Source organism: Amblyomma maculatum, chromosome 8 (genome assembly GCF_055883805.1).
Source record: "Amblyomma maculatum isolate TAMU_Amacu chromosome 8, ASM5588380v1, whole genome shotgun sequence".
Lineage (NCBI taxonomy): Eukaryota > Metazoa > Arthropoda > Arachnida > Ixodida > Ixodidae > Amblyomma > Amblyomma maculatum.
Window position 1 is genome coordinate 499,655 of NC_139351.1, and position 288,358 is coordinate 788,012.

Here is a 288,358-nt window from a genome sequence, read left to right on the forward strand (position 1 = left end):
CCCCAAACCCCTTGTTTGCCCGTGATGGCAAGTGTAACCAGGCGCCACTGTGCCTATAGCCAGTATGCAACAGTGAGTGCTACTGCACACTTTCAACTAGTTTTGACCTTCTACCATTTTGCGCCATCTGTCACTTCGATGGACCCTCAACGCCTTAGATGTATACCTTCTGCTTAGAGAATGGTTGTGATCCGGAGAAACAGGGCAGGTCTGAGGCCTTGAACATGTAGTTCTACTCAATTCTGTCTTTTTTTGCTTATCATGATCACTGTGGGACAGGCTTGCTGCATGTCATTACTGCTTTCTTGGCATCGTACCGGGAGTACATAGTATGAAGTATAGAAACAGCAGTGAGTCACTTTAATAAAAGTAATTTTGAAATGAATGAATTACTTTCAGTGCTTAAAGTCTGGCTCTATCAGAGACTCTAGAAATTTGAGCGCAATTGTTGAGGAGGAACTAAGAGGGTGAGAGAAAGGGCTGGCGGCCTTTGCACATGTTTCTATTTAAATGAGAGAAATTATATATATATATATATATATATATATATATATATATATATTAAGGAGGTTTTTGTGATCATTTTATGACATGCACCTGAAAAAGTGATCCCTGCACTCTGCCAGCATGATCGATGATCTGTGATGTAAAGCAGCTTATAGTGAAACAACAAAGTGTCAGCACTTGTAACATATGCAGTATTTCTTTAAAGCACTTTATATAGAAAGTACAATCTTAATTGCACATTAAATGTAAAATCAACTAAGAAAAAAATATATATGCTATAATTTTTACACTTCAAGTGAACGCAATGAAAATTAGCAAAAAATATTGTAACAGCTACCAGCTTGGTTTGTCTAGTGACAAGTGCATCATCTGAATAATATTGCATGAGCATATTGACAATTTGCTCAGCTAGTACCAAAACACAGTGCGAACCGCAAAACCGAAGAGATGGCATGTGAAAATACCTTAATTAGTTCCAGCCTCTGTGTAAAGGGACTAACTTTTGTTTTCTTCATCACAGGTTTTAGAAAATTCGAATTCTTACTAAAATTAAGTAATAATTCTTACAAAAACTTGCTGCAAAATTTTTTAACAATCATAAGCATTCTCTGATTGCCACTGAAAAGAATAAAATTCGAGGACACTTTGGCGACTAAAGTGATGAAAGGCGAAAGCCTGAGTGCTGCATTCTGCTACGCGACTGTTGCGCATGTAGCGATGAGTGCTGCTACAAGTAAAGCGAGTGACTACTCTTTCACATTCTGCAAGTGCATTTATTCAGTGCATTCTGCTTGGCAGCGACGAGATCGCGCTCCTTGTATCTTTGCAGTTGTTCTACATTTACTGTTGTGTGGTTGATTTTACCAGGTGTGTGGCATTAATTAGTAATTATGAATGAATTAGGCATTAATGTGTAATTAGTAATGAAATAAACAATAAGTCATTTATTTGCAGTTAGCCATTAATTGATTAGTAAACAGTCATTGATTGCCATATGGCCATATAAGCCACGCATTCGTGCATACTGTGGTGGTGCTCTGTGATTGGTCGAGACCTCCATGATGTCATCCTGTCTCGGCCGATCAGAGCTTCCGCAAAAGTGTGATACTTTGGTTGACGACAACGATGAGGCAATAAAGGCCTTTGCCAAACGGATGCACCTGCTTCATATTCGTGCAGTGCTGGACACCGGATATATTCAAGTGCGGGGGGTCTCAGACCTCTCGTAAAAACTGATGAGGGTTCTCGGACACAATGACACCCCCCTGACTTTAAGTGATAATCTTATCATGTATCTAAAATAATAATGTGAGCTATTGCACCTTTATTGTAATGCTAGTGTAGTGCATCTGGCAAGTATATTCCCACTGAAATCAGGGCTAGTAGCTGGTAATCGATATGCCTCCAAGAGCAAGTGTATGATACCTTGCTTGTGACCATTGATGAGATAGAAACTTCAAAAAGGCTTGAAATAGAATCTAAGACAGCAGCAAAGGTAGGAAGAGAGCCTAGTGGATTAGTGAACCAGCAGGAGCTCAAAGGCAAGATATCCAACAGTTAGTTGTAAAGGAATAAATTACAGAAAAAGATATGTAACAAGGGGACCCAGATAGCCAGGTGGGCTGGTGAAGTAGATAGCTTGTAGGGATAAAGCAGTTTACACTGGAGAGGGTTAGTTGGAGAAAAACTATAGATGCCTTTGTCCTAGCTGTATAGTGAATGCGATTATGCTAATGATATGTAACTTGAAACTTACATGCCCTGGAGAGGCATGCTGTGTTGAACGTTTTCATGCCTAAGAGAAACTGAGATATTTAATGTTTAAAACATCTGCATTGTACCCACATATATTTAATACAAGCTGTTTTCATAGGCAGCTGAATTTGACACACATTTAAGGTGGCGCACATATCAAGCACATTAATTTGAGTGTGCTAAAATTGCCCTTAGTAACTAGGTTTATGTCGGTTATCCCCCATGAAAATAGACACCTAGTATACTTTGTTCTAACGTACCCATATCAGCTGGAAAAGCATATTTCCAGCTGAATTTCTAGCTGGACGGCCATATTTTTCAGCTGGAAAAAAAATGATATTCCAGATAAACGCTTGACTGGAGGTGTAAATTTTCCAGCTGGAAATCTCAAAATTCCAGCTGGGCATGCATGATTTCTGGTTCTATAATCTAGCAGGAAATAGATGTCATTCCAGCTGGAATTGCTTTTTCCCAGCCGGAAATCACAGTTTTCTAGTTGGATAATTTCGGTACACGGTTCCATAATCCAGCAGGAAATGAGTGTTTTTTTTCGTCTGGGATGAGCTTTAACATCCTAGAGCGGCTCAAGCTATGCGACATGCTGTAGTGGAGGGCTTCATAAATTTTTACCATTTGTGCACTGACATCGCATAGCACATGGACACCTCCAAGCAGTCTCCACAGCCGTGAATCGATCCCATATTCTTCAATAGAGCAGTCGAGCACCCAATCACTGAGCCATCAGGTTGGAGCGCTATAATACTTATACTTACCATGTGGATAGTATATAGACATACGCACATCAAATGAAAAAAAAAAAAAAACTGAAGTTATCTATAGGCGGCAAAATGGAACTGCAGTTTCACTTCACTAGCTGTACTATGCATGTTCTGCAGCATACAGTTTTACTGATTCTGACAGAATGTATATGATAATATCGATAGTATTAATTGGTAACTCATGGATGCATTTAGAAACACTGAGCTTTGTTCACCACTTGATGCAGCATATAACTACAGTAGAACCCCGCTGTAATAAACTCGGATATAGTAAAGTGAAACTGAAGTCCCAGTTCATCTTCCATAGAAAGCTGTACTTTTTCCCCCCTTTATGTAAAGATAATTTTGGTAAAAATCGGTTATAGTAAAGTGGGCCTGGCCGCGGCGACGACTCCCAAGATATGACATCGCCGCCCGCGTACTACCTAGAATCACGAGGAAAAATATATATATATATATATTTCAAGACAAAAATAACACCGAGTGTCCTTTCAAGTGGCTTTACCACCAGACTTAGCAGTATTCAGAAGAGGCCTACTTTACAAAGGCCTTGGAGCCGTGAGGGAAAGCACGCAGCGCGTAGGGTAAAAAAGGAAAAAGCTGTCTACAAACATGGAAAGGAAGCGGCGCGGTCCGTTCAGAGCGTAAAGGAGAGTAAAAGTGTACCAAGAAATAGTTAAGGGGAAGAAACGGGGGAACATTCCCAGCACTGTGCAGCAGAAAGCATGAGGCAGCGGTGGCAAGAAGTGAAGGTGCAGCGTGTGTAGTTTTGCAGCACTTGACTGCCACTCGCATTTATCATTTATTGCCTTTTAAAAGACAGAAATAGCAAAATGTGACGCCATGTTCATGCAAGGCTCTGATTTTCACTTGAAATCAAACTTGGTTGTATTCGTAGCCACATCCTCATTCTTTAGAGGTACTTCCACTAGATGTAAAAAATTTTGTAACTGAAAAAAATTGCATGAAGACATGATAAGGGAGGGATGGAAGCTATTTTAGAGTGTTTTTTTTTTTTTCATTAAGCAACAAGACATGTTCATTAAGTGCCCATTCAGCTACTAGACAGCATCTTCAGGACCATGTCATCACCAACAACTGATATAGCAAAGACCCTGATGCTATAGTGGCTCATACAGCAGTCAGCTCAACCGCCAGAATGTGTTAATGTGAAGATATGAAGCAATTTGAGAACAAATTTTGTGTTCCATATGACAAGAAATGAAGCTCATTAATGTAGTAGATTGAACATGTTTGTGTTGTATGAAGGGATGACAGCACACAAAAATGGATAGGGGCACATATAGCAACAAACGACAAGATGAGCACTCATTTGTCTGGTCATTCCTTTAAGAAAAGGAATCACGAATTGTGTCTTCATCATTTCTGAGCTGTTCATTCCTGTCTGACAAGGTTTAAACAATCTTTAAGGGAGGAGATAAGAAAGAAATATCTAACTATGGACCAATATCCATTCTATCCGATTCTTCAAAAGCTCTAGTTATAGTTAAAAAAAACTGACAACTCTTCAAAAAACACTCTTACTATTAATGACAGTCAGTTCGGCTTTTGCAAACGACGGTCCACTGAATCTGCTCTGCTGCTGCAAAAAGAAATTATTTTTCAGGGTACTGAATGTAAGAATACAACACTAAGTATGTTTTTAGACTTTAGTAAAGCACTTGATCTCCTCAATCATAAAACTTAATAAACTTGAAAGGTACAGCATCCGCGGCTCCCTTCTTATTCTGTTTCGATCGTATCTGAGTCAATGTAAAAAGGCTGTCTGTATTGATGGAATTCTGCCTAGTTTAAGAGCTATACAATGTGGAGCTTCCCAGGGTAGCCTTCTGGGTCTGTTTCTTTTTAATGCTTAATGATATAGTTATATAACCTTGTTTTCGACGTTATATATGTTTTGTATGCTGATGATAAAAGCTTTTTCTTACTGATTCGTCCATATATAAGTAACCTATTAAAAAGAGGAAACATTGTTCTTCAGTCACGGTTAAGATCAAATGGACTTGTTAAAAAATTGTCAATAGTAAGACATCTCTTTTGACTTTTAAACTTTAAAGTAACTTTATCAATGTCCATTTTACTTACCTTAAAAATTAATAACAGAATAGAAAATATCTACAGCTTTAAATCGTTGGGTATCATTTTTGAGGCACATATGAAAGGGACAGAACAGATTACATATATTGCAAAGAGAGTGTCACAGTCTGTTGGCGTCCTTTGCAGATGTCTCAGAATTTTCTCCAAATCTAAAGTTGATAATCTACAACACAATATTCGAATCTTATCTTAACTATTGCCATTTGGTCTGGGCCACCACATCAAGCACTAACATTAATAAGTTACTAATGCTTCAAAAGAAAGTAATTAGATTAATTGTCGGGGACAGTTATACAGCTCATAACAGCAGATTTGTCTTCTTAAATATAAGATTATTTGCATTAATGTCCTCTCTAAATACCAACTAGTATATTATCTGAGGTTCTCTTCTCCCACAGCAGCTGCTTTTCTTGTGTCCCTCGCTAAATTAAAACCAAAAGAGAAATATATCTTCACCCGATGCACTGATAAATTGGTTCTGCCACCCTTAAGAATAAATTATGCAAGACACTGCAGGCACTAAAGTAGTTCTCATTGCCTCATTTAATTGGTAAATAAATATACTTCCAGGGTAAATGATTTCTTTTCCCCATCTCTGAGGGCACTGAAGTTGCATTTTGTCGTGAGTATGGTTGATGTACACCAACATTATTATTCCATTATATATATATATATATATATATACATATTGCCGTGTAATTCGATAGCTTTGTTTGCAAGCTCCCTTGTATGCCATTTTATTGTTTATGTTGCTTTTGCCCTGGGTCACTCACTTTCAAGCTACAGAGTGGTGGCTTTTTTGTCTGCGGTCGCTGAGTCACAACCATTCTCCGAGCAGAATTTAAGGTACGTGAGGCGTCGAGGGTCCGTCGAAGGGACAGATGGTGCAAGGTGGTTGAAATTCAAAACTAGTTGAAAGCGCTCAGCAGCACTCACTGTTGTGTCAGCTATAGGCACAGTGGTGCCTTACACTTGCCGTCACGGGTGAAAAGGGGGGGAGGGGGAGGAGAGACAGGTGGAAATGTTTATGGCGTGAACATTACCAACTGCAAGCTGCTATGGTCAAGTTCATTCATTCATTCATTCATTCATTCATTCATTCATTCATTCATTTTATGGATAAGGAGACATGAAGCAGTAATCTACTGCTTTTGAGTACTGCAATTCCTTTATTTATATTTGCAGTCTTCTGAAAGTGAAGCTTCCAGTACAGCACTTGGAAAATATTATTTAAAATATAAGACTGTTGGGACTGTGGTTGCTTCAAGTACCAGTGAAGAGAAACAAGCCATATATATCTCCTGTTTGCTAACTTCACCTTGAAAATAAACTGACATCTGATGTACAGACCAAATGGCTAGCCAATTGAACTGAATTGAGCATAGAACTTGCTACAGCAAACAGCTCATGGTTACATTTAATGAAAACTCAAGTCCCAGTTCGTCTTCTGCAGACAACTGTAATTTTTTCACTTTTATAGTAAATACATATTTGACAAAAATTTGAAGTGCGTCTGGCCGCGCCGACATACTTCCCATGAATTAAAATATACCTATAGAAACGCAAAAGCAAAAAGCAAAGTTTTTTAAACTCTTTACCACTAGGCTCAGCAGCTCTGATAAGCAGATATAGTAAAGAAATTTGCTGGTCCGAGTGACTTTACTATAAGGGGTTCTAGTACTAGTACTTATTCAACCTGAATCAATGCTTTCAGGGCCTGCATTATACGAGCTCAGTCAAAAAAGACCAATTGGATATTTTCAACTGTAACCATTTAATTTTCCAACTGGAACCAATGGTGTTTTTTGACACTTAACCCATTGCAGCCAATGGGTGAGACCAATTGCACTCAGTGGGTCCAATGGGATGTGCCAATGGTACATATATACAATGGGTCACACTCATTGCATACAATGGGTCCAACGGAACATACCGAATGGGACAAAAGGTTGACTGACTTACAATTTGCATAGAAACATGCTTGATGGATATCAAGGAGTACAGGCAAGCATACGTCTCGCATAAGAAATGCAATACTGTACACAGATGCATTATATAACACAAGATTCCATACACATAGCAAACATACTTCTTCCTACTCTCATGCTGGGGCCAGTCTTGCCATTCGAGTGAAGTTATTTCATTTAATTTTGTAGGCGCAGCGATAGTAAGAGGAAGAATTGTGTTTTACAGGTTAAGCTACTGATAGTCATATATCCAAACCAACTCGTCCAGTTTTCTGTCTTCCAGAAGTTGACTGCTGATTGTTGTTATTTTGAATATTGTGTTTGTTTTCTTTGTGAAATATGGAAATGTTCCCATGGATACACCCAGTGCAGTTGGCCAGACCAATTGGACTCAGATGGTAATTGTCTCACTGTGTGCATATGGGTTTGATAAAGTGGGCTAACCAGTTGGTAAAGATTCATTTAATGAGTAATCATTTGGAACATATATGATCTGATTAATACTATAGTTATGCACAGATGGCACTCTATAGACTACTTTGCACAAGTAGTTGCAGGATCCAAGTGACCTATCAAATTGAAACCTACTGGAATGAGATTTTCAAATGGAATCAAGTGTTCCAAGTAGACTTTCCAGTGGGTTCCTATGAATTCCAACTGGAACCCATTGAGCCCAATTGGGCTGCCTACTTGAAAGGAAAATTCCAATTGGAAAAAAATTTAGTGCATCAGTACGATTGACATTCCAGGGGGTTCCAATGTTTTTTTTGTTTTTTTTTTATTTTTACTGGGGCCACTTTAACTCCCTCTTTGCCATCGCACAGATGAATCGTAAGTGTATCATACTTTCTTGTGGTACACTAGCTTCGACGTTGACATTTGTTAGCACTACATGTTTACAGAATTTTCAACCTCTAGTTGCTTATTTCATCTGGAAGTTTTCTAAATGACATGAAATAAGGAAAAGTTTTGGTCATATATAAAAGATGAAAGAATATTTTCCAAGGGCCTTGAAAAGGTTATTCTAAGCCACCTCGACATAGTCAAGCACAATATTTTATCAAAATCTTGGCATGGCTTTCGAAAGGGCAGGTCAATCCGCCCTTCTGTGGTTACAACATTAAGGCTGACATATTCACTTTTGGCATTTTTGTTTTATTTATTATGCCATGTGACTCTTAATAAATTAGATTGTTATAGTGTCCATGCTCTTTTGCAATCATATCTAACCGGCTGAACTCGGTACATTCACATCAATGGCTATCATTCTAATTTGCTATGCCAGGTGAAAACCTTGTCTAACTGGTTTAAGGAACAAATTTCCAGTTAATAGCAGTTGAATTACAGTTGGGGATCCATTGTTATCCAACTGGGATGAACTAGAAATTTGTTCCTTAAGCCAGTTAGAGGGATTTGCACCTATGTTCCACAAGTCAGCATTCTTGGGCTGTTCTTAAATCTAATTTATATATAAATGATCTCATGCATCAACTTAAGTTTGTTTTTTAGCTCAACTAATAAACTTGATATGTTTGAAATGGCTAACGGCTAGTGCACTGTAAAAACTACTTGAACTACCAAATAAACAGCCTAAAAATTGATGAAACTAAAATCGAAGGAATTTTATTTGCTCCTAAAAACAAACATGTTTCCCCAAGCCTCAATTTAAAATTAAGAAGTCATGAAATAAACGTTGTGATACAGCATAAAATCCTAGGTGTATATTCTCAAGTCAGCTGACATGGGATAGTCATATTGAACAGGTATCCAAAAAACTCCTGTTGTAGGTATGCCCTCTTTCAGACCCAGAATCAAGTTTACCATGTCATATTCTGTTCCCACCTTAACTATTGCATGCTGGTATGGAAGGCAACTACTAAAAAAAAAGACATCAGTGCACTTCTGCCTCTAGAAAAAAAAAAAGCCGTTTGTTTCATAAACAATTACTGTCAAGCTTCAACAGAGCTAACCATTCAGCATCAAATTGTCTCTCTATATTATTTCTTTATAATTTATTATTACCATCTTTTTATCATTTGCACTTTGATGATGAAAAATGTCAGCAATTTAATAACCCAATCAGGGGCAACATTGTTTTAATATTTTGTACCTGTGAAAAAAAGATGATAATTGACATTGCCAAACTAATTACCTCCTTCAGTCTTTTAACTTGTACAGTGCTAGTTCTACTAAATAAACTGTATTTTTCCAATATCAACCTTGTGAGCGACAAAGTTTTGTGTTTAATATTTCTAGAGGGGCCTGTGTTTTCTATTTTACTGTGCATTGCATGGTACCTTGTTCACTGAACCTATAAATGTGAATTTTGTGTGCATTTTGCTATGTTATTTTAGGAATAGTAATGTTGCATATTGTCGGTACTTTGGTTCATCTTTCATTAAGTGCATGCACTCAGAAAAGGCTGAATTTCTTCATTAGAAACTTCTTGTTTGAACTTTTGATAATTCTGTCACTGCAGCCTCCCTTACCTCGTCCTAAACTGTCTCTGCAGTTTTTTGTCCGAGAGTTCATAAATGAAATGTTCAGCATAAATTAGATGAACTGAATTAAAATAATTTGAATTACAGCTGGGTTTTTGAACGGGAAATCACTTCTTTCCAGCTGGAAACTATATATATTCCTGCCAGAATGACAGTTTTCAGGCTGGATTATTGAACTACCTATCCATCTGAAAAGTATTTTTGTTTCCAGATGGAAAATTTACATCTCCAGTCAAACAGCTAAACAATTTTTAGCTAGAGTGACTCCAACAAGTCATATAGTGACATATATATGATCCTGCACAACACTAAACAACATATACAACTCGGTGCACTCGCGTCGATACCATGCATGGAGCCAAGCATACAATAACTAGGCCATAATTAAGAGGTGCTATATAGTACTTGGTTTTATATGCTAGTGTACTGACTGTGTTTGTGTGATATTATGTAGATATGTTAACGTAATGCTTAATGTCAGACCAGGTGATTCATATGAGTGGGTGAAAATGAGTAGCCAGAGCCCTCTGCTTTATTGTTTGTGTAAATAGAAAAAAAAAGGGTGCCCCACGGGGTAGTGATGAATGGGTAGTAAGCAAACCTTTCTAACAAAATACTATATCTGTGCATGCGCTCTGTTGCAGGCAGAATTTAAGAGATTTAGTTGCAAAGTACTGTTAGTTAAAGAAGTCTTCGCGGTAAGAGACAGGGAGAAAATTCTGCAACCCACTGCTTCAAGTATATTTTTATTATGTTGTTTTACAGTTATTATTGAAAAAGTGCATAACGATGTAGAGAAGACTATATCAAAGGGATTTTGCTTTGTAATGTTAAATAATGTTTATAATACAACATAATGATATTCTTTGATAATTTATAACAACATAATAATTATAACATTGAAAAGATCAGATAATTACTTATGTAACACAAACAATAATACAACTTACACAATAGTTTTATTATTCTAATGTTGCTACCAGCTGAAGAATTATTTGGCAATTGCTGATTTGCTTCTTGTTCATTGTTTATTGGCATAGATGAAGCATGCATCTATGAGCGGAAACAGGTCTTGTCATCACCTTTGCATGCGGTTCGCTCTGCGGAGCAAGCACTTTACATTAACATGACCAAAATATGTGCAGCAATCCCGTCCTTTGAGCTAAATTGTAGAATATATTTGTAGCAAAAGTTATAAATTTTCAACATGGATCTTTTTTATTACATTAACCAATTCCTATCACTGCTTTGCCGGCTTCCGCCCACGATGCAGCATCACAGCCAGTGAAGAGGATATCGGGTACTTTTTTGTAAAAAAATATCATAATGGGTGGGCTTTACAGCAACATAAGTTGACATGCAGAGAAGCCCCCTGTTTGTATACTGAAGACGTCCTTGCATTCCATCATTCTACAGTGTTCCTTTTTCTTTTCTCTTTCAAAAACAGCGTACCTGGAAAATCATTGAGATGGGGCAGTAAGTAAATATTTTCCAGCGCTGAAAAATTCGGCAGATATAATATGTGCCGCGTGACTATATAGTTCAACCCGCATGCATTAAATAAAGATTTTAGTTTTTTATTATTATTTTGCATGATCACCACAGCTCGTTTCGTAATATATTCAACCAGCTGTTACGCCCAAATGCGAGCACCCTGTTCTTTCTGTGGTACATATGTCTCACTTGTAATATATGTGGCACATATGATAACAGGCCGCGCGCACTACCGCGACCCTAGTGTGATTCGCATTTCATATAACCTAGAATTGCTTACACGGAAGCTCTACTGATAATATATAGCTACGCTTCGGCGTCGTTAGGTCGGATGTCCTGTTCACTGCAATTCTCTGAGACACTCGAAGTTGTATACTATCTCGTGTATGGTGTTCTCGTGTCTCCCAGGCCGCGTCGTCTGCCATCTCAGCTGCAGCCATGGATGGTATAACAGAATTGACAGGCGAAAACTAAAACACACCATCTATGCGGACCTTTATAGAGCCTGAAATTTAATTTTTAAGTGCAATATTTCATTTGCGGTTGCTTTCTTTTTCTTTTTTTGTCAACAAATGGTACAGTGCGGCACTGCTGCAAGCTACTTTCACTGCAAGACGTATTACAAATGGCGGCGCACTGTAGTTATAGTATAGTTATAGATGATATTCTAGGCACTATATAGAGGCTAGTCAAATGTGCTAGCCTCTATAGTGTCATGTCTCTTTCCAGGGACCATTACCACATTGAGAACACTTCCCGCATTGACTGTTTTGGTAAGGCTCTCTTAGCATTACTGAAAGTTATATAAAAAGAATTCACAGTGGATTTATTGCATCAGTCATTTATCGTAAAATTTGCGCGTAGATACTTCAATCATTTGTGCTCCCGGTTTCTTCACGTCGTTGGGATACAAGCGGGACACTGTGTGTACTTGCGAGGTTTGTGTACAGTGCGAGTTGATACAGCCCCTTCGGTCACGTCTTCTCCAAGTGTGCAGTGCTGTACTTAGTAGTACGTAGTACATGCTAATTTGGTGCGGTAGCTACCCGTATAGCTACTCGCTGTTGCAGTATCTTTTTTTTTTATGTTGCTTTCCTGAGAACTGGCCTTCATATGTAAGTGCATCGTTGTTGCTTTCAGCTGTCTTAGGCACAGCCTGCCTGTATGCTAGCACACCGTTTGTTGTGAGAGCTACTCGCTGTTGCAGTATCTTTTTATTTTTTTTTTATGTTGCTTTCCCGAGAACTGGCCTTCATATGTAAGTGCATCGTTGTTGCTTTCAGCTGTCTTAGGCACAGCCTGCCTGCATGCTAGCACACCGTTTGTTGTGTATGCTTCGCCCCTCTGTACTTGTGCACTGCAGAGAAGCACCAGGGCAGATGATCATCACTGTATTTTAGTTCATGTCATGGGCTGCCGGGACTTCATGTACTGCCTTGTTGTACATGCTTACATTTTAGTTAACTGTTAATTCGTAAAATATAAACAAATGTTAACTTTTCTCATATAGCTGTAAATATTTCGTCATACTGTCTAGGATGCCAAATGAGTTGTTGAAATGTCAGGATGATGCTAGAAATATATTGATCCTTGTTTACCCTTTTGTGCTGTGCTACTACCACAAATTCTGAACAGAACCAGTCAATTCATTTTCTATTGCTGTCCAAAAGAACTTCAGTATACTTTCTTCATCAGTTTAAAAGCACTTCTGCTTGTGTTGCCTCATATATGTTGTTTTCACCCAGAACACCTCCACCTTCCCCAGTACTTCAAGAAATAAAAGTAGTCACTGAGCCGAGCTTAATTGTCCTTTGCTACTTTCACTAGAAAAGCATGACCCTGCTCGTCCATGTCATGGGCACGGTTAATGCAGACTTTGCAGAGCATGCTTTTCTTGTCTGCAATATTTGGGCATTTTCAAAACATATTCATCATTGCTCGTAGCAGGCATGCCCATGTGGACTAAAATACTGACTCTTCTAGAAATGAGCCCCACCTTGGCTTATGTGTCATGACATCAACTGTAGTTGATGTTGGGACTTGAGTCACAGGTGCTGACTCTGTAACTACAAAAGGCCTCAATTCAACCGGGAAGGGCATTCTTACACATCTCTTGACTGTGGACCAGTGCACTTGTGCTATTTCGAAAACATGAAAAAATACAGATCAAAACAGGATTGGTGTGCTGGGTGTTTAAATGTACAGCAGTGGACAGTAGGTGCAGCAATTTCACAAGAGTCCATGTGCCTGGTACATTGTCACAAGAATGCACACAAAGAGACATATATATTACTTTGGTTGTTTTTATTCTAAAAGTCTTGTGAGCTTGAAAAATTCCTTTATGCCGACAAAAGTATGTTCTCTGTGCGAGTTCAAAGTGTTGTGGTGGTGCCTGCTGGCCACAAGGTCAAAAGGTATGCACAGAGAGAGAGAGACCCTTTAATGAAGAACAGAGATTTTAGCCGTTTAAATTTCTCTGACATGCTACTCTGTGTAGGAAGGGGAATTCGGGGGGTAACGATGAAAAAAGAATCCTGAGGAGATTAAAAGAAATGAAGAGGGACATAAAATGCAGCCATTAAGTGCGTTCTAAGGTGCATCGTGGAGTCATGGTATAAAATGAAATGATGAAATGCATAGTCTGATAAATGTGCTTATAGAGTTCACAGCGTGAAAAATGCCACAGTGTGACATTCAAGGTGAACTTAGTTTGTCTAAAAGTCCAATGTCTTTCAAATACGTAAATAAAAAGTTTGTTGTGAGTCTCTGTTGCCTAGGGCAGGCTGAGAGACCTAAAACAATGCCCATTGTTAAAGGCACTGGGGAGAGCTTTTCTATGCTATGTTCGTAGTATGCACGCTCGTCAGCATATGCAGGACACTCAAAAGACATGCACATGTTTATTCAAAGCTTTAGGCACTAAAAAAAAATTATTACTGCTTAGAAGTGTGCTTCCTGTCATAGCAGTATGTGTACACATGCATGTCCTTTTAAGAACCAGCTGGCAGTAAATTTACTACCAGTAGATTATTATACCTACAGCTGTATGCGCTCACATTTTCTGTGATTCAGTTAACTTTCTTTTCAGCCGTATAATGTGCTACTCCTGTGTGGGTAAAGAAAGATCACTTGGGGTTTACTTCTTTAGTTAATGGGTTTAACGTCTCAAAGCATAGTAGAATAGTCCAGAAATTTCAACCACCTGGGTTTTATAACGTGCACTGACATCGCACAACCCAAGGGCGCCTTGGTTTACCCATCACAAAAGGGGTCGCCGCGGCATGGAACTTAGGGTCTACCTCAGTCTTTTTGTGAGCCCAAGTATTCAATGTAAGTGTAGTTAATGCAAAAATGATCATACGTAGATCTGTACTGTAACGAAGAAATGCTGCTCTTTTGCTGTTATATACACCTGAAAAAAATTTTTAATGTGGGAAATTTAATAAAGCAAGCAAGAACACTAGTTTGGCGTAGTTTATTTTGATATACGTGATATAAGGTATATGTAGATGACTTTGTATCTTCTTGCCTGCTGTTCCTTGTATCGCTTAGCGCAAGTTTCTCGGCATTTGACAACTGCCACAAAGGACCAGGCCTGCTATTTTAAAGCAGATTGAAGATCAGGACAGTTTACATGGTTAAACCACATGAGAACATATGTCACTGCTGATGTCACACGCACATTTAATGCAAGCAAACACAAAGGCAGGTAAATTTAAGACAGATGATGTCACAGAAACAGCCGAAAAGTGGCCAGCCATGCCACCTGCCAGAGGCATGCTGTGAGGTGGGCCGTAATGTATGCTGCTCAAGCTGCCGGGAGTGACATAGATATAAAGCCCAACTTTAACCAAGCCATATGAATGTGCTTGTGTGACCTAGGGTAGCATGTCTAGCCTGGGACTCAAAAGGCGATTCTGATCTCACCCTCCCATCTCAATGGCGAAGCTAAAGTTAGCAGCACTTGCCAATTCCACCATGACGTGCGGTCTTGTGACGTCACAGGAGTCACCTGTTCATGTCACCTGCCAACTGCAAGAGGCATCCTCAAATAGTTGAAGACAAAGGCCACGGCATCAGACATACCTCACATCTTTATTTACCCCATGCTTTTGCAGTAAATTTGAATTCGGCATAATTTTTTTGCTTTATCTTGGTTATTGAAAAGTCCTACCTTTGTTAAGAAACGAAGGTGCCATTTAAAAGCACTTTATGAAGCAGAATGTATATAATAGGTCACAATCTTTTGACTCTTTTATGAGGCACAAATAGCCCAAAGCTCAAGATGTATGTAAGGTGAGGATGGTCTTGTCTGCTTCCCTGAGAAACTTTGGCAGCTTCACAAGTTCCCCATTGTGCAGCTTAACTGCACACCCCAAGGCATGGGGTCCTTTGACCAACCATGCAGGTAACCTGCATGCAGCAAGTGTGCTACGAAAGCTTTAGTAAAAGTTCACGAGGAATCTGTGCTTGGCTTACTGACTACTGCTGTCAAACCTTATAGGCCACAATGTCATGCAAAAGGTGCTGTCACAGATACCAAAGCCAAGGGAGTAAGTAGACGGGGCGTTGCGACAAAAGCAAGCATTTCTGAAGAGTAACAAAATCATAGGAAGTGCCAGGCAACTCTACTCTTTGTTCTTGCAGAGAATCAGGGTCTGTCATTATGGTACTCTCGGTAGAGTGGCACAAAGAAAAAAATGGGGGAGAGTACTGCTCTTCATAAACATAATTCAAAAGAAAAAAAACAAAAACAATTGTAACAATGAGAGCTTCACATGCTTACCAGGAAGGAGGCATTATATGAAAGTGTTCTTTCTGTCAGGGCCCGAAAAGGGCTATCGGATAGCTTTGTAGATGGTGCCCGCCTGCCACCGTCTCTCGCCTTCCTTCGCCATATTCATTGCATACAGTGCATTAGGAGTGCACAGTAACTGTTCAAGCTTTGCAACCTGTCACCAAAGTTGCAAGATCACTTGACTGGGTGGCAGCAGTGCCCTCAGCACTGCATGGGCTAAGATGGCCTTAGAGCTTGGGTTTAAAGTTGCAGTTCCATATGCAGAATTTCAATGTCTATATATATGGGATTTTATGGCGCATAAGCAACTGTGGCTATCACAAATGTCTTGGCTTTTGATTCATTATTGTCAAGTGAAGTAAACTTAGGGTGTTACAGCAGAGACATGGATGAAATAAACTATGGTGTGTGCAAAGAAAAAAGTCAACGCTTATATACCTATTTTTTTTACTTTTACCCCGCCACAGTGGCTCGGTGGTTAAGATGCTCAACCACTGAACCATGGTACAGTGATTTGAGCCGTGGCAGCCGTGTTTGAATCGATGCAGAAAGCATGGCACCCGTGTACTGTGCACAGTCAGTACCTGTTAAAGAAGTTAAAGGTGATCGAAATGATCCAGAGCCCTCCCCTACAGTGTCTTCATAGCCCAAGTTGGTCTGGAATGTATACAGCTGTTGTGCTTTTCGTCCGGTTCGATCATGAATTCAACCCATAAAGCTATTGATTAAAAAATGTAATTCCACTGGCTGCAAGGATGTTTTAATATTTAGACATAGTAGGTCAAAAAATATGACTGAATAAACATGTTTACTAAATGCTAAGTAATTTAAATGCATGTGTATGCAACATTCCCCATTTAGGTTCTTGGAACGTCCGATCACTGTTAAAAAGGGAGCTGATCAGTGTAGCGCCTTAACAAAGGAGCACTATTTAATTATTTTCATGGAAACCTGAAGTAAAAGCAGATAACCTTATTGGTGGAAAGTAGTCCTAATAAATAGCGTCGCAGGTCAGTTCCAGCCCAAAATGGGGAGACTCGACTATTCCTCCAGTAGGTGCGCTGAATAGAGCGCCTCTGCAACTCCAGCCAAGGAACATGGTTCCCTCACCACCTTGGATACACAATGCAGTGCCTGCCTATAACGATCGTTTGTGTGTAGAAGTTGAGTGGTCTGGCTTACATTAACTGTGTACTTGTTCTGGTCTCACAGGAGAATGGCAAAGAGAGCGATTTACGCCAAAGGCTCGCTCTCGACAATGGCGTAAGATAACCGGTCAAGTGAATTGGTAAATGAGAACATAGATGTCATTTGCCCCGTGCAAACATCTTCAGCTATTTCTGTCTGCTCGTACAAAATCGTGACTGCGACATGATGAAAAATATTGGTCAACGTAATTCACTGTCCTAGTCACCATGCAGCCACCACACGACACTATTTGAAGGTTAGCAAAAGTAAGGAACATCCCTTTATCTTGCGCGCGACAATATGCACAAAAGGCCAGAAGGGCTATGTAATATATGCAAAAGACTAGCTCATTCCTACCAAATGCCTATACCTGAATTGAGCAACACTTTACATAACCAACTACTGTTCTGAAGCTCCCGGGTTCGAACCAAAGAAACATAATGCAACTTGTAGCGTAGACAAGACAGCAATGCAGCAATTGACTACTCTCCAGCCATTCTATATTTCACTTCCTAGTTTTCTTGCATACACATGTGCAACAACACCGTCTTCATCACATTTCCACCGCACTTAAAAAAAAACAAAAAAACCTTGCTGGCAAATGGCTAAATATCCTCTAATACATCACAGTCTTTTAAACCTTGCGGGAAGCTTCTTTTCACATTTACTTCTGCGGGGAGAAGGAAGAGGAGTAGTAGTTGCTGCTGTTGAGGCACACTTTGGTTGAGGGGGGTCTGTCAGTTCTGTGTCGGGCAAAGCTAGGAATGAGGAAGTTCCCGGGCTAACACCTGCGTTATTGGGGTTATGCGAGGTTGTACTCTGGTCTGCGTTTCTGGTAGTGGACTGGTCGACACTCGGGTGCAGTCAGTGGGCAACAAAATGTTAGTGGGGAGAGCCATCAGAGCTGAGGGCGGAGGTTGGCGCTGAACAACTGCTTTTCTAACAGCTCATAATTTGGACGAGTGCCACACTCGCCCATCATCCAGCAGGTGTGAGACTGGTCCAATTCGCTCAACAACTCTTCGAGGCTCTGAAACCGAGCAGCCAGCTTGCCTCACACAATCGGCTTGCAAACTCGCACATAGTCGCCAATCTGAAAGTCATAGTGCTTGGTTCCACTTCGCTGGTCTGCATAAAGCTTATATTTGGCTTGCTTCTGCTCTAGCCACTGGCAATAAAGCTTCAGTGCTCTTGTACGATCAGTCGAGAAGCACTGATCCGGGCAGGCACACAACGTTAAGTCTTATGCGAGGCATCTGGCCATGAACTAGGATGGCTAGTGCGATTCCTGTCGTGGAATGTGGCGCACAGTGGTAGACACAGTTATAATAGCGGTACGTAGGTCACGTCGCTCGCAAAGAGCCATCTGAGCATATGCCCTGAAAACCCTATTAAACTGTCCTACAAGTCCATTGGCTTAAGGGTCATAAACTGAAGAGTAGCAGTTACGTATACCCCGAGGATGAAAATTGTGGTCCGTGATCCGACACTATTTATTCAGGGTAATCCTCGTGAACAAATGTACCTAGAAGCAATTCTTGAACTGTGGCAGTTGTGAAAGAAGCCTCCGGCCATTTACTGTAATAGCCAATGAGTGTTATTGCAAAGCGACAGTTACTAGGAGCTTGGTCGAAACGGCCCACGATGTCAATAGCAGGCTTATCCCAAAGTTTGCCTGGCAAAGCAACAGGTTGCAGACGAACAGTAGAGACCTGAATAATAGCAGCACTGCTGGAAGAATCATCTTCGACTTTCTGCACTTCACTAGAACGATCAGACGACTTGCAGACAGATGCCAAATAGCCCACTTCGCCGCACCGACGACACTTTCGTTTGCGAGCTTGCCATGTGGAGTCGTTCGCCAAGTGGGCAGGAGAACTGCAGCGATAGCACGAACACTCCGGAAGTGCAGATGAAGATTTACATACGTGGCAACTGCATTTGATGCAAGGGACCTGAAGGACCCGTTCTGATGTGCACTCGCATCCCACGCGCTCTACTGGAGCGACCTCTTCTGACAGCTCCTTTGCTTCACAGGAAGCTTGCTGGCACTGTCTAGCGCGACAGAGTCAAGAAGGAGATGGCGGTTACTGAAATAGTGACTAATGGTCTTCACCAGCTGGTCCCTGATGATGTCCGCGAAGCTCCCAAAACCGCAGTCGCCGACAAGGCTGCGAAGGGCAGCGATGTACTCATATGCTATCTCTCCGGCAGTTTGTACTCGGCAGTGAAAACGGCGGCGTGCGGCGATCACATTTACGGAATATTTGTAATGCGTCGCCAGTATAAAGATAGCATCGTCACCGGAGTGTGAGGCAGCAGCGGTAGGCGCTGAAGTGGACGACGGCGACAATGTGTAGAAAATTCGCTGGCAGGATAGCCCTCTCCGGTTAGCAGAAGTGTGGAGGTATCTAGTGGAGGCACCAGACGCCAGCATGTAGTTGTGGAACGCCAGCCACCATTACTCCCACGGAAGGGCGGAGGCGGCTGAAGACCTGAAAAGCTTATGATAGACGGCCAGCAGTCCACGCCGAGGTCCTGGTTTAAGCTAACATCCTCGTCGCCAAAATATGTAGTATCTTACACGAGACAGGAACGCAGCAATTGACTGTTCTCGCTGCGCGCGTGCAACACTTCGCCTTTAACGCACAACTCACAACACAAAATAGCTCATGCGTACCAATAGCAATAATTAACACCGCCGCAACAAAATTAACACCTTTAAAGCTATGACGAGCAAATATCACACAGATGAAACTCTACTCGGCTGAACACTTGCAGAGCGCCATTTTAAACGGAAGCGCGCATCCACTGACGTCATCATGCGCGGGTCACGTGAGTGTGACGTATTTCCGTGCGTGGCAGCAGGAGAAACGTGTGTGGGGTCGGCTGCTGCCACGGGCGTGTCTCCAGCCTCGGCCTTAGAGATAACAGCGGCCGGGTGAATAAACCGGCGGTGGAAACTAGCAGAAAACGGCTGGAAGATTGGTGGCTTAAAAGCAGAGAAGTGACATAATGTTAGTAATGTATGAGCAAAATTTAATAAATAGAAGGATGGTTTAGTTAACCATTCTAAATCAATAATTAAGATATATGGAGAAAAATGAGCATGATAGCTACTGCTACCACCCCGTTTCAAAGGGGACGCTCCTATATTCCATCCATCCACCCAACCTTCGCCAGGCGAGTTCCGGGTGCGCCGTGAGTGTGCCGGGTGCGCCGTGTTGCAAAGCGGTCCGGATCAATGGTCCGGATAGCCACGCGCTGCCGCTGTCTCGCTGTTTCGTGGACTGTTCTGCTGTGTGCAAGGTCATGCTTCTTTTCTCTGCCTTCGTGTGCTGCAGGAATACAGCACTGCACCAACTGGTAAGTGCCAGCTTTGCTTTGTCCTTCCGGCGATCGCTGCGTAGTACTCAGCTGCTTTGAGGCTTGTAAAAAATAGTGACAGCACCAATGTGTTTATTAAGCGTCAATGCTGCAATAGTAATGTTAGATGCGCACCTGTGCTTTCTGGACTGCAATGCTAATTGCTTCCCTGCCTAGCTCGTGTGCATAGTGTTAGTGTGCTCCTGCGAAGCTTTTTTTCTTTTTCTTCTTCTTTTTTTTTTTTTTTTTTTTGCAGTATACGCTAATTACGAAACTGTGATAAAATTGAAACACAAGATTTACCTATTGTGAAGATGACTACTTTAAAGTGAGTTAAACCAAATCTTGCAAAGTCTATTAGTTTCCCTTCTCGCACTAATGACAGCACCATAAGTGTGTTTATTATGCGTCAGTAAGGTAATAATAATATTAAATGTGCACGTGTATTTTCTGGGCTGTGATGCGAACTTCCTGCCTGGTTAGCTCGTCTGTGTGGTATGTTACATGTGCTCCAGCGCAGTATTTTTTGTTTCGCTAACTGCGCAATTCTATGAAAAAATAAAAACACGAGCTTATTTTGGAGTGATCGAAACAGAAAGATGCAACGCGTATATTTGTCTTTCCTTGTTTTTCCAGTTAAAAAAAAAAAAAAAGTTTGTACGACGCGCTGAATCATTAAAAGTAACAGCTGATACCAAAATTGTTCTCCTTACAGATCTCAATGGCATACTGTGATGCAGTCGTTCCAATCATCTGTAAATCAAGCTGGCTTCTGAAGTGCTATCAGTGACAGCAGTCACCGTGAACTTTTTTCCCTACTTGTGGCAGCTATTCATCACACCACTTCTACATGGTACTCTTGAAGCACAATTGCTGTTGTGAAATGTGTAAATAAATGCTGGTGCCTTTCTTCTTAAATATTGTTTTATTGCAGCGTAGACTAGCACTGTAATTTTTTTATTACCATTGGTGCTAGCGGAGCAGTCATGCAGTTTTTCGAGCCGTGCGCAATTTCTTGAAACTGCCTGACATAAAATGTCATATAGCGTTAGTGTTATTGCCTAACAAGTATCATGATCACTTGTTATGCTTAGTGGATGTCGGCCTTACAAGTAAATATGCTGAATATGCTGATGACATTGTCTTGCTGAGCAACTCGGGGGATGAACTGCAAATAATGATTGATGACCTGGACAGAAAAAGTAGAAAGGTAGGCTTGAAAATCAATATGCAGAAGACTAAGGTAATGTTCAACAGCCTCGGGAAGGAACAGCAGTTTACATTAGGTAGCGAAATACTGGAAGTAGTAGGCGAATATGTCTACTTAGGACAGGTAGTAACCGCAGATCCGGACCATGAAAAGGAAATAACAAGAAGAATAAGATTGGGAGTCCGCAATACTCCTGTCCTAGCCTCGAACAACAATGGGCTGCCCCTAGAATTATCGTAAATGTTTTCTTCGGCTATTTCCTGCTTGAAAGTTCGGTACATTTCTAATGCTGATTTAGTCTCCATCCCTGTTTTCCACAGACCCCTCTCTGTTTCCTTAACCTTTTTCTTAATTGGTAATTCCTGGCTGGTCCCCCTACTGCTGTCCAAATATTTGCTGGCCAATTTTCTTGTCCGCCTTCTCCATCTTGTGTCAACATTCCTCATGTACAGGTAGCTGAAGACTTTCCTAGCCCACCGCTTTTCTCCCATTTTTCTCAATCGTTGCTCAAACGCTATCTTGCTGCCAGCTTCCCTGCTCTCAAAAGAAGACCATCCCAGGTCACCCTGCACACCCTGGTTTGGCGTATTCCCATGAGCTCCCAAAGCAAGCCTACCCACCCCGCACTGCTTAATTTCCAACTGTGCTCTGACCTCTGGTCTCATACACAGGACTGCATTGGCAAAAGTCAGACTAGGAACCATCACCTCTTTCCAAATCCCTCGCACCACTTCATGCCTATTGTAATTCCACAGCGCCCTGTTTTTCATGACGGCTGCGTTTCTACTTCCCTTAGCTGCCACATATTCTTCATGCTCCGTTAGGTATTCAGCTCCAGTATTTATCCACACCCCAAGATACTTGTACTTATCCACTACTTCCAGCATGTCCTCCTGTATCCTATGTTCGCCGGCCTCATTATCATTAAAAATCATGACTGCCGATTTTTCCTTGCTAAACTGCAGACCTAACTTATCTCCCTCTGTACCGCAGATAACCATCAAATCCTGCAAATCTAACCCTGTTGTCAGCCATCAGTACTACATCATCTGCATACATTAGTCCTGGTAATGACTGTGGGATAAATTCTCCTTGCTTGAATAAAGAAAGGTTGAAGCCGAGTCCACTCCCCTCTAGTTTAACCTCTAATCCTTGCAGGTACAGCATGAACAACAAAGGTGACAGGGGACATCCTTGTCTAAGCCCCTTCTTTACCTCTACAGGCTTCGACACCTTTTTCTCCCATTTTATTAGCACCTGGTTATCCTTATAAATATCTTTTAAAAGATTGGCTACTCAGCTTTCCACACCTAACACATCCAGAATACTCCATAAGTCTTCTTGAAGTACACTGTTATAGGCTCCTTTGATATCTAGAAAAGCTAGCCATAGGGGTCTGTGTTCCTTTTCTGCTACCTCGATACACTGTGTCAATGAGAACAGATTGTCCTCTAACCTCCTTTGTTTCCGGAAGCCATTCTGCAGCTCTCCCAGCACCCCCTTGCTCTCTACCCATGCCTGCAGTCTGTCCTTTATAATCTGCATCACCACCCTGTAGACCACTGATGTTACTGTTATGGGACGGTAGTTGCCTGTCAGCTTTGTCCCCCTTTCCCTTATATATCATGCTCATTCTACTTAGTCTCCATTCATCAGGAACCTTGCCATCCATTAACATTTTGCTCACCACCCCTCTTAACGTTTCCTTAGACTTTGGGCCCAACATCTTTAATAACCTAACAGGAATACCATCTGGGCCTGCTGAAGTGCTATTTGGTACTCTCTTCTCAGCCCTTTCCCACTCTCTTTGTCCAATTGGAACAATTGCATTAACCGGTCTATCGTCTTCTACTAAGGCACCTACGACATTTCTTTGTTCTTTAAACTTTTCTGACATCGTTAGTCGTATATGCTCTATGGCCTTTTCCCCTTCTAGCCGAATACCTTGATCTGTAACAATAGACCTCTGCTCTAGGCTAGTCTTATTACTAAGGGAATTCAGATGTTGCCAGAATTTCTTAGCTGCATTTTATCCCTTTTGTCTACTTCTGACAGCCACAGGGACCCTTGTCTTCTAATTTTCTCATTGATTAAGTAGGATGCCTCCCTTCTACATTTTATTATCCCATTTTCTCTCAATGTCTGCTTCTGGGTCTCCCCTATGCTTAGAATATCTGTGTTCCCTGGAGGCTTCCTGACGTTTCTCTATGGCCTTCTTCACCTCCCCATCCCACCAGCTCTTTGGTTTATCCTTAGAGATTACTGCTTCAATTTGGGTGCTTGCTGTTTCTATTTGCTGCTCTGAGTAAAAGATCCCATCTGGCTGGTCATCATGTTTCATTCCTGAATTAGTTTTTATTCCAAAACTCTTCTTGATACATTTATGATCACTGCCTAGACTCCTGGCACCATGTTCATCTATGTTCATGACCCTTAGCCTATCATACATCCTGTGTGACATTATCGCATAATCTATTGTTGAATGCAGACTCCCTACCTCCCACGTTATAACCCCGTCACACTTCTCAGTACTGTTACAGACAACTAAGTCGTGTCTTTCACACATATCCAGCAGCATGGTACCTGACGAGTCTGTGTATCCATCTATATCTTCTATATGAGCATTCATGTCCCCTACTATAATTATTTTGCATCCTTTTCCTAGCTCATTAATGTCACCTGCTATACATTCTACCATTTTTTTGTTTTCCTCTTTGGCAGTTGCTCCTGTCCACAGGTATACAAAGCCAAGGAGTGTTTGCTCCCCTGCCACTTTTCCTTTTCGCCATAAATGTTCCTTACATTCCTGTTTGACTCTTTGCCAATTTGTACTTTTATGGATGAATGCCCCAATTCCCACGCATAGAGCGGCGCAGTGCCCCCTGGCCCAGGTTTTCTCCCCCATTGTCCTTCTTTTTAACAAGCACGACAGGCGATGCCCAGGAACTGCTCGAAGACTTATAATGTTTTTTGCTAACATCTTGTCCACTTCATCTTGTATGACGCGTCGTTCAGAAATGGCGACTCGATAAGATCTTCTGTGAATTGGGCGAGCGTCTCCGGTGTCGATACGATGTGTAACGAGGGACGTTTGTCCTAAGGGGCGGTCACTAAAATCGAAAATATCGCTGTACGAATTCAGAAGACTCGTAAGTGCTGTAGCACGGTCAGGGCGCAAATTAGGTGCAACCATTCCTGATATGCGATCCTCCAGAGATGGGGACGGTGCAGGTCGTGTCGACACTTTAGCAGTAGGGTCAGGCATAACAGTGGCAACTGTGACGTCAGACAGTGGGGTCAGTTCGGCGAGAGTAATGCCCTCAGGAAGAATGTGCACAAAAAGGCTGAAGTTCAAGACTGGAATATAAGCGTTGTTATTTTCTACGTGCACAATGTTATGAGGGAGAGCGATTCTACGCTGCAGTGTCACGTCGGTTATGGGGCAAACAACGTAGTCGCCGTCAGGAACGGAGGCGAAAGGCGACATGAGCACATACACTGCAGCTTCTGGTGGCAGACGAGTAAATGTAGAGGAGTGGAGACAGAGCGTTGAAGTATCAGAGGCCTGTTTGTCAGGACAGAGTGGCAGGCCCAGATGAAGCAGTCCAGAAGAACAGTCAATGAGCGCGGAATGTGCAGTTAAAAAGTCGAGTCCTAATATAACGTCGTGAGGGCAACTGGTGAGGACTGTCAATAGGACAGGGATATGGAGGTCGGCAATGGTAATTCTTGCAGTACACATACCAATCACAGTAAGCTGTATTGCCATCAGCAACATGAACGGTAGATGAGGAAGCGGGTGTGAGGACTTTGTTGAGGCATTGACGGAGCGAGGAACTGAGGACGGAAATGTGGGCGCCAGTGTCAATAAGGGCAGAAACTGAGACTCCATCCACAAAAATGTCAATGAGGTTACATCTGGGTGCGAGGGTCAGTTCCGAGTTGACAGTCCGGGTCGGTAACGCAGCGTCACTCCCGGGCGCTGCACTCGCTAGTTTCCCGAGTGAACGCCGGCGTATGATGGGGAGGAGTTGCGACGAGGCAGCGGTGAACGAGATCGACGAGACTGTGGAGATGGAGATCGGCTGGAGTGACGGACACTTGAGACGGCTTCGGTGTGAGGTTCATCTGGGTGAGCAGGGAAGTGTCCAGGTCTATCATATGCGGGGCGGAGCTGTTCAGGTTGGGCAGGGAAGCGTCGAGGTCCGTAGTAGTACCGATGGTCAGCGTTGTAATAAAAACGAGGTGCAGGGAAGGTGCGCCTGCGGCAATAACGGGAAGTGTGGCCGGCTCGACAGCAAATAAAACAAACTGGCCTGTCATCTGAGGTGGGCCACTCTACAGGATTGCGATTAACATAGCGACGTGGGGGAGCTTCGCTAGTGGTTGCAGCAGCCACTACAGGAACAGGATGCGATGGTGACGAGGGCGGTACGGGGTTGGAGGAAAGACCGACGTTGGCAAGTTCCTGTCGGACAACAGCCTATATCATGGCCACAGTGTCAGGCACTGGAGATGGGAATGGTGCAGGAGCTAATGCCTCGAGTTCTCGCCTGACGATCCCAGTCATTGTTGCGTGCTGAGAAGGCTGTTGCAGGGGAGCCAGATCATCACAGGATGATGTGGCTGCCGTGTTCGGAAGGCGCTCAAAGCGATGTACCAGGCGTCGTTGTTTAGCCTGCTCGAATCTTCGGCAAACTTGAAGCACCGACTCGACGGTAGAGCAATCCATGCAGAAGAGGATGTTGAACGCGTCATCTGCGATGCCCTTGAGGATGTGCCCTACCTTTTCACTTTCCAGCATGGAGCTGTTCGCCTTGCGACAAAACGCGAGCACGTCTTGGATGTAGGCCAGGTAGGACTCTGTGGTGGATTGGGCGCGAGACGAAAGTTCGGTTTTGGCTGCGAGAGCCCGTCCAATGGGCTTCCCGAACAAGTCGTGAAGCTTTTGCTTGCAAATTTCCCAGGTTACCAGCTCATGCTCGTGATTTTGAAACCATGTGCGAGCGGTTCCCGCCAAATAGAATATCAGATTGGCAAGCATGATGGTCGCGTCCCAATGATTGTTCCGGCTGCATCGCTCGTATTCATCCAGCCAGTCGTCCACATCTGTCTTGTCTTTGCCATTGAAGATGGGAGGGTGGCGGATTTTTGTGAGGACGAGTGGTTGCGCCGATGTTGTTGCAGTGGTAGGAGCTGCCTCAGAGGGCATAGTGGCCGTTGTTGACGTTGTGATCCCAGGTAGGTGGCGGCCACTGCGCAAATCCAGCTTTCGTCTGCTTAAATGGATTTATGTGTGCACACTGGGATCTTTGGTCACCTCCACCAAGATGATACGTAGCAAGGTTATTGCACGAAGGTTAGTCCAGGTTGACGCAGCACACAAAGCACAGAATCACAACAGCGTTAACCTTCTTCTAGCACTAAACGCTGCTACCATGCACTTTGTCGTCTTCTGTGTCACTGTTTCTGATCGTTATCTTCTTTAACGTCCAGCGATGCAGGGCATATATGTCACAATATAATATGCATACACAAAACGAACAGCGCCTAATGGGACCCTTTGAGAGCTCTTTCTTAGCCGCCGTGTGACACGGCGACAACTCCTTTGGGGCTGAACTCCCTGCGTGGTCCTTTACGGAAAAGAGGTTTGAGGGAGTTGGGACTTGCCCGTGTGATAGAAGTATAACTCGGGGGATGAATTGAGAAGAATTATTGATGACCTAGACAGAAAAAGTAAAAATGAAGGCTTGAAAATCAATATGCAGAAGACTAAGGTAATAGTTATCGCAGCGCGCAGCCGGAAAAGGACAAAAACAGAGGAACACGTAAGACCGCCTCTGCGTCTTACGGTTTGGTTACGCGCTGCTATAACTATGGAAAACCAACTAGCCCGACAGCTTGTCCTCTACTAAGGTAAGCCTAGGGAAGGAACAGCAGTTTACGTTAGGTAGCGAAGCACTGGAAGTAGTAGGCGAATATATCTATTTAGGACAGGTAGTAACCGCAGATACAGATCATGAAAGGGAAATAACAAGGAGAATAAGACTGGGATGGAGCGCATTTGGCAGCAGCTTACCGGTATCGCTCAAGACGAAAGTATACATCTTACCTGTACTCACCTATGGGGCTGAAACGTGGAGGCTAACCAAGAGGGTTCTACTTAAGTTGAGGACAACGCAGAGGGCTATGGAACGAAATATGGTAGGAATAATGTTAAGAGATAGGAAACGTGCAGAGTGGGTGAGAGAAATAAGTCACTGACATTCTAGTGGAAATCAAGAAGAAATGAGCATGGGCAGGACATGTAGTGCAAAGAAAGGATAACTGATGGTCACTTAGGGCAACAAACTGGATTCCAAGGGAAGGAAAACGTAGCAGGGGATAGCAAAAAATTGGTCGGCGGATGAGATTAAGAAGTTCGCAGGGGTCAAGTGGATGCAGCTCGCGCAGGACCGGGTTAATTGGAGAAATATGGGAGCGGCCTTTGCCCGGCAGTGGGTATAGTCAGGCTGAGGATGATGATGATATATATTAGGGATGTACAAATATTCAAAATTTTGAATACAAATTAAATCTGTTTATTCATTCAAAATACCTGTCCTTACTTTCGAAAATTACTGCATAGACTAAAAATTTTCCAAGTTGGCAATGCCTGACAAAGTGTGACGGGGCCATTTGTGATTAGGGCCTTTCCGATGGTGTGCAAAGCAAAGCACTTGATGGAGAAAAAGAAAGTTCTCAGTTTGGGTTTTATTTCAGATGCTCATCAAATAAGTATGATGCAAACGATTTTCAGCAGTTTTATGCCCATTCAATAATTCAAGCTTTCGTTTAATTCGGACATTTCCAGTGGTCCTTTATAGGCCAAATTAATAAGAATTTACCTTGTTCAGCAGAGATATGACAGCTTCATCCAGTTTCCTGCAGTTCCCACTTGTAGAAAAAAATATACAGCATGCAGAAAGAATCCTATACAAATAGCTATACTGAATTTTTCAGTAGTGTATGCACTTGTGGGCTTTTCCAGTTTTAATTTTATTTGCAAATACCGTGCGAACTGCAATATCTGAAGGCATAATTTTTTCCAAATTTATATTCAATCGGTATTTGAAAATTTCAATATCTGGACAGCCCAGCAAATTTATGCTGCAGTAGGCTGAAATGTAAAATAATATGCTAGGGACACAAATAAGGCTCCATTTTCGATTTCAGCATCAAATTTCTTCATGTTCTTTATTTCATACACACACATGCACCAAACACACACGAGTAAGCATAGATTTCATCCTCATTTGCTATACATATAAATAACAATGGGACTGGGCTCAGATTTGTGGTAATATGAAGGAAATAAAATTGAACGCTAATGCAATCACATTTATGAGAGCTGTATTACAGCACCAAACTATTAATCTCCTATAAAGGAAACAAAGCCAGATAAAAACCGGGTGGACTGCACTTAGGATGAAATAAGCTGGCTAAATTGCGATGTGTAATCTGTCGGGCAGAAACTGAAAATGGGGTTGCTATGATACAGACATAGTGAGGTGCTCATCTGTAATGCAGGCAAGAATTACCAGCCACTAGTAAATCCTGCATTCTTTTCATACTGCTCAAATTACACATTTTTTTCCTCCACAGTGAGCTTCAACAAAAGAAATGCAGAGTGGTGGCATTTAGTGAAAACAAAAAGGTGTAAGAGAGAAGGAAAGAGAGAAGAAGAAAGAGAAGTGTGAAGAGAAGGAAGTTTTCTTCAATGTGGAGGTGCCCCAATATGGCCAGAATTGATAATGATTTTGACAGCTGAGGCTTCAGACACATGCAAGCATTTGCACATTAACTGTGATCGAACGGGGCAGCAAGACTACCATTTTTAAAGAAAACAAGAAAAGTGATGAGACAGTTTTGCCCATGTTAAAATGCTTCTTATTTTGTGAACACTAGAACAAGACTCCTGTGTTGACCATTACAAATTACTCGTCATGAATGAGCACTCTAGCCAGCGTGATGTACAGCAAGCAATGTAATAGTCTGTAACAAACACTGAGTTGTGTGAAATAATTACACTGCTGTCAGAGAATGCAGCTAAAGAAGGAGATTGAGAGAAGCAAGAGTCTCCATTCTGGAACTGGCCATGCACACCACAGAACATGTGTACACTCTCACTCAATAGTAACAAGGACAAGGCCACACATTGATGTGTTACAGGAGGGACCCTGAGGGTCACGTCGTATTATACATAAGAAAAAGAGAAAGTGCGGGCATGTGAAACCCACACCTAAGCAATGACTAGAGTTTTCCTCACTTCAACAACAAAGCTTGCTAGACCAAGAGAAACGCATTTTCTTCATACCTTGAGTGTGCAACAGCCAGATGGGTTCTTTGCAAGACCAGTGATAGTTCTGTCCGATGCATTCACAGATGTATTTATGACCTGATAGCGACCAACACTGCCTACACTGATTTGTGTCACTCTAACAAAGCAACAGGAAATGAGTGTAGAGATGCTTTGTCTGACACTGCTGAGACACCAGACCGCTGGTTCACCAGAAGAGAGGAAACAAGAAGCTTTTTTTTTCGAGACCCTGATAATATTGTGAAGCAGTGTACAACATGATCAAGTGATTTGTCAGGCTGCTGCCAAGTAAACCCAAGGCAGGCCCGAACCTGCCACTTACCTAGACTGACCATCAAAAGGCTAATTTCCGTGGCTCTTTAATGAAAACGGCCACACAAGAAAGTGACAGACACTACACTTATCACTTCGATACAATGGCACTCAGCCAGCGCTTCCCCACAGAGCAAAATGGTGCACTTGGTTCAGGAACAAGCCTCAATGTGCTTAGTATCATTACCCCATCGCCATGCCGTAACATGGCGATGGTGTGAAGAAAAAAGAAAAAACAGCGAGGAGAAATCAATGAAAATATCTTTCACAATTTTCTTCTGTGTGCAAATCGGTGTTAATGTATTCGGCATGCGATTTCTGCTTATGTTGTTGTTTTTATGTCACATGGTCTGTTGCGCGCTTGCTAAAGTGGGGGTGTGAGGCTCTGTCAAGCTGCCAAAAGGCAGCTTTTACTTCAGGCCCCGGCCATAATGTACACGGTGATGGAAAATAAACTTATTATTATTATGTTGGGTGGAGGCTAAATGTAGAGCGAGCGTGTTGGTGGCTGCACTGACTAGGCCCCGCTACCACCTTATTATAATGATTTTAATAAGTTGGCAACAAATGTTAGTGACTGGGCGTTGTTAGTCACTGGCTGGTGTTCTCCAGAAAACTTCACTGAAGTAAGAAAACTGATTGTTATCTAGGCTTACTAGCATTGATTTATTGTTCCTCGTTCTTACTTTTTGCCCCTGTTTTTGCGAAGGCAAAATTAGAAGCAAGATACGATGGTTTCATGTACGTGTCATCAAATGTACGAGGTCACCCCAGGAGGAGCAACACAAAGCATGCAAAAGAATACACTCCTTGCACATGGCTTCTCCGCTCAAGACAACCACTTGGACGTTTGCAAAGATATGTCTATGCTACAGTGCTAATCTGACTTGTAAGTAGAAAACGCTGCAAGATGTTTAGGCTCATCTCACTGCAGATAAAAAATGTTTCGTATATTGCCGCATATAAGTCGCCACCTAGGAGCCTACAGACATCTTACTTAAAATGCAGTGCCTAGAGTGGTGCCCCTCGTTGGTGACAATTTACTAGGCCCCATGCGAGGCTGTCAAACTGCAGGAACATTCACAGTACGGGTAGAACATAGTATTTTAGACCTCCAACTGCTGCTATGTCCATTGCACACTTTTTTTGCACTGAGGTGCCACCCACGATGTTTGGAATATTATAGTAAACTTTCGACGTCTGACTTATACACGGCAATACACTTTGCCAAAAGTAACATGCCCACCATTGCTTCCATGCAGCTGTTTAAAACATAGCATATGGACAGAAAAAAACTGCAATGCCTCCCAGTTTCTTTGTGGCACGACATAGATGCAGGAAATGCTCAGCACTAAAAAACACCAAATTAACAGCAGCAAGTAAATGCTGCAATACGGCTTATCACAGATGTAAACCAGCCCTGTCTAAACACCTTCACTGTACTCTAAGCACAGTGAAGAAACATGGCCATCTTACTATTCTGCTGGACAACCAGGACGCTCGTTCCAATTTTTGTTAAGTTGGTCCCATAAGTAGGTGCGTGGAATGTTCCACACTTTTCTCAAGTCAAAAGCCACCCTTCAGAAAACCAAACCTAGTGGGCTTTAATCTTTTCTCCAAACAGCATTAGGCCGATTTTTTTGCCAAAGTGATGACCACCGAGGTGATCAACAGGGATGACGGTCACACACAAGCATCAGAAAAATAACTCAGGTCTTGCCAACATGTAAGTGCTAACAACCTGAGTTCTTGTCATGTTTTTCAATGACCGCTTTTCTGCAGCGATTATCTGAAGGCTGCTTAACGCAGAGTACGCAAGGGGCCATCTTGCAGAATGACAGCCCCCACATTATTTGCAGATGACAGCACAAGAACAAATGAAAGCATGTCAATGATCCTGCGCTCAACTAAAGTCAACAAAGTTTGGCTACTTTGCTTGAAAAATAATATATATCGGATGCAACAATAAAACCCACAACATTAGCACTGCACAGCAAATATGGCAACTTCCAAATGTTGAAACAAACAAAAGAGAAATGGCACTGCTAAAAACTTTCCGCACATTAAAACAGCCTTCTGCAGAACACACCATACAGTAAAATCTCATCAATTAGACCCTCATTAATTGGGAAAATTTAAGCTAGAAGCACACTTTCCTTAAATTCACGCCGCCAAGCCACTGCCGTTGGCCAGTCACTGTTTCCGACATAGTATTGTACAACATGTGCAAGACAAGGCCTCGAAATTCCATCAAACGAGAGCATCATTAGCTCTATTTTGGGATTATGTCTCGCACGTGATTCCTCCCCTCTACGTTTTAAGGGTGCTTGGGCAGTCTGTGCAGTGGATCACAACACAATAGGGTGGCATTGCTGATTCCTCTTTCGGTCCTTGGCAAAACACCTAGTTCAATGTAAAAACAACCATGTTCGGGGCACTCATTAGATGAAACTACCACATTGCAAATTTCCCTCGTCTTGCAAGTGGTTTGCAGCGACCTGAGATGGTGATAACTCCACGACGAGGATGTGCAGCTGCTGCACATGAAAGATACGACAGATTTGCAACTAGGCCATGTCTGCAAAAGGTGTGTCCACACTGCTGTGTTTGAGCCTGAACCCATGAGTTGAAAGCCTCACTGTACTTTGCAAAGAAAAAAAGGCAGTTACTATGTGTCTGTCACTGCAGTAATAAATTGAAACAAGTACAGTAAAACCTCGATGGTACACTTTTTAAAAAATGTAGAGGGAAAAAACGTATTACAACTGAAATCTGCCTGGATTTGAAGACAGGACTCACTTGATAGAAATGATTAGCATCTTTAGTTCTTGAGGTATGGTCTTTGGTGTGGAGAAGGCTCCCCCCCCCCCCCACCCCCCCAAGGCACTGTGAGCCCATGGTGGCTTGCTTTCTTCTCTCCAGTGCAGAGAAGCCACCACAATGGGTGAGCACCCCTGCGTTCCAATTAGCACACATCTAGCAGTTGGTCGCTAAGCATTTGATACGGCCACAATTTGGCAGAATTTTGATTGCAGTAACTGGGAAATTGTGCTATCTGGGAATTGCGACAAATATAGTGTAACCGATTCGAGTGCATGAACCAGGAAATCGTAGAAACAAGGAAGCAGCTTGTGAGTAGGACTAAAACACAAGTCCGCAGTGCTGCTGTCCAAGCAGTGACTCGGGTGAAAATGGGACCTCCAATAAAATGCCCGTTGATATACCACACACATCCTTAAATTATAAATTCTTAATAATCCACACAAACACCTTACTCTGATCTTTGCAGCACAAATATCAGCAATCCCATTTCATACTCCTCAACAAGCACTAGGAAAGAATATGCGCAAATTCCTCCAGCCTCCTCTTTGGTTATGTACAAAAGATGTTCAGTCAGCTGAGCTTAAAAGCAGTGCAGGATCAAAACGTCGCCACTGGAAGAATCGTACACAAGTTCTACCCTGCTCTAAAGTGTCTTAAAAATCCTGTGCTCGTTCCTGCAAACCATATTCAAAATGAGACTTCCGTAGCAGTGTGAAACCGGGAGAAAGGCAACAAGAGGATATGACTGCTGAAGCAAACAACCAACGCTTTAGACAACATCCGACAGAGGCACCTTTTTTGTTTAGCGTCACAATGCAAGCCTGTGTGCACCTTTCCCAACAATGAAGGCGTTCATTTTCAGACATGCGGGGGAGACCAGTCATCCGCACAGACACTGTGTCACTTTCCAGAAGAGGCACTTGAATGCCTACAGGCTGACTTTGCAAGTGCCATTCCATAAAACCAGAAGATGAGAACACACAGTTTCTGGATTTCTGGCAACGCCCCCGGTTGTTTGCTGGACTAGACTGTCTTTAACTTCTTGCTTGGTCCTGGCTCGGTGTCTGTGGTCCCTATGTTGGCAGGCCAGCCATTAGCCAATACCACGCTGTAAGCAGCAGACGGGCGTGTGGAGCAGTTGCTTGCCGACGACGATGGTGACGAACCATTCTCGACAACTCCATCGGGGCTCAGGGCATCGCAGGTCATTGCCTTGGCTCCCATGCCCAGGAACTGAGGGGAGACAGAGTGCCTCTGTTCACACACAAGTTCACTGCTGCCTCCTAGCATCGTGGTGCATTTTCTGGGCATAAGCATGTACAGCCAAACATGTCAAGAAACAGAGCTTTGAATATGGACATAGCACAAATGGTAAAGAAATGACTGGGAAATTGGATACGTGTCAACACATGAATGTGAAGGTTAGAATAATTGACTGTTGGCTTAGTCGGTGCATGACAAAAATAGGCGCAAAATGAACAGGACAAAACAAAGAATAAACACGGGCGCTTTATTCTTTGTTTCGTCCCGTTCATTTTGCACCATGCTTATTTATTTATTTATTTAAGCATACTGTAAGCCTTGCTAGGCTCTTACAGGAGTGGGTGAACTGATGGGACCGTTATACAAAATGAAAAACATCAGAAACACAAAAAAAATGAAAACATAAGCACTGCAACACTATAACGGGCATTCAATTTGTCGCATATGAAGCACTGTAAAGAACCGCGAAGCGACACAATAAAAGAACACGTTAGACAATAGGTACTAATAAGATAAAATCCTAAACTGAACACTCGCAGTGTATAACGAAAGACATTTTAGGAACAATTTTTTTGTTTACACCATTTGCTTCTCAAAATATGACTCGACGTTTTTAAGAAAAATATCAAGGCAGATATCGTCCATATATTCATGTGGCAGCCTATTCCATTCTTCAATAGTTGAAGGAAAAAATGAAAATTTGTATGCGTCGCATCGCGCTGGGATGGGTCTGATGCACTTCCCCTGATTTAACCTCTTCGAACGATGATATGATGCCTTGATGTACTGATCTGTATCAATTTTGATTCCACCGTTATAAAGAAGGTATAGAAATTTCATGGAAGCTACTCGTCGCCGACAAGAAAGGGTAAGAATACCCACTTTAGTTCGCATGGATGATACACTATCGTGGCGTGAGTAGCCGGAGAAATGGAATGTGAAGATTAAGCAAAATATTAAGGCAGTGAATGTGGAATGTGGAATGTGAAGATTTCAGCAGAGCTCCTTTATAGTAAAAAAAAACTTTTATTTAAATAGAACCCCCTGCTACATTTTCAAGGGACCAATAAACACAAAAAACTTAAGAGGCGGGAAATACGACAAAATAAACATTGACAGTAGTGGTAACCTGAACATACTGATACATGGCACTCGCAAGCCGTAGAATGAATATGAGGAAGAGCGAAGGCATGCGGGCTGAAAAGCTGACCGTTCAACGACATCCCGTAACCAGTAAATAAATTAGTTTTGTCAATTGCTGCTTCGTAACATTTGGTGGCCGGTGCTTGGTATCGATCCTGCACCCATCAGCCATCCGAAAGTGCTGACGCCTGGCCAGGCTGCTGCCATCATTCTCCAATATGAATACCTCGGGAAGAAACAACCAGCCTGCGAGCATGTCTGGGAGGAGTCAACAACATCCTCAGGACTGCCCTGAACAGATAAGGTACTGGTCACATCACCGTGAGCCGCATCTTTTCTGGAATGTCTGATGAAGATGTTGAAGAGTGGCTCACACATTACCAACAAGTATAACCACTGGGACACGACCATGCAGCTGACGAATCTGGTTTCTTTTTTACGGACACTGCACTCTTGTGATTGGAGAATCACAAAGATTCTATAACCACATGGGACAGTTTCATGAAGGAACTGAAAAAAGCTTTGGGGACTCCTTGTCGCGCAAGAAAAATGCCGAGCAAACCCTTGGCTAATGAGCCCAGCGGCCAGGTGAGACATGCACCATGTACATAGAAGTGCTAAAGCTTTCCAGCACTGTGAATCGTGCCATGACAAAAGAAGATAAGGCTGGCTACCTTCTGAAAGGAACTGCTGAAGATGCCTAAATTTCCTCATTACAAAAAAAAAAAACCTCACCAAGTTGTGTGACGTCAACCATCATTGCAGGACATTTGAGCCATTAAAAATTCGGTGTATCGCCCCCAATTTCAGTTGTCTTTCCAATGTCCCAACCGTTGCCAGTGTCGAGAGTTATAACCACGATGAAAAGGTGTCTTTAATCTGGTGGACTGTCCACAAAGAACTAGCCGAGAAATTCCAATTGCCTACCGCCCACACCGTCTACCATGAATGTGCACTCCAGCCACCATGTTTTGAATCACCGCCCTCCTGGGCCAGACCGACGTCCGCGACGTAGCACCGGCAGCGGTCCCGCACCTGACTCCCCCCAGGGCGCGTTTTCAAGCTGCTCTGTGGAAGACCAAGTATCAGGGCCTCGAAGCTACTACCACTTCACCACTGCTACTACTTCAGCCACTACCACTTCAAATGGCTTCACTGTTTCTGCACATCGCCTCTACTACCACCCCAACAATGACTTTCCCAGACCGACTCATTGTGTGGCTCCGGTGTGTTACCGTTGTGAGCACATTTCCCAGTACTGCCATGGTCGGGAGCAACATGACTAATATCCACATTCATACGCAAGTCCCTCTGGTCAACCTTCGGCGGCATTCCATGACTATCAGCTCTGGAAATCAACTCGTTCCCGGCCGCTGTGACAAGGAACACACCAAAGTGACTCACCCGCTTCCGATCGCAGTTCCACACCGCCTATTCAACGACACCATTCATCGTCACCACGCTGCCTCTGTGTTGCCACTTACAGAAAATTAACCGCTGCGGCCGATGGAGGCGAGGTCGTAGAATGGTCATCTTCACTAATTCCTCTTCCTGTCCTTATGTTAAAAAACAAAGTGTCTGTGTGTGTTGTAATCTCACGTTGGTAGACACTGGTGCCGCTATATTTGTGATGAGTCTTGCCTTTAAAAAGTTATGTTTGCGTGGGATCGACCTGCTAGTTTTCGCAAGTGTGGGAGGTGAAACTTTGCACCGTTGGTAGGTGCTTCGTGTCAGTCGTTATTGCCAGCAAAAACTTTTGGACAAAGTTAGTCGTATTACTCTATGCAACCTAGGACGTCATATTAGGTATTGACTTGTTATTTGAACGTGGGGCTACACTTGACTGCGGTACTGGTGAAATTTCTCTTTGCCGCAATATGCTTGCTGCCTTTGTGGACGATTCAACCGACCCCCGTGATGGAGCATTTGGTGTCACCCAGGATGTGCTCTTACCAGCCAGAGCCGTAGTATTCGTTCCAGTTCACTTTTCAGACAATCGCGTGGGCACTTACTATTTGCTGGTTGAACCAGGCTTCCAAAACGCCGTGAATGAATTAATGATATTGTAACGTAACGTTACACAGAAGGCGCTGTAGCACTCTGGCACTGAAGAGCACCTACAACTAGTCAGGTCAACACGAAAGCGGAGCACCGTTTTTGCTTCGTCGTCTTCTCCGAATCGCCCGTTCAAATCTTCGTCTTCTATGAATGGCATGTGTCATTGCCCCCCTTCTTGGCAGCATCGCCTCGATGCTGCAAATGCTGCTTTATGCGATGAGCTGCCAGATAGTATGCTAGGTTGGTATGGGATACCACAACACAAAACGGGGCGCCATCAGTCTCAAGAATAGTCAGTGGGGCGATCGTAGTAGGGTTTCATCCGGACGACGTGTACAACATCAGTGAACTTGCGTCGTCTGCGGCTTGAGGGATCTTGGGTCGCGGATTCAACTTCGTAAGTAACGTCACTGAGGCGGCGGAGGACACTGTATGGACCGAAGTACCGGCGCAGCAATTTTTCAGAGAGCCCACGATGACGAACGGGCGTCCAAATCCAGACATAGTCTCCAGGCTCGTAGGCAGCGAAGCGCCGTCCCTTGTTGTAACGGTCAGCGTCTAGTTTCTGTTGTAGGTATATGCGCTGCCTTGCCAGCTGCCGCGCTTCTTCCGCACGCTGGGTAAAACTAGCGATGTCCAGGTCAAGCTCATGTTCGTCGTCGGTGTATACGTGCAGCATTGTATCCAGTGGAGTGGTCACTCGACGACCGAAGACAAGCTCGAAGGGTGTGAGCCGCGTCGTCTCTTGAAGTGCCGTATTATATGCGAACGTGGCATATGGGAGGATTTGATCCCAGGTCTTATGCTCTATATCCACGTACATAGACAGCATGTCGGCCAGAGTTCTGTTTAGCCGTTCCACCAAGCCATTAGTTTGCGGGTGGTATGTCGTGGCCCGTCTATGACTAGTGTGTGTAAGGTTCAGTACAGCCTTAGTCAGGCGGGCCGTAAAAGCTGCCCCGCGATCAGTAATGATAACAGCCGGAGCGCCATGACGCAATACGATGTCGTGGACAAAAAACTCTGCTACTTCGGTGGCAGTTCCATTGGTGAGCGACGCGGTCTCAGCATATCGGGTCAAGTAGTCTGTCGCGACAACAATCCAACGCTTTCCATTATTTGACTTCGGGAAAAGACCAAGGACCAAGAAGATCCATCCCCACTTGTTGGAAAGGAGTTTTCGGTGGAGCGATCGGTTGAAGAAACCCAGCTGGTTTCACGGGTGGAGTCTTTCGGCGTTGACACTCACGGCAGGTTTTAACGTAAGACCGTACTGAAGGTAATAATTTCGGCCAATAGTATTTCTCCCGAATCCTTGCAAGCGTACGACTAATTCCCAAGTGGCCGGCGGAGGGTTCGTCGTGACAAGCGCTTAAGATGTCAGGCCGTAGGTGGGTAGGTACTACGAGTAGAAATGTCTCTTTTGATCTTTCAAAATTGCGCTTGTAGAGAACTCCATTTCGTAAAACGTATTACTGCAAGCCACGACGAAAAACAATCGGTACTCTACCACCGCGTCCTTCCAGATAATCGATGAGCGGCGCTAGCTCCGGGTCCTTGCGTTGAAAGTCAGCCATATGGGATTGGGTAATGGCCCCAATAAAGGGAAAATCGTCAGCGTTTTCCACTGCAGTGGAGTCCAATAGCGCGCGTGACAAGCAATCTGCAGCTTGGTGTTTATGTCCCGACTTATAGACAACAGTGACGTCATACTCTTGAAGACGGAGGCTCCAACGAGCTAAGCGTCCAGATGGATCTTTAAGGCTTGCCAGCCAGCACAAGGAATGATGGTCGCTGACAATACGGAAGGGTCGTCCATACAAATATGGTCGAAACTTGCTGATGGCCCAGATTACCGCAAGGCACTCCTTCTCCATTGTCGAATAGTTCGCCTCCGATCGTGAGAGTGTTTGGCTCGTGTAGGCGATAACCCGTTCTACTCCGCCTTGCCACTGAATAAGTATCGCGCCGAGGCCAACGTTGCTGGCATCAGTATGTACGTCGGTTGCGGCGTCTTCATCGAAATGGGCGAGTATTGGGGGTCTGTGTAGGCAGCTTCTAAGCTCCTGGAAGGCTTGTTCTTGATCGTCTCCCCACAGGAAGGGTATGTCTTCTCTGGTTAGTGCTGTCAGTGGTTCAGCTATCTTAGAAAAATCTTGGACGAAGCGTCGGTAGTATGAACAGAGGCCTAGAAATCGACGAAGTGCCTCTTTGTCGGTGGGGCGTGGAAAATTTGATACTGCGGTAGTCTTCTCGGGATCGGGGAGAATGCACTGTGCACTGACAACATGGCTGAGAAAGCGTAGTTCCTTGAAAGCAAAGTGGCATTTCTCAGGCTTGATCGTTAATTGCGCACCTTTGAGTGCTTGAAGCACGATGCGCAACCGGTCCATGTGTTGCTCGAAAGTAGGCGAGAAAATAACAACATCATCTAAATACACCAAGCACGACTGCCACTTCAGACCTGATAAAACCGTGTCCATCATACGTTGGAATGTGGCTGGTGCAGAGCAAAGACCAAACGGAAGCACCTTAAACTCTTATAAGCCGTCGGACGTCACAAATGCAGTCTTCTCTCGGTCTCTCTGATCCACCTCGATTTGCCAGTATCCGCTTTTGAGGTCTAATGAGGACAAGTACCTGGCGTCGCGTAGTCGGTCGAGGGCATCATCAATCCTGGGCAGCGGATAGACGTCCTTTTTAGTCATGTTATTTAACTTTTGGTAATCGACACAGAATCTCAAGGTGCCATCTTTCTTTTTGACAAGGACCACTGGCGACGCCCATGGGCTCGTCGAAGGCTGGATCACGTCGTCCGCAAGCATTTCATTCACTTGCGTTTTAATGGCGTCACATTCCTTAGGAGAAACCCGGTACGGGCGCTGGCATACCGGTAACGTGGTCTCATCGGTGATGATGCGGTGCTTGGCGACAGGAGTACGACCGACCTTAGAGCCTGTGGCGAAGCAGTCTGCGAAATCGCTCAGAAGAGCCGAGAGAAGATTCTTCTGATCGGGCCTCAAGTCGGGGTTAATTTTAACGGGTTGCAGAGCATGACAAGGTGCGGCCTCTTCTTTAGGGTTCGCTCCGGCGGTGCATAAATGAGGCAAGGCAGTAACATCGTGAAGGACGGCAACAGCCGTGTCCTTGGCGAGATGCCGCATCTCCTTAGCAAAATTTGTCAGGAGGACAGTAGCACAACTGTTCTGGAGTTGTACGAGTCCTCGAGCAATGGCTAATTCCTTTTCGAGTAGTAGCGGAAGGTGCCCATCCACGATGCCCTCGTAATCGTGGAATAAGTCATGCTTTACAAGAACCAACACACTAGAACGTGCCTGAACCCTCACGTCATCGTCGACTATAAGCAAAACGTTCAGACCCGGATCTTCGTTTTCAATGTGCGCCACGGCTCATTTCGTCGAAAAGGATACACGCGCTTCTTTCAGGTCAATGACAGCGCCGTTGGTCTGCAGGAAGTCTAGACCAAGGATCAAGTCTCTCGAACACTCAGGAAGCACGATAAATTCTCCGACATACACAAAACCATGGAAGCCGACCCGCGCTGTGCACTTGCCAGCAGGTTCAATCAAGTGCCTTCCCGCCGCGTGAATTTTCGGGCCAGACCAATGTGTCAAAACTTTCTTCAATTCTCGGGCGAGACCACGGCTCATTACTGAATAATCGGCACCAGTGTCGAGTAACGCGGTGACATTCACTCCATCAATCGTTACACATAATCGGAGGTAGTATGCCGGATGCTGTCGCTACCTGGCACAAGCGAAATCTCGTCGGGTCGGCCTGACGATGACGGAGGATCTTCACATTTCCCAACATCAGCGACCCTGCCTCCGAAGGCCGCTGGTATTAGTTTTCCCGGCTAGGGCTTGGAGAGGAGCGGCGTCTGGAAGAGTGGGGACTTCTCGAACGGTAGCTCGTCGGGGACGTAGACCGACGCTCTTGGTAACCGGACGTGAAGGGATACTGTCGCGCTGCAAGGTCGCTTGCAATCTCAGTAGGCCGTTCGGTATTCCAAGGGTAGAGGTCCTCCGAGGCGAAACCCCGCATGTTGACGCAGCGGTACAGGCACGCCCGGTAAAGGTGAGTGGCTTCCCCACAATGATAGCACAGGGGCCGACGGTCCCGGAGCCGCCATACTTGACTTTTACGGGGTGGCTGGTAGATTGGCGGAGGGGAGTCGCGAGGCTGCATGCGGCTCCATGCGAGGACCCTGCGGCTCCATTGCTGGAGCTGCGGCGTTGATACTACGGTCCAGCGAGGGAGCCTTACTTAGGACAGACGCGTAGGTGGGCCTCGCGTCGAACGTCTGGTGGGGAACGCGTTGCTGGGGAACGTCAGCAACTTGCTGAGCTGCCATACGCACCTCGTCCCGGACGACTTCAGCCAATGAAGGAAAAGATGCTGTGTTGCAAGGCATCCGGAGCGCTTGCAATTCCTCCCGCACGACAAATGGATGAGATTGCGTAGTGCGTCCATGTCACTGCCGACATGCACAGGGGGTGCGTCGGACCTAATGATGTTCACGTCACGGTTGTACTGACGGGCTCGGTGTTGCAGCGTTGTCTTCATGGTCGTTGCCTCGCTGAGAAACTCCGCCACAGTATGTGGTGGACTGCGCACCAGTCCCGCGAAAAGTTCTTGTTTAACGCCCCGCATCAGGTGATGCAGCTTCTTATCTTCTGGCATTTGTGGGTCTGCACGCTTGAAAAGGCGTGTCATGTCCTCAAAGAACATATGCACGCTCTCGTTCTGGCGCTGAATGCGCGAGTGTAGCGCAGCTTCTGCTCGCTCCCGGCGGTCGGCGCTAGGAAAGGTGGCTTTCAAATCACGACAGAATGCTGCCCAGGATGGGAAGGCAGCCTCATGGTTTTCAAACCATGTCCGTGCAGACTCTTCAAGAGCGAAGTACACATTGTGGAGCTTACGCTCATCAGTCCACCCGTTGTAACGAGCGACTCGCTCGTAGGTCTCAAGCCAGTCCTCGGCATCCTTGAACACGTCTCCATGAAAAGAGGGGGGTGTTCGCGGCTGATGACACAGGATGTGGGTGGGAAGCCTGCTCTCAGATGTCATTGCAGCACGTTCTACGGCCATCTGAGGGTGCGTCGTCCTGGTAGCGGCCGGAAGGGGTCCGAATTCAGGGGGCTCTCCACGTAGGCGGCGGCCGAGGCGTTGATGTACGGGGGTAAGCTCCGTAGTGACAGGTTGATTATGCAGGACTGGATTGATACCCGGCAATTCCTCCACCAGATTTGTAACGTAACGTTACACAGAAGGCGCTCTAGCACTCTGGCACTGAAGAACACCTACGACTAGTCAGGTTAGCACGAAAGCGGAGCACCGTTTTTGCTTCGTCGTCTTCTCCGAATCGCCCGTTCAAACCTTCTTCTATGAATGGCATGTGTCAATATTATCAATGCAATAGCTTACCCGATTCAAATTCGGCTCTTTGCAGACGATTGCGTTCTTTTTCATGAGATTAACGATCTTAGTGACCAATTACTCCTTATAAAATTCAAGAATGGTGCAGTGAGTGGGATATGAAACTTAACACAGATAAAACGGTCTTCATGAAAATAACAAATAAGCGAATCACACATTCATTCCAGTACAATCTTCCATCTCATCCTTTAACTGAAGTCAGCGAATACAAATACCTTGGAGTCACTATAACCAATAAACTTAATTGGAGCCGACATGTTTCTAACATATGCGCATCCTCATTTAAAAAGCTTTCCCTTTTACGACACAAACTAAAGCAAGCTCCGCCTAATGTAAAGCTGTTAGCATACTCGTCCCTCTACTGTTTGGGACCCGTACACAAAACTCAACATTCACGCACTCGAAATGATCCAACGCAAAGCTGTTCGTTTTATTTTTTCCAAGTATCGTGCAATGGATTCACCAACCGAACTAATGAAGCAACATAACATCCCAACACTCGAATTACGAAGAAAGATTCAGACTCAAACTTCTGTTCTTGCTGAAACACAATAAATTGTTAATGAACTCCTGGCCTTACCTGAAACCGTTAAACACCCGTCTGACAAGAAATCGTCACGAACATCAATTAACTCCATACTATTCTAGAGTAAACGCTTTTAAATATTCCTTTTTTCCTCGAACTATAGAAGACTGGAACCGACTGCCACCTCACCTACTAAATAGCATAGACTCGATTGACCTAATTGAGTCTTGACTACCTTGACTAACCTGTTACTGTGTTGCTGCTTTAAATATTTGTGTGTTTTAAATAACAAAAATTTTTTTCCCTTGTACTGCCGATTTCACTGACAATTTTAATTTGATTATTGTACAAAATGTTCAATTTTTCTACCCCTGGCTGCCATGATTATTGTGTTCTAGCTGTGTATAATTTTTTTTTTATATATAATGTAATAATATTATTCTTGCCAGTCCTACTTGGGCCCACCAAAGGGCCTGCAGTATATTGTATATAAATAAGTAAATAAATAAATAAATAAATAAATAAATAAATAAATAAATAAATAAGAAGAATGTTCCGATACTAAGGGCTGGCACACGTAGACACACACACGCGTACGGCACATGCGTGGTCAGCGAACCTATAAAATGACCCTGTTTTACTCCCATCTGGCATGAAACTTGCTCGCTTTGATGCATATGACGCTCTAAACATTTGGTCAGCCACTGACTTTTCGGCCAATATTGTCATGTAGTGGTGATAAGGTCGTTGACACCAAAAGAAGACACAGGCTTGAGGGTACTGAAATTAACTCCTTATTGGGCTGACTTGCGCCGCAAAAGAACTAAGCAACTCCGCGGCGGCGATAGCAACAAACGTGCTGGTCGATTGTCGAACAAAGGAATGCTCGTCACACTCGTCAACGCTCAATTTAAAGGCTGCTCAGAACAATCTAGATAACATCGCAAACTGCTACCAGCACAAGTTGGAACATTGTAGAAAGACACACGAGTGGCCGGAATCTTCGGGACAGATCTCGGTGCATCTTGCGCTACAACGAAACTGATAAAGGTGTGACTTGCGACATCGAGCATTAACAAAGAATACGGAACTAATACGCGATCCAGAATCAGAGTGATAAGGCCGTATGCCGGCGGCTGTTAAAAAACAACAAATACAGTTTTGAAGCCAGGCTTTCTTAGCACCCCCTGCTGCGTCACAGGTCTGACCGCCGCCGTGGTCAGTTGTTCCGCAGCCGCTGGTGACTGAGGGCCGGGGTTTTATGGAGCTTATCATAGGAGGTTGTGGCCAATTACTGCACCAGGGTGGCCAACTCCTGTTCTGGTGAGGGAGTGCGTTGCCGGAGGTGTTCACCGGCATCAGGTCGCACCCCAAACCTGTTTATGCAATTCCATCGACACGCGGATTTTTTTTTTTTTTTTTTTTTTTTTCCATCCGGTGGAGAATTGCGCGGCACCGGGATTTGAGCCCCGGTCCTCTTGCATGCGAGGCGGATGTCCTACCGCTACGCCACCGCTCCGCTGGACAGGCCGCCATTGGAAACTGACCCTGGCAACGTTTAATGCTAGAACCCTAGCTAGTGAAGCTAGTTTAGCAGTGCTGTTAGAGGAACTAGAGGGCATGAAATGGGATGTCATAGGGCTTAGTGAGGTTAGGAGGCCGAATGAGGCATATACTGTACTGAAGGATGGGCATGTACTGTGTTATCGAGGTTTACCAGAGAGGCGACAACTAGGAGTAGGTTTCCTTGTCAATAAGTATATAGCGGGTAATATAGATGAATTCTATAGTATTAATGAGAGGGTTGCAGGCATCGTAATTAGGCTTAATAAACGGTATAAACTGAAGGTTGTACAGGCCTATGCACCTACAAGTAGTTATGATGACCAGGCAGTTGAAAGCTTCTATGAAGATGTAGAATCGGCAATGCGAAAAGTAAAGACGCAGTATACTGTACTAATGGGCAACTTCAATGCCAAGGTAGGGAGAAAACAGGCAGGAGACAAGGCAGTAGGTGACTATGGCATTGGTTCTAGGAATAGCAGGGGGGAGTTACTAGTTGAGTTTGCAGAGCGCAATAACTTACGAATCATGAATACCTTCTTCAGCAAACGGAAGAACCGGAAATGGACATGGAAAAGTCCTAACGGAGAGACTAAAAATGAAATCGACTTCATAATGTGTTCAACCCCCGCCATTGTGCAGGATGTAGAGGTAATCGGGAAAGTGCGATGCAGTGACCACAGGATGGTGAGGTCCCGAATTAGCCTAAATCTGAAGAAGGAACGCTACAGATTAGTAAGAAAGAAACCCATCAACGAATTAGCGGTGAGGGGGAGGGCAGAAGAGTTCAGGATCTCGCTACAGAATAGGTATTCAGCTCTAACTGAAGATGGCGACATTACCCTAGAGGCAAGGAACAATAATTTCAGAGATATCATTACTGAGTGCGCGGTAGAAGTAGGCGGTAGGATAGTTAAAGAGGATACCGGTAAGCTGTCTAAGGAGACGAAAGATTTGATTAAGAAACGCCATAGTATGAAAGCTTCCAATCCAACAGACCAGATCGAATTGGCCGAGATATCAAAGCTAATCAATAAGCGCAAGGTGGCCGATATAAGGAAGTATAACATGGACAAAATTGAGCATGCTGTAAAGAACGGGGGAAGCCTTAAAGCGGTAAAGAAGAAATTGGGCATAGGCAAAAACCAGATGTATGCGATAAGGGACAAGGCGGGCAACGTCATCACTAATATGGACAAGATAGTCAAAGTAGCCGAGGAGTTCTATACAGATCTCTATAGCAGCCAAAGTAGTCAGGACCGTAATGAGATTGGCGGTAGGGAAAAACAGTCAGACGTTCCACCAGTGACGAAAGACGAGGTCAAGAAAGCATTAGAAACTATGAAAAGGGGGAAATCAGCTGGAGAGGATCAGATAACTACAGATTTGCTAAAGGACGGGGGGGATATCGTGCTAGAGAAACTGGCTACCCTGTATACGCAGTGCCTGATGTCATCGACGGTACCGGAACCATGGAAGAATGCAAACATTGTCCTCATTCACAAGAAAGGGGACTCTAAGGACCTTAAAAATTACAGACCAATCAGCTTACTGTCTGTTACGTATAAGGTATTTACTAAGGTAATCGCTAATAGAATCAGGACAACCTTAGACTGCAATCAATCAAAGGATCAAGCAGGGTTTCGGAAACGGTACTCTACTATCGATCATATCCATACCATCAACCAGGTGATAGAAAAATGCTCAGAATATAACCAGCCCTTATACATAGCATTCATTTATTACGAAAAAGCATTTGACTCAGTTGAAACCTCGGCGGTGATGCAGGCATTGCGAAATCAGGGGGTAGACGAGCCGTACGTGAAAGTGCTGGAAGATATATATAGTGGCTGCACAGCAACCATAGTTCTGCATAAAGAAAGTAACAAAATTCCCATAAAGAAAGGTGTTAGGCAAGGAGACACAATCTCCCCAGTACTATTCACAGCTTGTTTAGAGGAAGTATTCAGAGACTTGGAATGGGAGCAGTTAGGGATAAGGGTAGATGGAGAATACCTCAGTAATCTGCGATTTGCTGATGACATTGCCTTGCTAAGCAACTCGGGGGATGAACTGCAAATAATGATTGATGACCTAGACAGAAAAAGTAGACAGGTAGGCTTGAAAATCAATATGCAGAAGACTAAGGTAATGTTCAACAGCCTCGGGAAGGAACAGCAGTTTACATTAGGTAGCGAAATACTGGAAGTAGTAGGCGAATATGTCTACTTAGGACAGGTAGTAACCGCAGATCCGGACCATGAAAAGGAAATAACAAGAAGAATAAGATTGGGATGGTGCGCATTTGGCAAGCACTCGCAGATTATGACTAGCAGCTTACCGGTATCGCTCAAGAGGAAAGTATACGACAGTTGCATCTTGCCTGTACTCACCTATGGGGCTGAAACGTGGAGGCTAACCAAGAGAGTTCTACTTAAGTTGAGGACAACCCAGAGGGCTATGGAACGAAAAATGGTAGGGGTAACATTAAGAGATAGAAAGCGTGCAGAGTGGGTCAGAGAAATAACTCAAGTTACCGACATTCTAGTGGAAATTAAGAAGAAGAAATGGACATGGGCAGGACATGTAGTGCGAAGAGAGGATAACCGATGGTCGCTGAGGGTAACAAACTGGATTCCAAGGGAAGGAAAGCGTAGCAGGGGGCGGCAGAAAGTTAGGTGGGCGGATGAGATTAAGAAGTTCGCAGGGGTCAAGTGGATGCAGCTAGCACAGAACCGGGTTAAGTGGAGAAATATGGGAGAGGCCTTCGCCCTGCAGTGGGTATAATCAGGCTGATGATGATGATGATGATGATGACAGTTTTGAAGGTTTCGCGGCAATATCGACGGCACGATCAACGAACCGCTTCCGTCATCCGAGCGTCTTGCACTGCAGCATGTTCACGCCCAGCATGTGTCGTTGTTTGACTTCGGTCAGCCAGCACTCCCCCTTCACTGCCAGTTTCTCGTCGCGTCTCCCCAGCAGAGCGTAATCACCGAACAAGTACGCGGCATGCTGCAGAAAGGCGTCATTCGAAAGTCATCTAGTCCATGGGCTGCCTGTTATATTGGTGCCCAAGAAGGATAATTCGTGGCATTTTTGCGTCGATTACTGTCGACTAAATTCCGTCACGAAGAAAGACGTTTACCCTCATCCACGTGTAGAAGACGCGTTGATTGTCTTCAGTCTGCATTCTACTTCTCTGCATCTGTTGAACAGGAAGAAGACAGCCTTTGTTACACTGGACAGGCTGTAAAAATTTGATGTGATGCCTTTTGCATGCCCCAGTGTTATATTATGACAACCTGCCGATCTGGCAGGGGGCGCTATTTTAACGGCTATTAATAAACGTGCTGCGGCCGGCCTACTCAGTGGGGCGCCTTCACTGAACAGCTGACATGTCGTGCCATTCCTTGGACGTGGCAACTGACGACGAGGATGGGATTCGAACCCACATGGGCAAAGCCCAATTTCTACAGGAAATTCATTCTCCAGCTTTCAACAGTGCTTCACCCATTCAATCACCTGCTGGCACACCGTGGTCTTGGGAGCCAGCCGAGGAAGACACATTCTGCCGAAGTAAGGCATTACTGGCATCAGCATCGACGTGGCATATTTGGATCCGAGGAAGGCTAGTGTTGGTCATGGATGCGTCGCCCTATGGCCTTGACGCGGTTCTCACACAGAGGGAAACAGACGGAGTGGAGTGACCGATAGCTTTTGCATTGCGAAGCTTGGCCTCAGCGGAAAGCGACTACAGTCAGCTTGACAAAGAGGCACTCGCTGTTGTATTCAGAGTTACACACTTTAAACAGCACCTTTGGGGTTGCAGATTTGAAGTTGTCACTGATCATAAGCCGCCGTTGGGTCTCTTGGCAGCAGACAAGCCTATACCAGAGTCGGGTTCTCCGCGTGTCCTTCGCTAGGCATTGTTCTTATCGGGATACAACTATGTATTGAGGAATAAGCCTGGTGGACAGATTCCTCACGCGGATAGCCTCAGTCGGCTGCCCCCGCATGTGAGGAAGGCTAATATTGAATGCGCTCCAGAAGTTTTCATGCTCCAGGACTGTTATCCGAGAGTGTAACCAGCATCAGTGGTGGCTAACAAAGACCCATGTTTGGTACAGTTGCAAGAAGTTTCGTGGATGGGTAAGCTCAGTTTCCGGAGTTAAGCGTCCAGAGTAACTGGACCTTATTAGAGAACAGAGTGGCGATCCCTGCATTGCTACAAGCTGAAGTACTGCATCTTCTACACAAAAGCCATCCCGGGATCTTAAAAATGAAACCGGTTGCCCGTACCCATGTTTGGTGGCCGGGACTGGATAGAGACATTACGGCAGTGGTCCAGGCATTCGGTGTTTGTCAGGAGAACCAGCGGATGCCTAGGCCAGCGCCTGGTAGGCCATGGCCTTTCCCTGAGAGACCGTGGTCTCGTTTCCATGTGGATTTCGCCGGTCCAGTGCGGAATGTGTGAGTGAAATGCTCAAGGTTTGCCACGGGAAAATCGCTCCATATGGGTCGGCATTAAGGTTTATTAGAGAATGGCACGTGAATAAGTAGGAATGCAAAGGTACAAAAGGAAACATGCAAGGTGCTATCTTTACCTGACACCTGCACGAAAGAACCAAAGTACAGCAGGTTATCTTTGAAGCCCAAGTGCTGTGGTTAAAGACTCAAAATTCCCCATCAGTCAAACAAACAGAAGTTTGACTGATGCAGTTTTCACCATTGAAACGCATATGAAAAGCTTCCATGAGCTCTTGAACAAATTGTTCATGAAGACCAAAAATTTTCAAAGATTATATATTTAAAAGACGCATAAACGCTGAATGAAATGAGCATAAAGACATTAATTTCTCAGTCCCTGAGACTGGGCGGGCAGTGACACCAATGCCACATATTGCTGAGAAAAAACACTCACCTCTCCCATGACAGCAATGGGTGTCTTCCCCGTGGCCGCGGACACCTTGTGCTCCACCAGGTAGAACATGTACTCATCGTACAGCAGGCGGATCAGGTGGAACGACCCAAAGCTGGCCGCACTCCGAAGGGTCAAGTCACGGATCACCATCGAACTGCACCAAAGCGGTTTCTCAAGGGATGTTTTTCATTGAAATCAAGTGGATATACCTGTAGAAGGACCACTTGAGCAGGAACTGTCGGGCCGCCCGGGGGAACTCGGGGCGTCCGCGGAAGGGCTCCAGCACCTGCCCCACCACGCCGTCCAGCCAGGCAGCCCACTGCTCCAGGGAGGTCTGCTGCTGCAGCGTGCGCTTGAAGTCCTGCTCCAGCCGCCGCACCAGGCCGTCCTCACACTGGCACACCCACGACGCCTGCTCCTGTTCATCATTATGGGGGCATGTTAGAGGCAGCAAATTACAGGACAGGAAATGCACACCTGGACGTTGTGGAAGTCGACGCGGTTGAGGTCGGCCAGCATTTGGCTGATCTGGGAGGAATTCTGGAGGACGGCCCGCGCCGCTTGTGCCAGGTGATTCAGGGAGGTGTAGCGCCGCAGCGTCTGTGCAAACGCACTCACCGCACCAATCTGCAAGGAGGTGAAGTGATTAGCCTAATGGAATAGATTTTCGGGTTTCGTGCTAGGGTGTTTGCCGCTGCTAGCACAATTTAATTCAACGCATGTTTCATTTTCTCTGGAGCAGTTGGTTCAAGATGGGCAACCCAAACAAGTGCAAGGCTAATCTGGAGGAAACATAGTCCTAATCTGTAGAGGACGCGGACTTAGTGCATGCCTGGGCAGGTTTGAAAAAGAGAACCAATCTGGGCAGAAAACTGGAGGGACACCTTCCTCAAATCATAGGACAACAACGAAAGACCAATTCAAAAGACAGCAGTTGAATGAGAGAGAGAACATTTAAACGGGGGAACTTTCCCAGGGAGGACAATGCACTGAAGGAAAGCAAGGAAAGGCTGTCGAAGAATTCTGCAGGGCGCAACCTAGTGATGGTAGCAGTGGGACTGTACGATATCCTCAACGGTGATCCCGCACAAGACACAGAGAAGTTCGCACAGGGGATAGCAAAGCAGATGCAGACTGTGGTGTGCTAGGACAGAACAGGAAGGTTCCTTATCAAGAGACAAAAGGGTTCCATAAACAGGAAAATGGCAAAGGATTTCCGCGAGATGGCAGCCATTGTGCTAGGGGCTACAGAAGTAGTTGGCAGTGAAGTGTAACAAGGAAGCCCAGCAAAGTGGCAGAGAGGAAAGAAAACTACAAATTTAACACTGGAACATAGATATGCAAGACAACAAAACGAGAGTGAAATGGTCAGAAATTAAACCGCAGTTAAAGTGTGTACGCTCTATGTAGACATATCTCGGGGACCTAGGTGATCCATTTTTTCATCATCATCATCATCATCATCAGCCTGACTATACCCACTACAGAGCGAAGGCCTCTCCCATATTTCTCCACTCAACCCGGTGATCTATTTTTTATTGACGGCTAAATCTGGGAAGGGTACAACAGAACAATATGGAGTTTTATGGCACATAAGCAACTATGGCTATCAACGCAAGATTAGGTGTCAAAATGATTACATTTGACATGAGAAACCTTAAAACAGCTGAAAGCTGAACAAGTGCATGTTCTCCTAAAAGCAGCGCTGACTGTAAAATAAAGTGAAATATCTCTTTCACGGGTCCTTTACTTTTTATTGAAAACGTGATTTCACCATAAAATTCATATACAGGTTCGTCTTTCTTTGTTAATAAGAGATTGTGTGTCCTATACAAAGACGACAAAAGACTACTTCAATGAAGCGTTCCTGGTGTTGACATGATTTCCATTCTCCTAATGGGCTTGCTTGTTTCATTTTCCCAGGCAGTCTGCCACTTGGCTCTTAGTTTGCCATGCACTAATTTCATGTAATCCGTGACCTGTTTTATTTCCGCGCTTCTGGCATGTGCTGTGCATGTAGTCTGCTCTCTCATTTTGTGCAATTCCAGCAGAATATAAGAGAATGTTTGTCTGTCATATGTTATGTATTATGTTTCCTATCAGTGGCTCAACAGCGTTTCTAGAGGATACTGTGTAAGTAATGCCTTTGTTGACACCTAATTTTTTAAACTCTAAATCTCCCTTCCGATGTAGTTTTTGAGCCATCAGTATAAAATGCAGGGTAATATTTTTTATTCCCTCAGACCCAGGTATTCTTCTAACAAGAGCGCATGCGGTGTGTGCGTTTTCTGAAATTGTGTCACTGCGAGGCCAAAAACTGCAAGGAGGATGTACCACAGTGGGAGCAGTTCATGCCCTGGGGCCTTTCATTCATTAACACCTAGGATTCTTTTTTGAAATGCGACAGTAGAGGTTTTACTGATTTGTTGCTGAAGGGCATTCTCGATGGGCATTTTGTGACTATAGGGTGGTGACAGAGATGCTTTGGCTGAGAATGCACTTTAAGGACGTATGAACAAGTTGCTGTTCTGCATGCACTGGATGATAACCATAAACCAAGATTATGTCTTTGCCATATACTTTGGGCGGAGCAGAAAATGACAGACTGTAAAAGGCATGCTCTCCTATCAGAACCCCCAGCATTTTCTTGATAGTAATACATTGAGCTTGGGATGCTTTTATCTTTAAGCTGTTTATATGTGGCAAAAACGTTATTGTTTTACCAAAAGTGATGCCTAAAAATTTACGTTCTTGTTTGATTGGTAGTGCTCATTAGTTTGGTTCAGGTAAAATATAAGATCACTTTGTAAGCCTTGTCTTAAGATTTAACGGCACCATTTTCTGGGGAGAGAATTTGAATCCATTTTTGTCCGCCCAATTTGACAGCTTGCTTACAGTCATCTGTATTTGTCACTCGCAGGTTGATATGCTAAAGCAAGCGCATGAAGGTCAACTACATAAACACAATACATTATGGAATTCATTTTTACTATGACAAGAGTTGTGCTGAGGATGCACCCTTGGAGTACACCATTCTGTTGTGTCGCGGAGAATGTTGTGCCCAGACGGACTGTGAAAATGTGCTTGGCCAGGAAGTTGCTCAAGCAGTTCAGCATCCATCAGCGGATACCTAGGTCGGCTAGGTCATGAAAGATACCGAACCTCCACGTGGTATCATAGGCCCTCGCCAGATTGAAGAAGATCCCGCCTGTGGATAACCGCTTCCCGGACAAGGTGATCAGTTGTTGAAGATGCATTTTTAAAGCCAGAAGTTGCCGAGAGTCAAGAACAAATGTGAGTCTGACGCTTTCGAAAGATTCTGTGATGCAGCTGGTGAGGGTGGTGATTTTCAGCGTTTCATTATTGCTGCTGTTTTTCCATGCCTCAGGCATTTTTCCAGTTATCCATATTTTATTAAAAAATTTCAACAGTGCCTCTAAGGCAGCTTCAGACATATGGTCGGCTTCAGACATTGTCTGGTCCTGGTGCAGTATTTTTACCGCAGGAAAACACTGCACTTATTTCTTGTTGTGTAATTGGCTCGTCGTAGTTTTCATTTATACCTACCCGAAACAGAAGTTTTTATTTTTCCGCTATTACCTTGTGTTTCTGATGTCTGTCTCTACAGCACGAAGAGCTCAAAACATTAGAAATATGTTTGCCTGTTCTTCTAGTGTTGTTTGTTTTCCCAGCATTGCTAACATTGGAAAAGTAAATGGGGCATAATCTCCAGTGAATTTTCGAACCTGTTCCCACATTTCCATTGCAGGAATTCAGCTGTTTATCGACGATACATATTTATGCCACGAGGTTTTCTCTGCGTTTCGCCAGAAGTACCGCGCTCTGGCCCTAGCCTTCCTAAAAGCAATCAAGTTCTCTAATGGGTGCCTCATGCTTTGTTTTGTTGTTTCTTTGCAAAATTACATAACCTCCGTCCACCATACCTTGTGCTTTTAGAGCGCAGCTCTTTGGCACCCGTTCCTGCGTTTCACGTCGTCGTCGCCGTTGGTGTCGGCGCTGACGTTGTCCCTGTAACCAGCTCCGCAGCTGGGGCAGCACGCGCTCCTCCCCCCACCCTCCTCCTGCTTTCTCCCTGGCGGTGACTGCGCGTGTTATCCGATTGCTGCGCGCGCTTTCCCCTCTCTTCCTGTGTGGCGGCAAGGGTGCTCTCCGGTTGCCGAAACGACGGCTCGCTATCAGCAGTTCACGGTGCGTGCATCCCAAACCGAGACACAGAGTCACATTCTCTTCACTCGCTAGCGGCGTCAGCGGCATCAGTCAGTCGCTGCTATCTGTTTGTCGCGCAACGTTCCTATGGGACCACGCGCTGCCTCCCGCAACCTCCCGATAACTCAATTGCTCTCTTCATTTCTCCGACCACAGAGCTTCTTTCATGACAGCCAAGAACTGTTAGTGGAAAGTTTCTTGATGAAATACATGTGAAAATTAAAAAAAAAAAGTTGTCTGTAATTGTGTCTTGCTCGAAATCGTTGCCTCAATCTATCGAAAAAGTGAAACAGCTGATGAGCTGCGCTCAAATTTCGCATTAGGAAGTAACGTAACCGTCGGTAAATTTTTTCTAGCATGCTCGGATGCATGGGGGATGGCTGCTAAAGCTGCTGATCTTGTGCATGTAGAAAACCTTTTGTTTATTTCTTCTATATATACTTTTTCAGATACTTCTCATGCGGCATTTGTTTAAAGAACTCAGCAATCAGCAAGGTGACGTTATGATAACCTTAAAAAATTCTAGAGGGCTCTTTGGCCCACTAAAGCGCGATTAGGCAAAAGCCATTATAGTGCGGTGGATCGTGGTCCTCCACTATAGCACCTTTATCTCCCTCTCTTCTTTCACTCCCACCTTCCTTTACGGCGTGGTACATGTGTTCATGTTCATGGAGAATTGTGACAGATACTGCACCTTTTCTACCCTGAAAATCAATTTAAAATGCCGCTGATGCCTGCTGTACTAACGCCTCCTAGACATCTTGGTCTGCTTTTGCTTGCTGTGCGGTGCAGAGTTCGAGGAAGCGCCAAATGAAAGGTGCCTAAATCAGATGGCCGGCAGGGTCAGTTTCGTCTATGCACGAATCACCTGGTAACGCCATGACCATTCATGACAATACATCGCGTGCCTCTTGTCGAATGCAACAAGCATTTCAGTGAACGCATTAAAGTCCACCGACGCTCTATAATTCGTTTACAGGAAATTAAAGGCGCAGTATCTGTCACTCGCGGAATCCCGCTATCCTCACGGTAAATAAAGGGAATTATGATGAACGCTTCACGATCCAGGGCATGGTGCAGTTGGTAAAGCGCTCTGCTGGGGATCCAAAGGATGGAGGCTGGATTCCCGGTGGAGACAAGGTTTATTTATTTATTTTTAACTATCTCCCTCGAACCATGACACCCTCTGCCGACAGCTCCTGCTGACAACGAAAATGCATTAAAGGCTTTCGCTTTAAAATGGTGAGTAAATGGCCACTCCCCCTAGGGTCATCTAAAACATCTTTTTTAAATTGTTAAATATGGATGGTGATGAGCTGGGGCAGCAATAGGTGGGCTTTCCTGTGTTCAACAGATGCGTGTTCATCATCATCAGCCTGACTATACCCACTGCAAGACGAAGGCCTCACCCATTTTTCTTCAATTAACTCGGTCCTGTGCTAGCTGCATCCACCTGACCCCTGTGAATTTGTTAATCTCACCCAACCACCTAATATTCTGCACACCCCCCCCCCCCTCCCATTACGTTTACCTTCCCTTGGAATCCAATTTGCAGGGGTGGAACGAGCATTTTGGAGCAGCTTTGGAGCAATTAAACAAGAGTTTTGGAGCATGTTACTGCAGTGAAATGCCCTTGATAATTTCAGTTTTCTATTCCTGACATATATAATCCCTCTTTATTCCTTTTATGCAGTGTTGTTCCTTCCTCGGGAAGGAACAGCAGTTTACATTAGGTAGCGAAATACTGGAAGTAGTAGGCGAATATGTCTACTCAGGACAGGTAGTAACCGCAGATCCGGACCATGAAAAGGAAATAACAAGAAGAATAAGATTGGGATGGAGCGCATTTGGCAAGCACTCGCAGATTATGATAGCAGCTTACCGGTATCGCTCAAGAGGAAAGTATACAACAGTTGCATCTTGCCTGTACTCACCTATGGGGCTGAAACGTGGAGGCTAACCAAGAGAGTTCTACTTAAGTTGAGGACAACCCAGAGAGCTAGGAACGAAAAATGGTAGGGGTAACATTAAGAGATAGAAAGCGTGCAGAGTGGGTCAGAGAAATAACTCAAGTTACTGACATTCTAGTGGAAATTAAGAAGAAGAAATGGACATGGGCAGGACATGTAGTGCGAAGAGAGGATAACCGATGGTCGCTGAGGGTAACAAACTGGATTCCAAGGGAAGGAAAGCGTAGCAGGGGGCGGCAGAAAGTTAGGTGGGCGAATGAGATTAAGAAGTTCGCAGGGGTCAAGTGGATGCAGCTAGCACGAACCGGGTTAAGTGGAGAAATATGGGAGAGGCCTTCGCCCTGCAGTGGGTATAATCAGGCTGATGATGATGATGATGAAGCCTCGATCACCTCCCTTTCAGTTTTGCTTTTTGCCGTCTCCAAGAACCTCTGGCTCGCTAATATCGGTTTGCATTTTTGGCCAGACTGGTTGCAGTGATCTGAAAGGTTTTCCCCGCATCTGTTTTTTACATTGAGGAAGTGCTCACTGCCCTATGTACACTCTACCGCATGTGAGGGGTGCCTGATAAACTACCCCGGTATGGCAGTTGGTGTATCGTTCTGCATGCCTAGTCATTTGTGACTGATGGTGATGCATAAGATTATTTTTTTTTCCAATTGACTGCACCATCCCCATTCAAAATTAGTATACCTTGGTACAATCAGAGAAGCCACTGCAAGTCCTTCACTGAAGGTGGCTGGCCCTGTTCATAAACGAACACTTGCCTTAACGTTGACCATGTCCTCTGGACAACCCTGCATGGCCGAGGTCAGCCATCCCTCCAGGCTCTTGGCAAAGTTTCGGATGGCCTGTGTCAGAGAACCTACGAAGAAGAAAGGCAAAAAGTGGCTCCCTTCAACACGGGCCAGTCGAAAGCAAGAAAGGCCACCAAGACAATTTCACAGGCAAGGAGTGAACCCATAATAGAGCCCCAATCAGTGCTGGCAATTCAAACCCACTAACTTTCAGCCCTGCACTGGTATTCAGCTGTTTTCCCTGACATAGGCAACAAACTGACCCAGCACATGCTTCCTATGACGTCATCTTGTTCACACACGAAAGCAAGATTTTCAGTTTCTTGTCCCAGCCCTTGTAATTCGTGCAGCTTTTACCTCATTCATAGTTTCCCACTGTAGAGCCCTTGTGGGCCTTTGCAGAAACAGCAGACTCCACTGACATTTCCAAATTCACTAAGGAGCTTTACTTTGTAGCTGTATGGCTGCGCTTGGGGATTTCCCTGCGCCACTTTGGTGGATTCCCCTACATATTCGATCACACTAAGGAGCTGTTTGGCAGCAATGTCTGCATACAGTGCAGTCCACTCAAGATATTGAGAAAACCTGAAAATCCGATCGTTATAACCGATTATCGTTATATCTGGACCGGCAAAAAAAAAAAAAGCACCCACAGATTTTACCATGCATGTAGGCTTGCCTACTTACGATGAGTAAACCGGGTTGAGCAACGCTAATCATCGTAAAGAGCACTAAACACTTCATTACAGTATACATCAATAGCCATAAAATAAGTTAAGCATACTTAAAGTTGGAAATTCGCACTCGCTTGAACAGCAGCTGAAGCTTAACAATCGCTGTGAGCATCGCTTCCAGTAGCGTGTATGCTAGCAGCAGTCCTTTTTGCGTGCACAAAACTGATTAGCGACTGGATGAACTGAAGGACATCCCCAGCCTTGATGATAGTTAAAATCGTAGAGTGCGGATGTCCGTATTTTTTCATGAGGCTTTCAACCTTGAAACCCTGCCAAGAATCCCGATGAATCTGCCATTTCATCTCGTGAGCTATCGCGCCGTCCGTCAATGAGGTCGCTGCCATCTTCCACAGACGCAGAATCGGCGATGGCGATGACGATCCTGCCGCAGCAGTGCCCTTTGTGCGGCTGCGATTGCGATGATGATAGTGCTCATTTCTTTCCGTTTTCGCCGCATATGTCGAGTTTTCATGTCATTGTCTTCTTAATATTTTATCCTTTATTGAATAATCAATCAAATTTTCGTGATAAACACCTACCGGGCAGCAAAACATTATCATTGTATCCTATGTACCACCGATAATCGGTCGTTATATCTGGTTTATTTTTACATAGGGGCAATGGGAAAACTGATAAATCTAAAGAATTTGATCGTTATAAGCGATATATCACTATATCTGGTATCGTTAAAGTGGACTGCACTGTACTCACGAATGGTACTTGCACAAAGTCGAAAAGTTTGATTTTCCAGAATAAAGTGGCCGCTACAAAGATTGCCTTTTTTAATTCATTTTCCCTTTAAGACAAACTCCAAGGGACTGTTCGTCTAATCAAGAGTGCTTCTGATGTTTGAAGATACCTCGTATATGAGGACAAATGAATGAAATGGCCTTTCACAGAAGCACACACTGCAATCGCATGTATTAGACACTGTTTATTGTTATTTTTATTTGAGCCTGCCATGAAAATTGACTGGCCATTACAAACGCAGGCTTCTCACTTTTTCAGATATTTTTCAGTGCCCGCACATTGTAAAAAAAAAAAAAAAACTGCACTAAAGTGTACAGGCAGGTATCAGCTTGATCGCAGGTGACTGGTGCAGATACAGGCATATCCATGCTGTCTTCTGATGGCAGGTCGACCACTTCCAGCTTTACACGTTTCATCAATGCTGACACAATAGACACACCTTTACTGCTAAGCGCCGAAACAATGCTTCCCTCATTACAGTCCTCATTTTTGCGCTGAGGAGTCACTTGGCGCCACAAACCCCGCAGAGGCATTGGCAATGCTGGCTCATTCACTTGCTCCCTCGTCAGTAGGTGGATAGCACTTCCACTGAGTACTCCTTAAAGAAGAAGGAGGGCGAACACCACGGCAATCTATGACTATCTGTAATCTCCGGCTGTCTTTCTCAATATGCCAACATGGCGTTCAATCTTTTCAGCTTGCGCGCTCCGTCCAAAACCTCTTCTTCATTCTCAATATGCCAACATGGCGTTCAATCTTTCCAGCGTGCGCACTCCGTCCAAAACCTCTTCTTCATCCTTCACGTTCTCTTTGCAGATTCCTGCGTGAATCTGCAATACACTCCCCACCCTGGGGTGAGATGTAGGTCGAAGCTGGAACGGTGTCACCTCAGTGCTCTCTGACGACCAACATGATGAAGTCTGTTCTTACATTATCGCTCTTGAATATCGTCAATGACGACATGAAATATGAAGCTTTTAACTTCCACAGCAGGACACCAACCGGGCAGATTAAGATGAACCCGTACGGCAGTAGATTCAAATCACAATGTAGCCAATACTCTTCCCAGTATTCTTGTCCTATATGCCTTGCAACCAACTGCGCTGAATCGTCGGCTCTGATCGACCACAATACATCAATCCCTTATCGCTGATCTGTTTGATCTGCAGTGACAGTCTCAAATGCCCACAGCATTGATGCTTTCATCCAGTTCCTGCTGGACCTACTGAATTTAGGCTCACTTCGTAAGGCTCGCTCTACCTCCTTTTTTTTTTTGTGGCCCCCGTGTAGTTCTCGATAATGCCAAGGTGGAAAAGTTGGCGTACAAGGGAAAAGGCACAGAACATGGATGATATCTGCTTGCTGAAGCCCTGATGACATCTGCTTGCTGAAGCCCCGCTTTCCGGCATTAAGGCCTTGTTTTGATTTCGTCCCACTTCACCGTAAGAATAATCGGCATTGTTCTTGTCCACCAGCATAAAATGCTGAGTTCCATGCTAGAAGGTTGCAGCTGCGTCTCGAAATTCTAGATGAACAGCCTTGATGTCAACACTCAGACACACCCTACACATTCTGACACAACACAACCACACAATCTGTCTCAAGGTTATCAGCACAATGTCACTCACAGCGCTCACCATCTCTACATAATAAGGCAATCAAAGGAACGTGCATAATCAGCGTAGCCAAAATAATCGAAGTGCCCATCAGGATCAAATCCGCGCGCCATCCTTGTGAGGAACTCATCACGCGCGGCATAAGCCATCTGCGTGGAATAAGCATCATCCCGATCGCACCGTGCCATTTCCGACTTCAAGGTGCGTACTCTGACCGCACAACACCGCAAGCGGCACAAACCTCGCATCGATGGGCCCCTTCGTGAGTGGCACAGCCACCTTGACTGGCTTAGTTGCTGCAAACCATTGGTTAGGCCTCCTTTGATGAACATACGGACCGAGATCACGGGATGATTCGTTAGGCGCTGTCAACTCTGCCGGTGGTTCTTGGTTCTTTTTAGGACGACAGACATAGTCGCTGCCGCACTTCCCATGATCAGACAATATGGCAGCCACATCACTGCAGGACCCAGAGTTATCATCATCAACCTCAACTCCCCTTAGCTGCAACTGAGGAGCATTCGAAGCCGTCGGTGGATACAGCGGCCGTCTTACCAAAATCATCGTTACAGCAAACCTGCCCCACTCTTCTCGCTTTGGTAGGCTTCGAATGTTCATACTGGGCTTTCGAATCAGCCATGTCTACATGAGCATGGGATTCATCGCGAGCATCTTCCAGACCATCATGTGCAGCGTCAACCTCAGTCGACCTGGCCTTCTGAATTTCATCGCGTTGCTGTCCACTTTTTGCCACAATCGCATACACAACGAGATCAGGCGCCTCGTCACTAACAAAATCTGCAATGTTCACCGGCACGTGCACTTCGCTCGGGACACTCTGAATATCAGCCGGCTTCACTCCGTCGCACTTTATCCGCACATCTGTCTCATTGCACAGTGCTTCGCTTGCATCTTTTCGTTCGGGAGGAAGCGAGCAACAATGTTCTTGTCCTGGTACTATTCCAGTCATTTCTTGCTCAACTGCTGCCTTCATGAAATTATGGCTGTCGACAGCAGAAGTAAACGCCTGAAGGCTCTGGATGTGGTGGCGGAGGAGCGTCATCATTCGTGAGGCAGTCTCCTCATATTCTAGTGCAGACGTGATGTCTCCTACACAAACATTGACTTTACAAATTCGTGAGGCAGTCTCCTCATATTCTAGTGCAGACGTGATGTCTTCTACACAAACATTGACTTTACAAGCTTGCATTTTTTCATTCAGCACGCGTAGGCCGTCTCTGCATGTTCTGAGTCTCACGTGGAAAAGCTAAGTCTAGAATAGTCCATTCGTTCGATTTCAGTTGATCACTTGCCTCATCTCGTTGAATCATATGCTTTCTCTTGATGCGGTCTATGGCGTCTAGCTGAAGCCTTCTTCTCTCTGTCCGGGGGGGGGGGGGGGGGGTTCGATGGCGGAGCTCCTCATATCTTCCTCGAAGGTCGTTGTCGTTCCTCTTGCAACCTCCAGGAAGGATCGATTTTTTTTTTCTTTATTGCCGGTCATCACCAACACAAAACAAAACCAGCAAAAACGCGCTACAAACATAGTCATAAGTGGCCTTGGTGTTCGCCCTCTTTCTTTTATATTTAGGTGCCGAAACCTGGGAGGGTAATGTGAGCTCCTCCATCGATCCTTCCTGCTCTGCTGTGAGCATTCCAGGAAGGATCGATGGAGGAGCTCACATTACCTTACCAGGTTTCGGCACCTAAATATAAAAGAAGGAGGGCGAACACCAAGGCCACTTATGACTATCTGTAATCTCCGGCTATCATTCTCAATATGCCAACATGGCGTTCAATCTTTCCAGCGTATGACTATCTGTGGTCTCCGGCTATCATTCTCAATATGCCAACATGGCGTTCAATCTTTCCAGCGTGTGCGCTTTGTTCAAAACTTCTTCTTCCTCCTTCACATTCTCTTTGCAGATTCCTGCGTGAATCTGCAATACTCCTTATTACTCTCCATGCAAATCAGCATCTGTTGCAGCAGAGTGCGGTGATAGTGCCTTTTCAAACTGCTGATCACTTCTCAATCCATAGGCTTTACCATAGTGTTTGCTGGTAGGAACTCCAGGCGAATAGCAGAAAGTCCAGCCACATGACTGGGACAATTGTCAACTACCAAGAGAACTCTTCTCTTCAATCTCTGGAAGCGACAATCCATCTCTTGGATCCATTGCTCGAAGAGTGTCTGTGTCATCCACTCTTTCGAGTTTGCCATGTACGTGACTGACGTGTTTTTACGTTTTTGAAGCAGCGTGGTGCTTTTGACTTTCCAATGACCAGCAACCTTAGTTTGTCGGTCCCATTCATATTTGCGCCCACAAGGACCGTTACACGAAGCTTGCTGTGCTTGCCCGCCACACAGCTGTCACCAGCAATTGCAAGTGTTTTGTTCGGAAGTGGATGGTAGAAAAGGGCTATCTCATCCACATTGTATATACCTTGTGGGTCATATTCCTCCATGAGATCATTCAGCTTGTTCTGCCTCCAATTGCTGCAGACTGCTTCGTCCACAGCTGCGGCCTCGCCGACAACACAACGAAACGCCAGTCCACGCTGTCGCCGAAAACGGTTGAGCCAATCATCAATACACGCGAAGTTGACATTCAGTCGCAGCACAATTTGTTCCACTTTTGCTTTTACTATTACTCCATTCACTGGCGAATTCGCCTTCACCCTGGCAAGCAGAACGTCTTCTAGTCTTTGTGCATAGCATCCGTGCATCCTCTTTCACTTCGACGCAAACTCACCCTCTTCTAAAGCACTGGTAATTCGGGCTTTATCTTTCCCAATACCACTCACAGTGATACCGAACTTGAGCACTATTTCAGCTTTTGAAGCCGACCAGTGCGAACTTTCGTCAAAATTTGGACCTTCTCATGAAGCTCGAGCGGCTTTTTTCCAGTTATTGGCAAACTAGCCATACTAGCAACACAGCGAACAGGGAGCGCACTAAAACAAACAACGTAAGTGGACCACGACGTGACAGCGAGCCTGGTCAAAGATGGCGGTATGTGGCACACACCACGAGGAATAGGCAGTTGGTCGGATGCAGCACAGACGGCAGAAGCGTGGACGCGCGGAGGCCGGTACCACTGGCATGGCGACACTATCACGTCATCAGTATTGAGGAAACTGCATTGGCTGCTTTTTCTTTTCACCTTTCTTTTTTTCTTGGTCTTTTTTTTTCTGGGAGGGAAGTGGGGAGGGGGTTGGCTCGCGGTCTAGATGTGCGCGCATTGAGGCCGGCCATGGACTGGCTTTGCTGGTGGGGCTGCACCTCTCTCATTCTATGCGCCCTGTTTCCTCCCTTCCCTGCCCAATATAGTAGAAAGAATCTGCACAAAGCTACAGTGTTCTAGAAGGCTTTGTAGTGGCAAGAGCGGGGCGTGTTTCGCTGGGAGGTGCTGAGGCAAAAAAAGCAGTTGGCCGCACGTGGCGCTGCCGTCGAATACTGGAGGAGAAATATTGCCCATCTGCTTCGCTGTGTGGCGTAGAAGGGAGGTGCATCGCAGTGAGTTCGAGCGCTGCCATTGGAATAAAAGCGACAAATTCGGCTGGTAGTCGTGTTGAGGTGCAAAAGAAAAAAAAAAAGGAATATACAGGGGGCGAGAACACAGGGGGATTCCCTCACACATGTGGCACCACTCAACAGAAGGGAAGTTGCAAACAAGCAGCCCGAACTGGACAGCATTGCAATTGCCAAAGGTTAGGGTGCGTCGCTGAAACGTATGAAGAGCGAACAACACATGGAGCAGTGAAACTGCACAAAAGAGCGTTTGCTTTTGTTTTTTTATACCTGCTTTCATTTTTTACTTTGCTTTAATTGGTTTGTTCTTAGGGTCAAATACAGCTCTAGAATGAACTATAGATGACCTCCAAAGGAGGCCTCTCTGGCTAGTTTTTTCCATTTCGCGTGCTTCCCTATCTGGGAAAAAAACGAGTTCAAAATCGAAGCTCGTACGTGCGACCTTGTGTCTGCTCGTCCTGAACTATATCCTGTCGCTGAAACTGACTATGGGGACCGGACAGCTGAATGAATGGCGCCGCCTCTCGGCAGAACGCTCGATGTTGGCATGCTGCGGCTAGGGCCGGCACATTGGAGCGCGCTGTTTGTCGTTGGTTTGTGTGAAAATTGAAAATCCTAATATTTATTTGATGTTGTGTGTGAATATATCCTCAGTAGAGCAGAAAGGTGGGCTAGTTGTGTGAATATGTAAGGTGAAACGAAGTCAGGCCAAACAAGGCTGGCGAAACGTGGTGCATTGTTGCTGCACTGGCAGCTACGCGAACTCGTCAGACGCTTTTAAGTCGATTCATTTCCACAGGTTTCCACACAAGCATGAGTGGCAGGTGACCATTGAACTTCCTGTTCTGGGAGAACGCCTAAATAAGCAAAAGCCAAATACTCCCCATGATCCCTCTATCATAGCAGGTGTCCAAAGAAATATGGCCGCTGATAGCAGGAAAATTAATTTTTTTCTTTTCACAACCTTTGCAGCATGTTGAGAGAAATGATGTATTTATTAGTATAGCATTTTCTAAGTCAATTATCTGTACCAGCTCCGATGTTGTCAACTAAAGCATTGTCGTACATGTAAAAATGATGCTGAGGTGGCATTACTCATTTCACTTATGTTATGATTAAGTTTGATAGTCTTAAGGCCGGGTTCAGTGAGCTATTGTAGCGTAATTGTGCAGGAAGTCCTGGAAGTGTGTTTACTTTTCTTACCATAAAGATAATCCTACTTTTGCCTTGCTTGTTTATTTTTCTCCTTTTCCAGCCCTCGTTACAAGGTTGAAGCCAGAATGCCATCACATATTATTCTATTCTGAATCGTTTGAGCCTGGTGCAGCATCTTTTTCATTTTACGAACACTGACCATTACAACTACCACTACTACCTACTACAGGTCCATGACAGCACGGCTCGGCACATTTAATCTTCAGGTGTGTTTTGACAAGAACAAAAATAAGGTGAATGCGCAGTGCAGGTGCATTTTCAGTCTTCCAAGTCGAAGCACTCAACAAAGGCATTCCTAGCGCATGGTGAAATCGCGCAGAAATACCATGCGGTTTCGAAAAAAAAGAAAACATGCACGCCCTGCCGAGGACGGCTCTTTCCTTTTTTAAGATTTCCCGGTCGAAAAATACTCCTTGCGATTACTCAAAGTAGCTCAAAGCTCTCAAAGCCACACCGCACAATGACGGGTAGGGATATGCTCGAGTATGCCTCGCAGAACGGAAATGACTGCGCCACTCAGCTGCCCTCAACACTCCGCTGACGAGCATTTTGCCGTGGGCGGCACTGTTCCGCCAAGGCAACGGTGGCGCCATACAACAGGCACCCGGTCTCTATAGATTGCTCTACTTCATCTATTTCTGTGGAACACTGGGCTCATAGGCACGTTTCCTTTTTTATTCGTTCACGTTAGTGCTTCCTGTGGTAGAAAATAAGAAAAAAGCAGGAGAGTATTGGCTGTTCTGATCACTTGGAATCACTGAGAGGATGGCATTTTATGTGATAAGGTTGTACATGTAGGCTTAGACACTTGACGTAGGTCGATTGCACCTTACTTATACCTCTAATGCGTTAATTCCGAGTTGTTTGCCTGTACCTGTCAGGGCTTAAATCTAAGTCAGGGCTCGGGGATCTGAGACCCCCCACCAGTATTTGAGAAGGATCTGAGGTGTTCCTCGCTCGAATTTATATCTCAAGACTGCATGAATATAAAGTAGGTAATAATTCTTTATCTTGTTGTCAGTGGTGGTCTCAATTATTAACATTCCTTCTTCATTGTTTCAAAAACTTTGCTGTGTTTTAAAAAGAATCATTAACACGTTTTCTGAACCCTGAAACGGAGAAAAATAACATGTCGCTTTTGGTGCACAAAGGCTGTAACTGATTCTGCACATGCGCCAAGTCTCCCTGATTTTGCTGGTTTGTGCGCAGTGTTAAAGTATCGACTGAGTGAATTGTCCATATGCTTGCAGCTCGCACGATATTGGTTGTATGTCGCCTGTCAAACGGACCAACCATACTGTTCTTCGAATATATATATATTGTAGTGTGGTAATCTTCATCGTCATAGCCACTGACATGCGTCGCGTGCTAAGCGGATAAGATCGAAAACATCATGAAAGGCATCTCTGACGACGCGTGCCAGATGCTCTGGGTGAAAAATCCTGCCACGGTCAGTGACGTTATCAAACTTTGCCAGAGCTACGACGTGCTTCGTAAGAAGCGCGCTTCTACCCGGCGGTCCGGTGTTAGAGACGACACCATCTCTACACTAGCGCTGGGCGGTTCTACCCCATCAGACTACAGCCCTTTGCTTCAACAAATCAAAGCCTTTGTTCGAGAAGAGGTCGCCCGCCAGCTATCACTGGTCCCTCAGTTACAGGATACTGGCCGCCTTGCTCCTGAGTCTTTGGCCCCTACCATAAGGCGTGCCGTGCAAGATCACATCGCTGATGTCCTTCCGCCCAGGTCCATGCTCCTGCCCAGCCCCGTGCCGGCGCAAGTAACGGCACCACTGACTTACGCCCAAGTTGCGGGCAGGCCACTAATGCCATCAGCATCTCTTTTCTACCAGGCCGCACCTTCCAACCTTCCTTCGCCTTTGCCTGGGTCTGCATTCCATGTCCCTATTCCAAGGGTACGCCAACGCCCTACGAACCCTTGGCGTACCGCGGACAACCGGCCAATCCGCTACTCTTGCAGGCTGCCGAGCCATGTCGCACGCCTTTGCCGCCAACGCCTTCCACCTTCTCAACCTGACCTCTGGAACTACTCCTACGATCCAGACCAGCCCTCGCCGAGAACTCCACCCGGTTCCAACTTTGTATCTCGTGACAATCAAACGTATACAACTCGCCGATCATCGTCCCCTCGTCGCCGTTCCCCGTCCCCGCTTCCCCGACGTTCTACCGGCACTGTTGAGGGAAACTAACAGTCGCAGTTCCCGGGGCAATAACTGCGCTCCGTGTTCTCCCGCTAACGTAATACAAGCGTTCGTCGACGGCGTCGCAGTTCTCGCTCTTGTCGACACGGGCGCTGCCGTATCCGTCATCAGTGAAGCTCTTTGCCGTCGTCTTCGTAAGGTGACCACCGCGCTTTCCGACTTTTCGCTTCGCACCGCCTCATCACAGCGCATTCATCCCTCAGCAGCATGCACGGCCCGTGTTCTTATCGAAGACGTCTTATACAATATCGAGTTTATTGTACTGTCTCACTGCTCACACGACATCATCCTGGCCTACAACTTCCTTTCCACTCATTGTGTCGTTATTGACTGCGCCCGCACGGAAGTTTCCTTTTACCTGTTTGTGTGACGTCCCTACCCGGTCTGCAAAACTCCTTGTCGCCAAAGACACAGACATTCCTCCCTTTTCTGCTGCCGTCGTTCCACTCTCCTATGAAAGCGCTACTTCTTCGACTGTCTTCTTCACACCTTCCGACGCCGCTTCACGTCATCCCTGCCTCCTGCTTCCATTTGCTGTTCCCAAGTTCGAAGATGGCCTTAGTGCAATGTACGTCTCAAATCCATTTTCGTGCACGTCCGTCCTGCTACGCGGCGAGTGTCTCGGTCGTATTGAAGAACTTGATCCCGCGCTTGTAAATACTCTTCCTGCCAAGCCTGCTTCATTAGACGTAAATGTTCTCAGCTCTTGCGATATAGCGACCGCTTCGACACCACCTGATGTTCTCTAACAAGCTATTGACGCAGATCTTCCACCCGTACAACGCGATCAACTCGCTGCTCTTCTACAGAACTTCACTTCTGCCTTCGACCTTCCTCACACTGCTCTGGGTCGCACGTCTGTCGTTACGCACAAAATCGACACTGGTACAAACGCACCTTTACGACAGCGTCCTTATCGCGTGTCGGCCTCTGAGCGCCAAGTCATTGCTGACAACGTGGACGACATGCTTCGCCAGGGCATCATACAGCCATCTAACAGTCCATGGGCTTCTCCGGTTGTTTTGGTCACCGAGAAAGATGGTTCCATCCAGTGTTCCGTCGATTACCGTAGGCTTAACAAAATCACGCGCAAAGATGTTGATCCTCTGCCGCGAATCGACGACGCCTCGGACTGTTTACAGGAAGCCGAGTATTTCTCCTCTTTGGATTTGCGCTCTGGCTACTGGCAGGTACCGATGGCTGATGATGACCACTCGAAAACTGCCTTTATAACACCGGACGGCTTATACGAGTTTCAACGTTATGCCCTTTGGCCTCTGCAATGCCCCAGCTACGTTCGAGCGCCTGATGGACACTGTTCTTTGTGGACTCAAGTGGCAGACCTGTCTTTGTTACCTGGATGACATGGTAGTTTTTTCTACCGATTTTTGTTCTCACCCTCTCCGCCTAAAGAATGTCCTCACGTGTCTCGCCGATGCTGGGCTTCAGTTGAATTCGAAGAAGTGCCACTTTGCCGCTCGAAAACTCACAATTTTAGGCCACGTAGTCTCTAAGGATGGCATTCTTCTCGACCCCACCAGACTTCGCGCAGTTGCAGAGTTTCCGAAGCCAACTTCCCTGAAGCAGCTCCGGAGCTTCATCGGCCTCTGTTCCTACATTCGACGTTTCATCTTGAACTTCGCCTCTATCATCGCTCCTCAGACCCAGCTCCTTGCCGGCAGTTCCGACCTTTCCGCCTGGACTCCAGCCTGCGATAAAGCCTTCGACACTTTACGCCGCCTTTTGGCTTCGCCTCCCATTCTATGCCACATTGATCCGACAGCGCCTACGGAGATCCACACTGATGCCAGCGGTATTGGGCTTGGTGCTGTCCTTACCCAATGTAAGCCTGGTTACAGCGAGTATGTTGTGGCATACGCCAGCCGAACATTGACAAAAGCAGAATCTAATTATTCAGTCATAGAAAGGGAATGTTTGGCCATTATTTGGGCCATCGGAAAATTTCGTCCCTACGTGTATGGCAGACCGTTTTACGTTGTCTGTATCACCACGCTTCATGCTGGCTTGCCTCTCTGAAAGACCCATCCGGTCGCCTTGCTTGCTGGGCTCTATGTCTCCATGAGTTTGACATTCATGTCATTTATCGATCAGGCCTGAAGCATACGGACGCGGATGCTCTTTCCCGCTCGCCATTGCCTAGAGATACTTTGGCTGACCACGTCTGTGCCTACGATTTGTCGACTCTTGCCACTATCGACATGGCTACCGAGCAGCGGAATGACCCCTGGATCAATGCACTTTTGAATTTTCTCTCAAGTCCTACTCTCGGTCATTCACCCAAAGCGCTCGTCCGCCAAGCACACCACTTCTCCATTCGCGACGGTCTTCTCTATCGCTGCAATTATTTGCTTGACGGACGGAAGTGGCTTCTAGTCATCCCGCGTCATCTCCGTGCTGACATTTATTTTATTTATTTTTATTTATTTATTTTCAGTACACCCTGCAGTGCCGAAGCATTATAGCAGGGGAGTGGGTACAACATTAAAGTGACGAGCAGATAAACAACAAAAAAAAAAAATCACACAAGAGAAAGAACAAAAAAAGCAGGGGGGGGGGGGTAGACAAAGGAGTAATGAATTAAAAAAAAAATACAAGAGGAACAACAGTGCATTCGGTCAACAGTAATAGTTTGAAGGAACAGTAAAATCACAAATCATTGATTAGTCGTAAAAATACAGCTGGGTGTACACTCACATCAGCTGGCAACTTGTTCCATTCAGAAATAGTACGTGAAAAAAATGCGTACTTTTTGTGGTTAGTTTTACACGCCATTTCCCGTATTCTGTTAGAAATATAGTGGGCTGTTTTGAGGTACTTTTCCTTATCAATGCCTGTTGTGTCGGTGTATATTGATGCAGAAGTTTGAGCCTTTGTTTCTGGCGCCTTATCTGTAGCGGTTCGAGTTCTATGTGTTTCTTTATCTGTGTTATGCTGGCATGTCTGGAATACTGCCTTGATATAAATCTGGCTGCGCGGTTTTGTATAGCTTCTAATTTATCAATCAGGTACTGCTGATGCGGATCCCATACTGCAGACGCATATTCCAGTTGAGGCCTTACCAGTGACTTGTAGGCAGTACTTTTAAGAATCTGAGGAGCAGTTCCAAGGGTCCGTATCATGTATGAGCAGGTTGAGCATTTTCCGAGCTTTTTTGACGGTCATATCAATATGATTTGAAAAGGAGAGATCAGCAGTTAGTAGGACTCCTAGATATTTCACTTCATTTGCCGTGCTGAGAGTGGTATCACCTAGTTTGTAGGTAGGTTCATTAGAAATCTTAGACTTAGTAAATGTTACCTGGTAACATTTGTTGGTGTTCAGGCCAAGTTGCCAGGTTTGGCACCTTGGCATTTGGCTATGCTGTTCAGGCCCTGCTGCAGGGCATCTACATCTTGTACATTACGGATTGGTCTATAAACAACGCAGTCATCTGTGAATAATCTTATTTGTGAAGATATGTTTGAAGGGATATCATTGATATAGATTAGGAAGAGTAGCGGTCCCAGCACCGAGCCCTGCGGCACTCCCGAAGTGACTTCAACAAAGCTAGAATTTTCGCCTCCAATTACCACGCATTGCATTCTGTCACTCAGGTAGTCTTCGATTACTTTCACAACTTCATCATACAGGTTAAGAGTACTCATTTTGTACTTTAGTAGTTCATGTGAGACGGAATCAAATGCTTTGCGATAGTCGAGAAAAACTGCATCGGTACGGAACCTTTTTTCAGCAGTACCCGCTAGCTCATGAAAAAGTTCAACCAGCTTAATGGTGCAGGACACGCCTTTGCGGAAACCATGCTGGTTGGGAAAGAAAAAGCTGCTTTTTTCTAAGTGTCTAATTATATTGCTGTATAGTAAGTGCTCGAACACTTTACAACATACGAAGCACAGTGAGATTGGTCTATAGTTGTTCACAGAGAATTTGGAACCACTTTTAAAAACTGGTACGACATAAGCTTTTTTCCAGTCTTTGGGTATTAGGCTGCATTCGAGTGTTTTGCGAAACATTACTTGTAAGTACTGAGATACACTGAAAGAACAGGCTTTGAGTACTCTAGGAGAGATTCCATCTGGACCAGTTGCTTTGGTTTCATCAATGGAGTTTAGGCACTTCCTGATACCCTCAACTGTGATTGTTATTGGAGGCATTACGTTTTGCACTCTAGAAGTAGTACTGGGTAAAGTATCTATTTTGTTCTTTTTTAGAAATACTGACTTAAAGTAGTTATTAAAACAGTCAGCTTTAGCGTTATTCTCAGATATCTGGTTTCCATCGTAAAGAATACTCGGAATACCTGTTCTCTCCTTGCGTGTCTTTCTTAGGTAGCTCCAAAATGCCTTGGTATTACTGTTAATAGATTCAGCGAGTCCGGAGAAGTAAATCTCCCTGGCGGTAGCTATAGCTGCGGTATAGGCTGTATATGTAGTTCCTTTAGATGGCGCCCAAGTTCGCTTGAAGGATTCTTTTTGTATTTTTGGTAAGCACGGGTCCTTTGTTTTATCTTCCGTTTGACCTCGTAAGTCATCCAGGGTTTGTCTACTTTAGGTTTGTCTGAGATTTGTTTGAAAGGAATGTGTTTTTCGATCAGTGATGACAGCACTGTTTTAAAAGAAGTCCACAGAAGTTCTGCGCTCTCAGGTGAATGTTCTGTAAAAGCGTGAAAAGCTGCCTCTAAACCCAGACTGATTTCATTATAATTTGCCCTGGAATAGTCATAAACCTTCCGTACTTCATGGGTAGGAGGAATAAGGTGTGGCAGAGTAAGCATTGCGGTTACAATTTTATGATCACTGATTCCAGGTAAAACACAAACGTCATGAACAACATTCGGGTCATTGCAAAATAATAAGTCTAGGGTGTTATTTCCATGCGTAGGGTTCACAACGTATTGCTCAAATCCATGCTTGGAAATCATATCAATAAATGCTGTACAAGTTCCGTCTGAATGCATGCTGTCACCCCAGTTCAAGTTTGGAAAGTTGAAATCTGCTAACACAATACGTTCATCTGGAAGCGAAGCCAACGTGTCATCAAGGGAAGAGATAACTTGCGGTCGTGCGCTTGGTGGGCGGTACACGACGCCAAACGCTATCGTTCCTTTATCAGGAGTGGTGAGCCTGCACCAGACTGATTCGTGATCATTGATTTCCATGTCAATTGCAGTATAATGCAAGAATTCTTTTGCCAAGATAAACACTCCACCGCCTCTCGAATTCCTGTCTTTTCTAAATAGTACCTGGTATGCCGAAGGAAATACTTCGCTGTCCCTTACTGAGTCGTCTAGCCAGGATTCTGTTGCAAAAACGATGTACGGATTAAACATCTGGAGCAGGCCATAGAATTCATCAATTTTATTCTTAATGCTTTGACAGTTTATTAAGAGAACAGGGCACTTCGAATGTTTAGGTTTCCCAATGCTTAAGAGTGGTCATTTTTTATCTAGTTTAGTTACCTCTTGGGTAAGATCGTCCCACACGAAAACTTCTCCATTTATGATAAGTTTGTCGAATGTTAGGGCCACTTTGTCTTTACCGTTAAGTTTTCTTGGCTTACCAACAGCTTTTGCCGAATTTCTCTGACACGCCGAGAGTAGTCCCTTGAGATTGCAAAGTTCGACCCTTTTAGTTTATTGCCATTGCTTAGGACCGATTCGATGTCCTTATATGATGCAAAATTTACAATAATCGGTCGTTTACGCTCAAAAGTGTGTTTGCCTATCCTGTGGGCCCTCTGGATTTCCCCTATTGTTACCTTTAACGTGTCCTGACAGAGCGCCCTAACAAGGTTCTCAGAAGTTTCCCAGCTTTCACGTGGCTCAGCATCTTCAAAGCCGTGGAAAATTAAATTCATTCTTCTACTATTATTTTCTAAGTAGTCTATTTTTTTGGCTGTCACATCGACTTTTTCAGAATGACTTTGAATTCCGCATTGCGCTGTTGCAGTCTCATGTTCTTTACTTTCAAGAACGGCCATCCTTGACTCGAGCGATTCTATGCGTATTCTGAAATCACTCACTAGATTTTCCAGCTTAGTTTGTCTTTCCACAATGTCACTTAGTCTGTTAAGAATTGCTGTCTGACCCTCTTGCAGACTGCGAAGAATAGTAGCAGTTTCGGCGCCAGGGCCGGGGTTTTGTTCAGTGTCGCCAGGCAATAACAACAATTTGGCGAAGAATGCCTTTGCTGACAGGACTAGTTCACACATCCTTTGTGGGAAAGGCAGTAGCAGCAAAAAGCGATCATCGCTTCTATAGCAAGGAAAGTCGAGCCTTACCTGCAGTATGCAAAAATGCCTGATTAGAAGCATGTTCACGCTGTCGCCGCTGCCTTTCCCACTGAAGGCGAAATGGTACAGATGAGGCCTTTTATACTGAAAATCTTGAAGGTCATGTGATGCTCCTGAGGGCACGTGGTGTCGGTTATTACGCCAGCGATCCTGCATGTTGTAGCGAAGATCTGGCAGGCGGTAGTTCTGGTCAGTCCATCGGTAGCTATCTTGAAGGGGGTGTGTCCTTGTCTCCCAGAGCATGCTGTTGACACAGTCACCGATGACAGAAAGCAGCAACTGCAGTATGCAAAAATGCCTGATTAGAAGCATGTTCACACTGTCGCCGCTGCCTTTCCCACTGAAGGCGAAATGGTACAGATGAGGCCTTTTATATTGAAAATCTTGAAGGTCATGTGATGTTCCTGAGGGCACGTGGTGTCGGTTATTACGCCAGCGATCCTGCACGTTGTAGCGAAGATCTGGCAGGCGGTAGTTCTGGTCAGTCCATCGGTAGCTATCTTGAAGGGGGTGTGTCCTTGCCTCCCAGAGCATGCTGTTGACACAGTCACCGATGACAGAAAGCAGCAACTGCAGTATGCAAAAATGCCTGATTAGAAGCATGTTCACGCTGTCGCCGCTGCCTTTCCCACTGTGCTGCGTACCATGGTGATCCACAATGTGCTCACGGTGGCGTATTGAAAACCTACACGCGCCTATGTCTGTGATTTTAGTGGCATGGAATGTACCGCTTTGTACGACATTTCGTGCACGCTTGCGAATCTTGTCAACACCGAAAAACTCCTCAGAAGTTCCCTGTTTCGTTGCAGCCGTTACCCTGCCCTGCTCGTCCGTTTGACCGCGTTGGCATAGATCTCTATGGCCCTCTTCCTACTACTCCTGCTGGAAACCGGTGGATTATCGTGGCAGTAGACCATCTTACTCGCTACACTGAAACATCACCGTTACCCTCTGCCTCCGCAAGAGACGTTGCTTTGTTTCTTCTCAATTTGATTCTTCGCCACAGGACTCCGAAGGAACTTCTCAGTGACTGCGGACGCATTTTCTTGTCCGATGCTCTCGAGGCCCTACTGAAAGAATGCCGCATCATTCATCGCACAGCTACTTCTTACCACCCTCAAACGAATGGTCTGACAGAAAGCTTCAACCGTACTCTGAGTGACAAGCTGGCCATGTACGTCAACGACGCTCATTCGAACTGGGACCACGTTCTTCCCTTCGTAACCTACGCATACAACACTGTGATACAGACCACCACTGGATTCTCTCCCTTCTTTCTTCTAAACGGGCGCGAGCCAACCTGCACAATGGACGCGCTTTTTCCCTACCGCCCTGATGTTTCCAAATCGATGGCACTCTCGGACGCCGCCCAGTATGCAGAAGAATGCCGTCAGATCGCTCGTTCGCTTACAAAGGAAAACCAGTGGCAACACAAACACCATCGTGACACTGGCGAGGCTTCTTCATATCCCCCGACTCCCTGGAGTGGCTCTGGGTTCCTGCCACAACCGCCGGCCTTTCAAAGAAGCTTCTTGCTTGGTATCACGGTCCATACCGAGTCCTTCAAAAAACATCTAGTCAACTACGTAGTTGAGCCTGTTACGCCCTCTGCGGACTTGCATAGCTGTGGACGTGAATTAGTTCATGTGGACCGAATCAAGCCCTACTACGATCCGTCTGTCCTTTCGGGTCCATGAGTCGCCAGGATGGCTCCTTCTCTGCCAGGGCGGAAACTATAGTGTGGTAATCTTCATCATCATAGCCACTGCATGCGTCGCGTGCTGCCGCTCTCAAGAACGAAGAAGTTGGTCGTTGTCGGTGTGATTCGCTATGCCTTACGCCCTGCTGCGAGTTCATCCCAAGTAGCTGGATCCATCTGTGTCGACTGAATAAACACACCCCTACAATATATATATATATATATATATATATGTCATCATCATCCTCAGCCTGACTACACCCACTGCAGGGCGGAGGCCACTCCCATATTTCCCCAATTCACATGTTACTGTGCTAGCTGCATGCATCCACTTGACCACTGCTAACTTCTTAACCTCATCCACCCACCTAACTTTCTGCCACCCCCTGCTATGCTTTCCTTCCATTGGAATCTAGTTTGTTACCCTAAGAGACCATCGGTAATCCTCTCTTCACACTACATGTCTTGCCCATGCCCATTTCTTCTTCATGATTTCCACTAGAATGTCAGTGACTTAAGTTATTTCTCATAGTCACTCTGCACGTTTCCTATCTTTTAACGTTACCCCTACCATTTTTCGTTCCATAGCCCTCTACATCGTCCTCAACTTAAGTAGACTCCTCTTCGTTAGCCTCCACGTTTCAGCCCCATAGGTGAGTACAGGTAAGATGCAACTGTTGTATACTTTCCTCTTGAGCGATACCGATAAGCTGCTACTCATAATCTGCGAGTGCTGGCCAAATGCGCTCCATCCCAATCTTATTCTTCTTGTTATTTCCTTTTCATGGTCCGGATCTGCGGTTACTACCTGTCCTAAGTAGACATATTCGCCTACTACTTCCAGTGCTTCGCTACCTAACGTAAACTGCTGTTCCTTCCCGAGGCTGCTGAACATTACCTTAGTCTTCTGCACATTGATTTTCAATCCTACCTTTCTAATTTTCCTATCTATGTCACCAATCATTACTTGCAGTTCATCTCCTGAGTTACTTAGCAAGGCAATGTCATGAGCAAATCACAGATTACTGAGGTATTCTCCATCTACCCTAATCCCTAACTGCTCTCATTCCAAGTCTCTGAATACTTCCTCTAAGCAAGCTGTGAATAGTACTGGGGATATTGTGTCTCCTTGCCTAACACCTTTCTTTATGGGAATTTTGTTACTTTCTTTATGCAGAACTATGGTTGCTGTGCACCCTCTATATATATCTTCCAGCACTTTCACATACGGCTCGTCTGCACCCTGATTTCACAATGCCTGCATCACCGCCGAGGTTTCTATCGAGTCAAACGCTTTTTCGTAATCAATGAATGCTATGTATAAGGGCAGGTTATATTCCGAGCATTTTTCTATCACCTGGTGGATGGTATGGATATAATCGATAGTAGAGTACCGTTTCCGAAAACCTGCCTGATCCATTGCTTGATTGCAGTCTAATACCCCTGTCACACGAGTGAATTTAATGTCATTCGTATCGAATGACATTAGCATCTAATGTCATTATTCCCCTGCTACACCAGAAAATTTAATGTCATTAGCTTCGAATGACATTTTTTATCGAGTGAGTTTGGGGAATTCATTCGCATTCGATCGCAAACCGAATGTGTACTCTTGACGCCAGATACGCAGCAGAAACAAGTAACGCAACAACATATTCTGTGCACAGTGAAATTAAAAAATGATATTTCTAGAGTTTTGTTTTAAAACCTGTTAATTTAGGTGTAAAATTATTCGCACTGCAGGCTCTCGCGGAATGGCATTACTCTCGGTCACAACAGTCGCTGCCAGTCATGGCAGCGACTCACGATCATTTTGGGCTCTTTGTTCCTTGGTGGCCGCATCTCCCCGTATGTTTATCTCGGAACTATTTAAAGTTTTGACTGAGCTTCTCACAGTTTGGACGTCAATTACATGCTCTACGTGTCTCCATGCGTCTCCGTTCTGCTGGGGAGAATATTTTTGCAGGTCCTCAATGCGCAATTATGTGACACATGGATGACGTAGCCTACATGTGACGTACGCGTAATTCGTGGAGTCTTTTGTTTTCTTTTTTCCCCTTTGTAAGAGGAAGCTTTCGTTGCAGTTTGTGTCGTCCACGCCATGGCTCCTCCTCCAACACAATGACAGTATTCTCCCCTCCCCCATGGCTTTAAGTAGTGCTGACATGACTCTGAGAATTTTCCTGCCCCGATGGAATGAGTGAGCGCAGACTTTGTGCGTTCGCAGTCTTTTGCTTTCGTTCTCTTTCTTCCGGTGGTCTGGCGGGGTTAGAGCTGGTATTCGAAGCGACGCAGGGACTTCTAGTCGCGAGTCTGCTTCTTAGAAGCGCGCTGCAGGGATTGTGAGTTTGCTTCCTCACTACAATGAAAACATGCAAGAGTACTGGCCTTATGTGGGGCCGCAAATATATTGAGTACCTGCACATGAGTTATTTGCACACACGTGCGATTACAAACATGCAGTTTTGTAGTGGCAAAAAGCAAATAACTTTAACTGCATGAGAGCATCTTGCGCGTAAACATTGATGTTTGGAATTAAGCTGTGAAATTATACAAGTTGTTACTTAGCGTATGGACAAGCAATTTTATGCCACTACACACGAAGTACTTTGCTTTGGGCTAGTTGGTTCATGGTTGAAGTGGATTATGAAGACGGCGCGAAAGGGACGAGGACAAGGAAGGAACACCAAAATAACAGGACAGGCGCCAACTTTCAACACGGCGCGAAAGGGACGAGGACAAGGAAGGAACACCAAAATAACAGGACAGGCGCCAACTTTCAACTGATGTTTCGATGTTGAAAGTTGAAGCCTGTCCTGTTATTTTGGTGTTCCTTCCTTGTCCTCGTCCCTTTCGCGCCATCTTCATAATCCACTTCAACCACCACACACACACACACACACACACACACACACACACACACACACACACACACACACACACACACGCACGCACGCACGCACGCACAGTTGTTTCACATAATTGAGGCATAACTTTTAAGGTGCAAGAGCGGGCAATTGAGCCAAGTACACGTGAACAGCAAATCTTCAGCACTGCCTCCGCTGCTGCTCAGGCCAAACCAGCCCATACATCACAGCTAGGAAAAAAAAAAAAAAAAAGAAGAAGAAAGAAAGCAAGCGTGCATACTGCTTTGCCGAGGGCAGCTCCAAGCCGTCACTCGTTTTAAACCACGCTGTCTACATTGGTTAGCCTGGCCGCCCCTCCTTTCAACCTTCCCCACTAATAAAGGAAAAAAATACAGGAGAAAGCGTGCGTGCTGTTGAGTGCAGATGGCTAAATGCTGTCCCTCCTGCAGCTCGAAGCCGAGCTCCGACGGCCAAGCGCTTTTCTTACTACCCCAGTAATAAAAAAAAAAACAAAGAAAAATAAAAAAAAAAGTCAACAGCACACTCAGAAGTGACGTAGCTCTACGTCACTTTTGTGTCACGTGATTGCGTGTTCAGGACCTGCAAAAATATCCTCCCATGTTCAGCCACATTGTTTGTTTACATTTATCGAATTTGTGGGTGACTCGATACTTGGCTTGGATTTTGATGGCTAAAGTGCTACAGCACAGCCAAAAGTAATGTTTTTCGCTTGAATTATTGTACAGAAATGCCTTGATCAGCTTTAAAATGTTATGCGGTGATTTCAAATGCCTTTTATGCGCACTGATCTTCCTTAAGGGCAGTATTTTTTTTATAGCTGATTGTAATTGCCACCATTTGCGAATGGCATTATATTTTACTTTTATCTTTATCTTTAAAATGGCAAAGACAAGCCAGACGTTGACGAATGGATGGATGAGTACGAGCGCAGCAGTCAGAACAACCACTGGGACGTGATCATCATGCTGGCTAAACTCATTTTCTATTTGGCGGGAACAGCTCAGACACGGTTTCAAAACCATGAACAAGAGCTGGTGACTTGGGTAATGTGCAAGCCAGAGCTTCAGAGCTTGTTCAGGAAGCCCATTGGGCGGGCTCTCGCAGCCAAAATCGAACTTTCGTCTCGCGCCCAATTCCCCATGGAGTCCTACCTTGCCTACATTCAAGACGTGCTCACGTTGTGTTGCAAGGCGAACAGCTCCATGCCGGAAAGTGAAAAGGTAGGGCATATCCTCAAGGGTATCGCAGATGACGCGTTGAACATGCTCTTCTGCACATATTGCTCTACCGTCGACTCGGTGCTTCAAGTCTGCCGAAAATTTGAGCAGGCGTCTCGTACATCGCTTTGAGCACCTTCCAAACACGGCGGCTACATAATCCTGCGATGACCTGGCCCCTTTGCAACAGCCTTCTCATCCGACAAACATGACTCGGATCATCAGGCAAGAACTCGAGGCCTCAGCTCCTGCATTACTCACGTCGCCACTGCCCGACACCGTGGCCATGATACAGGCCGTTGTCCGCCAGCCCCGTGCCGCCCCCTTCACCATCGCATCCTGTTCCTCTAGTGGCTACCTTAGTTGCAATCCCCCCTCGTCGCTACCTTAGTTGCAATTATGCACAGTGGGGCACCTCAGACGACGGGCCAATTTGTTTCATTTGTTGTCGCGCCGGCCACACTTCGTGTTATTGCCGTAGCCATACCTTCCCCACTCCTCGCTCCTATTACAACGCTGACCGCCGGTACTACTATGAACCTTGATGCTTTCCTGCACAACCTGAGGAGCTCCATCCCGCATATGATGGACCCAGACACTTTCCTCCTCTACCAGATGAGCCTCGTGCCAAAGCCGTCCCAAGTGTCCGTTGCTCCAGCCGATCTCAGTCTCCACGGCCTCGTCACTCCCGTTCACCGGTACCTCGTCGCAGCTCCTCCCAATCATACGCCAGCACCTACTCAGGAAACTAGTGAATGCAGCGCCCGGGAGTGACGCTGCATTATCAACCCGGACTACCAACTCTGTACTGACCCACGCACCGAGATGTAATCTAATTTATTTATTTGCAATACTGCCAGTCTCTAGTTAAGACCATAGCAGGTGGGCATTACATTCACAATATCGACAAAATGATGATGACATGAATTAAAGCAGCTCTACAAAAATACAGTAATTAGGCAATTCTTAAAGCACAAAAAACTGAAAATGTGTTATCAAATTCGCACAAACAGCTCACAAATAAAGAACACATACAAGTTCAAAAACGAAACAGTGGGATAACAGGCTGTCGACTGCGTTAAACAAGCGAGCGAAAAAAGAAAGCGAAATTTGTAACCGAATAATGTCAGCTCACACCGTGGCCTGTAGTTTGGAACAAAAACTTGAAAATGAATCAGCGTTAGTAACAGATGAGTGCAGGCAATTCCATTCGCTTGTTGCCAACGGAAAGAAAGAATGCATCACTGTGACATGAAAATTCGGTTAGCGTGAACGCGTGATGGTTTCTTAACTCTCGCTTATGTGATAATGAAACATACTTTGATAAGTCGATGTTAAAGGTGTTATGTAGTAGCTTATATAAGAATTTTAATCGCGCCAACTTTGCTCTTGCTGATAGCGTTTCGAGCCCGGATATTACAGCTAGTTCGGTTGGTGAATCTGTTCGCTTGTATTTGTTATGAATGAATCATAGTGCTTTACGCTGTATTCTTTCAAGCCTCGAAATGTTAGTAGGAGACTGGGGAAACCAAACGGTGTTAGCATATTCTAGTACTGGTCTAATAAAAGCCTTATAAGCTAAAGGTTTAGGGGCTAGGCGAATACATCTTCTAAGAAAAAATAACTTGCGCAATGCTGTAACAGTGATGTTACTAATGTGTTCGTTCCATCTAAGATCTGAAGTCAGTATGACACCTAAATATTTGTGCTTGTTTACAAAGGTAAGTGGAATGTCATTCATTTTATACACGAAATTAGAAGGCTGTTTTTTCCTGGTTACTGCCATTGCTACGGATTTCTTTGTGTTGATTGACATCTGCCAGTTTTTGCACCATTCAGCAATTTTTTCTAATGACCTGTTAAGAATGACATGATCTTCGTGGCTTCTTATTTCTCTGTATATTATGCAGTCGTCAGCAAAGAGTTTCATCTTACAATTAATATTGGCAGTAATATCGTTAATAAAGATAAGAAATAACAGAGGTCCCAGAACAGAGCCTTGAGGAACTCCGGATGTAACTGCTACCAATCTGGATTGCACGTGGTGGTAGAATACGAATTGTGACCATTGATGCAAAAAGTCCTCTATCCAAGCCAATATTTCGCTATCACCTATGAAGCCTCGCAACTTTGAGATTAGTTTCTAATGACACACGCAGTCAAATGCTTTAGCGAAATCAAGTAATATAATGTCAGTTTGGCTGCAGTTATCAATATTTAAAGCAAGGTTGTGAACAACTTTCGTTAATTGAGTAATGGTAGATAGGCAGCGGCGAAACCCATGCTGATGACGTGATAATAAGTTAAAGTATTCTAAGAACTCTGTTAGGTGTTTAGAAATTATATGTTCCAACAATTTACACGCAGTGCTAGTCAGTGATATTGGCCTAAAATTCGATACTAAAGAAGTACTGCCTGATTTATGAATTGGTAACACCTTGGCTATTTTCCAGTCATCTGGCAGTTTGCAGGTACTAAGGGATTTACGGTAGATGAGACCTAGAAACTTGCTGCATGGTTCGGCGTATCGTTTTAAAAAGGCGTTTGGAATTTCATCGGGACCGGTTGCTTTCTTATCATCCAGGCCAAGAAGAAGATTAAAAATTCCGGCGTCGGTAATGACAAGAGGATCAATTTTTGGAACATCATATACTTCTGTAACGGGTATAGAGCAGTTATCGACTGTAAACACTGAGCGAAAGAAATCTTATGCGCATTTGCCACTTTAACCCTCTCCCCGACTGGTAGATGAGAGGCATCGCTTTTATCCCCGCCAAAATGTTGCCAGAACCGTTGCGGGTTATTGGTGAGGAAATCTGGAAGTGTAACCTGGAAGTAGTGTTGCTTGGCTTTTTGTTTAAAGTCTGAAATAACATTTGTTAGCTTAGTTTTTTTAAGAGCTGTTGTTCCTTTCGATTTAATGTTTCGTCGAAGCCTCTTAACACGACGTTTTGCTTGAATGACCTCCCGAGTAATCCAGAGATTTTTTGTTGCAGGCCTTTTTGTTAACAGGGGGACAAAATGAGATATGCAGTGAGTTACACTCTTTTTAAACATGAGCCAAAGAGCGTTGATATCGGTATCTATACTAAAGGAAAATGCAGAAGAGGAGTTAAGTTCGTGTTCTAGCTAGGTAAGGATGCTTGCATCGTCAGCTCTGTTAAACTTCGGTATTATTGTTAAAGCAGTTCGAGGTATGTCAGTAATTCCCAGGGGTAGAATACAGTTTCTGCTCTTATTGACACTGGCGCAACACATTTCTGTTCTTAGTTCCACACTCCGTCGACGCCTGAAGAAAATTCTCACACCCGCTACCTCATTTACCGTTTGCGTTGCTGATGGCAGCATAGCTACTGTGATTGGTATGTGTACTGCAAGAATTAGCAATGCCGACCGCCACATCCCTGTGTTATTTACAATCCTCACCAGTTACCCTCAAGACGTTATATTAGGTCTCAACTTTTTAACTGCACACTCCGCTCTCATTGATTGTTCTTCTGGACTGCTTCATCTAGACCTGCCACTCTGTCCCGACAAACAAGCTCCTCCAACTTCAACGCTCCGTCTCCGCTACGCTTACTCACCGGCCATCAGAAACCGCTGTGTATGTGCTCATGTCGCCTTTTCCCTCCGTTCCTGATGGCCACTATGTTGTTTGCCTCATAACCGATGTGACTCTGCAGCGTAAAATCGCTCTCCCTTACAATATCGTGCACGCAGCAAACAACCACACTTCTGGTCTTGAACTTCAGTTTTTTTGTGCAAGTGCTTCCTCTCACCAAATTGGCCCATTGTCTGACTTTAATGTATCTGCTCTTTTACCTGACCCTACTGCAGAAGAGCCGCCACGACCTGCACTGTCCTCACCTCTAGAGGCTTGCATATCAGGAATGGTTGCTCCCGACTTGCGTCATGATCGTGCTAAAGCACTTACGAGCTTTCCGACTTTGTACAGTGATATTTTTTATTTTGGTGATCGCCCCTTGGGTCAAACGTCCATAGTTACTCATCGCATCGATAATGAAGACGCCAGCCAAATTCACAGGAAACCTTACCGAGTGGCCATTTCTGAACGTCACGTCGTACAAGATGAAGTAGACAGGATTAGAACCTTCGGGCAGCCCCTGTCATGCTTGTTAAAAAGAAGGACAATACCTGGAGCTTCTGCGTTGATTACCGGCACCTGAATAAGGTTACAAAGAAGGATGTTTACCCCATGCCCAGGATAGATGATGCCCTCGACTGCTTTCACGGTGCCAGCTATTTCTCTTCGATTGATCTTTGTTCTGGTTATTGGAAGATCGCAGTTGACGAACGGGACCGAGAGAAGACCGCCTTCGTAACTCCCGATGGCCTCTACCAATTTAACGTTATGCCTTTTGGCCTGTGTAATGCGCCCGCATTAAAAAGGTGTTAGGCAAGGAGACACAATCTCCCCAGTACTATTCACAGCTTGCTTAGAGGAAGTATTCAGAGACTTGGAAAGGGAGCAGTTTTGAATAAGGGTAGATGGAGAATACCACAGTAATCTGCAATTTGCTGATGACATTGCCTTGATAAGCAACTCGGGGGATGAATTGCAAATAATGATTGATGACCTAGACAGGAAAAGTAGAAAGGTAGGCTTGAAAATCAATATGCAGAAGACTAATGGCGATTTCCACTGGTTGCTACGGAGCACGTTTTCTTGCTCCGGAACGACGATTTCGATTTCCACTGGTCGACCAAGATAGGTTGCGTGTATTCTGCTGGTCGTTTGGGGCAGCTCGGGACGCTCCAGCTCGGTCCGCCGACCGAAGTCGGATCTCGCCGGAATCCTAGTCGCTGACGCGGTCACTTCCGGATGCTGGGCGTCACCGTTTTTTGTGCGAATATGTCGAAGTGCGTCTATCGAAAAACGCCTGCAGCGTTAAAAAATGAGAAAGCAAGTTGTTGAGGGCCGCACTCCTGCCTATTTATCAACCGCAAACATTTTGGCGCTGGGATGTGGCTACAACTTTCGAAACCGGCTCAGCTTTACTTCTGCCGCACGCTCTACATGTTCCGCTGGTCGACCAAGGCTGATTCGGTCTGTAGCACTTTAGGTCGGCTCGGGCGCCTAGCTCCGATCGACCAGTGGAAATCGCCTTAAGGTAATGTGGTAATGTTCAACAGCCTCGGGAAGGAACAGCAGTTTACATTAGGTAGCGAAGTACTGGAAGTAGTAGGCGATTATGTCTACTTAGGACAGGTAGTAACCGCAGATCCGGACCATGAAAAGGAAATAATAAGAAGAATAAGATTGGGATGGAGCGCATTTGGCAAGCACTCGCAGATTATGACTAGCAGCTTACCGGTATCGCTCAAGAGGAAAGTGTTGCATCTTAAGCCGCGTTCAGACTACGTGCGCATCCGTCGTAAGTATCGTATTTATCGCAGTGCGCATAGTGGCTGGAACTCCCGTTTACGTAGCTTGCGACCGCGCATGTTCACACTGGGCCGTTCGGTAAGATGCGTTCTTTACGACCGGCCAATCAGCGCTCTCAACATGGCGCCGGTTAGCAAGCGGCTGATAGCGGAGGTCTGGGCTCTTCAAGCACAAAATGAGATGTGAAAGAAAAGACTGGACACACATAAAATACAAAAAAGAACAATAGGTATATTAACAATTAACCACTCGATTATAAATCCTCTTCGTTTCACACACGCACGTTCGCACACAGTTTTCAAACGTCCGCTCACCGTGCTGACGCACCGCTCACTCCTTCGCACATTTCTTCACGCGCCCGCTCTCATTGTCGACGTACCGCGCACTCCTGCTCGGTGTCCCGTGATCGCACTCTCTCGCACCAAAACAGGCGTACGGTCCGCCTGCATCCCTGCTTGCGATTTTACCAGTGCCCCGGAGCGATCTTGGAGACAGGCCGGGGCGGTGACTCAAAGGCCGTACTACTGACTCCAAACAATGAGCCGGGGCGCGCGGCAGACTCGGAAACGTCCGCGGAACCTCGTCCCCCCTCAGAAAATGCTGTTTTCTTTTTCTCTTTTACGGTGAGCTTCTTTCAAACTTCGACGAGTCCGCACCAGCTCCGTTCTGCGGCCCGACCGCAACGTCTCCCCGCATCGGCCTTTCGCTGCAGGCCAACTGTTTCCTCACTTGTCAACGGAGCCGATGGGCTGCGGGAATGCACGGGGTTGAAGCGGGCATCCCCCGCCTCCATAACCTCACTTTTCTAAACTAGAGGAAACATTTGCTTGTTGAGAGCTTGCTCGCGCATGAAAAAACGGATTGATAAACCACTTACTACTTTGACTCAGCGCACTGGCAATTTGCAGCCAGGCATCGTTTTGCACTTCTCTCTGTGCGATTTCAGCTACTCGTAGTAGAGACAGTATAGAGCCGGCCTCTGCCGAACTTTTTTTACGAGAGGCTGATAATTCCACAGCGAAGATTCCGCACTGCACATGATCAAGCTGCGGACAGACACAATCACCGACACAGACACAATCACCGACAAAACACCAATAACACCGGCGAGCCGAGACACTGCAGCAGAGTAGGAGCGTTGGATGATGTCGCCTACTAGTGGTTTGCGCGCGAAATCTGAAAGGACCGGAAGCCCCGTGACCGGAAAGGGAAAACCGAAACGGCTGTGCGCATTGGTCGCGCGTAACAGACGTATCTGTAATAGTCGTAAAAGTCGCGGGTCCTCCAACATTTACGCCCACGCTGGCTGCGTACGTTGCGCATTTTACGCTCAATACGACAGCAGTCTGAACAGACACGTTACGTTTTTTGCGCTTACGCTTACGATCCTTACGAACGATACGTGCGTTGCGCACGTAGTCTGAACGCGGCTTTACCTGTACTCTCCTACGGGGCTGAAACGTGGAGGCTAACCAAGAGAGTTCTACTTAAGTTGAGGACAACCCAGAGGGCTATGGAACGAAAAATGGTAGGGGTAACATTAAGAGATAGGAAGCGTGCAGAGTTGGTCAGAGAAATAACTCAAGTTACCGACATTCTAGTGGAAATTAAGAAGAACTGGGTATGGGCAGGACAAGTAGTGCGAAGAGAGGATAACCGATGGTCGCTTAGGGTAACAAACTGGATTCCAAGGGAAGGAAAGCATAGCAGGGGGCGGCAGAAAGTTAGGTGGGCGGATGAGATTAAGAAGTTCGCAGGGGTCAAGTGGATGCAGCTAGCACAGAACCGAGTTAAGTGGAGAAATATGGGAGAGGCCATCGCCCTGCAGTCGCCCTGCAGTGGGTATAGTCAGGCTGATGATGATGATGAATACGCCCGCAACATTCGAGCACATGATGGACTCTCCTTTGCACGGCTTCAAATGTTATGTTATGTTATCTCGATGACATCACAGTTATTACGTTTGGTCGCATATCGCACAGCTGACACCAGTTATTACATGCAGCGCGCGGCCCCTCGGTAGCGTTGGCCTGGCGGCTCCGTGGCTCGGCGGACGGCATCAACAGTCCCAGCAAAGATGAGGCGTCTTCTAACGAAACAACCTTTACTACAACATCATGAAGGAACGGGCAGAGAAGCTGACCCGGAGAGAATACAGACACTCTCACACAGCTGGTGTCTAGCGTCGTGTCAACGGCGCGTAAAAGTAGTCTCTGTCTCAGCAAAGTCGGCCGCTGCTTTTTATAGGCTTGCCAGTTCACAGGGAAAGGGGCAGCCCTCACAGTTCCCTGTGAGAGAGCCCAACACGTTTGGACAAGACGGGATGACTCGATCGCAGGTGGCCCGACCGCATCTCCTCCACCTCTTGCAGACGGGCGAGGGCGACGCACTCTCCCTCGAGCTCTGGGCTTGGCCGGCGTTTGCACACACACGCACGCACGCACACACATTTGGCGCGTGGCAGGATCACGTCGAGACTTGCCTGCGGGAGGAATCGTTGGGCGGCCGATGGACGGCGCCGAAATGGCCGATCCGCTCGCGGTTCTGCCTGTTGCTATGCGGTGGCCGCGTCAGCTGTCCCACTTGTCGGTGGCGAAACGTAACAGACTGCTCCGCCGGGGAAGGGAGATCCCTAAGGGCAGGGGACTGCATCCGCTGTCCGGAAGGATCGGGATGTTGCTGCTAGCCGGGGTCGTCCGACTCTGTTTCTCTTGAGCCAGTCAGCCTGAAGTCCTTGGCAAGTCCGGGTTTCCAAGGCACTCTGCAACTTGTCTTCAGGAGAGATTTCTGACAACCCACAACATCACAACCACGCTAAAAACTCAACCGTTCAGCCAGCAAGCACCGCACAATCTTCACTAAGTCATGCCAGACTATTTCCCGCTTTTTCCCCCATCTGTATTAAAGTGCAGCTCAGCAGCACTTGGAACGCATCCACAAATTTGAAAATTGCGCTTTTAAAAACACCACTTTCAAACAAAGATAATACAATACAATACAATATGTTCAAAATCCTATGTCAGGAAGAAAAACACCAAGAAGTGAAAACTGAGGCTTCTTCTCACGTTATGGGCTCCGACTTAAGCCATCGGCATTACCATGAGATCACCCTTTTCACTAAAGCTTCGGCTGTCCGTTTCACGGAACAACCTTACCTTCCTGTTTCTGTGCAAAGAAACACATGAGCATGAGTCGCTCACTTTTCTAAACAACCTATCTCTTTCCTTACGCTTTGCGCACAAGTCATGCATTTTCTTTGCATGGGCGCATTTGTGCCTTTGGGATAGTCGCTTTCTTTTTCGCGAAAGCTTCAACTTGCTCTATTCTTTCTCGCGCCTGCCTTTCCGCTTTTTTCTACGGCAGCACTGGAACACAGGCTTTCTGCTTTCTTTTCGCAACCGTTTCAGTTTGCTCTCCTTACGATGGCAGCAATCTTTCCCGCTCCTGCCTTTCCGTGCTTTTCGGTGGCAGCACTTGAATACTAGCTTTCTGCTTTCTTTCTGAGCCATCTCTGACAAGCTAGCGGTCAACGTTCTAGTGGTAACCGGAGCTAGTAGGACAACGGGGTCGTCAAAGTGCGGCGCCGCGGCAGCATCGCATGACTCACTTTCAGTCAAATCCGAACAACAACCGCTCATGCCAGCCCTCAACTAGGCATTTCCTTTAGCGGCTCGCCACTCAGTGTGTCGTCTCACTTAGCGCAAACCGGTGCACGATCGAGCTCCTTCGAGAGATGAGGCGTTCGGATTGCATGAGGGCCAAGTGTGCCACGTCCGCGTTCGCACTGGGGTTGCTTTTCTCGTGAATACAACCTAGCGTGGTATAGGGGCACGAACGATTCTGACTCTGCTCCGGTTGCTTGCTGTCGCCTTCGCAAGTCTCGCTCTCTACAGCGGGCGCGCACTCCTTGTTGGTCTGCCCTGGCTGATCACAACCCGCGGGCTGCGCTGTTTCCCTGATCGGCACTTCGTTTTTCTGCGTGCCCTGCTCTACGACACAGCTGATTTCGGAAACCGAAATTTTCTCATCTCTTAGCTCATTTCCATCTCTGCCACGCTCTACACAAGCTTCTGCATTTAACTTGAGAGGCGGTTCAGTTATTGCCAGTTTCCCACTCTCATTTGATGGAATGTATTTCCTACAGCTACTTGGGTCGGCGTGCAGTTCACCTCGCTTAACGGCGTCACTTCGGACTTCTCGCCGATTAAGCCTGTGCTAACCTTCTCAGCTAGTGGCTCGACCAAGGTAACACGATACTTTTCTGTTAGAGGCTCGGTCGGCTCGCTACTGCGGTCACACTGCTCGGCCGTTTCCCCAAGCTGTTTCTCACACTCCGGTGCAAGTTCGATTTGCACCAGAACTTGCGCACTGTCTAGCCATTCGCTTACAGCGGCTTTCAACTGATACGCCAAATCAAAGTATGCCTCGTCACAATGTTTCTCGCTCTCATATCTCTTCCGAAGATCCTGAGGCGTTATCTGATATCGCATTAGCAATGACTCTTTTAGTTCATCGTAATTTTTCAAGCGGTCGCCAACCAAGCGTTTGATTTCTTCCGACGCTTCAGCGGAGAGAAGAGCTACCAACTTCTGTGCCCATCTATCTCGCTCGAAACGTTTACTTCTGCAGACATTCTCAAAGTCTGCCAAATAATCTGCCATATCCTTGGCGATGAGGAACGGTGGTAGACCATCTCGCGGTATTGAACCGTTACACTGCATGGCATTGTTAATGGCATTGCAAAGCTTTTCCGCGCTCATTCCATATGCTGACATCTTTAGCTCTATCAGTTTCATTACGTGGGCAGACCACTTTTCCCTCTCCTCACGACGTTCCCTACGTTCACGTTCCTCTTCCTCGTGACGTTCATCAATGATCTCAAGGCATTCCGAAAGCTCGTCATCTTCAGCTTCCAACGCAAGAATAGCCTTTAACACTTCTGGTTTTCTGAGTTTGTCTGACAAATCCAGACCCAACTCCTTCGCAAGCTCCAGCAATTTCGGTTTGCGCAACGACTTCAAATCCAAATCCATGGCTGTTCCGAGTGCTGCTTTCTCTACTGCCCACTATTGCCTTGCTGCAATTAACCCAGCAACAACGACAACACAATTACCAGCTCTGTTCTCTACTTAACAAAAGCCTGGCAAAACTCAGTAGAAGAAAGTCCCGCACCCACCAAACCTCGCAGCCAAGAATCCAACGCAGTCGTTCCGCTGCAGGCAACCAGTCATCACACAGGGCTCGTTGCACTGCTCCCGGCTTTCCGCTGAGCTGCTTGTTGCACGGGTCACGCCTCGGACATCTCCGCTCTTCCCACCAGATGTTGCACCTCGTTCAGGCCTGGGTCATCTCACCGACCACTGTCACGGCTTGGTCGTCGCCGTTCCTGCACTATCACCAGTTGTTGGACAACGGTATAGCCTGGCTCGTTCCTCTGACCATGGTTACGGCTTCGTCGTCGTCGTTCCTCCGCTGTTCACCAGTTGTTAGACGACGGTATCGCCTGGCTCGTCCCTCCGACCACGGTTACGGCTTGGTCGTCGTCGTCGCACCGCTGCCTACCAGTTATTAGGTTTCAGCTCGCGTGGCTCACACCACCGCTGCCACCAGTTATTACCTTTGGGTCGCGTGCGCCTGAGTATCGCACCGCTGCCACCAGTTATTACGTTTGGGGTAGCGTGCGCCTGAGTATCATACCGCTACCACCAGTTATTACATGAGGCGCGCGGCCCCTAGGTAGCGTTAGCCTGGCGGCTCCGTGGCTCGGCGGACGGCATCAACGGTCCCAGCAAAGATGAGGCATCTTCTAACGAAACAACCTTTACTACAACATCATGAAGGAACGGGCAGAGAAGCTGACCCGGAGAGAATACAGACACTCTCACACAGCTGGTGTCTAGCGTCGTGTTAACGACGCGTCAAAGTAGTCTCTGTCTCAGCGGAGTCGGCCGCTGCTTTTTATAGGCTTGCCAGTTCACAGGGAAAGGGGGAGCCCTCACAGGGAAGAGAGAGCCCAACACGTTTGGATAAGACGGGATGACTCAATCGCAGGTGGCTCGACCGCATCTCCTCCACATCCTGCAGACGGGCGAGAGGGACGCACTCTTCCTCGAGCTCCGGGCTTGGCCGGCGTGTGCACACGCAGGCACGCACACACATTTGGCGCGTGGCAGGATCACGTCGAGACTTGCCCGCGGGAGGAATCGTTGAGCGGCCGATGGACGGCGCCGAAATGGCCGATCCGCTCGCGGTTCTGCCTGTTGCTATGCGGTGGCCGCGTCAGCTGTCCCACTTGTCGGTGGCGAAACGTAACGCTGTATTTTCTTCGACCTTCGAGAGCCATCTTCATCATCTTGATGCCGTTCTTGGAGTCTTCCGAAGAGCTGGCCTTCAGCTGAACTTGAAGTGTAGCTTCGGCCGATGTGAACTCAAGGTGCTCGGACACTTGGTCGATGCCCGTGGCATTCAACCAGACCCCGACAAAATTCGTGCTGTGAGTGCATTTCCTACACCCCACTGTACCAAGGACATCCATAGTTTTCTTGGCCTCTGTTCTTATTTTCGGCGGTTTGTCCCCAACTTTGCAGAGATGGCTCGGCTCGTCCACTCACTATTCTTCTGAAGAACGACGTTCCATTTTGCTGGGGCCAAGACCAAGCTCAAGCCTTTTCTGCACTCATTGCAGCCCTCACCAACACCAACCTGCCCGTCCTAGCACACTTCAACCCCTCAGCCCCAACGGAGGTCCGCACTGATGCCAGTGGTCATGGTATTGGTGCCATTCTCGCCCAGCAGCATATGAATCGCACTCGCGTCATTGCTTATGCCAGTCGCCTCCTTTTTACGGCTGTGCAGAATTATTCGATCACAAAGCGTGAGTGTTTAGCCCTCGTGTGGGCCATTACAAACTTTCATCCTTACTCGTTTGGCCGCCCGTTTTCCGTCATCACCGACCATCACGCCTTATGTTGGCTTTCTACGCTGAAGGACCCTACTGGTCACCTGGGGCGCTGGGCCCTGCGTCTTCAGGAATACACTTTTTCTGTCGTCCATAAGTCCAGCTGGCTGCACATTGATGCCAATTGCCTGTCCCGCAAACTGGTAGACTCACCACCTGAAAGCGAGTGTGACAATGACACTTGTGTGTTGTCCATCTCTGGCCTTTTAAACATTCGCCATGAGCAGCACTTGGATCCCAAGCTTTGCAGCATTATTAACCACCTCAGCACTGATCACCCTGATGCTACCCTTGCTTTGTTTGTGCTCCACAACGGCACCTTATATCGGCGAAATATGCGACCAGATGGCGCCGAGCTTCTGCTCATAGTCCCCGAACACCTGCGTGCCACCGTTCTTCAGCAGCTGCACGACGCGCCCACTGCGGGCCATCTTGGTGTACCTCGTACGTATGATAGCGTCCGCCGGCGCTTCTTTGGCCAGGCCTCTACCGCTCTGCTCGTCCTTACGTGACTTCTTGTGACCGATGTCAATGACAGAAAAAGCCCTCGGTTGTGCCTGCTGAATCCCTGCAGCCGATCGACATCCCAATAGACCCGTTTTCCAGAGTTGACCTTGATCTCCTCGGCCCTTTCCCTCTGTCTGCTTCGAGGAATAGATGGATTGTGGTTGCCACGGACTATAATACGCGCTACTCTGTCACACGAGCAATACTCACCAGCTGTGTAACTGACGTGGCTGCGTTTCTTCTCCATGATGTCATCCTTCTCCAAGGTGCTCCACACCAGCACTGACCGTGGCCAATGCTTTCTTGCTCGAGTAGTCGACGAAATCCTCCGGTACTGCTCCATTAAGCACTATTTCACCACCGCTTACCATCCACAAACGAACGGCCTTACCGAACGCCTCAACCGCACACTCACGGACATGCTGTCAATGTATGTATCGGATGACCACCGTGATTGGGATATTACTTTGCCGTTCGTAATGTTCGCACATAATTCATCCCGTCACGATACAATGGGCTACTCGCCCTTCTATCTTCTCTTCGGTTGTGACCCTTTACTTCCATTTGACACAGTCTTGCCGCCACCGCTAATGCCAGCTCCTATGTTCGTGACGCCACCCGTGTTATTGCTCGCTGCCAGCTAGCTTCCTTCCAAAGCACTCAAAAACGCCGCCACGATTCTTGTCATTGGGATGTCCACTACTCTCCGGGCTCTCTCGTCATGCTCTGGACTCCCACACATCAAGCTGGCCTATGTGAGAAGCTCTTGCCGCGCTACACAGTCACTTCCGTGACATATGAGATCACCCCTGTGCCACAAAAGTCCATTTTGCCACGTACCAATATCGTTCATGTTGCCCGAATGAAGCCATACTACCTCCAACTGTAGCTCCCCAACATTGTATACACCGGGACTGTGCTTTTCACAGCGGGGGTATTGTTACATATATGCCATTGTAGAAGGCAGAGGACGACGATCCACAACAGAGACTGAAGACAAAGTGGTAGCTGCAGTTGGTGTTTAGAGATGCAGGTACATTTGTGCAAGTCGTCAGCTGTTGTGTCTCTTGGACTGACCTTGACACGTATCAATATATATATATAGAGAGATAGTCTTTTGTTGACTTGTGCAGCGAAGCTAGTCATATTTTATGATGCCAGCTCGTAGGGACTGTTCACATGCTCCCTGATCGATGGCAAAATAATATGACAGTGGTCTCAAGAAAAATATTAAATATGTTGCAGGTGCCAATGCTTCATTTTATTTTGAGCTATTTTACGTCGCATACTGTCGAGGACATTGGCAGAGCATATGTATCATTTCCCTTTTTCGAGTATGAACTCAGCAAAAAGCCACGTTTAACAATTTCCCCCTTAAGAAACGATTTGTGCGCCACCACTTGCTCTCTCATTTTCCCTCTTTATTCCTCTCCATCCAAGCACGAATTACTTGAGACTCCCTTCAATGGAGCCAAACTTGCACCAGTGCCAATTGTTTTAAAAATGTGCGATGTTTACTATCGATTGTCATGTATGTTCGCACTTGTGCACACTGTCAAGATAAAAATAATTCTACCTGTGCCTTGCTATTTTACATGCGTGCATTTTTACGAAATATAAGGAACAAGATTTCATTGTTGCTGTAAATAAATGTCTGCGAAAATATATTTTGCAGTGGGTTTTCTGTTTTCACGTTTTTTCTCGTGTGTGCTCAGCTAAATGAGAAAAGTGCCGTTACATCAGATTTGATTCGTAGCTGTGCGTTTGCACTTCTTTCAATTGCACAAAAATCAGCCCTTGAACCACTGCAGAGACCAGCAACACTGTCGATTGTGTCGCAGAATGCGTTTCAGGCTTGCACCTAAGTTGACCAGACATACCCCAAAAGTGGTTGCTCTGTTTGAAGAAATAAAGTTCATTTCTCTCGCTTAGTTCTGCGGTTTTACTTCATTGTTGCGTCTCAAAGCAGCAATAATTGTTTGTGTAGTTTTGCCATGTACCCATATTATATGCATTGATATTGTTCCCTTTATTACGCCACAGTTAGAGTTTCGGTACGCTTGTCGATTTATTTTGTGCACAACATAGTTATACAAAATAAATGCAGGCAGTAATAATTGTGATAGCCTGTTTTGTTTACTTTAACAAGCGTCGGGAAGTCGTATATATTTCACGTAGCCACCGATCTTGAAAGAAATTCAAATAAAATATCTACTGCAGCCAATTGATTTACTAGAGAGTAGGAAGCAAGAACCCATTCGGTTTTATGCATTTCCATTGCCAGCCAGGCGGGAAAAAGAGCAAGAGAGAAAGTATAGGAAACGCTTGCTCAAGTGTTCTTTTTTTTTGACACGGTAGTGCTTTTAACACCACCTTTAATCCGCAAACTTTTAATTTTGTTAATGTTGGGTTTTGGGGAAAGGAAGGCGCAGTATCTGTCTCAGTTCTCGGTGGATGCCTACACTTACAATCACTAGCATGTAGTCGGAGGTACGTATGTATATGTTGTCAGGATTATAATCCATATCCTTCAACTTGTCTAGCAAATGGATACCAAGTGAGAAACAAAATGGTCTGACGCCAACCGGAACACTGCGCAAAGAAAGATTGTGGCACAGTTCTTATACCATAAATTATCACATCTATATAACTGAGTTCGATTAAATGGGTCTATTTTTTTCTTATTTTTTGCTTCCCACTGATTTTCGTGTTAAAACCACGGCAAAGCCAACGCTGGCTTTTCCGTGACACGGAGGCCTTACGTTATTGCGTAAAAAGGTGGATGTTTATGAGATAACTCCACAACGAGCGCCGCGATCGGCCCTTGTAGCCGCGCGTGCCAGTGGCAGGCCAGCATCTGCTCCAGGAGTCGATGCTAGCGCCATGTCGTGGCAACCATCTGCAACGCTGCGGCAACAGCATGAGGCCAAGAGTGCAGTAAGCACCCCTTATTCTTCATAAGCTTTTGATTTTAAATGTAAGCCCTGCAAGACAGATGTTTCGGATGGTGCAATTTCAGACACAAGTCACACTCGACATTTCTGCAGCACAAAGTCAAACGTCCCAGAGTACAACCGTGGAAGAAACACCTCGAAACTCGTACCGCAGTGTTTGTGACCTTACACTAGGCCTGCATGGAGAGACAAGCTAGCTGAGTAAACCCTTCACTCACTAGGGATGGGCCTGAGGACGTCGGGGATGAGCACGTCCACCAGGTTCTGGTAGAACTGGTAGTCGGCCCGCTGCACAAACTTCTGCACGGCCTCACACCGGCACAGCAGCAGCAGCTTGGCCTGGCTCAGCCCCTTCTCCTGCAGATCCCTGCACCATTGGTGGGAGACAAACATTGGCTACCCTGCCAAGAAGCAAGCCTTCTTGTTGTGTCCAAAGAGCATGGGGCTTTGGTTGTTCACGAGATGTCGTGTGGCCACAAACTGTTTTAAGCCATCTCCACCAAGAGAAGGCTGATTACCTTATCTGGAAAAAGCAATAACTATCGAGCCATTGCATATTGCCAAAAGGAAGGCTCCCTATTAAGGTGAAAGCTTTTATTGCCTTATCGTTATCGTCAGCAAGTGTCACACTTTTGCGGCGGCTCTGGTTGGTTGAGACGGGATGGTGTCATGGAGGTCTCGACCAATCCCAAAGCACCAGCACAGTTTGCGTGAATATGTGCCTTATATGGCCATATACTGATCAATGATCAATTACTAATTAATGACTAAGTAGTAAGTACTAATCAGTGACAGTTGCATAATTAATTACTACTCATGGGTACTTTTATTGACTAATTACATGGTACCTAATTGATGACTAATTAATTACTGTTCACTAATTAGCATCAGTTACTAGTTAGTGACAGCATAATAAATAATTATTTACTAATTAATGCTGCAGCCTTACACGGCAATATGACAATTAATAAATTACAAATAAATAATCACTAATTAGTGACATTAGCCTGATTATTAAATTAATTAAAGCCACATACCCAGTGAAATCAACCACACAACAGTAAACGTAGAACAACTGTGGAGATACAAGAAGCATAAATGCACTCACAGAATGTGAAAGAGTAATCACTCGCTTTACTTGTAGCAGCATTCATCGCTACATGCGCAACAGTCGCATTGCAGAATGCAGCACTCAGGCTCTCTCCTTTCATCACTTTAGTCACCAAAGTGTCCTTAAATTTTTTTTTTATCACCATCAAGAGAATAGGTTCAATTCTTAGGTGGTCCAGCAGTCACAACTTCTTTCATGAATTCAGTTACAAGTCGGTGTGTGTGCATCCATGTCCCTTTTCATCTTCCTTGGGCAGTCTGAAGCTACATAAGCCAACTATTTCACGAGTTATACCTCTGTCACACGGGCAATCTGAATGCCCATTGAGTTAATGGCGATTGAAATTTTCGAGAGTCATTTAGATACACCACTGCCACACGGTAAATTTTAATGATCAGTGAATAGTGAGCGTGTGATCCAACAGATGGCGCCACGGATAGCAAAGAGTAAAAATATGCAGTGAAACAAGATAATATGAGGCGGATATCACACTAAGTGCTATATTTAAATGAATTCACTCAGAAAAGGGTATTCAAATACCTCACAGCTCAGCATAACCCACAGACACCACAGGCAAGCAACGGCAGAACGACGACGAACGATGTGCAATCTCCGCATTCATTTTGCGTCAGCAATGCTGCCACAGCTCGGCAGTAGCACATGTGGAGCTCTTCTTGGTTTCAGTTGTTGCAAAGCGTAGTAAAAGGTGAACATGAGAGAAACACTGCAGCATGCCACACTGCCACAGAACACCACCCAGGACAGCGTCAGTTTGTTTACATCTGATCGCCGCACATTCTCTACAGTGACCATGTTGACTCCCGAAAAACTAGTTGACGAGCTGTTTAATGTAGACTAAATAATTTATTCCAGAACATGGCTTGTTTCTTTTAAGTTTATGTCTTGTGCTTCACCTTAGGGTGAATGCGGGGCTGCTCTCAATGTTCCTTCGCATTCCAATGGCCATCCGCGAACCTCACTGAGTCAATGCCGATCGAGTTCAATTGTCATTGATATCCGCTGTGTGGCAGTGGCTGATCCCCATTGAGTTCGATCTCCATCGACTCAATGGACATTGAAACTGCCCGTGTGACAGAGGTATTACATAGTACTCCAACCTGCAGGCCCTGCAAGGATCATCACTCTGTGGGCATCTCGTGAATAACCTTGAAGAATTTAACCTTTTAGTCATGGCCATCTAGGTGAAAACTGCCCCAATTTGGGAAAGAAGGCCAAGTCATTAATAGATTTGATCCTTTTCAATTAGTATCCACCTGCATTCAAAATGATTGTTTTAGGCCTTTTGAATAGAACCAAAGTCTTGTTACGCATGTCTAGGATGGTATCACAAGATGACACACAGTGCAATCTCCAAACTTGATTTGCTCTGATATTTTAGGGCATCCTTGGTTACCGAGGATGCCCTAACCTTACCGTCCCCTTGGTTACCAAGGGGACGATAAGGTTAGGGGGGCGGATGAGGTTAAGAAGATCGCAGGGGTCAAGTGGATGCAGCTAGCAGAGAACCGGGTTAAGTGGAGAAATATGGGAGAGGCCTTCGCCCTGCAGTGGGTATAGTGAGTGTCTCTTGTAACGAGGTTTTACTGTATATCAACCGAATAGTTATCTGTGCTTGCATTCACTCGGTTTGTGGAAGCAAGCTTGCTGTGCCTTGATTTGTTCTTAGGATGTGTTGCTGACTCCTGCTTACAGCCTCACCTTGAGGCTAGCAGTACTGTGTAAATAAATAAATCCAGAGCTACAGGTGCCTTTCCAAACAATGCACGCCAGAATCACTTTGGGGCTCATTATCATCAGAACCGTCGTCACAAGAGTGTAATACAGTGATGGCAGCATTAGCCTAAAAAGACGACAAGGAAAAAAGAAGATGCTTCTTGATCTTGTTGGTGCCTGCAATGGTTCTATTTGCATCAACAAAAAAAAAGATGCTCTTTCTGGCCTACAGCCTAGGCCGATGTGGAAGACTCACCCGCTCTCACTGCCAGGGTCTCCCCACAGGTCATGCCAGAGGAGCTCAACCGTTGAGAAATTGAGGTTCATCACTGCCTCCAGGAAGGCCTGCATGCACAATGATGAACAGGAAAGGTTGATCCACACAGGTTCCCCCCACTAAAGATGACTTAATTTCCACCCCCTTTCTGCATTTTCCACAGGTAATCTGGGCAGAAAAACCAGTTGACAACGAAAATTATGCATTATGAACCCACTATTCTTTCAACATAGTTCACTGGGTCGGCGTTGACTACACGGGGAAAACAGAACTGTTTTCACGCCAATGCAGGCTGAAATTTATGGTTACCTGACACCATGGTTATCACTCAGCCCCTTTATGCCCTAAGAGTGCAACACATGAGTGGTGGGCTTGGTCAAGCCTTACACCTACTCTACATGTACGCAGTTGCCACAAAAAAATTGGCAGTGGCTTAGCTCGGCTATGCCAGGAAATAAGTAGGGAAAGGAGAGTGCACGCACCTGTTATTCATTTTACTAGACAGAGACTGCTCTGCCAAGTAGCATTTCCCTCTTTGTTGTTGAGTAGCCAGGCAACATAGCGGCTGGACTCTCCTTCTCGGCATCCATGGCAAATGTTGTGATAGAGCCGCCTATTCCATCTCAGCCTTTTGTACGCAATGCCGTACATGCGACGCGCGAGTAATAGGGCGGTGACAACTGGTTACTATAGTATCGGCACATAGCTGCTCACCCTCATGATGTCATGCGGTTGCCATGGTAACAGCACATGCGCAGTTGAAGGTGAAAACCAACGCTTGTCCTTGTGCACTCCCTTTCCTTGTTAGCGTGTCCTCTTTTCACTGGTTTTCACCTTCAACTATGCACCCACTGGCCCCACAAGCTACGCTTCTTGAATTCTAGCACATTCTAACTGGCCTCTCCCGGTCACCGCAAAATGATCGGCTGGTAGTCCAGTGCAGCACTCGCCCCAATATTCGGTGTGGTTTATGACTTAGGCTGTGAGGGACGCCGTAGTGGAGGGCTCCGGAAATTTCAACCACCTGCAGCTCTTCAATGTGGACTGACATCGCACAGCACACGAGCACATTGCTTATCCCAAACTGACTTTAACAGCATGTGCAAAGTATAGCAATTAGGGAAATACTTTAAAAACCCTGCCCACATTTAGCATGCCGAGTTGCCATGTCATAATATGCAAGCAACCTCTTTCATTATTTTTCAGTGCTATTTTGCTGTGTTCAGTTAATTCAGAAATCTGGCTAATTTGCACATTCTTGTAGTCCTAATAACTTCAGTACATACAATTGGCAATAGGGAAAGCAAAAACAAAGTATAGTGTACTGATCGGCGACATCAATGACAAGGTGCGAAGACGGGGGAATGGCGTACACGAGCTAAGGCGAAGCCTACCCTGTAGCGAGCGTGCTTCACGAGCGATTTCGACGCAACTAGTGCCATCTGTGGAGCGTCGGCAGAAACGATCAACATGATTTTGGCCTGTCCAGCGATTTTGTTAACCTCAGAGATCCAAACGTTGTCAGCTGCCTTAGGATTTAAGGAGCCTGTGGGAGTGACCTTTGTGCTCGTGACCGGAGAGCCTGGACAGCGAATTGGCGGACTTTTTTTTCTTTCTCTGTTCTTTTCTTTTAATTTAATTTTTGGCTTCACCGCGGCAGAAGGCAGCGGCGACCCATTACGAAGGGCAAAGCTACCATCACCATCATCACAGCAAGCAGACGTTCCATCGCACATGTTAAGAACACCGCATTTACCTGAGTTTACAGTCCCCCTCTTTAAAAGCACTCCACGAACACACGGGGAATTAAAACACCTTTTATTTGTTTTCTGCATAGTAACTTGAAGAACATTCGAATGTAAAATCTAAAACACGCGCCCAACCAATCAGCAAAGCAGCGCCCAAGCGAGAAGGAAACGAACTTCGCCATCGTTTGTTGCTCACATCGGTGCCAAAACGCTGATTATTGAAGTGGATTAAAATATTAGGCGCTACGATTTCGCCGTTATGATTGGGCTTTGGGGCATTGGGAAGGTGTAAAGAACTATAGAGGCCGGCTGGGATTAGTGGTCTGGCGAACGTCACGGCGCCCCTTTAAAGATGCAGCCGCATAGTGGGCAAGAAGCTGAACGCAGTGTATCACCAAGTTAGAATGATTAATTTTCGCATTTTTTTAGCAAACAAACAAAAAAAAAACCTGCTATCGAGGGTACAGCAGATAGCTAAAGGAAAATACAGAAAGAAAAGGCAAATTTTGGGCCGTGGTAACACTTATCTGGTAAACCGAAATAAAAGTTTTTTTGTTTTTTTTTTTAAGTAAAGTGAAGCACGTAACCCTCAAACACTGCTTTGGTACCACCGAGAGCCTGGTTAACCAAAGTACTTGACAAGCTGGAGATAGAATAAGGAGCCTAGATGAAGATGCACGCCCAGCAACAACCAAAGAATTTCACGAGCGCAGACAAGGGCACTGGACAGCTGCTAGCTAATAAAAAAAAAATGCAACTTGAAGCAATCGCCACTGAGCAGTAAAGTATGCACAAGCCAGGCCACTTTGATATATTAATTTAGGCCCTAAACTTGATTAGCGTTCTTAAATCTTTGAACTCATTTTTCTCAGTTTGAACCTTTTGCAAGAGCACTTTAGTCAGGAAAACTACCATATCTAAACTCTTCCGCAAAAGGCTGCTTGTTTCTGAAGTAAATTTTGTTGGGAAGAAATTTAGGCCCTAAACTTGATTAGCGTTCTTAAATCTTTGAACTCATTTTTCTCAGTTTGAACCTTTTGCAAGAGCACTTTAGTCAGGAAAACTACCATATCTAAACTCTTCCGCAAAAGGCTGCTTGTTTCTGAAGTAAATTTTGTTGGGAATAAGATACTTTTCGGACTCCTCTAATTATTCCATAAGAAAGAAAAATAAATATGTGACATGCAATGACAACACAAAAAAATGAAGTTCATTTTAAAGTGCTCAGATTTTTACAAGAATGTCGTAAAGAACCTGCAATGTGTCTTATCCTGCACAATGAAGTGCATGGAGGTTATCTAAGCACGAATGGTTAGTACATCCTCATGATTTTTAAAATGATAGTTTTCCTAAACTGACACACTTATTTGCTTATCATGATAGCTAAAACTTCTTTTCTCTTTGCGCTATGGCGGTAAACTAAGAATTGCCAATTGACTGCACAATTTCTGCCACAACTTTTGCATGCAAGTGCAGCAGACTGAAAACAATACCAATTGATATAAAAGGCCCCCAAAATCCCACTCCTTGGATGCCCACTGAAGGCATCCAAGGAGTGCATATTGTCCTCGCAAGGGAAAACGCTGCGACAAACACTTCGAAACAAGCACCAAAACCAACGAAACGAAATGCAGCCGCAGAGCAACTAACTACTACGGCACGACCGAGGCCCGATGCATGGGCCGACGTGGCTGAAGCTTACCACGCCGCTGGCAGCAGCGCCACGTTTCCCCTAGCGGCATCGGTGTGCAAGGGGATCACGCGGGACTGAACGAAAGCACCGCGGTCTTCACACCTCCCCATTCTAGCTACCCTAGCAACGCATGTGAAAAAGAAAAAAAAGCACTCCGGCAGCGAGCAGCGACGTTGTTCCGGAAGCGGAAGCTGCTAGGTGCCACCGCTCAAAATATGTGACAGTTGGCCCTGCTGACTCTTGGAATGCCCGAAAAATCGAATAGCCCTCCCTAGAGTATCCGAAATTTTGAGCCGCATAATATATTGACTTTATAGTGTATGTCCTGGGGCCGGGAAAAAGTCCGAATAATCAAGCATGTCCGAAAAATCAGTCGTCGACTAGATGCCTGTCAAGCGCATTTATTTAGCTCGCAGAAAGGTGTCTGATGTACCGCAGATGATGGAGCACTTCACTGTTGTGTAGATGACGCTTCCGCAGCTTAATCGGTAGCTTACAGATTTCCCTTCACAGCACAATTGAGGGCTCAATTTGTCCCTATGACGCTCCAAGGCGTCCTCCAAGGCTGCGCGACACAGGATGTAACAGCTAATGATGCTTCAACAACCAGTCATAACATGAGCAGATTGCGGCAAAAACATGTGTTGGAAAAAATCGAGTGAACCCCAGCACTCACTTCGGACCCAACTGACTGTGGGACATTTAGTTCATTGAGACAGTGCTGGACAATGCACTCAACACCTGTCAAGAGTAGTTCGTCGAGTGCATCACCAAAAAATAAAACACCACTGCAGACTTTGACAGCACGAAACTGAGGGACACTCTGCCGCACCAACTATGCGAGCAAATATGGTAGCATCACTGCGATGCCACCACAGTGTTCTTTGATGGTCCTTGCAAAGAAGCCACCATGATGTCTCATGTCGCAAGCCTCCACTGGTCGATAAACACATTACACAACCCCTTTTTGCACAATTTTAGGAAGCATATCAATTGGGATCAATGCAGTCAAACTCTATCAGGCACTTTTACTGCCCATATTGGAGCATATGAATGCAGAAAGTATTTCAAACGCCCTGCGAGTGCCGCTGCATAGAATCACTGAGGTTCATGGCAAAAGATAATCTTAAATCGAGAGATAATCCTAACCAAACACTGTTATCTTATCTGAGTTTAAAAATGGCCACTGTGCATTCAACTTGAATAATAATGGTATGAAAATGCCCATTAAATGGAATGCCATTTGAATAAGATGCCTGGCACAGAGTGATGAGGCTGTGTCGACTCCAAAATGGGTAAACAAGGTGAGAGAGCGCAGTTTTGGTCCATGTCACAGCTGTGCTCATAAAGTGTTACTGTGTGACTGCTGCCACTTCTACCGCGATGCTCCTAACAGTGCACAGCCCTGTCCCATTGTAACTATCTTACGAGGTTAAGGATGGGGAGAGGAGGACACCCCCCTCTCTCACACCGACGTTCTTCCTCCTGGCATAACCAGGGGACCTTCTCTCCACAGTAGTCTTTCGGCAGGTGAATGCGCGGTTCAGACTTTCTGCCGAGGAGACCGCCGCTGCCACCTGAATCGCATGGCCACAATACACACTTACCTCTGCAGGCCGACAGCGCAAGGCCACACCAAGTGAGCAGAATGTTCCTCTCCACTTTTCGGCAGTATATTCCCCTCCTGTACACGAGTGGAACATCCACTCGCTACAGCGGTTGCTTTCGAGTGTTGTGTATTGCCATGCATAATTACTCAGGCAGATTAAAGCCTGCTTCATGTATGCAACTCCTCTTTGTCTCCTGGCCCGAACCAGCCGCAGTGATGACGTTAGGGCTGGCATGCTGGTGGAAGAAGACGACTTCCGCGTCTAGCCAACCCCCTTGGTGCACTTGTCAAGAGTGAACCCCATACTCGTGTCGCCAAATGTGGGGTGTGACAGATCAAGTGTATCCGACTACCAACACACAGAATAGCCATGGTAGTGAACAGGACTGGCTTTCAGTCTCCTCCAATACTGCCAGTGGTGACTGCACAACGGCAACAAAGTAAAACCGCCGTAACTGTTATTACTGCGAGAGCTCAGGAGCTGACGCTAGCCACTGTGATCTTGTGTGAGAGCAGGACGTCAAACGGCGCCATTGTTCCACAGCAGGGTGATGCACGGTATGATGACCATACTCTTGTAGTATTTTAACCTTGCCACGCTCTACAAGACAACGTTGTATTGCATGTACTTTTGCGCGTGAGCGCTGATGGCATGAGAAGTAAAACTGGCCAGTTCTTTGCGATAGCCTCAGAGAAGGGGCCTTTCCAGGGTGGTGACCATTTGTCAGTGCAGTGGGAAGCGAAGTCAGGAGGAACTGCAGTAGCATCAGTTTTTGTCAACAGGTGTTCGACGGGCTCAGGGAGTCTCTGCCAGCTAAACTCTGATGACAAAGGATACCTTCGAAGTTGGTAGCGTCACGCTGAGTTGGGCAACGCTGGGCATGTGAGCATACCTAAGACTTGCTTCAAGTTGTGTCTTCTTGCTGCCTTGTGATGTGCATGGTGTGAAACCAGTTCACACGCTGACTGCGCGACAGAGCTGCATGCGAAGTCAGTGCATTTTGCTTCCAGAGCAAGCACGTGCTTTAGATTTAAGACAAAAGGTAAGTGGGGAAACCTTGCAGTCAGCGGGGAGGAGAACCAACGGATGTCTTGACGAGTGGGCATGGGACAGCAGCGATGATGGTGCTAAAGCTTTTCTACTTGCTTACGCAGTTGCTCGTGATCGACTACAACTTCCCTGCTTTTTGCCTCGATTTGCCTGGAGGACAACCCTTGCTGCCAAATGCTGCCCGTTTCCACGAACTCTTCTCAGCCGGTTATTGCCCTGCCACTTTGAACTTCGCGCCGTTGGACCCCAAAAGCGCGCTGCCACAGCGCTACGACAAGCAAGACACACCGCCACCGTCATCAACTAGCGTGCAGTGTATAAATAGTCGACCAATGCATCCGCTCGTCAGTGGGCGTGGGACAGCAGCGATGACGGTGCTAAAGCCTTTCTACTTGCTTACGCAGGTCAGTTGCCCACTTCCTTCCATTATATTCTAAGCGTACTAGTAATTGCTGTTTACTGCTTGTCCCATGCCCACACACCTTGGGATGCACCGTTGCCGATTGTATTCATGTTGTAAAGTTGCTTTTGTTGTCAGGGGATGTAAAGTCGAACTCTGGTCCCAACAAACAAGGCCTGAGTAACGAGAATATATTAGTTGCAATTAATGACCTGAAAAAATCTATGGAATCGCGCCTTGGGAAAGTAATGGCATCTTTGAGCGAGGTAAAGGCCAGTCAAAAGCAGCTTGAAGACACAGTGTCAGGCACATTACATTGACTGGCAGCTCTCGAAGCAAAGGAAAGCGATTCTACAGCTCTTCTGAATGGGGCTGATGTGAAACACTTCGTAACTAAAGCTGTTCTTGATGAAAGCTATCTTCTGCGGACACGCCTTGATGAATATGAAGATCAGTCTTGAAGAGATAATCTTATATTTTACGGTGTCGATGATGCAGCAGATGAAACATGGGCGGAATTTGAGCAGAAGATACGGAGACGCCTTCTGAGCTCATTTTCCCCGGAACTAACCGATGAAGGCATTGCAAGGGCACATCGCCTTGGAGCTTTCGTTGAAAAGAAATGCCGACCGATCGTCGTGAAGTTCGCGTCGTTCAAAGTTAAAGATGGCATTTGGGCTCAGAGAACAAAACTGAAGAATACAGGCGTGTCATTACAGGAGGACTTTTGCAGAGCAAATAGGCTTTCGTGGAAAAAGCTCATGGACTATGGTAAAACAAGTAGCCATAAATACAACCTGCGTTACAACAGGCTGTACGTAAACAAAAAATGCTACGTATATTCTGCCGACACAGATGCCGTATGCGAAGTTGAAGCGCCTAGCGGATGTGCCTCTTAAAATGACGCAACAGCCCCGCCTGCATCATCCCTGCCTGCATCAGACACGCCTGCATCAACTTCTTTCTCAGGTTCGCCACAGGAAAACGCAGCCATTCAGGCATTACCGAATCCAGATTACTCAATTCTTTTCACTAACATTCGCAGCATTTTAAATAAATGAGACTCATTGTCAACCCTAGCTGACACGTGTCTTGCCGATGTGATTGTCCTGATCGAAACGTGGCTGTCTGAAAAAGTTGATTCTCGGGAACTGTTCACTTGTGAAAAAAATTACAACATTTATAGATTTGATCGCTGTGAGCCCGTTGGTGGTGGTGTTTTGATTGCTGTATCAGATAAAATTGCTTCCTATAGCGTTCCGGTGAATTCTTCGCTGTAATTTCTCTGCATTTGCTTACGTTTGAACCACAAGGACGTCTTATTCAGCGTATGCTATCGACCACCTAGCTCACAGCCTTGCTTCTGCGACGACCTACATGACGCCATTAATTCGGTCCTTTCTAAGTTTCCGAGGTCTCCTCTTTATATTTTTGGCAATTTCAACCTTCCCGTGATTTCATAAAACAACCCCTCTTATCATTTCTTACGTCCTTTCTCAGAATGTTCTGCATTCATTGAATTGTGTTCTACTTTCAACCTTGATCAAATCGTTAAAGAAACAACCCGTGTTACTCAGACATCTGCCAACATACTTGATCTTGTGCTAACCACCTCTCCTGAAACTATATCTTCAATCAGCTTTCTTCCGGGCTTAAGTGACCATAGTGCAATCCACCTAACTATGCCTTCACACTCGGCTCGCTCTCCAAAAAGATACAAGCAACTTAGGAACTACAAGGCGGACTTTCAAGGTATTAATGCAGAGCTCGAGTGCTTTTCTGACACCTTTTTCCCGCAGTTCTGGAGTCGTTCCACTCAAGAAAACTAGCACATATTTAAAACGAAGGTGAATGATCTCATAAATGAACATATTCCCACTCATCGCGTTTCCTGCTCCAAACAAGCACCCTGGTTCAGCATATCGCTAAAGTGCCTCCTAAATAAGAAAAAGCGCATTTTCCGGCAGCTGAAAAATTCAAAAATTGCTGATAAATGGCACCTTTATCGTGCTGTCGCATCACAGTACAAGCAGGCGCTGCAGAGCGCTAAGCATGTTTTTTATCCCGACACACTGCCTCATTTGCTCGTTTCCAACCCGCAAAAATTTTGGAACGTCGTTAATGTGCGCAAAACAAAAGAGGTCCGACTTTGCTCTATAAATAAAATCCCGGTTCCCCCTCACGAGTTCTGCACTGCTTTGAACAATACATTTTTCTCATCCTTTAGTAATTCCGTGCTTTCCACCTTACTCGATATTGCGGTTTCTGAATCGATTCAGATGGAGCCTATAACTATCAATGATGAAGGTGTTGCCAGGCTTATTCAGAAAGGAAAGCTTGCTTCAGCTGCAGGGGACGACAGCATTAGTTATAAGTTCTTGAAGAGTACGTGTTTGTATTCATCCATGACGTCCGAAATTTTTACGCAGTCCATCCGCAGTGCATCACTGCCTGACGACTGGAGAATCGCCAAGGTGGTTCCAGTCCACAAGTCTGGTGATGTTCATAATCCTAATAACCACAGGCCTATTTCCTTAACGTCTATTCCATGCAAGCTCCTTGAACATATTATCTATTCACACCTTGTTGACTATCTGGAAACTAATTCGTTTTTTACAGATTCACAGCATGGTTTTTGTAAGCATCATTCATGTGAAACTCAATTAATTGCATTCACTAATGACTTGATTTTTGCACTGGACCACTCTGCTCTCATTGATTGCATATAGATTGACTTTGCAAAGGCTTTTGACACTGTGTCACACCAACTATTGCTTTATAAGTTAAGAAAATTAAATATTGATAATGGTATTTTAAAGTGGATTGAGTGTTTTTTAAGTAATCGAAGTCAGTATGTCAATGCTAATGATCATGACTCCCCCATTTCCCCCGTAACCTCTGGCGTTCCGCAAGGATCAGTTCTAGGACCTCTTCTTTTCCTTATCTATATTGATGATCTTCCTTCCTCAGTTACTTCCAAAATAAGACTTTTTGCTGATGACTATGTTTTATACAGAGAAGTTACTAACCAAGATGATGCATGCGCTCTTCAAAATGATCTGAACATAATTGGAACTTGGTGTAATACCTGGCTTATGAAACTAAATGTTAACAACTGTAAATTAATGAGAATTAAGCACACCTAATCACAACATTCCGTGCTCATACTTTCTCGATGACACCCCACTGACCCAAGTTAACAAGTATAAGTATCTTGGTGTTCAAATACCTGATGATCTGTCCTGGAAGGCTCACAATGAATACATTACTAATGATGCCAACCGCATGCTTGGCTTCATCCGTCGCAACTTTTCCCTTGCCCCTATCTCTGTGAAACTCAGTTCAGTTCAGTCGTTCAGTCGTGTACGACTCTTCGTGACCCTATGGACCATGTCAAGCCATGCTTTCCGGTCTCTCACTATCTTCCTAACATCACATAACGTCATCTGCAGTGCCTCGAGGATGCCATCTAACCATCGCATTCGCTGCCTACCCCTTCTCCGGCGACCCTCAACCTTTCCCAACATCAAATCTTTCTCCAGCGACTCCTCTCTTCTCATCAGATGACCAAAGTAGCTGAGCTTTAACTTTAGAATTTGACCCTCCAATGAGCAGTCAGGGTTTATGGTCGACAATATCGACTGATTTCATCTTCTGGCAGTCCAAGGAACTCTCAAGAGTCTTCGCCAGCACCACAATTCAAACGCGTCAATTCTTCGGCGGTCAGCCTTTTTCACAGTCCAACTCTCGCATCCATATATCACAACTGGAAAGACCATAGCACGAGTTATACGGATCTTGGTTGGCAGACTAATGTCTCTGCTCTTTACTAGGCGGTCAAGGCTAACCATTGCTCTCTTTCCCAGAAGCAGGCGTCTCCTAATTTCATGGCTGCAGTCTCCTTCCGAGGTAATCTTGGAGCCCAAGAAGAGAAAATCTGTCACAGCTTCCACTTCTTGTCCATTGATGCTCCAGGACTTAATAGGGCAAGATGCCATGATCTTTGTCTCTGTGAAACTACTGCTCTACAAAACACTCGTCCGCTCAAAAATTGAGTATGCTGCTCCAGTGTGGGACCCATACACTAACTCTCTCATTGTGTTGCTTGAATCCATCCAAAATCGCTCTGCAAGGTTCATAATGTCTAATTACTCCTGCCATGCCAGTGTTACAGAAATGAAAAGAACGCTTAATCTTCCAGATCTTGCCATACAGCGCCGCATTTCATGACTCTGCACATTTCATAAAATATATTACGGCAACAAAAACTTAAAGCAGTCCCCGTTTATTTCTCCGGTGCACATATCGTCCCGCAGAGATCACCACCTAAAGGTGCACATCCCACAGTGCAGGACTGTCCAATATCATAATTCCTTCGTCCCCAGAACTGCCGCGGACTGGAATCACCTGCCTGTCGTCGTCATCAAGGACTTTGAAAAATTCTAGGATACTGTTAATGCTTATGAATTGTAGCTGTTTATTTGTTTGTTTCTTTTTATTTTTTATTTCCCCACTCCTCTCTGTAACGCCTGACCGGCCTTGAGAGTAATAAAATGAAATGAAAATGAAATGATTGTTGCGGCATCGAGAGGCCGCATTCTTGGATCCAGAGCCTGCTGTCACCGCCAAGCAACCAATGATAATTGGTTTACAGCAGAGAAAGGAAAGAAGTATCTGTCACAACTGTTTCTAAGGACACCTGAACCATGCCATAAGGAAAGCTGCAGTGAAGGGCTGCAGAGTAATTTCGATTACCTGGGGAACGCACTGGTATCGTACAGCACACAGACGCCTCTTCATTTTGCCTCCATCGAAATGCAGCTGCTGGTGGTCAGGTTTGAGCGTGGGTACTCCGGCACAGTAGTCGGGCATCTTAACCACTGCGCCACGACGGCGCGGCTAGCTCTGTCACCAACGCAGCTCAGCGGGGTGCCAAGCTGCTGCGTTGGTGACAACACTCCAGCGCAAGGCTCCTATTGCCATGGCCACGCACAATTATCACGCGAGGTTACACGCGCACTGTCAGGGAGGATGATGAGTGGTGGGCACACTGGCCCCCTTCACGCCTCCCAGTGATGCTGCCGCTACCTTCCCTCTTTCTTCCTGGCATAACAGGGGACCTCCTCCCTACAGTTCGGAGGAGCGCGGCTCCTTCGATTTCTTCTTGTCATGCTTAGACTTCTGCTGAGCAGAGTGCCGCCATCGTCACCTGAATTGAGCAGTCACCATACGCACCTACTGCCACACCAGGTGAACGGAACGTTCCTCTCTACTTTTTGCGTGTGCTCTCCCCCTTTTGGTGGGTTTTGTACCTACACTATACCAGCCACTTCGCCGTGATTGCATTTTCACACCTTGGCCGTGGTTGCCCTCACCTACTGTACTCTACTCGCTACTCTACCACGTTTAACCATAGATAAACCACAGCCAATTTGTGACTAACTAGTAACTAGCCAGTACTAACTAATGACTAACTAGTACTAATTAGTCATCAGTCATGACTAAATAGCCATGAGTAATGACAATGACTGGCTATGATGTCACCACATGGTGACATCGGCTGTGACGTCATGACTGGATGTGATGTCATCATGATGCCACATCTGGCCATGTCTAATAACCAGAAGTGACGTCATAATGACGTCACAACCAGTAATGACATCACCAGGCAATTCATGCATATACGAAGCTGACCCTGCCGGGCATTCGATCCAGGCCTTGCGGTGCCATTCATTTGGCGCTTCCTCGAACGCCGCACCAGACACCATATAGAACCAAACTCAGTACAGCAGGCATCAGCAGCATTTCAAATTGGTTCACAGGAAAGAAAAGGCGCGGTATCTGTCACAATTATCCGCGGACACCTTAAGCGAGTCGTAAGGAGTGAAAATAGAAAGAAAGAGGTGCTGGTAGTAGATGGCTTCGGATCACAATGCAACAGAGGCTTTTGCCTCATTGCACTTCAGAGGTCCAAAGTGCCCCCATGGCATAAATAAAGCTGGAAGCATAGAGGAAACTACTCTGTGCAAAAGCCATGTCTTTACTTTCAAGCCGAACCTAAGCATAGCCATGCAGATAGCTCTCGCGTAACTCCAGGTCCGACCACAAGCTAATATATCACCCCCGTAGGCGAGGAGGACGCGTATTGCCAAACCATATCCCGTAGGCGCACTGGAGCAGACGAATCTCATCATCATCATCATCAGCCTGAATATACCCACTGCAGGGCGAAGGCCTCTCCCATATTTCTCCACTTAGCCCGGTTCTGTGCTAGCTGCATCCACTTGACCACTGCGAACTTCTTAATCTCATCCGCCCACCTAACTTTCTGCCGCCCCCTGCTACGCTTTCTTTCCCTTGGAATCCAGTTTGTTACCCTCAGCAACCATCGGTTATCCTCTCTTCGCAATACATGTCCTGCCCATGTCCATTTCTTCTTCTTAATTTCTACTAGAATGTCGGTAACTTGAGTTATTTCTCTGACCCACTCTGCACGCTTTCTATCTCTTAATTTTACCCCTACCATTTTTTGTTCCATAGCCCTCTGGGTTGTCCTCAACTTAAGTAGAACTCTCTTGGTTAGCCTCCACGTTTCAGCCCCATAGGTGAGTACAGGCAAGATGCAACTGTTGTATACTTTCCTCTTGAGCGATACCGGTAAGCTGCTAGTCATAATCTGCGAGTGCTTGCCAAATGCGCTCCATCCCAATCTTATTCTTCTCGTTATTTCCTTTTCATGGTCCGGATCTGCGGTTACTACCTGCCCTAAGTAGACATATTCGCCTACTACTTCCAGTATTTAGCTACCTAATGTAAACTGCTGTTCCTTCCCGAGGCTGTTGAACATTACCTTAGTCTTCTGCATATTGATTTTCAAGCCCACCTTTCTACTTTTCCTGTCTAGGTCATCAATCATTGTTTGCAGTTCATCCCCCGAGTTGCTTAGCAAGGCAATGTGATCAGCAAATCGCAGATTACTGAGGTATTCTCCATCTACCCTTATCCCTAACTGCTCCCATTCCAAGTCTCTGAATACTTCCTCTAAACAAGCTGTGAATAGTACTGGGGAGATTGTGTCTCCTTGCCTAACACCTTTCTTTATGGGAATTTTGTTACTTTCTTTATGCAGAACTATGGTTGCTGTGCAGCCACTATATATATCTTCCAGCACTTTCACGTATGGCTCGTCTACCCCCTGATTTCGCAATGCCTGCATCACCGCCGAGGTTTCAACTGAGTCAAATGCTTTTTCGTAATCAATGAATTTTATGTATAAGGGCTGGTTATATTCTGAGCATTTTTCTATCACCTGATTGATGGTATGGATATGATCGATAGTAGAGTACCGTTTCCGAAACCCTGCTTGATCCTTTGCTTGATTGCAGTCTAAGGTTGTCCTGATTCTATTAGCGATTACCTTAGTAAATACCTTATACGTAACAGACAGTAAGCTGATTGGTCTGTAATTTTTAAGGTTTTTAGAGTCCCCTTTCTTGTGAATGAGGATAATGTTTGCATTCTTCCATGGCTCCGGTACCGTCGATGACACCAGGCACTGCATATACAGGGTGGCCAGTTTTTCTAGCACGATATCCCCCCCGTCCTTCAGCAAATCTGTAGTTATCTGATCCTCTCCAGTTGATTTCCCCCTTTTCATAGTTTCTAGTGCTTCCTTGACCTCGTCTCTCGTCACTGGTGGAACGTCTGACTATTTTTCCCTACCGCCAATCTCATTACGGTCCTGACTACTTTGGCTACTGTAGAGATCTGTATAGAACTCCTCGGCTACTTTGACTATCTTTTCCATATTAGTGATGACGTTGCCCGCCTTGTCCCTTATCGCATACATCTGGTTTTTGCCTATGCCCAATTTCTTCTTTACCGCTTTAAGGCTTCCTCCGTTCTTTACAGCATGCTCAATTTTCTCCATGTTATGCTTCCTTATATCGGCCACATTGCACTTATTGATTAGCTTTGATATCTCGGCCAATTCGATCTGGTCAGTTGGATTGGAAGCTTTCATACTCTGGCGTTTCTTAATCAAATCTTTCGTCTCCTTAGACAGCTTACCGGTATCCTCTCTAACTATTCTACCGCCTACTTCTACCGCGCACTCAGTAATGATATCTCTGAAATTATTGTTCCTAGCCTCTAGGGTAATCTTGCCATCCTCAGTTAGAGCTGAATACCTATTCTGTAGCGAGATCCTGAACTCTTCTGCCCTCCCCCGCACCGCTAATTCGTTGATGGGTTTCTTCCTTACTAATCTGTTGCGTTCCTTCTTCAGATTTAGGCTAATTCGGGACCTCACCATCCTGTGGTCACTGCATCGCACTTTCCCGATTACCTCTACATCTTGCATAATGGCGGGGGTTGAACACATTATGAAGTCGATTTAATTTTTAGTCTCTCCGTTAGGACTTTTCCATGTCCATTTCCGGTTCTTCCGTTTGCTGAAGAAGGTATTCATGATTCGTAAGTTATTGCACTCTGCAAACTCAACTAGTAACTCCCCCCTGCTATTCCTAGAACCAATGTTATAGTCACCTACTGCCTTGTCTCCTGCCTGTTTTTTCCCTACCTTGGCATTGAAGTCGCCCATTAGTACAGTATACTGCGTCTTTACTTTTCGCATTGCCGATTCTACATCTTCATAGAAGCTTTCAACTGCCTGGTCATCATAACTACATGTAGGTGCATAGGCCTGTACAACTTTCAGTTTATATTGCTTATTAAGCCTAATTACGATGCCTGCAACCCTCTCATTAATACTATAGAGTTCATCTATATTGCCCGCTATATACTTTATGACAAGGAAACCTACTCCTAGTTGTTGCCTCTCTGGTAAACCTCGATAACACAGTACAGTCGAACCTCGATATATCGAACACGGATATATCGAATTATTGATTATATCGAACACTTTCTATATCACGCGGAAAATCGCATGCATTTTTAATTTTTTATTTCGAACGGCGTCGGTTGCCAAATGGATAAATTGAACTCCGCCACCCCAAACCATGTGCACTCTGTTGACAGGAGGAGAGCTTTCCCTCAACGCCCTCGAAGATAGTGGCGGCGCGATGGGCGTTCCCGACTGCTGCGCACGATCGCTGCATACATCGGTCGCGCCGAGGGCGCCATTTGAACGCAGCGGCGTATGCACGCGGCGGCTTGGCCGGGCTAGGGTGGCTAGCCTGATTTAGTTTGTCAACGACTAACCGCGTCTCGGCGCCGCCACTTGTGCTGCGCCAGTCGTTATCATGTGTGGCCTAGGCAGCCTAGGTGGCTTGGGCCTGTCACGGCGTGGTCGGTGTTGTGATGGCTGCAAACGCGAAGAAGCGGACGACCCTGACATTTGCTGCGAAATTGGAAGTGATCCGCCGCGTTGAAAATGGTGAAAAAAAGTCAAGCGTCGCCGAAGCTTTCAGCATACCGAGGAGCACTTTGAGCACTCTGCTGAAAAACAAGAGTGACATAAAGGCCAAGGCGGAACAAAACCAGCACTCAGGTGCGCGGCGGGTGCGCAAAGCTGCCTTTGAAGACGTTGAAAAGGCGCTGCACAAATGGTTCATCGACGCAAGGGCCCGGAATATTCCTGTATCGGGACCGATGATACAACAGAAGGCCAAGAACTTTGCGTTCATTCTCGGTGCCGAGAACTTCAATGCCAGCAGCGGTTGGCTGCAACGTTTTAAGGCCCGCTTTAACATTGTCGGGAAGACAGTCTCGGGGGAAAGTGAGGACGCCAATGAAGGCGAGATCAAGAAGTGGCTTGAAGAAGAGTGGCCTAAGATTCTCGTCAAGTATGAGCCCAATCAGATATTCAATGCTGACGAGACGGGCCTGTTCTGGCAAATGCTTCCGCGACAAACGCTCGACACGCGCGGAGACAAGTGCCACGGCGGCAAGCAAGGCAAGGCTCGTATTACAGTTCTGTTGGCTGCGAATATGGACGGCAGCACGACGCTGCGGCCACTTGTCATAGGCAAGTTCCAAACCCCGAGATGCATGCGCAACTGCCCCAGTGTTCCGGTGACATACGCATCGAACAAGAAATCGTGGATGACTCGGGAGATATTCCAAAAATGGTTGAAGGCATGGGACTCTGAGCTGGCGCGTCAAGGCCGGACGGTTTGCCTTATCGTTGACAATTGCACAGCACACCACACTGATGTCCAGCTGAGCAACATTGAAATTAAGTTTTTGCCGCCGAACACGACGTCGAAGCTGCAACCATTGGACCAGGGCATTATTCGCGCTTTCAAATCCATTTATAAACATCGGCTGATCGACATTTTGCTTCTCAAGCTGCGGATGGGCCAAGAGCTAAAGATAGACCTTTTGGGTGCCATTCAAATGCTGAAAGCCTCGTGGGACAGTGTCAAGCAGTCGACAGTAGTTCACTGCTTCTGGCATGCGGGTTTTGTAAGCCGCATTGAAGAAGCTTCCGAGCAAGCAACTGAAGAATCAGCGTTGGACGACGGCACAGAGGAAGAATGCCAGCTCGAAGAAACCTGGAGTCAGTTGGAGCGCTTGGTCGGTGCTGAGCCACACAGCATGTGCATTGATGACTTCGTTGGCGGTGATGACAGCACCGGAACAGTGGCGGAGTTGACAGATGTAGAGATTGCGGCGGAAGTTACTGCTGAGCGGCCAAACGAAGACGCTGCCGAGGTTGATCTCGTAAGCGCTGCCCCGCTCCCGACTGCAACTGAGGCTGTAGCTGCTTTGGACCTTGTACGCCGCTACTGCGACGCAATAGAAGGCGCTGGACTATCGCTTGTGGACCGTTTAGACTACGTTGAGGACGCCGTGGTTAAGCACGCGGTTGCCAATTTGAAGCAAGCTACGCTGCTACAGTACTTTAAATACTTTGTTTGAAACTTCAAGTGAGTATTCATTGCGCCACTGTGCCACGATTGGTTCATTGATTAATTTGTACTAGTTTTTGACGCGTTTTCTACGTGATTTTGTATATCGAATTCCGGCTATATCGAACTATTTTGCAATCACCGCGCTGTTCGATATATCGAGGTTCGACTGTACATGCCCATCCTTCAGTACAGTATATGCCTCATTCGGCCTCCTAACCTCATATTCGGCCTCCTAACCTCATTCGGCCTCCTAACGTAGGCGAGCGGGACGCGTATTGCCAAACCAGATCCCGTAGGCACACTGGAGCAGACGAATCTCTCAGCGAGCTAAACGGCGATTATTGCTGAAAGGTCTCTCTGAACACAACCTAAAGGTAGCATACACTCACTGTTAAGGGCTATTGTTGCTGAAAGATGTCTCTGAACACAACCTAAAGGTAACATGCACTCACTGAAGGCAGGAAATAATAAGGGTGAAGGTAATTGTTTACTGTAACCGTTCTCATACCGATTGTTACGGAAATGTGTCAGTGAACGTAACCTAAAGGTGACATACATTCACTGAAGGCAGGAAATAGATACGGTGAAGGGAAATGAAAAAGAAATTCAGAACAGAAAACTACAACACAGGAGTCGAACAGATGTTTCAGTGGCATCAGTGCATAGGTGGGTGATGCCAATCCAGTGCGCCAGAAGAGCGACGGGAACGGCAGCCTTTAAATGCGTTATTATTCGTTCAAACAATATATCCACAATTTGTCGCCAGGTGGCGTTGCTCAGCCCCTTCATGGATCACTGCCTTGTCGTGGCGGAGGGGCTTGCGAAGCTCGATGAAGTCGTGAGCTCTGCTGTGTAGGGCCACCCAAGATAGACAGGTCACGGCAGAGAGTTCTGAGAAAATGTGATTCACTGGAGAAGGTAATGGCAACCCACTCCAGTATTTCCTGCCAATAAAACCCTATGGCCAGTCACAATACCATTAATGATATGGCGCCGGAAGATGAGCCCCCCCAGGTTGGAAGGCGTCCCACATGTTACTGGGGATGAACAAAGGGCGATTCCTAGTAGCTCCAGGACGAATGAAGCGGCTGGGCTAAAGCCAAAAGGACGCTCAGTTGTGGATGTGCCGGGAAGCGACCGGAAAGTCCGATGTTGCAAGGAGATATACCACATAGCAACATGGAATGTAAGATCTATGACGCAAGGTAAACTGGATATCGTCAAGCGAGAAATGGACAGATTGAACATTGATATCTTGGGTATCAGCGAGCTCAAGTGGACCGGAATGGGAGAATTTAACTCCGGCGACCATTATGTCTTTTATTGTGGGCACGAATCCAAGAGAAGGAATGGGGTCACTCTCATAGTAAACAGAAGAATGGGCAAAGCAGTGCTAGGGTACAACCCCAAAAACGACCGAATGATTTCACTTCGGATCCAAGGTCACCCTTTCAACATAACAGTTATCCAAGTCTATGCACCGACCACTGCTGCTGAAGAAGCTGACGTTGAGAGATTTTATGCGGACCTACAATGCCTTTTAGACCGCACCCCATCATCAGACGTCGTTTTTCTCATAGGAGACTGGAATGCTAAGGTCGGGAGTGAAGAAATATCCGGAATTACAGGCAAGTTCGGTCTTGGTGAGCCAAATGAAGCTGGGCAGAGGCTAGTAGAGTTCTGTCAAGAAAACAACCTGACCATAGCGAATACTCATTTTCAACAGCACAAGAGGCGCCTGTACACATGGATTTCACCGGACGGTCTGTACAGGAATCAGATTGATTATATTATTTGCCGGCAGAGATGGAGAAGCGCTATACAAGCAGTAAAAACAAGGCCTGGGGCCGATTGTGGCACCGATCATCAGCTTCTTGTTGCCAAAATTAAGCTTCGATTGAGGAAAACGCAGAAAACTAGAAGGCCTTTCAGGTATGATCTGGATCAGATTCCATTAGAATATGCTGTGGAAGTGAGGAATCGATTTCAAGAATTAGATCTAGAAGACAAAGAGCCCGAAGAGATGTGGACTGATGTTCGTGATATAATACAAGAAATTGCTACTAAGGTAGTTCCAAAGCAAAAGAAATGCAAAAAAGCAAACTGGTTATCTGAAGAGGCTTTGCAAATAGCTGAGGAAAGGAGGATGGCAAAATGTATGGGGGAAAGAGAAAGATACAAGGTTCTCAATGCGGATTTTCAGAAAATAGCAAGGAGAGATAAGAATGCCTTCCTGAACATACAGTGTCAAGCAGTTGAGGACAACAGCCAATTAAGGAACACAAGAGCTCTGTATAAGACAATCAAAGATATCAAAGGAAGCTTCTGTGCTAAGCTGGGCGTAATAAAGGACAAACGAGGCAAGGACCTCACTGAAGCCTCAGAGATAAAGAAGAGGTGGCAGGAATACACAGAAGAACTGTACAAGAACGACCCGGATGTGCAAACCCAACATAGGACGGTTGTGATTACTGATCTCGAGCCGGGCATCCTGAAGAGTGAAGTTGAATGGGCCTTAGCCAGCCTTGCTAAGAACAAAGCTAGCGGAATTGATGGTATTCCAGCTGAGTTGCTTCAAAACCTCAACCACGACGCTGTTAACACACTGCATACATTATGTCAAAAGATTTGGACAACCCTGCAGTGGCCACAGGATTGGAGGAGGTCAGTTTACATCCCCATTCCAAAGAAAGGCAGTGCCAAAGATTGTTCCAACTACCGCACGATCGTGCTTATTTCGCATGCTAGCAAGGTGATGTTAAAAATCCTGCAAGGTAGGCTGCAGCAGTATGTGGATCGGGAGCTTCCGGACGTGCAAGCTGGGTTTCGCAAGGGCAGAGGAACTAGAGACCAAATTGCCAACCTTCGCTGGATCATGGAAAAAGCAAGAGAGTTCCAGAAACCCATTTACTTTTGCTTTATTGATTATGCGAAAGCGTTTGACTGCGTAGATCACAGCAGATTGTGGCAAGCTCTCCAAGAGATGGGAGTTCCAATTCACCTCATCTGTCTCCTCAGGAACCTTTATGAAGGGCAAGAGGCCACAGTCAGAACTGGGCATGGTCTTACTGATTGGTTTCCGATTGAGAAAGGGGTGAGGCAAGGCTGCATACTGTCGCCCTGCCTATTTAACCTATATGCGGAGTGCATCATGAGGAAGGCCGGTCTGGACGAGTCTTCAGCTGGAGTGAAGATTGCTGGAAAACGTATCAACAACCTTAGATATGCGGATGATACCACTTTAATGGCAGAAAGTGAAGCGGAACTCAAGAGACTTCTGATGCGCGTACAAGAAGAGAGTGAGAAGTTCGGGCTTAACTGAACATTAAAAAGACGAAGATCATGGCGTCTTGCCCTATCAAGTCCTGGAGCATCAATGGACAAGAAGTGGAAGCTGTGACAGATTTTCTGTTCTTGGGCGCCAAGATTACCTCGGAAGGAGACTGCAGCCATGAAATTAGGAGACGCCTGCTTCTGGGAAAGAGAGCAATGGTTAGCCTTGACCGCCTAGTAAAGAGCAGAGACATTAATCTGCCAACCAAGATCCGTATAACTCGTGCTATGGTCTTTCCAGTTGTGATGTATGGATGCGAGAGTTGGACTGTGAAAAAGGCTGACCGCCGAAGAATTGACGCGTTTGAATTGTGGTGCTGGCGAAGACTCTTAAGAGTTCCTTGGACTGCCAGAAGATCAAATCAGTCGATATTGTCGACCATAAACCCTGACTGCTCATTGGAGGGTCAAATTCTAAAGTTAAAGCTCAGCTACTTTGGTCATCTGATGAGAAGAGAGGAGTCGCTGGAGAAAGATTTGATGTTGGGAAAGGTTGAGGGTCGCCGGAGAAGGGGTAGGCAGCGAACGCGATGGTTAGATGGCATTCTCGAGGCATTGCAGATGAAGCTATGTGATGTTAAGAAAATAGTGAGAGACCGGAAAGCGTGGCGTGACATGGTCCATAGGGTCACGAAGAGTCGGACACGACTGAACGCCTGAACTGAACTGGCGTTGCTCAGAGGAATCACGAGCCAGAGCAACATCTGCTCGAGTGCTCCTACGGGATATGGTTTGGTAATAAGCAAGCGGGACATTTGGTCACTATGGCGGTTGTATTCGAGTGCTCAGTTTTGCCATGTATAACTACTCAGGCAGAGTAAAGCCAGTTTTGAGTATGCAAGTTGTGTTTGTCCCCTCCATAGTGGTGACTTCCCACACCGGGGGTCACAGGTCTGACTGTTGGCGCTGTTGTTAGAAGACGAATTCCACCCTGGAGCATTCTACAATCCCCACAAAAATGCAAACTAAACTGCAGGTGATCACTACTAATCTAGCACTACATAATTTACCACAAAGCAAGTGGTTTTTGTCAGTTCTATACATGGAACTTGAGTCCCTTGAAGTTAAAATTGATGAGCTTTTGACGCATCATTTGCACTGTGTCCAAACTGGGGCTGTGTATGGGGCTGACCATGCAAGCCCCATACACCTTCAGCCCTCATTGAACTTAAACTTGGTGACCTATTTTATGCCCATCCCAGAATGGCAATTTGGGCCAGCTGGTTGGACAAGTTGAAACACATCTAAGGATGTCCAGCAGACTTGCCTCACAGTGATCTCTGTAGAGTCGGCGGAACGCTTCCACGTCCTTGCGGGTGAGCCCCTCAGGCAAGGGGCTGCCGCCAAAGTCCACCTCGGCCAGCGTGGGCACTGCAGCCGAAGCATCTCCCAAGTACTGGTGATGCTGCTGCTGCGCAGAGGAGGGTTGTGCCGCAATGGGAGGGGTGGCACTGCTCACCGCGCCTGCAGAGTCGGCTGCCTGGCTCGCGACGGCTGCTACTCCGCCACCTCCGGCCTCCGATGCGTCCGACGACAGCCCAGCCTTGGTCCCGCTCAACCGGAATCTGGATGCAGGAAAAGCTTCTGAGCAGTCTAGAATTGGCACCTCAGGATGCAAACATTCTTAGGTACTTCGTATTCAGATATGTGGTGCAAAAAACACAAACACAAGAGAAGATCTTCTCTTGTGTTTGTGTTTTTTGCGCCACATATCTGAATACGATGCAGCACCAACTAGCCTCTCAAGCCGTTATGTTGAGATTCTTAGGTACAGCCATGGTACTACCATGTTTAATACTAACCTTGCTTGACAAGCTGAGGCCACATGGCCCATGCGCAATGCCTAGTGGGATGATAAAGCAGACGATCTCAAACATTAGTCCAAACACTGAGCTGCCCTTGTGAGAGTTTCACGCTAGCAAAAGCAGCAACTGTGCGTTCTCCAAGTCTGTCAAAACAGCACAGTGAAACAGCTTGTAAGGGGTGTCACAACACCAAGGATACCTGTGGCTCCTGGCAAGGCGGCCTCAAAATGCGGCCAACATTTCCCTCATCAAATGGTGAGTTCTTTTGAGGTAGAATAAGGACACTAATGAGCGTTGCTCTGGTGAGAGCATACCTCTTGGCTTGTGTGGACGACTGCTGGCGAAGTGCAGTGGTGGTCACTTCCTCCGAGATCTGGTTGAGCGGCGAGTTGGGCTTCACCCGGATGCCATAGTAGTGGTACTTGGAGTTGCCCCTGCACAGCCACCGAAGAATCAAGTCCACACTTCTGTACCCCACAGAGTGAATATGTAGTATATGCCTGACTGCTTGTCATGGAAGGCACAGATCATGCACAAAGATGCAGTGGCATCATGTTGCAGGGTTGAGGCTGCACACGCACCAGTCTAGGCACGCAGCCATCTTCAGCTATGCTATTCATTCATTTAGATACTGCAGCCACCTCACAGTGATTTCAGCAGGGGGTTACAGGCATGCTTAAAGCAAAACAATGGCATGTACAGAAAAATGCACTAAACAACTGGTTATGCAATATAAAGCATAATAATACACAAGGCAAAGCTAGGCTCAATTCGACAGCAAGAAGCAAGCCCAGAGATGAGACTGAAGGCAGCGAAGCTTCTGAATATACTGCTCCAGCTATGTGCCGCCGTCAATGGCCACCTACAAACGACCACCACACTGCCATTGGTCAAAACTGGCACAGCATTCTTGCGCGGGACTGATCGCAAGATTTAGTACAGTGGTCGTAAAATCGAAAAGTTTGGTCAAAATTCTTCCGGGAAAACCGGAAGGGTTGACAGGTATCAAAACAGAACAAATAAGCCTTGGTTGCAGTCATGCAGAGTGTCTCATCTTAGTGTGTTGCCACTGATAACTTGCTTCTTTTTGGATGCTGTAGATGACACCACAGAAGAAACGAAGAGCAAGTTGGCTGTCATTCTGTACATCCATTGTCTCGCGCACAATCTCAAGAAAATAGGAAAAAAGGCAGGCACTCGCGTGGTGTTTTCAGCCCCAGAGAAACTCAGTGTGTTATGACAAAGATCCCTGCCCTCCACATATCGCTCCCAAAAGCAGCAGTGTACCATCCGCCACAGGAAAAGGTTTGTTAAATGTACTGAGGGCATTGTGTACAACATTCCTCTCTCTTGTGGCAAGCAGTATATTGGACAATCTGGTAGGTGCCTAAACGAAAGGCTTCGGGAGCACAATATAACAACATGAAGACATACCGACAGCCATCTAGCTTTGCATTGCAAAGATTGCCAGTGCATGCCTTTTTTGGATAAATGCTCAGTCATTGCCAAGAGTAGAGATAAGCTAACTCATGAAATTGTGGAAGCTGCACAGATTGCTGCCTTGCAAGATAACTGTGTTGGTACAGCGCCCATTTCCTTGTCTAAACGAGAGCTAGCCTTCTTGGGTTCAAAACAACTGTAATCTCCCAGTTTTGTTTCACACCTTTTTTCAATTTATTATTATTTGTTCTCTTAGGTCAGCACATGCGCTACTTTTGCTCAGGTTCCGTTCGACATGGTATTTTTTTTGTTTTTTTTTCGTCAGTTAGTAGCGCCTGTGTTGTGGTCTGTGTTCTCTCCCTTTTTGTTCGTCGTCCTGGTGTTGCCCTTCTCTTATGGTATGCTGTAGATATATTTGTCAATAGATGCATGCATATCCTCCAGACTAGACATTCCGGCAGCATGCGACTGGTAGAGCACTCCGAATTGCAGACCTTGGTCGACTAGTGATAAAGAAGCAAGAAAATGTGCGCAATCGGTGGATAAATAAATAACAGAGCAGGGATCTCACCTGGTGCCGAGCCGCCGCGTGCGCAGTCCAAGGAAGACGGAGCGGATGAGCTTTCCGAAGGAAGCGGCATTGACGGGTTCCAGCTTGTGTTCCCCGCAGTGCCGCAGGTAGTGGTTGTACAGCGTGCTCCGCGGCAGCGACACCCCCTCCGCTGTCTCGTAGTTGTCGATAAGCCACTGCACCTGCACCCCGCCAGGGTTCACCCCTCTCAGGCTGACATTACACCTTTTATTCCAAAAACACACCAATTCCTGGCATCCCAAACCAAAGAAGAAATGATCGTTGAAAAACAGTGCAAAAAGCAACAGAAAAGTTTCACAAAGAGCACTCGCAAGAGTTTCGTGTCAAAATCGGCAGCTTTCTCCCCCCTTTATATTCTCATGCATTCTCTATCACAAGTTAGCTGGAATGAAAGGCATGTCCCCAGACTCTCTGGTCACCAGCGGCAGCATCACCAAGAACCAATGCTAACCGTTGCATAATAAACCACACAGCCTGAGTCATTTCGAAGGAGTCTATGCCTTGCTACTACATCAAGGTGCAACCAAACACAGTGCATGTGCTTGGCGTGAGTGGGGTCCGCTGTAGAGGACGAGACATACGTGGATAATGTCCATGTCTCGGATGTTCTGGTGCTGGCCACCAGACGATGGTGAGTGCTGGGCTGAGCCACCAACCGAAGCAGTCGCCACAGTGGGTGCAGTGGCGGCAGCTGGTGTGGTGGCCAGGGGCATGGAGGACGCCTCCTGCAAGGTCTGCACCACGCACTGGTCGCCAGGGTATGCTGACATCATCTCGACCACTTTGCGCTGGTCGTCCTGCAATCGCCACCACATGCCCTCACAACCACTGGCATCTCCAACAAAGCAGCATGTATGTTTTTTTTCTCGCAATGGAGCGGAGGCTAAGAAACTGAAACACATGGTCAATATTTGTTATTTAAGACACATTTCTCTAAAGTGGCAATGGTCCGAGGTTACAATAAGCAGATGCCACCAGACCAACTGGTGTATTTGGCAGAATGACACAGTTGTGGATGCTTCGCCCCTGTATCTGTCCCTCCCTGCCAAGCAAAGCTGTCTGCAAGCGTAGACTCCGAAAACCAGCACAATTATTTTTACAGGAAAAGGCAGCACAGGTCCAAATGACGGGGTTCACACCCACTAAGCCATTGTGACAAACTTTGGAGAAGCAGAGTGGCCATCAAACCATGATGGAACACTGGACTGATCCTTTATTCAGGGCAATACACAGGCACTTCAAGCACCAACATCCTCATCATGACAGACAAGCACTGTTTTTTAACAGTTTATATCCATTATTCATCGGCAACATAGATGGTGCACGGACCCACGGGTATCGTCTTTAACCCCCACTTTACCTTTCCTAGACTGACGCACTGCCAGAAGTTGGGAGACTGTCGGCAGTAATCTGGGAGGTTATTCAAACTCCCAGGGAAATATTGCATAGTGGGTGGAACAGCGCGAAGACATGAAACACACAAGAAGAGAAGCACAACAGACGAGCGCTCGTCTGTTGTGCTTCTCTTCTTGTGTTTCGTGTCTTCGCGCTATTCCACTCACTATGCAATTGTACCAACTCGCCCAACTGTCCATCCTACTTCCCAGGGAAATGTTATGTTAGTCATCATCATCAACAGCCAGACTATGCCGACTGCTGGGCGAAGGCCTCTCCCATATTCCTCCAATTAACCCGGTCCTGTGCTAGCTGCATCCACTTGACCCCTGTAAACGTCTTAACCTCACCCTCTGCTCTGCTTTCCTTCCCTTGGAATACAATTGAACACACTAAGCTAGCAACCATCTGTTATCCTCTTTGCACTATGTCCCACTGCTTCTTGATTTCCCCTAGAATGTCACTAACTCGAGTTATTTTGTTGACCCACTTTGCACGGTTCTTATCTCTTAAAGGGACACTACGGCGGTTTTCGAATGAGCTAATACTCTATATTTTTGAAGTAGATTATTTGTTGATCATGCCTGTGAAATTATTTTTCAATTATACATAAAACACCAGTGCAATCACCAACTGAAAACACACAATTCAAATCTCCCGTGCCTCTCGCGACTACTACAGAGGAGGAAAGCAGAGAGAGAAACCTCGCTTCTCCGTCCATTGTGACATCACTTTGAGAATCCAGAGGCACTCAGAGCCACCCGAGGAAGCTCTCAGCGTATGCTGTTCCTCGTCTTGCATGCGTTGTGGACGTACAAAACATGTAAACTTAATAGGCTCCCAAAGCATCGTTGGGCGGCGCTGCGGCTCCTGATGGGCAACGCCATCTGTGGCAGAAAAACACACACTGGGACGCTGCCGGCTCGGCTCGCTGCCTTCGCGACGTGCGCCGCGCGCTTTCTCTGGAATGAGCACGCGCCCTGACGCGCCCCCGCAGGCGCATCGCGACATGCCGCCTGCATTCCGTCTTGATGATTGGACAACCTGCTGCGTATTTCCATGAAGGAAACGTAATTATAGGCGAGAAAATTTTTATTCACGTCTGCACTGTAGAGCAGACGACAGACGGCGATGAGGACATATTGATTGTGAATGCGTTTCCCACGTTAGCGAAAACATAGGAAGTTTATTTCGAGGTAAGTCAGCTATGTAACTATATTGTCGTATATTGTCACGTAGCCGTTTAAGCCCGTAACCAGAAGGTTGGTTTTTAATAAGGGGTTGATCTAGCAGGCACAGGAGAGCAGGTCCAGAGAACCGAGTGACAGCAGCCGACTTCAGCAATTCTTCTCATCGAACGCCACGGGGCCACTTCCGAATCCGCGCACGAGACTCTCGATGAGCAGCCTCCTAGCGGTTGCTGTTGCACACGCTACATTATAATATATTTAAAAACTGCGGAAGTATTATTAGTACTCTGAAATAAAGCTGCTCGCTTGTTGATAGTTTTGGCCTGTAGCATGAGATCTATATACGGTTTTGTTTTTATTATTACGACGTTACTAAAGCAAATCTTGCAGTAGAAGAATAAGCCATAGTCCGAAGGAGGAGATGTTTTTTCAAAGGCACGAACGCTAGCAGTCTCAAAAGCGCATGCGTGCTCCGCGCGCTGCACGCAACATAACCGGCTCGCTGGTTCGGAAGGAAGGTAAAATCCAAGCTTGTACTACAATCGTGCTTCATTTCGGTTCTTACTAAATGGTCGTGCTTCATTTATATTTGGTTTGCATTTACGAAACCTGTGACGCGAATAGGGTGCTCCGTGCGAATAGTGTCAATCGAGCCATAACTAGGATCGCTTTTGTATTACACTTCCAACATATTTTTGTTATGAATAATAATAATGTTGGTTCATTTATTGGCCAGTTTGCGGAAATCTGTAAAAGCGGCTCAGCCAAGCATGTTTTCCACCCCGCCCCCTTCCCCACACACAAAAAAAGGCCTCTTTTCTAGATATTTTCTTGATCGTAGGGCACATTTACACATCATTGTCGATCGCGGACGTCGCACGCAGGATATCTGTTGATTTGGTTGCTTTCAGAGCACTCGCAAAGCAGGGAGAGAGCACAGAAAATCGGCAAAGAAAGACACGCGCGGAGCGAAGAGCAGGATAATCCTCCACCCCCTTCACTTCGTATACATGGTGTAAAACCATTGTACTCTTTTGATGCCTCTCTAAGACGTCTTTGTCAACTGTCGAACATTTCTGAGTTTATGGAGAGGGGAAAATTGGCCCTTTTCGTTTCCACAAAGAACGCGAGACTTCTCAGAGTGCTGTCATGCGGTTGGAAAACAGGTCTTGTGGAAACGCTTGCAATGAAATCTGCAAAGTTCCACACGTGAGCCTCGTCTTTTGGCGCTTCGCCTACTATTGTGGCTACCCATGACACAATGCTACTTAGTACCTCCGTTTCGCATCAGCGGAAGCGTTTTTGTATCGCCAAATCACCGCCAGGCGCAACTCGATCGCCGCACGTGCATAGGAAACTAGCGGAGCGTCTGCTCCGGCGATGTCCCATCGTTTCACATTTCGCCACCATGCCAGGAATGCGGCGCTGCCATCGCGCGGCGAAACTTGAGCTTGGGTTCCGTATAAGTGCTGTGTGCCCCCAATACAACACTGCTCTTTATGTGCTTGGATGCACGAGCAGCTGTGGCCGCGACGAGGTCGTCTTCCATTGTTTCTTGCAATGTCAAGCGCTCGCGGCGCAATGGGACGCTGCTGAGAAGAGAGGTAAACTCAAGCAGACTAAAGGAAACATTCCACTCAAAGCATTTTCGTAACTGTGACTTCGTGCAGTTTGTTCCTAATGCGATTTCTATTGGGCTTTGTCAAAAAGCCATGGCTGAACCATGACGTGGTTCCTTCCATTTCCTCACACATAGGGTCGTGCCAGTCATGATTCCCTAGAACCACGTTTATTGAAGGAAAAAAATGGAGGGGAGGCTTGTACTTCTGAGTCCCGACTGTAGTTCCATTAGTTTCTGAATATCAAGGTCTCATTCGTATGTGAACCTTCGCGTTTAGTGTTGATTGCGATCTTCTCATGAAGTACAATCTCACGGTAGGATGGGCAGACAGCATCGGCACATGGTTGTAATTGTGTGCCACGTTTTTTTTTTATGTGCAAACGTATGCGCAGAGGCTTCTTTGCTAAACATCAGACAATTTATCAGCTGCATGCACTTTTTGCTAAACATCAGACAGCTCATCAGCCGCACGCGCTGATCTTTTGCGAACGAGCAGATAGTTAAGGAGAGCCCACTGTTGTGTCGCAACTAGGTTGTGACGGCTTTGCGAAATCCTTTCCAGCACGAAATGTGCCTTATATGTTCATGAGACACCTACGGGAGCATTATTTAAAGATAAGGCCTGTACCATTCAAGTATGGAGTGCACTCAGCGAGTTTTCCTTCAATGCGTCCAAGCAAGCAATAATCGAAGTTGTTCGTGTATGGCCTCGTCATTTTACAAAGTCCTGCCTTGTTTGGGGATGAAAATGAAATTAGAAATGAAACCGACGAGGCTCTTGTAAAAAGACATTCCAGAGCATGGTTTCCTCGTGAAAGTGTGTGGATTCAGTGGAGCTGCAGATTGGCTTTCCACACACATCAGCCGTCAATTCACTTATCTTATATTGTGAGCGTACGATAAAAGGGAGAGGTTCTCTACATCTGCTAAATGTCCCATGACTCAAGAAGCATTCTGTGAGTGTTTGACTTGGTCTCGAGCACAATAGCTCCGTCAATGCCTTGCGTACATTGCATAGCTCGGCAACAGCGCTAAGCTTACAGTTAATTTGTCTGCCAGTAGCTGTGTACTGCTTCACTCTGTCCATAAAATTCGTTTCACCTATGTACAAAGCATGGCAGTCAAAGCAGGATTTGGTACACCACGGCCCTTTTTTCACAACAATGACTTTTCTTGCGGGGCGGGAGGCCTAGTGCATTGTTCGCTGCTCTCAAGAATATGCATGCCGAGGCTTCTTTGAGGACCATTCTGCTAATAACGACACACACTACTTTTCAAAATGCCTTACTCAAACCACAGCAAGATTTCGTGCAAAGCCTGCGCTCTCCACAATAGAAGTGCTGCATCGTTTGTGGGCGCATCTGGTACAGATTCATGCGGTGAAAAACCTTATGGTCATTCGAGTGGAAATGGCGTGCCATAATGACTTTTACAAAGCGGCAGAGAGCTGTGAACGGCATGCAGCGCATCGATGGAGCCGCATCGGCAGCTTCCCCGGTCCTCAAAATGTCATCACGCGACGTCTTGGCCAATCACAGGCAGCAGCGCGACCCGCGGTGAGCCCAGTCACGCGGGCTACGTATTTTTGCTGGAAAAAGGCTATTTCTGCTCTTTTTCTGCCTGATTTCAATCTGATATTCGAATTCACAGCATGAAAAACTTTGGGTTTCTGCTGAAAGCCTGATTTTTGCACAAGTGCTGCAGTGTCCCTTCAATGTTATACCTGCCATTTTCACTTCCATATCTCTCTGCATTGTCCTCAGCCTAAGTAGAACCTTTTTCGTTAGCCTCCCCGTTTCAGGCAAGTACAGATAAGATGCAACTGTTGTATACTTTCCTCTTGAGCGATACTGATAAGCTGTTATCATGTATGAACATGTTCCAAATTCACTCCATCCCAATCTAATTCTCATAGTTATTCCCCCTTTCGTGGTCCGGATTTGCGGTTACTACTTGTCTTAAGTAGACATATTTGCCTACCCCTTAGAGTGCTTCACAACCTGTCTGTTCCTTCCCGAGGCTGTTGAACATTACCTTAGTGTTCTGCATATTAATTTTTAGGCCTACCTTTGCTTCTTCTGTCTAGGTCATAAATCATTTATTGCAATTGGTCCCCAAGCTACATAAAAACCCACATATAATACTAGGAGTAATTTCGGGATATTAAAAATGAAAAAACAAAAAACAAAAAAAAAAAACTCTTCTCATCCACGTATACTGTGAGCAAGGAAAGATCAGTAAAGAGACTATTTGCATTAAATTTTGTAGCTGCACTCCGCACTTTCGCGTCCAACACCACCTCGCGCCAGGCGTCATGAACAGGGCAACACATCTTCATGCACCGGTGTTGATTCCCTCCCCTTCTTGCACTGACATGCTAGATCGGACCGTGAGAAGAATAGCTCACATTCGTCCTGGAAATCAGTTTGTTCTAAAACCTTCCAGCTCTCGATGGCAACGCACAAGCTGCCAGCTAGCATGCGACGCGCTCACACTTCTTGCACCTAACACCGGATGCGGCATACACGCCCTCCGAGTGCTCTCAGATTCTGCATTTTTGCGATTACCATCGTCCAGTGGATTGTTAGCCACGAGTCGCTTGCTAAAGACACCTTTCTCACAACTGTAAATGCATTCAATATTCCACATTTCTCGAAGGCGCAACCAATGCATTCCTTGAGAATGCTGGCAAAGCATTCGCGATTCGGCTACAGGCCAAGGCCAGCATGGCTGGAGAGGCCCATGAGAGACCTGTGCCGAGTGATCTTCCCAATGCTATGTTGGCCCCTTTGCACTTATCGATTAGCTTTGATATCTCTGCCAATTCTATCTGGTCTGTTGCATTGGAAGCTTTCATACTTTAGCTTTTCTTAATCGAATCTTCCATCTCCTTTGAAAGTTTACCGGCATCCACTCTAACAATTCTACCCCTACTTCTACCGCGAACTCAATTATTGTTCATTACTTCTATGCCAAGGTTGGCTTCTTCGGTTAGCACTGAATATCTATTCTGCAGCAAGAGCCTGAATTCTTCTATGTTACCCCTTATTCGATGATAGACTTCTTCCTCACTAACCTGTTCCTCTTCCTCTTCAAATCAACATTAATTCGAGACCTTACCATCCTGTGGTCACTGCATCGCACCTTTCCAATTACCTCTACATCCTGCATAATGTCGGGTTTACAACACAAGATTGATTTTTAGTCTCCCCGTTTTGGCTCTTCCATGTCCACTTCCGGTTCTCCCATTTGCTGAAGAAGGTATTCATGATTCGCAAGCTGTTGCGGTCAGCAAACTCAACTAATAACTTCCCCTTCTATTGCTTAACCCAACGTCATAGTTACCTGGTCTCCAGCTTGCTGCTTGCCTACCTTGGCATCGAAGTCGCCCATAAGTATAGTAAACTGTGTTTTTACTTTCCCCATTACCGATTCTACAACTTCACAGAAGCTTTAGACTGCCTGGTCATCATGACTACATGAAGGTGCGTATGCTTGTACAACCTTCAGTTTATACCACCTATTAAGTTTAAATACAATGCGCACCACGATTACCACCCTCTCATTATTGCTACAGAGCTCACCTGTTTGCCAGCTACGTATATCCTTATTGACAAGAAAACCTATTCCTAGTTCTTGTCTCCTGGGTAAACCTCGATAACGCAATGCATGCTCGGCTTTTAGTAGCACGCCTCATTTGGCCTCCTAACCTCACAAAGCCCTATGATATCTCATTTCATACCCTCTATTCCATCTAAACTCGTCTCACTAGTTGGAGTTCTCGCATTAAACGTTGCCATGGTCAGTTTCCAATGGTAGCTTGTCCGGAGCCAAAAAAATTCTTAGCACCCCTCGCTGCGTTGCAGGTCTGACGGCCGCTGTGGTCAGTTGCTCCATAGCCACTAGTGACTGAGGGCTAGGACCATGGGAGGCTGTGGCCGATTGCTGCACCAAGGTGGCCAAATCCTGTTCTGGTGAGGGGGCGAGTTTCCAGGGGTATTCACCGGCATAAGGTTGCACCTAAAACCCGTTAATGCAATTCCATCGATATGTGGATTTTTTTTTTTTTTTAATCCAGTGGAGAATTGCATGGCACCAGGACTTGAACCACAGTCTTGTCGTATGCAAGGCAGCAGATGCTCTAGCTCTGCGCCACCACTGCTCACCTGTTATGCATTTGGTCACTTATGCACAAGTCTCACCTGTATACACCCTGCCACAGAAGAGGATGTATACAGGTGAGACTCTCTTTCTCTGCTTTTCACAACTCTAGCACACACCTCCAGAATGCTTGGGGTTCGAATGCCTAAATTTTGTACATAATACAACGTTTCTCTTCCAAACTCAATGCCCCATATTATATGTGAATCCGAACAAATCTGAGCCTAAATGGCAGTTGTGGTGTCGTTATTTTTGAGCGTTATGAGGTGCAAGAAGAGGCATGCTAAGAACCACGGTGCTTGTGATGCACACCAGGTACGAATGACAGCCTTCAAAAAATGCAGGATAATAAACGTACCGAAGAAGCATTTCTGCGGACAAAACACGAATCCAAAATTATGTGAACAGGCTCTTATTGCCATCCTGAGTTGCAAGTAGGGTGAGCCACTATTCAACGCCAGGATGGTGTCACATGCGAAAGCGAGTACACCTCACACAGGAATCAATAAATATATCTCTTGGGCTGGGACTAAACATGTCCAATACGTATTGGCTGGCAAAATGCTGAATTTCAGAACTACTTTTCTTTACTAACAAGATGTATTTTAGAGTATGCCTGTACTAAACTTCTTACTGGCATGTTTGAAAGGGAACAAAGCCGTGTTTGTTTGCAGTATTACTGGGATGGGAACAGGTGCGGAAGAAACCAAAGTTAGAGTGGATACTTTTTGCCTCCTTATTGTGTGACCCAAATGTCTTCCATTATTCCTTTTTTCATCAGCGAATGGACTAAACTTCCAAAGAATAAAGTGACATTTTGCTTTGGGCTCTGTTATTGGATGTATAAATGCTTGAGCAGTGGCTTCGTTAACGTGCTTTGTTCATTTACTGTAGTGCCATTATTATCTTTTTTTCTCGACTTCCTTTCCATGCATCGGCCTCATGCCTTTGGGTGCTGTAGGTGTTGTAAATAAACTCACACAAGATTTCAATGTGACGGGGTTCCCAACTGCTCAGATGCTGAAACACTGTGGTGTCAACAAGTGGTGCGCTCAGAGGATTCATCTGAATACTATTCCCTTCATCGTGGGTATTGGGAGACAGTCCTGTGTGCAGTGCTGTTCGCTCATTTTGCTATGTAAGCCCATTCCCTAGACAAAGCAAGGTGGGAACGTTGTTTTAACCGTGCACTGCACTGTGCAGGAATTGATGAGTACAATGTTTTTCTATGTTAACAGGAATTGACAGCTGTTGCCTGTTCTTTTCTCCTGTAACTGCAGGGATGACGTCCAGTTCCCGAAAGCTTAAGAATTGCTCAACTAAGCACCAATTCACACTGCCAAGTTGTTCAAGTGACGATCAGTGCTTCCTGCAGACGCTTTGCTAATTCCTAGTTGCCCATGGGAGAAACAGCATCTCAAATTCCTCTCCATTTCAAAAGTGTTGCTTGTCAGCATCCCCGCGCACAACATACTGGGCGCAACTACCCACCACCTGGGACTGCTCTGTAGCTCACGCGGACTTTCTTTTATCATCTCGTGATGTTACAGTTGGTCAATGCTCACCATCCACACAATGGGATGCAAACCCATAAGTGCCTTATCGAGGTTAGGCAAGAACAGGGAAGGTGTGCATTCTGCGCACAGATCCCTGCAAAAGCAATTCTCACTTTTCAAAAAGAACTGCTTTGGAGCGTCAAGTGGTCTAGCTTACTTATGGTGATGGAGGCATTTTAGTCATGTTTTATATGTCCAAATCATACAGTGTTCTTATCCCTGCTTCCACATGCCTGGATCACATAAACCTCTGCATTTTAAGAGCAACGTGGGTCAAACCTCAGTTCACAGCTCCAGCCTGTAGACGGGCACACAAATTAAGGCGCGCAAAGCATGCAGTCATTCCAGAGGTAACAGCAAAAACAAAAATAACGATGCATGTGCAGAAAGGTTAGTAAATGGCTTACTGTTTTCGAGCTTAGAAAGGAAACTTCCGCCACTTCCAGAGCCTGCACGCAGCACAAAATTTTGGGGAGAAAAAGAGGGGAGAGTACAAGAGAAAAAAGAAAAGCCTGTGTTAGTTCCCAGTTAGGCATCAGGTTTAGGGACGGTTCACTGCAAACACAAACGGTGGGGACAGGACTCTGCAGTGCATGCAGACACTCACCACCAGAAAGAGCACTGAAAAAGCCCCCAAAGGACTCCCTGTGCCACAGGCACATTCATTGCGCAGCCCAATTGTATTTAATGAAAATCCACTTGATTAAACACAAATATCACAACAAGAAAAAAAAAAAAAAAAAAAAAAACAGTTAGTCATTTATGTGGATTCCATGAATTCAGTGTGAATACACACCTAACTAAATAGTCACTTAGTCATCATGAATGATATTTACCCTCTCGCTGTCGCGTGTTTCTGGCCGTGACACACCCACAGTGCCGGCTTGGTTTCAAGGAATGAGCATAGCGATTTATTTTTATTATGATTGCTATACAAATAACATAGTCAACGCAATATGCACATTTCAGTGTTCTGCAGGTGTTAATTAACATAATCATCATCGGCCTGACTATAAATGAGGTTAATGAAGATAGTATAAAAAACAAAAAAAGCACTGCTTGATACTTTTGAGAGTCCAAATCCGAGCTCAGCTCGTATTCATAATCAAAGAGCCATCGCTCCAGTCCACAGTAGAAGGTCCCGCACGCACGGTCAGCCATCCAAAAGAAACCGCGCATACGAAGGACTCAATTTTGGTGGCCCGCACAACGAAGAGAAATGGCACTTTGTGAAATCAAGGTGACAGAGAGACATAGAAAGAGGCTAAAACAACCTCCTTTGCTGCTGCTAGCCACAAGCAAGGGCGCGGCAAGAGAGAGCAAAAGCAGTGATCGAGTCATGCGTCGAAAGGTAACGGCGCGCGACCCTCAACCTGACGCGTCGTAGCAAAAACGCCAACAGAATAAAAATAAAAACCTGCAAACCTGCAGCAGATGGCTGAACAACCCTTGAACCCATAACCGCATGCGTGTGCCGCAAAACGCATGCACCGCATGACCGCTTAGCGCGAGCAAGTAGCGTGAGCGAAGCGACTACGCCCCCCCCCCCCCCCCCCCAAAAAAAAAAGATGGCGAGGGTGGGAACAGTCGCTCTATACTCTTCAGTATATACATACCAACACAGTGCAGGACAAAAATACGAACTTGTAGAAAGATTTGACAGATGACGCAGCCAGTCCAAGTGCGCCAGTTTCGCGCTCATGTTCTTCATGTTCAGGTGTGGAGTTTTGAATGCACGATAGAGAACGTACCGGTACATCGGCGGCACTGAGGAGGGGAAGCGTGAAAACGTACCGGTACGTTCGTGACAGCAAAAAGGTTAAAGCCAACAATCGTGATTACTAGAGGCTAATGGTGCATGGCCCCAGTAACTATCACCAGCATATCACCAGAATATTGAACATCCATTAACAGCACATCATCCTCAAAATTAATAATAAAAGTCCTCTCGTGCACACAGGAGAACACGGTTACACAGCAGTAGTTTGAACACTAAGGCCCTGCTGAAGGACAACAATACGGACAATGCATGTCCACCAAAACGTGGAGCACCTCCTCATATGAAACATGAACATCACTCTTTTTCCCAAGCATTTCTGACCCGGGGATCCTAAAATGGGAACCCCAGTGTTGCCAGAGGAGCCACCCTGACATGTTTCTAACAATGCTCTTATGGCATGATCTGACTGGCAGTGGACAACACCAGGCAATCGCGGTGAGATAACCGCTGAGCAAGCTGCCGGCAAGTATGCAGAGCACAACAGGCCTTTACTTGAACAATAAAAATGCCAACAGCCAAGCGCTGCGACACCATCAGAATGTAAGTGGTCTCACTACATGGGTGAATACAGAGCATTCTTGCAGGCTAGTTGGTGCATGAATTTTGCTGGAAGCTTAGCGCGGAAAAACAGGGACAACAGAAACACTGAAAACAAGACAGCGCTCACAGAGGTGTTCACTTTGTTGCCAACCAGTTAATGCAGACAACAATGACAGACTTTCTCAAATAAAGTTTCATTCCACAGGGACATGTTTGTACGTACTACCCTGTACAGTTCCACTTTTGTGATAATGAAATTCTCAAGGCAACAAAACATTTTATCATTCGCGGCAAATTCGTTATTGGGGGGGGTTTCAAGTGCGCATCAGCATCTCAAGATCTGCTGTATCTGCACAAAAATAGCCACGGAACAATGGCAGCATGGCTTCAATACATAACCACTAGACTTGACAGCAGAACAGGCTTTTGCATGACATGTGTGCAGGCTAATGTGACGCGCACTTTGAGAGGACATCTCAAAGTTTACTTTGGTTTAACACTTTTCTGTCCATGCCTGCACAAATGCAAAGTCTGCTTTTTACGGTAAAATCATTCAAAGTTTTCTGTTTCAAAGCGCTCCTGGACTGCTGGAGCCATACAGTGGGTAGCAAAGGAACTAATCTCTCAGTTTTGTTTTTTGTTTCATTTTTTCACTGCATGGTGGGATTTAACCCCTCCGCCCCTCAAAGCTGAGTCAGCTGACAACATGCCAGCAGAGCCATGCAAATCCTTCAGCTTCTTGCGCAACATTTTGGGCGGTCATCAAATTTTAGCACAGACAGTGAAACAGCATCAAATCAACCCCCACTTGAATAGTTCTGTCACTGCTCTAAAGGTGTTGCACTTCTTATCTGCCATCACCACCTTGGCACTGCTGCAGTGATCTTCCCTACGGGCCACATTTTTTCGCTTAGTTCAAAATATTCTCTAATAGATATTTACTCATTTCATGCACCGATCCTTGCTGCAGAAAATGCATAGATTAACCTTTTTCCGTGTGCCACTTCTGATATATATATACTTTTTTCTCATTAGTCGCAAATTTTTTTAATGAAAAGAAAAAACAAATTTTTCATTGCCTCACGGATAATTATATTGGATGAGTCTGGTACCATCAGAAAGAGAAATTCCCTCTAAAATTAAATCACTTGGGTATCAAGTAACAGCTACAAAAAAGAAAAAACTACCACTTTTCTCGTGGGCAGGAAAGTGACTCAGGCTGTGCATGTGTTGTCATCTCCTTCAACCCTCACCAACTGGCCTCTGAAGGGAGAGCTCATTGCCAGGATGCATGACAATGTAACACCGAGAGCTCCATGCCACGACATGCTGTGCACCCTCGAGGAAGGAACCAAGGAGCAGGCGTTGTTGTTTCATGCCAGCCCCTCATTCTCAGTTAATAAACTGGCATCTTGGAAAAGAAAGCCCGCACAACCACACAGCGTGCCTCCCGTCTTCAAATTGCAACGGGGAAACAGAAATGCCATCTCCCATAGTCAGTTTGGGGCATCATTGCACATACCAGCCATCACAAGGGAGCATAAAGAGATGTGCTAGTACTAGCAATGCCTCATCAGGTGAGCATTAAGTCATGTATTTCCGCTGAATGAAATTTGAAAGAAGCCGTTTTGGTTGACGCTGCTTTTGAACACTGCACCCCTTGTTAACACCTGTGCAACACAGAGAAGCCAACTGAGTGCTGTGTTTTCATTCGTGCAGGCAGCCTGCTCATACCTACTCGTCGCTCAGAATTCTACCCGAATACAAGCGCACTGGCCAGTAGTTATAGCAAGCTGGAATGTATTGACCGGAACAAACAGAGTCTATACAGTAGAACCTTGTTGATACATTCCCTGTTTGTACGATTTCCCAATTTATATGCTCAAAATCTTGGGCAGTAAAAATTATCTCCAATATTACACTATCTTTCTTCTGAATAACATGATTTCCTGGTTGCTATGTTGAAAACTTCAATCAATTGTGTTCATATCCAGTCAAACCCAGATATATCAAACCCGGGTAATTCGAATTTTGGTCATAGCAAACTCATGAAATATCTTCATAAAAATCCCATGTAAAGTATAGGAAAGCTGCGTCGTATATCGAACTACAATTTCACCAGCCATTCGGTATATCGAACTCCGCACCATGCTCTCGAAGGTGCACCTTCCCCAAAGACGGTCGCATCACCTTCGGCAATTTGCCGCGGAATATTTTCAAACCATGTGCGGAAGGAATGAGAGGGAACAGTTCAGCGACGGCTAGTCTAGGACAACGCCGCACCCTTTACCCAAAGGTGCGCATCTGCAGTGATTGTTTGCCATGTGCTAGCACGTGATGTTTGCAAGCCATGTGCGTGAAGGAACGAGAGGGAACCGGTTTGGCAACGGCTGGTACGGAGCTGGCACAGCCAATGCAGCTCTGGTGTTCGGGAGAGGAGAAAAACGCAATAGGTGAAAGCACAAGGGTGTACACATTCTACTGCCAAGCTTTCTCTCTCCCTCTCTCTTTCCCGGTCTTCGTTCGCAGCAGTATGCACTATGCAGGCGCCGACAAGCCAGCTCAGCCTGTGGCAGACAGAACGTCGGACGCTTTCTCCAGTGTGTGTTGTGAACCCTCTGCGCGCGGCAGCTGATGTGTGATGTGCATCTCGTGTCGTTGTGCTCAACGTGCGTAAGCTATGGCGGCTGTGGACATTAAGAAGAGGCAGATCTGTTGTTGCTTGTTTTTGCGAGTCGATCCTCCTTGTCCTTGTGCTGACCGTGCGAGGTAGCGTAAGCTATGGCAGCTGCGGATGTTAAGAAACAACATATTTTTTTTTTGCGAGTCATCTATCCTTGTTATGATGCTGAACATGCAGCGCAGCGTAATCTATAGTGGCATTTTCTTTTTTTTCCTTTTTTTTGTAAGCCGTCCATCCTTGCGTCTATGAATCAGCGAAAGTATGCGGTCAGCTGCGATCATGACAGCGGCTTTTAGCATTGTTCGCTTTAAATGGCATATGCAGCTATCACGCTTTCCAATGGTTTTGTGGCAGTGGACTACGCCCACCCCAAGCGCGGCGTAATAAATCACGGGCACTCTGCCAAGCTTGCTCCCCGCCACCGTAGGAGCTATCAAAGGTATAGTCAAAAGATGACACGCCGTGCCGCATCTTGGCATGCTGCCAATAAATGAGCTATGGATGCGACGGTCAAAACGGAGGGACGCGCCACCGACTAAAGGCTGTTTCACATGCGAGCGGAAACGATCGCGATTTCTGCCACAGCGACGCAAAAATCTGTTCCAACAAGTTGGAAATTTTTCGCTCTGTCGCTGCCGCTCGTCGCTGAGTTCGCTCAATCGCTTCCATGTGAGCTGGCCTTAACGCTTTGTAAGGGGTTTATTGGAGCACCAAGACCGCAAGCAACGTCCGCAAACCAAAGCGACGGGGGTAGCGTTCTAATCAACAGGGCAGTGCCAACAAGGCTCCGGCTCCACTTCGTCTACCTCTTCGGGTTGGCGCGCGAGCTGATGGCGATCGGGATTACTACAATACCCCCCGGCGGAAAAGGAGCCATCCTGGCGACTCATGGTGAGGAAAGGGTAGGGGGATCATAATACGGCTTGAGGCGGTCGACATGTACAGTTTCTCGGCCGCGGCGGCGATGATCTGGAGATGGGTTCAAGGGCTCTACTACGTAATTGACGGGAGAAGATTGTTCGAGAATGCGGTAAGGTCCATGATAGCGCGATAGGAGTTTGGATGAGAGGCCGGGTGCAGAGGAAGGCACCCAGAGCCAAACGAGGGCACCTGAGGGATATGAAGGCGCTGTATTTGTAGGGTCCCGGTTATGCTTTTGTTGAGCCTGGGTCTCCGTTGTGAAGGAGCGCGCCAATTGTCGGCATTCTTCGGCAAATGTGTGCGCTTCAGACAGTAGAGTGGTCTCTGAAGCGTCGGGTTGGTAGGGCAGGATAGTATCCATGGTGGACGTGGGTTCACGACCATATAAAAGAAAGAAGGGGGAGAACCCAGTCGTAGTCTGCGTAGCCGTATTGTAGGTGTACGTTACGAAAGGCAGCACTTGGTCCCAATTAGAGTGAGCGCTATCAACATACATGGCTAGCATGTCACTAAGAGTGCGATTAAATCGCTCAGTCATGCCGTTCGTTTGGGGGTGATACGCTGTGGTGCTCCGGTGAATGATCTGGCACTGTTTGAGGAGGGCTTCGACAGTGTCGGAAAGAAACGCACGTCCGCGGTCACTGATCAATTCTTTCGGTGCGCCGTGACGAAGAACGAGGCGATGCAGAATGAACGAAGCAACATCCCGTGCGGTGGCAGACTGCAAGGCCGATGTTTCCACGTAACGGGTTAGGTGGTCGACGGCTACGATGACCCAGCGGTTGTTAGCCGACGTGGTCGGAAGCGGGCCATACAGATCGATACCGACACGGTCAAAAGGGCGGCTGGGGCAAGGCAATGGCTGCAACGGAGCGGCTGGCTGAGGGGATGGATTCTTGCGACGTTGGCAGGCGGTACAGGATCGGATATACTGACGAATGAAGCGGTACATGCCGCGCCAGTAATATCTCGTACGCAGTCGAGAATAGGTTTTCATGACACCTGCATGGCCGCATTGGGGATCGGCGTGGAAAGAGGTGCAGATTTCGGCACGGAGATGTCGCGGAATCACGAGAAGCCACTTTCGCCCTGTAGGATGGTAATTGCGGCGGTATAAAAGTCCATCACGAGTGGCGAAGTGGTGGGCCTGACGACGAAGTGCACGTGACGGAGACAGCTCTGCGGGCGTAGACAGGAATGTTAAGAGGGAGGATATCCATGGATCCTTCTGCTGCTCAGATTTCATGTTGGTAATGTTGAGCGGCGACATATCGTAGGCACAAACGAAGCCAGCCGTCGAGTCGTTAGGAAGTGGTGAACGGGAAAGGGCATCAGCGTCGGTGTGCTTGCGTCCAGATCGATAGATGACATGGATATCGTACTCCTGAAGACGTAACGCCCAGCGGGCGAGGCGGCCGGAGGGGTCTTTGAGGGAGGATAGCCAACAGAGCGCATGGTGGTCGGTAACAACGTAGAATGGGCGACCGTAAATATAAGGACGAAACTTGGTAATGGCCCATATGATGGCCAGACACTCCTTTTCGGTCACAGAATAGTTCGATTCTGCTTTCGTGAGGGTACGACTAGCGTACGCGACGACATACTCGGAATATCCAGGTTTCCGTTGAGCAAGAACAGTGCCCAGACCTACGCCGCTTGCATCAGTGTGTATTTCGGTCGAGCAGGCAGGGTCAAAATGGCGGAGTATAGGGGGAGATACCAGTAGACGGCGTAGTGTACTGAACGCAGCATCACAGGCTGGTGACCAAGAGGAGAGGTTCGGGCCTCCGGCGAGAAGTTGCGTTAAAGGGGCGATGATACTGGCGAAGTTTCGGATAAAACGACGGAAATACGAACATAGACCGATAAAACTTCGAAGTTCTTTCAAGGTTGTGGGCTTGGGGAAGTCTGCGACGGCACGAAGTTTGGTAGGATCCGGTAGAACGCCATCCTTGGATATGACATGACCAAGTATTGTGAGCTTGGTAGCGGCAAAGTGACATTTCTTCAAGTTGAGCTGTAGGCCGGCTTCAGTAAGGCACGTAAGGACACGCTGAAGGCGCAGAAGGTGGGAAGGGAAATCTTTCGAGAAAACGACAATGTCATCTAGATAACAAAGACACGTTTCCCATTTGAGCCCACTGAGAATGCTATCCATCATTCTCTCGAAGGTGGCGGGGGCGTTGCACAGTCCGAACGGCATCACATTGAATTCATACAATCCATCGGGAGTGATGAAGGCTGTTTTCGGGCGGTCAGCGGAAGCCATCGGTACTTGCCAATAGCCAGAGCGCAAATCTAGCGACGAAAAGAACTCCGCTCCTTGCAAACAATCTAGCGCGTCGTCAATTCGTGGTAGTGGGTAAACATCTTTGCGGGTTATCTTATTCAGACGCCGGTAGTCCACACAGAAGCGGATCGTGCCATCTTTCTTCGTCACCAACACTACGGGGGAGGCCCAAGGGCTATGAGATGGTCGTATGATGCCCCGTTGAAGCATATCGGCGACATTGTCACGAATGACGCGGCGCTCAGTGGGCGACATGCGATATGGTCGCTGCCGCAGGGGAGCATGAGGACCAGTGTCGATTGCATGAGAAACGGTCAAGGCGCGGCCCAAGGAAGGCTGGGACACGTCAAAAGATGCACTGAAGCGCTGAAGGAGGGCGGCTATTTGGTCCCGTTGGGCGGACGTAAGGTCGGTCGCGATAGCTCGATGAAGGGCGTCGACAGGAAGCTCATCACTCGTAGCAGCACAAGACGTCAGGGCAGCAACTTGAGGAAAAACTTCAGGTTCGGAGAACATATAAGTGCGATCAGGGTCCAGCTCTTCAATGTAGCCGAGGCACCCCCCCGAAGAACAGCCGTCGGGCAGGGAAAAAGGGTTGGAAGCATAGATGACACAGCTGCCATCAGAAATTGTTAGAACGGCGAAAGGAAGAAGGAGGCGGTTATGGTGGGCGGAGGCGAGTTTGGGCGTAAAGAGAACAGGACTAGGGAGGGCAGATGTCGAAATAAGGGGAACGAGAACAGAAGAAAAGGGAGGAATGTCGGTGTCTGCAGCTACAAGGAGTTTAGCAGGGCGCACAGGCGGGTCACACAGGGAAACATTACACACAGGGGAAAGCTCAACTTCAGAACGGGCACAATCAATCACAGCACTGTGAGTTGACAGAAAGTCGTAGCCGAGGATGATGTCGTGGGAGCAGTCGTAAAGCACCACCATCTCGACGAGATACGTAATGTCTTTGATGCAAACTCGTACCGTGCACGCTGCCACAGGGGTGATGCGCTCTGAACTGGCCGTACGAAGCGAAAAGGCAGAAAGCGGCGCCGTGACCTTGCGAATTTTGCGGCGAAGGGCATCACTAATTACAGAAACGGCAGCACCTGTATCCACCAGCGCAAGAACGGGAAAACCTTCTACGAACACTTCAATGACGTTGGCGGGAGAAGGCGGAGGACTTAACGAGTTCGTCAAACGCGCAGTTCTTGCCTCCGGAACTGCGGCATTCAGTTTTCCCCTTGCGTAGGGCCCTGTCGCCGGACCATTGGCGAAATGGAACATCGGCGAGGCGAAGGCGAACGGCGTGTCGAGTACTGAGCCCGAGGTGGAGACGATCCAGAAGAGACGTTGCTCAAGGGCGGCTCGGGATCGTAGTGGTACTGACGGACTGTGTTCTCAGGATGAAGCGGGCGCTGACGGCAAAGGCGAGCGACGTGACCCGGGAGCCCGCAAGCATAGCAAATTGGGCGATTGTCGGCGGTTCGCCATGGGTTCGTAATGCGGTGTCGCGGTCGAGGGATCTGAGACTGAGGGGCCATGAAACGAGGTGGAGCATAAAATGTAGGGCCGTTCTGGTACGACGATGTTGGAAGCGGACCGCGCGTTCCAGCGGTTACTTGAGCGTAAGTGAGTGGTGCTTGCACAGGAGCGATGGGAACACTAGAAGGCAGCGCTTCGGCGACTTTCTCCTCGATAACTTGGCGGATAGCTGGCGAGATGGATGGCGCGTTGGCCGGCGCTAATTGCGAAGTGCAGACGGTCGGCTGAACTGGGTGGAGGAGGGACAGCTGGCGTGCAACTTCTTCGCGGATGAAGTCTTTGATATTCTGCATAAATTGAGACTGTTCCGCAGACGGCGTAGCCAGTGCCAAGCCAGCAATGCCGGCAGGTGTGGCAGCCCGCCGCGTAGAAGCACGTTGCTTTCGTAGCTCGTCAAACCTCTGGCACAGTGTTATAATGTCGGATACGGAAGTAGGGTCTCTGGCCGACATCATATAGTACGCATCATCAGTGAGGCCTTTTAGAACATGTGTGACTCTTTCGGGCTCGGGCATGGACGGATTGACCCGCTTGCAGAGGTCAACCACGTCCTCAATGTAGCTAGTAAACGTTTCTTCGGGACGTTGAAGCCGTGCATGGAGGCGTTGTTCGGCGCGCGAGTTTACGTACTGCAGGACGGCCGAAGACATCCGCGAAGTTCTTCTTGAAGACAGACCACGTCGGAAGATCGGCTTCGTGGTTTCGAAACCACAGATTCGCCACGTCCGTGAGGTAGAAGAAGACGTTGCTCAGTTTGATGGAATCGTCCCAGCGATTGTAAGTGCTGACGCGCTCGAAAGAGGCCAGCCAGTCGTCAACGTCGTGGTCGTCGGTACCACTGAAGAAAGGTGGGTCACGGGGGCGTTGTGCCCCGGGACAGAAGATGGTGGCAGGAGTGGCAGGGATGGGCGTTGATGGTTGGCTGGGAGCGTCCTGCATGGTTGTGACCGAAGGTGGTAGCGTGCGGTTCCGAAGTTCCAGGGTGAAATTTGCGAGGAGGACTGGGGCGACGACCGAACCTCCACCAAGTGTAAGGGGTTTATTGGAGCACCAAGACCGCAAGCAACGTCCGCAAACCAAAGCGACGGGGGTAGCGTTCTAATCAACAGGGCAGTGCCAACAAGGCTCCGGCTCCACTTCGTCTACCTCTTCGGGTTGGCGCGCGAGCTGATAGCGATCGGGATTACTACAGCTTCTTTTTTTTGTAATTCTCGAGGGCAAAAATGGGAGGGTGGGTTCATTATGCGGGTAGGTTGATTACACAACAAATACGGTATCATTTTTCACGATCGTAAGCTTAATCTCAACCCGCTTTCTGTGTATCTATTTATCAATATATTGAACTATTTTGTGATCCCCTTTGAGTTCGATATATCCAGGTTCAACAGCAATACGTTTTGCGATTAAATGTGCTAACTATTGCTCGCGACATGAAAAACTGATCACCGCCACTCATCTAACACAGTTGCTTTCCTGTGCAAAACATCACAGAAAGCCAACCATTTCGTAACTATTCGCTCGCATACTGGAGGACAACACAGCCATCTGTAAGCCCTCGTAATGATACATGTCACTGGTGTAAGGGGGCAAAGCACCTGGAAACTCTCAAGGAAGCGATCATTGCCTTCTACGAACCGGATTTGTTGCTAAATATTTCGTGCTTAGGTCAACACAAATACACACTGAATGCTGCGAGAGTACTAGATGTCTATACGGTGATTTATACTTTTATGCAGTAAAAGTGTCAATTCTAAATGCCTTTGTACCCCATTCAAGAGTTTTTCAAAATCAGGCAGTTTGAATTATATGTTTTCTCGAATAATACATTTCTTTCCCACTTATTAAAGAAAAAATGAATCAACGAGGTTTTACTGTACAGTCGAACCCGGATATATCGAACTCGAAGGGGATCGCGAAATAGTTCGATATATCGATAATTCGATATACAAAAATCGGCTTGTGACGGCACTTACGATGCGAAAAAACGATACCGTATTTGTCGCGTAATCAACCCACTCGCATAATGAACCCACCCTCCACTTTGCACCCAAGAATTTGAAAAAAAAAAAAAAATGCGTTAAGACCAGCTCGCTCACATGCAAGCGACTGGGCGATCTCAGCGACGAGCGGCAGCGACAGAGCGAAAATTTTCAAACTTGCCACTCGAGCCACAGCGGCAGCTCAAAACAAGGTTTCTGTGTCGCCGCGGCGGCAGAAATCCGAGCATTTTCACTTGCATGTCGATGGCGCGCGTCAGTCCGTTTCGGTCGTCTCATCCACAGCTCATTGGCAGCGTGCCAAGATGCTGCGCAGCGATAACGTCAGGGCTAGCGTTTATCTTTTTATAGCTCCTGCGGTGGCGGGGAGCGAACTTGGCAAAGTGCCCGTGATGGCTTGATTGCACAAGCCTGGTTCGATTTATCACACCGCGCTTCGGGCGGGCGTCATGATAGCAGCAGCTGACCGTGTGCTTTCGCTGATTCATACATGCAAGGATAAACGATAAAAAAAAAAAGAAAAAAAAAAACTGCCACTTCTTAACGTTTGCAGCCGCCATATCTTACGCTACGCCGTGCGTACAGCACAACGATAAGAAAGGAAGACTGTCGCAAAAAAAAAAGAGAAAGAAACAGAGAGAGCTGCCGCTTCTTAACATCCGCAGGCGCCATAGCCACGTCCGCCGCCGCATGCAGGGGGTTCGCAACACACGCTGGAGAAAGCGTCCGACGTCTGTCTGAAAACGGGCTGAGCTAGCTTGGCGCATGCGTTGCGCGTGCTGAAGGAGAGAGATAGCTCGGCAAAAGAATGGGCACACCCACGCACATGGCTAGCAAACGTCATGTGTTGGCGCGCGGGAAACAACTGCAGATGCGCGCGCCTTTGGGGAATGGGCGCAGCGCTGCAAAGACCAGCCGTCGCCTCTCATTCCTTCCGCGCGTGGCTTGAAAACGTCATGCGGCAAACGACCAAGGGTGATGCGATCGTCTTTGGGGAAGGCACACTTTCCAGGGCGTGGTGCGGAGTTCGATATATCGAACGACCGGTGAAATTGAGTTCGATATATGACGCGGCTTTCCTATACTTTAACATGGGATTTTCAAGGGGACATTTCGTGAGTTCGATATATCCGGGTTCGATATAACCGGGTTCGACTGTATTTGTGGGGCATCTGTACTGGCCAGTCCGGAGCCTACGAAATGGGAAAGCATCAATGAGGTTTGACTGCATTCTTGAGAAGTCCATTTATGGTAACACAACTAGCAGCAAATATGGCCATGAACAACTTTCCACAACAAATGCCGACAGGAAACTACAGCAAAAAAATGCGTACACAGGAAGGTTTTTTTCTTTGCTTGCAGGTACAGCTGCTTTTACTTTAACACAATTGCAGTGCTCCCTGTCAAAACACAAAATAAAACAGAAACCTCCGACAAAACAAAAAACAAGAAAACACGGCAATAATTGAGCAGCCAAGACTTGCGGTTAAAGAAAACAAAACAGCTTGCCACAGCTCCTCAGACAAAAAGACAAAATAAAGAACATATCCAAAGTCAATAGCAGTGCGTTTGAAATTAATGCACAACCTGCAAGTGAAAACCAATTTGAGTGACTACTAACCCCCACCAACAGGCATCTATAATGTGGCCTCCCATTTCACACAGTTGCTTCATGCTTGCTGATTTTTGACCACTGACCGAGCCTTTTTGCAATAAGTGAGGAATTGCAAAGTTCCAAAGAGAGAGGAAGTGGAGAGCAAAATGTGTTCTCAAGAAACGGCATTATTCTGCTATACAACACACTGCTGACAGCCCTGCTGAGTGAGGCAATGAAAGTGAAACCATTTTTTCCAATTTCGCTCACAGGAATGAAGAGAAAAAGGAATCCCTCAAAATGTAAGATGCACAGGCTTGTGCTAAACCCAGTTGGCAGCACACAGAAAACAGTTTAGTACAGCACTTCTTGAGAAGGACGGGAATCTCACTGAGCAAGTGTTACACTCACTTTTATGGCAACCCTTGTTCAGTGCCCTTTCATGTCGTGTAGCCATGTTCTTTCTCTCGTTCTACCCTCGTAGAGACCAGGAAATTTCTTGACAGTTTTCTAGCAATGTGTGAATAGTCAATTTTAAGTTCTAAGCAAATACAAAGCCAACAAATATTTTTTTGAAATAGTTTCGAGACTGCAAATTTAGCAGTTAACAAACAGAATTTGTTAACATTTTCCGAAATATGTTTGCTGAATTAAGCAGAATAAAAATAACTGTTTTCAAGTTTGCATTAATGTTCGAAAGGCAGCAAAACGAACTAAGCACCATAGCCTGGAGCGCTTAGTGTAAGATTCTTTGCACAAAGCCGAATTTAGATATACAAGGCAGAGATATTTCTTGGACATGATTTACAATGCAAACCTGCACGACCCCGGGCCATGCATCCCACAGAGTTGGGCGTACAGACGTGACTGAAATTTAAGGTGCGTTGAGTAAGGTCATGCGAATGCACTGCGCATGTGATCGCGCTTTTGTAGCTCTGCCAGAGAGGTGGAGGCTTTAGCATAAATTGCCTGTTAGGCGAAAGTCGGAAGACGTCAATGAAGGCACCTCAATTGTTACCCGCACAGTGACTGCCCAAATCTAGAATAATTTCGCGTAGCTCCAGATGGAGCCACAATGTTGGCATGAGTCGGCACACCCTCTCACACCACCAGACATGCCTAGTTTAAACTGTATTCTTCTGTGGTGAGTACTAGCGCTTAACCATGCGAAAAGGTACAAGTAGAGGGAAATTGTGCCCCTGCATCATGACCACAAGAAAATGGCTTTGATTGCAGTTTTATTCTCCTCTTAGTTTCATGTACAGATCAAGGGCTTCCATATTTGTTTCCAGCTAATCCTCACAGCCAACGCCTCGGTAGTTATCTCAGCTTCTTTGTTATTACCTTTTTCGCCATCTTCTTCTCTCTCTGACCTTCTGTGCGGCGAACGCGCAATGCAGATCCTGCCGCGGCACGCTCTCTTTTGTATCTCAGCTTTACGCATGTGCTCATGCACAGTGTGCCGTAAACCGTGGAGCCGTCCAAGGCCCAGTTTTGGATGTGGTTGCCACATCGTACAGCGGTCTCTTAAAGGGACTATGAAATGGCTACCACATTTGGAATGCTTCCGAGCATTCGCCAAAGTACAACTCTTTGGAAAAAAGCCAGCAATTTAATATTGATGTTTAAAAACAGCGTTTTTTTTAAATTTGCGAGCTCATTGGCTCTCGCATAGCGTGAAGATTTGGAACTATTCTGCCGTGAGTACATACGTCACAACTACAGAGTGTGACAGGCTGCCATTGACTGCAGCTGAGATGGCCACTACGGCACGGACATACTTCTGGTAGCTGCGAAAGTCGTCTGCTCGAGTGCTGCATGCGTGAACCACGCTCAGCACTCGTGTCGGCGCCAGACTAAGAAAAGCGCACGAGCTGGTCTGATTCAACGCCGTACCAACTGTACTCTTTTGCTTTAGATCACTTTTCAGGAACAGCACATAAAATAGGCGGCATCGACCTTCATGTACCGAGAAACAGCGCAGCAACAGCGTACTCAAGTCCCGTCTAGTCTTTGCAGCATCAATCATTTGCGCGGCGTGCTGATAATTATTGGAACATGCATCAAAAAGGTCTTCCACAGCTGCATCGCAAAAGTACACAAATTCGCACCAGTTAAGTGCAGCACTGGATGCTGCCCGCGAGTGCTGCGACCGACAGCACTCCAGCCGTGCGCTGCTCTCTGGTCGTCGCTAGGCCTTGGTTGTTTGGCACTGAAGCCACGGCGGACGGTGTTTTGGAATCGGCCACTTCACTGCCTTTCTAGCATAGTCACTCACGTGCTCCTGTGCGCGATTCCTGCGTGTAGCTTCGGAAATCGGTGACAACCTGCGCTGCCGAACTGCATGTGTAGAGCTGCTGTGCTGATGTTTTGCGCCATCGATTCTGGCTCGTATGATGCATACATGAGATAAAATGCGCGTGCACTTCCTAAACGATGTGCGAAAGAACTTAATAAAAATATAAGAAACACTACACTACCCTTTTGTTAATCTCAATTCTGAAAATTTGCGAACGAGAAATTTGTGCTCATATGTAATCGGATATTAGCTCTCTAGCGATCTCTTGAAATGATCAGTCCATGCTCATGCCAATGATATGCGTACATTCTATCCGTTATGCAAAACAAGAGATGCCTCTCGCGACAACCATGAAAGCGCTCGTTCTGGCTAAAAACGAAAATGGCATGTTTGCAGGCATGTAACGCGCATGCTCGTCTGCCAGCATTTATACAGAGTCGTTTCTATCGCATCAACTTGCCGAGGAGACCGGCCGCCGTCGGTCAAAGCACAGAAGATGGTACCAAAGACATGAGAGGCTGACCGGCAGTGTGAGAGAAAGAAGGGGTTGTAGAAAGCCGTACTCGACAGGGATTCATGCTAATTTGTGCTGAATGAGACGGGCATATGAAGAGAAGTGCTTCTCCGCGGCGGCCGCCGGTGTGTGTGTGTGCAGGCATGCGTTCGCGAATGATCCGAGTCGTTCAAGTTGCTGTCGCACACAATTCCGAAAAGTCAAGAAACTGAAGAAACCGGCAGCCGAGGAAGACATGAGACAAGGTTGAAAGCTATGTAAATGCAGACGGGAAGGAAAAGGCAGAGACCTATGAATGCATGGGTGACGCTCAGGAAAACAGGCACGACAACCAGAAGCCTGCGAACCGAGTTTAACCCGATGATGTTTCATGGGCGGGGCAGAGTTCTCGAGCTGCCTTCGTTTCTTTCTGATGTCTCAGAGTAATCAGTTAGGAGGAGCGGCATTTTTAATCTCTGGTGTTAATGAAGCTAGCTGAAAAATGAATTGACTTGTGAGGGAGTACCTATCTCTCGACCGATTTGCTTTACCTCAATTTAGTCATTTTGTAGTCCCTTTAAGGCCATGAACCTCCAAATGTTTACTTTCCTGAAGTGAAATACTATTCAAAAATATTCAGAGCTTTAGAGTAGTGCTATGCACTTCAATGCCTCAATCAAATGCCGTATTATTCGCTTCAATATTAGAAATTTTCTAATATTTCCACAACCTTAACATTTTCATTTCAAATAGATAAAGTTTTGTTTTCAAGTTCCATTATTCAATAATGGCACTATTGAATAAAGTGCTCAAGGCAAGCTCTTTTAAACATTTATTTGGCCAGGTTCGTGATTTTCCCACAAAAATATAGTATGCATAATGTGTAGCATGCAACTGCCTAACAACTAATGTGTTCCCGCTTACAGCATTTTGCTTCATTGCTTGAACCATAACCATAACCGTAAACCTTAACCATATAACAATGGGTGTACAAAAATGCAAAATTCGTGAAAACGACAAGCACCCAATCCTTGTCCCCCCCGCAGCTGGTTCTGCATGGTTGCAGGTTCAATTTGCTGGTTCACAACAGAAGAGGACATGTGCGATTCTAAAATGGCGAGTCTTTGGCTGCTGGTGAGAAGCAACCTTGCACAGACATCGCGGTGTGGCCATTCTCACCTGGGCTCTTCCCCACTAATGTCATCATCATCATCAACCCCCTGCAGGGCATCTCCTATAATCCTCCAGTCAGCCCCATGGGGACTCAATCTTCGCACATCTACTGGGAAGGATCACGTGACAACAAGGGCGATGTAGAACCAACATTACGGCTACAATCCTGGCTCTCCTTGCCCTCTCAGCAGGCTTTGTATTTTTTAATTTTTTGCCCCGCCTGTCTGACGACCCGGAGGCATGAATAGGGGAGTGTGCGCATCCTTGCCCTCTCTGCAGGCTTTTTCTTTTGAACTTCTTTTCCTTGCCTTTCTGAGACCGGATGAGGTGAATGGGGGAGTGGTCGCCTGGCGTTCGTGATGGCTGCACACTCATTGTTATAAAGAAAATTATAGGATCACTGACCAATTCAAAGTTTAATGAGTTTTCATTAAACTTTGACTTTGTCAGTGACCCTATAATTTTCTTTATGTCACCACCTAACCAGACGATGTTTCTTCGAACTCTTGATTGCACTCATTGTTCAAATGTATTTTCTTTACTTCCCTCCCCTCCTCCCTCTTTTTTGCGCATGCTTATTGGAGAAGAGGTTTCGGAGGTGCTGTGCACGTGCTGAAAAGCTCACTCTCTGTTTTTTGTGGATTGCATATCCTTATTTCACTGATCTGCACAGAATTAGCGAGCTGTGCTGGCTTGCTCACACTCATCCTGGCGCGTGCGGCTCAGCACGTACACATCGAATAACTCAAACTTGTTCATACTAGGCAAGGTAAGATGGCGCAAAGTCATAACTCAGCAGGTGGCTTTAGTGGGCAAAAGCTTATTCCCCCAACTCCAGATGGGAAGCTTGGTGGCGAAAAGAAAAAAAAAAAAAAAGGTAAGGGAGCGGTGAATGCTTAATTAGCATTACCCTTCTTATTCTCTATTCGTATCTCCTTGTGTACTTTCATGCACTTCATTTCTCATTGTTTCATCACTCAAATTTGCTGAAAAGCCGCCCAGGAACTTTGACTCGCTCTTCGCTGAGTCATTGTTAGTTATTTTCATTTTTACATTCTTTTCATGACAGCCACTGCGTGGCCTGCCCCTCCTCTCCACTACCTGGGCCTGGGCTCGGACTTTTCGCTCTAATACATGGAATGAAACGTGAACAAATATTTCATCGAATCGACCATTTTATTTTCACTGGTCCGCTTTGAATTTCATTGCATTCCACGTTAAAATATGCCAATTTAATTGTTACTTCCTCATTCTATGTGCCAAGCTTACTTTTCTTCCTGTTTTACTGACGAATTAATTTTGGCATATGTAATGCCCAAAAATAATTTTCGACGTCAGTAGAGAAAAAACAAACTGCCTTTTTGCGCAAACTGATAGTTCCCTTTCATACTGAGTGTACAAAGTACCACGCGCGAAGAGCAGTGTCAGAAATCAAGCGAGCACAGCTCGAGGAGGTGGCACACCTATGTGCTTACTTGCTTTTTGCTTTTCCTCTTTTCATTTACAATGGCAGGTCGTCAAGGCGAGTTTCTGAAATGAAGCAGTAGCAAAGTATCTTTAGGGGGAGGGATGAAGAGAGTGATACCCCCGAGTCTCAAGGCTGCCCATCTGCGGCAGTTAAGAAAGGAGGGAAAAAGTAAAGGAAAACCAAAATAGCATGCAGAAGAACCACAGCCCCCAGCACCGGAGCGCCAGTTGCTAGTGACCAAAAAAAGATCGCTAAAGGAAAGTGTGCAGTGGGCAAAGATGCGTCCCCACCCGGTTCTCAAAGTGGCAGGGAAAAAGTTCAAAAAGAAAAAACGTATTGAGAGGGCAGGGAGGATCAGATTGGCAATACGTAGCCGTGACGTAGGTTCTACATCACCCTTGTTGTCATGATCCTCCCCAGTTGACGTGTAAAAACTGAGTCCCGGTCCTGTGCTAGCTGCACCCACTTGACCCCTACAAACTTCTTAACCTCATCTGCCCGCCCAACTTTCTGCCGCCCCCTGTTACACTTTCCTTCCTTTGGAATCCAATTTGTTACCCTAAGCGACAATCGGTTGTCCTCTCTGCACACTACATGTCCTGCTCATGCCTATTTCTACTTGATTTCCACTAGAATGTCATCAACTCGAGTTATTTCTCTGATCCACTCTGCACATTTCCTGTCTCTTAAAGCTATGCCTACCATTTTCTGTTCTATAACTCTCTGCGTTGTCAACTTAAGTAGAACCCTTTTTGTTATCCCCGTAAACAAAACAAGTGTCTGTTTTTACTCTGCCAAAGAACACACCCCAGGGCAGGCACTGTTATCAAAAAAAGGGATCAGGAGGAGGGTTAATCACCTGCGAATAGGTGACCGCAGTACCGCTGGCGGTGCTGTAATAGGCAGCATTGCCAGGGGTGTACATCGCCCCACCGTCCGTGACGCTGTACACAGGATAACCCGTCCTGCACACAAGGAGAGAAACATTTGCATCACAAGGACAAAACGAATTTTCTATAGAAAAGCCTTTTATCCTTTTTGCCACTGAAGTAATATCCCTGAGAAAATGCAAACATTTCAAAGGCGCTAACCACATTTCACAACACACTGGAATATAAGCAAATTCGACCCCAGTAGAAAATGCAACCAATGCCCAGCAAACACACTTAAAGCATGCCACCACCCACTGCAGGGGCTTACACTAATACAGGGTAACAGTGTGAATACCCCCTTCAAGAGATGGCCATTCGTTTTAAAACATACAGTCTCCGACCCATTTTCCGGACCTTCCGGAGGCCAAAAAACTGTCCAGGCCAACAAAATGAATGCACACTAAAAACATGACTTTATTTATAAAGCAGCTTGCACAAATGGCCAATCTGTTTCTGCAGGAAAGTGCAAAAACGCTCAAAGTGGTGCGATGTTCAAAGAGGACACTGGCAAATCGCCGCTCCCATGCGACTGCATCAGTGGCTTTTTCTTTCTCCCATGGCAGCAGTGTTTAGTTGGGACACACTGTGCATTGCAAAATGAGGTAAATCCAGAGTCTTAGTTGGCAGAGAGCACTTTTTGGAGCACTAGACAAACGCACAATTTTTTTTCCTCACACTCATGCCACAGCAACCCAAGCTGCTGGCTCTCTTATTCACAGCTGCAAGCAAGTCGTGACGCATCATCATGTGACAGAAGCACAGTTGTGCTGACTGGCCCATCCTCCATGGGGCAGAGCTCCATTGCCGACCCACCTTCATCAAAGAAGAAGTCCAAAAATCGAACGAGAAAAGTTTCAAACATCTGAAATTTTCGTCGGTGTTATACACTGGCTCTATGAAGCATGTGATGGTGATGTGGCAGTCTGACTACAGTAGAAACCCGCTGATACGTTTTTCATGCGTCCGTGAAAAAAAATTAAAACTGTAGGAGCCGGGAAATAGGACAAATTGAAAAATGACAGGTGCAGGTAACTGAACACTTTTATTGCAGCGCTAGCACTGAAAAAAATCGAGCAGAGTTGTCTGCCACATTTTCTCACGCCCAGCAAGTCCAACATGCTTTTCAAGCACTTGCACTGCCGTACGGCTCTCGCGATTGTCTCGAACATATCTCCTCAGAATGTGTAATGAGCTGCAGCTGACGTAAAGGTTGGCTCTGGAAGCAGCCTCTTCTTCTTTGTAGCCACTGTTCTCATCAACACACTTGGCCACAATCTGGTCAACGGTCAAAAGCTGAAGTGGGAAAGGCATCGTCAACAGAACCGTAATCGCTTTATGCGACCCTGTTCGCACCAACGGACTCCATACCCATGTCGAGTTCTTTGTACTCCTCCATGGATCAGTGCTCCACAGTTCCAGAGTCTTGTGTGCAGTCCGCACTGCCACACACTTTTCGAAACAGTTTTTGGCCATTGCAACATTGACAGAGCCGAATAGTGCGTGGCATCCAAAATTTTAGTGCCAGTCGGCTGCTGCCCACATTCCCCATAGGCAAGGGACCACTTCATGATGCACTTTCTAAAAGTGCTTCATGTTTTTGATGATGCATGCCAGCATCCAAGGGTTGAAGGTGGATTGTCATGTTGGGCAAAAGGTACACCACCTTGATGTTCTGTAGTGACGTGGTATCCTTTGGAAGCACGAAGCAAAGTTCAAAAAAAAAAAAAAAAAAAAAAGGACTTTTTTGTTTTGACAGCTTATCTTTGAGTCGATGTACAACAGAAATTCTTCAAAAATTGCACCCACCATCCATGCCTTACTGTAATTTTGTAATTTTTGTAGTGGCAGGGCAGGTACTGGATATTTTTCAGGCAACGAGGGTTGCGAAATTTTTCGATAATCCCCGGCTTTATCATCTCAGAGCTGTCCAAGTTGCAGCACAACAGCATGGTGAGGCATTCCTTTTCCCACCATGGTAAGCGTCGGCATCTTTGATGACTGCGCCTTGAAAGAGAGGCCCGCTTCGTCGGCATTTACAATGTCTCTAGGCTCATAGCCACCGTTGATAATGGCCGCCACAGGCTTAAAAGGAAGGAAGGGGACTCCGCCTTTGCCATCCAGTCAGAGAGTGACCTTGCTCTGCTAGCCCAATAACTCGCCGCAAAATGAAATATGAAATCAAGTACACAAATTACTACTTCTACATCAAGTAAATGGTTGCCTCGACCTAAATAATTTCTCTCCCCTACATATTAATGTCCGAACTTTACATAACGAGTTTGATGACTTCTCATATTTTGTCAATAGTCTGCAGCACAATTTTGATGCTGTTGCTGACTTTTCTGAAACTGCCCGGATATAATCCTTGTTTCCTGAATCGCCCTTCTCGTATAGGGGGTGTTGCCGGCCTTAATAGCAAAGTATTACCCGAGTTCTCTCTTATGACTGTGAAATGCTCGATCGTGCTGAAGATTGCGGACAAAATGGTTTCTGTTGTTTACAGGCCGCCATCAGGTGACCCAGATAAGTTCTTAACACATCTTGACAAATTTCTTGATTTTATCTCTGAAGTTGAATACTCTGCTATTATTGGTGGTGACCTCAACATCAATACACTCGAACCTTCTAGTACAAATCGCCAGTTGAATTACAGTACAACCTCGTTAATTCGAAGTCATCGGGACCGCGAGAAATCTTCGAATTAAGCGGGTTTTCGAATTAACCGAACACACCAAGAAATAAGACTTAGGCAAAAAAATTCGTTGCAGGAACGTGTTACCTTTATTCGGCATATTTTGAATTACTACTGAAAGTAATCAGAGATGCTGGTTTGCCGCGTCCGGTAGTTTGCGGCTCCTAAGGTCATGCTTTCGAGTTGGTCAAATAGACGAAACATCTCTGAACTTCCACCGCGGCACTCAACAAAACTGCGGATAACGTTCAGCGATCCGATAACTTCACCAAGAGCAGGTGCTCGGGGAGGCTCGTCGGTGTCGTCGTCGTTATCGTCGCTGTCATCGCGCATGTTCGTACCAGCAGTGATCTCACTCTCCAAGTCAGAGTAGCCAGTCTGCTCTTCGCTCTCAATGTTGACATACTCGGCGAAGCCGACTGCGTTGGACTCATCCTCTGCGCAGAGCGCATTGATGCGGTCGCAATACTCTGCTCCTTCTTCGTCAAGAGTAGTAGTACATGGGTGGTCTGCATCGGCATCAACAGTGCTTTCACTGGAAAAACCAGCGTGTTCAAAACACCGCCTGATCAATGTGGGCTCCACTTGTTTCCAAGCGTACACCATGAGGCATATGGCTCCGAGGAGGTCGATGGAGTACTCCTTGCCATTGTCGTAGCAAAGTTCTTTAAAACGGCAAAACCATCTATTGCTGCACTTAAATTCCTCGTGCCCAAGTTGTAGAGCTAGGTCATTGGCCTTCTCCCGCAGTAGCGTTCCATTGACGGGAAGGTGGGCAGCGTTTGCTTTCTGCAGCCAGCGAAGCAGAGCAGCTTCCACATCTTGATACGTGGGAGCCCGCACTCGTGACCGCTTCGAAGAATAGGTCTTGCCGTAAGCCTCTAGTATTTTTGACTTGTTGCTCAATATTGTGGACAACGTCGAGAGGGGCACACCATGCCTTTTGGCCAACTCGGTCTTCGTACAAGCGCTCTTGCCTGCTTTCTGGATCAAGCAGAACTTCTGCTGCAGCGTTAAAGTCTTGTACTTTGGCATTTCTGCACTGCTACGGTCACAAAGCTAGCACTTCTGCACAGTCCCGCCCAAAAAAACGGCACAGTAGCCGACCCCTAACCACAGCGCACAACACTAAGAAATGGCGCAGGCGAGACCGGCGCGGCGGTGGTGGTGGCGTACTTTCAGCGTCGGAGGCACGGGGGAAGAGTGGGCGAAGCACACCAAGGGATGGAGTGGGGGCGAGGTCACGTGATGAAAACCGGTATGCCCGCCGTGTTGCAGTGAAGCACGTCTTCTCCTCTGCAGGCGCGTGTTTCGGCGGTGCGCGAGGCGCACTGTGGACCGATTTTTGTGCAGAGAGTGCTCCGGCTGGGGCGCTTCGCCTATAAATCATCACCATAACTATGTGGCTTTGCCTCGCGGCTCCGTAGGGCCGTCGTTTCGCCGGGTTTGCGGCGAAACATGGATCAGGCATTGCCGCATAGCAGTCCAAATTTTCGAATTAACCGGGCTGGCGCAGGCCGCCTGTTCGAATTATCCGGCCAAATTTACATTGGAAAATACGGGACCGCAGAAAACCTTCGAATTATCCATGATTTCGAATTAACCGAGTTCGAATTATCGAGGTTGTACTGTGTACAATTGCTTCCAATGATTTTACAAACCTTATCACTACACCCACAAGGTAACACCGACTTCATCCAGTACAATTGGCCTTTTTATAGTGGACACTGTCTCCCTCAACACCGACTTCATCCAGTACAATTGGCCTTTTTATAGTGGACACTGTCTCCCTCGTTATTTCTGCTGGTACTATTGGTGGCATTTTCGTGTCTGTGCCACATGGCTGCCCACCAAGTTACGCACACCCTAATAGTTTTGCTTATCATTGTATAACTGATGTGACACCTGCCCGATTTCACAAGTCTGTACGCATTGCAGACTGAAACTGTAAATGTCAAAATGATGAATCATAAGTCTTCAAACGTTTTATGTCCACTCGGAACCCTGAGCACCCAACAGCTTTTAAAAAATACCCCAACAAGTAGCGAACTGCGAAGATTTAAATCTGCCTACCAGTTGCGTATCCTCACTAGCAGGAAAGGTCCGAAAGCATTTTGGAAACTTTTAAATGAATTGTTTCTAAACAATAATAAAAATACACACTTGGGCCAGCTTGTGATCAATGGCTTGCCCTATTCCCGCTCTTTGCTGGCAGAAAAATTCAATAACTTCTTTACAAGCTTTAGACTGAATGGTTCCACAGTGGACGATCTTCAGTTTCTCTCAAATGTAGGTTTAGAGACTTTTGCTTTTCATCTAACAACCAGTAAGAAAGTTTTTAGCGTTATAATGAACCCAAAATCGACAAATTACACTGATTTTAATGGCTTCCAAATAAAACCAGTTAAATTTGTTGCAGATCTCTTAGCACCATGCTTAAGCTACATCTTTAACTTGTCACTCACATCAGGAATATTTTCTGCCCAAATGAAATACGCAAACATAACTGTTATTTTTAAAGGAGGTGATAGATTAATGTGGAAAGTTGGGCGTGTTAGTCATCTCATCCTTGTCCGCATCTTTTTTGCACTGGTTTTCTGAGAAGTGATAAAAACAAGATGACAAACTATAGGCCAATTTCTATTGTTCCTGTGTTTTTAAAGGCTCTTGAAAAAAGTAATGCTCAAGAGAATTGATGGGTTCTTCTTTAAACATGCCTTAAAGGTATACTGAATAAAAAAATTGCCGCCGAGATTTTCAGCGCAGATGGTAGCTATCGCATTGGGAGTGACCAAAACAATCCGCTTTATGAACAGAAATGAGCGGGGAGTAAGTATTTTAATGAATATTACTCAAATCGCTGCACCTAGCGGGCTCCTGTGAAAGCTCTGACAAGACCGGATATCACGTCACAAGTACCTGCCTCCCTAGCCACCCCCATTGCGAGCGGTCACACCTGTTCGTTTTTTCTTTCCCCCGTGGCACTCACAAAACGCACGGACGGGCGTGATTTTTTTTTTTTTTTTTTTTTCTGCTCGTATTCCTGCGCACAATTCAGCGTTCCCTCCCAGCGCGCCAACAATTGTCTGCAATACACGCCCTCCTTACGCGTCCCCCTCTACCTCCCTCGTATGCGGCATTCCATACTTCGCAGAATTGTGCACGGCGTGACGCAGGGGAACCGACACTGCGTGTAGCCGGTCAACTAACTTCATGTGCGGTGGCGGCGGGATCGCGGGGCTATGACGTTGCTGAGGGTTGATGTGACGTCCCACCCGCCGGCTCACAGTTGGGAGCACGCTGCCTCCCACCCAGCAGCCGCTCAGAAAACGTAAAAAATACAGCCATTCGCTCAAAACTAACCTGAATTATGCGTCCGTACTGGAGTAATCATTTCTTAATAATGCAATTGTGGTGCTTTCTCAATATTCCTGGATATTTGTTCAGTGTACCTTTAGGCCGCCTTAAAAGCAAACATGGCCACTTGTCACCTAGGCCCGCTTGGGGAGCCAGTTCACGACGTATCATGCGGGAAGGTGCCCAAAAATCACGACGTCATAGCAGATTTCTAATGCATGGAACCCTATGGGAGTCATGCCAGGACTCGACCACAGGAACGTAGCAGCCAGGAAAACACTCGCGAACACAACAGCTACCATAACAAGCGGTCCGAAAAATCGGTTGATAACTGTATTGGCATGATACTGGTGAAAACAGCATACAGAGGATGCCTCCATTATACATACTACATAATGCAAAAAACTGTGCACTCCCTGCTCGGTGCGACAAGGAGCGGAATGCAGCAGGAAAGAATTAGAGGAGCTATTTCAACTTGGAATTAAGGGGTGTTACCCAGCTGCCCTTGTGGCTCAAATTCTGTACACAAAGGCAGCATGAAAACGAGGCATGGTGACTGCAAAGAATCCTCACAATCAGTGCCAAGAAACTCTTTCAAGGCACACATGACTGGCACCAATTCTTGCACAATGGGAGCCCTCTGATAGCATATTGCACCATGCCTACATTACTCGATGATTTACAGAGTGAAAACACACCAAGCAAACCCAGTGCACGCTCAAACAAAAGCACAAAAGACGTTGCACAAACAACAGCCTTTGTATTATTCCCTGGCCTCTTCTGATTACTCCGACAGACACTAAGTTGCGATGCTCTCCAGTACGCTTTATCATCATCTGCATACTCCTTAATTGAATGGGCACAGTCTCCTCAGTTATGGGTCAATCACACGCAAGGGGTTGAACGTGATGCGGAACCTGACAGGCTGCTTGGTGGCAGAAGATGGTGGAGGAGGCAGACCAACTTCTCCCTGCGACTTCCGAACCTCCGTGATCACCAATGCGGCACTGGACGGAATATGACGCCATGCAGGGGCTATGCACTGCCGCTGATCGAAACTGAAACTGACAGTGGGGGAAAAAAAAAAGTATGAAATAAAAATAAACAAGGAGGCCTTCACTTCATTTCTTCACACTCTGCACTACCTTCCACAGTTTACAGTCACTGACCGTTTTTTCGGACTTGAAGGGAACCGGGAAATGGTCCGAATAATCGAACAGTCCAAAAAATCCGTGAACTTGAAAAAAAAAAACATTCTGGGAAAAATCATTTTTAAAAATCGCGAACGCTGCTCCCCGTGTTTCATTTATATGCAGATAACAGGAAGTTATAGCGCGATCTGTGACTGTGGTCGCCTTCCGCGCGCCACCCATGCGCACATGGTTGTGCGATTGTGCTCACAGCACTTACACTGGCTGGTGCAGACGCGGCAGGTGTGCACGCCTACGGGAAGCATGCAACTCGCTCAAGGCGGTCACCGCATGCGCAGTGGTTCCCCACAGAAGCGGATCATGCTTAAGATGTAACCATTATCCTGTTTGAATATCTTGGCCAGTCCTGCTTTCGTCATGTCCACGCCACTTCACGACGTACTGCGATGCAGTTGATCGTGCCGCGAACGAATGCACGCGCCGAGCGAAGCAATAACATTCAGTTTCCATGGTTAACGACGGTAGACAAGACCACAAGATGGAACTTGCAGGAAAAAAGCGTGCGGAATGAGAGCCCCCATGAGTCCCAAATGCACCGTACCTCCTCCCCTTTCACCATGGGTGGCACCGTCAGAGCGAGCCGCAGCCGACGGTGCTCACGTTCCATTTTCAATCCGATTGAGCGCTCTTTGTAGGCTGTCACGATGAAAAGGTCGAGCTCTCACTTATTGCTACTGTCTCAATTAAATGCATGGCGACAATGAACAGAGTCAAGCCAGTCCGTCCGAATGACTGCTTCGCCTCATTTTCACGGCCGTGCAAAACCGCTTGTTTGCGAAAACACCCGCTCCTATCTCGGTGATGCCGAAAAAAATGAGCCTATGGACAAAAAACGATCTCTACAGTATTGTTCGCGCCAAATTTCGCTGGAAAAATTGAACTCTTGGACACCATAGGGTCTGAAATATCTGTCGTGAAAACGTACACCCTCCTATTGGGCGTGTGACAGTTCCTGAATAAAGTCCGAAAAATCGGTCGGCTACTGTACTTTAGCTCGTTCTTTCAAATGTGCGGCATCAAATGGTTATCTCCTTCGATTTGAACGGCTGTGATGTCACAGATGTGAGCCATGAAAAAAAAGTTGCGAGCCTGTCTCTTTTGCGATTCTCTCAAGCAGGCGATGTGAATTAAGACGAATGACCTCAGGTTAATCTCACGACGTTCGTTCATCTGTTGAAACCAAAGAGCTTGGAACAACAAGATAAACTATTTGCTACCTCTTGTTTTCCAATGTGCTGCACATGGTTTCAAAGAAAGGACACACTGCTAGAAACTGTATGCTCCTTCCAATGGGGAGAGAGGCACTCACATCTGCCCGTTAGTGGCTGTGTAAAGACCTGGGTCGCCAGTACTGTCGACGTATTGGACATACGTTGGGTGCACCGCAGAAGTCGGCTGAAGGGTAACAGTGCCAGGAGTCTGTCCGTCAGCCTCGGCCACTGTTCAAGAAGAGAAAAAAAAATTAGAAAACCGTACGCAGCTCTCCCAAAAGCCAGCCCAACGAGACAACTGTTTTATCACTCCCTACATTAAGCTTCATGCTTTCTTCCTCATTTTCAATTTCCTTTTATTTTCTGCGATGAAAAATTAAGTCCGTTACAGTGACTTACCGATTTTTTGGATCTTCAAGGGTCCGAAAAAGCATCTGGAAAACTTAGCAGTCCGAAAAAATGAATTCACACTAAAAACATTACTTGATTTACCAAGCGGCTTGAAAAACTGGTCAGTCAATTTCTACGCGAAAACCGCGGAATGGTCGGAGCAGCACGATGTTGAAAGAGGTGGCGGACACCGAAAAATTGCTGCTCCCATGTGACTGCTTCAGCACCTTTATTTTTTCTGCTGCATGAAAAAAAGAAAAAAACTAGCAGTGGAGGCCGTTGTGGCTGTCTCCGCAGAAGCGGTGGAAGTCATCAAGAAAAACGAAGCTGCCCCCCGAGCGCCAGCAACCGCATGGAGTTGCAACGCATCTTGGAGTTGGCTCTCTCAGAGATTGTGCCCTGACCAGCACTTTCTAAATAAGCAGAGCTCTACTAGAGTCCAGCCATGGTTGTGCTTAGCAAAATGAAGCAAAATGAGTGTCTGCTGTCACTTTTCAGTGCACTAGGCAGATGCACAATTCTTTCTTTTTTTCCCCTCCACGCCTGCGCATCGCTGTCTGCAAGCAGACTCGCCACCCACATCGCTGGCTCTCTTGCTCACAGCTTCACGTAATCCATGACGTAATGGTCACATGATAGAAGCACAGCCGCACAAACTAGGTCATCCTCCATGGAGTGGAGCTCCGTCACTGCCCCATGGTGTTTGTGTGAATTCGTTTTTTCGAACTATACCTGGTTTCCAGACGCTTTTTCAGGCACCTCCTTGAGGGTCTGAAAAAAAGGTCTGTGACGAAGTTACTGCCATATGGTAGATAGACAGGAAAAGTAGAAAGGTAAGCTTGAAAATCAATCAATCAATAAAATCAATCACGATTTTAGTCCCGTGTTTTTTACCGTTATATTTTAATGCTTTTACTTGCCTTTTTGGCTATGTATATATCTGTTTTTACCGGTTTTACTTTCCGTCCCGGCTTCTTACACCTTGGTTTTTATCGCTTTTAGTCTTTCCGACCTTTCACCTTTTTATCGTTTTTACTCTTGGACGTGACTACACTATTTCGGTGATTGTGCAGGATTACATTTGGCCACACCCCCCTCTTTGTATCTTATATATGTGTCCTGCTTCGGAATAAAATTTCAGTTGTTAGTCAGCACCTGTGTCTTTGTTTCCTTTCCTTCGTATTTCGTCCCGTTCCTTGCGCTGTTTTATTTCATTATACTAAGGTAATGTTCAACAGCCTCGGGAAGGAACAGCAGTTTGCATTAGGTAGCGAAGTACTGGAAGTAGTAAGCGAATATGTCTGCTTAGGACAGGTACTAACCGCAGATCCGGACCATGAAAAGGAAATAACAAGAAGAATAAGATTGGGATGGAGCGCATTTGGCAAGCACTCGCAGATTATGACTAGCAGCTTACCGGTATCGCTCAAGAGGAAAGATACAACAGTTACATCTCGCCTGTACTCACCTATGGGGCTGAAACGTGGAGGCTAACTAAGAGAGTTTTACTTAAGTTGAGGACAACTCAGAGGGCTATGGAACGAAAAATGGTAGGGGTAACATTAAGAAATAGGAAGTGTGCAGAGTGGGTCAGAGAAATAACTCAAGTTACTGACATTCTAGCGGAAATTAAGAAGAAGAAATGGACATGGGCAGGACATGTAGTGCAAAGAGAGGATAACCGATGGTCGCTTAGGGTAACAAACTGGATTCCAAGGGAAGGAAAGCGTAGCAGAGGGCGGCAGAAAGTTAGGTGGGCGGATGAGGTTAAGAAGTTCGCAGGGGTCAAGTGGATGCAGCTAGCACAGAACCGGGTTAAGTGGAGAAATATGGAAGAGGCCTTCGCCCTGCAGTGAGTATAGTCAGGCTGATGATGATGATGATGAAGATCACGCCTGATATATCACTTCGGACTGAGCCAATGTGAGGCGTCCATGAAAGGTTTTCATTGAATACTATCCCCAAAAATTTAACAGATGAAGATTGTTCGATGGGAATGTTCCGAAAATATAAACTCAGGTTTATAGGCGGATTGGCTCCTTTCGCCCGGAAGATTATGCATTTAGTTTTACTGGTGTTTAACTGTAGTCTATTCGACGAAACCCATGAATTTAGTCCTGTTAACCATTCGTTAGCATGATGAAGCACCTCTGTTAGATCGGTGCCTGGAAAAATCCCATATATAAAGTTAACTTTGAGTCATTTCTTATGTTTACAATATCGTTTATATATAATAAAAACAATGTCGGTCCAATCTATCCATACTCTGATTTCGCATGCACGTATACTGATCTCTAGAGGTTAGGCCGCTTTTTATCAATGAGCATGCGTTGCTGCGAATTCCGTATGATGGCACCTTGGAATGTTCAGGTATGCAAAAACATATATATATGCGCAGTAAACAGGCACTTGTGTTTTTCGTCTCCACAGAGATGTGACAATGTAGATTTTTGCTTTTCCTGCCCTTCATGTTCCTGTGGCCTGGTGCAGTCTTTCGGTTTGTGATTAAGCAAAGAGCTAATTACTAAGAGGAAGCCGCATTTAGAATGCCTGTAATCCATAGCTTTTACACTGCGCATGACAGTTGTAAATAAAATGTACCGAGAAAAAGTTTTTGCCTTTGCTTCCGTCAGTATTTTAATTGTGCCCTTCTCTGGTGAGATTATCTTGTAAGGATTTTTTTTTCTCATCTTTATTTATTCTTTGCACTACTTAAGGAATACATATTTAAGGCATCTGTTTAGGCTTACTTTCTTGGAAGCGTGGGCTCGCTCCGGGCCTGGTCCATGTAAGCTTCGGCCGAGCCCAGGCTGGGCTTCAAACAATGGGCTGAAAAATTAGGCTCTATTCTGTGCAATCCTTACAAGGGCCCAAACTAGCAGCTTGCCCAGATGTTTCCAAAGTGAATAATATTGGGGCTCACATCAGTGAGGAATGAAGGAAAACAGGGTCACCTGCAACAGCGATGAAGTGTGGCGTGCCATTGGTGGTGGAAACTTGGACAACTGTCGCCTGTGGACTTGTTTGTGGTGGAGACGTAGAGGGTGCCACTGGCTGGGCAGTTGCCGTGGCAACCACCTGAAAAACAACAATTTCTCTCTTTTTAATGAATACAGCATGTGCAATGAAGAAGGAATGGAAAATATGCGTGCAGGCACTCAGCCGAGGCTGCCTATTATGACCATTGGTCTAAAGGTGAAAACCAGAGCAAATGCACATCAAGTTTTTAAACAGCATTTAGCTGAAATACTGCACAAAATGGCTTCAAAATGCAAAGCCTGCAGACTCCCATGTTTGGCACCCTTTATTTTGAGCATGAAAACATGCTCTTTCAACTCGAAAATATAAGAACATGTGAGGAGGTCTCATCCGCTGTGTCAAACTTTGCGGGTCTGGTTCATTCTTGCTTGGTTTCAGGGACATGGGGTAGCCGCATAGTTCTGGGCCACACTAGTGAACAGATGAACCTATTCACTTGAAACCTTCGTGCACTGAAAGAAAAGCAATCACTTCTGCCCATCAGCACCACCGCAATACAACAAGTAAATGTTTAGGTTTTGTTGTATGGGAGTCTCAAAAATATTTATAGTTTCGAATGACTCAAATGTTCTTCCAAAGCATTGGGAGCACCATAAAAGTGGACGCACCACTTGCGCCGCCTGCGCCACCTGTGTGGCGGCGGCCTGCGTCTGGGAAGCCGCGGTGGTGGCCGGCTGGGAGACCTGCGGGGGCGAGTTCTGCTGGACATGGCTTGAGCTCAGGGGCTGCATTTCCGCAATGAAACCCTGAGCTTCCATTGGGCCACTCCTGGGAGACAACACGGCCATTATTTTACAAATGCACCAATACAATTTTTATTCCTATGGTGACAGCAAATCCATAGCAAATATACTTGTTTTCAGGAGCCAGACCTGTCCTTGTGCTTGGCTCTTATTGGTCTTGTGCCTGCACCCATATGTTACCATAGGAATGAAGGCATACACCGAGAATGGAAAAGTTAAAGTTAACACCTCACCCCCTCTCGTGTCGTGCAACACTGTGTTCCAAACACAGGAGGTAACAATTAGAAACTGTATATTCAATCCCAGCTGTGGCAGCCACGTTTCAATGGACATGAACCATTAGGAGCCCGTGTGCTGTGCAGTGTCAGTGCACCTCAAAGAACCCCAAGTGGACAAAAATTATCCAGAGCCTTTCACTATGCTTTCCCCCAGTTGGAGCTTTAATTTAGCCTTTCAAACTTACAGGCACACAGTGTAAGAAAAAATAATATACACCAGAAAAATGCATTACACAAAGCACATAAAGCAGACAATCATACATAATCAGCCTGTTTGCATAGACAGCCTGCAACAAAATACTATGTTGAATGTTCCGTACACGTGCACACCGTTACTACAGCAAATGCGATGACCAGGCATAGAAAAGTGAAGTTAGAAGACTAAAAACAAAATGATGAAGAAAACCAGACATATGAAACACCTGTAAGCAAACAGAAGGCTCTCAAGCCATGTGACAAAGAATGTTGTCTCTTACAAGTTTCTTACAATGGATTGTAGAGTTGGGGCATTCTGCAATTTCAGCATGAAGTGCATTTCACTCGCTAACTCTCCTGGGGAAAAAGGAGTTATTGATTTTGCAGCTCACTTCTCTCACTTTTTTTTTTTTAATCATTTCTATGCATGGCCCGCCAGATAACTGGTTCAATATAATGCCAAACTTCAGAGTTGTTAACTGCAGAGGATCTAACTCCACTTTTTTTTCACAAGTGCTGTTCTTGAGTTATTACAAATCTAACTGATTTGTAATAACTCTATTACAAATCTAACTGATTTTTTGCTAATAGTACTTACAAGTTTAGCACTCTTCTTACTGTATGGATCTCATACAACCGAAGCATATTCAAGAACTGTCCTTACAAAACTTTTGTAAGCTAAGAGCTTAATATCTTGATAGAAGACTGCCGTAAGGTTCTGCTAATCAAGCTTTTATGTTATTCGCATGTTGATGACAGAGGGTCTCAATGGCAGAAGGGCATCAGTGACAAACACAAGGTTCAACTGAAGTTAGTACAATTACTCGCTCTCAAGTTTCATGAAAAGATAAAAAGAGTGATGTAAAAATTGATTTGCTGTAAATAATCTCTAAAAACAGTGGCGTATAGGGCCTAAAAATTCCTTTGCGATGTATAAGAAGCTGTACAAAAAATCAAAAGGACATGTTCTCAAGGAGGAGAACACGGCTCACGTCGATAAGAAATTTAATGCAGACCGCCTAGTTTCAATAAAAATTTCAGAACATTTTGGATTCGTGGATTTTGGAAATGAATTGGTGTGCAGGTATTTGGTTCATATGCAATGCGGGAAAGCAATGCCTTCTTTCTAGTTCAAGTTGCAAACATGATTAACAGTAAGCCAGTCCCCACATCTCGGACAGTGTAGTGTGGTGAAGAAGAGTGTTAAAAAATATGAATGTGTTGTATATGTGTGTCCTGTTCTTAATGCACACAAAGCTGCTTCTTTAAATCTGTGACGTTTTTCTGCAGTGTACCCTTGGCTTTATTGTATGTAGTGTGATGTACCGTTCTTGCCATTGTTGTCGAATCGTGTTCCTAATGTATGGCTTGAGGTCTTGATGTGGTACCAATATCCGCAGCGTTTCGGGGAGCAGCTGACACTGCGAGTCTAACAGCAGACTTGCTGCCCGCTATGCAAAGGTAACCTGGCAGCCAGAACTGTGCAATTTGTAGTTTTGATTTCTGGGCAGACATGAGGCTATTGAATAGGGAATTAGAGTTCTTAAGCCCTCTCTAAGAGGATAGGGCAGTTACAACACTTATTCAGTCTGTGTAGATGACAGATGTAGGTATTTCCTTTGCTGTGATGAGATTTACGGCTAATAGGACACCATAACATTCAACAGTAAATATACTTGTGTGTTTGTGCAATGTTTTTGACTGTGAAAACTGAGGTCCATCTGCTGAGGCTATTGGAAGCATCAGTGTAATAATCACTGCACATGTACTTTGCTTGAGGTGACATAAAAAGCTGCTGTAATTTAAATCCATTGTCATCAGCCCACCTAGACAACTTGTTAACACCTAGCTGAATCTGTCATTCACAGATGACCAAGTTGCAGGATTGAAGCCAATCTGGACATCGTCAACATAACAGAATAAGAAATGGTTCTTGGGAGCATGCTTTTTAGAGAGTTCATTTTGACTATGAAAAGTGTGCAACTGAGAACATCTCCCTGAGGAACACTGTTCTCCTGTATATGCTGATTTCAGTATGAATTGTTGCAAATGACCAGCGCTGCGACGAGGAACAACAACGAAAGAGGAAGGACAAGGACAGGCGCTACTATAAACTGAAAGTTCATTCGAAGAAACACAGGTTAAATACTCGCAGAAGACAATCGAAGGCACATGCGCTTCACAGATTCTGCCTAGGTATATCCAGATATGAAATCTTACAATCTTGGATGCTTACCAAGATGAGCTCATGCACGTGCCACTGTTCTTGTGAATATGATATGACTCTGACAATTCCCTAGTCAATTGATCTTTGTGTCTAAACTTAATCTTGGTTTTATTAAAAAGCGGTAGGCATTTTTTCCTACTAGGCACATTGGACCCACTGGGTTTGTTCAAATGACAGTCTTTATAATGAAGAGCCAAATTGGATGAAGGGACACTATTCAAAGAGGTGTTACGTTGGCGCAGGCACGTATTAATACATTTGCTGATTTGTCCTATGCAATTTTTCCTGCATTTAAAAGGTAGTTGATACACAACCCCCTCTTTCCATAAGTCAAAATGCAAATCATGGTCCATTTGGCACACAGTTTTCCTTGTACTTCTTTTTTGTTTCTGATCTCTAGCCCTTCTATCAAAAACCGCACAAATTTTACTTAGCTTATTAGGAACCGAAAATAACACTTTAACTCCATATCTAGTACTGCCGATTTGCTTAAGCCTATGGTATAACCGATGGATATACGGGATCACTGCATATTTGATGAAGAGGCATTCATTTCAAAGTGTGGTGTATCTGTTGGCTCCTTTTTAGAGCTATTGTCTTTTTATCTTAAATCCACATTTGTTGAATGGGAGGGTAGACTATTTATACAAACATCTGGGGTGTGCATCAGCTCAAATGTGGCTCCAGTTCTTAGCAACATATTTCTCTCTTACATGGACAGATCCGTTATTGACAAATTAGACAGATATGTCAAAAAAGTATTCCGACATGTAGAAGATTATCTGGTTTTTGTTGTTTACTGCCCGAAATCCAGCTTGGTGTTGGTATTCAAGAAAATGAATAAGGTGACAATTTATCATTTTTTCGTGCAATAGGCCATTTTTTCGAGCAACAGGCCAATAAGTGTGGTTCCTTTTCCGGGTTTTAATATTGGGATACTTCCTTCCACACTTTAGGAAAGCGTCCTGTGGTCCATATCAACACACATGAAGGTGCCTGAGTATGCGATGTGGTCAAAACCTGCTGCTCTGTTCTCACACGTACCGTCTTCGGCTCTTGCAGGGAGAATGGGCTGTTATGACCTGTGCAGCTCTTTTATCATGCATGGGCTCTTATTCTGTGCCGCAAGAAGAAATCTGCATAGTGTGCTGAGCTCAACATGACGTTCACCAGATTCACCACTGGTGCTGACAAGGGGTTTCAGTGAGGTGCTATGTCCTTTGAGTGCTCTTATTCTGTTGTAAACCTTGTGTGCATCAGAATAAGAATTCACAGATGAAAGTAATGATGCCCAGCTTTCTCGAATGGAAGTACATCGAACACTACTGCTATTAGTTTTTCAGCTGTAGGAAATCGGCATAGCTTCAACCATGCTCTATTTTGACTTTCACAAGCAGTCTTCCACCAAGGACTGTTTCTTTCGTGGTTCGCTCAATGTTTGTGCAATGCATTTTTCTGCAGCCTCGATAATGTGTGATGTGATCGAAAGCTGCGTTTTGTCAACACCTAAACCAGCAATTGATGAATGGGGCATGTTGAGTGTTCCCATTTCCCAATCAGCTACATATATTTTAAACTTTTTAGGATTAGTGATGCTTTTTTATTCCCTGCATACTTTATGACGATCGGAAAATGGTCACTTCCGTATAAATTGTTAATAGCAACACATTCTGTGGCTGCCAAGAGTGTGAGGGAGCTGATAGCTAAATTTATGGCTATGGAATTTGAAAGAAAAAAAACGTTAAGGCCGGTTTACATGGAAGTGAGTGAGCAAACTGAGCGACAAGCGGCAGTGACACAGCGAAAAATTTCCAACCTGTTGCAACTGCGTCGCTCTCGCCGCTGCGACAGCTTCGAACAGGTTTTTGGACCGCTGCCAGACTACATTGGATTGGATAATGCGTACCACGACAGGGATATCGAGGATACAGAAGTGTGGCATGCGCTGGGTCAACTGCGCACGGGCACAGTGTCTAGAACGGACGGAATAACCAATAAAGTTCTCCGAAATCTGGACCTCAAATCGATCTTCGCCCTAACGGAATTCCTCAACCACCACTGGCAATCAGGCATCCTCCCACAAAGCTGGAAACATGCCAAAATTACTTTCATACCTACACATGAGAAAAAGATAGCACTAGAAAATTTGAGGCCCATCACCCTGACCTCTTGTCTGGGAAAACTCATCATCATCATCTTCAGCCTGACTATGCCCACTGCAAGGCAAAGGCCTCTCCCATATTTCTCCAATTAGCCCTGTTCTGTGCTAGCTGCATCCACCTGACCCCGTGAACTTCTTAACCTCATCCTCCCCCTGCTACGCTTTCCTTCCCTTGGAATCCAGTTTGTTACCCTAAGCGACCATCTGTTATCCTCTCTTCGCACTACATGTCCTGCCCATGCCCATTTCTTCTTCTTAATTTCCGCTAGAATGTCAGTAACTTGAGTTATTTCTCTGACCCATTCTGCACGCTTTCTAGCTCTTAATGTACCCCTACCATTTTTCGTTCCATAGCCCTCTGGGTTGTCCTCAACGTAAGTAGAACCCTCTTGGTTAGCATCCACGTTTCAGCCTCATAAGTGAGTACAGGTAAGATGCAACTGTTGTATACTTTCCTCTTGAGCAATACCGGTAAGCTGCTAGTCATAATCTGCGAGTGCTTGCCAAATGCACTCCATCCCAATCTTATTCTTGTTATTTCCTTTTCATGGTCCGGATCTGCGGTTACTACCTGTCCTAAGTAGACATATTCACCTACTACTTCCAGTGCCTCGCTACCTAACGTAAACTGCTGTTCCTTCCCAAGGCTGGGAAAACTACTTGAGCACATTATTCTTACTAGGCTCCAGAACTACGATGAGGACAAGGGTCTCCTCCGGGACAAAATGATTGGTTTCAGGGCGAACTTATCTACCCAGGATGTTATGATTCGTCTTAAAAGGGATGTTATCGACAGGGACAGAAACAAGCATACCAGAGCTGTCCTGGGCCTTGACTTAAACAACGCTTTTGACGTCTCACAAAGAATCATCCTTGAAAATCTAAGTAGTATTAATCCAGGCATCGGAACATGCAATTATATCAGATCATTTTTGTTTAAACGCACAGCCGTCATAACATTAGGAAACATAACATTCGCCCCAATAACGTTAGGAACACAAGGTACATCGCAAGGCTCGGTCCTCTCACCATCTCTCTTCAATTTGGCACTTGTATACTAGCCGGGTATACTAGCCGAAATTCCAAATTTGCACCGCACCTTCTATGCTGATGGTATCACCCTCTGGACCAATAAAGGTAACGAGGGTGAAATCGAGGAAACTCTGCAATTGGCAGTCGACCAGGTAGAAAATTACGCTGCACAAGCAGGACTCACTTGCTCGCAGCCTAAATCAGAACTCCTCGTCATTCGAGGTAAGGGGAGAGGTAGGCAGGCACATCAAGATTCCATACCCATTACTGTTAAGGTTAACGGACAACCCATACCAGAAGTCCAGACACTGAGAGTGTTGGGTCTCTTCATTCAAAGTAATGGCAAGAATGCGGAGACGATTAACAGGCTTTCGCCACTGCTCATCAGACAATCCGTCTGATTAAACGAATTGCCAATAGGAGAAGGGGCATGAGAGATAAAGACCTGTGCAGATTAGTGCAGGCATTTGTTCTTAGCCGCTTCACCTACTCAGTGCCCTACTTATGCCGCAGAGAAGACCAAGCTGGAGTGCCTCATCAGACAAGTATTCAAAGCGGCACTAGGGCTTCCTCACTGCACCATCTACAGAAAAATTTCTTCACCTCGGCATTCACAACACACTCAAGGAACTTTTCGCGGCCCACATCACCACACAGATGGCGTGGCTGACAAAACCTAAAACAGGCAGAGGCATCCTCAGCGCACTGGACGCAAATTCAGAGCCAGAAATAGATGAACCCAGAGATCGACCCACACCAATCAGGAAGCGGCTTACCATTAAGCCTCTTCCCAAAAACATGCATCCTATACACCACGAGGGTAGGAGGATGGCCAGGGCCCTGGCTCTTCATAAGACTCATAAGCACCAACCGGGTGTTATCTATGTTGATACGGCTGAGTATGCAGTGCCAAAAAGAGCATTTTATTTATTTATTTATTTATTGATTCATTCATTCCTTCATTCATTCCTCAAAGGTCCGGGGACATTACATGAGGGGTGGGCTATGAAATTTAATATGAATACAAAATATCTTCGATGGCGGTTTTGTATTGGCTGAAGTTGGTGATGGCTGCCACTTCGGATGGAAGGCCATTCCAGTCTTGAGCTGTTTTCAAGAAAAAAGACATAATATGTGTTGGTGCGTGCTTTCATTGGCTAGACAGCGTTAGGGTGAGAGTTACGAGAAATGCGATGAGCACATGTGATAAGAGTAGTTTCAGGATCAAAGGTGTGATAAAATTTGTGATATAAGGAAAGACGAGCGATCTTGCGGCGACAGGCCAATGTAGGAAGGTTAAGCCGAGATTTAAGTGCGGAGACGCTGGTGTGATATGAATAGTCAGAACAAATAAATCTTGCAGCACGATTCTGGACAGATTCTAGAGTTTCAATAAGGTTAGTAAAAGAAGAATCGTAAGCAGCGCATACAGGACCGTACAAATGTTAAGTAAGCACGCAGTTTTATTGAAAGGGGTGCTAAGGCAAGGTTACGGCGTAAGTAAATTTAGCTAGCTGAATTAGTTATATGGTAAACATGTTGCGACCATCAAGTGGATGCCGAGATATTTATAGGAGTCCACTGATGTAATAGGGATATTGTTAATTGTATAAATTGCGTCCAGGCGATTGCGACGGCGGTGGAAAGAAAGAAGAGAGGTTTTAGTAGAATTTATCGACATTAGCCAAGTGTTACACCACTCTTGGATGCGTAAAAGGTCTTTTTGAAGCTTGGTAACATCGGATGGGTTAACTAATAGACGATAGATGACACAGTCATCAGCGAAAAGGCAGATTTAGAACTGATGTTAGAGGGCAAATCATTAGCATCGATGAGGAATAAAAGGGGGCCTAAAACAGTGCCTTGGGGAACACCAGATAAAACCGGGGAAAGACATGACGAATGAGAATTAGCGTGAATGAATTGACAGCGGTCGAACAAGAAAGCACGAATCCATTCCACAACCAAAGGATGAAGGTTTAAGCGTGAAATTTTAAGAATGAGGCGTGCATGAGAAACTTTATCAAATGCTTTTTCAAAGTCAATGAATATGGCATCCGTAGGAATGTTTAAATCAAGGCATGCATGTATGTCGTTAAGGAAAATAACTATTTGTGTGTCGCAGGAATGGCCCTCGCGGAGGCCATGTTGATTAGGATGAAAAACGTTAAGCGATGTTTGAAACTTGGCAGTATGGGAATATATTACATGTTCTATAATCTTACAGCAAACGCTTGTTAGGGAAATTGGCCTGTAAAGTGGTGATGATCGGTTACCTTTTTTATAGACTGGAATGACCTTCCCGATCCGCCAGTCACGTGGTGGCGAGGATAAAGAAAAAGACTGCTGGAAAATGAAAGATAATATGGCACCGCATATAATTTTAGTAGGATCAAGCAGGGTTTCGGAAACGTTACTCTACTATCGATCATATCCATACCATCAATCAGGTGATAGAAAAATGCTCGGAATATAACCAGCCCTTATACATAGCATTAATTGATTACGAAAAAGCATTTGACTCAGTTGAAACCTCGGCGGTGATACAGGCATTGCGAAATCAGGGGGTAGACGAGCCGTACGTGAAAGTGCTGGAAGATATATATAGTGGCTGCACAGCAACCATAGTTCTGCATAAAGAAAGTAACAAAATTCTGATAAAGAAAGGTGTTAGGCAAGGAGACACAATCTCCCCAGTACTATTCACAGCTTGTTTAGAGGAAGTATTCAGAGACTTGGAATGGGAGCAGTTAGGGATAAGGGTACATGGAGAATACCCCAGTAATCTGCGATTTGCTGATGACATTGCCTTGCTAAGCAACTCGGGGGATGAACTGCAAATAATGATTGATGACCTAGACAGGAAAAGTAGAAAGGTAGGCTTGAAAATCAATATGCAGAAGACTAAGGTAATGTTCAACAGCCTCGGGAAGGAACAGCAGTTTACATTAGGTAGCGAAATACTGGAAGTAGTAGGCGAATATGTCTACTTAGGACAGGTAGTAACCGCAGATCCGGACCACGAAAAGGAAATAACAAGAAGAATACGATTGGGATGGAGCGCATTTGGCAAGCACTCGCAGATTATGACTAGCAGCTTACCAGTATCGCTCAAGAGGAAAGTATACAACAGTTGCATCTTGCCTGTACTCACCTATGGGGCTGAAACGTGGAGGCTAACCAAGAGAGTTCTACTTAAGTTGAGGACAACCCAGAGAGCTATGGAACGAAAAATGGTAGGGGTAATGGTAGGAGTAACATTAAGAGATAGAAAGCGTGCAGAGTGGGTCAGAGAAATAACTCAAGTTACCAACATTCTAGTAGAAATTAAGAAGAAGAAATGGACATGGGCAGGACATGCAGTGCGAAGAGAGGATAACCGATGGTCGCTGAGGGTAACAAACTGGATTCCAAGGGAAGGAAAGCGTAGCAGGGGGCGGCAGAAAGTTAGGTGGGCGGATGAGATTAAGAAGTTCGCAGGGGTCAAGTGGATGCAACTAGCACAGAACCGGGTTAAGTGGAGAAATATGGGAGAGGCCTTCGCCCTGCAGTGGGTATAGTCAGGCTGATGATGATGATGATGAAGATGATTCTTCAAGATTTTCGGGTTGATGCCATCAACGCCGGCAGATGACGAATTGGGCAATGATTCTATGATTTTTACTATTCCATTTTCTCAAAGATGATGTTGTCCATAGAAGAGTTGTTAAAACACGGGAGTTCAGGAAAGTTATTGAAAGATTCTTGAGTGAATACAGAGCAAAACTGCTCATTTAGGATACCTGGAACATCTGAGGCGGAGTATGGAAGCCCAGATTGATCAGTTAATGCGATTGTGCTAGATGTAGGAAATAGTTTGCCAGAAGTGCTTTGGGTTATTATGTAGCAAGTTTGGCAAGGTGTGTGAAAAGAAGTGACCCTTAGCTTTGGCTACTTCGGCGTCATAGTTGGCAGAGACAGTGTAGTATTTATTCGAAGTGTTTGCTGTGTTAGTAGCTTTAGCCGCGCGGAATAATCGTTTCTTCTTGTTGTTTAATCGTTTTAGTGTTTTATTATACCAGGGAGAATTGGGTCGCTCTGTTATAGTGATAGTAGGAACGTGTATATTGATAAAGCGGTGCGTTTCTGACTTAATGAGTAACCAGTTTGCTTCAAGTGAGCGAAGCTGAAAATCGGGGGTAAAGTTTTCAAGGAAAGCAGCTAGGTCATTGTTAAAACTGTTGTAATCACCTTTATCATACAGCGTAAATGTTTTCTTTATCTTTTTGGTATTCTGCAGATGACACGAGAAAGTAGTATGAATCGCAAGGTGAGAGGAGATCGCCAAGTTCTTCTAGATAAGTTATAGGAGAAAAGCTACCCGATTGTGATGTTATTACCAGGTCCAGAATGTTAGCAGAATGATTTGTTATTCTAGTTGGACGACTTATTATTTGTTCTAACCCAAAATTAAGACAGGTCTGCACAAATTCACTATATTTAATTTTCGAAAGCGTGGTTGCAAGATCGGACCATTTTATAGAAGGAAAATTGAAGTCCCCGAACAATAAGATCGGAGCATTAGGGTACAGGATTGTTAGTCTGTTCAGAGCATTGTGAAACAGGGTATTAAAAGAAGAGTCATGGTTAGGAGGACGATAACAAATTCCAATTTGAACACGAGGGTAGGTACGATCGGAGCAAAGCCAGACCATTTCCAGGGGGCATTTACTTGTGAACAATGTAACAAGCGATCAGTGGCTATTAGAACCCCCCCCCCCACCTCGCACTTCTGTGCGATCAGTTCGCAAAATATTGAAGTTGGAAAGAGAGGGTAATATTTCAGCGTCATTAACAGCAGAAGAAAGCCATGTTTCGGTTAACAAAACAATATTCGCAGAATATGAATCAATCAAACTGCATAAAGCATCACATTTAGGAATGACACTACGAATATTAGTAAATAGGAAAGATAACTGGAAACGGTGGGCTGGTTTTGGACTGTGTTTCTGATGGAGCAGTTGCTGGGTGTCCTGTTAGACTACAATGTTCTTGGTGTGATCGAAAATTGGTGTGTTTTGTTTAATGATGTCATCTTGTCATGTCATATTTTAAATGTCAGGCCGTGACTTTTGGCATAATCATAAAGGCGCTTACGAGCTACACGGGTATTGGATGAATAGTCCTCGGACACGCTGTAGCCAGTATCTTTAAATTTGCTATATACCGATAGCACCTGGTCTTTATCTTTAACATGAAAGAACTTGACAATGATAGGACGGTTTTTACCGGAATGGGCGCGCTCAATGTTGCGAGGTTTGATGGGTAAATTTAGATGCTGGCTGCAGTGTTCGATTATAATTTTTTTTCGGAATCTTGCCGCGACTCTTTACGTGCATCTTTTAAGCCGTAAAAAATTAGACTGTTCCTTCGTCCGCGATCTTCAGCATCGTTCAACCTGGCAGTCAGTTTTGAGATTTCAGCTTTGAATTCGGTTGTTGTGGATTTGATATCCTCGACTTCCATTTTTATTGAAGGGAAAGAAGTGCAATCTGCTTCGATTTTTGAAGGGCGAGTGTTTACTTCGGTGAATGCTTTTTCGTGGTCAGATAGTGATGATCTAATGGATTTCAGCTCTGCAAACATGCTTGACTGTCCGGCCTGAACTTCTTTAATTGCTTTTAGCAGATCTGATGTCGACGGCTCTACGTTATCAGGAGGCCCTGGGTTGGTCTCAATATCCCCAGCTTTCAAAAGCAAGTTGAAAATCACACATGAACACTCATATACAATATTACATGCGCAGTGTGGGCTTTGCAGCACGACTGTGCATTTAGCATATAGGGAATAACGATTGCTCACCTGCACAAGCAGGTGGCAGGGGTTACGGGAACACACGCCACAGCCCTCTCGGCCTCCATCCGTGTACGCACATCCGCAATGGCTGAGGAGGCAGCCATCGCTTTAGCCATTACAAATTCAGAGGCAGATATTTATCATCAGCGACTCCAAGACTGTCATACACAATTTCGCCCAAGGTAGAATTGCACAATCTACTCTAAATATTTTTAATATGATTCCCTTCCCAGATAGGGACATTGAATTGATTTGGGTACCCGCACATTCTGGCAACCCTGGAAACGAGGCAGCTCACCAGACAGCCCGAGGTTTAGTCAGCCGGGCGGTGAGGGACATTGAATTGATTTGGGTACCAGCACATTCTGGCAACCCTGGAAACGAGGCAGCTCATCAGACAGCCCGAGGTTTAGTCGGCCGGGCGGTGACCACCTCCGCTCTGGGGACAGTCAAGGATAACCTGATATCATTTCGTGACTTAACCCACCAATTCCGCCTTGAACGAAGGAAATTTCCGCCCCCGCAAAAACGGCTTAGTAAAGAACATGAAATTACCTGGAGGAGACTCCAAACAATCTCCTTTCCAAATCTGGTAGTTCTCTAACATATTTTCCCCCAGCCAATTTTCTCCTGGCTGCACACTGTGTAATGAGAGAGCTACCCTCAACCATATACTCTGGGGATGCAAGGAAGAACTGTGTTTGTCGTTATTGTGTTCTCTTGTCCCGTTTATCGCGCTGTAGATATGGAAGGAGGAACCCCCACCTCCGAAATTAGGAGAAATCCTGCATCCAGATGACTGGGAGACCCTGCTGCGCAGCTCGGATCCAGGCATACAAGACCGGCCAACAGGCTTGACCTGCTGGCCCTCTAGTGGGGCAATGTAACTCGGCCCTATATAACTATCCCAGCTAAATAAAGGTTTCTTCTCTCTCTCTCTGAGTCGCCACAGCAGAAATCACGAGCGTGTTTGTTTGCATGGGAAACAGCCTTTCGGTGACGCATCCTTCCGATTCGGCCGTTGCATTCACGGCTCATTTATTGGCAGCGAGCCAAGATTCTGCACAGCGATAACGTCATTGCGTGTTTACTTCTGACTATACTTTTGATAGCTCCTGCGGGAACAGGGAGCAAATTTGGCAGAGTGCCCATGATGGCTTGATTGCACAAGCCTGGTTTATTGCGCCACGCTTGGGGCGGGCGTAGTCCACTGCCATGAAATCATTGGAAAGCGTGATAGCTGCATATGCCATTTGAAGCGAACAATGTTAAAAGCCGCTGTCATGATCGCAGCTGACCGCATACTTTTGCTGATTCATAGATGCAAGAATGAACGACTTTCTAAAAAAAAAAAAAGCCGCTTCTTAACGTTCGCAGTCGCCATAGATTATGCTATGCCGCACGTTCAGCATGATGACAAGGATGGACGACTCACAAAAAAAAAAATATGAATTCTTAACATCAGCAGCTGCCATAGCCTATGCTACGTCGCACGTTCAGCACGACGAAAAGAATGATCGACTCTCGCAAAAAAAGCAACAACAGATCTGCCGCTTCTTAACGTCTGCAGCCAGCATAGCTTACGAACGTTCAGCACGACGACACGAGCCGCACATCAGCTGCTGCATGCAGAGGGTTCACAACACACACACTGAAGAAAGCGTCCGATGAACTGTCTGTCACAGGCTGAGCTGGCTTGTTGGCGCATGCGTAGTGCGTGCTGCTGCAAACGAAGACAGGGAAAGAGAGAGGAAGGAGACAGAAACCTCGGCAGAAGAATGGGCACACCCTTGTGCTTCGCTCTATCGCGTTTTTCTTCATTCCCGAACACCACGGCAGCTTTGGTTGCATCTGCTCCGTACCAGCTGTTCCTTCACGTACATGGCTTGCTAACGTCACGTACTGGTGCACAGCAAATGATCACTGCAAATGCGTGCGTCTTTGGGAAAAGGGCATGGCGTTGCCCTAGACCAGCCGTCGCCGAACTGTTCCCTCAATCATTCCACGGTGGGAAACGGCTGAGGGTGATGCGATCGTCTTTGGAGAAGGCGCACCTTTCAGTGCATGGTGCGGAGTTCGATATATCGAACCAGGGCTGGGCAAGATACTTCGAAAAAGTGTCTTTGATATAGATACCCGATACCCTAAAAGATTGTATTTCCGATGCCGATACAAGATACAGGAACAAAATGGAGTTTCAATACAGATACTCGGTACCATATCGTCGATACTTCAATACATCACTGAAATCCTAATAAAGGTGGTAATACAATTAGCAGCATTAGAAACTTTTACCGTGCTCTCTGGAGTCTTTAGAGCATTCCTATAGCGTAGTTTTTCTGAAAGGGCTTAACGAATACTCCAGCATGGAGTTATTGTTTGAGCAGCTGTTCCTTCCCGAGGCTGTTGAACATTACCTTAGTCTTCTGCATATTGATTTTCAAGCCTACCTTTCGGCTATTCCTGTCCAAGTCATCAATCATTCTTTGCAGTTCATCCCCCGAGTTACTTGGTAAGGCAATGTCATCGGCCAATCGCAGATTACTGAGGTGTTCTCCATCGAATCTTGTCACTTCTTGAAAGCATAGCGAAAATTAAGACAAGGACGACACAGAAGTAGGCAGGACGGGTGCTTATCGTCTTTGTCTTAATTTGTGCTACGTTTTCAAGAAGTAGCTACCAACTAGCCCAAGCCAAACACCTGTTGAGCCTTAACCCTAACTGCACTCATTCCAATCTCTGGACACTTCCTCTAAGCAACATGTGAATAGTACTGGGGAAGGGAACAAAATGTAGCGCACCAAGACAAGGACAGAGAAAGAAGACACAAGAAGTCTTCTTTCTCTGTCCTTGTCTTGGTGCGCTACATTTTGTTCCCTTCGATCATGTACCAACAAGCCCAAGTATCTACCCTTCTGAAGTACTGGGGAAATCCTGTCTCCTTGCCTACCACCTTTCGTTATGGGAATTTTGCTACTTTCTTTATGCAGAACTATGGTTGCTGTGCAGCCACTATATATATCTTCCAGCACTTTCACGTACGGCTCGTCTACCCCCTGATTTCGCTATGCCTGCATCACCGCCGAGGTTTCAACTGAGTCAAATGCTTTTTCGTAATCAATGAATGCTATGTATAAGGGCTGGTGATATTCCGAGCATTTTTCTATTACCTGATTGATGGTATGGATATGATCGATAGTAGAGTACCGTTTCCGAAAACCTGCTTGATCCTTTGCTTGATTGCAGTCTAAGGTTGTCCTGATTCTATTAGCGATTGTAAATACCTTATACGTAACAGACAGTAAGCTGATTCGTCTGTAAATTTTAAGGTCCTTAGCGTATGAGGGTAAAGTTTGCAGTGGCTTGTCACTGCGGTGCAAATTCTTCTCCCACTGCTTTCGTTGGGCTTTGTCTTTCGGGGCTATAAACAGATATCCTCCAGTACTTACGCATACGGCTCGTCTACACTCCGATTTTGCAATGCATGTATGACTGCAGAGGTTTCTACTGAGTCAAATGCTTTTTCGTAACAAAGGAATGCTATGTACAATCTAGCCCAGTTATAACGAAGTTCTTTTTTTCGTAAACAACGAATGCTATGAGCAGTCTAGCCTGGTTATAACAAAGTTGGTGGGAACTGAAAATTGCTTCGCTATATCCGCTATTTCGTTGTATCTGGACTATGAAAAAAAAGACAAACTTGAGTAAATTGTTTTGTTGCTGGACGAAGTGGTTCAGCATTCCCTGAACACATTTTTGCAAGTGCAGTGTTCAGGATCACGGCCTCCATACCGTCTAACTGCGAACCGAAGTTCTGCTCTGAACTCCCGAGGTACACCCGTAGTGTGTCAACAGCTGCGATGGCCGCTGCAGAGATCACCAGCGGGATGCAATGAGCGTCGTCACAGTCACTCTTGGAGGTGCTATCCGTCCCTTCCATGACAACTTCGTCAATTGTGAAGTCCTCCACAACAAGGTCGTCGTCGATGGAAATGAAGTCCATGTGGGAAGGTGGCACAAGGTCCAACTCGTTAGCGGGCTCCCATAGCTGCTCCAAGCAGGCTATCATGGCGGCACCATCAGCTGTTGTAGTGATGTCAACCGCGGCAGCTTCGTCCTTTGCAGGCGCCATGTTGGCGCTGCTGCTTTGGGAGAAGCCAGCTTTCTTAAAGCAAGGAGAGACAGTCAGGTGCTTCATGTCCCTCCAGGCTCCGCTTACAAATTAAATGGCCTTCACCAAAGGGACCTTCATCTCGACCACGTTGTTGGAAGAGCGAGCATCGATCAGAAGACACTCGATCACTCGGCGCCGGTAGTAAACCTTGAAGCTAGCGATAACCCCTTGGTCCATAGGTGTTGCAGCTTGGCAACTTGGTGAAGCCCAAGTCACTAGCATGATGGGTCCACTGAGCAGGATGTTCTTTGATAGGGCATCCAAGAACCACATGTAAAGTGCGGGTTCTACGCCGGCGTATGCCACCGCACCAGATCTTCTTTCGGCCCCTGCCGTCGATCTTGCTGCCATTCTTGATTATCGTTGAGTGTGGACAGTGCGATTTCATACTTCCGTGCGATATCACTCTTTATATTTCAGCGCATTTTGTCCAGAATGGCGCGCTTTGTCTTCAATGACACACTTTTCTCTTGCCCGTTGAGATGCTGGGGCTCGCAAGACTCGACATCGAGTCTTGTGAGCCCGAAGGGTACGGTCCGAAAAAGGGGATAACTGAGTAGGTCCGTTATCTAAAAATTGTCCAGGCGAAGCCACGGGTCACGAGATATCTAAGGTAACAAGAGGAACAAGGCAGGAAGGTGTAATGGCGTCAGTGAGAAAAGACCATACAAAGATCCACGAAAGTGAAGGAACCACTGTCGCCTCTCTCACTCCTGCGACGATTTCTCTCTGACTCTTTCTTCCGGGCCCAGAACCGAGTGGAGAGAAATTCAAGAACCGCAATTCGTCAAGTAAACCGCTCCTCTGTGACATCATCGAAAATTGCCTTTTAATTTCTTACTTATTTACCTCCCGCACAACCGGCTCGACGAGATGCCTCATCACTTGGACGCCAAGCCAAGCGATGCAATGAAGCAGCCTTTCGCTTCGGGACAGTGCAGACAACGCTGCGCATGCAGCCGTCAGCCAAATTTTGTCCTTATTTTCGCACAAAAATTTGCCTGAAGGCGTAAAAGTCTCCTGATTGATAAATTATTTCTCATTTGGTACAAAATCACTTCGCTATATCTGCTGACGTAAGCTTATATACGTTGTTAAGACTGGACCTAAATTGTATTGAAAATGCAAAAATGGGAATGGAAAATTGAACTTCCTTCATTATAACCGCTATTTCACTATAAGTGGCTTTGCTATAACCTGGCTAGACTGTAAAGGCTGCTTATATTCAGAGCATTTTTTTGTCACCTGGTTGATGGTGTAGATATGATCGATAGTCGAGTACCCTTTCCAAAAACCTGCTTGATCTTTTGGTTTTTTTAAGTCTAAGATTGTCCTGATTTTATTAACTATCAGTAAATACCTTATATCTAACAGAGAGTAAGCTGACTGGTCCGTAATTTTTCAAGTCCTTTCTTATGAATTAGGATAATGTTAGTGTTCTGCCATGATTCCGGTACCGTCGATGAAACCAGGCATTGCGATACAACATGGCCAGTTTTGCTGGAACGATATCCCCTTCCCTTCCCGTCTTCAACAAAACTAGTTACCTGATCCTCCCCCAGCTGCTTTCAACCTTTTCATACTTTCTAATGCACTCTTAACCTCGTCGTCACTGACGTCTGCTTGCTCTTCACTACTGCCTATCCCCTTATTGTCCCGAATACTTCTCGACTACTTTGACTATCTTGCCCATATTCATGATGACATTGCCCGTCTTGTCCCTTAGCGCATACATCTGATTTCTGACTATGCCAAACTTTCTCTTAACCGCCTTAAGGTTGCTCCATTCTTTAGAACATGCTCAGTTTTTCCCATGTTATACTTCCTTACGTCAGCCACTCTACGCTTATTGATTAGCTTTGATATCTCGGCCAGTGCTATCCTGTCTGTTGGGTTGGAAGCTTTTAGAAACTGGCCTTTCTTATTCAAATTCTTCATCTCATTAAATATTTTACTGCCATCCTCTCTAACTATCCTACTGCCTACTTGTACCGCGCACTCAGTAATGATATCTCTGAAGTTATTGTTCACTGCTTCTAAGCTAAGGTCGTAATCCTCGGTTAAAACCCAATATTTATTCTGCAGCGAGATCCTGAATTCTTCTGCCCTTAATCTCACTAATTCATTGATGGACCTCTTCCTCACTAATCTGTTCCGCTCCCTCTTCAAATCCAGATTAATTCCAGACCTTACCATCCTGTGGTCACTGCATCGCACCTTTCCGAGTACCTCTACATTGTGCATAATGCCGAGGTTAGAACACAGTATGAAGTCAATCCGCCTTTTGCGGGAAGGAGGATGTGGCGCCATCATGCGAGAGCAGCAAGAAACACACTGGACGGCAGTGTAGCAGACGACACGAAAGCGCACCATATGAAATGGCCATGCCAACGCAGGTAGAAAGTGAAAGCTCCCCTCTTTTTTGCCTTCGTGGCGGAAAATAGTGACAGAGATTGCAATATCATGTTCACACAGTATGGGGGAATGTTTCAGCATTTGCACCCCTCAAAACGCACGCATATATTGTCTTTGTAGAAATAAACATACACTCGCCAAAATGTTTTGAAAAAAGGAAAACACGACGTTTCGGGGCCTGTATGAGTCCCTTGGTCCCATAGAGCGCTGCATAGAAAGACGGCTGCTAAATTACGGTTAAAATTGCGTGGTGTCAGACTGTATATCTCTGGAAGGTTTCCACGTGTCCAGTTAAGAGCATGCTTCGTGTTATGAATATGAAAAGGTTCTAAAAAAAGGCGCGATGATAAGTTCCTCTCCGTGGTAATGACTGAAGCTTCGTCCCAATCGATGGTGTGTCCCGTTGATATGCTGTGTTTCTCCAAAGCATTAGATGCAGAGCGGCCGTTCGTGACGTTATTCTGATGATCTCTGAGCTTGCATCTGAAGTTTACGGTTTCGCCAGCGTAGGCAGCATCACAGATTCCACACGTGCATGCTTAATTCTACAATAATCGCTCCTCGCCAGCCTGTATTCCGTCAAACCCTGGACTATATATGGACTATATATATATATATATATATATATATATATATATAGCCCATGGCGCAGGCTACGTGACAGAATAAGACGCTCTCAGCATGCAGATTCACGACAGACTTAAATTTACTGTAAAAAAAAAAATCTAAAGTAGAGCGCGGAGACAGAGAGAGAGAGAGACCTCAAAGGGCAAAGCAGCCAGGGGTTTGTTGATGCTGCAGGGCTAGGTAGAATCGTCTCCTGTGACGTACGAGTGGCGCATATGCGCGGAGAGTCTCGAGTTACTGAGCACAATGCGGTCGGTCACCGTGGTGCCGGCATGGTGCAATGGGCGTCGCTTCCTCCTCTCGTCATCTACAAGCGTGCAGCTATAGGATTTCATCTACGAAGCTTGGCAGAGAGGCACTTATACACACCCCCTGAGCAGGGGCATTGTCCTGGCCGGAATGCACAACAAAAGCCTGCAGGAAACACCCGGCATTTTTCTGGCAATGTATGGTTCAGCGCTGTAGCTGGTTTCTGCCCCCAGAACGGATGTGGTCGCAGTGGTGAAAAGGTTCTCGGTGCACAGAGAATGGTCATTCTGTTGTGAAAGCATCAACAACATAGAATTCTGCCTCCGCCGTGATTTCTGCGGAATCAACGACCTGGTGACACATGCGCATCTCCTACGTATTGGATGTGCATGTCGGTCAGAAACCAACGCTGTTCTACGTCCAGAGCGCTCCACTCCGCAAGTGAAAGAGCACGAAACCTGCAGGAGGCTCATTTGTGCTGGGCAGTTTCCTTGCCGTTGCAGACAGTTGGATGAAGACGACTTTAAAGCAGCTGACTGCGTACACCGAAGGAACAAAATCTGAATGCTTTGGAGAGAATGAAGGCAAGCCTGTAAGGTAAAAAAAAAACTGCGTCGTGCAAGAGCGTCAACTGTGTCATATGCTCCGAGTGGCTAAAACACCGATACTACAGGTATGCATCCATCTAAAGGAAATGTGCATGATGAAAAATACCTTCTCGAGTTTGCACCAAGCCTATAACGCACCAGTGATAGCTGCAATGAGGATTTTTTTTTTGGTGCATGTTTGCTTTATATGCGACAAGGCCTGATGGTGATGTATTTTGTCGTTTGTTTTCTTTATGTGGAAAGGGCTGGGTAGCGTGGCTGTGTGCGCTAGACCGTAATATTTAGCATGTTTTATCGTGACTGATGCCTGACTAACAAGAAAAAAAATACAGCATTTGTTGTGATGCAGTGCCGTTCACGAGCCTCATGAAAAGCTCGACCACTCAGTTCGAAAGTTATTTGCAACAAGATGCCTTTCTAGCTTATGAAAGTTTATATGTATTATGCCCCATGCGATATGTATGCCACCGGTGTGCTGCCATCGTTTCGACTATGGCAGACCCTCTAGTGTGTAAACAGAGCTCACAACATGCTACCTTGCTGCGTTTCAGTTTCCTAATCGAATTGCAGGTGATTGAACTTTTTTTTTTAGGCAATACCATTAAATTTCGAATGTGTGGCAAAACCGTGTCATGCTAAATTTGATTAAAAAGACATCACGGCAGCCAGTTTGGGGCAATAAAGTATTACGGAGGAGAGTGTACGGCCCTTCTACCCTTGTCACTAGCACGTTTGGTTGGTTTGGTTTGTGGGATTTAACGTCCCAAAGCAACTCAGGCGTAGTGGAATTTCGACCACTTGGGGTTCTTTAACGTGCACTGACATCACACAGCACACGGGCGTCTTGCTTTTCGCCTCCATCGAAAAGCTGCCGCCGAGGCCGGGAATCGATCCCGCGCCCTTGGGAACAGTAGTCGAGCACCGTAACCACTGCGCCACCCCGGCGGGGTGCTAGCACGTTTCGATCAGCTGCTTTAAGCAGCTTTGCAGCCGGCAGAAGTTTAAAATTTCGAACAAAAGTGCGGGGTCTTCCCTTGAACAACGCGCCAGAATCTATAAGCGGCAAAACATTAAAGAAAAGCTCCCCTTCGCGACAGTCGACCGAAGAATGCGGTGACAGATAAGGGCTGACCGGCCCGCCGCACAATGCGCGGTGGATCGTCGACTTGTACACCGCACGATGCTCAAAATAACCATGTCATTGGGCGATAGGAGACGAACTTCTCAGCGGGCATATCACACAAACGGGTAGAAACTTCGGGAAAGATGCATCACCCGATAGTGACTGCATAGCAGTTCATCTGACAAAAGACTACAAAGGGAAACAAACGCTACGAGGAATTTAAAAAAAAAAAAAAAAAGTTATGAGGCCACGTCACGAACAAGCCTTAGTGCACTCGGCGCGTTGTAGCCGAAATAAGCGGGAACGAAATCAGCAGCCGCCCGGATCGAGTCTCCCATCAACGTCCGCCGTGTTTTCAGCGGCATCGTCACACGCCGCTGAGCGCGCCTCGTCTAACGGTCCCGCCCGCCAGACACGCACGGTGAACCGTTATCGGCTGACGGGTGCAGGTTAAAGGGACTGCACAGTGACTAAGCCTCCGGTAAACAGTTGACGCGCATCTCGAGCTACGCACCGACGGCAGGCTCGCGAAGGTGTGAAAATCACAGCTCGTGACGGAACAGGGCACTTCCCGACACTGATCGCTCGAAGCGAGTGTGTTCCTGTCTCAGCTGAAAGCAAGACGGCGTTTCCGAACGGCTCCCCATGCCAGTCGTCACCCGTAGGACAAAAGGCAGAAACACGTCGGCGACGAAAGATAGTTTCGGACGGCGCTCGTCGCGAAGGTGGGCACCGTGGGGAAGGGGGCCGAGCGAGCATGCCTCTAGCAAATCTCGCCATTTTCGCGCTGCCACGGGTCGCCGCGAACAGGCCACGAGACCCGCCTAGCCCGGCAGCCGAAACGGACACGAATGTCGGCGGTGCCGACCACGATACAACATGCCTAAGCAAATTCACCTTTTTGTTGACAGGTTACTAGGTCCTCCCAGCTTCCGTAGTTATGGCGTTTGACTCCAAGGGCAACAGTTGCCAACTGCCGTAACACAGCGTAAACGACGTGCTGCTCCGCGCGTTTGTTGCATAGTAACCGTACACAAAGCCTTTTCACAAAAACTTTCTTTCTACCGAGCACTTCTACGTAGTAAATAATAATGGTAAAAAGTTTTTCTTTCTTATTTACTCCACAGATTTTTTTTTTGAGATCTGCCAACCACTACAAATGTAGCACTCTTTCGCAGCGCGCACTTTATTTTAGTGGCATCTAGGCTCTCGTTGGAGACGAGGAAGCTAAGGACGCTTTCGTCGCCATGTTGCTAAGCAAAGGAACATAAGGCGGCAAGCAATTGCAGCTCGCAGATTGGCTCCCGCTGTTTAAATGAAAGCACAAATAGCAACGAAATAATAAACTTAATTTAAAAGGCTAACTGGATTTCCCCAACCAGAATGCATATCTAGATATTAGTTTCGTTCCTGTGACCTTGATTGTGCGTTGCTAGGACGCCGCCAGAGCAGACGACACGCGGCTGCCATCAGCCATGGAGGATTTCGGCGGCCTTTTTGATTACCACGGTGTCGACTTTTTGCAAAAGGTGCAGGTCGACGGAGCATAAAAGCATGAGATAAGAAACGAAAGTAAAATAAATAACAAATAATTTCTTTTACAGCTGAGTTTCGAGCGACAGGACAACGTAAAGTCGGCGTATCTGTGCAGTTACATCGACGGTCCCCCTGCAAGCTCACCACTGAGGAAGGATTCGCTTTCGGCCGACAAGAACATCAAACTTTGTAAGTAACATTGCAAAAGTGCACTCCTGTAGTTTCTCCTAGGAATAGTTACAATTAGTATATTAATCTTGTTGCATATTATTCACTCCATAAATTAAACTAAACTAAAAAAAATTAAAATGCTCGCTTTCATTGTACTTGTCTTCTTGCAATAGATATGCTTATTGATAATGAATATCACCGAATGGTCAGAGAGGTATCCAGAATGAGTGCAAAGGCCTAAGCGCGGGCAACGTTCGGCGCGGGGAGGCTATTCATTATTAATATAAACAGCGCGAACACGAAAACAAGGGACAAGAAACAAGAAAGCCACAGTACATGCGCATGTACTGTGGCTTTCTTGTTTCTTGTCCCTTGTCTTCGTGTTCGCGCTGTTTATATTAGTAATGAATAAGTACCAACTCGCCCAACAAAGTATCTTGGTAAGCGGGGAGGCTAGCTGTTTAATTGATGAAAAGCGCTATTTTTAATTTTAGCCAGCACGATTTCTAAGCTAATTCATATACAAAAAAAAAAAAGTTTTTTTATCGTTCCCTCCACAACTTTCAGCAGCAAAATATATGTACATCCCAAGCACAGCCAAACGGAATTAAAGGATCGAAAGCTATTTCTTTGGCCCAAATGCACAGTCATGCTATTTTACGCTAAACGTTCCACTTTTTATTCCATGTAGTGCTTCGCTTTTGGTCGTTTCACAGGAGGTGGTATATGGCGAATACGAGTCTCACTTTAGCTTGCACCGCGGACGAAAACAGAATAAGAGCTTTCCTGCCAACGCAAGGGAAGGGGTGCTAACACACATGTCACCTGCCTTGTCAATTTGAAAGGCTTCAATAATTTCCTGTTCCGTTTTCTTGAGCGCCCACAAGCAAGTGAGGGGGGGGGGGGGGGGGGCAGTACGTGAAACCATGTGTAAATGATGAGGCACCTGCGTGTGCTCATTGATTATATATATTTATTTATTTATTTGAAAATACCTTACAGGCCCATTAGGCATTGTGTAAGGGGGACATAAAATCTATACAGTGCAATATATACATAAAATGTAAGGAAACAGGCAAAAAATACAAAGGTAATTAATATATGAACAAACAAAATAGTACGACGCGGAAATTATTATATCATTAAGAAAAAGAATTACGCGACACAGATTAAAGCACAATAGTACACACACAGATTAAGCACAATAAAAAGCAAGCGGCACACAGTGCCCCGAATGGCGCTTTATAAAAATAAAATGGTAAGGAAAAAAAAAAAACCCGGAAAGAGTACATAGGCAAACACAAGTAAATAAAACCCATCAAGACATTTAACAGCTGCAACAAATTTAATAAAAATGTATATATAAGACAAATAAGGCAAGATGAAGGCTCAGTGATATAATGTGATGAGTTGGCGATGGAACGCTTCTAGATTAGGACGAGAAGTGATAATGTTTGGCAGGTTATTCCATAATCTGATGGCTCGTGGAAGTGCTGATGAGTTGAAGGCTAATGTGTCACCATATATTCTTGTAAAACTGAGGTGATTGTGCAATCTGTTGGACGTGCGGGATGGAAGATCGAGGTTTGGAGGGTGATGTCGCGGCGTGTACCTAAGGATTTTAACGAAAGGTTACTTTTAATCACAGTGACACTTGAATGGTGGTTATAGTTTCGAGATATGAATCGTGCTGCCCTATTTTGGATGGATTCTATTGCGGTGATCATGTTGTTATGATAGGGAGACCAAATGGATGAAGCAAATTCAAGTTGTGGACGAACGAAAGTAAGGTAAGCTAGTTTACGAATATTAGCTGGAGAATTCCTGAGATTACGTCGTAGGTACCCGAATGACTTTGAGGCGGCAGCGCATATGGATGTTATATGGAAGGACCATGAAAGATCAGAGGAAAGATTAACACCGAGGTATTTGTAATGGGATACGACAGTCAGTAAATCGTCTGGAATGCGGTATGGAAAGCTGGAATTGTTTGGTTTGCGGCTAAATGATATTATTTTGCACTTCGATACGTTAAGGGTCATTAACCATGAGTTGCACCATTCGTTAATAAGAAGCAGATCTGATTGGAGCGCCAGGTGGTCATCAGAAGATTTAATGGGGCGATAGATGATGCAATCATCCGCGAAAATTCGCATACAGGAGGATATATTAGTAGGTAAATCATTTATATAAATAAGAAATAATAAGGGCCCGAGCACGCTACCTTGCGGCACACCGGAGATAACAGGGGAAAGATTAGAGCACAGATTGTTAACAAATACGAACTGTTGCCGATGCGAAAGGAAGTTACGAAGCCATGTTAAAGTTAACGAGTCTAGACGGAGTGATGATAATTTTGGAATCAGGCGGCTACCCGGTCGAAAGCTTTGGCGAAGTCAAGGAATATACAATCAGTTTGAAGGCTTTCGTTCATATGGAAGTGCAAGTCAGTTGTTAGTTCGAATAACTGTGTTTCGCAGGAATGACCCTTCCTAAATCCATGTTGATTAGTATAGAAAAAGTTGTTCTGCTCAAGATGACTGAAAACGTGAGATGAAATTATGTGTTCAAGCATTTTACAACAGATCTTGCATGGGGGAGATATTGGACGATAATTTTCAGCTGAAGTTTTGTTTCCTGCTTTAAAAATCGGTATTATTTTAGCTATCTTCCAATCCGCGGGCAGCAATCCACTAGTTAGATTGGTGAAAAATAAGAAATAAAAAATTACTAGAGATTGAAATTGTGTTCTTTAAGATTTTAGAATTAATGCCATCAACACCAGCTGAAGTAGATACCTAGATAAGATAAGATAAGTATAAGATAAGATAAGATAAGATAAGTATATACATACATGACATACATATATATGTCATGTATGTCTTCAGTAAAAACTAGTTGCAGTCTGTCGGGTACGCGTCGCTTGTGTGTCGTGTGTCCGTAGTGTTACGTTTCTCCACCGACAAGTGGGACAGCTGACGCGGCCACCGCATAGCAACAGGCAGAACCGCGAGCGGATCGGCCATTTCGACGCCGTTCATCGGCCGCGCAACGCTTCCTCCCGCCGACAAGTCTCAGCGTGTTCCTGCCACGCGCCAAATGTGTGTGCGTGCGTGTGTGTGCAAAAGCTGGCCAAGCCTGGAGCTCGAGGGAAAGTGCGTCGCCCTCTCCTGTCTGCAGGAGGTGGAGGAGATGAGGTTTGGCTCTCCATGTTTGGCTCTCCCTTTCCTGTGAGGGTTTACCCTTTCCCTGTGAACGGGAAAACCTATAAAAAGCAGCGGCCGACTCCGCTGGGACGGAGACTACTTTGACGCGCCGTTGAGACGACGCTAGACACCAGCTGTGTGAGAGTGTCTGTATTCTCTCCGGGTCAGCTTCTCTGCCCGTATCTTCACAATGTTGTAGTAAAGGTTGTTTCGTTAAAAGACGCCTCGTCTTTGCTGGCACCTTTGATGCCGTCCGCCGTCCACGGAGCCGCCAGGCCGCGCGCCGCAGCGGTACGCTACCCCGGCCCACGCGGGTAGGGACACACTAGCGGGAAGACGCGCGCGGCATGCCGCCGGCGGCAAGCAGCTTGCCGCAAAACCTGCCGCGGCGGCGGGTAGACCTGTCGCGCGCCGAATGGATCGAGGAGCCATTTTCGGCGGCTTGCCGCGTGCCGCGAATCAGAAGAGCCAATCAGAGAGGTCCGGCTCAGCGACGTGCGCGTCAGTGTCGCCATCTCGTGCCTACTACCGAAGTTAACTTCCAGCGGCTCAAGCGCGATCAAGCGCTCCGTGCCATCAACGACGAAGCGAGCATTCTCCTTTTGTGCCTCCGTGTTGAAAATTTAGCCTCAGTGAGAGAATAATGGAACACTTTCTTGAGACTGCTCGGTTATTCCCCTTTTACGCTAAAATCAACCGATGAGCGATCATCGGCAAAGCGTTCGATTTCGCAGACGAGTTGTTTTCATACTTGAGTGCCCGCTGAACATTCACGTCGGGTAAAATGTGAACAGGACAGTAAACTTGTTTAGAATGCTCGAGCGGTGTGCTGCGGAGCAAACACGATCGTCGCGGTAGATGACGAGGGACAAGAAGAAGATGGAATGAGGTCTGCTGGCCGAAAAAAAGAATCGTAGATCAGCTCACGCAGTCGGACACAAGGCGAGATCAGCGCTGTCACGTGACCTCCGCGGCGACCGCCGCGCGAAACCGATGTGTCCTCTCTGCCGCGCGGGCGTCCTGCCGCTGGCGGCACGCCGCGCGCGTTCTCCCGCCAGTGTGTCCGTACCCTAGGTGGGACGACCAAGCCGTAACCGTGGTTGGAGGGACGAGGCAGACGATACCGTCGTCCAACAACTGGTGAACAGCGGAGAGACGAGGACGACCAAGCAGTGACCGTGGTCGGTGAAACGAGCCAGGCCTGACCGAGGTGCAACATCTGGTGGGAAGAGCGGAGATGTCCGAGGCGTGACTCGTGAATCAAAGCAGCTCAGCGGAAAGGCGGGAGCAGTGCAACGAGCCCTGTGTGATGACTGGTTGCCTGCAGCGGAACGACTGCGTTGGATTCTTGGCTGCGAGGTTTGGTGAGTGCGGGACTTTCTTCTACTGAGTTTTGCCAGGCTTTTGTTAAGTAGAGAACAGAGCTGGCAATTGTGTTGTCGTTGTTGCTGGGTTAATTGCAGCAAGGCAATAGTGGGCAGTAGAGAAGGCAGCACTCGGAACAGCCATGAATTTGGATTTGAAGTCGTTGCGCAAACCGAAATTGCTGGAGCTTGCGGAGGAGTTGGGTCTGGATTTGTCAGACAAACTCGGAAAACCAGAAGTGTTAAAGGCTATTCTTGCGTTGGAAGCTGAAGATGACGAGCTTTTGGAATGCCTTGAGATCATTGACGAACGTCACGAGAAAGAGGAACGTGAACGTCATGAGAAAGAGGAACGTGAACGTCACGAGAAAGAGGAACGTGAACGTCACGAGAAAGAGGATCGTGAACGTAGGGAACGTTACGAGAAAGAGGACGCCCGCGTAAGCAAACTGATACAGCTGGAGATTTCAGCACATGGAATGAGCGTGGAAAAGATTAAAACTTTTAATGCCATTCATTGTAACAGTTCAATACCGCGAGACGGTCCGCCACCGTTCCTCATCGCCGAGGATATGGCAAAGTATTTGGCAGACTTCGAAAGTGTCTGCAGAAGTAAACGTTTCGAGCGAGATAGTTGGGCGCAGATGTTGGTAGCTCTTCTCTCCGCTGAAGCGTCGGAAGAAATCAAGCGATTGGTTGGCGACCGCTTGAAAAATTATGCTGAACTAAAAGAGTCATTGCTGATACGATATCAGATAACGCCTCATGATCTTCGGAAAAGATATGAGAGCGAGAAAAAGTGTTACAAGTCGTACTTTGATTTGGCGTATCAGTTGAAAGACGCTGTAAGCGAATGGCTAGACAGTGCGGAAGTTCGGGAGCAAATCGAACTTCCACCGGAGTGTGAGAAACAGCTTGGGGAAGCGGCCGAGCAATGTGACCGCAGTAGCGAGCCGACCGAGCCTCGAACAGAAGAGTATCCTGTTACCTTGGTCGAGCCACTAGCTGAGACGGTTAGCACATGCTTAATCGGCGAGAAGTCCGAAGTGACGCCGTTAAGCGAGGTGAACTGCATGCCGACCCAAGTAGCTGTAGGAGATACAGTTCCATCACACGAGAGTGGGGAACTGTTAATAACTGAACCGCCTCTCAATGCAGAAGCTTGTGTAGAGCGTGGCGGAGAAGGAAGCCAGCTTGGAAGTGAGAAAATTGCGGTTTCCGAAATCAGCTGTGTCGTAGAGCAGGGCACGCAGGAAAACGAAGTGCCGATCAGGGAAACTGCGCAGCCCGCGAGTTGTGATCAGCCAGGGCAGACCGACGAGGAGTGCGCGTCCGCTGCAGAGAGTGAGACTTGCGAAGGTGACAGCGGACCAGAGCAGAGTCAGAATAGTTCGTGTTCCGAAACCACGCTAGGTTGTATTCGCGAAAGCAACCCCAGTGCGAACGCGGACGTAGCACATATGACCCTCACGCTATCCGAAGCGCCCCAGCTGTCGAATGAGCTTGATCGTGCGCCGGTTAGCGCTGAGCAATGCGGCTCATCAGAGGACCCGTGTAACGTGAGTGGCGAGCCACCAGAGGAAATGCCTAGCTTGAGGGCTGGCATGAGCGGTTGTTCGGATTTGACTGAAAGTGAGTCATGCGATGCAGCCGCGGCGCCGCCAGAGGAAATGCCTAGCTTGAGGGCTGGCGTGAGCAGTTGTTGTTCAGACTTGACGGAAAGTGAGTCATGCGCTGCTGGCCGCGATGCAGACGCGCCACCACACTTTGACTACTTTGACGACACCGGTGTCCTACTAGCTCCGGTTACCGCTAGTTTGCCAGAGCTCGCGCCGAAAGAAAGTAGGACTAGAGTATTCAGGTGCTGCCACCGAAAAACGCGGAAGGGCAGGCACGAGAAAGATTGCTGCCGTCGTAAGGAGAGCAAGCTCAAACGGTTGCAAAAAGAAAGCAGAAGGCTAGTAATCCAGCGCTGCCGACGAAAAACGCGAAAGGGCAGGCGCGAGAAAGAATGCTGCCATCGTAAGGAAAGCAAACTCCAAAGATTGCGAAAAGAAAGCAGAAAGCATGTGTTCCAGTGCTGTCGCAGAAAAGAGCGGAAAGGCAGGCGCAAGAAAGAATGGAACAAATTGAAGCTATCGCGAAAAAGAAAGCGACTATCCCAACGGCACAAATGCGCCCGTGCCGAGAAAATGCGTGACTGGTGCGCAACCCGTAAGGAGAGGGATAGGTTGTTCATGAAAGTGAGTGATTCATCCTCATGTAGGTATTTGAACAGAAACAGGAAGGTACGGTTGTTCCGTGAAACGGACAACCGAAGCTTTAGTGAAAAAGGTAGTCTCAACGGTAATGCCGATGGCTTAAGTCGAAGCCCATAACGTGAGAAGAAGCCTGTATTCACTTCTTGGTGTTTTTCTTCCTGGCATAGGATTTTGAACCTTTGTATTGTATTATCTTTGTTTGAAGCGCTTTTTTTGAAAATGCGATTTTCAAATTTGTGGACGCGTTCCAAGTGCTGCTAGGCTGCCCTTTAATGTAGATGGGGGCATAAGAGGGAAATAGTCTGGCAGAACTTAGTGAAGTTCGTGCCGTGCTTGCTGGCTGAGCGGTTGAGTGTTTAGCGTGGTTGTGATGCTGTGGGTTGCCAGAAATCTCTCCTGAAGACAAGTTGCAGAGTGCCTTGGAAACCCGGACTTGCCAAGGACTTCTTCAGGCTGACTGGCTCAAGAGAAACAGAGTCGGACGACCCCGGTTAGCAGCAACATCCCGATCCCTCCGGACAGCGGATGCAGTCCCCTGCCCTTCGGGATCTCCCTTCCCCGGCGGGGCAGTCTGTTACGTTTCTCCACCGACAAGTGGGACAGCTGACGCGGCCACCGCATAGCAACAGGCAGAACCGCGAGCGGATCGGCCATTTCGACGCCGTTCATCGGCCGCGCAACGCTTCCTCCCGCCGACAAGTCTCAGCGTGTTCCTGCCACGCGCCAAATGTGTGTGCGTGCGTGTGTGTGCAAAAGCTGGCCAAGCCTGAAGCTCGAGGGAAAGTGCGTCGCCCTCTCCTGTCTGCAGGAGGTGGAGGAGATGAGGTCGGAACACCTGCGATTGAGTCATTCGTCGTGAACCAACATGTTTGGCTCTCCCTTTCCTGTGTGGGTTTACCCTTTCCCTGTGAACGGGAAAACCTATAAAAAGCAGCGGCCGACTCCGCTGGGACGGAGACTACTTTGACGCGCCGTTGAGACGACGCTAGACACCAGCTGTGTGAGAGTGTCTGTATTCTCTCCGGGTCAGCTTCTCTGCCCGTATCTTCACAATGTTGTAGTAAAGGTTGTTTCGTTAAAAGACGCCTCGTCTTTGCTGGCACCTTTGATGCCGTCCGCCGTCCACGGAGCCGCCAGGCCAACGCTACCGAGAGGCCGCGCGCCGCAGCGGTACGCTACCCCGGCACTCGCGACCCCAAACGTAACAGTAGGTTTTTGCCAATAAAAATGACTCCAGCAAGCCATTACCAACTATCCCAACTTGAAGTTTTAATGATATTGCTATGCATTGGGTTATTACGAAAATGCTATCATCTAGGCGCCTGTTACTCCTGAACCTGTTCTGCAGTTTGCCCAAAACATTATTACTTTCTATCCATGGCTGCATTTTTAGTTTCACTGCATGCATTGCCAGCCTGTACGTAACTGAAAACAGGGATATTTGATTCCGCCTTCTTCTAGTTAAGATTTGTAAATTTCAAGCTCCTTTCATTTATGCTGTTCGATACTGTTTCTTCGTTTGGGGAGATTACCCCATAATTGTGCAATAACTGAAGTAATATATCTTATGGCGTCATCACCCGCTGGACATTTTTCCCTCAGCGTCCAAAATCTGTTCCTGCTCCCTGTAATTCCTTTCACCCAGGCAGATATATTATATGGCTCCATAATTTCTTTGCCGCCTCTTTAGTTGAGTCGCGCGCTTCGGTCATCCAGGAATCAGTGTGTCGTTTTATTTTACTCTGCACTAGAGATGGGAGGGCTCGGGGAAAAAAAAAAAAAAGAAGGAAATTTTGGAAGAAAAAAAAACGTCTTTTTTTTTCTCGTTTTTTCCCGAGGCATGGAACACCGGTAAAAACCATAAAGTATGATTCAATTAGGAAAACATTCGGGAGGGAAAGATTGAAAAAGAATAGAATTGAAGGGGGAGATAAAACACGGCCATTAAATACGTGGAGTAATGATATAAAATCAAATAATGAAATGCATGCCAGCGAAATCTAAACGCCGGCAAAATTCTCTGTTTTTTCATTCTCTCTTTGTGCCAGTTGATATACGGCTGCCTCTAAGCAGGAAAGAACACTGGCTGCTGAAATAATATAATTTATTTGCTAATATTTATTTTTGGTTCCACAAATTAGGCTTACTGCAGAACGTTCGTGGAGTGTCGAAACATATGAAATGTAGTCTTGATTGTATTTTCAATAAAGTAAAAAAAAAAAAATCTCTCATTGGGATTCGTTCGATGGTAATCCACCAGCCATCGGCCAACAATGCTGGCCGCGCGTCATGTTACTGTGATGTGGCGTCATTCACCTCATACGTCATTAAATTAAATGGGGCTAACGAACGGACGAAAGAGCATAATAATGGCTTTTTGGAGCTGAATTAAGAGATATGTAAAAGATTTGTTGTGTCGAGATTTTGGCTGTGGGTAACCTCACATACAAAGAAAACCCATAACATGCTTATAAATGCTCAAGACTTGGTGTTCCAACCCCATTAAAAATAACATGGTAAAATTTGAATGTATACGAATTGAACTAGAAGAATAAATGTATGAAGCTCAACATGAACAGATTAGAACAATCGAAGAATCAAGAAGCGAGCACAAACATCGCCTGTACTAGAGCGCCTTGGTATGTCAATGATCTAATTAAAAAGGCGATGAATTTTAATTTGTCTATCAAGCATTATAAGAAAAGGAACAGAACTGGCAGTTCACGTGCATGTACTGTATTCACTAGAACAAACTGAGAACACATGCAAAACAGCATTTTTTGTTTGTAAGATGGCTTACTGTACTAACGAGAAATACGGCAAGCGTTAAATTCCCAAAATTCGAAAAAGGAAAAAAAAAAAGGAGCCGTTGATGTTAAAGGACTAGAGTATAGCTTCAAATGCAGAAATGTCCGATACTTATTTACGCATGGCCAAACCAGCTTATCATCACTCGCGCAGCACTAATCACGAGAACTGTATCAGGCCATTCGCATCCCGTTGTCCCTTTGGTGTCCCTTGTGTTTCGTGTTCTTTGGTTGGTTGGTTTGTTTGTGGGGTTTAACGTCCCAAAGCAACTCAGGCTATGAGAGACGCCGTAGTGGAGGACTCCGGTAATTTAGACCACCTGGGGTTCTTTAACGTGCACTGACATCGCACAGCACACGGACGCCTTGCTTTTCGCCTCCACCGAAAAGCTGCCGCCGAGGCCGGGATTCGATCCCGCGTCCTTGGGAACAGTAGTCGAGCGTCGTAACCACTGCGCCACCCCGGCGGGGGTGTTCTTTGCGTCCGTGTTTTTACCGCTACAAAATGATTCCAACAAGAAATTACCAACTAGCCGAACTTGACGTTTTAACCGTTGTGATACCTTCAAATATTAATTTTTTTTTCCATTGGTCATTGAGGAATGGAATAGGCTGCCATGGGACTGCATCAATGTGGTCACTTCTGAACTGTTTGTTAAAAACCTTGAGAGTCTGTTCGATCAATGAAGTGCCTTAAAATATTTGGTAAACCTCTTTTTGGTTTTTATTTGGAACATTTAGCTGTGTTCTATTGCCTAGTGCATTGTCCATGTTTATTTATTGTTAGCTTTTGTGACTGTGTATTTCAAGTCGCTCCGGCACTGCCTGCTAGAACGCAACTGTTCAACCCACTTCTGTATGAGCCCGAAAAACAGGCTACAGTATTGTAAAATAAATAAAATAAATGAGGCTGCCCACGCTCGAGAATTAACCGGCCGAGCGGTGACGCAAAATCAGGAACTGGAACATTTCGGTGAGCCAGTCGTATCATACCACGAACTCACTGCATATATTACAAAGCAGTAAGAAGAACAATCCCACAACCCCATAAAACACTGACAACGCAACAGCAAGTCATATGGAGATAGCTACAGACGGGGAGCCTCCCCAGCACAAGCTACATATCAAAATTCATAAATAAGTATATGAATCCCTTCTACCGCTTTCGCGGTGAGAAAGACAGCTTCGATCATATGATCTGGGCGTGCAAAGCCCATAAGCCTCCTTCGGAACTCTTGCCTTATCCCTCTAAAAAGCTTGGGATAAGCTAAGGCCAGCAATGACACTGAGATTCAGTTCAAGGCGGCCGTCGATTGGAGCGGTGTCGCCAAAGTTCTCCGCGGCCTGCGGCACGCTAGCTAAACTTCCCTCTTTTCTTTCACACTTATTCACAATGAAGTTTTGTCAGTCTCAGCTCCACATTCCGTTCAGCAGCGTTGAGACTCTATCATTTTTCGCTCTGTTTTTATCTAGATTTAGTCCCTGAAAGCGTGTTACTACGCCTTTTGTTCTTCGTGAGCAGTATTTACAATACAGCAAAGGGACTAACAGGGCCACATCTGACGCAGTTCCACCGGACGACGAGTTCCTGCGCCAGGCGGCGCAGTTCGGTGCGGTGTTCCTCGCCGACCGTCCGTGCCCCGATGAGTACTCCAAACCTCCGTTCCTCCGGCGGTGAGCTTTTGCTTTGCGTAGAAAGTTCGGTGCGACCACATTGTAGGCTGTGTGCATGATGTGTTGGGCGAGTTGGTAAGCATCCATTGTTAATAAAAAAGCACAAACGAGAAAACATAGTACAAGATAAAATGAAGACGAGCGCTTTTATCTTGCTTCATGATTTCTTTTTATTAACAATGCATACTAGGGTTATTTTCTTAATGGCCGTCGCGCAGTCCGTGCCTCATATTTTACCAAACAGTACTCTACACGCCAGGACATCATCTACACGGATGCTTCACACAATCCGGACATTCCTCACATCTGCACTGCTGTATTCACGGACATTCGGCGCTCAACATTCAATGCCGCCTCCATCCACTGCACTAGCATCGCCGAGGCCGAATGCTTGGCCATTACACTCGCAATTGCACACATCAGTCAGTTGCAGACTCAGCACACCACAATATGCACAGACTCCCAAACAGCATACAGATACCTACTGCGAGGAACCCTCCCACACTCATCTGCTAAAATATTATCTGCTCTACCTACCCCTCCCGATCCCATCACCATCACCTGGGTTCCTGGGCACGAGGACATCCTCGCAAATGAGCGCGCTTATGCGTTTGCCCGAGAACTAAGCTTCCGGGCGCCGGTGGATGTCCCCCCAAACCTTCATTATACACCACCATCGAACCTCTTGATTACAATACAATTGTTCACTACTATCGTCGTTGCCGTGCCACGTACCCACTACCACATCACACGCTTTCTCAGATCGACAGCACGTCTACAACTCCAGACACATTCGTTTCCATCTCTTCAATGTGCCCACATATTTCACCCCCCGGACTTCCCACCATACTGCACCACATGCAACGCCACCCCACCCACCCTCTACCATTACTTATGGGAATGCCCACATCCCATCCGCGTTCCTCCCGTCAAACACCCCACCCCCTATTTCTGGGAGGCTGCCATTCTAGCCACGCAACCTACAGGTCAGTTGCGGCTGGTCGAGCGGGCTAAGCTAGAAGGAACAGCCAGAGGGCTCCTGGACTAAGAGGTTCTCCTGGGAGTGTTTACATTTTTTTTTAAATAAAGTTTTTTCCTCCTCCTTCTTAAAGGGGCTCCTGCAACATAATCTGAGGGCACTGTTTTGCTTCCTTGTTGCAATTGCTGAGTTATGTTATTACCACCGATCGTAACAAGCTTAGTTTGGTATTTAATATTTTGATTTGCTTGAGAGCCAAAATTTTGGTACTGACGGTACCGACCCACAGTGGTGGCTCTTTGCAAGTATATGACGTCAACTGGCGAGCTTTGGACGATTGAATAGCGAATTCACTGAAAATTGTGTCCATTAGTAAAAATATTTATGTCGCATTATTGTATTTTGTATAGTCAATGAATCCAACATGTTTGCTTTACACGAATGCACTGAAAAGCAACTGGCACAAAAAACACCATCAGGTTAGTCATTTTCATCAAAAACGTATACAATGATAGGCTGATTTGTCTGGAGGCACAACACGAAGAGACTGCACTGAACCACTGGGCATTCCACTGCACAGCTGGGCGCACATAAACACTAGCCACAGACGTGTCCACACCACGTATGCGGACTGTAACAACAACACACTCCTGCACATCACTCGTCGCCGCCGCCGAGTCAACGAGGACATGTTGGACATCGCGCCGCTCATAAACCGCGCACCGAGATTTCCCTGGTTTGTGCTGGGGATCACTGCACGGCACTGCAGCACATGTAACCTCCTCACAGGTTGTCGGGGAGTGGTATCCGACGTAGCCGGGCATTTGAGGGTCCCCCTCTTGTGCACGAACGTACGTCTCCTGCAGCGCTACAACCTCAGGAGACTCGTTAGACACTCGTAAGCGCAGCTCTGAATAGCGCAAGAGAACGTACGTTCCACCGCAGGATTTCCATCCTGCGGAATTCGGGGAGGTTTCCGGCGACTAGCCATGATGTTGGACATCCTGTAAGGAGGCGCCTGCTGCTTCTAAGCAGACGCGCCTGTCGGGAAAGTCCTGCGGGATATACCGGGCGAGGACGCGAATTGCAGCCATCAGCTGCTAGATCTTTTTGTTTCGCTCGTCCGGAGAGGTGGTGTGGATGTTGCCCGCACCGAAAATGGGTTAGGTGGTGCGAGCTGTGGTCTGGGAGCCCCCGGGGTGCTACTGGCGTTGCTGCTGGCATGGCCGCTGCTGACGCCCCAGCTGCTGGCGCGGTCCCTGTCGGGGCGGCTGGGGCGGGCGCTGGTGCGCTCCGCGCGGGAGGCCATTTGCGCATAGCTGGGAGCACGCTGGGGCTGATGGCCATCCGAAGGAATAGTTCCCTCACAGACAACCGCGCGAATGGCCCGCCGGGAGAGGGGCACTTCTGACGTCGCGAGGATAGTGGCCACGTGCCTCTCTCTGCCACGCGGGGCAGACTGGATTCGTGGCAGCATGGCGGCCTTCACAGTTTGAGCACCGCGGCTTGGCTCTGGCACATTCCGCACTTGTGCCCGCCGCAACGGGCACAGCGCTCCATGGCGAGACAGGCTTCGGCTGCGTGGACCAGGCTAGAACACCGAGCACACTGTAGCGGGCGAGAACGACATGGTCGGACCTGCAAGACCCGGCCGTGGATGGATATATGTGGCGGCGGGGCAGTAGCGGCGAACCTGAGCCTCAGGGTGCTGCCGTCCAATGAGGCCGGTTTCACTGTCACAGCAGAGTCCACCGCTGCAAGGAGCTGTTCGGCCGTGCAGCGGGTGTCGACACCAAATACCAGCCCGCTGCACTCGTTGAGCGGGGCTGGTTCCTTGGCCCGCACGGGCAGGCCACGGATGACCGTTGTGGCCAAGAGGGCATTGAAATTGCCCTCGTCGGTCACGTCCACGGCCACTACATTGCAACGCGTGTTCACGCGCACTGCTAGCACGCCAGGACGTGGATGAAGCTCCTCCGCCAGGTCACAGCCTTGTTCTCTGGTGAACCCAGTACCCCGGACTGCAGGGCGGAAAAGCACCGTCTTGTGTGGCAGCGCGGTGGGGGCCACCACAGCAGACGCAGCCCTACGGAGGGCCGCCTGACGGCGCCGCTGGGCCTTGGTTGTCTTGATTGTCCAAGGCACCAGGTTGGTGGGGTCCACTGCTGCCTGGACACACGCGCTAGGCAGCTGCCGTTTTGTGCTGGTCTCCGCCGTGCAGCAGGTGCTGGAGGTTGCCGGTCGCTCCTGCTGCACCAAAGGCATATCGCTCCAGCAGGCAGGGTGCTGGATATATCCATGACTGGAGCTGCTTCCACTGGGACTGCAATTCCCTCCGGTGGGGTAATGCGGGAGAAGGAGCCAGAATCAGGGGGCCGGTGGGCCTCCTTCTTGCCACCTGCTGCCTCTAAACTGTCAGTGTCGCTTCGTCTGGGGCTAGGCGAACGCCGCCTCTTGCGCAACATGGACGTATCCATTGCGGAACCTGCGTCTTCGTCTTGGGACGCTATGTTGTGCACTGAAGTGGGAACTGCAGTGTCTGGTAGTGCCTTTTCTGTTTCTGGTGCGCCGCGCTAGGCTTGGCATCGAGGCGACCTGGAATCGTGCACCATCACTTTGGGGCTCTGATCACTTCTCCATCCTCATTGAGCCCAAGGAAGCTCGCGCCACGCGTACTTACTCCATTGTCAACTGGACCCGCTTCCGCAGCGAAGTAGAAGCCGCAGCTACGTCCGGCGCGGATTTCTTCTCCAGTCTCGTCCGTAGTGCGTTCACAGCCACTCGCCGCGTAGACGTTCGGGCAGGGCAACCAACTCGACCTGAGACAAAAACGCGACAAAGCTGAGCGACGAGCGCGGCGGACGGACCGCCCAACTGACTGGACAGTATACAATCGGCTGGACGCAGCAGCGAGGCGGCATTCCAACAAACTTTACCGCCGGCAGTGGACATCGCTCTGCAGGAAGATGGAGGAGGACTGTAGCTCGCGGTGGCTCTTTACCATCCTGCGACGCATCACAACGCCACAAGGGCACCCGCAGCCGCTGGCCGCTCTCGCCATCTCTAGCAGCCTTAGCTACAAGGAGCTAGCTGAGCGGTTTTCGGACCGCTTTGCGCCGCAAAGCCCCGCGAACGCAGGCAGCCAAACTTCACCTGTGAGTCCCGGAGACAGAGCCAGCGCTCCTACCCCTGGTGACCCTTGTGATGCCCTCTTCACAGTGATGGAGCTCAACAATGCGCTACAGCGCTGCCACCGTCGCTCGGCGCCAGGGCCGGTGGGGTAACTTACCAGATGCTGCGCAACCTGGACGCAGATCAACGGCTGGTTCTCCTGCAGCAGATCAACCTAAACGCGGGACCCTCCCGGAGGACTGGCGCACGGCAGTCGTCTGCCCCATCCTCAAGCCAGGACGCCCACCAACCCAGCTCGCGTGATACCGTCCAGTGGCGCTAACATCTGCGGCTGGTAAGCTCATGGAACACATGGCTTTACATCGCCTTAACGAGCAGGCTGCGGCGGCGTATTTGTTTGATGAGGGGCAGACGGGCTTTAGCGGAATGCGGTGCGCTGCGGATTCCATCTCCGATGTTGTCAGCGCGCTCGAGCACGCGAAGGCAGTGAGGCAGGTTGCGTTGCTTCTACTGCTGGACGTGTCGGGCGCGTTTGATAACGTCTGCCGCGCTCCCATTCTCGCGACGCTTGACAGGGCTGGCGTGGGCGGACGCTTGCTACAATACGTTCGGAGCTTTTTCAAGGCGCGCTCCATGCGCGTTCGCGTGGGGGGTGCTCTCTCGGCGCCTTGCCCGGTCGGGCTAGGCGTGCCGCAGGGCTCTGTCCTGTCACCTTTTCTGTTCAATGTGGCGATGTCGGTGGTGCCGGGCTGCCTGCCTGCAGGCTGCCGGCATCATGTGTACATCTCCATATACGCAGATGGCATTGCTCTGTGGTGCCTGGGACCGCCGGGCGAGACAGCACGGGTGCGCGCGTGCCTGCAGGCAGCTCTGACGGCGGTGAGCGACTGTTTGCGCGGCCCAGGTCTCTTGCTCAGCGCGGACAAATCCGTCGAATGGCCTGGGTTCTGAGCTCGCGCAAACGACCACCGCCGCTCACACTGGACGGGATCCTCTTGCCGTGGCAACGTTCGGTGCGGTACCTAGGGTTGGACGTAGACCAGCGCCTTTCCTTCCGACCCGCGGCGATGAAGGCCTGCCTGCAGATGAAGAGAACCACCGCCGCCGTACACAGGCTCACTGCTCGAGGCCAGGGCATCTCCCAGCAAGCAGCGTTACGGCTGTACAACTCCGCGGCTCTGGGGGCAATACTCTACGCGCTACCGCTCGTCACACTGCGCAAACCATGCTGGAAGAAGCTAGAGGTCGAGCATCGCAAGGCGCTCCGCATTTGCCTCGGCCTTCCTCAGAACTCTCAATGCGCAGCTACTTTGGCCGAGGCAGGTGAGTGGCCTTTACAACTTCAAGCCACGCGGCGCGCGCTCTCCGACACATCGATCGCCTACAGCGCGCAAAGGACGGCGGCCCGCTATTACATCGGTTGCGACATCATCGCCACTCGCGCATGGGAGCGGCGCTGCTCGAGTACGAGCAGCTCACCAATGCAACGCCCCCTACGCCCTCTTCTTGCCCTGGCCCGCTGCTACGGAGGTTCAGCGAGAGATTGTCGGAATCGCGGGGAAACGCACCATACCGCCCTGCGCAGTGCAGCAGCTGACCAGAGCCGTCATCTACGAGGATCTCCAACACCACCTCCTCGTTTACACCGACATCTCCGTGGCCAGAGGATGGATGGATGGAAACAACTTTATTTAATTAAAAAAAAATTCTTCCAGGGTGGTCTCCTACTAGTCCAGGAGTCCACGGGCTTTGGCTTCACATAGAGCCCGATCGACCAGCCATTTCTGACCGGCGGGTTGAGCTGTCCGCAAAGCAGCCTCCCAGGAAGAAAAGGTGGGATGGGGGATGGGGGGCACTGCCTGGGGGGAAGGACATTCCCACAGGTAGTGGAAAAGGGAGGATATTGGCTCGCCACAGGTGTCGCAGTGAGGGGGCAAGCCAGGGTGAAGGCATGAGAGACGGTAGGGGGAAATGAAACAGTTCGTCTGCAATTGTCGCCATGTAGCACTGGATAAGGGTGACAAGTTGCTGTGGGGTGGTGGCAGTGTCATGCGCTTGTGTTTGTAGAATGTGGTGATTTGGTGGTATGTAGAAAGGACCGATGCGGCCTCCTGTGCGGAGTTGGGTGCCTGATCATCCGGGGCTCGGGTAGAGAGTTCTCGAGCCAGCGCATGAACGCGCTCATTACCGGGGATCGAGGCATGCCCTGGGATCCACGTTAGATTAACCGTTCGGTCGAGAGAGGAGGCGGTGGTAAGAATATGATGCGCGGCCGGTGTCGCCACGCCGTTTAGGTAGTGGCGGTATGCCGCCTGAGAATCAGTACAAATTTCGGTAATGGCTTCGTCAATGGCTGAATGGGCAAGCGCGAGTGCGATGGCGGCTCCTTCCGCTTCTGCAGGCGAATTAGTTCGAATAGTGGCGACGGCCCCCACTCTGCCATCTTCGTAGGCAGCGACTGCAGTGAAAAATCCTACTTTAGAATTCCCTGCCGCGTCGACATAGAGGATATCAGAGCGGTTGCGGTATCTTTTGGTGTAATAGCTGGCTCTAACTTTCCGTCTTCCCTGATAAAGGCAAGCGCCCATGTTGCGGGGTAGGGGCTTCTTAGTTGCTCGCTAGCAGCGGCGGCTACCATCCCCACCCTGCAACTGCACAGACAGTTGCACCTGTCATTCCTGGGTTCTTCCACCACGGCGGAGCTGCTGGGCCTACGCCTAGGCCTGGATCTGCTGCTTGAACTGACTCCGCCGCCACCCAGGTGTGCCGTGCTATGTGACTCCCGCGCTGCCCTCAGCCGCCTTCGAACCACCGGCCGGGGACCTCCGCTGCTGTGTCAGATTCGCGCGCGTTTCAAGCGCTTGGCGGAGCGTGGCTGCGCTATACGGGCACAGTGGATCCCCGGGCACTGCGGCATAGAGGGTAACGAACGTGCCGACGGGCTCGCGACCGCAGCACATGAACTCCCTCCTAGCGACGAGCAACTCGCTTTGGAGGATGTGCGTGCGGTAATCGACGATCACCTCCGGACGCAGCACCCCGACCCACGCATCGCAAGACGTGAGCGCATTCACAGTGTCAGCGGCCGCTCGCTGACTCGGCTGCAACGCGCAATGATCCTCCGTGCACGCATTGGATGTGTGTGGCCTGGGGAACGACGGATGCGCCACGGACTTGCCACTATAGTGACGTGTGTGACGGCTGTGGCGCGGTAGAAGCTCTCGAACATCTTCTACTGCGCTGCACCGCGCGCTAGCCGAACCACGACGTGAGTTTCTGGCAGAGCGCAGGGGGTAATCCCGGACAGCGTAGCTGTGCTCCTGTGGCCGCCGGGCAGTGCGCGGGTCCGCGAGCGAGCTCACGTGAGCCTGTGTGAGTACATCAAACAGGCGGGCTTGATGACCCGCCTATTTCACCTCGCCAGATAGTGCGCGCTGGGACTGAACGCTCCACGTGTGCTATTTCCCACAATAACGGCCGATCGCCCACGACAGCCGTCAGTGTTTTGTAGTGTACCAGTGCGTGCGATGTGAACAGTCGCCTGGACGCAGAGCTATTGCGGAGGCCCGCCCGATGTGCCGAGTGCTCAGTGACCTAAGACAATTGCGGGTGGACCTCAAGCAAACTACTGTATACTGTACCATAGTGTATATATTTCTTTTATTTTTACCTACCCTTTTCTTTCTCACTATCACTCACCTCTTTGATTTCCTCTACCTTCTCCTCGCTATCCCTTTATTTCCGCCGCCCCAGTTCAGGTGCTTCAGATATCAGATAGCAGATACCGGGGCTGGCAAACATCTTTTCTTTTCTTTTGTACATACAATAAATAACCACTACAACAACAATACGTCGACCTGTGTAGCCAAAGGAAATCAGGAAAGAACTGCACAACCTCGTCAGTCGCTGCTTGGGAACACAGAAAAGGGTCAAGGAGCGGGCTCCCGGTTAAAGGGTGGCAAAATAATTTTTGCTTCCCCTGCCTGCTCTCGGTCACTCTATTCTTGCCAGATGTCATGGAAGAGTTTGGTTTTGGGGGGTTTAACGTCCCAAAGCGACTCAGACTATGAGAGACGCCGTAGTGGAGGACTCCGGAAATTTCGACCACCTGGTGTTCTTTAACGTGGTCGTCAAGGTTAGCGAAACGTGTTATAGCGCCCGGGAATAGATGATAAAACTTGCTCCACGACGTTGTAATGGCGTGCTCATGGGGCTGTTTCGAAATCCTTTCGTAATTCTTTCAACAAGCAACTCAAGAAGTCAAGGCAAACATACTATTTTCACTACTTTTCTTCTTCAGCTGTCACGTGGAATAAGTAAAATTCTTTGTTAAGGCGGAGCGCAAAGGAAACGATGCCCGCAGAAATTCGTCATGACGGACAGGTGGACAAAAGATGGTCGATGCATTTAATGGATATTTTGCACTTCGAGACTTTAGCAATATCACATAGATCTAGTTCCAATTTAGGCCCAGAAAATCGGATAGTTTATTCTGAGAGGCGATTGATGCAAAAGAAATATGTTCATCATTATTAAAGAACTGCCACAGCTGTGATTCTGATGGTGTGCAGATCGATATTATCGGTACTGTCCTGTCGTATCTATTTAACTTGTGTATTTCTTCTGGCGTCTTGGCGCAAAAAATGCAAGTTGCACGTCTCATCTCTGTCTTTAAGAAAGGCGATAGTCACGACGTTTCCAACTGTAGGCCTATATCTTTTCTCCCAGTATTTCCTAAGGGTTTCGAAAAGATTCTTTTCAAGCGATTATCCTCTTTATGTAACAAACATAACGTTATATCTAAAGCATAGTATGGTATCAGGAAATAGAACTTGCCACTTTAGATATAAAAGACATTTTTGCGAACTTCCCTCAGGCGTTCGATTGCATTAGACATTCGATTTTACTACCTACTGCATCTGTGGTCTTCTCTTCAAGTTAACCTCTCAAATAGAACTCATTTTGTTTTAGTAAAGGACATGACATCTAGTAAGGAACAAATTGTTGCTCGGACCATTAATTTTTAATTTATATATAAATGACATCATTTACGATCTTAAACTAGTCATATACGTGGATGATACTGTGTCTCATCACCTTGTGAAGCTGAACTATAGTAGCGGAAGCGAATAGTGTGCTCGAAAAACTTGATACCTGGACAAGCGCCAACCTCCTTAAAGTAAACACTAAAAAAACAATTTTTCATTCAAAGGATTGATGCATTACTAATGAACCTTAACATAAGTGCTGGGCGTTTATTTTTCACAAAATATGCAATGGAAATATCATGCGAATAACTAAGCTCTGGCGCGGGAATGCCCAATTGCCATCGTTATTCACTTCCACAATTGTTTTCATCCTCCCAACATTACTGCTATTTAGTCACCACTGTTAACTATCCAATTGCAAACGTAAAATACACAGAACCTTCTTGCCATCTTCTTAACCGTGCACAAATTACACGATTTATACGTATTGTCTCGCGCGTACTATTCTAGCTTCTCTTCAGTATAACGGGCTTGTCACAAAATAATCTGGCAAGAAGCAGAGAACACCGGAAAGTTCCAAAATGTGCGGTATACAAATGCTGAAAAATACGTTACCAACGCTTTTAAATGAATACAATATTTTAGGCATTACTGTTCTGAAATTAACTCTCTCTGAGTGGTTCAAAACCTGATTTCAATTTTTGGATGGGATGTGTGTGTACAGTGTTTTTCTTATACTTGTGCATGCTTAGACGCTAATAAGCTATATTCTTTGTGGGCCGTAACCATTTTTTCATAGTGTGCCACTGTACTTTTGGAGGCTCCTCAAGCCATCATAGAAGGGCTTTTTTCCTTGTGGTGTGAGAATAAAAGCGTGAACGGCCGTGTTCTCATTGGGCGACTGAAACGGGAAAATTGAGGACAACATTTGGTTTTGGAAATTCCTCCCTTAATAACTCGCGCTCTAGATTCCTGCAGTTCTTTTTGTATCTGCTTAAAGCGCAGAGTTGCAGATACCTTTAAAAGGAGGCCTGTTTTTATTAGGGGCCTCGTTTAGGGGGAAGCTAGGTCACGAGACTACATGATATGACAGCTCGGTTGCTCCTGTGAATCAATCAATACCAGAGGCGCAAGTATTGCTAATTATTGTCAGCGAAGTAACGCTTGGTTAAAGCAGGGTTCACATAATGTGACAGATTCACATCGCGTATTTCGTGTTCACACGTCACTACAACGCTGTCGGATACTATAATTGTGCTTTTGCGTGCTGCGAGTTAGTGCAATAGATAAATGTGCTCCTACAGTTGCCCCTCCAATTCGGGGCGCACCATCTGACTGTTTGCAGTACTGCCAAAGACGCCTGTTAGTGAAAATGCATTGGCGGAATGACTGGTCGTCTGGTTTTGTTACGTTACGAGGCCGGATGAGCACTTTCTGCGAGATCCTCCGAGACTCTTTCGCTGCTCATTTCGAAAGGGCCCAGCTCAAGGCTTATATTATCATATACGAAATATTTGCCTTACATCCAGAAAGATATACGTTCTAATCGCCGGACCCTACCGCGATCAGTTTCTGTCTAGCACGATGTTTTCCTTACTAAAAATTTTGTTCACTTCAGTCACGTGGGACAGCCTCCATTCTGGGCCGGCGAAGAAGATGTCCAAGACGAGCAGTTTCCTAGCCAGGAGCTGGAGAACCTCCTAATCGATGGTAAGAACAGCTTTCCTTCCCGCTTGAGGAAGGGTTAATTAAAAGTGCCCTCTTGAGGAAGTTGTGCCTGCTGCTCACAGTGAATGAGGATGGTATGGCATATAGTCAAGGAAAGAGTGGGTTGAAAAAGAAAATCAAAGTGCAGGGAACGGGGAGCCTCAGTCCATAAGCCAACGTCCTTTTTTGAGGGTGCTCTATTACGTTTTCTAAATGCAAGGGGCAAGTCTTCGTGTCGAAAGATTGCGAACTGTGGCTCCCAATCCTTGTTCAGCTCCCTGTCATACAAAGAACAGTGTGTCATATATCGTTATTGGACTGGAAAACATTTATTGTCAGCAATGAGCGATTTGTGGGCGCTACACTTAGATGACCTCAAGACCGTTGCTCTCGGCGACCTTTTGAGCCCACTCAGTAGCCCGAACTTGCGTTAACTGGTCTGAGCTGGCCAGTATAGCCTCCCACAGCTCAAAAGAAGGGACTGGTAGTAGGTCCGCTGGTGGCGGCGCTTTTTTGCAGCTCCGTAATATGTGATCATATCCTGCTATTTCGCCGCAGTGTTTACAATTTGGATTGTATTGTGCTGGATACATGTGCGCTAATTTAGAAGGGCTGAAGAAGGCACGCGTCTGGAGCCGACGCCAGATTACTTCTTGTCTTTTGTCTAGTTTTTGTGTGGTGGAGGATATATCCGCCTTTCTAGTTTCAAGTGATTTGTGTAGTCATGAAATGAGATTAGTGCATCTCTCGAAAAATTGGGGGAATCAACCTGGCTCACTGCTCGGCTGACATAACCTCGAGCTATACTGTGAGCCAACTCGTTTCCTTTGTTCCCCGAGTGTGCCGGCACCCATAATAATTCCGCCTTTTTTTGGTTCCAGTCTTTATATTGCCGCGAAGCCTTCAAAACAGTATTTGTTGTTTTTTAACAGCCGCTGGCATACAGGCTTATTACTCTGATTCTGGACCGCGTATCAGTTCCGTAATCTTTGTTTGTTAATGCTCGATGTCGCGAGTCACACCTTTATCAGTTTTGTTGTAGCGCAAGATGCACCGAGATCTGTCTCGAAGGTTCCGGCCACTCGGGTGTCTTTCCACAATGTTCCAGCCCGTGCTGGTAGCTGTTTGCGACGTTATCTATATTGTTCTGTGCAGCCTTTAAATTGAGCGTTGAGGAGTGTGACGGGCATTCTTTGTTTTAAAAATAAAACAGCGCAAAACACACAGACGAAAGAAGAAACAGACACCACAAGCGCTGACTCTCAACTGCGAGTCAGCGCTTGTGGTGTCTGTTTCTTCTTTCGTCTGTGTGTTTTGCGCTGTTTTATTTTTAAACCATGTATCACCAACTCGCCCGCTTTGCCATTCTGTTGAAGGGGCATTCTTTGTTCGACGATCGACGAGCACGTTTGCTTCTATCGCCGCCGCCCAGTTGCTTAGTTCTTTTGCGGGCGCAAGTCAGCCCAAATAAAGAGTTTCTTTAGTGCAATCATCGACCCTTCATTTGTGTCGTCGACCTCGTCACCACTACGTGACAATATCTTAAAATTCGCTCTGTCTCTTTGGAGATCATGCCCCTCTCAAAATTGTTTATAGCAGATTTGGAGTCGCTAATTATGGTAACCGCTTTGGTGCTGACCATCGCCATGGCGATAGCCGCCTCCTCCGCTGTCCCTGAGTAGTTTGTTTTTATTGAACCTGCCATTAATGTTTTACCCGAGTCGTTCACGCCCACAATAGCAAAAGAGTTGCCTCCTTTGTATTCCACCGCGTCTACATAAACAGTGTATTTAGAGCCTTCTAACTTGGCCTCAAGGGCCTTTGCTCTTGCTTTTCTCCTGCCTTCATGAAAAGCAGGGTGCATGTTTTTTGGTAGCGGTTTAATAGTAAGTGCGTTCCTGTCTTCAGTCGGCAGTTTTACTTGTGCATTTATTTCCGGGATTCTATCTTGTAGTCCTAATTTACCCAGGATTTTCCATCCCGTGGATGTGGTGGCGAGCCTCTTTAGCTGTGTTATTATATGTGCCTCGCATAGTTCCATAGTGTTATTGTAGACCCCCAGTTTAAGAAGTCTTTCCGTAGGGGTGCAGTGGGGTAGCCCCAGTGCTGCTTTATATTTATTTATTTATTTATTTATTTATTTATTTATTTATTTATTTATTTATTTATTTATTTATTTATTTATTTATTTATTTATTTATTTATTTATTTCAACCTCACAGGCCCCATTGAAGGGGTATTACATGAGGGAGTGGGGAGTGAGGGAGTGAACAATTCGGCACAAATCTTTCTCTTTGACCCCGCGTCTTTTGTTGGCTATTCGCCTTATCAACCTGGTTGTCATGTTAATTGTTGGCTTAAGTCGATTTATTATTTCTGTGTTATTTCCATTTTCTTGTATTATCAGTCCTAAGACCCTGATTTTGTCCACTCTGGTTATCGGTGTGCCATTTAATTCCACCAAAATGTCTTCAGCGTTGATATTGCGTTTTTTTGTTCCTCGGATTACCAGAAGTTCCGATTTGCTTGGTGAGCATTTCAGCCCTGCCCATTCCGCATATTCTTCAACAATGTTGATTGCTTGTTGAAGATTTTCTTCTATTTCCCCATCGTTGCCTGTGCATGTGCATAACGTGACATCATCAGCATATAGCGCATGTTTCAGCCCTTTCAGAGTTTTCAGTAATGGCGGGAGGTTCTTTAACGCTAGGTTGAAGAAGAAAGAGGAAAGAACTGAGCCCTGAGGGGTGCCCTTGTCTCCTAGCTTAATTGTTTCAGACCTGATGTCTCCATGGCTTATTTCTGCTGTTCTTTCGGTTAGAAAATTCCTAACGTAATCGTAAATCCTCTTGCCGGGGGCAATTTCCTCCAGATTATTTAATATGGCTTCGTGTTTGACATTATCAAAGGCTTTCTGTAGATCAAGGCCAAGTACAGTTTTTGTGCCCCCTTTATTGGGCGCGTCAATAATGTCTGCTTTGAGTTGAATCATTACATCCTGCGTGGACAGCTTGCTCCTGAAACCTAGCATTGTTTCGGAAAATACCTCCTTTTCCTCTGCATACTCCTGAAGTCGGTTTAGTATTACATACTCCATCAGCTTCCCTTGGCACGATGTTAGCGATATCGGCCTGAGGTTGCCTACTTCAAGTTTCTTCGCAGGCTTCGGAATGAAGACCACTTTAGCATGTTTCTACTCTGAAGGCATTCTACCTCGTTTCCATACCCCATTAAGAAAGTCTGTGAGGGCTGTGACTGATACTAAATCAAGGTTTCTCAGCAGTTTATTGCTGACCCCATCTGCTCCCGCTGCTGATGTGGTTCTTAGCTGACTCATTGCTCTCCATACCTCCGCTATTGATATGTCTCTATCTAGCTCTGTGTTCTCTGGTCCTCGATATGGTGCAGATGAACCCCCTTTGCACGTATTAAGGTATCTGCTCTTCAATTCCTCTATGAGATCTTCAGCCGTGCCCTGGTATCTATGAACCAATCTTTTCAGCTGTCCTTGAGCGGCCGTCTTAGTTTGTCCTGGATCTAGAAAGTGGCGAAGAAGTTGCCACGTGTTTTTACACCCAAGTTTCCCATTCAATTCATCGCAAATCTGCCCCCAGTGTTGACTCTGAAGTTCGTTCGCGTATTCTTCTGTCTGTCGTTCAAGTGTAGATATTCGCTTCTTTAGCCTTCTATTGCGCCTCTGCTTTTTCCATCTTTTCGTAAGGCTCTCGTGGGCTTCCCACATGTGGGCCAACCTCGAATCTGTAATATCATTTCCGGTGGTTGGGATCTCTTTAGTGTGTGTGTTTACATCACTTTTCAGTCGTTGAACCCATTGATTTAGATTCACGATCTCCCTCGGAGCGGTTCTATCCCTGACTTTTCTAAGAGTATCCCAATCTATCAGCTTCTTTTTGGTTTATGGCCCCTTTGTAATTCTAGCGTGGTATACGCGGCGTAGCCGGTTACTTTTACTGTGCCGCTTGCCTCTTGTAGCATGATTACATCGAATGTGTTTTCAAATTTTTGAATGTGTGCCTACAGGTTCCCTCTCTTAGAGTGGAAACCTCTGCAGTTCCACCGCCATATTTTAATTTGGTGGTGAGGGGCGATGATGTCCTAGGACTGTTGCTGCGGTGGCAGCTGAGGGAGGGCGTTGCCGGCAACCGGGGGAAGCCTTGCTTCTATGGTCGTTATAGTCGTTCCATAATTTGCTGGAAGCAAGTCATTGTTTGTTCTCTGACCATGACGAATTCCGCCGTAAGATTATCTACCTGCTCGGTTAGTTTGTCAACTCTAGCCGAAACTGCATCTATTCTGGCATCTTGAGCTCCTGCCCGCTTCATGAGTACATTCATGTCCAACCTAAGCTTGTTGTAAGTTGGGGTCGATGCTTCCTCATTCAAATTTTCTGCCACCTTTTTGGGCTTGCTGTCTTCTGTGTTTTCCTCTCTGGGTAGAGGTCTTTTCGCGGGAACTCGGGTGTCCGTCTCCATTGATTTTTCGTTATGTAAAATTTCGTTAGTATTACATGAAGACGATTGACTAGTGCTTTGTGAATTCTGAATAGGTGACTTGTCGAGTACCCTCTGCATTTTCGTGTTATCAATAATACGTTTCCTCATTTCTGCCAATTCCTTCTTTATGGTTTCAAGCTCTCTGTCCCTATTAGCGAGTTGTTCTACCAGTTCATTCTCTCGAGCCGTTTTGCTTGTGTCTCCATTCTTGCTTGGACTCCTTCCTTTGACTTGGTCAGGACCTGAGCCGACGACTCCGTCTCCTGTCCCCGGCAGTGGTGGAAAGGAGTTGGATATATTTTGTGGGTTGTTGTTTCATCATTTGTATACATGAATGAGGAAAAAAAGTAAATTTAAGAGCCTCGTTATATTATGAAATATTCTGACCATGCGAACCATTATTCTGTTTGTGTACCGGCATGAAAAAAATAAACATTTGTCGCTGGGAATGCCCGAATCACAATGAGCACTTAATGCACCATTGTCCACTAAGTTGGGTCATGCTTTGTTGCTGTGTTGTCGGCGGTGGTGTCAGCTTGAGAGAATTCCGCTGGCAAGGTGATGCCCAATAGGCTACCCTACACATGGTGAGGGAAACAAATGAAATGAGTTTTTCACGTGTTCATAGACCACCTAATAGGAGAACAGAGGGTGCCCCCGAGTCCTTTAAGAACTTCACCGTTTGATCAGTTTTGTTCAATGACTCAGAACCTCATATTTTAAAAGAGGACGAAAGGTAAATATAACCTATGCATATCCTTATATAATTTGCTCAACGACGAGCTTTCAGATTTCACTTATTTCACAAATTTCACTAATAAATTTTAATCAAAACAAAAACCTATTAATTCCTATTCAGTACGAAAAAATTATGGGAAACAAACTTTCAATCTCTATGCTATCAGGGTCTGGAACGCGTTACCATCCATCACCAAATCGCTTAACAAAAACAGATCTGCCTCCGAAGTTAAACCTTTCATTTTATCTACAGAGAATAACTGATGCTGGAAAGTAACTCTATATTATCAGCTCTGCGTAGAATGTAGTTTTTTTTCTTTTTTTGGTGTCAGAAGTTCAGACTCTTTACTGCTATGCCTTTTTATGCATTTATTTATTAGTGTTTGATTTGGTGTATAACTTATCTGCTCAGTTCGTTTTACGCTGAAAAATAGTGTTATGCAGATATCGCATACTCAAACTTTATTTCCGAATTTATACCAATCTATGCTTTACACTTTCTTTTCCCACAGATCAAGCATTGGAAAAGATTAGAAAGCCTTGGCAGACACCTATTCATATTAGATTGATAAAGAAGAACAAGCTCTACCATGCTTTCCTACGTACTCGGTCGCCAGAAACTTTGATTACATTTAAAAGCACACGAAACAAACCGAACGCTGAGCTTGGACGCACAAAGAAAACATATCAAGAACTATTTGCTGGAATTTGGAATAAAATCCCCCAACGTTGATTGAAAACTGATAAATGACGTCATGGGCCGCGGACGCAAAAGCACGTCAGTCGAAATGATAAACATAAAGGTAGCGAGCAGTCGGGGAAAGTACTTGCAGATCATTTTAATAGTCACTTCACGAATGTTGGGATAACTATGAACCAGTTACAGAACTCCCAAACGTCAGGAAACTCATGCGCAGACAGCCTTGTCCTTGACCCTGCATATGAAATAGAGGATTACACAACATTCATGAGCTTAAAGAACAGCAAGGCCTTTCAAACATTCAAATAAAGCCAGTGAAGTATGTCATAGAATTCATAGCACCGGTTATCACTCATACTTTCAATTTGATTCTGGAAACAGGCGTGTATCCTAGAGAAATGAAGAAAAACAGGGTGACAGAGGGTGGTAACAGCAATGACACAAGCAATTATAGGCCGGTCTCTGCCATTCCTATTTTTTCCAAAGGGCTTGAAAAGGTTATTTCTCTCGGATATCTAAAACTTTCCATGCTAAGAATATTATATGTGACGAACAATTTGGATTTCATAAAGGACGATCAACAGAAACTGCCTTACTAACCCTTGAGGAAATCATTTTACAAAATATTGAAGAGAACCTAAGTGTACCCTGGTTTGACCACAGGCTTCGTAGAGCTAATAACAAGAAAAAAACGTCCGTACAGATAAACTAAAGCGCATACAACTACTCATGCACTTGACAGATATAAGCAAAGCGATTAAGAATACCAAGGTTTACTAAAAAAAGAAACCCAGCAGGGAATTTTTCAGCAATGTTTGGCTAACAATCATCTCAAATAACCCACGAAGATTCTGGCGCGTTATCAATCCCCGCAGTTCTGAAGACATTATCAATACTGACTCGTATGACATCTTAATTCATGCATCCGAATGTGCACAGATATTTCTTTCAGAATTCTCATCTGTATTTACTTTTGAAAACACTGCTTCAGCTCCTTGATCCATTTCTTGAGGTTTCTATGCCCCAAACAGTTATTAATAATGAAGGAATTAAGTATCTCCTGAATAATGTTAAACTAACTTCTAGCTCTGATCCCCTGGGTTTTAAAAACAAGATTCTCAAAAACATCTTTGAGAGCAGTTATCCAGTTTTTTCATCAGTCTTTTCTCAATCACTACCATCTGGATCGATTTCTAGCGATTGGCGAGTAGCTAAACTAACTCCCATATTCAAATGTGGTGACCATTCTAATCCTCTCAACTATCGTCCAATATCCTTAACTAGCTCTATATCTAAGCTCATGGAACATATTGTTTTCACTAATATTATCAGCTATCTTGAGCACCACAACATTATATTTAAATACCAGCATGGATTCTGAAAGGGTTTCTTATGTGACACTTAACTTTCCGGATTCACTCACGACATTTTTTCACCAGTGGACGCAGGCAAACAAGTCGATGCGCTATTCCTGGACTTTTCTAAAGCATTCGACCAGGTCCACCAGCAGACTTTTGCTCAAACTAACCCTCTTGAACATTCATTCTGACGTTAGTGCCTGGCTAAAGGCATTTCTTGCATGTCGATAATCATCTTTCTTCCTCCTCACCTGTTCCGTCTGGTGTTCCCCAGGGAAGCGTTCTGGGACCTTTACTTTTTCTAATCTATATAAATGACCCGTTTGCGCATCATATAAGATATTCTAGGAATAGCAGATGGGAGTTACTAGTTGAGTTTGCAGAGCGCAATAACTTACGAATCATTAATACCTTCTTCAGCAAACGGAAGAACCGGAAATGGACATGGAAAAGTCCTAACGGAGAGACTAAAAATGAAATCGACTTCATAATGTGTTCAACCCCCGCCATTGTGCAGGATGTAGAGGTAATCGGGAAAGTGCGATGCAGTGACCACAAGATGGTGAGGTCCCGAATTAGCCTAAATCTGAAGAAGGAACGCAACAGATTAGTAAGAAAGAAACCCATCAACGAATTAGCGGTGAGGGGGAGGGCAGAAGAGTTCAGGATCTCGCTACAGAATAGGTATTCAGCTCTAACTGAGGATGGCGACATTACCCTAGAGGCAAGGAACAATAATTTCAGAGATATCATTACTGAGTGCGCGGTAGAAGTAGGCAGTAGGATAGTTAGAGAGGATACCGGTAAGCTGTCTAAGGAGACGAAAGATTTGATTACGAAACGCCAGAGTATAAAAGCTCCCAATCCAACAGACCAGATCGAATTGGCCGAAATATCAAAGCTAATCAATAAGCGCGAGGTGGCCGATATAAGGAAGTATAACATGGACAAAATTGAGCATGCTGTAAAGAACGGGGGAAGCCTTAAAGCGGTAAAGAAGAAATTGGGCATAGGCAAAAAAGATGTATGTGATAAGGGACAAGGCGGGCAACGTCATCACTAATATGGACAAGATAGTCAAAGTAGCCGAGGAGTTCTATACAGATCTCTACAGCAGCCAAAGTAGTCAGGACAGTAATGAGATTGGCGGTAGGGAAAAACAGTCAGACGTTCCACCAGTGACGAAAGACGAGGTCAAGAAAGCATTAGAAACTATGAAAAGGGGGAAATCAGCTGGAGAGAATCAGATAACTACAGATTTGCTAAAGGACGGGGGGGGGGGGGGGATATCGTGCTAGAGAAACTTGCTACCCTGTATACGCAGTGCCTGATGTCATCGACGGTACCGGAACCATGGAAGAATGCAAATATTATCCTCATTCACAAGAAAGGGGACTCTAAGGACCTTAAAAATTACAGACCAATCAGCTTACTGTCTGTTACGTATAAGGTATTTACTAATGTAATCGCTAATAGAATCAGGACAACCTTAGACTGCAATCAATCAAAGGATCAAGCAGGGTTTCGGAAACGGTACTCTACTATCGATCATATCCATACCATCAACCAGGTGATAGAAAAATGCTCGGAATATCACCAGCCCTTATACATAGCATTCATTGATTACGAAAAAGCATTTGACTCAGTTGAAACCTCGGCGGTGATGCAGGCATTGCGAAATCAGGGGGTAGACGAGCCGTACGTGAAAGTGCTGGAAGATATATATAGTGGCTGCACAGCAACCATAGTTCTGCATAAAGAAAGTAACAAAATTCCCATAAAGAAAGGTGTTAGTCAAGGAGACACAATCTCCCCAGTACTATTCACAGCTTATTTAGAGGAAGTATTCAGAGACTTGGAATGGGAGCAGTTAGGGATAAGGGTAGATGGAGAATACCTCAGTAATCTGCGATTTGCTGATGACATTGCCTTGCTAAGCAACTCGGGGGATGAACTGCAAATAATGATTGATGACCTAGACAGAAAAAGTAGAAAGGTAGGCTTGAAAATCAATATGCAGAAGACTAAGGTAATGTTCAACAGCCTCGGGAAGGAACAGCAGTTTACATTAGGTAGCGAAATACTGGAAGTAGTAGGCGAATATGTCTACTTAGGACAGGTAGTAACCGCCGATCCGGACCATGAAAAGGAAATAACAAGAAGAATAAGATTGGGATGGTGCGCATTTGGCAAGCACTCGCAGATTATGACTAGCAGCTTACCGGTATCGCTCAAGAGGAAAGTATACAACAGTTGCATCTTGCCTGTACTCACCTATGGGGCTGAAACGTGGAGGCTAACCAAAAGAGTTCTACTTAAGTTGAGGACAACCCAGAGGGATATGGAACGAAAAATGGTAGGGGTAACATTAAGAGGTAGAAAGCGTGCAGAGTAGGTCAGAGATATAACTCAAGTTACCGACATTCTAGTGGAAATTAAGAAGAAGGAATGGACATGGGCAGGACATGTAGTGCGAAGAGAGGATAACCGATGGTCGCTGAGGGTAACAAACTGGATTCCAAGGGAAGGAAAGCGTAGCAGGGGGCGGCAGAAAGTTAGGTGGGCGGATGAGGTTAAGATGTTCGCGGGGGTCAATTGGATGCAGCTAGCACAGAACCGGGTTAAGTGGAGAAATATGGGAGAGGCCTTCGCCCTGCAGTGGGTATAATCAGGCTGATCATGATGATGATGATGATGATGACGATGATGATGATAAGATCAGATTATTCGCTGACGATTGTATCCGTAACATCACTATTGATTCTGACCATCAATCTTTGCAAACTGATTTAGATTCTATTAGGAACTGGTGTTCATCTTGGTTATTGACTCTCAATTCCTCTAAAACAAACTTGTCTCTTTCACTCGCAAGTCATGCCGCATCCCGACATTTTACACTCTCCTTAATAGCCCGGTTGAACTTTCTACTTCCTACAAGTATTTGGGACTGCTTCTTCAATCTAATTTAACATGGAGTTACCATCTTAGCCAAACTCTGGCAAATGCTAACCGCTCTTTTGGTCTTTTAAAACGTATCCTTAAACACGCGCCTTTTCAACTAAAAAACTGGCTTAATACGACCCAAAATCGAATACGCGTCGGCCATCTATCATGACACGTGCTATAATCTTTCAAATCTATCAAGAAAGGTGTATTCATTCTTGCGCAGCATCAGTGTGACCGAAGTCACGCAGTCAGACCTAGTTCTTTCAATGTCATCATCATCATCATCAGCCTGACTATACCCACTGCAGGGCGAAGGCCTCTCCCATATTTCTCCACTTAACCCGGTTCTGTGCTAGCTGCATCCACTTGACCCCTGCGAACTTTTTAACCTCATCCGCCAACCTAACTTTCTGCTGCCCCCTGCTACGCTTTCCTTCCCTTGGAATCCAGTTTGTTACCCTAAGCGACCATCGGTTATCCTCTCTTCGCACTACATGACCTGCCCATGCACATTTCTTCTAAATTACCACTGGAATGTCGGTAACCTGAGTTATTTCTCGGACCCACTCTGTACGCTTCCTATCTCTCAATGTTACCCCTACCATTTTTCGTTCCATAGCCCTCTGGGTTGTCCTCAACTTAAGTAGAACTCTTTTGGTTAGCCTCCACGTTTCAGCCCCATATATATAGGTGAGTACAGGTAAGATGCAACTGTTATATACTTTTCTCTTTAGCGATACCGGTAAGCTGCTAGTCATAATCTGAATGGTTGCCAAACGCGCTTCATCCCAATCTTATTCTTCTTGTTATTTCCTTTTAGCGGTCGGATCTGCGGTTACTACCTGTCCTAAGTAGACATATTTGCCTACTACTTCCAGTACTTCGCCACCTAATGTAAACTGCTGTTCCTTCCCGAGGGTGTTGAACATTACGTTAGTCTTCTGCATATTGATTTTCAAGCCTACATTTCTACTTTTCCTGTCTTGGTCACCGATCATTACTTGCAGTTCATCCCCCGTGTTGCTTAGCAAGGCAATGTCATCAGCAAATCGCAGATTACTGAGGTATTCTCCATCTACCCTTATCCCTAACTGCTCCCATTCCAAGTCTCTGAATACTTCCTCTAAGCAAGCTGTGAATAGTACTGGGGAGATTGTGTTTCCTTGCCTAACACCTTTCTTTATGGAAATTTTGTTACTTTCTTTATGCAGAACTATGGTAGCTGTGCAGCCACTATATATATATTCCAGTACTTTCACATACGGCTCGTCTACCCCCTGATTTCGCAATGCCTGCATCACCACTGAGGTTTCAACTGAGTCAAATGCTTTTTCGTAATCAATGAATGCTATGTATAAGGGCTGGTTATATTCAGGTGATAGAAAAATGCTCGTAATATAACCAGCCCGGTAATATAGAATTAATCTATATTACCCGCTATATACTTATTGACAAGGAAACCTACTCCTAGTTGTCGCCTCTCTGGTAAACCTCGATAACACAGTACATGTCCATCCTTCAGTACGGTATATGCCTCATTCGGCCTCCTAACCTCACTAAGCCCTATGATATCCTATTTCATAACCTTCAGTTCCTCTAACAGCACTGCTAAACTAGCTTCACTAGCTAGGGTTCTAGCGTTAAACGTTGCCAGGGTCAGTTTCCAATTGCGGCCTGTCCAGCGGAGCCAGGAATTCTTAGCACCCCCTGCTGCGTCACAGGTCTGACCGCCGCCGTGGTCACTTGTTCCGCAGCCGCTGGTGACTGAGGGCCGGGGTTTTATGGAACTTATCATAGGAGGTTACGGCCAATTACTGCACCAGGGTGGCCAACTCCTGTTCTGGGGAGGGAGTGCGTTGCTGGAGGTGTTCACCGGCAACAGGTCGCACCCCAAACCTGTTTATGCAATTCCACCAACACCCGGATTTTTTTTTTAAATCCGGTGGAGAATTGTGCGGCACCGGGATTTCAACCCCGGTCCTCTTGCATGCGAGGCGGATGTTCTACCGCTACGCCACCAATAAGATTCAATGAGCTGTCGGGTGATCGCTTCATTGGATCTCTTCAAGGTGGTTGTGTCATATAAAAGTGCTCGACAAGTGCCATCACTGCAATCTCTACAATATAAGGGAAGGTTGGAGCTGGTGCCAGAGCTTAACGAGTAGTTGTGCTCCCGAAGCCTTTCATTAATACATCGGCCTGTTTGGCCAATGTACCGCTTCTCAGCTCATTTCTTGCGGGCCGATGAGTCATCAAAACATTGTTTAAGACCTTAAACAAAGCGCTTTCATGTAGTCAGCGTGTTGAGCCAGATAAAAGCGGTGTTATCCAGAAACATAGCATCAGCGGCCAACGGTTAATTGTATCTATCGGCTCACTTGTTGGCAGCCCAATCGTCAGCATCTTTGCGGCTGGTTGATAGGGCCGGAAGCAGCCTCTCTTGAAAGTGCATGGAGGCAAGCAGCGGCTCCGACGAGGCTCCGAGATTGAGACGGCACACCCCGCCAATATGGAACGACGTCCCCACGCAACGTAATGTTAGTGACTCAAAGCATCTCAGCAAATATGCTTCTGTTTCGTGCTTTCACCCTGCGTCCTTCATCGACCATCTGGTCTGTAACAATATGAGAGCTGAATCTCAGTACCATAGCTCCAGTGTCCACGAGCGTCTGCTGTGCGTGTAGACATGGCCTAGAGCTTGAGCCAGTTTCCAGACAGGAAAACGAGGTTTCGATGCCCTGTCCTGACTTTCGAGATTCAATATGCTGCGGGAACATATGGTGAGTATTCTTTTCACTGATGCTTATTTCGTGTGTTGGGTCACATACCGAATCTGTGTTCTGTAATTACGGCGAGAGTTTTATTGCGTTCTTGCGATTGCTCTCAGTGCTGTCCTCAGTAGCTGATTTCCGACCGCATAGTCTGGACGTAAATGTTACAACGCGTTGTCACCATATACTGCAGTGTCTAGCACTTTCTGTCAATATCCCCTGCCAGAAGGGGAGGGTAAGCGAGACAATGGACGCAGGTGTGATAGAGGGAGAGCTGGTGCTGCGAGAGCCCCCACTGCGCTGGCAGGCCCAATTGCCAGACAGGCTGGACGCCGAGAATACGCTGCCCCAGTGGATGAAGAAATGCGGCGTCCAATGCCTCGCAGAGTACATCACACACAACGACCAGCCCCTGGACGACATCAAGCTCCTGAGGTGGGTCACTCATTCGGACAACTCCCTCACACTGACGAAATTCACTCATTAGTTCACATCACTCCCTCTCTCTAACCCACACTCCCAAACAAACATTCTCACAGCATTCACTCGGGCTTACTGGCTACTCACCCATTCCCGCTTCTGTCACTCAATGATATCACACACACATCACGAATTTGCCCTTACGCTCTCACCCACTCGGCCGCACCATTCATTTCTTTAAACACATCACTTATTCTCATTGACTTCCTCATCCACACTCTTACTCTATTCTTAATATTGTCACCTTTAAAAAAAGTATATATATATATATATATATATATATATATATATATATATATATATATATATATATATATATATTGCTGGAAAGCTACCTCAAATCAAAGAGGTAAGCGATAGGGAGAAAGGAAATGGCAGGTAAAAATAAAAAGAAATATATACACTATGACACATTATACAGTAGTTAACTTGAGGCCCACCCGCAAATGTCTTAGGGCACTGAGCACTCGGCACATCGGGCGGTCCTCCACAATAGCTCTGCGTCCATGTAACCATCTACGATGCCCGCACGTGCACAAATGTTTCGATTTTGTACAAGACCTTTTAAATGAGACAAATTACAATTACATACAAATTAGACAATTACAATTACAGACAAATTGGTCAAATTAAATTACAATACCTTTTAATTACTGTTCCCATTTTGGCACTGAAAGAAATTGAGCAGCTGGGTGGGAGCCGAACCCAGAACTTCTGGTGAAAAACATTTGGAGGATTATATGGGAGGTGCAGAGGCCATATCCTGTCTGCGGCAAACGGTGCATAGCATTTCGAGCATTATATGGGATTTGCAGAGGCCATATCGTGTCTGCAGCAAACTATATTTATTTCATTCGGCTCAAAGATGTGCCCTGAAAGAAGGACAGTGTTAGCATTGCATTGTTTGACATAGTCATCTGTCAACGTCCTTGTCCGTAAATGCGTGTATGTAACGTAGTCTATAAGGCTTCATATAAAATGGTGGACTTCTTCTGCAGAAGCATGACATATTGCAAGCACATACGTTCTCAAGAGTTCACTCAGAATAAAGAAAATATTAGCAGGGGAATAACAATTAGGAAGCATAATTTATTTAAAACTAAAAAATAAGTTTTTTCCTCAGAAAAATTCATTTAGGCGCTCACATATAGCAGTCATAATAATTATAGTCGGATATAGGTCAGTGAGTGTAGAACTTTTTATTCAAACCAGCGGATGAAGGAGCTCCGGCCCTCTGTCACTTGGGATGGACGGCGGGGCCCCGCCTCAGACGCAGGCCGGCAGATGTTGTTGGCCGGCGGCGTTCCAGATGGTCCGAGCTGCGCAGCATGGTCTCCCAGAGTTGCGAAGTCAGATTTAGGCCTCTCCCGGGAGAAAAGGGACAGTTCCAGATGATGTGTTCGAGGGTCCCTCTCAATTCACAGCTTATAAAGTGTTCAGATCGTTCTCCTGGGAGCATATGGCTCACCAGCAGCGGGTGTGGTAATGTCCCAGTCTGAAGGCGACGCCAGGCGAAGACCTGCCTCAATTTAGGGTAGGGGCTGGCGGAGCAGCCACCTGCCTACTCAGTCGATATTGTTGTAGCATTTCGGTGTAAGATTTGGCACACTCTACGCTCCCCGCTTCTGCCACCGGCTTGGTGGCAGAGCCCTCAAGCCATGCTATGGGCGGATTCGTTGCCGGGAACGCCAGTGTGCGCCGGAGTCCAAATCAGTTGTACAGTTTGCGAGATTGGTGTACCATTCGATTCGCCTGGGGGGCCCTATGGCAGTTTTGCTGTCGGAGACCACGAAATGCGCATGTGTGCAGGCTAGAGCTACAGCCACTTCTTCAGGGATCTAGTTTTTAGGGTGACTGCGGGGATCGGTCTACCCGACCCGCTTGTTACCGCTGCAACCATAAAAGGAATGGTCCCTCAGGCAGCATCTACTCTAAACTTTCTACTGTGCATATGAGCTCTCTTTTCCCTACGCTGCTTATAGATTTCGGGATGCATGTTTTTGGCAGCGGTGGTATCCATAACCTGTTCCGCATAGCCATGCCTATTTCAGATTTTAGCTGGGCGCCTACAGAAGTGTCGATCCCTAGTTTTTCTTCTGCCTGTGGCGGTTAGGCGGAGCCACTCTACCTGTGCAGTGCGCATCGCCGTCGCGATCTCATTCCAAGTGTTATGGATGTTCAGTTGCAGGGTGCTAGCGGTAGATTGTAAAGCGCGGGAAACCTCTTTTATTACTTGTGCGGTTAAGGCCGTCTAATTTCTCTGGCTCTGCTGCCTTAAGGGATAAGTATGGCGTAGAATAGCTTATTCGATTAATGATAAATGCCTGGTTTATGCGCAGAAGATTCTTTTCCTCAGATCATCTGCCTTTGCTCAAAACTCGGCGGATGAGGCTAACTGTTTGAGATACATATGCCGCTCAATCCTTTTAATTGTGGTGGTGGTGGTGGAAACGTTTATTGAATCTTGAGCCTTATTGACTGTTTTGATGGGTAGGCTCGATAACGCGTAGGGTGGCCGGGAGCTTGTGGCGCTCAGCGACTCTTAGAGCCCAGCCCGCCAGCTCCTTTTGTGCAGCTGGGTCCGAGCTGGACACCGCGATCTCCCATCGCTCTATGTCGGTTAGTTGCCAATTGCGGTGTGGCTGGAGCTCAGAGCACATGTAGAGGATGTGATGAAAGTCTGCTTTGGGTGTCCCGCAGAGGGGGCATGCAGGGGAGAAAAGGCCGGGGTGGATATGGGCAAGGTGTGCTGGAGATAGGAAGGTACGGGCCTGGAGCTGGTGCCAGGTCATCTGCTCGAGTTTAGATAGTGATTGGTGTGGGGGCGGATACTGAAGTCGTTGCTGCCTGTAGTGGAGAGTAATTTCGTTATAGGTAACCAGGCGTTCGCGTGCACTGCTCTGTAGCTGGCCCTGCTCGGCTGACGTGCGCTCGAGCTGTGTTGTGGGCAGCTTCATTCCCAGGGTTGCCCGCATGAGCAGGTACCCATAGGAGTTCCACTGATCTGGTCAGGGGTTGAATAGAATTGAGAATTTTGAAAGCAGGCGTGTGCCTCGTGCGAAATTGCGGATTGCTGTTTTTGAGTCTCTAAAGATTAGTGTGGCAGTGGAGATTGCCAATGCTTCTTCTGCCTCTAACGAGGATGCAGCTTTACCGAGCCAGAAACTACGCTCTTGGTGAGTAGCATAAGTTCTGCAGCGTCCACATAGACTGCACTGCTATCAGCGTGGTATTGTTTGTGCAGCGCTCTAGCTTCTCGCCGAGCTAGGTGATCGAATTTGTCCGTTATAGCCATTATCTTGGAGCAGGCGACTTAGTATACAGATCTGTGATGGCCGGGGCACTTGTTGTCCTTGTGCCGAAATCTATATATCCACTTTACGCTCGTTCCGCAGCTACCGTGGATTGTAAATAAAGAGCTCAAATTTTTCCAGCAAGCATGCATGCCCACGTTCTGCTGCAAACGACCGTGTCCATCGCCTCTTGAAGCGTGTGTTCAATTTCGGCATCGCTGCCCCGGCTGATCTATAGTGTAACGTCGCCAGCATAAATACTAAAATTTAAATAAGGGTAATGGCATAGTTGTAGTAATTTCGCCATTGCTACGTTTAAGAGAAGAGGCGAGAGTACCGAGCACTGGGAGGGAGGGAGGGGTACCCCTACTGCTCAGAGGGAAGAGTGATGATATGCTATCGCGAAATTTAAAGCGGGCACTACGTCCACTAAAAAAGCTTTTGACGTAGCTATTATGTTTCCTGTATCCGTGAATGTATGAAAGCGGCATCCAGCTATCAAAGCACCCCCTCCAATCAATAGCTACCGAGCTATACCATGACGTCACGGCCGACCGCGTTGCACCTACGAGTAGCGCTTGGAACGTGGTTTCTTTGAGTGAGTCCGTGCTGGCAAATAGTTCCTAAATGCTTCGTGAGTTCGATCGATAGTCAGAGTACAACAGGTAAAACACTGATGGTGAATTTCAGCACTTTCGAGATTTCACGAAACCGTTTCGTTATAATTCTGCGCTGCACATCGAAGAGCTCCAACCACTCGAAATGTGTGCCTCGAAGTCACATTAACAGTGATGGCTAGAGGGGGGTCCTTTGAGGGCTGTTTGCCACTTTTTTCTTGACCTGTATCCGACTATAAACTACTTTGTTTTCAGCAGGGCCCAAAAGTACTTTATCGGTTTGTATAATTCCACGTGGAAAATTAATTTCGTTTTGCGGTCTTAAAACTTCTTGAACAGCAATCAGCGTCTGGGAAAACGCGGATGGGTAGGAAAGGTTTTTCACGTAGCTTCTGCTTTTGTCAACTCCAAAGCCGAAGCTCGATGCTTTTTGAGTCTGATTACTTCGGCTTCCGTGCCTCCACGAGAGCTGCTCGCGTGCATATACGTGAGGCGCTGCAACTTGGGTTGCAATCGGAATTGAGAATTGTTATTTTATATAATACACAGGTCCGCTCTGCTCTTTGCTTATAGTCTCCTTGGTACTTGATGAGAGAGGGATATTCTTCCTAGACTTTACAAGGAGAAAGTCATTCACGTCTTTTTTCTAGCACAAGGCATTTCGCCTAATTTGTGCACTTCCTAAGTGTTGACAAGATTTATTTTGGTTCAGAGAGGTTTTAAAGGCATTGGCTCATGTCGAGGGGACTATTGAAGTGGCAGCTCGTAAAGGCATACGTACCTACCTTCGTTGCCCCATTACAGATTTGCTTTTTAGTCGAGGCTCTCACGAGAGGTCCACTTCTTTCCTACAAAGCTCAAATTATGGCTGTGAAGGCCTCACATGAACCCTGAGACGCACCTTTCCCTTAATCAAACTTGAGCGTAATTCATATCTGCATAAGGAGTGTAAATATATTTCGCTTATTTCATCTATTTTTCACGTTGAATTTGATACATGGATATTCATAAACACGCTCAATACTGTCATAGTATTTAGTTGTTCAGATAGAAGAACTTACCTCGCTAATCAGACTGTGGTGCGACAGACCTTGCAAGTGACGTGAAAGCTGAGTCCTTGATTCCCAAAGAAAACTTGTGTAGCTTTTTCAAATAATGGCCACTTGTGCGCATCATCGGTGTGAACGTCTTGTTAGTGCACGCAAGTACTACTAAGCGTTTTCATGTGGTAGGACGCCCGGGAAACGCTTTTGGAATAGGTCATTATCTTAAGCTTGACAGCCATAAGCTAAACTTAGAATCATTCTTTCAATGCAGACAGGTATAAAATTGTAGCTAGAAATAATGGAGGTTATTTTCAGAATCCGCATGGCATTCTCAATGTAATAAGTGACGTCCGAAGCCAGCCGCAACTAAAATAAACTACATTAAAATCAAATTTTGACGCGAGACCGTTAGAAGAAACTCCGGCGTTTTCCATGAGAAATTTTGGAGGGCAAAAAGGAAATACATATTGTATCATGAAATTTTATGGATAGCGAATTTTGCACTGTGAAAAATTCAAAAGGCTGTTCCATGAACGGTCTTTTCGGTTCAATAAATATGCACAAAGGGTCGGGTGCGTTTAGTGTGCCTATCATTCTGCCAGAAACAGTCTTTCGTGGCAGAAACTACGCGTGAACATGAAAGCAGAACACACAGTAATTGGACGCGGGATTACGGGCGAAGAAAACTTATAACACAGCGCAAATAAAAAAATTGGAATGTTTTATTTTAGGATACTTAATTTTCATATTTGAGATATTATAGCTTATGTGGGAACAATAATTAAATTAACATTGAATTAACAGTGGATGGCACGCCGGTAACCGATGACAGAGCCATAGCGCAGCACTTTAATGAATATTTTCAAAGTGTCTTTTCAGTATCAAATGTTATTAGTACGTTTTCCGATAAACATGTATTTGATGTCAGTTTTGTTTCTTATGCTGGTGTGAACCTCCAAACTTAAGCTTCATGTGGCCTTGACGAAATACCAAACATCTTTCTAAAGCTGTGTCCTGAACATGTTTCGCAATTTCTTGTCAAAATTTTTTTTCTGCTTCGCTTTTCTCGGGAGAGCTACCGGATGATTGGAGTGTGGCCCGAGTTGTTCCGGTATTCAAAAAGGGAGATGGGAAATTACTGCAAAATTATCGCCCCATTTGGTATCAATGCTCTTGGAACACGTTGTGGCAAACTGCATCAAAGAATTCTTGGCTGAAAACAATGCACTTGGCTTCAGAAAGGGCTATTCCACTGTAACACAACTGGTATCAGTAATTAATAATTTTGCCTTATCCCTGGACAGTAACGGACAAATAGATGTAATATTTTTAGATTTAACCAGAGCAACTGATAAGGTTCCGCACTACAAATTATTATTCAAACTAACAACGATCGGCATTTTTGTAAACTGGATTGTTGCTTACCTTACTAAACGAACACAGTACGTTAAAATTGGCGACAGTAGCTCGGTAATTCTTCTAGTCACACCAGGGGTGCCCCATGGTAGCGTTCTGGGTCCCCTACTATTCCTCATAATAATCAATGATACCGGGAATGTTGTAAGTCCGGGTGTATAGAGATGTGACGACTCCACCTCATCATACTGTTCTTGAAATAGATTTAAGCAACATATTGAATTGGTGCAGTGAATGGGGGATGTTGATAAACGCTGGCAAATCAGTATTCCTCCGTATTACGCGTAAAAAAGCCCCGTTTATTTTTTCTTACTTGGCACTTCACCACTGCGCGGTACTAACAGCTACAAATACTTGGGTGTTACCTCAACTTCTAGTCTGTCCAGGAAATTGCATCTGCTCCTCTGCCTTCCGCAAACTCTGTTTCCTGAGACACAAACTAAAAAACGTCCCTACTTCTGTAAAATTGCTCTCTTACTTCTCATTTATTGGACCTAAGCTAGAGTATGCATGTATATATAGCATGGGATCCTCACGCTAAGTCAAATATCAACCGCCTTGAAAAAATACAAAGAAAGGCAGTTCGGTTTACATTTAATAACTTCGTTAGGTTTGGCTCACCCTCTCAAGCAATGATGGATAATTCTATTTCCACACTTGAATCCCGCAGAAAACAGCTGAGGCTTGAATTCCTTTCTCTTCTGATAAATAACAAACTTGCAATAAACCCTTATATACACCTCCTGCATTAACAAGACATCATCATCCTGACTCACTGACACCTTATTATGCCCGAACTTACACGTTTAAGTTTTCCTTTTTCCCTAGGACAATAGGACACCGGAACAATATCTCACAGATGGCTATGCAGTGCGACTAATATTGTGTAAATTTGTATTACTTTTTGTTGTTGTTGTTTGCTCTTGTTCATATACATCTACGCCCCCTGCTTGGACCCAGCTGTCTGCAGTATGTAATAAATAAATAAAATAATCCGTAAAACAGAAAACTGCTGCAAAACGAAACCTTACTTTAAAAAAAAGGAGTTTGGCGCATGCATGCCCCCGGGCAGCTGCACGGCCCCACTACACTCAAACGTTCATGTTCCTATGGTTCATGACGTCGGCAGTCCAGTCTGTGACACCTAAGAGTGCAGCAGGGTGAGGGGCTCCAGACCAAGCAGGGGAGGATCCGCCGGGAATTGGAACAGGATGTAGGATATATAGGGTGGCGATGGGGTGGGGTGGTTGCAAAGGGTTCTTTCTTTATTTCTTTATTCAATACTGCGAACCTTGTACAGGTCCTAGCAGGCTGGTAACATGGCAAAAAAACAATAATAACAAAAGTAATAAACATCAAAGTGTGGAGAAAGGCAATAATGAATCATTCCAGTCGGTTACTGTGCGAGGAAAAAATGAAAACTTGAATAAATCAGTTCGTGCGAAATACGGCGTCAGCGAATTAGGATGATGGTGGCGCGTATGCCTCGATGATAAAAGCGACAGATATGGTGAAGGGTTAATAGCTAGGTCTCGATTCTAAAGCGCGGAAAGAAATTGCAAGCGTAAATTTTTTCTTCGTTGCTCAAGACGTTGAATACCATTAACCTGCATTAATTCAGAGGGTGAGTCATACGGAGAAAATTTCGAGTAAATGAATCTCACAGCTTTTCTTTGTACCTTTTCTAAACGGGTGATATTGTTTTTAGTAAGCGGGTCCCAGACAACGCAAGCATATTCAAGTGTCGGTCTAATTAGTGAATTGTAAGCAAGTAGTTTTACGCTCGAGGGAGAAGTTTTAAGCTTATGTCTTAAAAAGTATAGTTTACGTAAAGCGGAAGAACATATGTTATCTATATGTAAGTATTAGTAAGCGTGACACCTAAATACTTGTACTTGGCCTCTTCCAACAAAGGTGAAGAACCTAGCCTGTAGATAAAACAGAGCGAAGCGAAGAACGACGGTCTTATCAGTGTTAACTTCCCACGTTTTACACCATTCATAACGCTTAGCCAGAGAGGAGTTGGGATGAATTTGGTCATTAATAGAAGTTATTTCTTGAAAAAGCCGTCTGCAAACAGCCTGATATGCACGTTGGGATCAAGGTCAGTTGTAAGATCATTAATATATAATAAAAACAATAATGGCCACAGCACAATTCTTTGGGGCACCCCAGAGCCGACCGGAAGGCAACCTGATTGTTCCTAATTAACTTCTACAACTTGCTACCGATTGGTTAAATAGTTTGTTATCCATATGATCAAAATTTCAGGTAGGCCAATGCTTCGAAGTTTTAATATTGGTTTGTCATGTGGGACTCTATCGAAAGCTTTGCTGAAATCTAGAAATATTGCATCAATCTGACCATTCTTATCAAGACATGAAGCAATGAGTGTATTACTATAGTGCTCTAGAAGATTGGGCAGTGTGTCGACCGCGCCGCGAAATGCATGGGAGCGAGGGGCCGCTTTTGCGATGACGGAGGCGCCGCAGCGCAGAGGGCGCCACCAGCAACTGGTGTGTCAGCCGTCCGAGCGCCCGCGTATGCGCGCTGTGCGGCGGGGCGGATACCGCGCGGTCTGTACATTCTTGTTTGCTTGTGCGTCGTCTCGAGCTGTTCGCGACAAGATTTTACAAATATGCCGGTTAACGGTGCTCAGTACTGTTAGCAATCACCTAATTTATTTTCCATTTTGGCCGTCGGCAACACCTCGGGGAAGTAACATGACAGAAGTTGGCTCCGAAGAAAACAGCTTGGAGAGGGCCGGCGTACGACTCGCACAGCACGCTTCACTCGCCGTACAGCTTCCTTTAGCATTCCTAAAGCACCTAATTCACGTCCAGAAATGTAGTGTTTTGAAAAGAGGGCAGTTTGGAGGCAGGATGTATGAAGAAGTGAAACATACAACACGTGTGTTCGAGCGCTGACTAAAACTAGTCACAGTTCAGTTCAGTCGTTCAGTCGTGTCCGACTCTTCGTGACCCTATGGACCATGTCACGCCACGCAGGAGTAACCCCATTATCAAAACAGTCCAAAATGGTATATTCTGTTGTTTCCCACGCCAACTATGCCGACTACAGTACGTCACTGAAGCCACAAGGGAAGTCGGCATTCAGTTGGAATGAATTAAATGTGGACTACCCCGCATGGAGGTAGAGATGACCTAATTGTTCAAGAAAATGTTTCCATTCTAGGGTACGCAAGCCACCGGTAATATGCAAGTCATTGCCTCCAGAAGATCGCTCTAGTCCTGTTTTATGTACATACAAAAAAAAAAAAAAAGAATAGCTTTGAAAAAGAAATAACGACGGAAAATACAGGACGCAGAGGCTATAGGGCATACGCTTATTCGCTTCCGCTAGATTATCTTTCTGAGAAAGAGAGGTTGTGAGGCAGGCACGGTTTCTCACCACGAACAAAAATAGCTCTATAGGTTGGAAGCTAGGTCGCAATTTACTCAAAAATTTGGCTCGATGCACGATCCTTTTCGACTGCTTTGCACTTCAGATTTTGCAATCTTCCTGTAAAATGTGAAGGTTCAAAAAGTTTACCTACTTGGAGCACCAGAAAAGCTCCCACTTGAAGCAATGAAATTTATAGTGTTTTTGCGGCTTCGCTCTTTGCGAAGTAAGTGAATCACGACAAGAGTTTCCAAAGGGAAAACGATTAAATTCCCTTGGAAGTATTTCACGTGTACTATCAACCTTGTTAACAATTATAGTCTGGTTAGTACTGCAAAGAGCACCTGCGGCAAGTAGCCCGATTATATATAGTGCGGTAAGCAGTAGTTGCAAGTATATCCAGTCGATTACTCATATTTAATACCACACACTCAAAGGATAAACACGTATTATGTCCGCATTTGATTTGGGCATTATTTTAATTGCTTGCGTATTAGGTGTTCGCCATCATTTTCGCATTTTTCCGCTTTCTCTCGGTGCGCGCCAAGAACTGCATCATACCTGCCAATTCGACGCGTAATTATCAGTGCTTTTATTTTTGTTTGTTTGCTCTGTACCATTTGATGCCAGTAAAGCGTCCGCACTCAAGTGCCCACTATGAACGTATTACGTAAGTGACAGGTTTAATTTTTGGCATTTTATTTGAAGTAATGCCGTAGCTGTACTTGACTTTTTGTTGTTTTTTTTTTCATCTAAACAGCTGGTTCATCCTTTGGTTAGTGGCACGCAAACAAATGTCCGTGATATACGTATATGTTAATCACGAACAAAGAATAAATGCTTGAGTCGCGTATACCTTGTTTATTTTTTTTTTGTCGGTAAATACCACAGTGCTTTAAATCAGTACGGTAGTGAATAAATGTGTTTTGCTCGCACACTGTATTTGTAATTTATATAAGCGGTGATTAGGGCACATAAAAAACACCGATTAAAGAGATATACCACAGATTACTGACAATTTAAGATAAACGTTGTTATGTATTAATAAGCGCAAGCTGCAAAATGTAAGCATGTGCTCGTAAATAAGGTTTGTAAAAAATAAGTGTTCCTAAAGAGGCCTTACGAAGCACAAGCTTTGATTCGCATGTACACTGTTTTTCTCCGCGTGTTATTAGCGCTCCTGGGCAGTAGCCTTTATTCCCTTACGGGAAAAACGAATGCAAAACACCACGCTTCGTTGCAAACATTAAGTACAAATTGCTCATCTGGACGATTTGTAACTGTCCGCAGGAAGAAATGTTGAGAGTTTCAGATAGCGATTCAAACATAGCGCGCTGCTCCGAAGGACTACCCAAGCGTGCACAATGTCTCCAGATAGACGTAAAAGAACGGCAGGGATCAGTTTAAGCACCTGGAATAAGTTGCCTCTCAATTATTATCACACTAATTGCGTAGCGTCTGAAATTCGCTTCAAAGAGAACCGCACCCCTCCTCTGTACCCCCGCTATCCAGCGGCCGCTACGCGCCGAGCGGCGAACGTGGCACCCCTGTTGCACGTCGCGCCCTCTCGCGGGAGTCGGTTCTTGTCATCGTAAAAGCGGCCCGCTCTCCGGCGCCGGTCGTCACACTGCCCAATATTCTAGAGCACTATAGTATTACTGTCACTAGTTGCGTTATTGTTGAGTACCCTTTTCTAAACCAGCGTTGGAATTTAGAGAGGACGTTTTGCGCATCTAAAAAATCATTAATCTGGTTGGCAATAATATGTTCAATTAGTTTACAACATGACGATGTAAGTGATATCGGACGATAATTTTGCAATAACGCGCGGTCATCCTTCTTGTATTCGCCGCGAGATCGACCTATAGGTGGCGCCACCGTCACTCCGGTAGTGTGGACCGGTAGCCGGCGGCGCTCGCAGAAACGCACGCTGCGTAGGTCTGCTTCCGAGTTTACGGCGGGTTTGTTGGTGATGAAAACGTGTCTTCTGGAGTATTTCTGCAATACTGCAGAAAAAAATCTAAGGATTTCGCCAATGGAGCAGAAGAAGAGCGGATTTTAGGGAAACAAAGGACGCAACCACCAGTCTTCTAGATTTACTTTGCACGTTTCTTGCGCTGTACCGCGCTCACGCACCTAATGCTTGGGCCTGCCTAATGACACCTTTGTTTTTATTACCGACTTTTAAACAGTTTGCGCGTGTCTCATGCCAGTGAGACCGGCGAATTTAGTGTCAAGCCCACGCAGATACAAGGTTCGTGCTCTGACCTGCAGTAATTTAGATTGAATCGAGAAAGCCTGGTTCATTATATCGTACTTGACTCGCGGATTAAGCAGGGTAAATGTAGCATTGGCAGGTCACTGCATGGCGAGTTGCTTTAGACTGAGTGCACATCAACTCTGGCCCAGACAACCACGCACAAGTATTGCCCGAAAATGAGTTTACGCCGACACTCTACAGGAAACCTCGCCCCACATGTACAGCTGCTGAATGGATTGAATTTGCCGGTCTTGCTTTTTGCGGCCACTGTCATAGAATGTGATAGCGTATTAATGCATGCGCCACTAACTGTAAATGACTTCCTGAAACCGAGGAAAGTATAAGGGATTTCTGGTGTGTGTGATGTTAATATATAACGGTAAATTAGTAGTGTAATTACTTTTTTTTGCAATGCGAATAAATTTCAGCGCGTGAGAGAACTTTTACACACTTCACAGAATTTACAATGATCAGCGATTAATTTTCAGTAACGTTAAAGTGCAAGCTACGAATTACTCGCTGCGAAGACATCGTTATAAACTGCGCATAGGCACTGTTTTTTTTTTTTTTTACAGGCTAAAAATTTCTTTATCACTAATTATTTAGCAGTGACTAAGTCTTATGGCGAAGTAAAATATTAGAGTTGCTTCTAAAACAGATGCCGGATAGAAAACTATTTCGAAAGAAATGGAGGTCATCTTATCATGCGACTATAAAAATGTATTTATTCCGGAACTAAACACTGATATTTAAGCCCGCATGAAGCTGTTTTACTCCCCTTGTCAGAAATGACGAGCTTTGTCGGAAGACAGCACTTGGACGAAAATGGATTATAATGATTATAATAGGCTACCAGTAAAGTACATTGATCTATGTGTATTATGTAATATTTAGGGTAACAATTAGGCGCAGGGAATAAGTTTCCCAAACATTCGAGCATTTCTCTAAAGCAAAATGTGCTCACTAAAACTTTTACGGATGCACAGAAGCCTTCAACAACAACAAAAAAAGAAAAGAAATGCATATTGGCCCGGGTTTAACGCATGAAATTTAAGCGGCATCGGTTATGAGGGATTATTGCAGAGGCTGGTTTTGGTGTCATTTTTTTTTTCATTATTAACAACACATTTACCACGTGGGATTGTTTATTGTGCAGTCAAATCCCAAAGCAGAGGAACGCCTTTCGAAACGGTTGTGATTGAATCCCCCGTCCTTGAAATCAGCATTCGAGCGCCCTTACCATTGAGACACCGCGACAGAGGTTTAAAAGCAAAAAAAAAAAAAAAAAAAAAAGAAAAAAGTACTCACACAAATATATCGTGCATACAGACGGCATAGTAGGCATAGAGTGGTCTGTTCAAACTGCATTCTGCTATATGAAGCAGTCTGCAGTGGCATATGTTTTAGTAGCTGCGGTATTCCAAACAGAAACGGGAATATGCGATTTCTGAGCGTTTGCATTAACTTTTATTGACGGCAACGACCTGTTTTGCTTTGACACGGTGGTAACGACAGTACCACTTCGTTTGAGACATTGCATGTCAAAGGATCTCAAGCGCCGAAGACAGCGATGGATGATGTCCTTATCCAAGCATGTCATGCTCGATACGGACAAGTATATATATTTTTTAATGAAGCGTGGGGTTATAGACTGTTCATATTTATTTTGCAAGAGGCATATAGGTAAGCAAAATCTCACAGGAACTGCGAAACAAACAAAAACACTCCTGTACACGCCGCATGCGCGCGCGTAAATCACTGCGGGCTGGCACGCGACGCGAAAACGCATCCACACTGAGTAGGTTTCGCCGCTGAGCCGCAAGGTGGCGATTCTGCTCGATCTCGAGGCCAATACTGGCACAACCCTGGCTACCTTCCAGTCTCTCGGTAAATGTCCATGAAGTAATGAAATACGGAAGAGAATAACTAAGAACTTTGCAACAGATTCAGCATATCGCTTCAGAAACACGTTAGGAAGGTTGTCAGGACCACATGAGGATTTGGTTTTTAAATTTAGTAGCATGGAAACTAGGCCAGGATATGAAATAAAACTGACGTCACGGGGGTGAAACACTGTATCATTGCAAAGAGTCTCGGGGCAGCGAGACGTACGATAAGGGTGCGCGTCTTGAGTGGTCGCCAGAGCGTCTGGGGTGGGGGGTAGAGCAGTCGCTCGGCCTGCGTTTGCTCTTACGGTCGAGTACAGACCAAAGAGAGGGTAAGGGCAAAGAAAGATCCCACATGCGCATATCGAAAAATTATAAAACAAAAAGGAGAAAATGGCACCATAAACACGTGTCTCAGAAAAATAGAAAAAGACCTGTACAATCGTTTTTGAAAGCTTCGACGGCCTGTGGTGTTTTTGCCCTTGCTGAGGATTTTTGTATTACCCAGCTTCACATGTTTTCTTTTTCCCCGCATGGCTGTACAATTCATGAGAGTGCCCGTGCCATTATTAATCGCACGATTATGATCTGAAAGACGATCATTAATTGGCCAATGTAGTATTTTCCACACGTCAGCGGGATCTGGTAAGTACCCACTGCACACTTCACAAACGGTGTTATTTCTGGCATTCCACTCTTTTTGGTTTGTTCGGATCCGTTTTGCCACACAAGGAAGAAAGCTTCTTTGGAGCAGAAAAAACGACCGGAACTTTAAACGTTGCAGCTACAAGTTATGTATGTGCGCACGGTTTTACCACAGGCATGTTCAACGAAAAAGCGCTAGATGCTGTGGAGAAGTATTTCCGGACAGCCAAGGTCAAATTAGGCAAGGTAAAAAGTGCAAATTAGGAGCGCTGCGACGGAGAACAACAACGAGAGAGTAAAGACAAGGACAGGCGCTACTGAACGTTTATTCGAAGAACACAGATTAAATACTCGCAGAAGACAACCAAAGGCACATGCGCTTCACAGAATTTTCCTAGCTATCCAGATATGCAATCTCACAATCTTGGATGCTTACAGATGGTGAGCTCACGCAGAGGTGGGCAACCTCATGAGGTTTCGACCTCAACCTCACGGAGTGAGGTGAGGTTGAGGTGAGGTAGGTGACAGCTCGAAATTTTTTGAGTGAGGTCACGAAATTGGACCTCAACCTCACGCGTGAGTTTGAGGTTGAGTGAGGTCGTCATTGTGTGAGGTCGAAATTGTGAGGTCCAGGCTTTTTGCTGTTGCCGCGGATGGATGGATGGATGGATGGATGGATGGAATATAGGAGCGTCCCCTTTGAAACGGGGTGGTAGCAGTAGCTATCATGCTCATTTTTCTCCATATATCTTAATTATTGATTTAGAATTGTTAACTAAACCATCATTCTATTTATTAAATTTTGCTCCTACATTACTAACATTATGTCATTTCTCTGCTTTTAAGCCACCAATCTTCCAGCCGTTTTTTGCTAGTTTCCACCGCCGGTTTATACACCCGGCCACTGTTATCTCTAAACCCCAGAGCTTCAGGAACAGTGATTGCGCCTGCATCAACTTCCGGATGGATACCATTGCATTCGAGTATAATATGGTCAATTGTCTCACTGGAGTTTCCACATACAGCACATGCGTCATCTCCATTGTTAAACTTCTTTTTGTAGCTGCGTGTTCTAAGGCACCCTGATCTAGCTTCAAAAAGTAGGGCACTGCCTCTTGAGTTATCAAAGAAATCTTCCTTCCTGATCTGCATTTTCCACTTTCGGTATAATTCCACACTCCTTTTTTTTTTTTTTTTCATCGAATTTATTCAATTTTTACCTTCTGTGTTTTTCTCCTGTTGCTTAATGCTCTTTATTTCTCCGTCCTTGTTACTAACATACTTACTAGTTAGTTTCCTAGTTCTTTTCCTCCATTGTGAGTCAACGCTTTTTAGGTACAGGTATTTAAATACCTTAGCTGCCCATCTGTTACTGTCCAATTTCCTCAGGCGTTCCTCATATAATATTTTACTCTGAGCTTCCCGTACTTCGAAAGATGCCCAGCCCATATCTCCCTGTACCGCCTCATTTGTAGTTTTGCCGTGGGCACCTAGTGCTAATCGTCCAACGGATCTCTGATTTGTTTCTAATGTCGACTGTACCTCTGATTTTAGGCACAAAACCGCATTTCCGAAAGTAAGTCCGGGCACCATAATTCCTTTCCAAATACCCCTCAATACCTCATACCTATTGCATCCCCACAATGCCTTATGCTTCATTATCCCGGCATTCCTTCGCCCTTTGGCCTTAAGTGATTGCCGCGGCTTTCTTCGAAGAGCGCCCCTTTTTGACGCGGAGCTCGAGCATACTGCCGCGGTGTGCCCGCCGACTCTCGGTGTTTGGTTACCCCCCAATCCGATGACCGGATGCCGCAGCCCCTGCCCAGCTTTCGGCATTCCACCATAATGTCCGCAGCCCAAGAACGCTTCTCTCTGGTCTACTTGGAAAGAGATATTTTTTTTTTACTTCACGAACTCCTCATGCCCCCCGCCGGCCACCCCCGTTTCCTCTGACTTGTTTGTGCCGATGCTTGCCGCAGGCTCAAACACCCAGGAGCGCGCAAAGTACATAACTCACGTTGACCTGCAGTGCTTTTGTCGGATGCCGCAAAGAAAGCAGCAAACTAAAAAGCGAAGCAAATTGTCTTTGCGCAGACGGCGCGGAGCAGAACTGTGTCTTGTGCATGCCCGTTTCCAGGCGCTAACGTCACGGCTGCTGCCTTACATTCGATAAAGGACCCCGCTGTACATTACACGGAAACTTAACAGAAAATCGTGCAGCGAAATTGTTAGGAGACGTGATACTGACAGATAAAAAAAAACATGAACAAACCAGAAAAACCGCCACAATACCATCTGGGCATTTTATCGAAGTCCTCCGTTTCGAATTGTACGTCATCGTTCTATATTTCGGTCCTGTAAATTTATATTCTTGTATTCTCCAGAACAACCTCTCTTTGGTCTTGTGCTGCTTGTTTCTTCTAACAGATTCACAGGTGGCCCCGAACAACTGCAATGGGAGGAAGGTGCTAGTGTAGCGGTAAAACATGCAACAGGATGAAACGGACGGCACAGCTTATAAGACGCAACTGGTATACAGGAAAAATCCTGCGCATGTTAACCCTTTGCCGAGATAGAAGAGACAAAAAAAAAAATATATATATATATATGGGGCTTGTATGCAGTCAAGCGCAATGAAAAAAAAAAAATGATTTCGCTCCGCTAAGGCCCTTTATTTCTCTCTCAAATTCTAGTGAAATCAAGCAATGCAGGAGGAAGGAGGAGAGTAAGGGATTCTTAACTTCATAATATCAGGTTTCTCTTGAAATCTCGTATTCAGGCGCAGAAAAAAAAAAAAAAAAGAGAAAGCGTTCTTCTTCATGTTTTTATGAGCTAGAAAGTATTGAGATGGTCTCCGGTTCGACATTTTGGTGTCTAGACGGACGAATTGGTGTGGCGAACTGAACGTGTCTGTTTTGTGCTCCCGTCTTCTCGAGACGGACAAATCAATCGGATGAAAATTTTTGTGGCCAGATGTGGGAATAATTTTTTTCAGATATTTGTTTTTTTTTCTTTAAAAATCAATTTAGATGTACGTGATATGAAGCCAATTACATGCATGCTAGCACTGAGGAATGCCGTATTAAGTGTATGTCTCAAACCTTCTATACGCTCTGGGAAGCGGCGCAGTTCTCTCCTGTTTTTAGTGTGCGATATTTGTTATTGCTTTCGTCAACATGGTATTTATTTTATATATTTTCTTGTATGTCAATTAAGTTCGTACACTGCCGAAAAGAGAACAGGCTTCTTCACTCACATTAGGCTCTTTCTTTGGCATCTTTTCAGAGGCCCACAGCCAACCCTCCTTTCCACTTACCCGCGCGGTCATAAAAGTTTTTTTCATTTTCTTTTGCAAGTATTGGAAAGCGCGATCTAGTCTCTGAAAGCGGAGCTGGCACACATACGCCACTGCCTTTTGGTGTGTATTGGTGGCAGTTCGGCATTCACCGCATGAGCAAAACCATATGGCTACAGACGGACGGCGAAGGGAGGAGCGCGTGCACAGCGGGGGGCGCGGTCCCTCCGGGCTGCTTGCTCGCCTCCTTTCTGTTGTTCTTGTCTTTATTTTACGTTTATGTGCTGTAACTATACGACACTAACGGGGAAACGGTTTCTCTAGATTCACCTACGGTGCATGCGGCGAAGCAGCTTCGGAGACACCACCGTGCACTTTATTAGTTCAGTCTTCAAAGGAAAACAAGTGAATACCACAAAGAAGCCCGTCTCAGAATTGTTGGCGAAATGGCATCCAGTATTCGGTTCGGACGTACAAGTATTTATATCATTTTTTTTTTAAGGCGGGTGGGAGTTGGACATTTTGCTCCGGCGAAATTTGACGGGCGAGCCTTTGTAATTTTTTAATGTAAGCGTGGTGTTCGAAGAAGCAATTTCGCCAATTCTTGCAACACGCCACGGGATCACAGAATTATAAACTAACGCCCAGGAGTGGCCGGTTGGGACCTCATAAGATAAACAGCATTCCTCTTCGAAATTTTCTGAAGGTTTATTCGGCGTTGGCCGAGTTTTATGATTAATTGGTGTTTTGCTGTCTTTTCCTCTTTTGTTTGTTTTGTTGGGGATTTAGTCTTCACAAGTCGCTTCATGAGTGGCTTTTATGGAAAATTTGTGAAAGCCGTGAAAGACTGGACCTAAGTTCAACTAGGCCTCAGCCTCGTCAGGTCGACGGTGTACCATCTATATATACTACCGGACTCCGATAAATGGCTCAACGTCGGCATCACAGCGTAAGCCACAGTCCGACAGCGCCCAGCACAGTTCGAAGAAATGGAGTCAGCCTTGTTAATGTGGTTCGGGAATGTACACGCGAATGGTGCTGTCGTGAGCGATGAAATGCTTCAAGAGAAGGCTCGCTGCCTCGGCAACATTGTGGGTGCTTCTTCTCCTCCGTCTTAATAGGTTTTACCTGTGATGACTTACGGAATTTTTGTTCAGTAAAACAGGGAGATGTTTACTGAGAAATATTATTCTACGCTCTGTCTAGGCGTTACTGACTTCAGCTACTCAAGAGGATGGCTGACAAGGTTTAAGAACAGACATGACGTTTCGGGTCGACGGATTAATGGAGAAGAGGGTAGCATCGATATCTCGGCTGTGTTTATATACCCAAATTAATTAAAACAGCAGCCATTAATCATAAATTTTTTTCTCAATTATATACTTTTCGTTTTTATTCATGACTCGTTATTATAGATGACTCGCTTTATGGACAGTTTTGGTCGGAAACCAAAGCGTCCATACTAACGAGGCACGACTGTATTCCTATTTTTTTCTTAATTTAATGTGTTCTGTCGCAAAACAATGTACAGTGTATTAAAAAAAACCTCGGCAATCATCAATTTTTTTTTTTGAATTAAGAAAAAGAGCAAAGATGAAAGGTTGGGCGCGTTGGTGTCGGTTTTCTTGCCTCATAGCGCTAAACAGACAGGGACACAGCCAGACATACGGGACGGGCGATAAAAAAAAAAAGCGCCCGTCCCGTGTGTCTCTCTGTGTCCCTGTCTGTTTAGCGCTATGTGGCAAGAAAAAAAAAGACCATATCGTCATTGTTGTCGTCGTCACTAGGGTCAACAGCATTTGTCTTTTCAGTTTATAGTAAGAACTGGCTTGTTTTATTTCTAATACGAATCTTATTCACGTGGGTCAGATGGGATAAACTCTTTGTATTGCATTATGGGCCTATGCTCAGTAACGTGGTACCCATGTAGGCCTTAGATTGAAACCGACCACAAAGGGTAGGCGAGGAGGGGGAGAGGATTGCCACTTTAGGGCAGAGTTGGACATGTTGTGTCCAGAGTTTCTCTGCTTTTATCCAGGATAATTATTGTAGTATAAAATTAGGAGTAAAATACAGCCTTCATACGACAAAATTCTGGCTAGCCTATATATACCCCGGGATTACCGAGAAATGTATATTTGCTTTAAGTTACGGTTTAATTTAATGATTCTTTTTTTTTTTTTTGAGGTCGGGCGCCCGACCTCAACTTCACATTTTGAGTTTGGGGTGAGGTTGAGTGAGGTCGCCAATGGTCACCTGAAAAGTGAGGTGAGGTCGCCTGGGGGACCTCAACCTCAATTAGCAAGACTTGTAGCAACTGAATCATGGCGATTGCAACGCTCTCTGTGGTGTGACCCGAACCATCAATATCGACCTCTACACCGAATAGATCCCACTTGCGTCTTTCAAATTCCTTACAATTTGAACAGGTGGCATCGAAACTGTCTACACCGAATCCGCTTTAATGTGTCATACACAAACTACTTCCTACATAAAATAGGCATAGCGAGCAGGCCTCTGTGCTCTACATGTGACGTGTGTGAAAATTTTGAACATTTGATAACCTCCTGTCAACGGTTTACTGCACATCGCAGGACACTGCGCAATAATTTAAGCTTACCTAAAGACACAACCTTGCGCCTTGAACATGTCCTGGGTCCTTGGTGCGACGGATCGTCTGCTGCGCGAGCTACCAAGGCCTTACTAACTTTTCTAAAGAACACAAGGTTGATTAATACCCTTTAAAACTCATCTGTGTGTGATTATGTGCGTGTGAAAATGTGCGACACCGATTCTCTTTTTTTCTCATTTATTTCCCCTTCCCCTCCACACTCTGTCACCCTCATCCCTCAACCCTCATCAGGAGTAGCATGCTAGGCTTACCACCAGGCAGACATCTCCTGTTGCCATTAAAATATCTCTCTCTCTCTCTCTCTCTCAACCTCAATTGATGAGGTTGAGGTTGAGTGAGGTCGCCAAATATTTTTTGAGTTTGAGGTGAGGTTGAGGTTTTTGAGGTCAAATGCCCACCTCTGCGTGTCACTGTTCTTATGAATGTGATATGACTCTGACAGTTCTCTGGTCATTTGATCTTTGTGTCTAAACGTAATCTTGGTTTAGTTAAAAAGCGGTAGGCATTTTTTCCTACTAGGCACATTTGACCCACTAGGTTTATTCAAATGACAGTCTCTATAATGAAGGGCCAAATTGGATGGAGGGGCACTATTCAAAGAAGTGTTATGTTGGCGCAGGCGCGTATTAATACATTTGCCGGTTTGCCCTATATAATTTTTCCCACATTTAAAAGGTACTTAATACACAACCCCTTCTTCACACGCGACAAAACACGAATCATGGTCCACTTGGCACGCACTTTTTCTTGTTCTACTTTTTTGTTTCTAATCTCTAGCCCTTCTGTCAACAACCGCACATATTTTGCCCAGCTTATTAGGAACCGAAAATAACACTTTAACTCCATATCTACTGCCGATTTGCTTAAGCCTATGGGATAACCGATGGATATACGGGATCACTGCATACTTCTTTCTATCGCTATTGATATGGACCAGTGTATTCTCTCTACCAAAAGCCTTAATCTTTTTTATGATTTTATTGCTAGCTAGAATTATCACATCCATCGGGAAGCCCCTAACCTTAACATTTGGACCTGTTGTTTGAAACTGCTATCTATAGCGTGAACACATGATTTTGTAACAGCAGAACTTAAACAAGACACTACAATGTCACATTTTACTATCTTTGAATGACCTGAATGATAACTAAGCAAGGGCTTCTCTGATCGCTGTAGAAAAGACCAACAAACATGATCCAACTTTTTTTCTAATCTTATATCCAAAAATTGAAGCTGGTTTCCCTCCGGTAATTCAAACGTAAATTTCAATCCATACCCACAGTCTACAAATGTTTTTGAAACCATATCAACTTGGCTATTGAAGTCCTGGGCTTCAACAAAAACCAGATAATCGTCTACATATCGGAATACTTTTTTTACATAGTTACCTATTTTGTCATTATTGGATCTGTCCACGTAAGAAAGAAATATGTTGCTAAGAACTGGAGCCACTTTTGAGCCAATGCACACCCCAGATGTTTGTATAAATAGTCTACCCTCCCATTCAACAAATGTGGATTTAAGATAAAAAGATAATTGCTCTAAAAAGGAGCCGACAGATACACCGCACTTTGAAATGAATGCCCCTTCATCATTTTCCTCTTCTACACATTTTTTAACACACTGGAGGAGCCTACTATGCGGTAATGAATAGAATAAATCCTGCACATCAATACTGAACATGCCACACACACCAGGACTACTGCATTTCAAAAATTCTACAACTGCCACTGAATTAGGTACGAGAAATGGATCTTCTACGGAAAGTGAACATAAATTACTTTGCAAAAAACTAGAGACAACATGTTGCCAGGTTCCCCGTTCAGTAACAATGGAACGAAAGGAATGTCAATTTTATGTGTTTTAGCAGAAAAAAATACTTCTAAAGAATTTTCCCTTCGTCTTTTTAATGGAGATGTGCAATCTGTCTAACTTCATTTCTCCTAATAGCCTTAACGCCTCAGTTTTTTGTTTCACGGCACTGGTGCGCACAGGCTTAAAACTTTTGGTGATCGAATCCTTCTCACGGAAAAGATTCTCTGGGAGCGTAACAAAATAACCTTCTTTATCCGAAACAACCACACGCATTTTTGCGGACGTCGGGAATTCGATCAATGGAGAATAGCCCCACCTTCTGATAGGCCCTCCGTCACACTTCTTGAGGGCATCAACACATTCTACAACGCACCTGGGTTGATCTTCTTTCCGGGCTTGACGCGCAATAGTCCTTCCAAGAGAGAGGTTTTCTTCTTTTCCCAAAGAAGGCTGCACACCGAATTTGGAACCCAACTTGAGGATCTCCTGAAACTTCTTTGGCAACGGCTGATCGCCCAAAACCAAGAGCTTCCCTTCAGAGCCCGGAGACGTTCCTTTGGAGGGTAACCAGGGACGGGCGGAGTACCAAAGGAAGTCAGTGTGCTTCTTCGCTTGTTCGCATCACGCACGGAAGTTCCGCACACGGAGCCTGTTCTTCCCACACGTCACCCAGAGGCAGTCCTTGTAGTAACGATGCTGTCGCCACCACTCCGAAGCCACAATCCTGCGATTGTGCCCAGTAGACGGGAGCAAACCACCACACAACACCTGGACCTCAACGGGGCAAAGAGCACGTCCTGCATGCCACGAAGCTAACCTAGCCCTGAAGGCACAAACTGCGATTAGAGAAGCCAGAGCAGCCTGGTTGTCAAAAGGAGCGGGATTAGGACATAGAACAGAGCTCATTGTACTACAAATAAATTGCAGTAATACGGAAAGTTGAGTTAGTTGGTACATGATTGCAAATTACGAGCGCGGCGACGGAGAACAACAACGATAAAGTAATGACAAGGACAGGCGCTACTATCAACTGAAAGTTTATACGAAGACCACAGATTAAATAATCGCAGAAGACAACCAAAGGCACATGCGCTTCACAGATTTTTCCTAAGTCATCATCATCATCATCAGCCTGATTATACCCACTGCAGGGCGAAGGCCTCTGCCATATTTCTCCACTTAACCCGGTTCTGTGCTAGCTGCATGCATCAACTTGACCCCTGCGAACTTCTTAATCTCATCCGCCCACCTAACTTTCTGCCGCCCCCTGCTACGCTTTCCTTCCCTTGGAATCCAGTTTGTTACCCTCAGAGACTATCGGTTATCATCTCTTTGATCTTTGTGTTTAAACTTAATCTTGGTTTTGTTAAAAAGCGGTAGGCATTTTTTCCTACTAGGCACATTTGACCCACTAGGTTTATTCAAATGTCAGTCTCTATAATGAAGGGCCAAATTGGATGAAGGGGCACTATTCAAAGAAGTGTTATGTTGGCGCAGGTGCGTATTAATACATTTGCCGGTTTGCCCTATATAATTTTTCCCACATTTAAAAGGTACTTGATACACAACCCCTTCTTCACACGCGACAAAACGCGAATCATGGTCCACTTGGCACGCACTTTTTCTTGTTCTACTTTTTTGTTTTTGATCTCTAGCCCTTCTGTCAACAACCGCACAAATTTTGCCCAGCTTATTAGGAATCGAAAATAACACTTTAACTCCATATCTACTGCCGATTTGCTTAAGCCTATGGCATAACCGACGGATATACGGGATCACTGCAGCCATTTCTCTATGTGAAAAAATTTGTTTGGAAAGGCTCGCTGATGGTATCCGTGAGTGTAAAGGGAAGATATAAATGTGTGTTTTACCGCCAAAACTGACAAGGAAACTATTCCGTTCAGATGTATTGTTACTGAAAGAGATGCTTGGCAAAAACAAGTTAGTACCTACCTGCTGAAGCAACTAAGAACACTATTTATTGACGACCCATTTTCTGTGAAAATTCTATTGAATTTGTTGACTCTTTACAAGTAAACAAGTCTGTAGGCTACGTGTTTTCTATTGATGTTGTTTACCGCTTTTACTGCATTCCGCAGAGTGAGTTGTTGATCGCTGTAGAATCCTGTGTTGAAAATAATGGCAGTATTTCTTTCCAGAACACAGCTGGTGTGTCAGTAGGGAATTTCATGGGACATTTAGAGTTTTACCTTTCTTCGACTATTGTCTCCTTTCAAGTCCACCTTTTCGTGAAAAAAAAAAAAAAAAGAAATTTGTATTGGGTCCTGCGTTGCCCCCGTTTTGTGCAATATTTTTCTAGCAGACCTTGACAGAGCTCTGACAAATGTTTTTAATGAAGAAAGAATTCTGAAGTGTTTTAGGTATGCTGACAATTTTGTAATTGTTTTATAGAAACAGACACCTTCGTCCTATCCACAAACCCTGCAGCACGTGCTATCTAGTTTTAAACTACATAGGGAATGCCTGGATTTCTCCCATGACCTTTTTGAAGACCACAGGTTACAGTTTTTAGACATTAACATAACCCTCAATGACGAAAGCGTATGCTGGAAGTATACAGGCAATGTCTGTTAACCTTCATTCATTACATTCATTACTACGAAGGCCGCAAATTGTTAGGTCACTACGATGGACCTTCACCACCACCACCACCACCACCACCACCACCACCACCACCATCATCATCATCAGCCTGACTATACTCACTACAGAGCGAAGGCCTCTCCCCTATTTCTCCAATTAACCCGGTTCTGTGCTGGCTGCATCCACTTGACCCCTGCGAACGTTTTAACCTCATCCGCCCACCTAACTTTCTGCCGCCACCTACTACGCTTTCCTTCCCTTGGAATCCAGTTTGTTACCCTAAGCTACCATCGGTTATCCTCTGTTCGCACTACATGTCCTGCTCATGCCCATTTCTTCTTCTTGATTTCCAATAGAATGTCATTAACTTGAGTTATTTCTCTGACCCACTCCTTCCTATCTCTTAATGTTACCCCTACCATTTTTCGTTCCATAGCCCTCTGCGTTGTCCTCAACTTAAGTAGAACCCTCTTGGTTAGCCTCCACATTTCAGCCCCATAGGTGAGCACAGGTTGTATACTTTCCTCTTGAGCGATACCGGTAAGCTGCTAGTCATAATCTGCGAGTGCTTGCCAAATGCGCTAAATCCCAATCTTATTCGTCTTGTTATTTCCTTTTCATGGTCCGGATATACGGTTACTACCTGTCCCAAGTAGACATATTCGCCTACTACTTCCAGTGCTTCGATACCTCTACGTAAACAGGTGTTCCTTTCCGAGGCTGTTGAACATTACCTTAGTCTTCTGCATATTGATTTTCAAGCCTACCTTTCTACTTTTCCTGTCTAGGTCATCAATCATTATTTGCAGTTTATCCGCCGAGTTACTTAGTAAGGCAATGTCATCAGCAAATCGCAGATTACTGAGGTATTCTCCATCTACCCTTATCCCTAACTGCTCCCATTCCAAGTCTCTGAATACTTCTAAGCAAGCTGTGAATAGTACTGGGGAGATCGTGTCTCCTTGCCTGACACCTTTTTTTGGAGCGGAAGTTGGAGCGGACGCCAAATTTGTAATTATTGAAAATTCTAAAAGGCAGAATCTCATCGTCCAGATCCTGGCCGGACGAGAGCTGAACTGTGAGGTCAGCCTTACATGGACCCAAGGTCACGCGTCGCTTAATGGCAACGAGGTGGCACACGAGTTAGCCTCAGTACTTCTGAGTGACATTTCCAGAACCTGGACGAACATGGTCAAACCTATTCGAAAATTGTTGAAAATTATAAATTGAAAAGGAAACTGGTGCCACCACCGAATAGAAAATTAAACAATAGAGAAGCGACCGCTTGGCAGCGCCTCCAAGCTAGAAAATTTGTCAACTCGGTCTACGCGTCCTGCGTCCAACCTGATGAATGGTGATTTATGTAAACAGTGCGGGGAGGTGGGTGCCCTCGACCACATAATTCGGGAATGTGCCCCCGGAGAAAATATTAACGATAAAGATTGCAGGGGAGCCCCGCTGCATAGAGAAGACCTCACCCTGCGGCGACAAGCCCTGGCTGCAAGAAAGCGAACCTCTTTGTTAGCCTTCCGGCCTCCACACCTGCGTGGTGAAGAGTAGGGGGCCTCCACATCCGGCGGAACGACAACCTGTTGTGATCATCGGAGCCTTCACGTGACAGCCACGACCGACGTTTGGCAACAGCTCCGCAGGGACCGCCTCCTCTGTACCGATGCCGCCTCGCTGAAACGGCTCTCGGGTATAAACAGCCGCAGTCCTCCTGAACTGTCTTCGGCTTAGCAGTGGCCAGACCCATCATCTGGTCGACGTAGCTCGCTAAGAGGCACACAGACTAAGAAAAGCGGGTCGATCGAAACGCCACTCTTGTTTAGATTTAGCCGGGTTAAACGTATGCCTGATTTTTGCTTCACTTTTTCGTAGGCGTTATATACCCCCGATGCAATTCAGCCTCATTACTGAGAGCGATAGTGTTTCATATTGGGGGTGGAGTTTTTCAACACTTGTAATCCAACAACTCCGGATAGGCGAGCCTAATGGGCGTTTCATTTTGCAGGATGTATATTACCACCGCCAGGGAGCAGAACTGCGTCAAAGAAAGCCTTCCTGGCCAGGAACCATTGCAGTCAGCCGGCGAGATCGAGTTCATCCTCTCCGCCTCTGCTGTGGAGGTACGTGCGTACGGTATTCAGAGGCATTCCCTTAGCATCTGCTGAAGCTCCGTTGCCTTTGCCAGTATGTGGAAATTCATAATGCTAGGTCGCCGCGATGTCCTGCGCTTTTTTGTGCGTTTATGTGCGGTTTTTTTGTGCGGTGTTTGTGCCAGCATAACGTAGGTGAAGAGAAACTTTACGAGAGAAATCTAGGCGTGTGCAATCTACTACGAAGTAACCAGAAGCAGTTTCTGTGCCACCTCCCAAACTTAACCAACGGAACGGCGCAACGAGACAATCACAGGAAAATCAGAGGGATAGAAAGACCACCTACTACCGAGTTTATTTCAGAAGACACCACCCTTTTATACAAATCATCATAATCAGCAGCAGCCGGATTGCAGGGCGAATGCCTCTCCCATCTTCCTCCAGTTAACCCGGTCCTGTGCTAGCTGCATACTTGACTCCTACGAACTTCATAACCACATCCGCTCACTTGACTTTCTGCCGCCCCCTGCCGCGTTTTCCTTCCCTTGGAATCCAGTTTGTTACCGTTAGCGACCATCGGTTATCCTCTCTTCGCACTACATGTCCTGCCCATGTCCATTCCTTCTTCTTAATTTCCACTAGAATGTCGGTAACTTGAGTTATTTCTCTGACCTACTCTGCACGCTTTCTATCTCTTAATGTTACCCCTACCATTTTTCGTTCCATATCCCTCTGGGTTGTCCTCAACTTAAGTAGAACTCTCTTGGTTAGCCTCCACGTTTCAGCCCCATAGGTGAGTACAGGCAAGATGCAACTGTTGTATACTTTCCTCTTGAGCGATACCGGTAAGCTGCTAGTCATAATCTCCGAGTGCTTGCCAAATGCGCTCCATCCCAATCTTATTCTCCTTGTTATTTCCCTTTCATGGTCCGGATCTGCGGTTACTACCTGTCCTAAGTAGACATATTCGCCTACTACTTCCAGTACTTGGCTACATAACGTAAACTGCTGTTCCTTCCCGAGGTTGTTGAACATTACCTTATTCTTCTATATATTGATTTTCGAGCATACATTTTTATTTTTCCTGTCTAGGTCATCAATCATTCTTTGCAGTTCATCTCCTGAGGTACTTAACAACGCAATGTAATGCGCAAATCGCAGATTACTGAAGTATTGTCTATCGACCCTTATCCCGAACTTCTACAATACCAAGTCTCTGAATACTTCCTCTAAGCAAGCTGTGAATAGTACTGGGGAGATTGTGTCTCCTTGCCTAACACCTTTCTTTATGGGAATTGTGTTACTTTCTTTATGCAGAACTATGGTTGCTGTGCAGCCACTATATATATCTTCCAACACTTTCACGTACGGCTCGTCTATCCCCTGATTTCGCAATGCCTGCATCACCGCGGAGGTTTCTACTGAGTCAAATGCTTTTTCGTAATCAATGAATGTTATGTATAAGGGATGGTTATAAATCGAGCATTTTTTTTATCACCTGATTGATGGCATGGATAAGATCGATAGTAGAGTACCGTTTCCGAAAATCTGCTTGATCCTTTGCTTGGTTGCAGTCTAAGGTTGTCCTGATTATATTAGCGATTACCTTAGTAAATACCTTACACGTAACAGATAGTAAGCTGATGGGCTGTAATTATGTTGCGAAAGCAACACTACGACAGCCAGAGCGAGATCTCGGGTGGCCGCAGCTACGTCGTGAAGAGGCGTAGCTACAAAAAGAAAAAGAAAATGAGACGACAAAGAAGAAGACGACGAAGAAGACGAAGAAGAAGAAGGCGAAGATGAGGACGAAGAGGAAGAAGAACGCTCGGTCACCGGCAGCTAATGCTTTCGCTCCACATTCGGTTCAGCAGATTTGAACACTTCACATTTTTCCGAGTCCTTAACATCCTCTTTATATAAATTAAGATAATGTGTGTGGTCTTCCGTAATTCCGGTACCGGCGATGACACCAGACTTTGCGTATACATGGGGGTCAGTTTTCCTAGGATGAGATCCCCCACGTCCTTCAAAAAATCTACAGTTACCTGATCGTCTCAAACTGCTTTCCTTCTTTTCATAGTTTCTAAAGCTTACTTAACCTCTTCCTTCCTTTTTGTTGGGACGTTCAGCGTTTTTCTCTACTGCCATTCTCATTATTGTCCTGACTACTCTGGCTACTCTACAGATAAGTATAGTACTCCTCGTCTACTCTGACTACCTTTTCCATATTCGTGATGACTCCTGTTATGTACCGAAAGCTCATTTTTCTCCATGTTATACTTCCTTATATTGGCTACTTTACGCTTATTGATTAGCTTTGTTATCTCTGCCAGTTCTATTTGGTCTGTTGGGTTGGAAGTTTTCATACTTTGGCGTTTGGTCATAAAATATTTTGTCTTCTTAGGGACAGTTTCCAATGGCAGCCTGTCCAGCGGAGCCAGAAATTCTGATCACTCCCCGCCACGTCATAGGTTCGACCGCCGCCGTGGTCAGTTGCTCCTCAGCCGCTGATGGCTGAGGGCCGGAGCCTAATGACTAATCATGGGAGGTTGTGGCCAGCTCCTGTTCTGGTGAGGGAGTGCGTTGCAGGAGGTGTTTACCGGCATCGCACTCCAAACCTCGGATTTTTTTTTAATCCGGTGGAGAATCGTGCGGCACCGGGATTCGAGCAATGGCCTTCTTGCACGCTAGATGGATGTTCAACCTTTACACCACCACTGCTCTCTTTTATACGCCAATGAACATCAGATGAAAACCATTGCAAAAATATAATAAAATTGAATATTGCGACAAAAAACAAACAAAACAAACGCACATCGCAGCCGCAGCAAGGTGCAAAAAAATGAGAAGGGTTCAACGCTGATTAGCTGTGGGTGACCGAGCGTTCTTCTTCTTCGTGGCATTTTGCATTACCGCATGCATTACATCTTCTCCTGCCGCAGGCTGTTCGCAAGAAAGCGCCTTTGCTCCTTGACGATCGGCTAAGTATTGGGTTGCTGGTCCCGGTTTTGTCTTTCCCCTGTGCTTCTTTTGTTCTCTGTTGACTAACGCACGCGGTGACATTGTCAATTTAAGGTAATGTCGACACAGTCCCCCGGCCAAGGGCGCTCCCCTTGGTCGGCTTCCCTCCTGGCCGATGATCTGCCCTTGGAAGCTTTTCAGAGCTCCGGTGTCCGCAACATCCCTGTGGCACTCGTACCTAAGGATGGGGGCACCATTAAAATGAACAACCCAGGAGCTGTTCGAGCTGCCCTTCAGGAAATCACTTCCTTCTACGAAGGAATAGCCGAGGTGCGCCAATTTGGTCGCGGCGGGATTTTTTGCCGTTCGCCAGAACTATCATGCATAAAGGACCTGCTAAAAAGCTCCTCTTTCGCCTCTCATCAGGTAAGCAGTTTTATCCCTTCACACCTGGCCTGCACAAGAGGTCTAGTGCGAGGTGTAGATTCCTCATTAAGTCCACAAGAAACCCTTGACCTTCTTTCCGCGGCAGGCGTTGTTGCGGTCTATCGCTGTAGCCGGGAGGTAAATAATGTTCGTGTGCCGACAGAATCGGTTATTGCTACATTTGCAGGCACAGTCTGTCCATCGGAGATTAAAGCGTGGCCTTTAATATTCAGAGTAGATCACCTACCATCAAAGCCTCTGCAGTGCAACAACTGTTGGCGTTATGGCCATACTGCAGGCGGCTGCAAATCCACTTTGCGCTGTTGCAAATGCGGTGAAGCACATAAAACACACTTATGCTCTGATCAAATTGTCATTTGTTGTCTTCGCGGCGGACTTCACTCAGCAAATTCTTTGGAATGTCCCTCTAGAGCGCATGAAATGAAAATTCGGGAGATTATTGACCGCAAACGTTGCTCGAGTCGTGAGGCAATTCAGGAAATTAAAGACAGAGCTCATGGGTATGCAGGTGTGTCGGCCCGTTCAGGAGCACCATTAGATTCCACGATGTCTAAAACCATAATAACTGCTATGGAAGCAACCATGACCAAAATGGTGGATAGGATTGTGACAATAGTCACAGAATGCATATCCAATGTTCTAGCAGCTCAAAATTCTCAGACTGTGCAAACTGCAATGGTTTCTCCTACGGCACCTGGACATTCACTATCAGTGCAGCACTCATTAGCTGCAACGTCTTGTTCGCAAAATGAGTCTCTTTCCGCATCACCTATGCAAAATTCCAACAAGTCAGACGAGGCTCATGATGCAGATATGGAAGAGACAGATACGCGAATTCTAAAACGCAGTGGATCCCCGTTGTCAAACCCGTCATCACCTCGCCCACAAGCAAAAAAAAAAAAAAAATAAACAGCTAGGCTCTAAACCAAAGGAAAACATTTTGGGGCAGGCTGTTGCTGCTGCCCGGATTACATAACCATAGGAAAGTTAAAAGTTCTTCAGTGGAACTGTGGATCTCTTCTTTCATCTACTACAGATTTAGTTTATCTTTCTTTAAAACATAATCCAGTAATAATTGTTTTACAAGAAACTTGGCTTACAACTGAAAAACATTTTCACTTACAAAATTATCGATCATTCCGACAAGATCGCCAGTCAAGAGGTGGTGGGTTACTAATTCTAGTTTCTTCAAAATTTTGTCATAGGGCTAAGATTTCTTTTCAATATTCTAGTTTAGATTCAGAATTATTGGCTCCAGATTTTGAAATTCCAGGGTTCAGTCCGTTTACATTAGCGAATGTTTATTTCCCTCATGGTGTTCAGGACACCAGATCTCTAGACCACCTACTAGTTAATTGTCAAAATTCGGTTATTTTGGCTGGAGATTTTAATTCGCACCATGTATCGTGGGGTAACAAGACGGATCCCTGCGGCAAGCGTCTGTGGGATTGGCTTTCAGACAATAACCTTCACTGCATGAATTCTGGCTTACCAACTTTTGTACGTGCTCACAGTCAATCTGTGATAGATTTAACTTTTTCCAGCACTAGTGTTTCTATACTAAATTGGTCGACAATTGATGGTGGCACCTCTAGCGACCATATACCTATTGTTTTTGAGGTTAACTGCCGCTTAACTCTGCCGACATCTCAGTTGAGATCATACGTAAATTATAACCAGTTTCACTCATTTTTGATTTCGTCTCTTGAGTCAGTGGTTGAGCCTACGGAAGAGTTAAAATCACAAACATTATGCCAGGCTATTGCATCCTGTCGTAAGAAGTGTGAATTCTTAGTACGTGCATCTAAAGGCAATGCATCAACAAAATGGTGGAATACAGATTGTTCGCGCGATTATAGAAGAAGAAAGGCTGCATGGTAGAAGCTCCTTCACAACCAGTGCCCCAAAAATTGGCATGATTATAATTTTTTTTGCAGCTGCATTTAAACGCACAGTCGCACAAGCGAAAGATAATTATGATAATGAGTATTTCAATTACCTTTCACAATCTAATAACCGACGTGCACTTTCCAGGTTTTTAGAATCGCGGAAAAAGATTCCTGTCTCAGAAAATTTACCCTCATGTGTTTCGACTCCTAAAGAAGCTCTTAGAACAGTAGAAAACATCGCTAAAGGTTTAAAAAAGCGTTTTTTGTCAACACTTCCCAAATACCCTATGTTTGTAGGCACAGTATATACGGTTAAGGATGTCTCTAAAATTACTTTTTCGCAGCTTTCTTCGATTGTAATGACGTTGCCAACTGCTGCGCCTGGCCCTGACGGAGTAACGTCAAAAATGTTAAAAATCCTCTTTGAAGTGTCTCCACATTCCTTGTTACAATTGGTAAATTACTCAATTATTCATTCTTGGATACCTGGTGATTGGAACCTAGCCAAAGTGATTCCTTTACGGAAACACAATGGTGGTGGCTATACTTTGGAAAATATCAGACCAATATCTTTAACATTAAACTAGGTAAAATTAATTGAAAGGGTCGTACTCAAACGGGTTACCGATTTTGTCGAACAAAAACATTTTCTTAGTCCCTGTCAAATCGGATTTCGAGAAAAATTTTCAATATGGAATGCACATACCGACCTTTAGAGTCGAATTCTTCTTGCGCGGCGCAAAAAAATGCATGCTGCATTGGTGACTCTAGATATAGAGAAGGCTTATGATAGTGTAGAGCCCCGAATTTTATTGCACAGATTAGAATCGCTATGTTTTCCACAATACTTAATTGATTGGATATCTACATTCCTACAAAACAGACAATTTTACTGTTCATTGAATGGAGTGCATTCTGGCAAATATCAACAAACCAGAGGTGTCCCTCAAGGGGCAGTTCTCTCGCCCGTGCTCTTTAACATTTTAATGAGTTCAATTCCCACTCATCAGGAGATTCGCACGTATGTCTATGCGGATGACATCGCATTCTTTACGGCTGCACCTGACATTCAATCCCTCAACAGGCGCCTGCAATTGTACCTAAGCTCCCTTCAAAATTGGTTCGGTGACTTAAGATTTAAATTAAATGTTAAAAAGTGCGCGTTCCTTGTTTTCCAAATTCAGGATCTGGTAACTCTTGCTCTAAAATTTAAGCAGGAAATGATTCCTCAAGTTAAGTCTTTGAAATATCTAGGGGTGATTTACGATGTCCATCTGGCATGGAGGGATCACATTGAACATGTTGCAGCGAAGGGGGCACGTGCTGTGGGTATGTTGCGCAGGTTAAGCAATCCAAGGTCTGGGATGCGGCGAGACGCACTTTTAATGATTTATGTTATGTATGTCCGCCCAATTATAGAATTTGGATCTGTGTTATTTTCTGGTTCACCTGCTTACAAAATTCGTCCGCTTGTTCTTTTAGAGCGGGAAGCGCTTAGATTATGCCTTGGGCTCCCCAAATTCGTGGCTAATAATGTATTATACCTTGAAGCCCGAATACCACCGTTGTTAACTAGATTACAATTCTTGACTGTCCAGACGTATCTGAAAATATATGAATCACAATTCCACCGCTCCATATCAATTTTTTGTTGCGAGCCAGACTCCTTTTTTGGAATCGGATGGCCACGGTTTCATACCCCGCAGGTAATTCTAGTGCAAAATCTGTTACAACCTTTGCACGTAGTCCTTTCTAACATCCTTCCAACAAAAGTAAGTGCATCGTCGGTTCAAATTGTCTATGATGACATTTTCCCAAATAATGCAAAACATTTTTCCAGGCAAAATGCAATTTTCCAGGCGGAGTTGCCGGCGGTGGTGCTTGCTCTCCGCAAACTAGACCCAACATACTCAACAGTGGCTGTAATTACAGACTCTTATTCTTTGTGCTTGTCGCTTTCTTCGAATATGGACTCGCCAATTTTAAACACCTTTCTTTCATTGCTCTCCTCGCATTTGAGCCTCATACATATAGTGTGGGTACCAGGACACAGCAATGTGACAGCCAATGAGGTTGCAGACAGACTAGCCAAAGATTCTCTGAACGGCCCTGTATTGCCCATCCTCCCGGCAACAGCGTACATAACAGCAGCACGATTTCGGCGGCGTGCCTTATTAAGCACGCAGTCTGGATCTACTTTATCCTCGGATGACTACCTGCACCTCAAGTATTCCTGGAATAGGAAATCATGTCAATCAAGGCAGACTGAGGTCTCTCTAACCAGGCTACGCTGTCGTATTCCGCCCCTAAATTTCTATATGCACAGGTCTGGTTTGGCGCTTTCTCCTGTCTGCGCATTCTGCGGGGAACCGGAAACAATAGACCATTTCTTGATATTTTGCCGCCGTTTTACCATGATGAGAAAGCGGTACTTAGAGAAGCCGTTACAACAGCTGGGTCTTAATTTGAGCAGCCAAATTTTATTATCGTTCGGTGCCACCATGCTTGGGTACAGCCACAGGTATGTTTTCAACGCCATTCAAAACTTCTTAATAGAAACAAAACGTCTACCTGGCTAATATGTTTCGAAGTTTTAATCTGTACATATAAATCTTACTATTCTCCTACTGCGTGTGTTAGTATTTACTCTTATATATTTTGGTTTATCATATTTACATTTCCTTTTCTATTCCTTAGCATTTATTATTTATTTTTTTTCGGTGTAGTTATACATCTCAAAATCTAATATCTCTGCACCCCAATTCTTGGCCGATCCCCCTGTGTGGGTATGTGCCATCACATTAGAGGAGAACAACAACAACTACTACGGCCACGAACTACTCGACGCGCCGAAGCCTGGCGTAGTATTGCTTTCGCAATAAAAGCGAATCCCGATAAAAATGACTCACTGTCAAGAACTGCACATGATCATCAAATGTAGAACGTGGTAATAAAAAAAATCGATAAAATGATATTTTCAGTATATACACATGACCGTCTAGAAAACCAAGTTTCTGATCGCTATGCTTTACCGACGACGTATTCATGCATGTGCGCCCAGCGTTCTGTAAATGATCAGCCTCAATTATTTCCCTTTCGACTCGCTTTTTGCATTTACCGATAAACAATGCCCTTTCTAGCATGGGCTTGCAGTCTTTGCGGTATCTGCAGTGATCTAGAAGGTACAGATAATGTAATTTTATCGATGCTTTGATTATCACGTTCTATTTATTATATATATTGTGACGAAGAATAATAGAGGCAGTGGCGCGAAAGGAGCCCTCACGCTAGGCCAACCATTAAACGCACTACTGCCAAACAACGACTAACAACGAGCTCTCTGCAATACTCCAAATGAACGAACGTTTTACGACGACCTTTACACCACGGCTTAAGACGATCTCTATATTCTAGAACTGTTCAAGGCCAACACCACGCTTTGGGATTTGAGGCCGCGGGAAGTGTTACGAAGAAGATCCCTGTTTTGCTCCTCAGCCTCGTCGCAGACGGTTCTGGTTTCTCAATATGCGCGGTCAAACCAAGCAAGCATCATGGTCAAAATTACCTTGTAAATAAGGGGACAGCAACGCGCAAGCTTGCTGCGAATTTTCAGCGCAAATGAGCCTTCGGTTTAGACGGGAGAAATTTCCAAACGGGGGTTCGATAACACTATATATCGGTGGGTATTGGTTTTTTATGCGAAGCCGTGCAAGTTGCCGAGCTTCCTCTGCACGCCAGGTTCTCCTAGTCTGTTACGTGTGGCAGCATTGCATAGAACGTGGTCGTTGGATCCTTGCCGTACATAAGCTGGAACGGGGTCGCCCTAGTCGTCTCCTGGACGTCCGTGTTGTACGCGATGATCACGTACAGCAAGATGACGTCCTAGGTCTTGTGTTCGGCGTTGACGTACATGGCAGGTCACTCGTCTGCGGGTGGTAGGTGGGCGTCCTTCGGTGGCTTGTCTAGCTTGAGTGAGCTCCGCTGTTCCCCTGCGAGAGGATTCTGTCTTTGAACTCCATCTTACCAAACGTCCGTAATGAGTACATCGGAGGCGCCGTGTCGCAGGAGAATGCGCTCGACGAAAAACTGGGTTGATTCTCCTGCGGTACCATAAGGCAGTACTTTTGCTTCAGCGTAGAGGGTAAGAAAATCGGAGGCACGATTACCTACTTGTTACCCGCAGATGAAGTTGGAAAGGGGCCGAGCAGAGCGATCTCATTTTATTGAAACGGTTTTGGTCTGGTGCGGTATGGGGGGAGGGGGCGATTTAGTAGTCCAGCTGGTCTGATCGGGGGCGTATTCCGTCGCTGGAACTCACGGCACGTTTTCGCGTAATAAGCAACGTTGGCAGGTAACCACAGCCTGTAATACTTCTCTTGGATCCGATGCAACGCACGCGTCATCCCGAGGTGCCCTACTGTCGGCTCATCGTGGAAAGCCTACGAAATTGCTTTTCGTAGTTTGTTCGGCACGACAAGGAGTATGTGAACTCTTTCGGTGCGACGTTCTTCACTAGGACATCGTTGTGCAGCGCGAAGGACACTTGAACACAGTCGGAGGGGAAGGGATCTTCTAAGTAGCCCGCTAGATCTTTCAACTCGAGCGCTACTGTTGAAACTGCTGGCGCTTACCGGTCCCAAGAAGGCGTTGTCTTTTGAGGGCGCGTCCACAGGGGAGAAGCAGTCTGCGTCGGAATATTTATGACCGGACTTGCAGACCACTGGGATGTTGGAGGCGTAAGCTCCATCGTGCAAGGCGGTCTTTAAAATTGGGGGAGCGTATGGTGATCACCTCGAATGGCCGGATGGAATTTAGACGTAGCCCAGATTATCCTTCTCAGTAATTGGCTTCTGCTTTGAGAGGGACCTGCTAGCGATTACCTTTTCTGATCCTCAATCTGAACGAGGACCCACGCTGCTTGCGTCGCTATGAATCTGTGTCTGCGATTTCATCAAAATGCTTAAGGACATGTGAGGCTGTAAGCGGCGCTTATGTTCCCCGAATGCTTGCGGCGCATTCCACTCAAATGGCACGTATGCCTTTGTAGGCAGCGTCAAAGGTTCGGCGAGGTGCGAAAAGTTAGCGACGAATCGTCGGTAATACGCGCACAGTCTGAAGAATCAGCGCACAGCATTCTTGCCGCCTGGCTGGGGAAACTGCGCGATCGCAGCTGTTTTGGTCTGGACGAACACCGTCCTTGCCTATGTGGCCCAGAAAGAACAGCTCCTCGTGGCAATTCTCTGCTTTCACTGTGAGCCTTCATGGCCGGCTTGATTGCGTCGAGGTCTGTGGGAAGCCTTTTCAGGTGGTCTTCAAAGGTCGAAGAGACGACAACGACGTCGTCTAAGTACGCAAGTACGGTATCCGTCTGGTGTGACGAACGCTGTCTTCTCGCAGTCTTTTTGGTCGACTTCAATTTGCCAGTAGCCGCTCTTTAAGTCGATCGAAGATAAGTACCTTGCGTCACAGAGCCGGTCCTGTGTCGTCGATGCAAGGGAGAGGGTGAACATCTTTCTTAGTTCATTAACTGTTCAAGCGGCGAAAATCGACGCAGAAACGAAGTGTCCGGTATTTATTCTTAACGAGAACGACTGGTGCTGCCCAAGGGCTCTTTGATGGCTGGATGACGTCGTCACGAAGAATTTCATTAGCTTGCTTGCGGATGGCTTGGCATTCTCGCGGAGATACGTGGTAGGAGCTTTGGCGCAGAGGTCGGACATGCTCGTGCGTTATAATGCGGTGCTTTGCAAATGGAGTTTGCCGTACCTTCGACGCTAACGAAAAGCACTCGCTGTAGCTTTCACGAAGAGCGCGAATCTGGCCTTGTCTTCTCCGCGGTAGTGCTAGGTTTACGTCGAACGTGAGGCGATCTCCTCGGGTGGATGAATCCTCTGCGGGCTGGTAGAGGAGGGCGAAGGCTTCTCGGATGTCCACTAATTCGTCGTGAAAAGCGATCGTCGTACCGTTGTTCAGGTGCTGGTATTCTTAGGGAAAATTCATCAGCACTTGAGCTTGTCCATGACAGAAATGGGCGACGCCTCTTGCGCCCACGCTCCAAGAGTAACTGGGTCTTTCCTTCGATGATACCTTTAGCGGTTTCGACGTCTGCGTTGCCAACGCAGGCGGCGACGCTTGATCAAGGCGGCACGGTAAATTCTCCGTCAAGGACGTTTAGAAAAACGCGTTGCGTCGAAGTCGTCGTAGCATGTATGGCGTTGTCCGCCGGGAGCTTGATGAGCTTAAATCGGAGGTCGATGATGGCTCTATATTTTTTTAGAAAGTTCATGCCCAAAATCATGCCGCGCGAACACTGCAGTAGAACAACGAAGCTAGTGGGGTAAGTACATCCATTTACGGTTACCCTTGCAGTGCACCGTCCCGATGGAGTAATGAGGTTTCCACCATCGGTGCGAATTAGCGGGCCATCCGAACCGGTTCTGAGCTGGGAAGCTAATTTTCCGCTGATGACTGAACGGTAAGCTCCGGTGTCTACTAGGGCAGTGACTGTGCGACCATCGACAGCAACTTCAAGGTCGCTTGGTGTCCTATCTCGGCTCCGTCGTTTATTAAGGTCACGCCGGGGCATACCGTCCAGTTCGCTGCGCAGCGGTGTCAGCTTGTACTCCGGTCGTGTTGTCATCGATATTGTCACCGTCAAACAGCTAGAAGGTTAGAAGGTGGGTGTATTCACAGTGACACGGCACTGGGACGCGGCAAAGCTGGAGGGACCTCGAGATAGAGGACGACGAAGAAGGCCGGTGTCACTAGCGCGGTTAAGGCCAGCTAAAACGTCGGTAATCCAGTCTGGCCGCATGACAGCGCCACGAGAGTGATTATTAATAAGGCATTACTCCCTCTCTTTGAAAGCGCCGTCCTCGGCTTTAACCGTTAGCGATCCGAGCAACAAGGAACATCGGTAGTATCGGGTGGCTGGGCTAACAAGCGGCTAACGAGCATGGTAGGGCTTCATTTGTGCAACGTGAAGCACTTCGGATGTTGGCCGTCGAGAGGACCGGACTGTTCCCTGGGGAAGAACTTCATATTGTCACGTAGTGGTGACGAGGTCGACGACACAACTAAAGAAACTCTTTATTTGGGCTGACTTGCGCCCGCAAAAGAACTAAGCAACTCGGCGGCGGTGATAGCAGCAAACGTGCTCGTCGATCGTCGAACAAAGAATGCCCGTCACACTCGGCAACGCTCAATTTAAAGGCTGCACAGAACAATCTAGATAACGTCGCAAACAGCTACCAGCACGGGCTGGAACATTGTGGAAAGACACCCGAGTGGCCGGAACCTTCGAGACAGATCTCGGTGCGTCTTGCGCTACAACAAAACTGATAAAGGTGTGACTCGCGACATCGAGCAGTAACAAACAAAGATTACGGAACTGATACGCGGTCCAGAATCAGAGTGATAAGCCTGTATGCCGGCGGCTGTTAAAAAACAACAAATACTGTTTTGAAGGTTTCGCGGCATTACTCCCCCCTTAAAAAAAAACATCGCCTCGATGTTTCAAAACAAAGAAACTTAAACATAAACACTGCAAAGTTTAAACACCACAGATTCTTTAACGCGCGTAATATGGCTTCAGTCGTACAACATGTACAATTTCTGGGCGTGCGCGTCGCCGTTGTGATGCTGATGTTCCGTCGGGAATGACTTCATAGTCCAGGGGTCCGACGCGGCGAAGGATTTTGTATGGCCCAAAGTATCGACGCAACAACTTTTCACTTAATCCGCGACGGCGAATTGGTGTCCAAACCCACACTTGGTCTCCTGGATTGTACTCTGCGTGGCGTCGTCGTAAATTGTATCGTCGGCTGTCGGTGCGCTATTGGTCTTTAATACGCAGCCGTGCGAGTCGTCGGGCTTCCTCTGCACGCTGCAGGTAGGCGGCGACGTCAAGGTTGTCTTCGCTGGTTACGTGCGGCAGCATTGCGTCGAGCGTCGTCGTGGGCTCCCTGCCGTACACAAGCTTAAACGGGGTCGCTCTGGTCGTCTCCTGGACTGCCGTGTTATACGCGAAGATCAAGTACGGCAAGATGGCGTCCCAGGTCTTGTGTTCAGCGTCGACGTACATAGCGATCATGTCTGCGATCGTTTTGTTCAGGCGCTCCGTAAGGCCATTGGTCTGGGGATGGCACGCAGTTGTTCGTCGATGGCTTGTGTGACTGTATTCCAGGATGGCTTGCGTCAACTCTGCCGTAAACGCCGTTCCCCTGTCCGTGATAAGCACTTCTGGGGCGCCGTGTCGCAAGAGAATTTGTTCGACAAAAAATTTGGCGACTTCTGCCGCGGTACCATATGGTAGTGCTCTTGCTTCGGCGTAACGGGTAAGGTAGTCAGTGGCCACGATGATCCACTTGTTACCCATAGACGAAGATGGAAAGGGGCCGAGGAGATCCATCCCAATTCGTTGAAAGGGCAGGAATGGGGGCGGAATCGGGTTTAGTAGTCCTGCTGGTCTGATCGGCGGCGTCTTGCGTCGTTGGCACTCACACGTCTTCACGTAGTGGGCAACTTCAGCAGGCAGTCGCGGCCAGTAATACTTCTCCTGGATTCGACGCAATGTGCGCGCAAATCCGAGGTGGCCTGCTGTGGGCTCATCGTGCAACGCCTGCAGAATTTCTTGCCGAAGGGTTTTAGGCACTACGAGAAGCTGCGCGGTCTTGTTGGGTGCGAAGTTCTTCTTCACGAGGAGGCCATTGCTTAACGTGAAGGATGATAAATGTCGCCTGAACACACCAGGAGGGGAAGCGGTCTTTCCTTCCAAGTAATCGGCTAGCGCTTTCAGCTCAGGGTCTGATCGCTGTTGTTCTGCGAAACTGCTGGCGCTTACCGTTCCGAAAAAGGCGTCGTCGTCATCGTCCTTCGGGGGAGCATCGACCGGAGCGCGGGATAAGCAGTCTGCGTCTGAATGCTTCCGGCCCGACTTATAGACTACAGTCATGTCAAATTCTTGAAGTCGTAGGCTCCATCTGGCAAGGCGGCCGGAAGGATCTTTCAAATTAGCCAGCCAGCAGAGCGCGTGATGGTCGCTTACCACCTTGAATGGCCGGCCGTATAGGTATGGACGAAACTTAGAAGTGGTCCAGATGATTGCAAGGCACTCCTTCTCGGTCGTCGAGTAATTGACTTCGGCTTTTGTGAGGGATCTGCTAGCGTAGGCGATTACTTTCTCCTGTCCGGCACTCTTCTGGACAAGAACGGCTCCTAGGCCCACACTGCTCGCGTCGGTGTGAATTTCGGTCTCGGCGTTTTCATCAAAGTGGCCAAGTACAGGAGGGCATTGCAGGCGGCGCTTAAGTTCGTCGAAGGCTTCTCCTTCCGGCGCTTCCCATTTAAAAGGTACGTCAGCCTTTGTAAGCTGCGTCAACGGTTCGACGATCCGCGAAAAGTTTCTGACAAATCGTCGATAATAAGCGCACAGCCCAAGGAATCGGCGCACAGCTTTCTTGTCGGCAGGCGGTGGGAATTGTGCGATTGCAGCTGTTTTCTCCGGGTCTGGGCGAATACCGTCCTTGCTAACGATGTGACCTAGGAACCGGAGTTCTTCGTAGGCGAAGTGACACTTCTCTGCTTTTAGCGTTAGTCCCGATGACTTGATGGCTTCCAGCACTGTCTGTAGTCGTTTTAGGTGGTCTTCAAAGTTTGACGAGAAGACAACAACGTCGTCCAAATACACCAAACAAATTTGCCACTTCAAGCCTGCCAGGACTGTGTCCATTACTCGTTGAAACGTGGCTGGTGCGGAGCAGAGCCCAAATGGCATCACCTTGAACTCATAAAGGCCGTCCGGTGTGATGAATGCGGTCTTCTCGCGATCTCTTTCGTCGACCTCAATTTGCCAATGTCCGCTCTTCAGGTCCATCGATGAGAAGTACCTTGCATTGCAGAGCCGGTCGAGAGTGTCGTCGATGCGGGGAAGTGGGTAGACATCCTTCTTCGTTATGCTATTCAAGCGGCGGTAATCAACGCAGAAGCGAAGTGTGCTGTCTTTCTTCTTGACCAAAACGACTGGTGCCGCCCAGGGGCTGTTCGATGGCTGGATTACGTCATCACGCAGCATTTCCTCAACTTGATCGCGAATGGCCTGGCGTTCTCGCGGCGATACTCGATAAGGGCTTTGGCGCAGAGGTCGGGCGTGTTCGTCCGTTATTATGCGGTGCTTGGCCAGTGGTGTTTGTCGTACCTTCGATGACGATGAGAAGCACTCCCCGTAGCTTCGAAGCAGACTGAGAATCTGGTCTTTCTTGTTGTGGGTCAATGCCGGGTTGATGTCAAATGAGGGCTGACGGAATAGGTCCGTTGCGTCTTCCAGCGTTTGGTCGTGGAGGGCGAATACATCTTTGAGGTCTGCTAATTCGTCGAGAAAAGCGATCGTCGTGCCCTTGTTGAGATGCCGGTATTCTTCGGTGAAGTTTGTTACCAGCACCTGAGTTTGACCTCTCCGGAATTTCGGGATACCTCTTGCGATGCCGACACCTCGTTCTAAGAGCAATTGGATATTTCCTTCGACGATGCCTTCAGCGGTTTCGATGTTTGCGCTACCTACGCAAACTGCGATGATTGATCGGGGCGGGACGGTCAATTCTTCATCGAGGACGTTTAGAGCGATGTGTTGCATCGACGTCGTCGTAGCAGGAATGGCTTTGTCTGCAGAGAGCTTGATGAGCTTGGATCGCAGGTCGATGATAGCCCTATGTTCATTTAGGAAGTCCATGCCTAAAATCACTTCGCGGGAGCACTGCTGCAAGACCACAAAGCTGGTGGGGTAAGTACGCCCATTTACGGTTATTCTTGCAGTGCATCGTCCCGATGGAGTAATCAGGTTGCCACCTGCGGTGCGAATCAGCGGGCCATCCCAAGCGGTAGTAACTTTTCTGAGCTGAGAGGCTAACCGTCCGCTGATGACTGAATAGTCAGCTCCGGTGTCTACTAGGGCAGTGACTCTGCGACCGTCGATATCAACTTCAAGGTCACTTGTTCGCGTCCTCGCATTGCACGTGGGCCTTAGTGTCCGATCTCGGCTCCGTCGTTTCTTCAGGTCATGGCCGGGGCATACCGTTGTTACTTCGCTGGGCGGCGGTGTCTGCTTGCACTCTGGTCGTGTTGTCGTCGATGTCGTCGTGTGGAGCGGCGATGAAATGGTTGCGTCGTCGTTAGTGGTCGTCGGCGGCGGAGGATCTTCGTCTTTTCGCCGTTGAGCAACCTCACCTCCAAAGGTTGCTGCCTTTAGTTTCCCCTACGGGGGCTTAGGGACCTTTCGCGCACACTATCATCATAGTTACGTCCTGGCGACGCAAAGCGGGCCCTGTACGGCGATGCAGATCTGAACCGACGGCTTGGTGGCACAATCTCACCGCTACGCAGATAGTTGTCAATTTCTTGTGGTCGTTCACCTGGGCGTGGTCGTGGAGCGTCGACTGCAAATCCGCGGAGACCGATTCGTCGGTACGGGCAGTGTCGCAGAATGTGGCCGGCCTCACCGCAGTGGAAGCATAATGGCCGGTTGTTTGCAGTCCTCCAGGCGTCGCACTTCCTGGGGCTTGGGGGTCGTTGGTAGGATTGGCGGGCGGGGGCCAAGGGGCGGCTTTCAGGAACAGGACGGTAGCGGCGAGGGCTCGGAAAGTCATCACGTTGGGGCGCAGGGCGACGTAATGCACCAGCGTAGTTCATTGTTGTTGCCTCTTGAGTTGGAACAGTCGCAGCCGTCGTTTGAGGAACGCCCAGCGCCTGCTGAACTTCTTCACGGACGACGTCCGCGAGCGTCGCCACCTGGGGTTGTTGCGATGTTGGCAGATTCGGCGGAGCTCCTCTCGCACGATCTCCCGGATTATGTCCCGAAGGTTCTCTCCGCTTGCAGATGCGCTGGGGTAGTGGCATGAGTAGTCTGGTTGAAGTGGTCGCTCGAAGTGGCGCATCCGGGTGTCCAACGTCTTCTCGATGGTCGATGCTTCACTTTCAAATTCTTCCACAGTTTTCGGCGGGTTCCGGACAAGCCCCGCAAAAAGCGACTCTTTAACGCCTCGCATTAGGAATTTCACTCTCTCACCTTCGCTCATGTTAGGGTCGGCGCGGCGAAACAGGCGTTTCATCTCTTCTACGTATACCAGGACGGGCTCGTTGGGTAGTTGAATTCTTGATTGGAGGAGGGCCTGAGCTCTTTCTTTTCGGACAGAACTTGTAAAGGCCGTCAAGAACTGTGCTTTGAATGTCTCCCAATCCTTGAAAGAAGTCTCGTGATTTTCAAACCAAATTCGGGCATGTCCTTGAAGAACAAAGTAGACCTGCCTGAGTTTCGCAGCGTCGTTCCAGCCGTTGAAATCTGCCACACGGTCGAAAAGGTCCATCCAATCTCCCGCATCTTCATCCGGTAGTCCATGGAAGCAGGGGGGCTCACGGGGTTGGACGAAAACCACCGGTGCTGTAAGCTGGGCCATTGTCAGCGTCGATGCCTTCCGAGATCGAATGGGGTCAGGCAGCAGACCGTGTTCGGGTTGTAGGCCTTGAAGTCGGCGGCTGGCTCGGTGACCTGTAGGCTGGTCTTCCAGGGCGTCAGGAACACGGCTTGGGTCTTCGCTTGAAGGATCAAAGGCAGCACCTCCACCAGATGTCACGTAGTGGTGACGAGGTCGACGACACAAATGAAGGGGTCGATGATTGCACTAAAGAAACTCTTTATTTGGGCTGACTTGCGCCCGCAAAAGAACTAAGCAACTCGGCGGCGGTGATAGCAGCAAACGTGCTCGTCGATCGTCGAACAAAGAATGCCCGTCACACTCGGCAACGCTCAATTTAAAGGCTGCACAGAACAATCTAGATAACGTCGCAAACAGCTACCAGCACGGGCTGGAACATTGTGGAGAGACACCCGAGTGGCCGGAACCTTCGAGACAGATCTCGGTGCGTCTTGCGCTACAACAAAACTGATAAAGGTGTGACTCGCGACATCGAGCAGTAACAAACAAAGATTACGGAAATGATGCAACAGATGTTTGGTTTGGGCTAGTTGGTAGCAGTTTCTTGAAGACATAGCGCAAAAAAGAGACGGGGACAACACAGATGTAGACAGGACAGGCGCTAACTGACAACTTTATTTTCGAGGAAAACCGCAGCACAATTTATGTCAAAACTCACGTGACAATCAAGGGGCCTTATACTACGACCAAATACAGTTTGACAAAGGGCGGCCGACAATCTTGACCCGGAGAAACCAAAAAAGAAACAAGGGGCCGGATAGCATTATCAACAGATTATATAAAACTCAATGTGAATATAATACAACAGATGGGGTGCGAACAACATCATGGCCAAGGGACGGTGCCACCAAACCACAGCAACGAGCGAGCCAAAAAGGGCTCAAAACAAGGGAAGTAAAAACAGTCATAGGTCAATACCAAAAAAACGTGCGAGGCAAAAGCAGAGTCAGAAATAAAAACAGATAAAACGTGCGAAGCAAAAGCAGAGTCACAACTAAAAACAGATGACACGTGCGAAGCAAAAGCACAGTCAAAACTAAAGACATATGAAACGTGCGAAGCAAACGCGGAGTCATAAGCTAAATCAGACCATACGTGGGAAGCAAAAGCAGAGTCAAAACTAAAAACAGACTCAGGAGTGTAGAAGGCTCCCCACTAAAACATTGAAGTGCTAAGCAAGAATAATCAGGATGGGCGAGTGGAAGAACAATTATGAAGAATGAGAAAATCAGGGGAGTAAACACACCAAAAACCGGGAAGTAAAAGCAATTCCACAGACGATAACTCGTTTCATAACAGTCAGCAACCGGTTGCTTGTGGTAATAAAGCAAAAAGGGTTATAACACCTACATGTGGCCATCAAGGAATTCAAATTCGCTTTCAAGAAGGTTGATAGAAGGTACGCTGACGCAATCCTGACCGGCCTTCCTAATGAAGTATGCCTCCATGACTTCGCGCTCAGTTTTTTCTTGGGCTGATCTTAAGAAATCTGTACTATCTAAGAGCGGATGACATGCGTTAGTTGGATCAGTTTTACAAGCTTTACAATGTTCGGCGAGGTTAGTACCCGATTTGTTGCGTACGCATAGTCTGTGTTCTCTCGCCCTCTCATTGAAACACCTTCCAGTTTGTCCGATGTACTGGAGCCCGCAACTGATTGGAATCCTGTACACGACATTTTCCTTGCATTCCGTGAATTTAGTTTGATGCTTCTTCGTGCATGCTACTTGCTTTTTCATCTTTCTAGTGCATACTTTCGATAGTTTGCATGGTGCAGAGAAAACAATTTTGACGTTATAACGTGCTGCCAGTTTTTTGAAGTTATGTGAAAACCTGTGGAAGTATGGAATCACCTGGACTGGCATCTTACTCTTGCTTCCTTCGTTTCCCTGCTTACTACGTTGACTGTTTGAGGCTTTTAGGTTTTGCAGAAGGCTTTCACACACTGCTACAATAACGTCAGGGGGGAAACCTGCGTCTTGTAGACGCTTGAATTGCTCATTCATGCTAGTAGCCATGCGGTGGGTACAGGATTTTGTTGTGGCACCGTGAAGACAGGAAAACACGATGCCACGCTTCACAACCTTGGAGTGTGCACTGTCAAAACATAACAGGCGCTTTTTTGTGCGCGGACGGTACATCCAGCACAGCGTGTGGCCGTTAAAATCCAGCTCAATATCTAAAAACTGAATGAGGCCATCTGTAGGCGATTCCCATGCGAACTTTAAACCGGAACCGTGATCAGAAAAGATGCTGAGCACCTCCTTGACAACATCACTTTGTCTAGCTTGACATTTACTAAAAATGATTAAAAAGTCATCAACGTATCTGACCACTTTTTTAACTGGAAGGTTTGAAATATTGGTTTGAATACGTTTGTCGACTGCAGATAAAAATATATCACACAGCACAGGAGCGACCGACGAACCGATGCAGATGCCTTTTTTCTGGATAAAGAATTGTCCGTCTAAGCAAATAGCTGTTGAACCAAGGTAGTATTCTAGCAGAGAAAGGAAAGAATCGCTCCTAGTTCCCGCACTGTTCTGGAATGCTACTTCCCCGCTTTCCGAGATCGAATCGCGGAGCACCATGAGCAGATCTTCATGAGGAACGGAGTAATAAAGGTCTTCTATGTCAACTGAAAAGCCACTCACTGCGCAGAAGGAATTTTGTTCAAGAATGCCGACCATTTCTTTGGAACTTCGAATGATGAAGGGATCTTCAAGCTTCAAGGTTTTAAGACACCGTTGCAGGTATGAACTCACTGGCTTTTGCCATATGCCGTTCTCAGACACAATGACCCTAAAAGGGCATTCAGGTTTATGTGTTTTAGCGGTATAAAACACTTCTAAAAACCCGCTTTTCGTCTTATCCACTGCTCTCCTCAGGGTTTCAAGGCCTAGATCTTCCAGTAGCTGAATGGCAGCACGTCGACATCGCTTTTGATCAAACTTGACTTTTTTAAAATTCTTCTCAATGGCGGTTAGGGCTTTTTCTTGAAACATGCCAACCGGTAAGATGGTAAAGTCATCTTCTTCATAGCACTGCAAAGCGGCTAGATTCTGTCGGTGGAGATAACTTGTAATTTTTCGGAACGGTGGTTTTCCCTTGACCAGGTGTCCTTCGTTACTCCTTTTTTGCTTCGCACGTTTCATATGTCTTTAGTTTTGACTCTGCTTTTGCTTCGCACGTGTCATCTGTTTTTAGTTGTGACTCTGCTTTTGCTTCGCACGTTTTATCTGTTTTTATTTCTGACTCTGCTTTTGCCTCGCACGTTTTTTTGGTATTGACCTATGACTGTTTTTACTTCCCTTGTTTTGAGCCCTTTTTGGCTCGCTCGTTGCTGTGGTTGGGTGGCACCGTCCCTTGGCCATGATGTTGTTCGCACCCCATCTGTTGTATTATATTCACAATGAGTTTTATATAATCTGTTGATAATGCTATCCGGCCCCTTGTTTCTTTTTTGGTTTCTCCGGGTCAAGATTGTCGGCCGCCCTTTGTCAAACTGTATTTGGTCGTAGTATAAGGCCCCTTGAGTGTCACGTGAGTTTTGACATAAATTGTGCTGCGGTTTTCCTCGAAAATAAAGTTGTCAGTTAGCGCCTGTCCTGTCTACATCTGTGTTGTCCCCGTCTCTTTTTTGCGCTATGTCTTCAAGAAATTACGGAACTGATACGCGGTCCAGAATCAGAGTGATAGGCCTGTATGCCGGCGGCTGTTAAAAAACAACAAATACTGTTTTGAAGGTTTCGCGGCAATATTTCACCTCGCTGAGTTGGCGGACTACCTCATACGGGCGAAAGTATCGCTGAAGCAGCTTTTCAGACCGCCCTCTTACACGGATTAGGCTCCCCACGCAAACTCGTTCTCCGGGCTGTGCTTAGCCGGTGAGCGTCTTGCTGGCGCCGGATACGCTGTCGAGCAAGTTGGCGAATGGTCTCGGCATGCGGAACGAATTCATCAGCACCCGTGAGTGCGGGATTAGCACTATCAGGAAGCGGCATTGCGTCCAGCATAGGCTTCGCGGCCGTGAACTAAACGAAACGGAGTCAAGTGCGCCGTTTCTTGCGGCGCAGTATTATACGCGAAGGGGACATAGGCAAGTATTGCATCCTAGTTTCGATGGTCCTCGTCAACATACATTGAAATCGTATCGGTGATTGCGTTATTAAGCTGTTCGGTGAGTCCATTTGTTTGCGGGTGATAAGCGGATATTCTTCGGTGGCTTGTGCCACTGAGTCGCATAACTTCCTGCGTAGGCGCCGAGGTGAAAGCCGTTCCCCTGTCAGTTATAATGACTGCGGGTGCACCGTGACGCAGTACAGTGCTCTGCATAAAAGAGGTCGCAATTTCAGCAGCGGGTCCGCGGGGAAGAGCTTTAGTTTCACAGTCTCGGCTGAGATAGTCGGTGGCGACCACAATGTACCGATTGCCGCGGAAGGACTTTGAAAACGAGCTGAGTAAATCCATGTCGACTTATTGGAACGGGACTTATGGGGGATCAATAGGTTGTAGCAGTCCGACCGGCTTAGTCGGCGGCGTCTTTCTACTTAGGCGCTCCCGGCAAGTTTTGACGTAGCGCTTAACTACCGCAGTGAGCTTAAGCCAATAATCATCATCTTCATCAGTCTGACCATACCCACTGCAAGGCGAAGGCCTCTCCCATATTTCTCCACGTAACCCGGTTCTGTGCTAGCTGCGTCCACTTGACCCCCGCGAACTTCTTAACCTCATCCGCCCACCTAACTTTCTGCCGCCCCCTGTTACGCTTTCCTTCTCTTGGAATCCAGTTTGTTACCCTAAGGGACCATCGGTTATCCTCTCTTCGCAGTACATGTCCTGCCCATGCCCATTTATTCTTCTTAATTTCCGCTGGAATGTCGGTAAATTGAGTTATTTCTCTGACCCACTCTGCACGCTTCCTATCTCTTAATGTTACCCCTATCATTTTTCGTTCCATAGCCCTCTGGGTTGTCCTCAACTTAAGTAGAACTCTCTTGGTTAGCCTCCATGTTTCAGCCCCATAGGTGAGTACAGGTAAGATGCAACTGTTGTATACCTTCCTCTCGAGCGATACCGGTGAGCTGCTAGTCATAATCTGCGAGTGCTCGCCAAATGTGCTCTATCCCAATCTTATTCTTCTTGTTATTTCCTTTTCATGGAAGCCAATAATACTTCTGGCGTATGCATGCAAACGTTCGGGAAAAATCCTGGTGACCAGAAGAAGGGTCGTCGTGGGACGCCTGCAGGACTTCGTCGCGAATAGCCTTAGGTATGACGAGAAGGTAATTAGCTTTCGTCGACCCTTAGTTCTTCTTGTACAGGATCCCGTCTCGTAAATAGAACGATGACAATCCGCGCGAGAAGATTCGCGGCGGAGTCAGAGTATTTCCTTCTAGATACTCAATGAGATGCCGTTGTTCAAGGTCCTCTCTTTGTTGTTGGGCCAAAGTGTCCGCGGAGATGGCGCCAAGAAAAAAATAATCGTCGTCGAACTCAGTGCTGTTATGCTGAAGAGGCGCGCGGGACAAACAGTCTGCATCACTGTGCTTCTTGCCTGACTTATACACAATGATAACATCAAATTCTTCAAGGCTCCAGCCTGCTAGCCGCTCTGAAGGATCTCTTAGGTTCGCCAACCAACAGAGTGAGTGGTTATCGCTCACTACTCGGAAAGGCCGGCCGTACAAGTAGGGGCGAAATTTGGTCACTGGAGTAGTCGACGTTTCTAATGAGTTTGTGATTTCGAACAACGCGTACTGCCCTGCGCATTTCGGGAGTTCTTCAAAATACGCAATCGTTGTTTTTCTTGCCAAACATTGCGGTTCGCAACTGAAGTTCGTCACCAAAAGCTCGGTTAGCCTGTCCTTCAGTTCAATAATTCCTCGAGCTACACAGACTTGTCGGCCCAGAAGCAGCAACATGTTGGCTTCGGCGATGCCACGAATTTCGGGGCTGCTATCCTCCTATACAGTCACAAACATGCTGGATCTTGACGGTATCACAACGTGATCGTCACAGACTCGAAGCTTCGGTATGTGTTGCTGGGTTTCGGCGTCAAGAGTGCAGTGGGCGGCAAACGACACGATTAGATCCTTAAAGTCGATGACAGCACCATACTCCCGGAGGAAATCTAAACCGAGTATCAGATCTTTGGAGCACTTGGAGAGCACAGCGAAGCAGCCGGGGAAAGTTACGCCTCGGATTTGTATTCGCGAGGTACAGACACCAATCAGTGGCACCACATGGCCGCCAGCTGTCCTGATCTGCGGCCCAGTCCAAGGCGTCAAAACCTTTCTGAGGGTCGTGGCTAGCCGGCTGCTCATTACTGAAAAATCAGCGCCAGTATCCACGAGTGCATTCACGTTACGGTTGTCGGCGGTTACTGTAAAATTTCAGCGGAAACCAATTTTTCGCAGCTCGTCGGTAGGCTCGTCGGGTCGAGTCGCCGTCGGTCGGCACGTCGCGGTATATTGTCGGGTGGGTCTATGTACAGCTGTGGTGGTCCTACCCCTGGAGGACGCCGTCTTTAGTTTTCCCGCCGTGGGGACGTGCCTCTGAACTGCCCAGAGGTCGACGGGCGGTTGGGAGAAGAGAACGTTCTTGGAGACGGGGATCGGGACTGGCGTCGTTGTGTGGTCGGAGGCTACACGTTAGCGGCTAAGTAGTGCTCGATCTCCTGCGGTCGCTCACCCTAGCGCGGTCGAGGTGCGTCGAGAGAAAAACCCGAGACCCACCTGGCGGTAGGGGCAGTCGCGCCGAACGTGGCCGGGTTCCCCGCAGTGGTAGCCGGTTGTTTCGCGTTCGCACACGTGTGCCTTACGGATGGCGGGCCTTAATTCCTGCTGTTGGACGGGCACAGCTGGGACTTGGTACTGCACAGGAGGTAAAGTAGCAACAGGAGGAATGGCTTGCGGCAGAGGTGCAGGCTTTCGTAGTACCTCGCTGTAAGTCATTCTGTAGGGCTCTGGTTGCGGGCTACTGGAGGTGGCTGCACCACTCGGCAGATCTCATCCCTGACCACGTCCGTGCAGCGACGCCTGCCTGGGGAGCTTCTAAGCGTAGTTTCTGGAGCTCTTCACGCTAACGTTCCGCACGAATTCTCGAAGTTCCTCACCGGGCGGCGACGTAGGCGGGCAGTTATGTGCGGTTGCTACAGAAGCAAGTCGGCCGTACTGCGCGCTCCGCTCTTGCAAAGAGCGCTCCATGCCCGTTGCCTCTTTCGTAAATTTCGCCACAGTTGTCAGAGGGTTGCGGACAAGTCCGGCAAACAACTGCTCCTTTATACCCCGTATTAGGTGGCGCACCTTCTTGGCCGTCATGTCTTCAATAAACATGGCAACACTTTCACTTGGCTGCTGCAATCTTGAGTGCAGGGCGAGTTCGGCTCTCTCTTTCCTCTCGTCGGTACGAAATGTCGCCAACAACTCTAGGTGAAAAGCTTCCCAGGTGGTAAAAGAAGCTTCGTGATTCTCGTACCACGTTTTGGCCGAGTCCAGCAATGCGAAGTAGACGTTTTGCAGCTTGCGCTCACCGTCCCACTGGTTGAAGCCCGCCACACGGTCGAAACTGACCAACCAGTCTTCAACACCCTCGAACCTATTACCATGGAACGAAGGTGGTGACGGAGGTGTGTGTAGGACAAACGGCCGCATCGCTGCAGCCTGCTGAGGAGGATGGCAACTCGAGTTAGACGGCATGGCTCTTGGAGGTGTTCTCAGACCGCTGAACTCAGGCTGTAGGCCTCGCAGACGACGACTCGCCTAGTGGACAAGTGTTGTATCCACGCGCTCGGAACTGCCTTTAAAGGTGTCCTCGAAGTCAGCGTACATGGGACGATACTCGGCGGCTCCACCAAATGTCGTCGTCAAACAGCAAGAAGGTTAGAAGGTGGGCTTATTCACAGTGACGCGGCACTGGGACGCGGCAAGGCTGGAGGGAGCTCGACAGAGAGGAAGACGAAGGCCGGGGTCACTAGCTTGGTTAAGGCCAGCTAAAACGTCGGTAATCCAGTCTGGGCGCATGACGGCGCCACGAGAGTGATTACTAATACGGCAATATTATCGTCGTACGTAACGTAGGCGTCACTTTTAGAGCCCGGGTGCGTGATCGTCGAGGTAGTCTTCCTAGGATGCATCGTAGTGAAAGCGGTGCCGTTGTCTCTCGTCGGCGGCGGCGGAGGATCTTCGATTTTTCGCCAGTGAGCAACCTCACCTGGAAAGGTTGCTACCTTTTGTTTCCCATACGGGGGCTAGGGGACCTTCCTCGCACACTGTCATCATGGTTGCAGCCTGGCGACGCAAAGCGGGCCCCGTACGGCGATGGGAACCTTGTGGCTTTATGGCCTTTATGCATATAGTTATCGATTTCTTGCAGTCGTTCACCGGGGTCGTAGGGCGTCAATTGCGAAACCTCGCAGGCCGATTCGTAGGTACGGACAGTGGCGAAGGAAGTGGCCGGCCTCACCACAATGGAAACAGATAGGGCGGTTATTCGATGTCCTCCAGGCATCGAATTTCTTGGGGCTTTTTTTTCGCCTTTATTTTATTTATTTGTGCTAAAAAACAGTGCACGAACAGTTGGTTGGACCCATAGCCTTTATGGCTAGTAATGGGTCCAAATTAAAAACAAGTACAATGTTACTGCAGACCTTGTACAGAAAAACTTCAAAATTAACACACACACAATCAATTCATTCCGATAGTTCCGTGAAAATTAGTGTTTTAAAGATGGCGAAAAGTTATTTGTTTCCTTAACTTAATTTGGGACTTCATTCGACACATGGGCTCCACTATAGTCTGGGAGTCTCCTGCCGTACATATTATAACAAGGTGGTAAATTAAATAAGTTGTTAGTCGCAGCTCTTGTTTGTTTCATTGGTAATCTAAATAAACTAAGGGGCAGGGGGTGGTTAGATTTTACTACAGTGTTTACTATTTCAGCTATCTTCAGTTTATATGTCATTGATAGCGGTAAGATGCGAAGCTGCTGAAAAAGTGGCGTACTGGGGTATGTGCCATTTGAATAAGTTATCATACGAATAGCTAGTTTTTGAAGGCGAGAAACAGGATCTAGGTATGTTTTTTATGTACCACCCCATGTTTCCAGACAATACGACAACTGACTGTGCACAAAGGCGAAATACAGGATGCCTAAAATTGGAAGACCAAAGCAGTCCCTGGCCCTTAGTAGAACATGACAACCATAGGCTAATTTGGAGCAAATGTTATTAATTTGTTCTTTTCAGTGCATATCAGACGCGAACAAGACACCAAGATACTTGTATTGGGGTACCCTCAGCAGATTCGTATTGTCGATAGTTAGCGATATGTGTTCGTAGTTCACGTTCTTTCTGCGCGAGTGAAATACGGTGTACTTTGTTTTCTCAGTATTAAGGGTTAGCCGATTACTTTTAAACCACGGTGAAACTCGATTAAGCTCTTCATTAATGATGCATTTAGGTACCTCTAAATTTTCACCTGTAAAAAGTAATGCGATGTCATCGGCATATATTACAGCTTTTGAATATTTCAACGTTGATGGAAGGTCATTAATATACAGGGAAAAGAATAGCGGCCCAAGCACGGAGCCCTGCGGCACACCTAGATTAATGCTTTGCGGTAGTGTGGTTAAATTGTTCACGACAACATAATGTTTCCGTACTGAAAAATAACTCTTAATTAGATCACATATTTTCCCTCTGAAACCGTAGGCTTCCAATTTTTGCTGTAGTATTGTGTGATCAACCGTATCAAAGGCTTTTGATATGTCTAAATGTACTACTATGGCCAGTTTGCTATTATGCAGTGCAGTATTTACAGTTGTGTGAGAACAAGAACTGCTGATGACCTTTGTGGCCTGAAGCCGTGCTGATTATGACATATAATGTTATACTTATTTAGAAAATTTTGTATACGTTTACAAAGCACGTACATAGGCTTGGTGGGCGTGTAAATGGGGGCGTCTCGTCTGAAAGCAGCAGCATAGGCTTTTGTGCTTGCGTCGCAGCCGTCGTTCGAGGAATGCACAGTTCCTGCTGGACTGCTCGGATGATGAGCGACGCAACCTACGGCTGCGTTTGCGACGGCAGGATTCATGAACGACATAGTGGAAAAGCTGCCGCAGGCTTGTAGCTGCAGCATCGCATTGACATGTAGTAATCTTCTTAATTTAGTTGTGCCAAAAATGATCTTCTTAATTCTTACTGCTTGGTGGAAAAACTCCGCCACTGTCATTGGTGGCTGGCGTAGAAGACCTGCAAATAGTTCATCTTTCACACGGCGCATAAGTAGGTTCACCTTGGTGTCCTCGTTCATGCTGGGATCGGCGCGGCGGAAGGGACGCTTCATCTCTTCAACGTAAGCCAGAACCGACTCATTAGGGAACTGAATCCTTGATTGAAGTACGGATTAGGCTCCTTCTTTTCTCATTGTACTCGTGAAACGCTTCAATAGTTTTGTCTTGAATATGTCCCAATCATTCGACTCATGATTCTCAAACTTCACTTCATACCTTAAAGACCCTCATTAGAGGTACTTAAGGGGCGGGGCACACAGAAATGAAAAACGGAATAAATCGAATCAAGTTATACGAATATATAATTTTCACTAAGAAAGTACACGCGTGATTCTTTCATGAAACAAAGATGGGCATTTGATCGCAGCAAGTTCTCGTGGAAGGCCCTCTCAGTCGTTGGCAGTCCTAGGGAAGAATGATGAAGAAAATGTAGTGGTGCGGGCGCGAGGACAGACAATCGCTGCCGATGGCCGGTGCGGAGGGATATACGTACTGGGGGTGCGGAGATGTAGGGTTCCTGGCGTAGCTCGGAGTGAAAACATTGGTGGTGACTTAGCTTGGTTAAGCCTGGATATCAGAAGCTAAAAGGTTCGGCAATGCCATCGCTTAGCTTGTGGTTCCTTGGCGTAGTTTCACACACTTTCAAATGGATTGTCTGGGAAGCGAGGCTGAAACTCTCGAGTAGCATAGCCAAGCTCACTCACCCGGATGTCAAGGTCCACTTTTCGTAAACGGTTAACCTCATCGCCACATCCAGTCTACTTCTCAGCAGTAAAATGCGCCCATCTTGCTGCGTCACTCATACGCCTCTTTTCCAACCGTTCGGCAGGCTGTTCTTCACTTTCCCCGGCCCGCCGCCTCCTCTTATTTTCATTCCGCCGTGCAGCAGTGGCTTCGGCCTGAGAAGCAGCGACCGATTCATCTCCTGTCATTCTTCTTCTTATCTTTCCCGGCATACGGTGTCACGGTGCCACGCCGACGGCTTGAAAACCTAGTGCAGTGCACCATTCTTCTTCTTCTGTGACGTCACGTGGTTTGAGCATGCGCAGCTGTGGCTTTTTTTTAACGACGGAGCACACGCCCCAAGCAGCACGCCGTCAATGGACCGCCAATGGTCCAATATTGGGATATATTGGTCCCAATATTGGTCAATATTGGCGTCTGATTGGGGCGCACAAAGAGCCAAGATATATGCCAACCAATTTGATCGGCTCTCCTATCAAAACCAGTATTGGCATACTACCTTGTTTACTGGCATTCAACGGCACTCAATGGCTACTCAATATCTTCCACCCAAGCTCACTCACTGGTTGTTATATCACGGCCATCCCGCCAAGCTCACTGGCCATCCATTATCTTGTATCCATGCTTATTCACTGGATATTCACAACTGGCATCCAGCCAGATTTATCGGCTACCCAATATTTCCAATCCAATCTTGCCCAGTGGTTTTGCATTATTGGCAACCAGCCAGAGCAATTGGCAATCCGGCTAGTTGCTTTTTCGTGCTATGACTAATAGGCACCTGCAAAGCCATCCCCTACTTATGCAGTGCAGATATTTTTCATGCAGCTTTTTATTTAAATAAAGCATGCTGAGGATATCCATGCACAGAAAATAATACAGCTGAAAGGTTCACTGCATGGTGATTTATTAGGTGTGCACGTGTTACAGGGCATGGAAACATTTAGGCAGAACTCTTAGACTTCAGTGCTCCTCCTGTCTTTGCGTCCCTTGGCAAGGTGTTCTCAGGTCCCAGGTTGGAGGAAGGCGCTGCGTTCATCGCAGCTTCTTTTGTGGTCGGTTGTAGGGGCAGCAGCTCCATGCAGCCTTTAAAGATATGGACTTGAGCAGCGTGCATAACAATGTATTTCCTTTCGCAGATTGCACCTGGAAATAAAAGCAACATTCATAAATCCCATTAAGACAGAAAACTTTTGGAAAGTGGGAGTGCAGCTAGACCGTGGAGTAAAAATGCAAAATAAAGCACTACCTGTTGGCCCTCAGGGAACTTTCTTGTCTGATTTACTCAGGTTGAAATAAGCTGCATGCTCAGTGACGCCGGCCATATTAACTTGGCTACATTGGTTGCGACATCTGGCAGTGCACGGCTTCCCATGTGGATGTGTTGTTGACGCTGGAAACATAAAACAAAATGATATTTGCCGTTATCTATTCGTTAAACGGTAGTCAGTGCTTGCCCCCTTATACTTGTAGTGCCTTTGTGATCGAACACCTGTAGAAGAAAGACGCCGTCATAACTGGAAGCTTCAAATCAATAGCTTTCCTTTGAATAGATTGCCGCAAGAACTAAAAAGAAACTACAAAGGAAAAAAACAGACACAAAAAATGGTAGTCGCACTCCGACCGCGGCTGCTAAATTTAGTGTGCACCGCATCATTACTGCAAACAGAACGTTTTAAAAGTTGTCAAAGCTGCAGCCAAAACAACGTACGACACAGATGCTTTGGGGTTTGTATGATACACTCGAACTGAAAAAAAGAATTCCGTAACTTAGCATCACGTTTGTTGTGGGAACAAGTTTGTACGTGTGGTAAAGTATAAGGACTATGGTAGTAATTGTAAATAACCTATTTTAAGCAGCTATTTTATGACACTTCTACTACTCGGAATTAGCGCAAGAGAAAGATCAAAGACGTGAATAAGCTACGCGTCGTTTACCATTCCAATAGCGCATTCATAACGGCAAATTACAATATTAAATATTCGCTCGCAACTAAAAATCATGTCTCAGAAAGCTAGGCTTAACTCTGAGCTTTGAATATAGTTTGTAAAAGAAACTGACCACTTCAGACACACAACACACGCGCGATGAAGTTGTAACCTGAAAATCACACAAAACACGCGTCATGTTTTGCAGGACCACGTTTTTCTTTTGCGGTACAAATTGGCCACCTCTGCGCCGTAAATTTTGTCATTACCAGAGTTTATGCATACAAAATAGTGCGCTGAAAATACAGTTCAGAACTGACTGGCGTGGTGCGGTCGAATTAAATGACTTTCCGTTCTCGCAAGCATATCGGTTATTGACATGATGATCAAGGCTGACAACATACTGCACCAAATAATGCAAAAAAAAAAGTATCTTACCATACGGCTAGCGCAGATTTGCAGACCTCAGTTGCAACAATCCAAAATGAATGCTGCCACGCAAAGTACATCCCAGGGATCTGATGCTTTATACACCTGGTAAGAAAAAGTAGCGATCTTACAAGGAGACAAAACAAGAAATAATCTCAGAGAGCTCAGTTATGAACAAACAACTTAAAAATGCTGGTGGTACTCACAAATATCCTCTTTCAGGCATGGCCATTAAAACGAATCGGAACTTTCAGAAGGCTTGGTTTTTCGGTTCTGCTGTCCAAAGCTGGGGGAGCTCGAGCAGCTCGAGCCGGTGGGGATTGTGTGGCCGACCAGAGGCCTCTGAATCAGCGGCTTGTGTCGAGTTGTGAGGCACGGTTGGAAGGGGGCAGAAGGATGGTTGTGTTTTCTCTCCCTCTTTTTTTTTTTTTGCTTGAGGTCTGTCGAAAGAGTAGGCATAAAGCTCGAAAGGGGGTGAGAGAAATGAAAGAGGTCCCGCAGGACCACGTGAGCCCAGAAGGCTGCCGGCCAGGAAAGTTGGCGGGAAGGAAGGGAAGAGTGAGGGGGAGTAGAGTGGGGGGCATTGTGAGCAACGCCTGCCTAGCCGGGAGGAAAGAGAGGGCAGTGAAGGTCGCTGCCCTTCCGCGATGACTGCTTAACGGGGAGAAAAGGCTACAAGACGGGAAGTTGAAAGCGGTTTGGAGAATTGCTTTAGTCAAGGCCCTCGGGCGGAGAGGCGACAAAAGGACGAGAGAATGGAAACCATATGTTCTTTGCGCCAAGCTTGTGAGGAGGAATGCGCAAAGTTTTGCCCTTGGCTTCGCTAAAACAACGAGGAGTGCGTTCGGAGCTCTTTGGTCGTCTCGACTGTTGGCTCGGTAACATTTTCAGTGGAATGATAATTTCGCTATATTTTTTTGTTAATGCAAAATACTTTTCACCTCATAGTTTCAAATAATAATCACATGCGTAAAACAATCTTCAGTTTTCCCGGAATCGTCCTCGGTTCGAACAAATGGACATATTTTTTTTTTTTTTATTAAAAATGGCACACAGGTCGCGGTTCATGACGGAGTGCTCTTGAAACGTCATCACGCGCAACTGAGCGATGCAACAGCCCGTATACTTGCTGTATTCCTATTAAGGAAAAGAAAAGCGGAAACGACCATAACTACGAGTACTTCAAGGTTAAAAATTCCCATGTTATTCTTTTTATTTTTTTTTTTTTTTCAAATCAGGTGGACATTTAGAGCAAGAAAAAATCCGCGTAGAACTAAGCGTGGGCATATCAAGAAATACAAAATACTCGACGAGCTATGATCTGAAGAACTAAATTTGCATTAATGAAAAAATAGAAAGAAAGCAAGGGTCAACATTGAAACTATATCTACGAACTTGGGACAAGGTTGTCCTCAGAAAGAAGCGCGGTAGAATCATCTTTCAGTCCGCGGAAGCAGCGCTTGTGAAAGCGGCAGAATATTTCACAAAGGAACCCTAATTCTCAATCATGTGTTAAATTCTTCGAGAGTGGTGTTCTCTAAAAATGCCTCAAAACTGCTGAAGTAACGCACTCACATTACTTTTAATATATATGAATTGCAATTAGCTGCCTGGTTGACATGATGGGATAGAATTATTTAGTTCTCTGAAGGGAAACGCCTTCGGTGCGGTGATTATATGGTTGGATAATAAGGCAATGAATGAAGAATAGTTTCTGAACAATGTTTAGAAGAGCGCTGTCAAACACTGTGGTCAAATGCATCATTATGAGCCATATATTACAGCTTTCGAACAAAAATACCTGCCGTAAAGAACATCGTTATTATGCAATTTCAATTTTGTTACCATATATGCTGGCGACACATGTGCGCGCATTCATTACACTGTAGGTAATTGTTTTAAATTTTTATTTTTTTTCGTTTGCCTTGCCCCATGCAGTGCTGTTGATTTTTTTATTATCTTTTACACGTACACTACTTTTTGGCAGTGTGCGATTTACGTCGCATTAGAATACGAACCATTCCAGGACAGTTCAGACTTGTTTTCTTGTCAAGTGAATAAGCTAGACATAACGTAGAATATATGTTGCTTGTATTTTTTCTTTCAGCTGAAATATTTTATGCGCTGCTGCACCGATGGCCAAACTCGTTCAGTCTTTGTCTGTTGCTGAAGCCCACAGCAGAGCGCAAAAGAGTACAGTACAAATTTGTGTTTAGTAGATATTAGAACTCGAAGGCCCTGAAAGCAGCCCAACATATCTGTCTATAAGAACAGCTAGTACTGAGGCGTGGTATAGTCGGTGCTTATGCTGAATGCCGAAAACAGCTAGGGTAATGGCGAATCATGCAGTGCGTGTTTGATTGGCTAGCGCGATCGATCTCTCCCACCTCTGCTTAGCTTGAACATGTTGGGTTTCTTTCCATCACGTAAAAAAAAGGCGGAAATAATGGTGCTACGCGTGCGTGTTTCCAATCATGGACAAACGTTTACAGGATGTGGATTCACCGTCGATCGTTTCTGCGTTTACAATCAAAACGTGTTTGTTCAAGCGACTCACACGTTCTGTTGCGTTCATTGCATTTGAGTACCTTGCGTTTCTTGACTGCGCAGGATTTTTTTCGCGGACACGCATCAATTAAATATTTGCTTGTCAGATCAGATGTGTGCTCGAGCGTGCGCGTATGCTTGTACTCGTATGCGTATAAATAGGCCCATGGAACGAAATCCCGTGCGCGAGAGTTGTGCGCGAGAGGTGTTCGAGATCTGTGCATGGATATATCTGTGCATCGGATCTGTGCATTGATGTTTCAATCACTTTCAATCATCCTGATTTGACGAGATCAGAAAAACAAATCGTCTCCACCAGGAATCGAATTCCTAGCCTAGTTAACGCTTTAACCAACAGCGCTAAACCCTGGATCGCGAAACTAGCACCATACGTAATTCTCATTGTCTACCGTGAGGATAGCGACGAGAATGACGCTGCAATTAGTGGTAATGACAATGATGACAGAATCAATGGTAATGACGCTGCATTTAGTTGATAACGATAATGATACGTAATGCACCGTATGCAGTAGCATTAATCTCGCCTTCGCTAATTTCTGCAGTGTAGATTCCACGTGCTGTCAGAATTTTTTCAACACTTGGCTAAAGTTTGGAACACTATCTGTGTTAGCTACGTCCAAGCGAGATCGACATCCGGGCCTCTAGTCTGCAGGAATTGTCTCGAAGATATTATATGCAGAATTTTACATAACAATTAATTGTGCCTAAAGTCGTAAATAAAAGAGTTCTCTACCAAATTGTCAAGTATAATCACAGGTCATCCACAACAATTAGCGAATCACAAAAATGTATTCAGAAAAATATATTCTACATTTTCCATGATGGGCACTTCTGTTCATTTTGTCTGGTCAGCTCAGTCAAACAATTTTAGGACAATCTATACATTAATCCCAATAAACATTATATATATGGTGGCCCAAATTACGTATGGCATATGAATATCTTCTACAGTTGAACGTAAACTGACGTCCGGGCCAGCGAAAAATTTAGTTGCGACGAAATTAGCCCCAACACACTGTCATATTGAGATGCAAGCATTAGAAATGTCTCTGTCGGTCAGAGCTGCTTCTACTGTTTTTTTAGCGCCGCCGCAGCCTGAAATGTGCAAAGGTGGCCAGCCATCAAAGCTCGTTAGACAATATCGACCACTAGAAACCACGATATATACAATGTTGGGATGCCATCAAAGCTGATGGGACAATATTGACCAATCTATGTCAAGATACATGCAATGTTGACAAGCCAATCATATTGGCAGAACGTTATTGCCCAACCTATGCCATTAGGGTGCAATGCTGGCTAGCCATCAGAGTCCATCGAACAATATTGAACAATATAATGCATATGTATACATTGTTGGCAGGCCGCCATGACAGGCGGGTCACTATTGACCAATATATGCCATGATTTATTTATTGCTGACAAGACAACCATAATGGCCGGACAATATTAACATATTTATGCCATTATATGTGCAATGCTGGCCAGCCATCAGACCTCATTAGGCAATATTGACCGCTATAATCCAAGATATATACAATGTTAGGATGCCACCAAAGCTGGTGGGGCAATATTGACCAATGTATGCCAAGATATATTCAATGTTGACGAGGCAACCATAATGGCCGGACAATATTAGCCAAGCTATGCCATGATATGTGCAATGCTGGTCAGCCATCAAGGCTCATTAGACAATATCGACCACTAGAAACCAAGATATTACAATGTTAGGAAGCCGCCAAAGTTGGTTGGACAATATTGACCACTGTATGCCTAGATATATTCAATATTGAGAAGCCGTTGTTATTGACCGGACAATATTTACCAGGTTATACCATGGTGTGGAAGATATTGGCAAACAATTGCAGCTGGTTGGCCAATAATGACCAGGCTGCCTCATTGTGTATACAATAATGGCAAACTGTTCAATATGAATGGGCATTGTTGACCGCTCTTAGCCGGTTGAATGCCAATAACGGATATGGGTGAAGTTCACTGGGCCAATAATGATTATGGTATAGCGTGGCTGCACATTATTGGTAGCTCAATGGCACCATTGGGCCACTTGTGGGCCAGTAATCCCCAATCAATCCCCATTATTGGGCCGATGAAATGTGCTGCCTGGGGCGAGACTCGGAGTTGACTACCTACTGAAGCTTTTCGCTTCAAAACTTATGAAACAAACATAAACTAGCAATGTAGCGACAATAAGCAAGGGTAGGTAGGTTGGACTGTGATTTTAAGGAGGTGCCGCGAATCATTCGAATCTTTGTTCTTTTTAGAGAGCCGCTGGCATGCGGCATTATCACTGTGAATCTACCATGCGGATCGATTCTGTATTTTGTTTATCCTTGCCTGTGGTCCCGAGACGATGGTCTATCAAGCAAAACATTTTAGCGCAAAAAAAGAACACAAAGGACAAAGAAGAACACATAAAACGTTTAACGGGCGCTAACTACCAACTCTTTATTCAAGCCGAAGTACACAGCTTATATATGAAAAAATCGAGCATGCGCAGAAGGGGGCAGATAAAACAGTAGCAGTCAACACAAAAACATGTCTAGAAAGGCACATTCCGCCGAGTACATGTGTACAGATGTATCGCTAACACAACGATCGGAAAGCTTATGATAAGCCTCTAATAGAAGTCGCGCCTTATAATTCCCACTTTTCTTTGTGTTCTTTTTTTGCGCTAAAATTTTTTACTTAATGGATCACCAACTAGCCCGGCTCTCCTCGATGGTCTATCATTTTCTTTGTTAGATTCCAGCCAGTCTAGTGCGTTTCTACAATGTTCCAGGTTATGCTACCTGTTTGCGGCTTCATCTAGATGTTTCTGCATCGCCTATAAATTGAGCGTTGACGGGCGCGACAAGCATTCTTTTTTCGACGATCAGCTAGCATGATTGCTATTATTGCCGCCGCAGAATCGCTTGGTTCTTTTGCGGGTGCAAGTCAGCTCAATAAGTGCTTCTTTAGTGCACTCCCGGACTCGCGGGGCTTCGCGGCTTCGCCAACGACGCCCCGCGACCCTGTCCTGGTGAACGATCACAGGAAATCGATGACTACTTGGGCGGGGCACAATCACCAAACCGTCGGTACCGCTCACCATCGCCGTACAGCCCCCGATTCGCCTCGCCTGGTCCCAGTACGTTGGAGGAAGGTTCCGTAGTCCCCGTAGGGGAAACTGAAGGTAGCAACCTTTGGAGGTGAGGTTGCTTCGCGGCGAAAACACGAAGATTCTCCACCGCCGACGACGAGTGACGGCGCTTCAACCAATACACCGTAGCAACGCATCAGGCTGCGCCTGTCGTTTTGGCGAAGAATAAAGACGGCACACTTCGCTTCTGCGTTTATTACCCCCGCTTGAATAGCATAACGAAGACGGATGTCTACCCGCTTCCCCTCATCGACGACACACTGGACCGGCTCTGTAACGCTAAGTACTTCTCGTCGATGGACCTGAAGAGCGGGTACTGGCAAACTGAGGTCGACGAAAGAGACTGCGAGAAGACCGCGTTCATCACGCCCGACGGCCTTTTCGAATTCAAGGTAATGCCATTCGGCCTGTGCTCCGCACCAGCAATATTCCAGCGAGTAATGGATACGGTACTGGCTGGCTTGAAATGACAATTGGTCTGGTATACTTAGACGACGTCTTCGAACTTTGAAGACCATCCGAGAAATGGAAAACAATAAATGTTTTCCAATCCAATCGAACAGTACTTGAAAGAGAGAACGAAGTGATGTTGTTTCTGGGTCGTCGGCGGGAGTTCGCCCACAGCTGCGATCGCACAGCCCGGCGGCAAGAAAACTCCGATTCCTTGGCTGTGTGGGTATTACCGGTGATTCGTCAAGAACGTTTTGAGCCTCGCCAAACATTGGATGCAGCTTACAAAGGAAGACGTGCCATTTCAATGGGAAGCACCACAAGCGCGACCCTTCGAGGAACTTAAGCACCTCCTACATTAGGCCACTTTGGTGAGAACTAATATATATACCGACGCTAGCAGTCTGGGCGCCGTTATCATTCGGAAGAATTCCGAGCAGGAGAACGTAATCGCCTACGATAGCAGGTCCCTCTCGAAAGCCAATTATTCTATGATCGAGAGTATTACTTGAGAAATTTCTTTTAATTATTGCGGGATGCTACCCACCCCCGAATTCTCATAACGTATTCCCAGAAAAGCTTAATGATTTCTTAAGCCGGAATGAAATCCGCTCAGCCAATTTGTTGTTGACAGGTGATTTCAACTTCCCATCAATAAATTGGTTGCTTGATAC

The 288,358-nt window shown here is 46.2% G+C and overlaps 1 protein-coding gene across 7 annotated transcripts; it reads right to left on the reverse strand.

The window, feature by feature from the left end:
* Positions 1-28,893: 28,893 nt before the first annotated feature.
* On the reverse strand, positions 28,894-187,035 carry LOC146180427 (DNA-binding protein RFX2-like). 7 transcript variants are annotated; one of them, XM_084576018.1, is made up of 18 exons: positions 186,879-187,035; positions 164,923-165,082; positions 164,230-164,353; positions 160,984-161,113; positions 159,381-159,527; positions 152,342-152,447; positions 133,116-133,157; positions 123,367-123,582; positions 122,765-122,946; positions 121,068-121,187; positions 120,216-120,513; positions 98,217-98,305; positions 95,334-95,482; positions 57,079-57,176; positions 50,592-50,741; positions 50,324-50,532; positions 50,115-50,268; positions 28,894-34,410 (listed from the first exon to the last, which is right to left on the reverse strand). In XM_084576018.1, exons 2-18 carry the CDS (start codon positions 165,070-165,072, stop codon positions 34,201-34,203), a joined length of 2,574 nt encoding a protein of 857 aa, XP_084432144.1. In that variant the 5' UTR covers positions 165,073-165,082; positions 186,879-187,035; the 3' UTR covers positions 28,894-34,200. The 7 variants fall into 7 exon arrangements, with proteins under 7 accessions (XP_084432144.1, XP_084432146.1, XP_084432145.1 ...); XM_084576021.1 differs by having other exon boundaries at positions 34,353-34,480; XM_084576020.1 differs by lacking the exon at positions 159,381-159,527.
* Between the last annotated feature and the right edge of the window lie 101,323 nt (positions 187,036-288,358).

Bases quoted from the DNA above. Each gene is read 5' to 3' on its own strand.
- LOC146180427 (XM_084576018.1), bottom strand. From the start codon at position 165,072: ATGGAAGCTCAGGGTTTCATTGCGGAAATGCAGCCCCTGAGCTCAAGC. The intron at 159,528-160,983 runs GTGAGTGCCTCT...CCCCACTGTCAG, and splicing joins ACAGCCACTAACGGGCAGAT to TTTCAGTTTCGATCAGCGGC. The intron at 122,947-123,366 runs GTATGTCTCGTC...GGCGGGGTGCAG, and splicing joins GAGACATGGACATTATCCAC to GTGCAGTGGCTTATCGACAA.